Source organism: Lepidochelys kempii, chromosome 6 (genome assembly GCF_965140285.1).
Source record: "Lepidochelys kempii isolate rLepKem1 chromosome 6, rLepKem1.hap1, whole genome shotgun sequence".
In the NCBI taxonomy this organism is placed as follows: domain Eukaryota; kingdom Metazoa; phylum Chordata; order Testudines; family Cheloniidae; genus Lepidochelys; species Lepidochelys kempii.
Genome location: NC_136385.1, coordinates 103,903,933 through 104,169,025, shown reverse-complemented (window position 1 = coordinate 104,169,025; position 265,093 = coordinate 103,903,933). Strand labels below are relative to the sequence as shown.

Sequence of the window (265,093 nt, the reverse complement as noted above, 5' to 3'; positions counted from 1 at the left end):
AGAGACAACCAATTTATCTGAGCATAAGCTTTCGTGAGCTACAGCTCACTTCATTGGATGCATACTGTGGAATCCATGTCCAGGATCTTTTCTTTTTGCGAATACAGACTAACACGGCTGTTACTCTGAAACCTGTCATAGATACATATATACATACAGATAAGTTGGAAGTTGCCATACAAACTGAGAGGCTAATTAGTTAAGATGAGCTATTATCAGCAGGAGAAAAAAACTTTTGTAGTGGTAATCAAGATGGCCCATTTAGACAGTTGACAAGAAGGGGTGACAGCCCATTTAAAGCCAGTGATTTGCAGGCTCTATTCCTCACACCCAGGAATCCTCACACCTTCTTGTCAACTGTCTAAATGGGCCATCTTGATTATCACTACAAAAAAGGACCTTTGATGATATTTAGGCGCCTAACTCCCATTTATATCAATGGGAATTAGACACCTAAACACCTAAAACACTTTTGAAGCTCTGGGATCAGAGCTCTCCATTTCTCCCAGATAATAATATGGCATCTTCCTTCTGAGGGTCTCAACATGCTTTAAATAAGCCCCGTAACGAATAAGTATCATATGAAAAATGAGGCTAAGTGACCTGCCAGCGATTACAAAGCACGTGTGGCCTGGCTCAGATTTCTTGCTTCTCAACTCAATTTTCACAATTATCCTATACTCAGGTGGGACTTGTGCCTGAGCAGACATTACATGATTTGGCATTAATGCACTGGGGGCGGTGTGGAGCCTCACTGCCCTAGGGGAGCAGATCTGGAATGACAAAGCATAAATTTTAGTTTCTTACCTCACATCCATAAACTTTTCTGCGAGAATAATTTCCAGAGTGCTATTTTCCATAACGTGACTACTCATGGCTGTGTATCACCAATTCCTAAGTAACTAGTATGGCACGGAAGAGAAGGAAAAAAACTGGGAGATGCACCACACCCCAGTAACTCCTTGGATTCAGCTGAGTTCTCACCCTAAAAGCACTCAGACCTACTGATGTTGTTAGGCCTTTACATAGGACCCTTTTTTTTTTAGCAAAAAGAAAAGGAGTACTTGTGGCACCTTAGAGACTAACCAATTTATTTGAGCATGAGCTTTCGTGAGCTACAGCTCACTTCATGATGAGCTGTAGCTCACGAAAGCTCATGCTCAAATAAATTGGTTAGTCTCTAAGGTGCCACAAGTACTCCTTTTCTTTTTGCTAATACAGACTAACACGGCTGTTACTCTGAAACCTATTTTTTTAAGCAGCAATTCAATAAAAATCCCTACCAAGAAAACCTTCACAATGCAGGTTAGCAGGCTCACCATGCTACCTGACGGTTAATCACCGGGGAAGGATCCACTCAGCACCAGCATGCCAATGCTAACAGACAACAGTTCCCTGTTCACATGAGGGTGTTTTCAAAAACAAGTGTTAAAAAACTAGTTCAGGAGTGACCAAAGTTTGGCCGATGAACCATGGAGTTCTACAATGTGCTCCGCAGTCATCCGCAAATTTAATATGTGGCTACAGTTACTACATTTCCCAGTATGCAGTGCTTCATCTGAACTTGGAAATGGGGCCACATACATATTAAAGTTAATTGGCTGTTCCCTCTATGCACATTTTGTGCAGTTCTCAGCTTTCTGTCAAGGTTTCCTGCCCTAAATTGGGCAAAGTTCACATTGCATGGCTTTAATAAGCTACAAGAAATAAAGCTTAAACTCAAGCAACGTGTGCCCTCCATGCCTTAGCCCTAAGTTGGTTTCACCTCTTCCTCCTCTTATGTTAACAGATGTCTGTACAAAAGTCCAAAGCAGCTATTTTGCAATTGTAGGTTCCAGGCATCAGGCTGTACGGAATCAACTTCAAGACCTCCATTAAAAAGGGGCCCATAGGAAGCCATTTGCAGTGCACAACTTCTTTTACTGGGCCTAGAAAACCTCTCTAAACAATGCAGCAGGTTCCTGAGCACCGTCTACTGGCACATTATGTTCTTTGATTCCTGTCCATCAGCTCAACAACAGTAGGGGGGAGGGGGGCAAATGAAGCCTGTTCCATTCTTCATTTGGTTTCTGTGGTTTACTATTCACCAAATGTTTGACCATGACTCCTTAGACTGCCTTTCACTAGTGGTTGCTGCCACTTGCTACCCCATGAGGGTTAGCATAGCAACTGAGGCAAGGTCCAGGGGTGTGGTGCTGCAGTGCCCTTGAAGCCAGTTGTGAATGCTGAGTGAGTTGTTAGGCTCAGCCCATTACAGGTGTGGCTGGGTACTGTGCAGCTGTTGAACTCCCCAGTGTACCCCAGCCCATTCTCTAATAAATAACTCTTTCCAGATCCACAGATGCCTCTTTGGTAGAGCGCTCCTGTAACTGTGTTCACTTCCTTAATGCTAAGAAAGGCAAAAGAACCATTCATTTGGAGTCTGAATTTTTGCTCTGTAGATATTCACAGATGCCATGTCATTGTTATCTCAGTCCAGACCAAGACGAGCTGACTTGAGTGTGTTTGCTAACCTAGGGTGCCCAAACCCTACAAACAGCCCTGTGCACAGCCCATTTAAAGCCAGTGATTTGCAGGCCCTATTCCGCCTGTCTCTGAGAGCCAGATTCTGTCTGGCTCGTATGTGGATGTATCATGGGGCAACCCTAACCCTAACCCGATGAATCATAGAATCATAGAATGTCAGGGTTGGAAGGGACCTCAGGAGGTCATCTAGTCCAACCCCCCTGCTCAAAGCAGGACCGATCCCCAATTAAATCATCCCAGCCAGGGCTTTTTCAAGCCTGACCTTAAAAACTTCTAAGGAAGGAGATTCCACCACCTCCCTAGGTAACGCATTCCAGTGTTTCACCACCCTCCTAGTGAAAAAGTCCTAATATCCCACCTAAATCTCCCCCACTGCAACTTGAGACCATTACTCCTTGTTCTGTCATCTGCTACCACTGAGAACAGTCTAGAGCCATCCTCTTTGGAACCCCCTTTCAGGTAGTTGAAAGCAGCTATCAAATCCCCCCTCATTCTTCTCTTCCGTAGACTAAACATCCCCAGTTCCCTCAGCCTCTCCTCATAAGTCACGTGTTCCAGTCCCCTAATCATTTTTGTTGCCCTCCACTGGACTCTTTCCAATTTTTCCACATCCTTCTTGTAGTGTGGGGCCCAAAACTGGACACAGTACTCCAGATGAGGCCTCACCAATGTCGAATAGAGGGGAACAATCACGTCCCTCGATCTGCTGGCAATGCCCCTACTTACACATCCCAAAATGCCATTGGCCTTCTTGGCAACAAGGGCACACTGTTGACTCATATCCAGCTTCTCGTCCACTGTCACCCCTAGGTCCTTTTCCGCAGAACTGTTGCCGAGCCATTCGGTCCCTAGTCTGTAGCTGTGCATTGGGTTCTTCCGTCCTAAATGCAGGACTCTGCACTTGTCCTTGTTGAACCTCATCAGATTTCTTTTGGCCCAATCCTCCAATTTGTCTAGGTCCCTCTGTATCCTATCCCTACCCTCCAGCATATCTACCTCTCCTCCCAGTCTAGTGTCATCTGCAGACTTGCTGAGGGTGCAATCCACACCATCCTCCAGATCATTTATGAAGATATTGAACAAAACCAGCCCCAGGACCCCGACCCTTGGGCACTCCACTTGATACCGGCTGCCAACTAGACATGGAGCCATTGATCACTACCCGCTGAGCTCGACAATCTAGACAGCTTTCTATCCACCTTATAGTCCATTCATCCAGCCCATACTTCTTTAACTTGCTGGCAAGAATACTGTGGGAGACAGTGTCAAAAACTTTGCTAAAGTCAACGAACAACACGTCCACTGCTTTCCCTTCATCCACAGAGCCAGTTATCTTTTCATAGAAGGCAATTAGATTAGTCAGGTATGACTTGCCCTTGGTGAATCCATGCTGACTGTTCCTGATCACTTTCCTCTCCTCTAAGTGCTTCAGGATTGATTCCTTGAGGACCTGCTCCATGATTTTTCCAGGGACTGAGGTGAGGCTGACTGGCCTGTGGTTCCCAGGATCCTCCTACTTCCCTTTTTCCCTCACGAAAGCTTATGCTCAAATAAATTTGTTAGTCTCTAAGGTGCCGCAAGTCCTCCTTTTCTTTATGTGGCTTCAGTAAGGGCCAAGAAAATCTTCATCCCTTATGCTCAGGGGCCTTCCGGGGCTGAGTTGCCATGTCTCTGTCACCCCCGCAGGCCCTGGCCAGAGGAGCGGTCCAGCTGCACGTGGGGCGTAGGATGCACCTCACAAACTGGCATGCTAGCTGCTATGCAGAGGCTGCAGCGCTGGGAGGCATTCGGAGTCCCCAGGGCAGTGCCAAGCCACTACTGCCCCAATGCAGGGCAGTGCCTAAATGGCATGGCTGAGACGTGTGCTATCGTATCTGCTGCCATCAGTTAGCCGGTCTGGCCTAAATCCTGCAATGCTTCCTCAGGGAAAAGGCCCAATGAGGACCGCAGCATGTGTATGATTATGGGCAATAACAGCCACAGTGCTAAGTCTCACTGTGCTTATGGCGTCTGTATTATGCTCTCTCTTTCCTGTGCAGGCAATAAGAATGGACAAGCAATTATTCTATGTATTCAAAACACAGCCTGTGGATTAAGTTCTGATTCTGTCTGATGTCAGTGGAATGCCTTCCATTGCTTTCAGTGGGCTTTGGATCAGGCCCTAAATGACCAGCATGTGTAATTGGGTTAGTGAATTATTGCCAGATTGTATTAAGCATGGCTCTGAAGGCTTCTATGCACGGAAGGGTTACTTTAAAAAGCTGGGGTTTTTTTACGGACTTTGCTGTGCCCAGCAAGTTTCCCTTGTGCATTATTCCTGGCCTTGCAAGTAAATTATGTCCAAATAGTTTCACAATGTTTCTGTGGAAACTAAGCCCTGAAGAGCACTTGGCTGGCTTACACAACTTCACTTGTTCACAGGGTAAAGTCTATGACTCTCGCTCGATCTGCTGATCAGTCATGTGAGGGCTAGTGTTTGAGTCACTTAGTAATTGTTCCTTGACTAATCACATGATGGCACTGGGTCATCAGACCAGGAAGTTTCCTTCAGTTAAATTGTCAAGTAAGTTTCTTTTAGGTAAAAAGGAGCATTGTGGGAGATACTAAGCAATAAATAAATAAATCGCTTTTAATCCAAACAGTTTCTTCCATGTTTGCCATATTCAGTATCTGGAACTGTGGCCTCCAGTTGAGAAACAATGACTTAGGACTATCTTGCAGCATGGTGACAGGATGGCCCAAGACATGTGGGCACAGCTCCTCAAAGGTCTTTAGGTACCTAATTTCTATTGAACTCACAGGGAGTTAGGCTCCTAGATACCTCTGAGGATCTGGGCTGTGGAGCCTTTCCCCGCCTGTTCACTGGTTCATATCTGACCCAGGTCACTAATGACTAGATGTGCGGCTCATAGTTTATAGTGGACGATGTCTGTATCACAACGGACAGTCTCAGTAGAGAAGCCAATGGACATATGGCCATGTTCACTGAACTTCCTTCTAGCACTGGCGTTGCATCTCCAGCTAGGAAACTACCCTCTCATTGGACCTGGCAAGTCTTAATTGCCTCCCATCACTGCTGTTGCTGGCATCTGTTGAAGCTTTCAGCAACAACCCTGAGGTGGTGGTTATGCGAAGCTGTATTGGCAACACAATGCCCCTGAGAGCTCCAGCCTGTGCAGGGGAATCAAGACTCCCCCGTATGGCTGTCTTTGGGGTGGCTGCAGTGCTCAGAGTGGGGTGCTAGGGAGTAGCCCCTGCAGTCAGGAAAGTGCAGGGCTGACGAGCGTGCCCAGTGGATGCAAGTGGAGTGGGGTCATAGCTCTAGCCTCACTTGAGCACTCTCAGTCCTCTGCCACAATCTGGCTCCCAGTGGCTTGCCTTGAGAGAGGGAGACACTGTGCGTTTCTTGAAATATGTGGTTTAGTTTGTATGTTTTCATTTATTGGTGACTTAGGGCTTGTCTACCCTTGGAAATTTACTGAAATAGCCATTCCAGAAAAGTTATTTTGGCATATGTGGACACTCTCATTCTGGTATAACAGGCTTAATCCACAAAGTGGATCCACTTTCTCAATTAAACTAATTTGGAAAATCTATTCCAGACTAGCTATTTTGATAAATTTCCCAGTGTAGACAAGCCCTTAAGCTGATTTACTGCACTGGAATGGGATCTTACTGGCAGAGCTGTGGAATGTCCGGGGTTCACATTTCTCTCAGGATGAAAAATGCCAGAATTCAGGATAGATTGTTTTATATTTGAAAGACCTCAGGTAGAGACCAAGTAGCCTGTACTTTCCCCTCAAGAACTCCTCCCCATGTCTTATTAGTATTTGCTTTAGTGTTATCATTTATATAGTGCCCCCAAGTGGCCAAGTGCTCTACATACATATAGGAGAGAAGCCCCTTCCAAAGCCCTGAGAGTCTAGAGACTGAGCCTACAAGCACTTATTCACCAGGTGTAGTAAGCCCGTACTACTGTCAATAGTCTTGTTGATTTCAGTGGGAGATACGACACCTCTAATCAAGCCACTGATTTACCTGCCTGAATACGGATTTAAGGACAACATTCTTAAAGTGACTCATGACATTGGGTCCCTCAATTCTAGGGAGCCCACCTTGCAACAGGTTAATGGAGCCCAGTTTTCAAAGGATGGGATGCTCAGCACTTTGTGTGTCTCAATTTGAGTTCCCAAAATCATTACTTAGCTTTGAAAAATCATGGCCTGTGTGCTTAATTTTAGGTGCCCAAGTTGTGCCCTTTGGACTGAGGCAGCTAAATATTTACCCTCCTTAATCTCCTCAAGGTAGCTATGTTGAGTATGAGGTAGTTTAATGTAGGTGGGATGGGTGGTTGTCTTTTTTCCATAAGACCTATACAGATGAGGGTGTGTATGGCCATTAATAATCCCATGATGATAGGTGGCTCCCTCCCCATACTCCATTCACGTGGGCTATGTTGGGTGTCATTTGTCTGGCCACTGGTGATTATGTTTGAGCAGTGGAATAAATAACTCCCAGATCTACCACCACTAAACAGCTTATAAAGTACTTTGGGGTCCTTCAGGATCAGAGGAGCTAGGGTATGTAAATTACTGGATGAGATTACAGCTGTTGTGCTAAAAGGAAACCATACCTTGCTGCCATTATTTCACCCAGCTTGGCAAACTATAGTGACTAAGAATTTATATATATATGCAAAATCTAGGGGTTAGGAATTCCCATAGAGGAGAAGCTGAGGGGCAGTAGCTTGTATCTGAGCCTATAGGCTGGAATAATGGTTGTGGAAGGGGCAATATTACAGCCCCATGGCATGCCCACTGGTTGGAGGACGGATTTCCTTTCCCCAACCACTGCACAGGATGTGTACATAAAGCCAAATCACTCAGGCTTCATGGGGGTTTCCTGAATTTCCCCCTTAGAGCAGAGAAGAAGCTCCCTCCACCTGTCCCAGATGCAGAAATGCCCTTTTCACTCCCAATAAAGATCTGCCAAGAGTCCCCTCCCCCCACCCCGAACTCCAGATGCCACAACTCAGCCGTGCCCTTTCTCTGGGCTGTATTCCAAATAATACCACATATGCAGCACATTTGATCTGGAAGGATCCCAAGTTTCTTCACACAGTGGAGAGTGCCAGCCAATTGCACAATATGAGTGCATGCGTGCGGGAAGGGTGAGAAAATGAGTCAAAGACTTTGGCGCAAACCTCTCTGTCATAAATATAAAAGGAAGGGTAACAACCTTTATGTATGCAGTAACATAAAATCCCTCCTGGCCAGAGGTACAGACAGAGGTACAGAATCATTTTACCTGTAAGGGTTTAATCAGTTCAATTAACCTGGTTGGCACCTAACCAGAAGGGCCAATGGGAAAAGAAGATACTTTCAAATTGGGGGGGGCGGGGGGAGGTTTTGTTTGTGCTTTCTTTGTTGGTTCCCTCTTGGGACAGAGAGAGAGACCAAGCAGGTAAACCGGCTCCTAAAAAGATCCTGAAATGATACAGAAATTGTAAGTAATAGCAAGGAAATGAGTTAGATTATCTTTTGTTTTAGCTTGTGAATTTTCCCTATGCTAAGAGGGAGGTTTATTCCTGTTTTTGTAACTTTAAAGTTGAGCCTAGAGGGGAAATCCTCTGTGTTTTAAATCTTTTATTACCCTGTAAAGTTACCTTCCGTCCTGATTTTGCAGGTGTGATTCTTTTACTTTTTTCTTTATAATAAAGTTCTTCTTTTAAAGAACCTGATTGATTTTTAGTGTCCTAAAAACCAAAGGGTTTGGTCTGTGCTCACTTTGTTAACTTATTGGTTAGTATATTATTCTCAAGCCTCCCCAGGAAGGAGCTTGGGGGGAATATTTTGGGGAAATAGGGACTCCAAGTGGTCTTTTTCCTGAATCTTTGTCTAAATCACTTGGTGGTGGCAGCAATACCACCCAAAGACAAGGAAAGGATTTGTGCCTTGGGGAACTTTTTAACCTAAGCTGTAGAAATAAGCTTAGGGGGTCTTTCTTGGGGGTCCCACATCTGTACCCCAGAGTTCAGAGTGGGGCAGGAACCCTGACTCTCCTATAAGGAATCCCTCAGTGCTGCACATGATATATTTGAAGCCACAATATTTTATTTACTTTTCCCAAATGTAATATCACTTTCTCCTGGCCACATGGACCCAAGACTAAATGCATGACAAGGTAACAGACTCACACTAATAATTTGTAATTTTTATGCTCGTTTGGTTGGTGACCAGTACAAAGGATCCATATATATTTATTTCTCACACCAAAATAAATGCCAAACTACAGTAGTAGTGAATATAGGGACACGAATTTCAAACCCCCGAGAGAACAACTGAATACTCATTGTTCAGTAATGAGGCTGGGACCCTTTAAAAAGTAATGTAATAAAAATGTAATGGGACTTGTGGGCTCCAGGCTCCTCGTCCTCCCACCCCACCAAAAAAACCACTGACCATTTCCTCCTTAATGCTAGCTGGATGTAGAAGTTGTGCTGAATGAACACACTTACACAACCCCCTTTTCTAATCATAACAATGTGTGTTTCCTACTAAGGATAAATCAGTCAAACTTGGCCTGTTCCTGTGGTCCTTGGGTAGGATACTCCCAATACACTGACAGTTACTCCTGTCCTGCGTGGGAAGAACTGGGTCCCTTACATACGTTAACATGAGTGGGAACTTTGGCTGAGTAAGGGCTGTGGGATCAGTCCCATGATGGATTAATATCTGTGCTTAAACCAAGGACTCCTATGTCCATTCTTCACTCAAGAAGCAGAAAGCTGGCTTGAGGTTTTGTGTGCTTTTGCATCAGGACATTTTACGGAGAATTCAAGCCTGCAGTGAGATTTCATTAGCAGGTTCTGAGCCCTGGAGAATAGGAGTGGAGAAATCAAAAGGAACTTGAGCAAGTTCAGTCTGCAACAGCATGTATTTACTCATGTAACAACCTGAAGATACAAAAACATCTGAGAAAATAACAGAAGCATCCAGTACTGGCTGAAAAGGAAGTGGTATTTTTAAAAAAAAGTCTCTGACCTTGAGTCCTTTCATTGATCTATTTGAAATCAGAGTTTTTTATATTGAGTGTTGCCTTTTCCATCAGTGTTTTTACACTATCAAGTTATCCACAAATAGGAAGTGATTTTAAAATGATCACACATGGAAATAAATACATGTAACCAGTGTGACAGGGTCAGGCCAGATGGCTACGGGAGAATAATAGAAGGCAGATATATTAGCCCCAGGTTAAGTAGGTCCCTTTTCCCTGGGTAAGGTAACAGGGAAGGTTCCAGAACAATCAGGAACCTTCTGGAGATAATTAAGACAGGCTGATTAGAACACCTGCAGCCAATCAAGAAGCTGCTAGAATCAATTAAGGCAGGCTAATCAGGGCACCTGGGTTTTAAAAAGGAGCTCACTTCAGTTTGTGGTGTGCGTGTGAGGAGCTGGGAGCAAGAGGCACTAGGAGCTGAGAGTGAGAACGCGGACTGTTGGAGGACTGAGGTGTACAAGCATTATCAGACACCTGGAGGAAGGTCCCATGGTGAGGATAAAGAAGGTGTTGGGAGGAGGCCATGGGGAAGTAGCCCAGGGAGTTGTAGCTGTCGCACAGCTGTTCCAGGAGGCACTCTAGACAGCTGCATTCCACAGGGCCCTGGGCTGGAACCCGGAGTAGAGGGCAGGCCCGGGTTCTCCCGAAACCTCCCAACTCCTGGTCAGACACAGGAGGAGTCGACCTGGACTGTGAATTCAGAAAAATGGTCAAGCTGAGGGCTGCCGTGAAGCTCCAAGGCAAGCAAATCCACCAATAAGCGCAAGACCCACCAAGGTAGAGCAGGAACTTTGTCACACCAGACATTACTGTACAACAGATTTGATTAAGGCTGTTGTACATCTAAAATGATGGTGATGGAGTTTCGGTCTTTAAGATGAAAAAAATATATTGATGGAAGTGCGTAAATTACGTAATTCAGTGAAATGTATACCACACAGAAAGGCTTCTTAGCGCACATACAGTATTGGATTTCATGTTCTGTTATTACATGTATTTCAAAGGTCAGTACGTGTAATATAACATACCAGGATAGAGATGGAGTTCTGCTGCATGATACAATTCTATGCTGCTGAACAGATCAATCATGATTCATAATTTATTCAAACAGGGTGAAATTCAGCCCTGTGCACTCACCAGCTCTAGGCACTCAGACCATATAAGTCCTCAAAAATAGGGTTTAAGTTGTGCATTTGCCCTTTAGAGGCCTTCTGCATAGGTGACTTTCACCTATATAACATAATGGGATAGATACTCACTCCTCTGTAAAAACTCCAGAGCAATTGGATTAAGCTCCATTGTCCACATCCGTTATGAGTTTGTTTGTTGCCATAGAGAGGTTTTGAGGTTTAATAGTTCAAGTTTTCCAAATTAGGAACATTCCTATGAATACTCTGTTTGCTTCTGCAAATGAATTCTGCTGAGAAATGCGCAGTAGTGAGACAGCATCGACAACTACTACCCTGTCCACCACTGCTAAAAGGCTGAGCTCCAGCATGTTCCTGGTGTCAGAAGATCTCATAAGATAAAGTGTCTCAGTCTTTCAAAGACTGCAGCATACACAATACAAGAGCAGTTCTGCCATTATAAAAAGTCTGGCTCTTTGATGACTGAACTCTGTGTCTCTTCCTTGCACAGCAGTTTATAAATAAAATGGAAATCTTTTTTGGGTTCGCTCTTCAGCAGGTAGGATTTTATATGATGAGGGTGGGCATCGTCAGCAAGCTGCAGGCACTTGTCATCAACATGAACAAAGAGCCCATAGTTCTGGGGATCCGACACCTCAAACTTCTCAGCACATTGCTGGCCTAGCTGCTGAGCTGTCGTGTCTATCCGCGAGGCCATCGTCCGTGTCTGGGCATCAGTCTCCAAAAAAGAGATGGAGATGAAATCCTGCAAAGAAAAATATAGAACTAGATATAACACTCAACTTCAGGCAATAAGGATAGATTGGATACTAAAGATGGGCCTGAGATGCCATGTTCAGAAAAGTTTGTATTAGGATTTTGGTTCAGACCCAGTTCTGGAGCACTTAGGGATTTTCATTAAGAAAACACACAACCAAGGAAATTCACTGTTAGACCCTGATCCCACAAAGCACTTAGCTTTAAACAAGTAATCCATCCTATTGAAGTCAGTGGGCTTGCTCACATGCTTAAAGTTAAGCACATGTGTAAGTGTTCTGATGTTTTGGGGCCCTACTGAGAATCTCCTGCTATGCAGAAAATGCACTCTGAAATCATTCCCACCTTCATCTGTGAGACATCATCCAGCAAGACAGGAAGCAAAGGAAAGTGCCATCATCATGAGTAGGCCACAAGCTTCTCCTAAGGACATCGGGCCTCACAACCAGATGTCTCACAGGGGCAGGAGAAGAATTGGCCCATGGCAAACCTGGCAGGTAACAATGTGGTGTAGCATCTTCCCTCTCTTGCTTCAGTAGAGTGGAAATAAATGAATGATTGTTGTGGTGGTAAATTCCATTCATGTCCTAGCCTCAACAGTCAGGCCAAGAAAATGATGATTCTATACTTGTTTCTCCCAGGGAAGAATCTTGCATCACAGTTCTAGTCAGCTCATAGCCACAATGGGAAGCACAAGGTTCAACTTCATTCTCATGCACGAAGATTAAAAATTCCCTGCCCTTTGGTCAGAAAGCCCTCTGGTCTCCCAGCTCAAGTAGGAAATCTGAGAAACGTGGGTTATTTTTTTAAGATGACCTGGTGGAGTACTCTGACTCTTGAAAAATGAGACAGCTTTGAAAAGAGACTGAGTAAAAACTTCTATAGAATTGCAAAATATTCCTACTAACAGTTCATCTAGACCAGTGGTTCTCAACCCGTAGCCCAATCAGCACACAGCTGCGGCCCATGTGACATCCTCAGGGCCATACGGGTAGTATATATATTGTGTGGATGAGGCCAACATAACACAGAGAGAGCAGCACGTGCAGCCCACAATGATGAATAGGTTGAGAACCACTGATCTGGACCATTCCCCAGCCAGTAGCGGGCTCTTCTCTCCTGCATATTTTCCAGTGATTTGTCCAGCCTATCGTGAAATGGCTCAAGGGAAGGGTAATTTGGACAAATGTCTAAAAGGTAGTGAAGCGTTTCTTCATGGATGTTCCCTTTGTGACAAAGGGAGCACTGGATAACCCCAGCACTGCCAAAAGGCGAGGGCTGTCCACAGCAACTTCTGTTCACTCTCCTCTTCGACTTTTGTTGTTAAGGGCTTCCTTGTACTATACGGTTAGTACCTAATCAGGCCTCTCACTGAGAGAAATGATCTTTGCTGCCACCTTGTGGTTGAAAATAAGGATGAATGTAAACAGTTTTTAAAATTCATTTTGTGCTTGGGGAAGGTGCTGGTTTGGCAGCATATTTATCCACTGACCAGGTGCAACACAGGAAGCAGCTACAGAAGTGTTCACAGCCTGTCCTGCCTGAGTGCCACACCTCTGACTTGGAAGGACATCTAGGGAGGAGAGCATAACCCAGTCTCCCTGCTCCATTCTGTCCGTGGCTTCTCTACCGAGACTGACAGGAGTGGTTATTAGTGTCAACTCTGAGAATGTTTTTTATAATGGGGAGAGCTCTCCAAGTAGTCATTGGAGAGAGACAGCCATCTCATTAATAACAATTATCAGCCTCCATTGGCATAAACCCTATTCAAGCTGCTTCTACTATGGATGTAGAAGCCCTCTACACCAATATTCCACACAAAGATGGACTACAAGCTATCAGGAACAGTATCCCCAATAATGTCACGGCAAACCTGGTGGCTGAACTTTGTGACTTTGTCCTGACCCACAACTATTTCACATTTGGGGACCATATATACCTTCAAGTCAGCAGCACTGCTCTGGGCACCCGCATGGCCCCACAGTATGCTAACATTTTTATGGCTGACTTAGAACAACGCGTCCTCAACTCTCGTCCCCTAATGCCCCTACTCTACTTGTGCTACATTGAGGACATCATCATCTGGACCCATGGAAAAGGAGCCCTTGAGGAATTCCACCATGATTTCAAAAATTTCCATCCCACCATCAACCTCAGCATAGACCAATTCACACAAGCGGTTCATTTCCTGGATACTACTGTGCTAATAAGCGATGGTAACATAAACATCACCCTATACCGGAAACCTACTGACCGCTATTCCTACCTACATGCCTCCAGCTTCCATCCAGGACACACCACACGATCCATTGTCTACAGCCAAGCTCTACAATACAACCACATTTGCTCCAACCCCTCAGACAGAGACAAACACCTACAAGATCTCTATCAGGCATTCTTACAACTACAATACCCACCTGCTGAAGTGAAGAAACAGATTGACAGAGCCAGAAGTCACCTACTATAGGAGAGGCCCAACAAAGAAAATAACAGAATGCCACTAGCTGTCACCTTCAGCCCCCAACTAAAACCTCTCCAGCGCATCATCAAAGATTTACAACCCATCCTGAAAAATTATCCCTCACTCTCACAAATCTTGGGAGACAGGCCAGTCCTTGCCTACAGACAGACCCCCAACCTGAAGCAGATACTCTCCAGCAACCACACACCACACAACAAAAACACTAACCCAGGAACCTATCCTTGCAACAAAGCCCGAAGCCAACTCTGTCCACCTATTCAAGTGGCACCATCATAGGACCTAATCACATTAGCCACACCATCAGGGGCTCGTTCACCTGCACATCTACCAATGTGATATATGCCATCATGTGCCAGCAATGCCCCTCTGCCACGTACATTGGCCAAACTGGACAGTCTACACAAAAGAATAAATGGACACAAATCTGACATCAGGAATCATAACATGCAGAAACCGGTAGGAGAACACTTCAACCTCTCTGGCACTCAGTAAAAGATTTAAGGGTGGCAATTTTGCAAGAGAAAAGCTTCAAAAACAGACTCCAACAAGAAACTGCTGAGCTTGAATTAATATGCAAACTAGATACCATTAACTTGGGTTTGAATAGAGACTGGGAGTGGCTGGGTCATCACACATATTGAATCTATTTCCCTAAGTTAAGTATCCTCACACCTTCTTGTCAACTGTCTAAATGGGCCGTCTTGATTATCACTACAAAAGTTTTTTTCTCCTGCTGATAATAGCTCATCTTATCTAATTAGCTTCTTACAGTTTGTATGGCAACTTCCACCTTCTCTGTATGTGTGTGTGTATATATATATCTTCTTACTATATGTTCCATTCTGTGCATCTGATGAAGTGGGCGGTAGCCCACGAAAGCTTATGCTCTCATAAATTTGTTAGTCTCTAAGGTGCCACAAGTCCTCCTGTTCTTTTTGTGGATATAGACTAACACAGCTGCTACTCTGAAACCAGCCCTGGGTAGGTTAGTTACTTCCACCTTGTCCTTCTCCAGGACATCCCACAGTCTTTATTGTCTCCTGAGGGCATTCTGTGCGCGCGCACACACACACACAATTTGCAGAATTTTAAAATCTCGTGCGCAGAATTTTTTTTGTCACATAAATGTGGAGGTTCCAGCATGGCAGTAGGGAGCACAGGCCACTGGCTGCACAGAGGTGAGGGATCACTGTGCAGCTTCCCCCCAGGACACAGACTCAGCGGTGAGGCTGCACCCAATCCTGACACAGCGCAAGGCCCAGGCCTGCCCCAGAAACACTCCAGGCCCTGCCCCTCTGTGCCACATGGACCAAGTGTGGGCAGGCAGGCTCAGCAAAGCAGGATCCAAGTGTGGAGGGGCTTAGTGTGGGGGGATCCAGGTGAGGGTGGAGAGGGTTCTGTGTGGGGCAGTCTGGGTGCGAGCGGCTCAGTGGTAATCCAGTCGGGGGGGGCGGGGGGGATCTGGATGCACAGGGGCTTGTTACGGGGTTCTGGGTGCAATGAAAATGGGACTCTGCAGGAGGGTCCAGGTGAAGGTAGTTGGGGCTCAGCAGGAGAGGTGTCTGGGTGCGGGGGGCTCAGTGGTGGGTCCAGATGCTGGGGGAGTGGAGCTCAGTGGGGTGGGGATCCAGGTGCAGTTCGTTGGGGCTCAGTAGGGTGGGGATCCAGGTGCAGGTGGCTCGTCATGGTGGTCCAGGTGCAGGGGGAATGGGCTCATTGGGGGGGTTCTGTGTGCAGGGGCGTGAGGCTCAGCAGGAGGGCCTGGGTATGAGGGAGTCTGGCTGCATGGGAGTTGGGTGGATGTGGGAACAGCTCCCTGTACAGCGATCCCTCCCCCTGAGGAGTGATGGGTGCAGGAAGCATGGGGGGGGGGGGGGAGTTTGCAGAACTTCCTTCAGATGAGGGAGGAATCTGTGGGTGGGTCTAACTCTGCCCTCGATGCCGTGCAGGGGAAGAGGAAGTCCCATCCTCCCCAGCCCAGCCGGGACTAGCAGCTGAGCCCAGTGCTGGGTAGGAGCCACCAGCTGGGTTTTCCCCAGTCCTGCCTCCTGCCCCACAGTGATTTACCTCTCTATTGGCTGCCCTGGGCACCCAAATCATACTGCTGGTGAGGGTTGCATGACTGCTTTTGTGGCTTCTTTTTCCTTCCCATCAGAAAGTCTTTTTTCTGCAGGGAAGCAAAGAAATCTGCTGGGGACATAAATTCTGTGCATGCGCAGTGGCGCAGAATTCCCCCAAGAGTAAATTTATTACACCTCCCACACAAGCCAACTAGAGGAAGTGTTTCAAGGAGGTATTGTACTAATGACGGAAGAGAGGCCTATTAAATAGGGGGTGGACTGGGCCTTTATTTTCAGTTACATCCTCTTGTTCATCAGCTATTAAATAACTGGCATTTATGTTCTCTATCCCATCTATTTCAAATAGATTCTTTCCAAACTGTGTTTATGGACACATTCTCCCATCAGTGTGTATATGTGGTTGTTGATAATGCTAATGGGAATCACATAACAAAATATATCCATTAATCCAGAAGAATATGTCCATTCAGATTTTCACCTTGTCTTCAGAACTCAGATGATATTGCCCTGGGATTAACCCCATTGCCTCTGCCTGCCTACAGATTTATAAATTCTCCACTCTTTTTTCTTTTCCCTGCCTTTAGTGCAGTCTCCTTGTAATTTCTTTGAATTCCATCATTACAATAGTAAACCCTTTGGGTTGCCTAGGGGAATTCCTAGGAGGGACCTTTGAACCAGCTGAGCGGCGGCGAACCAGCTGAGCAGCGGGGGACAGCAGAGCAGCACACAGCAGGAATTTGCCTGGGATTGGTGAGTATCCGAGCGCGTGTTTGCTGAGTAAGTATCCGAGCGCGTGTTTGCTGGGAGGGCAGTGTGAAAGCCTGAGCAAGTGTCTGATTGGCTGGTAGCCTGCAGGGGGCGGGCAGTGGGACTGTCTGTTTGTTTGTTTCAGGGGAGCCTGGCTGTTTAAAAATAGCCAGAGCTTTGCGAACCAGCTGAGCAGCGGGGGACAGCAGAGCAGCACATAGCAGGAGTTTGCCTGGGAGTTCGCCTGGAGTGAGCCCAGTGAGGCTTACATCTTGCCAACTTCTCTGAGGAAGCTCATAGTAAGAAGGTGGTATGGAAGGGAGGGGTTCAGCTATTGTGACCTGCACTGGATGTGCCATGTTTGTCTTTCTTCCACAGGACAGAAGCGACTGTGTGTGTACAAAGTGCAAGCTGGTCTCCATACTGGAAGAGAAGATTGAAGGTCTGGAGCAACAGATAACGACCCTGCGTTGCATACGAGAAACTGAGGATTTTCTGGACAAAAGTCAGGATATGCTTCTACGGGCACAAAGCTCTAAAGATTTAGAGCAGGTTGCACAGCGGAGCCAAGAGGCCAGTGAAGAAGCTTGGCAACATGTGACCTCCAGAAGAAGGAGGGGGAATGTCCGGGTACCAGCAACGCAGACACAGGTAAGTAACCGCTTTCATGTTCTCTCCACAGGTACCATTGCGGAGAGTGGACCAGATGATATGTCTAGGGGGAGAAAGCAGAAGGAGACTCCACTGGTTGGAAGGCATGAGATGTGCTGTCCTGAGATGGGGGGTTCCACGACCACCACTCCCAAGAGAAGTGGTGACTCTCTACTCCGGGGGACTGGGTCATCTATCTGCCGCCCTGACCGGGAAAACTGAGAAGTCTGCTGCTTGCTGGGGGCTAAGATTCGCGATGTGACGGAGAGACTGCCGAGACTCATCAAGCCCTCGGATCGCTACCCCTTCCTGCTTCTCCACGTGGGCACCAATGATACTGCCAAGAATGACCTTAAGCGGATCACTGCGGACTACGTGGCTCTGGGAAGAAGGAGAAAGGAGTTTGAGGCGCAGGTGGTGTTCTCGTCTATCCTCCCAGTGGAAGGAAAAGGCCTGGGTAGGGACCATCGAATAGTGGAAGTCAATGAATGGCTATGCAGGTGGTGTCGGAGAGAAGGCTTTGGATTCTTTGACCATGGGATGGTGTTCCATGAAGGAGGAGTTCTGGGCAGAGACGGGCTCTACCTTACGAAGAGAGAGAAGAGCATCTTTGCGAGCAGGCTGGCTAACCTAGTGAGGAGGGCTTTAAACTAGGTTCACCGGGGGAAGGAGACCAAAGCCCTGAGGTAAGTGGGAAAGCGGGATACCGGGAGGAAGCACAGGCAGGAATGTCTGTGAGAGGAGGGCTCCTGCCTCATACTGAGAATGAGGGGCAATCAGCAGGTTATCTCAAGTGCTTATATACGAATGCACAAAGCCTTGGAAACAAGCAGGGAGAACTGGAGGTCCTGGTGATGTCAAGGAATTATGACGTGATTGGAATAACAGAGACTTGGTGGGATAACTCACATGACTGGAGTACTGTCATGGATAGTTATAAACTGTTCAGGAAGGACAGGCAGGGCAGAAAAGGTGGGGGAGTAGCACTGTATGTAAGGGAGCAGTATGACTGCTCAGAGCTCCGGTACGATACTGCAGAAAAACCTGAGTGTCTCTGGATTAAGTTTAGAAGTGTGAGCAACAGGAGTGATGTAGTGGTGGGAGTCTGCTATAGACCACCGGACCAGGGGGATGAGGTGGATGAGGTTTTCTTCCGGCAGCTCACAGAAGCTACTAGATCACATGCCCTGGTTCTCATGGGTGACTTTAATTTTCCTGATATCTGCTGGGAGAGCACTACAGCGGTGCATAGACAATCCAGGAAGTTTTTGGAAAGCGTAGGGGACAATTTCCTGGTGCAAGTGCTAGAGGAGCCAACTAGGGGGGGGAGCTTTTCTTGACCTGCTGCTCACAAACCGGGAAGAATTAGTAGGGGAAGCAAAAGTGGATGGGAATCTGGGAGGCAGTGACCATGAGTTGGTTGAGTTCAGGATCCTGACACAGGGAAGAAAGGTAAGCAGCAGAATACGGACCCTGGACTTCAGGAAAGCAGACTTCGACTCCCTCAGGGAACGGATGGGTAGGCTCCCCTGGGGGACTAACATGAAGGGGAAAGGAGTCCAGGAGAGCTGGCTGTATTTCAAGGAATCCCTGTTGAGGTTACAGGGACAAACCATCCCGATGTGTGGAAAGAATAGTAAATATGGCAGGCGACCAGCTTGGCTTAACGGTGAAATCCTAGCAGATCTTAAGCATAAAAAAGAAGCTTACAAGAAGTGGAAGGTTGGACATATGACCAGAGAAGAGTATAAAAATATTGCTCGGGCATGTAGGAATGAAATCAGGAGGGCCAAACCTGGAGCTGCAGCTAGCGAGAGATGTCAAGAGTAACAAGAAGGGTTTCTTCAGGTATGTTGGCAACAAGAAGAAAGCCAAGGAAAGTGTGGGCCCCTTAATGAATGAGGGAGGCAACCTAGTGACGGAGGATGTGGAAAAAGCTAATGTACTCAATGCTTTTTTTGCCTCTGTCTTCACGAACAAGGTCAGCTCCCAGACTGCTGTGCTGGGCATCACAACATGGGGAATAGATGGCCAGCCCTCTGTGGACAAAGAGGTGGTTAGGGACTATTTAGAAAAACTGGACGTGCACAAGTCCATGGGGCCGGATGAGTTGCATCCGAGAGTGCTAAAGGAACTGGCGGCTGTGATTGCAGAGCCATTGGCCATTATCTTTGAAAACTCGTGGCGAACGGGGGAAGTCCCAGATGACGGGAAAAAGGCTAATGTAGTGCCAATCTTTAAAAAAGGGAAGGAGGAGGATCCTGGGAACTACAGGCCAGTAAGCCTCACTTCAGTCCCCGGAAAAATCATGGAGCAGGTCCTCAAAGAATCAATCCTGAAGCACTTACATGAGAGGAAAGTGATCAGGAACAGTCAGCATGGATTCACCAAGAGAAGGTCATGCCTGACTAATCTAATCGCCTTCTATGATGAGATTACTGGTTCTGTGGATGAAGGGAAAGCCGTGGATGTATTGTTTCTTGACTTTAGCAAAGCTTTTGACACGGTCTCCCACAGTATTCTTGTCAGCAAGTTAAGGAAGTATGGGCTGGATGAATGCACTATACGGTGGGTAGAAAGTTGGCTAGAATGTCGGGCTCAATGGGTAGTGATCAATGGCTCCTTATCTAGTTGGCAGCCGGTGTCAAGTGGAGTGCCCCAGGGGTCGGTCCTGGGGCCGGTTTTGTTCAATATCTTCATAAATGATCTGGAGGATGGTGTGGATTGCACTCTCAGCAAATTTGCGGATGATACTAAACTGGGAGGAGTGGTAGATATGCTGGAGGGCAGGGATAGGATACAGAGGGACCTAGACAAATTGGAGGATTGGGCCAAAAGAAATCTGATGAGGTTCAATAAGGATAAGTGCAGGGTCCTGCACTTAGGACGGAAGAACCCAATGCACAGCTACAGACTAGGGACGGAATGGCTAGGCAGCAGTTCTGCGGAAAAGGACCTAGGGGTGACAGTGGACGAGAAGCTGGATATGAGTCAACAGTGTGCCCTTGTTGCCAAGAAGGCCAATGGCATTTTGGGATGTATAAGTAGGGGCATAGCGAGCAGATCGAGGGACGTGATCGTTCCCCTCTATTCGACATTGGTGAGGCCTCATCTGGAGTACTGTGTCCAGTTTTGGGCCCCACACTACAAGAAGGATGTGGAAAAATTGGAGAGAGTCCAGCGAAGGGCAACAAAAATGATTAGGGGTCTGAACACATGAGTTATGAGGAGAGACTGAGGGAACTGGGATTGTTTAGTCTGCAGAAGAGAAGAATGAGGGGGGATTTGATAGCTGCTTTCAACTACCTGAGAGGTGGTTCCAGAGAGGATGGTTCTAGACTATTCTCAGTGGTGGAAGAGGACAGGACAAGGAGTAATGGTCTCAAGTTGCAGTGGGGGAGGTTTAGGTTGGATATTAGGAAAAACGTTTTCACTAGGAGGGTGGTGAAACACTGGAATGCGTTGCCTAGGGAGGTGGTGGAATCTCCTTCCTTAGAAGTTTTTAAGGTCAGGCTTGACAAAGCCCTGGCTGGGATGATTTAATTGGGTATGGGTCCTGCTTTTGAGCAGGGGCTTGGACTAGATGACCTCCTGAGGTCCCTTCCAACCCTGATATTCTATGATTCTATGTGGGGTGCTAGGGATCAGCATCTGGTCCACAGCTCAGATCCTGAATTAGGTCATCAGTGAAAAGGAGTTTGCTGAGTTTAAAAGCCATCTTGGGTAACTTTATGATCAGTACTGATGTCCCTCAGGGGCAATGTCTGTTGTATTTCTGTGTATGTATAATATCTAATCAGGGCAACCTCTTGCTGTCCAGGCTCCCTACTTCTCCTCTCAACTCTGTTCAAAATTCTGCTGCAAAAATCATCTTCCTCCTCTGATATTAAAACTAGGCCATGCCCCTGTTGGTATCCCCTCAATGGATTCCACTAGCCTTCGCATCAGTCTCACTATTAAGAGATTGTTGGATGCTGCTGTGACAAATATGGCAATGTCCTGACTTACCCCGGGAGATGTCTATTGTATTCAATGAGTGGTTCATATATTATTGTGGGCCAGGACTGCATGCAACTTCTTGAGGGAGGAGCTGTGACAGATGTAAGACCTGGATGATCAAAGGACTATATTGAACAATCTGCCAGACAAAAATGGATTTTTGGGACCGTACGTATGAAATGGATTTTCTGGACCATATGTGAATGCAAATCCCTCACCTTTGGTTATGATTGTCAGCTGATTACCTGTTACATGAGGCCAAGATCAAAGGCCCCAGCTGTATAGTGGAAAGACGGAGCTATTCATGAGGGTGCTAGTTCTGAGCTGAAGCTGTTCTGAACTGTTCACCACAGAAAACAACCTTGGTGGGGTTTGAAGGACTGACTCCTACCAGAGTCCTTGTTTGCGTTGGGGAGCATGGTGATATCTGATAAGCTTATTGTACATGTGTAGGTTCTTTGATGGGTTTTAATATGTTTTCTCTGTAGTACTTTCACCTTCAGAGTAAAGGTGCTTGTTTAGAAAGAGCTGTGTGGTAACTTGTGACTGCTGGCAATTTCAGCTGTTTGCAGCCTTTGATGAGAAGGCAAAGTGCACTTGCTGGCCTGTCTAGGATGCCTGCCTTGCTGGGAATATCACAGTGTAGGCAGGAAACAGTGCAGCCTGGAAAAACGCTGGTCAGAAGGGACAGAACCGTGGGTCTACGCACAGGAGAGATGACAGCTGAGGGGCTGGGAGCCCAGACTGGCTGCCCTTGAAGGGCCATGGAGGGCAGGGCTGGATTTACACCTTACGCACCCCTAGGCACAGCATCTTCAGCGCTCCCCACCTGCCTACAGCTGACTTTCATGCTGCACACAGTTTTAGAGAGGTAAGGCGCCCCTAGAATGCCAGAGCCAATAGGTACATGCCTACTGTGCCTAACTGGAAATCCGGCCCTGATGGAGGGGAGATACAGATGCAGTTGACCTAAACTGTGACAACTGATATCGGTATCTCTTAGTTCTTTATTTTCATTTCTTTCTGCTCCTCCTCTTCTTCCCCCTGCTCACACCTCCCACTTCTCACAGATCCCTTTGTAGCTTTCTTTCATTCTGCACTTCCTTGCTTCTTCCATGGTGCCCAGCACAGAATGTAAACTCTTGGGGATAGGAACTTTGACTTCCTCTGTTCACAGTGCAGTGCCTAGCAAGCAGATGGCGTGCACTGAGTAATAGTGTTACTAATTGCGGGGAATAATTTGCTGCCCTGTTTGAAGCCTGGTTTCCAGTTGGAATTTCGATCTGCTTCTCACACTGTGAAAGCCGCACTCTCCACCACCCCTTTCTCCCAGAGCCGCTGACCTGCACAGACGAGCGGGACGCCCGGGCCTTGTTGAGTGTTCGCCGCCTCTCCCAGCGGTGAATGGAATCCTGCACTTCCATGCTCAGCTGCCGAGTTACTGTTATCTTATCATAGTTCTTGATGTGCTCCAGAGCCCCGTAGGTGGTAGTTAAGTAATAGGAACCTACAAAAAGACAAGAAGGTCCCAAAACATCATCACACCTGAATCTACCATTACTTTGTCCTTCCCGCCTCCCTGCTTCTATGTTCATTCACCCGCTGTGAATTGTTTAAATCTGAGATGGTGAGCTCTGTGGGGCATGGATTGTCTTTGCGTTGGTTGTACAGTGGGGCTCTGACCTTTGTTTGGCATGTGTAGGTGTGATGGCAATAGAAATAATAAATAACTATCACAGTGCTCTTCATTCCATTCTGCTTGATGTAGCTGGAGATGCAACACATGCTACCTAACCTGCTTGTGTCACTTCCTTCTCTCATAGCTGGGAAGTAGCAGTGACTGCAGGCTGGCGGGGCTGTGGGTTTTGATTGATATCTTAAGGTTCAACATAGAAGTCATGTAAATTAATACAGCATCCTCTTTCCTGGATAAACCCAAATCACCAATCTTCCCTTAGACTGTAAACTCTTTGGAGCTGGGACTGTCCTTTCATTCAGTGTTTGTAAAGCACCTAGCACTATGGGGGTCCTTGTCCGTGATTGGGCCTCCTAGGTGCCATGGTAATACAGCTAATAATAATGTACCTGCATACAACTGCGCAGGAATAAGTAACTAGAGTGTAATGAATCATTTATATTTCAGTTCCGTAGCCCAAATGAAAAATGAAAACATATTTCATTTTTGGTCAAACAGAACATTTTTCAACCTGAAGCAAAATCTTTTTTTTGTTTTCATTTAATCTAGGGGTGTTTTTTTTTTAACCTTTTAAAATAAAGCTAGCTAAATGTTGAAATGAAACTTTGTTTCAAAATGAACACATTCAATACTGTGTTTTAAACATGTTGGAATAAAACATTTTGACTTTTTTTGAAAAAAAAAAAAACACCTCTCTTTTCCAACTGCAACTATTCATCAAATTCAACCCAAATTTGTGAATAGTTTTAATTGACCCCCAAACTGTATTTTTCAGTGAACATACTATTGGTTCAAAAAAATTTCACCCGGTCTATTAGTAACTAACTAACTTAGAGAGGGAAAGGATCCTGTTTAGACTAAGGTAAAAGGTTGGGATTTGAGACCAGATCAAACTGGTGTTCACTTTCTGATTTTAACTGGATGGAGCTGAAGTCCCGAGAGCTGTTCTTGCAAGATCCATGCTAGAAACAAAATTGTAGGGGCAGGTTCAGGTCCAGGGATTTGAACCCAAATTCAAAGGGATTTGGATTTGAGGTCCTGAGTCTCTCTCTAACTGGTATCTTTCACAGTTCTTGCTGGCTTCCGGGTTTGTCTACTCATTCTTTATGAAATCAAACGAAAAAACTAAGAGCCTGCAGATGACCAAAATGGCCACTAGATGGCAATTCTGCCACATACATCCCCTCCCCCTGCTGGGTGCTCTGTGGGCTCTCTCTAGCTATTCCTCTGATTGTCAATGAAACTCACAGTAACTATCACGGCTGACCAGACAAATGATATTTAGAAAACACTTTACTTCAAAACAATATTTTCAGAAACACACCAGTCTCCAAGCACAGGAGGCAAAGTAATTCAATTTTCCCTCTTCAGAGAGATCCCACCCCTGCAGTGAATGTTACTCCAGTCCCTTTGGACCATCACCGGGTATTTATCACTCAGATAACATTGCCAAAGGGGTCAGCTGGTTTACACAAACATCCTGGAGGTTGACAATTAGGCATGATCAAAGACATACCAACCAATTAAAGCAAAGGGATCTTTTCTTATTAGATTAATTAAAAACATTCGCAGAATGTACTGTAGTACCAAAGTTTATTTTTAAATTGAGAGCTGTTAAGTTTCTAACACATGGACCAAGGTCTTCAAAATGTCTCTGCCTCTTACGTCTGCATTTAAGTAACTAAATTAGTGGTTTGATTTTCAGTATGGCTGAGCATGTGCCGTTCTAACTGAGGTCAGTGGGAGCTTCTGGGTGCTCAGCATTTTTGAAAATCTGCTGATATATTTGGAAACCGAACATTGGGTCACACCATTCTGAGGCATATGGGGGAAGCTTACACTACTGCTACCTGACCCTAGCTAGAGCTCTTTTCTATTTCACAAACCCTGCAGGCATCCCGCAGAGAAATACATAATCATTTCAGAAGGGAACATGCAACATGAGAGGAGGCTCTCTCTCACCCTCGCCCAGCTGCAGAGCAGGGTCCATGAGCTCCATCATATACTCCACATTCAGAAGCACCTCAGTCAGGTTGCTGCGGGCCAAGACGTACATGAGCACTGGGAGGAAATCATCTGCACCATAAGGCTTCCCTGCAACCAAGAGGAACACATCCAGGTATCAACAGGTTATCCAGAAAAGCGATGGTTTGGATACAGAAGTGCCAACTTCCCATTAAATGACTCCTACCTGGACAATTTCCTTTCAGATTACTTCAGCTAAAGGGTTCATAGCTAAAAAATGCCAATGAAAGGACACTGAAAATTCTAAAATTAAGTAACAGTCAAACAAACAAAAAAAAAACCACCGCCCAACACTAAACCTCAAGCAAAAAATATCAGGTTGAAGACTCCTAGTGGGCTCTATTTTAAGATTCTTTACCAACTAAAATCAAAATGTGTTAGTTATTATGAAACACAAATGAGAGAGAATTGTGGATTGACACAAAGGCTGAATTCTTCTCTCTTGAAATTCGGTCTGTTGCTGTTCAAAAGTGCAGTACCTGTGGTCTGAGTTGCTCCCATCAGTAGAGTGGATTACAGACTCGTGTACCCTTTGGGTTCATCCTCATTCTCTGTATCTGACTGTAGAACCAGGGGTTACAACAAAATATGAGACAGACCATGGGGAATAGTGAAAGCAGCATATCAAAGACGGTTCTTAGGGTTGGAATCCTGCTTTCCTGTTCCCTCAGGAGGTGACTATCATACCGTGAGTACTAAATTACAATGGATGCCACAAGGAAGCTGGGAGCCAAGGAGAAGTATTTCTGTATTCAGGGCATTAAGATGTGAAAACAAAGAGCTTTTCTATAGTACTGGTGATCAAACCAGTTCTCAGACTTGGTTTGGAGACCAGTGGCAGAGCCAATAGCAGAGTGAGGCTGAGCAGTGGCAGAGGCAAACATAGTGCCCATATTTTAAAAAAGGGAAGAAGAGAACCCAGGGAACTACAGACCGGTCAGCCTCACTTTCAGTCTCCAGCAAAATCATGGAGCAGGTCCTCAAGGAATCCATTTTGAAGCACTTGGAGGAGAGGAAGGTGATCAGGACCAGACAACATAGATTCACCAAGGGCAAGTCATGCCTGAACAACCTGATTGCCTTCTATGATGAGATAACTGGCTCTGTGGACACGGGGAAAGCAGTGGATGTGATATATCTTGACTTTAGCAAAGCTTTTGATATGGTCTCCCACAGTATTCTTGCCAGCAAGTTAAAGAAGTATGGATTGGATGAATGGACTATAAGATGGATAGAAAGCTGGCTAGATCGTCGGGCTCAATGGGTAGTGATCAACAGTTTGATGTCTAGTTGGCAGCCAGTATCAAGTGGCGTGCCCCAGGGGTCGGTCCTGGGACCGGTTTTGTTCAACATCTTTATTAATGATCTGGAGGATGGCATGGACTGCACCCTCAGCAAGTTTGCAGATGACACTAAACTTGGGGGAGAGGTAAATATGCTGGAGGGTAGGGATAGAGTCCAGAGTGACCTAGATAAATTGGAGGACTGGGCCAAAAGAAATCTGATGAGGTTCAACAAGGATAAGTGCAGAGTCCTGCACTTAGGAAGGAAGAATCCCATGCACTGCTACAAGCTGGCGACCGACTGGCTAAGCAGCAGTTTTGCAGAAAAGGACCTGGGGATTACAGTGGATGAGAAGCTGGATATGAGTCAGCAGCGTGCCCTTGTTGCCAAGAAGGCCAACGGCATATTGAGCTGCATTAGGAGGAGCATTGCCAGCAGATTGAGGAAAGTGATTATTCCCCTCTGTTCGGCACTGGTGAGGCCATACCTAGAGTACTCTGTCCAGTTTTGGTCCCCACTACAGAAGGGATGTGGACAAATTGGAGAGAGTCCAGCGGAGGGCAATGAAAATGATTAGGGGGCTGGGGCACATGACTTACAAGGAGAGGCTGAGGGAACTGGGGTTATTTAGTCTGCAGAAGAGAAGAGTGAGGGGGGATTTGATAGCAGCCTTCAACTATCTGAAGGGGGGTTCCAAAGAGGACAGAGCTAGGCTGTTCTTAGTGGTGGCAGATGACAGAACAAGAAGCAATGGTCTCATGTTGCAGTGGGGGAGGTCCAGGTTAGATATTAGGAAACACTATTTCACTAGGAGGGTGTGAAGCACTGGAATGGGTTACCTAGGGAAGTGGTGGAATCTCCATCCTTAGAGGTTTTTCAGGCCCGGCTTAACAAAGCCTTGGCTGTGATGATTTAGTTGGTGTTGGTCCTGCTTTGAGCATGGGATTGGACTAGATCACCTCCTGAGGTCTCTTCCAACCCATATATTCTATGATCCTATGAATAGGCACCTTCCCCTGGCATCTTTTAGGTATATGTACGACATCTTTTTAAGCACACTTTGCAATTGAAAAATGGCCACCAGTCACTCATTCCCCCCCCCCCCCAAATGCCCAGTTGCCCTTAGTTACAAAACCTGTCTCCACTGCTGTTGGAGATGTAGAATCTTGAACTACAGAACTACGATATTGTTATAGCCACTGCACCTTGGGATGAGCTCTCCTCAGAGCGGCTGAGCTAAGCAATGTCAGGCTGAGTAAATATTTGGATGGGATACCTCTAAGGTAAACGCACCTTCTACAGCAAGTGATACTGATCAGGTGAGGATGGTCTTGTGCTTAAAGCATCCATATAGAGAGAGTGAGTCTGTGAAGTGATCCATATTTATGGTATGTAAATCTCTTTGGGATCCTTTAAGATGAAAGGCACTATATGTAAATTCTTATCAGTATAAATCATTACAGCTCAAAATAGGATCCAAGGAGAAGTTCCATCAGATGAACTACGAAGAACCTGAGATCAGCATTTTTTTATCTAGAAGCTGTTCATCTTATTTTGAATTGGCATGCTTTTCGTTCATCGTGTACAGTACATGCATGATAAGGTTGCTTCACAAGTCCATCTTCCAGGACATCCAGATATGTACCGTCTTCATAAACCAAGATCACTTTCAAGCTCATTGTGATCATTTATGGTGCTTGCAATGTTCAGTCATTTTCTCTTTTATGCATCTATGTCATGTCTTGGCTTCATTGGTTTGGGATCGGCCACATATATCTCACTCCTTAATCATTTGTCAGGACTCCAAAAAAAAAAAAAAAATCAATCCCTGATGTAGCTTTGGTAAGTTACACCAAGGCTGATTTTGGCCCACATTCTAGACGTCCTTCCATGTGGGGAATAATTTCCTATTCCTCAACTGTTCCCACTGACTTGTTTCAAGTCTTTGCCATGAGTCAGCTTTCCTTATTTGTCATATATAGTTGACATAAGTTCTCCGTTGGCAGAGGAAGATCTTCTGCTGGAGTTTTAAATAAATACAAGCCTCGTTCTTGATAAAAAAAATGTGACTTTAAAATAAACCAGAAAACGTATCTAATGAGCAGACAGTCAGATGAGTTAAAACAGGCTGTGTGAGGCTGTGACTGTTATATTCACTTCTGAAGCCGTAAATTAGACCAGTTTGTACAGAGTTAGCACATATGGTAGAAGGAAACTGTGGCTCTATTCAGTGAAAGTAGAATTAACACTTTCTGTTGTTTAAATGTGCAGTCAGTTAAATGATGTTGCAGGTCCCTAGCCAAACCATAAAAGGGCTTCATTGTTTGATTAGTGTCTGGCTGGATGATTTATTCATACTGTTACTAAGGCTTATGTTTCTATGAAAGCTTGAGCTGGTTGGCGACACAGGGCCAAATTCATCACTGCCATAAATATTAATCTAATATGAATGTATTAATATTTTTGCTATTAAACGATTGTGCAGCTGGGAAAATCACCCAACAGAGACACTGAGTACTGGGAAAACCTCAAGGAGCAGGGCCCTGATTCTGATCTGACATACATCAGAATAAATTCAGAGTAATGTTACCAGTGAAGTCATGCTGGTGTAAAACCAGTGTGAGGGAGCATACAATCAGGCCTCAAGGAGCCTACTGAGCTTCATTTTTTCTGCTCCTTCAAATGCTTTATTTGAGTTCTGAAGTAGCTGGTGGACTGAGCTAGACCAGCAGGCCTGGAAACTCAAATTTTCTAGGGAGCCCTAGAAAGATACACTACTGCTGCAGCAGTGCAGCCTTCACCCTCTTGCCCCACGTCTCAGCTGGAAGGACCACCCTTAGGAGGGAGAGGGCAAGTCAGTCTTTATGACCCTTCTGTGCCCTCTTCGCTTAGATGCCCAACACGGATATCTGTTTGTGACGTGAACATTTCTCCACTAGGACCTGCACTCAGACTCCTTTCAAAAAGCTCACCAGTTGGCGCTAACCTGCCAGCCTGGGCTAGACCCAAATCAGGGGACATGGATGTGAAAGGTTCTATGTACACTCCCCTGAGCCAGCTAGAGCTGACAGGGGATGATACTCTTCCAAGACTCTTACAGAATCTCTCCATTTCTGTTTTGTTGACTAAGCTGTGGTTTATATTGACAACCAGGCTTTGAGTCAATTATTTTTCATTCTTATCCCATCTCATTTTCATAAGCTGATTTAGCAGCTTTGCTCACCAGTCCTTATTATAAACCTCTCTCAATTTTAAGACGTGATAGAAATATTATTTGAGAAAGACTTCTGCAGTCCCAGCTGTTTGCATGACTTAATTATTGGAATCCACTCTTTTTTTTTTATTATTATTAATGAGCTCAACTAGGGAGGTTTGTGGCATATGCTCACAATTTGCACATAATCGTTAACTTAATTTCAGTCTACCTCTAGGAACACAGGTCCCGATGTCTGAGCCTCCACAACTGCAGATGAAATCAGTGGGAGTTGTAAGCACTTGCTGTGAGGAAACATTGTCTAGGGGCTATGGCATTAGCATTGGACTTAACATGGGTTCAAGTATTTGTTTTGCCACAAAGTTCCTGTTGGATCCTGGGCAAGTTACTTAGCCTCTCTGAGCCTCAGTATCCCCACTAGGGATAATAGTACTCCCCTACCTCATAGAGGTGTTGTGAGGGGCTTAGCTACTACAGTAACAGGGGGCATATAAGTACTTAAGAAAACACCATTGAAAATTGGCCTCATGATTTTTTTCCATCATATTACTGACTTAGTACTTGATCCAGAAATTTCTCAGCACCTCGTGTGATGCGCTGAGCATCCTCATCTCCCAGCAAAGTCAATATTGCTTAGCACCCTGCAGGATCAGTCTCTTCTTGCACCAGGACAGACCAAAAAGATAAACACCAATTTGTCCCCAGTGAAACCCAGTGCATCTCCACTAATTTAAATGGAGTCATGGCAGCTGGTGTCAGTGCTGATTTGGCCCTCTCTCTATAATGGGCTGATCTCAAACCCTGACTTGTTTGAAGTAGGACAGATCCAGATGTGTCAGAGCTCAGGCCCATCTCTACTCAACATGGGTGGGGTTCAGATCAAAGGATCAGGTCAGTTTTTTTCTACTGCAACTGGCTCGTCCAGCCTTATTGAAAACATCCAAGTTTAGTTTGTGTCTTTCACAGAAAAACTCATTAACAGCTTGCAGAATTACATCCTGCTGTCTCCCTTTCCCCTGCCCCAACTGCTGTCTCGGTGACATTAGGCAATGGGGTTGCGAGTTCAAGGTGGAATCGTCCCACTCCAAATCGGACTTGCTTGCTTGTTTTCAATGACAGGAAACATTTGTTTCATAAATGTTCATAAGAAGCTTAAAATAAGCCTTCTCCTCTGCCACAAACTCATCCTATTACACTCAAGGCAAAGTGTTTGCAACATCAGCGCCTGGCTGTGCTGCGGCGCTTGAATGGAATTGGTATTAATGAAATGCATGGTTTAATGTGACTGGAATTCTGTCTGAGTTTCCATAAATAAATACACATTCATGAATATGCTTCTTCAGTGGATCTTCTGTCCAGCAGGGCTCATAATCATCATAAGTAGGCTTGGAAGGATTCAATGTCGGTTGTTGATTGCATCGTACACACACAAAGTGATGAAAAAAATATTTCCATCAATAATAACTGATCTACAGCTAGGAAAAGTAAGAAAAATGCTGCTTATGAACTTCTTAGAGTTTGATTTAGGGATATTTACTTTGTATATTTTGACATGTGCTGTTGACAGTTTGTGTTTTAATGGTTATAAACTTTAACATTTTGAATTTCAACATCTTCTCTCAAGAAACAATTATTGTTTGACCTCCACATAATTTCATGCGGCTGTGAAAAATTAATAGATAAAAATTAAAAAAAAAAACAATCTATATTATCCATCAAAAGGATAAAAATCAAATTCTGTCAAGCCTAATCATAATGTAGTAATAATACTTTGCACTTATATTGCATCATCCATCCACCCAGTGCTTTCAAGGCATTTTGAAAACACACAGGAATGAAGTCTCACAACATTCTCCTAGGAATGCAGGGCAGTGGGGAGTCCCCAGGGTGTGGGTGTGGGGGGAGAGCTTGGAGAGTGAGTTCATCTTACTCTGACCCTGCAGTGGTGGCTCCTGCCCCATAGGGCTGGACCCGGCTTCCTGCTCTGAGTGTTGCAACTACCCTACCGGACTGGGATTAGGGTTGCGGTGCCAGGGGGGGTTGATGCCCCCTGGGCGGGGCAAGGAGGAGAAGACGACAGACGAGGGAGAGGACACTGGCCATCACCTTCTACGAATGTGGACCCTGAGTGGGTTGCAAAAAAAAAGACAATGCATTTGGTGGGTCCCTTTACTAAAATGTTTGGGAACCACTGCCTTAATTTACAGGTCAGAGGCATCAATTCATATTGGCACTTTTAACCCAAAGTAGCAATTGTACCATATGAGATAAAGGATACTCTCCAATCTACCAGCTCTCATTAACAGTAGCCCTCACACAACATCTTCTGTCCAGACCTCTGTCCGCTACAAGGCAAAACTTACACATGGCATTATTCTCTCCTGGTAAGCAACATGTGATAGTGAGCAATGTACAGGAGCCTCTTGGATTCACTGTAAAGAGATTCTAGAATCGCTTCTATTGATGCTGATGCCTCCAATGCTTAAATCCTCTTTCAAATACATAGACAGTAGCTCAGCTATGCTACTCACGTTTCTGCCTTGCTCAGTGGCACATGCCACTATCAACTCAGAACCCTACGTAAAAAGCAAATGGACAGGGTGCAATTAAGGTTCATTGGGTTGGCTGGTTTTACAGGGGACAACAAAACTTATTCCAAAAACAGGGAGAGGAAAGATTTCTAATACAATATAACCTTACTACACTCTTGTTCCTTTCAACCTAAAAGCACAGTATGTGTGAGTCATACTAACTGTACAAAACACAGAATCCTACACATGAGGACTAATAAATTCACCTAGTCCATCCCCCAAAGCCAGTGCAGATTTGTTCCTGGAAGTATATGATCCAGTGCTTGTTCAGTCCAATTTTAGGTGACTCAAATGAGGAAGCGTCCACCACTTCCCCTCAGAGATTATTCCATATGCGAATAGACCTAACTGTTAGAAAATTGTTCCTTTATTCCTTGGACCACCCTAAATGATTGCTCTCCCCAGCATTGGCATTTCCAGCTTTCATATACTTGCAGACTTCGTTGTCATTGTCTGATTAATCTATACCACCTTAGCTCTTTCAATAATTCTCTCTATACCAGTCCCTGTAGCTCCTTATTCTTTGTTCTTCCTTCATTTCCCTCCTACGTACCAACATCTTTCAGGCACCAAGGTGCCTAGAACTGATCAGAGTGCTCTAGTTGTGGTCCCACCAGTTCCTTACAGCAAAGGACTGTCATCTCTTTGCTCCATAGCACATTGCATGTTTCAGTCTCACTATTACCCCAGATCTGTATTACATTTCATAGTCCTTATGAGAAGAGTTTGAAACATTTAAGGCCTGATTTTGATCTTACAGCAGATCAGGCCCTTCATGTTTTGTTAGTGGAAAGGATCTATGCTAGAAGAATGACACAGGGTAAAACAGAATGGGGAAGTTGCAAGCTTCTTCCAAGCACACAGGGCACGTGTGATAGGAGTATTATCCTGCTCTCATTAAGTGCCCAGTTGTCTTTGAAGGAGGCGGCCGGTGGCGTGTCTACAAATCCTAGAGCAGACGTAACCAATCTGTAGAGTCCCTCATCAGGGGCTGAAATTGCTGTTTACATCCTACATCCAACTATAGCCATAACTAGAACTGGTACCCACGTGGTGCACTGACAGCAGCTCTGCTAAGGAGATCTGAGCTCCAGGCTACTCTTTGCAGCTCTTACAGCTTGTTGTGCCTTCCGGGATGAAGCTGACTTCCCCATCTTAATTAAATTCCTTACACTGTGTAGTGACACAGTTAACATGAAGGGCTCTCTTCCCAGCCACTATGGACTCACCCAGTGTGAGTGATATTTTACATTATCCATTAGACTGTGGCACTGTTTGATTTGCTATTTTTAAGTTATAACCATGCGAAGTATGTGTCTGATACACACCCTCAGCATAACAAGAAGAGCAGGAAGAGATTGCATTAGAGGCCAAAATCTGCTTCTCAGAGCCTTTTCCTGCACATTACTGTTATTTACAGGATTGTTATTTTTGGATTGTAAGCTCTTTGAGGCAAGGTCCATCACCTACTAAACGTTTGTACAGCTGGTTGAGGCTCCCAGGTGCTGCCACATTGAAATGTAATATTTATATTGCAGTAAAACCCAAAGGCCTCAGATCTGTCACCCTGTTGCACTGAGCACTATATAAACATATATGAAGACATCGGGCTACCCATGGTTCCTACCCTGTAAAGCTTGCAATCTAATCTGACCAGTGAGATGTGAAGGCGGGGAGGCAGAGGAGTACAGTGATATATACACACATGCAGACGTGCAATTTGTAAAAAAATTGATATAAATAGACCTAGCCATAATTAATTGGCTGATTTCTCACCAGCATTGTAGCAGAGGTGCATCTTGGAGGAGGAATTTGGAGGAGGAGAGGGTAGTGGCCCGATGGATCAGTTCTGTGCATAAAGGTCAGAGTAAAAGGTGCAGAGATGCTTGCTCAGGAAGCTGAAAAATGGGTAGAGAAGGCATGTGGGTGGAGTGGAGGAGGTAGGGAGGACATGATGAGACACAAGAGCAGACAAGTAAGGAGGGGCAGAATTGTGGAGGGCCTGGGAAATGCGAACAAGAAGCTTGACCTTGATGCTATAAAACTGGGGGAGCCAACAGAGAGATTCAAGGAAGAGGGTGTGTGTACCCCACACAGGTTCGGAATGGGCCTAGGAGGCCAATTGACATACAGAGCTGTGCCTGGAGAATTGTACAGGCTTAACTGAGAATGAGGCCCAGCTGAGCAGGTGCTGGGAGAGGACTATAAACAGAAGAAGTTGAGAGCAAAAGGAGGCTGCAGTTATTCTTTGGGACTAGAGCAGGGCAGGATAGATAAAAATCATTTAGTATTTTTAAAAAAAAATAAAAAATCCAATTTTTTAATTTAAGGGGTTTTTAGTTTAATTCAGATTGCTTTATTTTATTATTTAAACGATAATAAGATTTTCTTTTTAAACATAAACCTGTTTAACATGAAATCTGAATTTAATACAAAATATGTTAAGGCCTAAACTTATTATAATCTCTTAACACATTTAAGAAATATACTGATGCTATGAGCCTATCTTGAAGCTAAAGGCTGCTTTTCTATATAAAGAATGAATCGGAGGGGGAAAAATTAACTTTCAAGGTCAAGCTTTATAAATATGGCAGAACAGGCCATGTACAGTATTAAGTGCTTGATCCTGTGAGGGGCCTAGGAACTGTGCTACTGGGGGCAAGAGACTGGCAAAGTCATCACAGGCATTGGGACCTGGCCTCTGACTCAAGGAGACTCCATCATGTGATCTCACTAGGTAGCAAAAAGATGTACCAAATCTAGTGTAAAGGGTCTATCTAGTTGTATGTCAACATGTTTTAGCAATTATATTGACCAATGAGAAAGTACCTTTCTTTAGAAAATAACTGAAATACAAATAGAAAAGTTGATTCAAATCAATTATTTAAATCATTATTTAAAATCACCCTCATTTAAATCAGTCCACCCTAGAGAGGGAAGAGACTGGGAGGATCATGGAAGAAGTCAAGGGGAACAGTTGGTCCTGGGATCCTCTCCTGAATAGAAAAGTGTGGCAGGAGGCTAGGGGAGAGACAGCAGAGTGGAGCAGGCTCTGGTGGGAAGGCCTGACAAAACAGCAGGAACTGAATTTACAGGGAGAGAGCCCTGGGAGGCGTCCAGTGGAGGCATGAAAGATCAAGCCCAAAAAGGGCAGAAGAGGTTTTAAGCCTGTGCTTTTCAGTTTGGTGTTTTGTTGAGGGATTCCAAGGAAGGTCCTGGAGTGCACCAGCCATGACAGAAGGGTGACCCTACAGAGGTGGCAGCAGGAGAGAAGGCCTGAGAAAGGCTGGGTAGGAAGAACCAAAGGAAGGCAACAGCAAGCAGTTGTCACGGCTGGATTGTGGTGTAGTGGGCAGGCCTGGGTTCCCCTACCAGCCACTGGTATGGTGGCATGAGGCTGCAGGAGGGGACAAGGATGACAGAGAGCCCTGAGAAAAGGGAGTGAAGACCACAGGCCCAGAATTGGGGCTGAAGTCACGATACAAGGTCTTGGACACTGGTTTGTTGGACTTTCTATTACCCCAGAAGGGATGGCCTTAAATCATGACCTGGTTGGTGAGATGAGGCATGAGAAGAGGTGGACCACCAGAGGACCAGCACGGCCATGGCAAGGGGTGCCAGAGGGAGGAAAACCAGTACACCATGCCAGGCCACAAGGAGTTGCTTCAGCGGTGAGCCCTGCCTCTTCACAGGGTGGTAAGGTTAAAGTAATGGGCAAGGAAGATGGATCTTGTCTTAGCTATTCCTTGTACTAGTCTGAAAATAGTGGATCAGCTCCATAGCTCCCTTGACTTAAAGTCAAGGGAGCTATTCCAGTTTTCACCAGATGAGGATCTATCCCATTGTGTTTAAATTCTAAACATAGCAAGTAGGGCTTTGGGGAATTTAACTACAGCAAACTTACTGTGCATTTTTATTGTGTATGTTCAAGTTAAACTTTTGACATCGGGTTAAAACTCTCTGACAAGTCTGCATATATGTGGGCTGAGCAACATTTTCTGCTAGGACACACCCCCCTACTTCCACCTCACACATTTGTTTTCCTTGCTTCAGCAGTGAGAAAGCTGGAGACACTACATTTCTGCTCTGCAGTTATAACTTGAGGAATAATTAGGAACTGCCCTAGGTTGTTGTTGATTTTTATGAACAAATAAGGAATGGGGATTCACAGTTTTTAGAATTACTGCCATGAATGTTGAAAGGGTCATGAAACTTCTAAGTCAGGCTGGGCTGACCTATGTATACACTGAAATCTCATCTTAAGAAACTGGGAATTCAGCGTGGTTAAAACTGAGCCGTCTATACTGGCCTCCTACCTTGGGCTTACACATTCCTCTCTTACCATGCATATAGGGGTTCTATCTTGGTTTTGATTACAGCTCTGTGAAATTATCACAATCCAGCTGAAAAAACACATAAAAGTGCCCTGGCCTGGGTTTTGGTAGAGGTAAACCTCAGCTACCGGATTTGCTTCCAAACTTCCCCAGACTTCACAGGTGTGAAGCTTTAGAGTTCTGGTTTGAATTCCCCACTGCAAAGTCTGGAGACATATAATGTGTTCCTCTCTGGGCTCATCTCTAGTTTTAATGCAACCTTGTAAGTGCATCAAAAACTTAAGAAATTGGCAGTTTTGCAGGGTTATGACAAAATCAGGTGGACCTTGGTGTAATTGTGTTTTATCTTGAAATATTAGGTAGATTCTCAGGCCTGACTTGTCCCTGAATTAGCACAAAGGAAATGCAGCCAGCTGGGGCAGTCACACCAGATAGTGTAATTAGTTACTGTTATTCTACAGTTACCATTCTTGTCACAGCTAGACCTTTGTCTTTTTGGCACAGGGAAAGGTTGGATTGGGACTCCATCTGCTCTGCAATTGGAAGAGATGGGAACTTACTGATTCAGTGATGAGCAAAAGGAGCTTAATGAAGTGCAGATAATTATACAGGAAGCTGAGGACAGAGTGTACTCTTCCTATGTGAAGAATACTGCCTGGACTTGAAGCTGGCTGAAAGAATGAGAGGGATGGGTTCCTATTCTCGGGGTGATTAGGAGGATAAAGAGAATTCCCAGCACAGTGAAATCTGGTTCTGAATAGCCTAAAGCACTTCGTTAAATTTATGACTAGAGCTGTTTGGGAATTTTCCACTGGAATGATTTTTTGACGGAAAATGCAGTTTCAGCAAAATTTTTGCCAAAAAATGTTGAATTGCTGTTAGGAAAATCAAAATGAAATATTTTGTTTCAGGTAGGTTTGACATGAATTGGAATATTTTGTTTTGTTGAGCTAGCCCAAAAATGCCTAGATCAGAATCAGTACTACAAAACATTAAACTGCCTTTCCCAATCAGCTCATTGCCTTATGGAAGTTGTAGTTTAGACCCCAAGTCTCTTCTATGGACTAGACTCCCTGGAGGATTATATCTGTTATAATGCAACATGGATTTCCCTCTGACCTGCTGTATGACATATTATGGGAGCCACATGAATCTGGGTGCATTATGGGAGATATATTCCAGCCAGGGACCTAGTCCCTGGGGATAATGGGACCATCAGTTTTTGAAACTACAGCTCCCATGAGGCAATGAGCTGAACTGGGAAATACAGTGTAAATGTTTTGTAGAACTGATTTGAAATTCCAGTTCAACAAACCAAAATGAAACACTTCAGTTTCAGGAATGTCAAAATGTTGTGTCTTGTTTTGATTAAAAATCTTAAAACAAAACGTTTCAACATTTTCAAATCAAATATTTTCAAAATTTCCATTCCATGACAAATTTTGAATTTTTGATCTTTGAGGCAAAAACAAATGTTGAAATATCAGAATGGCCTGTGAGACAGAAATTCTGAATTTCGCATAGCTCTAGTTATATCTGAGAAGCAATGCACAAGAATCACATGGAGATTATGCCAGATATGTGGCACTTAGGGTTAACACTTCGGTCAGTCAATTCAAAATGTGTTTTTAAGAGTAAAATGATGATGGATTTTCTTAATGTACAGTGCTGTGTATTCCACCACAATGTGTCCAAATATATTTTATTACATTTAAAGTCTGTCTTGATAGGACAGATACACTAGAGAAGTGCAATAATGGTTTTCTAAGCCTACTGAAGCAATCATGAAATAGTAACAAACAATATTAACACTTTGCACCTACACAATGTCCTGGGCGCACCCTCTGCACATTCCAGCCAAGGTTTTGGAAAGACAAAACCCAAGAGATGTTCCCCAGAGAACCCTTCTCAGGTTTTACACTTAGTCCAGTGCATTGTGGGACAGGACTTTGGGAGTTTAGGGAGAGCTATATGAATACTTCTGACAATTTAGGAAATCTGTCTGGACAACTTAAATATTCTGGTGGTTGTTATGAAATTATTATGCAGTTGTTACTATGAAAATTGCAGTATCATGAATGTCTCTCTGTATCCACCATTGCTGACAAACCTTTCAACATGTACCTCCCAAACGAGGGACAATGGTGAGCTGCTAGTATGCAACAACTAGCTCTTTGGGACAATGGGTTTGCTCTTGCTGGGAGAAAATACTTCGTCCTCTTGTCTGAAAGGCGTGAGGAAGTGAAGAGAGTGTAACTTTCCCACGCAGGACAAAGAGACAGAGATGACAAAACAGGAGGTTATAAAAGGAAGACTCACATGGAACCACACAGGAAGTTTGGAAAGGAGAGAAGAAGGGGACAGATCAATCAAGGTCAGAGTAGGCAAACTGGGGGAGAACCCATGTTTCAGAACCCAAGTCATGCACTGCAACAGAAGATCCCTGAATGGTGCTAGGGGACCCTAACCCCAGCCCAAGGAATGGTCTGGAATTATGAGGAAACTGAGGCAGAGAAATGCATGCAGGGTTTATTATTTTTGTACAGATCTCTGTGTATCCTGTTCTATTAAAGAAAGAGCAATGGGGGAAGTCTGAGGGGTCAGTGCTTCCAGAGACTGGACATTGCACCACATAGAAGATCTGTACTTCAAGAGTGTGCCAAGAGGCCCTAAGACAGTGCCAGTGCCCAGGCTCCATTCAGATTCCAGAGGCTTAAAATACATGGAATCCAACAGCTGGATCCCCTTACAGCAGACTCCTGAGGGCCAAGAGGAAGCACTTGAATGTTGTGCAGGACAGACATGATGATCAATGAAGCTTATAGTCATGGACCCCGTTATCAGTGATTTGATTCAAAGAACATTGACTCACTTGGTGTACATCTTATAACATGTTCTATTTGAGCATCTCAGAGTACTTCGCAAACATTAACTGATTAAGTCTAAACATACCTCATGAAAGAGTTATGGTAAACATACTAGCCACCAAGTTCACTATCAAACCAAATTCTTTCCATGTAACTGCAACAAACCCCTTAGTTCCTTGTGCACCATAGCCATGAAAAGAGCAAAGCAGAGATGAAGTGGACAGGGAGAGCAAATGTTTTAATAGATCTCTACTGTACCTGGGTTTCCCTGAGCCATGGAGTCATAGATGAGTTTGCAGGATTTCAGCAGGGTGCTAATCTTCTTCTCTGGGGAGTAGGACTTGTGCATGGTTGTAAACTTGTGAAGGATTTTTTCCAGCACAACAGTTTCAGGCACGCTGGTGGTGACACCCAGGTCAGTGGTGGTTGTGTTCTGTATGACCAACTGGTTCTCTTTCAGCAGCTGTAAGGATCCATCTTTGTTGTGGATTTCCCTTAAGTAGGAATCGATGGCATCTTTTAAAGGTTTCAGGACACATTTGTACAACGCTGACTCAACAATCACCTCTGCATAGGAAGGGGAGAGGAGAATAAGAACAGGGGATCCATGGAAAAAAAAATTAACTTAGTAGCACAGATGCATCCCTAGACCAACCTAGCGCAGCTCCCATGCAAGAACCTGGGCCATGTCAGTTATAAGTGGGGTGCAAATAAATGCAGTTGGTCAAGTAGTGTCATTTGCGTCAAGTTGGCATTCAGTAGGTGTGCCATAGGTAATCTACATATCAAAGGGGCAGAAGTTGGTGGAGGAGGTGTAACTATATCCACCACAGGTCATGGGCAGGGTTTGAACCAGAGCACAGTATCAAAACTAGACTTCTACCAGTTGAACTAAAGGAGTAACTCCATTAACCAGAAGCAGTAGTGTGACACACATTTTACAAGTGCATTACTATCCCGTAACAGGATGGCCAACTAAGGGGAAGTGTAAAGGAAAGCAGAACCCCACTTTCCCACACCGCTCTTGGTTGCTTTTCCTCTAACAACTCTGCTTTTCTAGACCCTTGTTGTGTAGGTTACACTAACTTACTGATATGTAGTAATTTACACCACATTTTATGTTATCTATGAATATGGCCCATGAAGTCTATTTCCTAACACTTGCTTAACATTCAACAGGAGAAAAAAAAACACCCAGACGACAGCAAGCTTGAGAAACTACAGGAAACTGCATTATGCCTGTTGCCTACTTCAATAATACGGTTCAATGGCACTGCAGAAGAGTGCAGCCGCTCAGACAGGGAGCAATGAAAATATGGCAGTTATGTTTATGGGCATGACGTGCAGCTCTTTTAAAGAATCTACTACAGGTTACATGGGAGACAATTAATCTGTGTGCATGAGCGGCTAGTCTGGAGAAGAATTGGAGTCTGAAAACTTTTCCCATGGAAATCCCCACTGCCCTCAATAGAGCTATCCCTGGCCAAGTTTAACCTGTGAGGAGTTTGCTGACTTTGGGTCAAATCCTCCTCTCGCTGGTCTGAAGGAATAGAGCCCATCATCCAACCACGAGTGGGGGGAGGCATGGAAGAAGGGAGTTCTGTTTCTGCAGCATTGCATTTCCAGCCATAACAAACAGATTCCTCCTCTAAGTGAGCATTAACTCAAGCAGGTAACTCTCCACGCTCTGAACCTCTCCCCATCTCCAAAGATGGGGGTTCCAGGGCAGTGACCAGTGGGGACCCTGCAGACAAAGGAACAGAGGAGCTCAGGTGGAGCTCTGAGGCAGGATAGAGGCCCACAGCCTCCATTTGATGGTCCTAGCCTCTGATGAAACTCAGGGGATGCGTGGGTTATTTAAGATGACGTCTGTGACTGTTCTGAAGGTGATGGTGCTACATGTAAACCACTCTCACAGTGGAAAGAAGAAATCTCAGGCAGTGAAAACTTACACCGTTTTCAGCTTCCTCTACAGGAATAACCCACAATGGAGCCAGCATTTGGAGAATGGTAGCCATACACCAGAACTCATGGAATTCAGGGTTTGTCTTTACTTCTAAAAAAGCTGTGGCTTTTACTGCAGGGTAACTAATGCTTGCAAGCTATCCTGAGGTAAAAACACAGTGAAGACCAGGCACTTTAGTTTTACCACAAGGTATACTCGCTGAGTTCAACCTATGTCTTTGCCTGGGGCTGACCTCACAAAATTTACCTCATGGTAAAACTAACATGCCTTGTCTTCAGTGTGTTTTTGAGATAGCTCACATGTGCTAATTACACTGAGGTAAAAACAAAACAAAAAAAAAAACAAAAAAAGGAAAAAACCCACATCTTTTTTAGCAGTGAAGACAAGCCCTCAGTCACCATCTACTATACGGTTGGGTTTTGGTCTGTTTATTCACTTCAAGGTCTGTCTTAACAATGAATATAATTTGCTGATGTTCATTAGTCTGCCTGCAACCCTGGATTTTAGCTTTTGCAGCATCAAAGCTTTGACATTTGGGGAAGTATAGGCTAGATGTCCAGAGAGAGAGAGAGAAAGAAAGACAGGACTGAAGGACATGTCAGTCACCATTAAACGGTATCAAGTCAAATGCCTTATGCAAGGAGGGATTGGTGTTTCCACTTTCCTTCTCATAGGTGAATTCCTATGCCTGGGGGTACTGAATAAACAGACTCATGACCTGTCCAGATATGCAGATCAGGAGTGATTAAAAACCAAGATAACATTACAACATAGGTGCTTCTTAAAGCAATGCTCCAGTTCTCAGGGTAGCCAGCAGGCCTTCCACTAAGTGTCACAGCAAAGAAATACGGTGTGTGATTTTGCATCTGCACATATTTGAATGAGATAAGGATTTTACAGCTCTTTGTACTGTTCCCACAAATAAGCTCTAAACTACTGCAGATCTTTGTACAAAGGCCACTGGCACAATATTCTCCAGAAATTTTAAATTAAAATCTCTGTATTGTTAACAAAGTTATTCCCCTTGAACAGAAGCTGTGATTGAGGTAAACATGAGGCGAGCGCTGTATTTTGGGGTTAGGGCTGCCAGTGCAGCTCCAGTGTTCTTACTAGTTGTGGCGCATGGAGCAAGAATTCATGGTTTCTGCCTTTGAAAACAAACCATGACCTTGCCTTTCCCAGCTAATGTTCAGCTGCTAATACCTGAAATGGATGTCAGAGGTGGGGCAAAATTTTGCTTCCAGAGCTTCACTCCATGTTTTACTTTGACTGGACCTTCTCAAGACATGGAGGTCCACAAAGAGCAGAACTTTGTAGCAGAGATCTGCTTTGTGGACCTTGTAGCTGCAGACAGAGCTTTTTGTAGAGCTTAAGAAAGATTATGCTTGGTCAGTTGAATCTCTCTCAAAGCAATTTTGTTTGAGTTTTTTTATTGGTCTCCAGAGTTTTAATACTGCTACCCTGAATGCAGCCAATCTGAGAGCAGCTTTAGCCCACAGCATTTACATTTCATCAGGCATCTAACAATTTTATAAGGAAAAACTTTTCTCCGTGTCACCATTACCCCCAAACTTCTAGAAATCCTCCCCCTGAAAAGAGTAAAACGTGGGCATTACCTAATTGTTCTTCTTTATAAACGGATGGATCTACGAGAGATTTCAGCTCTGTACTTTGTATTAAATAACTCTTCAGCTGAGTCATCATCATTCGAATTTCTTGTAGCATCTCTGTGCTGGAACTCTGTTTTGCCATCATCTCTAAGCTGTACACTTTATAGTCCTGCACCAAATTGCCAAAGTAAGAGTCCTTGTCCTGTGACAGCTCTACAATCTTCTTCTGCAGCTTTCTGTCAGCAGATAAGAAGACTGTGAAGACGTTCGTTAGGCTTACAAAGGAAAGCCTGTGCTTGGCCTTGCCCAAGATTACAGAATGTGTCTTTTTAATGGAAGGGCTGCTCAGTTGCTCTAGGTCATCCTCCGTACTGCTTGTGGAGTAAGAATCAGGCTCAGAAGCAGAGGTCTGAGCTACTGCATTACTTCCTGGACAGTCCAGCGAGGTATGAGAACCTTTAAGTTCAGATGAGCTAACAGATTTACAGCTAGCATCTGATTCATCCTGAGTGTGTTGGCAGGTGGCATCACCTCCTGGCTGTGGGCTATCCTTGGCTGAAGACTGTGCATTGTGTGTGTCTGGTTCTGCAATGTTTATTTGTTTCGAGTTGCAGGAGCTGGAAGCAGTCAGCAGCCGAGAAATCCTCTTCTTTCTTGGTGGTGGGACAGGGGGCATCTTTACGATTGCCATGGGCTTCCTCTGTAGCGCAGTCAAGTTCTCTTTTTCTGCAGCTTTGGGCTTTGCTTTCTGGCACTCTGATGTGGCTCTCTCAGTAACCACAACAGGCATTTTTACTGCCTTTTTGCACTGAGGATCATTGCTTTCTGTACGAACATCCCGTTCTTCTTGTGTCTGTTCCCCTTTCTGCATTTCACATTTTCCAGGCTTACCAAGGCAGCCCTCTTCTGAAGCTCTTTCAGATGGCCGCCTCCTCGGAGGTATGGAGGGAAGAGCACATTTCTGAGGGACGGCTGATGATGGGGCACTGGATGAGTAGGGTTCTTTTCCCTTTTCTTCCTTATCTTTACTGCCCTCAATTTTCATTTCCTTAGTGCTCTTCCTCAGTTGCTGAAGAAGCAGCTGGTCCTCTTCACAGGCAGTCATGGAATCCTTAGATAGCTTTTCAGGTGGCTTCAGAACTTGACTGTGAGGAAGAGAAGGAGGTGGAGGGGGACGGTGAGGAGACCTCTTAGGATTTGGTGTGGTTGCACTACAGTGATCAGCGCTTGCACTGGAGCTCTTGTAAGGAGGTACATCCGGAGGAAGAGGATTGCTGCACTCCTCTATAAAAATAGGATTCACAAACCACAGCTTGTCATTTCCTATTGACAGCTCAATTTCACATGAACAGTGGTTTGTGCTACTTGCAAACTGTTGGCTAGACCTTAGATTGTTCGCCTGGGCAGTTCTGAGGGCAGAGTCTTTCACAGGCTGGGAAATCCCCCCTCCTGTTCTTCTGTGGTTCAAAGAGGAGTCCCAGAAGCCTGTAAAAAAATAACAGAATGAGACAATGCCCTGAGAGAACATTATCATGTCTGACAGGATATGAGAAAACTACTTTGTATCAAAAGAAGTGATGCAAACTTCACAAACCCCAAATCCACACTGGACCCAACCCTCTTCGGGGTTCAAACTCAGATGCAGCTAGGAAAAAAACAGAAATTTCACTAGAAAACTGTTCACAGTCCAACTGTCAGAAGCTCATCCAACAAGAACCATTGACCTGATGCGGTTTGTCCATTGCTAAGTCTGAAGGCAATAGAAGCAATTAAAATAAAGTAGGTATGCCCCCTACTGTGGTCATTGTCCTCAAAATATACCCGTAACCTTAGATAACTAAGGAAGGAGGGGGCATGACAGGGATGGGCGGAGGCTGGGCATGGTGGAGCCGAGTTTCCCTACTCCAGGGCAGAAGTTAGAGCAGACCACCAGCTACTCTAATTCCATCATTGCCAAGGGGCCAAGACTCAGAGAGCTGGAGCATAGGATCAGACTGGATCAGACCCATGTCCAAACAGTCCGGTATCCTGACAGTGGCCAGCACCTGCTGTTTCAGGGGAAAGTATAAGAACCCTGCACATGTGGCATAATCTGCCCCATGCATTTGGTTTTATCCTAGTCTCCAACAGTTGAAGATTAGCTAAACCCTGAAGCATGTAGATTCCTATCCCTTTCGCAAGCTGTTGTTAGCATTAAGTATTATAACTCGGGTATTCCAGTTATGCATAGAATGCCTGATCCCTCTTTGAATCTTGCATTGAAACTGGCTCTCTGCTCAGCTGTGCCACTGCAGCTCATGGAAACAAAACAGAGCCTGGAGAATTATGTGTATTGCTTTAAGGCGTTAGACCAAAGTATCAGAGAACAGTTAAAATATTTCAATGTCACCTACACCTGACTGGCAGAGAAGCCATTGTTTCAGATGCAAGTGACTTTGGCACACTGAAAACCTGTCTTCAGTAAGTGTTTGTATACCACCCTATACCGGAAACCTACTGACCACTACTCCTACCTACATGCCTCCAGCTTCCACCTGGACACACCACACGATCCATTGTCTACAGCCAAGCTCTACGATACAACCGCATTTGCTCCAACCCCTCAGACAGAGATAAACACCTACAAGATCGCTATCAAGCATTCTTACAACTACAATACCCACCTGCGGAAGTGAAGAAACAGATTGACAGAGCCAGAAGAGTACCCAGAAGTCACCTACTACAGGACAGGCCCAACAAAGAAAATAACAGAACGCCACTAGCCATCACCTTCAGCCCCCAACTAAAACCTCTCCAACGCATTATCAAGGATCTACAACCTATCCTGAAGGACGACCCATCCCTCTCACAGATCTTGGGAGACAGGCCAGTCCTTTCCTACAGACAGCCCCCCAACCTGAAGCAAATACTCACCAGCAACTACACACCACACAACAGAACCACTAACCCAGGAACCTATCCTTGCAACAAAGCCCGTTGCCAATTGTGCCCACATATCTATTCAGGGGCCACCATCACAGGGCCTAATCACATCAGCCACACTATCAGAGGCTTGTTCACCTGCACATCTACCAATGTGATATATGCCATCATGTGCCAGCAATGCCCCTCTGCCATGTACATTGGCCAAATTGGACAGTCTCTACGTAAAAGAATAAATGGACACAAATCAGATGTCAAGAATTATAACATTCATAAACCAGTCGGAGAACTCTTCAATCTCTCTGGTCACTCGATTTCTGATCTAAAAGTGACTATTCTTCAACAAAAAAACTTCGAAAACAGACTCCAGCGAGAGACTGCTGAATTGGAATTAATTTGCTCCAGGCCAACGGGAGCTGCGGGAAGTGGCGCAGGCAGAGGGACATACTGGCTGCCACTTCCTGCAGCCCCCATTGGCCGGGCACAGCAAACTGCGGCCAGTGGGAGCCGCGATCAGCCAAATCTGAGGACACAGCAGGTAAACAAACCGGCCCGGCCCGCTGGGGCTTTCCCTGAACAAGTGGCGTCCCAAGTTTGGGAAAAACACTGCCCTATAGGAAGTATTATGAAGCACAGGGACTACTGCAAATCCCCTGTCTATTGATCTAAGGAAAAAATGACACTTTTTTGTGAGGGCACCCACTGTATGGCCTATGCACTCAAGAATCCAACACGCAACCCAAAGGCATGATAGGAAACACAGAGGTAGAGGATAGCTAGATACCAGAGCTTAAGTAGTCTAAGCAATTGCTTAGGTCCCCAAGCAGTTCAAGGGGGCCCCCCTATTCACTTTATATTATGTGTTGGGAGGGGGAGGGGAAATATTCCTGCTTAGGGCCCCCAATGGGTTAGCACCGCCTCTGCTGTACACAGTAGTTTAGAATGGAGATCCATACATCTTATATTACCCAGCCAGGACCCCTAACCATCGAACCGGTGCTCCTTGCACACTCCCAGTGCACAAGGCACATCTCTGCGTTTCAGCAAGGGAAGCCAACTGGCCATTCTAGGAATGGAAGCAATGGCCTGGGGCATGGATCCTGCAAACACTTGCTATCAGACACAATGCTCATTCTGCCAGGAGAAGTGGGGGGGAGGGATAGCTCAGTGGTTTGAGCTTTGGCCTGCTAAACCCAGGGTTGTGAGTTCAATCCTTGAGGGGGCCATTTAGGGATATGGGGCAAAAATTGGGGACTGGTCCTGCTTTGAGCAGGGGGTTGGACTAGATGACCTCCTGAGGTCCCTTCCAACCCTGATATTCTATGATTCTAAGTCCCATTGATGTGACTGCTCCCAGGAGCTATGCCTTCCACAAAGCTTTCAGTCCTGTACCCTCAGTGGTAAATTCTGAGGGCCAAAGCCTCCTCTCAGTTACACCAGCATAAACCCTTAAGCATCAGCTGAGGGTGGAACAGAAGAGCCTTTGGCCACGAATCAATGAAATAGCTCGAGTTCATTTTAGAGACTAACCAATTTATTTGAGCATAAGCTTTCGTGAGCTACAGCTCACTTCACGAAAGCTCATGCTCAAATAAATTGGTTAGTCTCTAAGGTGCCACAAGTACTCCTTTTCTTTTTGCGAATACAGACTAACACGGCTGTTACTCTGAAACCTGAGTTCATTTTGAGTTTCAGTATCTGAGGGCTGGTTCACCCCTGCCCAACCCCACTTTCACGCCACAGTAACTCCTTTGATTTCACCTGAGGCAACTTCAGCCACCATCAGGCTTGCACACATGATGTAGCCGCACCAGTGCTAAAATGTAATTGTTCTTTCTTCCCATTTGTCATGTGCTGCTCTTAACTCTCTGGTACCTCCCGTCTGCAGCACTGTTTCTTACAGTGATGCTTTTGGTCCTCTACGGGGACCCTCAAAACCTACTGCAAACAGGATCAAGTGCTGCTTTAGCCCATCAAGGACTGGGCTGTTGTCTAGGACAAATTTTGGTTTATAAGCATGTCACAGTATTTTCTTACTCAGGAAAGCTGAGACTACAGTCACTTCATAATGTGATTTCCTGCCATGGGAGAGATGATGATGAACTGGACATGTCTGCTTGAAATAAACAAACACACATTGTTGGGGGCAGTTGAACTGTTTGAGAACAAATTAAACTAACAACTGCAAGAACATGACCATTCATTTGGCATCACCTAGTCTAATACCCTGCTTCCCACAATAGCAAATGGGGCACAGTTCTCCTTAAATTGTTTAACTCCACCGCACGTCAGCAAATGCAGCGCAGTGGAATTTGCTTATCTAGGTAGCGGGATGGAGTTACAGCATCTTGTGGGTTGAGGAAGTGACAGGCACGTCATGCCTATGAAAGGGGAAGATGATGATTTTTCTCAGTAAAATAAAAAAGATGACTCACTATGCAGAAAACCCAGAGCTCAGACCCAAGCTGAATAGCCTGACAGGGCACTGGGCAGATGCCTGGAGTTAAAATGGGGGAGGAATTCTTTTCCCAAAGTAACTGAGGGCTACACACAGCTGCCTCCTAGAAGCTGTTCCGGGGCAATAAATATTCCCTCCCACTGAAGAAAGAATAGGATGATCTGCTCCCACTCCTCTCTCCTGGCACACCCATAAACCTACACCTTCCCACCCACAGCCTGCTGCCAAGTGGGTCTGCGCTGCACATCTGGAAACACATCTGGAAGGGCTGGATTTTCCTCTGTCTTTTCAGTGATGCGTCAGTTAAAGGGGGATTCTTTTTTTGATGAATCCACTCTTTTAAAACCACATTTCAGTGCTCTACACCTTATAATCTTTGACCCTTTGTGTAATAACCAGATCCTGAAAAGGGCAATCTAGCTTGCAGTGGGACATCTAATTTCTGTCCCAGGAGAATATATAACACTTTTGGAGGAAGTGGAAATTGACATAATAGACTTTCAAGCGATGCCAGCTTTCCTTCTGGAAGACAAAAAGGTGGCTGTTTCTAGCACAATCTGTCTGTACAGATTAGATTTTGTTTTAAAAAGAAAGAAACCCAATCCTAAATATTTCATTCTCTTTGACCTTGCTAAGATGTCATGGAGCTCTGGAGATTTAGCATCCCTTCTAGGACAACTGTATACTGCAGGATGTTCTTTGTCTTCAGAAACTTCACTGGGATCCAGTACACACGTTCAAATGCCATCTCACTATTGCCGTCATCACAGTGGAAAGAAGAGGAAGAAAAAGACCTCAGCTTGCTTTTTTGAAAAGCAGCTACTAATTTTGGCTGCTTCTGTTTCTGGGTGCCCAACTTGAGACAGTTTGAAAGAGGCCTCATTTTCAGAAGCTGCTGAGTACCTGCCCTCTGGAAAATCAAGGTCCTTACAGTGTCTCAGGATCGGCTCCCAAAAATTGTGGCTCCCAAAAATCACAAGCCACTTTTGAAAATGTAGGTGAAATTTTATTTTTTGTTATAACTTTGAGCTGCAAAATAGCATTTTCTGAGCATTCAGTATTGGTTGGATACCCAGAGCCAAGGGAGTTTGGACAAAAGCAAAACTTAAAGCAATAATAGGGGATCCTGAAACTTGAGTGAACCTGCTGGCTAAATTCATCAAAGCTGGTATGATTTGAAACTGGTGGGTTTTTCCCAGCCCTACTTGGAAATATAATGCAGAATATTAAAAAACAGATGGGAAAACTCCCAAGTGATTCTATAGCATTAATGACAAATTAGCTTAACACAGATTTCAGGATATCTTGACTGCAGTTCCTTCCACTGGATGTTGTAATGGGACACCATTACAAATATTGTTTGCAGAATAAAGCATTCATAGATATATTTATTTGACAGAAAGCACCAAGAAAACATAATTTTTCTGCTACATTAGTTCATGCAGAAAAAAACAACGGGAGAAACTATCTTGCTGAGTATAGTAGCTGAGCAAACAAGGTTTACATCACTCGGTTAAACATATCAGACACTGGCTTCACCATGGATATAAAAGAAGCTACAGGTGTAATCTCAAAGAAAAGTCAAAGCTCATCTGGTTAAAAGAGCAGAAGAAAAGTTGAACAGGAAACTAGTGTTAGAGCTGGTTGTTGGATGCAACATTTGACGTAACAGGAGTGGGTTTAGTGGTAAGGAATCAGAGTGGCTTAAGCCAGAGGCCTAGTTCAGTTAACAGAACACAGAACTTAGTGGGGAAACAAAATGAGCAAAGTGCACGTGTACAGTTATTATCTAGGGCACTAAGATTTTGAACAATCATTTACAGCAGCAAGTAGAGATGGGAGAGTCATAATAAAAATCTGTGTTACGCTAGACACCTAATTTTTTGGGTTGATCAGTTGAATACTGCATACAAATGTGGTCTCCTCATCTCAAAAAAGATATACTGACATTAGAAAAGGTTCCAAGAAGGGCAACTAAAATGATTAGGGGTTTGGAACGGGTCCCATATGAGGAGAGATTAAAGAGGCTCGGACTTTTCAGCTTGGAAAAGAGGAGACTAAGGGGGGATATGATAGAGGTATATAAAATCATGAGTGGTGTGGAGAAAGTGAATAAGGAAAAGTTATTTACTTGTTCCCATAATATAAGAACTAGGGGCCACCAAATAAAATTAATGGGCAGCAGGTTTAAAACAAATAAAAGGAAGTTCTTTTTCACACAGCGCACAGTCAACCTGTGGAACTCCTTGCCTGAGGAGGTTGTGAAGGCTAGGACTATAACAGGGTTTAAAAGAGAACTGGATAAATTCATGGAGGTTAAGTCCATTAATGGCTATTAGCCAGGACGGGTAAGGTCATATTAAAGAAGTTCAGTATTAAAATCACAAATGAGTTTGATTCCCCATAGTTTAAATTCCAGAGTATTACTAATTAAGAGGTCTCTTGGTTTTTGGTACTGTTTCTCTCCTTCTCTGTGTGAAACTTGCAAGCTGCTAATTGTGTTAGTACATTCTAAGATAGAGTCTGTTCTCAAAGCAATTCTTTGTAACAACAACTACTCACACAGAGAGAGACTCAAAGCAATACTCTGTAACAACAGAAACAGCACCCAGAGACTTCCCGCCCTTTTGTTGTATTCATCTCGCTTTGTTAACAATTGTGATTAAAATAGAGCTAGAGGATGTATGTGGATGGATGCTTGGTGTGGATAATAACTGAATGATCAGGGAGGTGCCAGCCTAAGAATCCAGTGTCCATTGGCTGAAGAAGGCGTCAAGTGGAAATAACCAGAGGACCCCCAGAGGGCAGACTGGAATCCACCCAACAGCCTCAAGGATGGGAGAACCAAACAACAAGATAACATCTGGCAGCACAGAGCCATTAGGAATGTGCCATCTGCTGATTGATTCAGCAACAGCATGATGAAGCAATTCCCATAGACTGGCGTAGGAAGAAATTCCTATAAAAATGGACTCTAGAAAGTGAGAACTTTGGGGTCTAATTCTGCAAACCAACTTCCAGGAGCATCAGATGAGCATCTGACAAGGCTTTGCTCCCTCCTCATGTCCAGGCCACCTGGCCAGTAGCTTGGCATGAGCAACTCTAAGGCTGGTAACTATGATAACAACCTTGCAGAACCTGTGTGTGTCTGTGTGTGTGTGTGTGAATAAATATGAAATTGAATGGAATGTTATAGCTATATAATGTTATAACTAACTGCTTACTATAATTCTTTCTGTATTCACAATAAATGTGGCATTTTGCCTTTTCCCCTTTAATAAGATTCTGCTAGTTTTTATTTTATTTGTATAACAAGGAATGATGTCCCTAGCCTGTTTGTCAGCGGGTGGAAATGGATGGCAGGAGAGAGATCACTTGATCATTACCTGTTAGGTTCACTCCCTCTGGGGCACCTGGCATTGGCCACTGTCGGTAGACAGGATACTGGGCTGGATGGAGCTTTGGTCTGACCCAGTATGGCCATTCTTACGTTACTTGGAGAGCACTGAATTCATGCACCTTGAAGCCACCAAGGCTCAACTCCAGGGCGAAGTAATGAAAGCAGGTCAGCTTTATACATCAACATAAATGAAGATGGTGCTTAATCAGCAAATTGGCACTGATCTGATATCCTCCAAATGACATTTTTCAGAATGGCACCATTTAAGGTGGCAGTGGATCACTAGTTTGAAGGTGGGTCATGTAGTCAAAAATACCCAATCTTCTGAAGATTCTGTCCCAGCTGAACTTGACCCAAGTAATCAAAAGCAGATCAGCTCTACCACTTGGTGAGTGACCCATCCACAGTAGTCATTGCATTTTCCATGAGTCCTGTGAGATTAATCCAAATATAGAGGTTTCACAGCTCATAGGTCTTTCCCCCCCAATCACTTGAGAACAGGGAAAAGATTGTGAGGTGATGAACTGCTGGAATGTGAGGGTGGTTTTAGCTTTTCATTTGCCTGGATTGCCAGTTATTTTGAATATTTGCCCGTTATGCTGAATGGCACTTATGCACATTTGTTATGTTGGAGTGTCCTTTAGTGTGGGTATTTCTACATTATACCCTGGGCACCTACAGGTCCTGGACAGGTGCCCCTTTTTAGTGTGTCTGTATAAAAGAAAAGAAAATTCATCTCCCCTGCATTTAGGCTTCTCTACCTGTTCTGAGAGCAGCACAAAGCAGTTGTACTGCCTCTCTTATCCACCAGCCATGACAACCCTCAACTGCTTAGAAGCTACTAGGTTCTCGTGAGCTTGCGTAAAGCTCAAGCTGTTTCATAAAAGACTTACCTATCCCCAGGCTAGCAATGGTTTCGAGGTCTGCAAAGCTATTGGCCTCCAGTATTGCTTGGGGAAGCCTGAGTGTGAAGGGCAGCAAATCCCTGTGAAAATAAATAAAGCAAAAAACCCAACCATTAGGAACTCAGAGTTTTGCCATTTGATTGTAGAGATCTGATTTGCTAGCAATTCTAGCTCTGTTCTGCCAGGTGTGGAGGGCCCTTAATGCCACTAAAGTCACCAGTGCAATCCCCAAGCTTAGACAAGGAAAGCTGCAAGATCCACTGGCTGAGTTTACTCTGGTCTCAAGCAGATTCTCAGCCCCAGTGAGGCTGCTTTGGGCCAAGCTGGTGGCTTCATCTTGGTTTCTTCCATGCTAAAGGAGGGATAAGGATACCCACCCCCACTGGGCCACTGTGAGGCTAAATGCTTGTAATGTTTGTAAAACACAAAGAGACCTTTGGATGGAAAGTGCTATGATAGAATCATAGTATTAGAAGGAACCGCAAGTGTCACCTAATCTAATCCCCTCTAGCACTTCAGTACTTAGACTGGGTTCTTTGGAGCAGGGACCATCTTTTTGTTCTGTATTTGTACAGTTCCTAGCACAGGGGGGGCCTGGCCCATTAGTAGGGGCTCCTAGGTGCTACTGCAGTACAAATAATAAAGAATAATAAGTATGTACAAAGTTATGAATTAATACTTATAATTCGAATTATCTTGGGGTAACAGACTTTCCTCTATCACTTTTCTCATCTCTTCCTACTCCGCCTCCCTCCTTTACATAAAATCAGAGCTTAACATATTTTAGATTCTAAATAGCAAAGTAGGATTATGGAGTAGGGTCTGGCTACACTGAGTGATGTGACAGACAGTGCCTGGTGAAGGATCATCTGGGCAGTGGGAAACTGGCTGCATTCATGAGTCATCTATTCCTAGACTTTCTAACATTTGGGGTTTTGGAAGGTGTAGAATTTTTATAAGGAAAATGTGACGGGTGTTAGCTGGATTCCACTGAAATAAACCTTCACTCTGAGTTCTATGGTAATTATGCTTTTGGGATCGCTACAAATTGTTTAGGTTTGCTCCTTGTCTAACAATAATTTGCTATACGGTCTCTCCCTACTCCCCATCCTAACAAGGCCCTTCAAAGTCAATAATAAAATTAACAAGACAGTGAAGAGCTGGGTCTGCATGGCTTTATGTGTGAAAAAGCTTAGCTAACCATTCTGCAAGCAGCAGGAAATCATATTTAGAAAAACTAACCACATGACTGGATGGTCTCTATTTAAAAAAAAAGTATGACTTTGCAGTTCTGAGAAGGTCTCGTGTGTTGGTAGATGAACCCACTGTGAACTGCCTTCCCCCTTACAAAAGCGTGTATATTTTGCTGACTGAAATGCACGCGCCATGGCTTGTTAGGAATGTTAGTGATGATAATGTAGTATTCAGGCCTGTATATTTGCCTGAGATAGAATTTTGGGTCTTGTTTGCCCATTTGACTTTTGATATTTTTATATTCTTACTAATATGTGTGAACAAAGAACAAGATGCTGTGTGTTACATCTGCCCACAAGCAGATGGGGCGAGAAGAGATAAGAAATAGAGCTAAAGTGTTGCTAGGTAAAGTGGGAGTTTAATATACGAGCGCACACTTGAAGGACAGTCCTGCCTCAACTCCTCTCCTGAGATAAGGTCAAGCAACCAGTCTGGGGGGGCGAGGAGGATGTGGGGAAGGTATAAGAAACGCTAAAAGCCAAAGAAATGCCTGTCCCTGACTGAAGCACAACCTCACTCCTTACCCCTCCCATCGGAGACAAAAGCGGTGGTACTGAAGCCCCTGGACCCAAGACCCTCCAAAATGGAACATGACCATAAATTGTAAGGGGTAGGACCAAGGGCATGCAGTACAGGTATAATTATGTCTGCTAAGTAAGGGAAAGGGGACCGTGAAGGCTCTGCAGCATACAGAGCTATGGACATGCTTGCTTGATTAACCCCAATAAATATTGCATTGCCTGCACTTTGGATTTCTGGTCTTCTGCTTTCTGTCTGTGTGACAAGAACCAGGGGAGGGTGAAGGGAAAACCCTTAACATGGCTATTATGTGCATCACTGAGCACGTAATTGTGTAACTATTTTTAATAAGCTGAGTTTATGTTTGGATCTCTTTTCATGGAAAATTTTTTGGTGTAAAAGAGGAACAGAGTGTGAGCCATTGGGTTCTTATTCTGTTATTGGTATGGGTCTGGGTGTGGGATATGTGGGGGTGGGAATTGGCTTCATTTTTTATTTAGGTAAATATTTGTAACTTAGAAAATACTAAGAAATGAAACCCCTAGAAAAAAATCTATTTTATTCATTACCTGGGCTGCCACCAAATCACCCATTCACCTACAGGTACTATTTTAGTGGTTCGAGGTAATTTAGCCACCATGCCAGAACAGACCTAGCTTTCTTCTGAGCAGAGGCTCTCAGCTACAATAAATTGTTTCAAATTATTTATAGATTACTATTTACTAGAGTCTGAGCAGAGGTCACACAACTCATCAGCACTTGGGAGCATATGCTGGACTCTTACGAACTCCCAGCAGTGGAAGGCCGGTGCTTAGTAGCCTTTGTTTTAATCTAGTGCTGTCCGAAAATTATTTCCCATTTACCTTCTCTTATCTGACAGCAATCTCTGAAATTAGTAGAAACATCAAGAGCATAGGTTACATTCAGTAATGTCATTTATAAAAGGAACTAAGAGAAACATTTTCCTCTCTGTTGAGAATGTACATTTTTAGCTGCAATAGGCATTACTAGAATTGCAACGCAGAAGTGAGTTGAGTTGTCTTTTTCTCAGTGGATCATATGATTAGAGACTCTGCACAAAGGCTGTTTACACCACTCTGGCAGTGTAAGTGTCCTTAAATGTACCTTGTGGCCCTTTTACACAGGTCAAGCTGTGTAAAGTAGCATTAGGATAAATGAAAATCAGACCTGTCTTATAATGTGAACAATCACTATAAAGATCATATTCTTTGCACTAGGAATGACAGCATAGTGGATCACAAGCTAAATATGAGTCAACAAAAAAAAAAGTTGCAAAAAAAGTGAATATCATTTTGGGATGTACTAGCAAGAGTGTTGAAAGCAAGACACGAGAAGTAATTCTTCTGCTCTACTCTGCACTGATTAGGCCTCAACTGTATTGTGTCCAGTTCTGGGAGCCACATTTCAGGAAAGATGTGGACAAATTGGAGAAAGTCCAGCGAAGAGCAACAAAAATGATTAAAGATCTAGAAAACATGACCTATGAGGGAAGGTTGAAAAAATTGGGTTTGTTTAGTCTGGAGAAGAGAAGACTGAGAGGGGACATGATAACAGTTTTCAAGTACATAAAAGGTTGTTACGGGAGGAGGGAGAAAAATTGTTCTTCTTAACCTCTGAGGATAGGACAAGGAGCAATGGGCTTAAATTACAGCAAGGATGGTTTAGGTTGGACATTAGGAAAATCTTCTTAACTGTCAGAGTGGTTAAGCACCGGAATAAATTGCTTAGGGAGGTGGTGGAATCTCCATCACTGGGGATTTTTAAGAGCAGGTTGGACAAACACCTGTCAGGGATGGTCTAGATAATACTTAGTCTTGCCTTGAGTGCAGGGGATTGGACTAGATGACCTCTCGAGGTCCCTTCCAGTCCTATGATTCAAGTTGAATTTAAAACTCGACTACATAAAGTAGGAGTAGGATGCTCAGATTGTCACAGCGATATGGTTGGCATAAAAGTGTAGATTAGATTAGACTGGATTACTGTAGATGCATAGGCTAGGTTATCCAGGTATTACATAAGAGAGGGCCTGGCCCTGCTGAAATGGACAAGATGTCATAACAAGTCTTTTCCACTCTAGCGTCTATACAGTATATTTTGAATTTCTGTCTCTAAATAAAAGCTTGCTGTTAACTCCTCTCTCCTGCAATATTTTTTTGTTTAATGCTGGTCAATTAGCAGAAGTAACCCAGGTAACACCAAGACTTCCATCTCCATCTGGATTAGATTCAGATTCCTCTAAAGTGGAAGGATTAGTTTATTAGTCCAAACTTCCAGCATGGAATAGCTAAACCAAGGTCTGTCCTCAGGCTTGCAGAATTTAAACTCAGGTCCTGTCTGCTCTATATGAACATTGATGATTCCATGGGACTTTTTGTAACAGTAGGTTAACCGTGACACCTTTCACCAAAAATTCCCTTGTCCAACTACTGTGCAGAATGCTGTGCACGAGCTGTGGGCCCAAGTCCTGCAGACTTTAGACAAAACTTCCAGGGAAGTCAATGGGAGTTACGTCTGTAACGACTAAAGCCAGCTCTGTAGTTATAACTAGAGTCTGAAAGCCAAGGGGCGTGAGCCTTTCTGTGAATCAGGGCTAAGTTTGGAGTGAACCCAAGTAGATTATGGTTGTGGTTTCATTACACGGGATACTTGTAGATTTTGCATGATTTCACCATGATACTTTTGTGTTTTGAGGTTGTTCGAACATGAAGACACAAAGCGAGGCTCTAGGGTTGTGAAAGGCTGAAAACAAGGTTTGCCAAACCTTTGTGATCTAAACCCATCGAGTTCCCCCAAGCTCCAGAAGTAACACTACTGGAAGGTGTACAACTTGGGACTTTACTGTACAAAAGTGTAGCAGAGCTTTTAGAGATGGGAACACAGTGTGTGAACATCCTATCCCTAAACACTGGGGAAGTTTGGATCTGGTCTCAGACCTGAACCTGAATCTTGTGACTGGGCCTCTTTGTATAATGGTCTGAATTCCAAACTCTGGGGAAGTTTGAATTTAAATCTGGGCCAGAACTTCACAATGTGGGCCAATCTCGAATTCATTCTCAATGACAGTATTCTCCCCTTTGCCATCCCATCTTCATCTTTTAAAAGGAAGAAGAAGAATGTTTGCATTTCTAAGGCCAGGTGTTGCTCTTTGTGCTACTGGTGTGAATCACTGATGTCAATGGAGTTACCCTGACAACAAAAACTTGCCCCTTGCTCTGCAATTGAAGCTGTGCGGAGAAGGAAAGGAGAAAGATCATTTAAGAATGGATTACTTTGCATGCTCTTAGATATAACATTAGTTCACACAGAAAGCTTGCATTTATAGACCAAGCTGTCCTTCCTTCTGTCTTATGCATGCCCTCAAGTCAAATATAGAAGCACCACCACAAGAGAGGGCAAAAACCAGTTCAGGCCACGTGTTACCCCCAGCCATGCATGAACGAATCCCTCTATGAACTCAGTGAGTCCAACTTACCTACTGACACAGTAGAATGCTACCAGTTTGAAGATGTCCTCAAACACTAGAACAGATCCTTCCAGGTACAGTACTGATGAGAAAAGAGAAAAGCATTCAGCAACTGCTCTCATTGAGCCCTATGGCGGAAAAGTCGGATGGGTTTGACTCTCACTCATCTGAGGGTAAGTGTTTTCCTAGCCAACATTTAGATTAGTACAAATGGCAGAGAACTGGCTTCAGATGGCATATTGTAAAAAGATTTTTCAGGGAAGCAGAGGAGGGATGATGACCCAGCATAACTTAATATTAGTTAATTTAGAGGAAGTCAATATATTATGATGATAATAGAAATAGTGGGATGAAAAAATAGATCACAGCCAAACACACTTTGTTCTAGTTAAATCTGTCACTGACAGATGGAAGTTTTGGAACATACATGTGGCTGTTCTCATTTGCATGTTTCTCTCCCTACATCTACATGTGTGTTTGTCTGGATGGGAAAAGCATTTTGAAGTTAAAAATGCAAATAATTATTTTTCTGCTGTATGTGTGTGTCATAGGGTTGCCAGGAGTCTGGTTTTTGACTGGAACGCCTGGTCAAAAAGGGACCCTGTCGACACTTACCTCAGGCAGCTTCCGATCTGCAGTGCAGAGGGGCTAAGGCAGGCTCTCTGCCTGTCCTGGGTCCGCGTGGCTCCTGGAAGCAGCTGTCAAGTCCAGCTCTTAAGCGCAGGGGCGGCCAGCTGGCTCTGCGCGGTACGTGCTGCCTGTGCCCACAGGTGCCAGCGGCCAATGGGAGCTGTGGAGCTGGCGCTCGGGGCTGCAGGGACATGCCGGCCACTTCCAGAAGCCATGTGGAGCCAGGGCAGGCTGAACCCCCTCCCACGTCCCAACCCCCTGCCCCAGGTCAGAACCTCCTCCTGGACCCCGTACCCTACGCCTCCTCCTGCACCCTAACTCCCTGCCCCAGCCCTGAGCCCCCTCCTGTACCCAAACTCCCTCCTGGAGCCCACACTCTGCACCCCGTCCTGCACCCCAACCCCCTGCCCCAGCCCAGTGAAAGTGAGTGAGGGTGGGGGAGAGAGAATGACAGAGGAAGGGGGGATGGAGCAAGTGGCGGGCAGGGCCTCAGGGAAGGGGAAGAGCAGGGGCAGACCAAGCGTGTTCAGTTTTGTGCGATTAGAAAGTTGGCAAACCTAGCGTGTCAGTATATTTCCCCCTCTTGTATGTACCTTTCTCTATGTATTTTACAGTGGGAGAGATTTGTTTTTAATGATAAAAGAAAGTATAAAATTTTGTTGCAAAGATTCTTTAAGGCTTCCTCCATCATAGAAATATATACTAGAGTGTTTTGCAGTAATAGTGCAAAATACTTACATTATTGTAGAGGTTTTGGCCATTACCATGTAACAATACAAACGATAATGGCCAAAACCTCTGTATCAACTATATATATTTATATCCATCTTGAGCTACCAGTAAATGCTCTGGCCACTGCATAGGTGCTAGAACTAGGGGTGCCAGGGTGCAGCTGCACCCCTGGCTTGAAGTGGTTTCTATCATACACAGGGTTTACAGGGGGTTTATGGTTCTCAGCACCCCCACTATACATAGATTAATGCTACAATCTTACAAATACTGTGTGTGAGTGAGAGAGAGAGATGGAATTTTAACATACTACACAGGACCCATAGCATATAGTGATAATTTAAAATAGATTATTATATTATAGGATGTCAATGCACCCCAGATTATTGAATTTTAGAGGTTTAATAGTGAGCTTTTGATTCAGATAATTCAGTACAATTTGGTACATAACACATTGAATACAGTTCAGACAGGACAGCATAATCAATTTTAGAACAGTCTTAGATGGCAATCTTTTGTTTGATTGTCTGCTTCAGAATTTCCTTCCATAATAGCAAAGCGGCACATTGAGCACCAATGTATTTATAACAGCCCAGCAGTAGAGAAATATTGCCACATTTACCATAGCATCACCTACTAAAAGTATTTAGAATGAATCTTCCTTTTCCTTTCTACTATGAATAGCAGTATATTACAGTGCATGCAGGATTATGCAGATTTGGAATGCCTTGGCTAATATTGAATAGAAGGTAAAATTTCCATTTGGGGATTCTCTAATTTCAAGTGACATTCTAACTAGTTGCTCCCTGCCTGTCCTTGCATGTTGTTATTCTGCAAGACAATGGAATACCTACACAGTATGTCATTTTTTAATTAAACTACTTGGGCTTCATTCTCCTTTTATGTGCACTAGTGTAAATCAAGAATAATTCCACTAAAAGTAATGGGTGGAATCCTGGGCCCTTTGAAATCAATGGGAGTTTTGCTATTGGTTTCAATAGGGGCCAGGATTTCACTCAATGGGGTTAGATTGGTGTTAAACCTGTGTAAGCGAGATCAGATTCAGGTGTCTTCACCCTACGTGGAGGTTCATGGTTACCAGGATTGCAATAGGTACCATGGGTGCAATGGTTCAATGTACTGAATGCATTTGTAACTATCATTTCTCTTAGAGATGTCCAAATTGAAACACAGACCTCAAAATCCATTTTCCACTCCCTGAATTTCTGGGGGGATATTCTTAAGTTTTAGGATACAGCGAAAATCATTCAAAAAACCCCAAGCTGTATGATTAACATATTTAATCTGAAATTCTGCCACGGCTCACCTATATAGATTCATCTTGAGGGAGCTATGGAAAAGAAACAGGTTAGGGGTGAAATCCCTACCCTATTGAAGTCAATGGGACTTTAGCCATTGACTTCAGTTGCGGCCTGGATTTCACCCTGGATCTTCAGCTGCGGACAAGATACAGTCAGGACTTGTCTCACAGGGAGTCCGTTTATGGTATTGGGTGTAACTCTACAGCGCACTAGCCTGCCATGCACTAACAAGCTACGTGGACCCTGCTGTCATCCACTAAAAGTTCCCTAGTGCTTTCTGACGTACTCCCATTTCAAACTGTAGTACATCAAAGTGCACTGCTTTGTGTGCATGCTAGCAGGGTCCACACAGCCAGTTACTGTGTAGTGAGGCGGCTGTTGTACTTTCACACCCTGATTTGCTGTGGAGAGAAGCCCTTAGTGCAGCAGATGTGGAGACACTTCTGATCTTGGAGCTGGCCACAGTCTGGTCTGGTCCCTGGCATAATCTAAAAGAGCATCAGGGTTACTCTAAATTATATCCTCTCCAAGGGCCATTCTGGCAGTCAGGGAATCGCTGGGTTTATGGACACCTTTCTCCCTGGGAGGGGGTGGCACAGAGCCATTACACTAATTACACCATGCAAGGATTACCAGAGAACCCTTAGGGAGCTGGTTAAATCCAGCCCAGCTGTTTGTTCAGTATTAGCTGAGTCTTCACTAGGAGGGTGAGTCAGTATTGCTATATTGCTATAGCTATACCAGCAAATCCCATCCAGTGTGGACAAGGCTGTAGACATTTAAAATGACCTAACCAGTGTCTGCTGGTACAAGAAGGGAGCCCACTGTTTAAACTTTGACCCTTAGTTCTTATGCTGTATAGTTAACACAGAATAAAAATGTATGGGATTTGCAGTTTCTGATTTTTTTTTAAATGTACTAAACACCAGTTTTTCGCTCTCATTTTGTGAACAATGTAGTTCTCTGGTTCTAACACACAGCATAATGAAACACTTTACAGAGAGAATCAATCATAAGCTAAATAGTAAAGGGAAATTTTCAGTGAGATTTTGAAGGAAGCAATTTGATATATTGAAGGGAGGGCTCAAGAACTGGAATGAAGCCACTCAAGTGAAAAGCCAAACTTTCCAACTGTATATAGGAGGTTAGAATCTGCTTTGAAAGGGTAGAGGAGTCAATCAAAAGAGTGATGTTTCTAGCTTAAAGGGCCACCCTCCCAGCTTACTGCCTCACAGCAGAAAGGAAATTCTTGACGTTAAGGTACTGGAATGGGAATCAGAAATTCTAAATTCTATTCCCAGCTCAGTCACCGACTTCTTGGGCAAATCACTTAAATTCTATGTGCCTCAGTTTCCTCATTTTACTCCATGCAATGTAAGTACCTAGTGTAGACTTGTGAGAGTCTTAATTCATTAATATTTGTTAAGCTCTTTGAAATCATCAAAGCAAGCACTGTACAAATGCAAAGTATTATATATAATATGTTCCAATTCAGTCACTAAGACAAGGGCACAGATGAGGGGTGCTGATTAAAAGTAGCAGTGTTAGAAACACTGAATCCTTTGGGTTATGTTTAAGGCAGTTTGCAGATCAGTGTAAGGCAGCATTACCCTAGAACTACATGTCTTGCCTCCATCTATAATGATTAAACAGAGATTTTGCATCACTTTTCCTGCAAATGAAAATCAAGCAAAAAAAGCCAGAGTGGGGATTAAAGAACAGAGCAGTGTGGCCATCTTTCCAGCAGGTGTTTCCCACAATCCTATTGGTTTAAAGCCTAGCGTAAAAATGAGGAAAATCTTTTTTTAAATTCTTCATGGAGAAATCCAGTTGACAGAAAAGAAAAATAGCCACTGATAAGCAATAGTATGTTTACATTTTGAAGCCACATAGAAAGCGAATTTGTCACCTCAGAAAAAAATGTATGCACAAGGGTTTCAGGTTTAAAATGGGAAGCACATTAAAGAGACGTTAAACACAGTTCAATGGTGAGATTGATGGTGAGATTTTATGCTCCCCATGCATTTTCATACTATACTGAACCTGAAGGAGAGCTTCTGAGAGACAACAACTTCCTGCTATCATTTTTAACAATATCCCACTCAGCTGTTTGTTGCCTAAGCTTCCATTCTATGCACACAGCTCAGCTGAATCTTCTGAATGGGAACCCCTTAAAATTACCAGAATTTCCAGCGTTGGGAATGTGGGAATAGCAGAGAACCTATGCCCACCACAACCAGTCTGACGAAAGGTGGAAATCAGTCTGTGGTACCGAACTACACATCCTGAAAAGTGACCTGCTTCCAGGATCGCTCAAACATGGCTTATGGGATAGAAAATAATACTTTCCACTTATAACACACCTTACATGTGAGGCCCTCAAAGTTTGACAACACTAACTTAGCCTGACAACAGCCCTGGAGCTAGTAAGCGTTATTATTACAGATGGAGAAAATGAGGCAAAGACGTTCAGTGGCTTGCCCACACCGATCCCATAGCAGAATTAGGGACAGTCTCTCAGGTTTTGTTGACACTGAGAGCAGCATATAGGGTATGTGTAGCTACACATCACAGTAAGAAGCAGGCTGGGTCCACACTATGGTGTGTTGTTATATGTGGCAGTAAAAGACTCCAGCAGGGGGAAGGTAGGGGGGAAAGGCTCCGGCAGTTCCCTGCAGAGGGGAAAGGCTGCTGCAGTGGGGAGCTGCTGGAGCCTTTCCCTGCTGTCCTCCCTGCCAGAGCCTTTTCTCTGCTGCTGGAGACCTTCCCTGCTAAAAAGAGCTGGGGGAAGCACTGGTTAGGCACGTACACACCCAAAGGTTCTGGCCTGTCTTTACTCTCCTAAGCAGTGCCCAGCATCTCCACAGCTACGGCTACAGCGTACGTGCTCTCTGCACCACTATAAGTGTTCACACAGCCTCAATCACCTACTCTGTCCACTGACCACACTCCCTCCCTTTAGACAATTGAGCTCTTCGTCCCAGGCAGCAGTGTACGGGTAGCTCACTTGTTCATGATAACGAGGAGCACTTTTAGCAACACAGGAATGGCCAAATCAGACTTGCGTTCCAATTAATCCAAACTCTTGTCTCTGACAATGGCAAGTACCAGTAATTCAGAGCACGGTGCAGGAAACTCCTTAATGGGATAAGCTTATCATTGGGGAATTTATACCTCCAGTTAAGCAGTTGGCATCTGCTTATAATCTGACATATGAGGATAAATATCCCTTGTAAATTTCTATCCTGACAGTGAAAATGTAGGTGTTATTATTCATATGAATGGCTATTCCTTTTTTTGAATCTTGCTGAGCTTTTGGCTTTTCCATGGTCCAGCTATCAGGCTTTCTGCTACTTCCACTCACTGCCCCCTGCCTCTCTCTGTGTGTCTGATCCCTTCCACCCAGATGCCACTTCCTTTTCCAGTTCACTAAGTATGTCTATAGTACGAAATTAGGTTGAATTTATAGAAGTCGGTTTTGTAGAAAGCGTTTTTATACAGTCGATTGTGTGTGTCCCCACACAAATGCTCTAAGTGCATGTAGTCGGCAGAGTGAAAAAAAAGGGAAGGAGGAGGATCCTGGGAACTACAGGCCAGTCAGCCTCACCTCAGTCCCCAGAAAAATCATGGAGCAGGTCCTCAAGGAATCAATCCTGAAGCACTTAGAGGAGAGGAAAGTGATCAGGAACAGTCAGCATGGATTCACCAAGGGAAGGTCATGCCTGACTAATCTAATCGCCTTCTATGATGAGATTACTGGTTCTGTGGATGAAGGGAAAGCAGTGGATGTATTGTTTCTTGACTTTAGCAAAGCTTTTGACACGGTCTCCCATAGTATTCTTGTCAGCAAGTAGAAGTATGGGCTGGATGAATGCACTATACAGTGGGTAGAAAGTTGGCTAGATTGTCGGGCTCAACGGGTAGTGATCAATGGCTCCATGTCTAGATGGTAGCCGGTATCAAGTGGAGTGCCCCAAGGGTCGGTCCTGGGGCCAGTTTCGTTCAATATCTTCATAAATGATCTGGAGGATGGTGTGGATTGCACTCTCAGCAAATTTGCGGATGATACTAAACTAGGAGGAGTGGTAGATACGGTGGCAGGTAGGGATAGGATACAGAGGGACCTAGACAAATTGGAGGATTGGGCCAAAAGAAATCTGATGAGGTTCAACAAGGATAAGTGCAGGGTCCTGCACTTACGATGGAAGAATCCAATGCACTGCTACAGACTGGGGACCGAATGGCTAGGCAGCAGTTCTGCGGAAAAGGACCTAGGGGTGACAGTGGACGAGAAGCTGGATATGAGTCAACAGTGTGCCATTGTTGCCAAGAAGGCCAATGGCATTTTGGGATGTATAAGTAGGGGCATAGCGAGCAGATCGAGGGACGTGATCGTCCCCCTCTATTCGACATTGGTGAGGCCTCATCTGGAGTACTGTGTCCAGTTTTGGGCCCCACACTACAAGAAGGATGTGGAAAAATTGGAGAGAGTCCAGCGAAGGGCAACTAAAATGATTAGGGGTCTGGAACACATGAGTTATGAGGAGAGACTGAGGGAACTGGGATTGTTTAGTCTGCAGAAGAGAAGAATGAGGGGGGATTTGATAGCTGCTTTCAACTACCTGAGAGGTGGTTCCAAAGAGGATGGTTCTAGACTATTCTCAGTGGTAGAAGAGGACAGGACAAGGAGTAATGGTCTCAAGTTGCAGTGGGGGAGGTTTAGGTTGGATATTAGGAAAAACTTTTTCACTAGGAGGGTGGTGAAACACTGGAATGTGTTACCTAGGGAGGTGGTAGAATCTCCTTTCTTAGAAGCTTTTAAGGTCAGGCTTGACAAAGCCCTGGCTGGGATGATTTAATTGGGGATTAGTCCTGCTTTGAGCAGGGGGTTGGACTAGATGACCTCCTGAGGTCCCTTCCAACCCTGATATTCTATGATTCTATGATTCCCCACCCTCACACATTTTCACTGGGTTGGGGCAAGGGTGCGGAAGGAGGTGAGGGCTCCGGCTGGGGATGCGAGTTCTTGCGTGGGGCCGGGGATGAGGGGTGCGGGGTGCAGAAGGTGGTTCTGGGCTGGGGCCGAGGGGTTTGGAGTATGGGATGGGGCTTTGGGCTGGGGCAGAGGGTTCAGGTGTGGGAGGGATGAGGGCTCTGGCTGGGGGTGCGGGCTCCGGGGTGTCGCCAGAAATGAGGGGTTTGGAGTATGGGAGGAGGCTCTGGGCTGGGGCAGGATGTTGGTGTGCGGGGGGGGGGGTGTGAGGGCTCCAGCTGGGGTTGTGGGCTCTGGGATGGGGCTGGGGATGAGGGGGTTGGGGTGTAGGAGCGAGTGCAGGGTTCAGGATCTGGGAGGGAGTTTGTGTGTGGGACGGGGCTCAGGGCTGGGACAGAGGGTTGGGGTGTGGGAGGGGGTGAGGACTCCAGCTAGGGGTACTTCCAGCTAGGTAGACTCTGGGGTGGGGCCAGGGATGAGAGGTTTGGGGTGCAGGAGGAGATGTGAGCTCTGGTCAGTGCTTACCTTAGGCGGCTCCCGGAAGTGGCCAGCATGTCCCTGGGGCCCCTAGGCAGAGGGGCCCAGCAGCTCTGCACAATGTCTGCACCTGCAGACCCCACCCCTATTGGCCCTGGTTCCTGGCCAATGGGAGCTGTGAGCCAGTACTCAGGGCATGCACACTTAGGGGCTGCAGGGACGTGCCAGCTGCTTCCGGGAACCGTATGGAGCCCGAGAGCCTGTCTTAGCCCCCCTGCACCACCGACCAGACTTTTAACAGTCCAGTCAGCAGTACTGTCCAGAGCCACCAGGGTCCCCTTTTGATTGGGCATTCTGCTGGTTGAAAACTGGACACATGGCAACCCTAACCTGAGGGTTTGGGACTTTTTTTTTTTTTTTTTTTTAAATGGAAGCTGAGATTTCATGTAATTTATTGATTCCATCAGCTGGTGCTTTAAGAAAAAGACACAACAAGACTCATGATAAAATTGCAAGAGCTGGCAATACTTCTAGACAAGTATTCACATTACAAAGATCATTAGCACAAGTTGCCACTCAGTGATTAAATTAGTACTGTGTGAAACAGGACTACAATAATGTACTCTAGGGAACTTTTAGTGCATGTTTGCAGGGCTCACACTGGCCAGTTATTGCGCAACTAGAATTGTGCACACTAGAATTTACGCCCCTCCGGTGCAGACTAATACACTATGTGGACAAGCCCTAGGGAGTGAATGGGCCCTGGAGACTGAAGTATCCCCTCACTCTTACCAGGGGCCTGTCTTTTTCAGAGTGTCAGGAGGTCAGTCTCCAGGGCTGTTATAGATGCCAGAACAACACTTAGGGTTGCCAACTTTCTAATCGCACAAATCTAAACATCCCTGCCACACCCGTGTCCCGCCCCTTCCCTGAGGTCCCACCCCATCCCATCTCTTCTCTGAGGCCCTGCCCCTGCTCGCTCCATCCCCCTTCCCTCCGTCGCTCGCTCTCCCCCACCCACCCTCACTCACTTTCACTGGGGCAGGGGGTTGGGGTGCAGGGGGTGTGAGGGTTCCAGCTGGGGGTGTGGGGTTTGGCATGCAGAAAGAGGCTCCAGGCTGCCCATGTGTCTAGGAGCTGCAGGGACCTGGTGGCTGCTTCCGAGAGCTGCACGGAGCCAGGGCAGGTAGGGAGCCTGCCTTAGCCCCAGGCCCCTGCTACTCTGCTGACCGGATTTTAATGGCTTGCTCAGCGGTGCCAACTGGAGCCACCAGGGTCCCTTTTCAAACAGGCATTCCAGTCACAAACCGGACGCCTGGCAACCCTAACACCACTATATGCACTAGACAAAAATGTAAACAAGTAAATGAGAGGGATCTGCCATTGATTACCATGGTGACATTTAGTTTTTCTACTGCTGCAAACAAAGCACAGCAGACAATTCCACTAGAAGTGGCTTGTGGAAATTTGAGCCACTGCAGAACATCTAACAACAATGTACATATTATTTATTTCAATTCATATTAGTCTGCTCTCTCTTCCCCTGCTCAGTGCCCACTCTGAACCCTGGCACACCCCGTGCAAGGTCAGGGGAAAGGGAGACTCAGCGTCTGAGGCAGTTAAGCCCCATTTCCATGTGGATGGGATGTGGCAGTATGCACAGGGCCTTCACCTCTTTCTGATTAGGGGATATGATCAGGGCTGTTGTTTTTATTTACATCTGAGCTTACGGGCAATATACAGAGCGCCCCCTCAGGAGTGTCTATCCCACCCGATTGCATGTCTTTGTGTAAAATGTGCAGTCTTTTTTAAAAATTGCTAGCTGTTGGCCAAAGTTACTTACACACTACAGAGCAGTGGTTCTCAACCATGGTATGTGTATCCTGGAGGTATGCAGAGGTCTTCCAGGGGGCACATCAACTCATCTAGATATTTGCTTAATTTTACAACAGGCTACATAAAAAGCACTAGCGAAGTCCGTACAAACTAAAATTTCATGCAGAGACTGACTCGTTTATACTGCTCTATATACTATACACGGGAAACGTAAGTGTAATATTTATATTCCGGTTGATTTATTTTATAAGCGTATGGTAAAAATGAGAAAGTAAGCAATTTTCAGTAATAGTGCGCTGTGACACTTTTGTATTGGTATGTCTGATTTTGTGAGCAAGTAGGTTTTAAGTGAGGCGTAACCTGGGGGTACACAAGACAAATCAGACTCCTGAAAGGGGTACAGTCTGAGAGCCACTGCTACAGAGAGCCTCACAGTACACTCACAGCCACCACTAATGCATCTTAAACTTTCCTCATATCACTCAGTTCAAATGACAGCAGTCCATAATCACAGTGTTTTCTTTTCACTGGTGCTTGGAAAGGAGGAGAGGGGTTGGGCAGGAGTCAGGAAATAGCTGAAACAACATGGTAGTCGGGTTTAAGTTAGCTGGCTGTGATGCATTAGAAAGCATATCCGCTTGAAATAGTGCAGCTAAGGAAATCAGTTGCAGAAGTTCAGCTATTGGAGCAACTTCCTTGCTCCACTGTTCTTTGTCTCTTCCCTTTGCCTAACTAATTCCCACCCTTCTGAACTTCCTCTTATTCCAGGAGCTCCTTCAGCTACGTGAATTGTTGTTTTGACTCATCGGTGCTGCTTGCTTTCACAGCTGCTTCTAGTAGTAATACCCATCTGCTTGTGGGAACAACTACATGAGCCTAAACTAGAGATGGGTCCAGAGTGGAGTGCTCCAAAGTGATCTCTGAAATTCCATCCTTCCTCCTCAACTTCTGGAGAAGTTGGAATCTGGATCTAGCTCTTAACTTCATGAATTGGGCCTCTCTCTATGATAGGCCAAATAAGGTGATCAGTGCAGGATATAAACTCTGATTGGTCCAACCAGGACCAGTGCTTTGATACTGGATTGCTTTGCCAACATCTTCTCTGCTATTATCTCTGCAAGTTTTGGGAGAATATTCAGAGATTGCTCCTAAATTTCTTCCGAGGGCAGTAATTTTCAGCACCTTTCCTATCAAGGTGCATTATGTACCCTTTTTGGCTTTGCCTCGGAACTGTTTTCTGTGCACTGAAGTACAATTGCTGTCTATAAGCCAACGTACTAGCATAACCTACTATATGGATACACACAGCATACTATAAGCCAAGGTATCATGCACCATAACCTACTTCATTGTGTCTCATTACAAATAATACCAAGTTTGGATAATCTGGAACTTCTTATTTCCATTTATAATATCAAAGTTGTTTGCTTTTGTTAAGTTTAAGGATTTCAATTATGCTCAAATTCAACCCAGGTGTAACCTCACTGAAGTCAGTGGAGTTACATCAGGCATTATTTCGGCTTAAACCTCAGAATTTTTCTGACCAGAGCAGTAATTAAAAAAAAAAAAAGAGCCCTGATTGCTGAAGTCCCAACTCAGTCTTACATTAAGTTAGTGGGCCAAATATACCTTTAGAGTAAACTCACTGATGTCGGTAGCTGTGCCATTAGGAAAAAGTTTGTAACTATAAGGATAGTTACAAACTTTTTCCTAATATTTGACCTAAATCTCCCTTGCTGTAGATTAAGCCCATTACTTCTTGTCCTACCCTCAGTGGACATAGAGAACAATTGATCCCCATCCTCTTTATAACAGCCCAACCACCACGTTACACGAACTTTGGAAGGAGGGTGGTTCGGTTTTATTCATTAGTGTGACTTCCAGGGGGTTGCTTAGGTGAGTAAGTATTACATAATGAGGACCACAGTTGTCGTTCAGACCACATTCAACAGGCTATCTGCATTATGTGTTTGGAGTTCTTCAGTGTGATTTTATGAGCTGAATACACATTTTAGGCTGGGTTATCTTTCCACTGGGCCCTACCTCTCTGTCTGGGGTTTCTCTTTTAAAGGGGCATCCTGGGTCAGTCATTAGCTGCTGGAGCTCTGCCCATGAGCAAAGTTGGGGGCAGGAGAGGAAATACTTGGGGAACAGAACCTGATCAGAGGTACAGGGACTCTGTGCAGAAGATCTTTACCTCCAGGTGATCACTTGCCAGGATTTGTGGGTTGGCCCTGTGGTCTGTTCCAGAAAGGGGCAAACCCTGCATCCCAACAGAATGACAGGGGACAAACCTCCATCAAGAAAATTAAAACAACCTAGTGGAGATTCCCTACCCTGTACCCCCTCTCCCAAGGGTTTTATTGCAGTAGGGAGTGAGAGGGCCCAGTATTGTTTGTAAAAGCACTGTCCTTCTAAAGGTACTCGGGACACTGTAGAGAACATCCTCATCAGAGCAACGTGAAATACACATTATAGCAATAGTACAGAAAATAAACAACCAGGGAGGATCCAAATAAAAATAATGGAAGATTTAGGTGCATCTGTCTGAGTGTAGGAGAAGGTGTTAAAGAAAACACCTTTGGAAGAGAAAGATTTCACATCTGAGGAGGAAGCTGCTGATCTAGATTTCAAGGGGAGAGTGATATTCACAGCCTAAGGGACACCGCCACAAAGGCTCCAGCACCTGTCACTCTAAGCACCCGAGGGCAAGGTCCCTAGAGTGGATGGTGCAAGAGTGCAGATACCTTTGAAGACAAGACTCAGCAAGGAGTTCTCATTATATCCAAGACCAACTCAGTTAAAGCCTTTAGAAAAAGATCAACAGCATTTATTTAAAGTCAGTCTCAAGAATTCATGGCCAAACCTGCAACCCTCACTCCCATGAGTAGTCCTGAAGTCAGTGGGACTAACTACATGAGTCAGGGTTGCAGAATGAGGCCTAGGAACCTAGACTAATAAACCAAAACCCATGCTGAAGCCCTGATGCTCATAGTACTTTAAAAAGAAAAGGAGTACTTGTGGCACCTTAGAGACTAACCAATTTATTTGAGCTCTAAGGTGCCACAAGTACCCCTTTTCTTTTTGCAAATACAGACTAACACAGCTGTTACTCTGAAACCTGTCATAGTACTTTAACTTACCATATTTAGCTGTCTCATACTCTAAAAACCCCCTCAACACTGGTTTATTTGCCAGGTTAATTCTCTAATGATTTTATCAAAAATTATCTGTTCTTCCTTATTTTGTACATGAGGTGAATTACTTCTCTTATTTACCCCTTGCTCTGCGCATTTGGAAAGGACTCACATCCTCTCTTTTGTCAAGAGGAAGGGAAAACACAATTGTTATATGGTACACATTAAAAATACACATGTATTTGCAGAACTACAGAAAGAAACTAAGTTTGAATCAGACATTTTATGAAATTGGATTTTAGGAATGAAAATATTGACTAATTCATATAATTTCTCAGTATAAAGCAGGAAATGTAACATATATGGTGCTCGAGGAATGCTCTATGAAAGACATCTCCCTCTCTCAGTTTTAGAATCATACAGATTTATAGATGCTAATAAAGGGCCATAGATGGCATTCAAGAATATGCTATGAAACTAATTCTACTCAAGACTGAGGAATGGGAAGATCCTGGGAGCGTTGTTGGTACCCAGTTATCCAAATATCTCTTCCACTATGATCGTAGATCCAGAGAGCAGCTAGGAGTAACCATGATTAACACAAGAATTTGTGGGGGGGCGGGGGGCTGCTGAAAGGGTAAAGGAGGCTAAACGAGTCCTCAATTTAGGATGCTCAGAAAAACTAGAAAGGGACTTTTCAAAGTCAAAGGATTAGTGATGTTCTTGGAAACCCCCTGTGACGCTGGCAGACCAGGTGCCAGTTCTTGCCAAGGCAGAAGGTGTCAGCTTAGCACTGACAAATTCATAGCTGGAAACTAGACCAGCTCACCTGTACATTCATATTGTTCAAGATAGGTGTTAGACTTAGAAGAATGCGTTTAGTGTTTATACTCTACGGAATGCTGGTAAGATCTGCATGCATTAATTTCACTTGTAATGTCTGTATCGCATGCTAAAAGGTGATTTGTAAGTATTGCTTTATAATTGTAAAAATACCTGCTCTGAACCTGTGAACCCAGACAGGAGGAATGGTCCACTGCCCATCAAGGAGGGCTATCAAAACTAAATGGGCCATTGTGGAACATCACAATACAAAGACTTGGTTAAGGGCCCTCTCACACCCGTGAAGGTGCTACTTGCAAGAAAATCCATCCATCAGCTTGAATGCTGGAACAAGGGACAAACAGGGGCACAAGAAAATTTTCCTCTCTTTTTGCTGTTTGGATGCTCACAGGGCTGGAGCTAAGAAACTGAAGAAGAGATCCCCTGGGTCAACCTGGGTTAGCCCTAAAAGACATTCAGAGCTGACAGATTACTACAATGCTATCATCTTTTAAAAGTATATATATATATTGTCCTCTTTAACCTGTAAAAAGAAAAGGAGTACTTATGGCACCATAGAGACTAACAAATTTATTTGAGCATAAGCTTTCTTGAGCTACAGCTCACTTCATCGGATGCATTCAGTGGAAAATACAGTGGGGAGATTTATATACACAGAGAAAATGAAACAATGGGTGTTACCACACACACTGTAGCGAAAGTGATCAGGTAAGGTGAGCTATTACCAGCAGGAGAGTGGGGGGCGGGGGAGGGGGGGAACCTTTTGTAGTGATAATCAAGATGGGCCATTTCCAGCAGTTGACAAGAACTTCTGAGGAAAAGCAGGGGGGGAGGGGGGCGAGGAATAAACATGGGGAAATAGTTTTACTTTGTGTAATGACCCATCCACTCCCAGTCTTTTGCGGATACAGTAAAGGATGTTGATCAGGTGGTTCCGCAGTTTCTTTGAGAATGTGTGGCACAAGCTATCAGCATAGTCTTTTTGCGGATACAGATTAACACAGCTGCTCCTCTGAAACCTGTCATTACGCAAGGCACTGAATTTAGCCGTATGGAGTGGAAATCTATCAACTGCATGAAAAAACTCATACAGATACAGACAGACATCATCTTCCTTTCCAAATGCAAACAGATGGACATTGTACCAAAAGGACTGAAGGTAAAAAATCCATTACAATCTACATACCACACAGACTATGCTGACAGCTTGTGCCACACGCTCTCAAAGAAACTGCGGAACCACCTGATCAACATCCTCTACAGCAAACAGGGAAAGATTAAGAATGAGCTCTCAAAACTGGATACTCTCATAAAAAAAACAACCTTCCACACAAACTTCCTCGTGGCTGGACTTTACAAAAACTAGACAAGTCATTTACAACACACACTTTGCTTCTCTACAAAAGAAACAGGACACTAAACTATCTAAACTACTACATGTCACAAGGGGCCACAACAGTGGTTCCCTTAACCCACCCAGCAATATTGTTAATCTATCCAACTATACTCTTAGCCCAGCAGAAGAGTCTGTCCTATCTCGGGGCCTCTCCTTCTGCCCCTCCAACCTCACGAACATGATACAGTTCTGTGGTGACCTAGAATCCTATTTTTGACGTCTCCGACTCAAGGAATATTTCCAACACACCTCTGAACAACATACTAACCCACAGAGACCTTCCTACCAAGACTACAAAAAGAAGGATTCTGGGTGGACTCCTGAAGGTCGAAACAACAGACTGGACTTCTACACAGAGTGCTTCTGCACTCTAAAGCAGACATGCATGGGCTGAAATTGTGGAAAAGCAGTATCACTTGCCCATAACCTCAGCCGTGCAGAACACAATGCCATCCACAGCCTCAGAAACAACTCTGACATCATGATCAAAAAGGCTGACAAAGGAGGTGCTGACGTCATCATGAATAGGTCGGAATATGAACAAGAGGCTGCTAGGTAGCTCTCCAACACCACTTTCTACAAGCCATTACCCTCTGATCCCACTGAGGGTTACCAAAAGAAACTACAGCATTTGCTCAAGAAACTCCCTGAAAAAGCACAAGAACAAATTCGCACAGACACACCCCAGAACCCCGACCAGGGGCATTCTATCTGCTACCCAAGATCCATAAAGCTGGAAATCCTGGACACCCCATCATCTCAGGCATTGGCACCCTGACAGCAGGATTGTTTGGCTATGTAGACTCCCTCTTCAGGCCCTATGCTACCAGCACTCCCAGCTATCTTTGAGACACCACTGACTTCCTGAGGAAACTACAGTCCATCGGTGATCTTCCTGAAAATACCACCTTAGCCACTATGGATGTAGATGCCCTCTACTCCAACATTCCACACAAAGATAGACTACAAGCCGTCAGGAACACTGTCCCCGATAATGTCACAGCAAAGCTGGTGGCTGAACTTTGTGACTTTGTCCTCACCCATAACTATTTCACATTTGGGGACAATCTATACCTTCAAGTCAGTGGCACTGCTATGGGTACCCGCATGGCCCCACAGTATGCCAACATTTTTATGGCTGACTTAGAACAACGCTTCCTCAGCTCTCGTCCCCTAATGCCCCTACTCTACTTGTGCTACATTGATGACATCTTCACCATCTGGACCCATGGAAAAGAAACCCTTGAGGAATTCCACCAGGATTTCAACAATTTCCATCCCACCATCAACCTCAGCCTGGACCAGTCCACATAGGAGATCCACTTCCTGGACACTACGATGATAATAAGCGATGGTCACATAAACACCACCCTATACCGGAAACCTACTGACCGCTATGCCTACCTACATGCCTCCAGCTTCCATCCAGGACACACCACACGATCCATTGTCTCCAGCCAAGCTCTATGATACAACCACATTTGCTCCAACCCCTCATACAGAGACAAACACCTACAAGATCTCTATCAAGTGTTCTTACAACTACAATACCCACCTGCTGAAGTGAAGAAACAGATTGACAGAGCCAGAAGAGTACCCAGAAGTCACCTACTACAGGACAGGCCCAACAAAGAAAATAACAGAACGTCACTAGCTGTCACCTTCAGCCCCCAACTAAAACCTCTCCAATGCATCATCAAGGATCTACAACCTATCCTGAAGGACAACCCATCACTCTCACAGATCTTGGGAGACAGGCCAGTCCTTGCTTACAGATGGCCCCCCAACCTGAAGCAAATACTCACCAGCAACCACACACCACACAACAGAACCACTAACCCAGGAACCTATCCTTGCAACAAAGCCCGTTGCCAACTGTGTCCACATATCTATTCAGGGGACACCATCATAGGGCCTAATCACATCAGCCACACTGTCAGAGGCTCATTCACCTGCACACCTGCTAAAGAGTTTGCTTTAGTCTGTTGCTGTCAAACTTGCTAAGTATGAAGAACTGACAAGGTATCTGGGACACATCACTGACAGAACTCAGGGCTAAAAATAATGTGAAGAACCATGAGAGGAATCTGAATTCTGCATGACTATGTGGTGCCATTTCTCATACTCCTGAAAGGGAACTAAGTTTTAATTCTACCGCTCCATGAATTGTGCCACTTCTATAAATATGATGTGTATTTATTAATTTTTTGCTGTAAATGACAGGAAGCTTATTTCTGTATGCACCCCAGACTATACGTGTGTAATACATGAATTATAAACTGGGAGGTAATAATTTGGAGAAATGCTACACTAAATCCTTCATTTTGTTGGTGTTCCTGGGGCCAAATCCTCAGCTGGAGTAAATCAATAGAACAATGGAGTGACAGAGAATTACGCCAGCTGAGAATAGGGCCCATAGTTCTATTGATAGTTCCCTAAGATAGCAAATTTTAAAAAATAGTTAAGGCATTATATTGTGATTTTAAATAAGAGTATTTCATTTTACCTTTATTCACAGAAGCCAGAGGTTTTATAGTGCAGAGTACAAGCTAAATAAGTGCAGCATCTGGATCTGATGTTGTGATAATGCCAGTGTTCAAGAATGCAACTTGCTAACAGCTCCAAAGAATAACTGCTAGTATAAAAAAACAATAGCTCCCCAAGCAAAATCTAAATGATACATGAACTTACAATAGAGAACAGATCTTTTTTCTTCAGATCCTGCAGTTATCCCTTAAAGTTCCCATATTATTTTCTTTATGAATAATGCATAGATGTTGCTATAGATAGTTTAACAATTCTTAACTTGTTCAAGGTGATTTAACACCCTCTGTGCTGTGATATACCATTATGCACACACATATTCAAGACTGGAAGACAGACATTATCAAAACCGAGTTACTGGGTTCAATACAGGACTAACAATGAAATTCTCTGGCCTGTGATATACAGGAAATCAGACTAGATGATCTAAAGGTCCCTTCTGGCCTTAAACTCTATGATTCCATTAATCTAGGAATATTCCTGTGCCCTCGCTGTTTGATAATCCAGACAGTCAAACAAATATATGATAATAAATGTGAGGGAAAAGAAACAGCTTGTAATGCTGGGTTATAAATTAATATTAAGCTTTTCAGGATGAATCGAAGAGTAAAATGCAATCCCCATTCCAGCTGGTTATGTAGTGGAGTTGGGTATACTGTTGTAACCCCCCTGCCAATAGCATCAGCAGCAGCAAAGGCCAGGTCTTTATTTTACAGACCTCCCCAAATCCACCCCTCCCGTAACCTGGGAACCTATAACCAATCTGGGCACCTTTGCAAAGCTGTACCCATGGCATGAGCACAGAGGTTTAAACAAACGAACTATATGGTAGGGGTGGGGAGGAAGGCCAGGTTGAATGGGGACAAATATTTACAATTTACCACCACCATTTACCTCAGGGGGCATAAGTCCCAGTCCCAAGCAATTGGACCCTGACTGGCTGATGCAGTTTGTTCCATCTCCCAGCCTCCCACTCACAGTTCATAGGTCCCCAACTTCCTCACTCACTGTTTGTGGTTCCAAGAGGCCGGGAAAATCAGGCTCCCTGTTTCATAGACTGCTCTGGGGCTCTGCCACCTGTCCTGCTATATTGATGTCTGCAGCTAGGACTGAGGGGCCACACCAGAGTCACTAGGTTGGCATTGCTCTGAATTCCTCTGCTCCCAGGGTAGTGCATGCTGCTGCTCTGTCCGCTGCTCCCCCATTAGAAGCTGTGGCCTGTGGCGAGCCCAACTACTGCTTTGCTCTGCCTGAGGCTCAGGTGATCTAACTGCTGCTGGGCTCTCACTTCTGCTTGCCATTGGCTAGAAAACGAACTTCTGGTGAGCTTGGCTTTAAAAAGGCAACTAAAGCTCTTAGCTCAGATTTTCAAATACAAGGGGATCAATGGTCTTAAAAACTCATCCAAGTCCCTACCACCCAGAGAGAAATTCCTAGCAACTAGCCAGCAATGCACCATTTCTCTCTCCTTGCCCTCTGGCTCTGTCCAGGGCCTCTTACCCAATCAGGGTGACCCCATGCCCAGCCATTGTCCAGGCTTTGCCTGGTGAGTTCCCAACAGGATAATCTCAAAAATATGCGCCCCAAGAACAAAACTTTGTCAAATTATACCCCAGTGTCCCCAAACTACCCACAGTTAATATGTAAATGAGGTACTGCCTCACTCAGTTGGCTCCCCTAGCTCTCCAGTAGATGCCATCAGAGAGCTTACTCAGTTAGCTCCATTCTCATGTAGGCTTGAGGCCACAGGGCTTACACTGTGGAACCGAATGTGTGAACGTTCATCATTTTAATAAAAAAATCTGAACTTTCTTTCATGGACCCTTCTTCTCTGAATAGCTTATCAAATAAATTATTTGCAAACATCTTTTGGAAAGCAAAAATGTCTTGTAATACAGGTGTGAATTTCAGTGCTTAATTTATAAAGAGGGAAGTGCCATGGCACACAAAATGGCATCCTTCACACAATGTAACCTCGCATTCACTGTACGTGTGAGGTCACACTGCAGGGAGGATGACATTTTGTTCTACAAATTGGCATCCTCTGCATAGTGTGACTTTGCACACACCGTACACGCAAGATCATGCCTTGCACCACTGACAGAAGAAGTGCCCAGGCTGTGGCCCAGCATGAAAAGAGGTACCAGGGCTGAGCCAAGGCACAAATTAAGCTCTGGTGGCTTTGTGCTCACCCAAAAGTCTGTACCAGACATGTGCCTTTTGGAGTTTCTTTGATTTCCCCTTTCTTGCTTATAAAAGGTTCAGTCATCCAATCAGGGAACAGAAACAACACTATGCTCTTTTGGGGACCAATCGTGTACTGTGAATATTGAAGAGCTATAGACACAGTCAAAACAAACAATTCAGGAACAACCAATAGGTAAAAATATTTGTACAAAGTGTTTGAATAAGAAATGAATAAAGAATAAATTAGCAAAAATCAAAGTCTGTTGGCAGCTAATTCAAGAGCAGAAATAAAGAATAAATTAATCAAATAGATTGAGATTGATTCTCCATTGCCTTCCACATTCTGTCACTACTCACACTTGTGTAAATGCTTCCATTCTCATTTGCCTGAATAAAATGCTACTCTTCTAACATGATAGCATTTTACACTACCCTGTGCGCAGGTACAAATGATGACAAAAGGTACAGATCAGTGGAGAATTGGGCCAATTGGTCACAATGAATCTGAACAAATTTTCCTGGAGGAGTCAAGATCTACCGTTCCTCCAACTGTGGCAGGATCTTTTTCATTGCAAGCACATTTGTGTACATACCTTGCAGTCAAGAGTCAAGCCCATCTGATGGTCAGAGCAAGAGATAGAAGTCTTGAGAAAACTTACGTGACTTTTCTTCTTTAATGTTGTACTCCTGCACATCAGAAGCCGCATTCTGGGCTGGGAAGTGGACCAAGAGTACCATGTTGTTCATGTTACCATCTCTCCTAACTAGGAATATCTAAAGCAGAGGAAAAGAAGTAGAAGCTTGTGAACTTAACGTTAAATATCTGAGAACGAGACTCTTTCCAGTAACCAGAGAAAGGTCATTTTCAATTCACGTCTAACACATTTCATTCTAGTTTCACTCCAGTATGTCAAATCTTCCATGACAAAGATAACTACTGCTAAGGGATATTTTCTCTGGGTGAAATTCAGTGCTGCAGTAGGGACTAGCAGAATCCCAATGCACCACTGATATCCTACTTAACCTGAAGATAAAGCTGCACAACTTCACACAATTTGCCAAATGACAACCCCTGATGCAACTGCCCTAAGCGATGGTGAATTTGCCCCAGTACATCCTCACTCGAGTTTCTAGCATGAGTATAGAATAGGGGCCCCCCTAGACATTTATAGAAAAAAGGATTAAAATAGCCATAAGTTGATTTTATAGCAAATGACTAACTTTTGGTCCTGAGTGGCTCAAAGCAGTGGGCATGTTGGACTAGCACAGGAGCAAGTTTAATCAAGAAGAGAAAGGGCTTTCTGGCTGAGTCAGTACCTTCTTTGTGCAGCGTAAGCACTGTGTGCATTCCTCAGTTTGTTTCTAATCCGACTTCAATGTCAAACATGTATTTAACTTGTACAGTAACTCCTCGCTTAATGTTGTAGTTATGTTCCTGAAAAATGCGACTTTAAGCGAAACGATGTTAAGCGAATCCAATTTCCCCATAAGAATTAATGTAAATGGAGGGGGTTAGGTTCTAGGGACATTTTTCTCACCAGACAAAACACACTCACACTCTCGAGAGAAAGAGAGAAAAAAAGTTTTAAACACACAATTTAATACTGGTACACAGTGATGATGATTGTGAAGCTTGGTTGAGGTGGTAGAGTCAGAGAGTGGAATATTTCCCAGGAAATGCCTTAGTGCTGAATGATGAACTAGCATTCAGCTGAGCCCTCAAGGGTTAACACATTGTTGTTAATGTAGCCTCACACTCTACAAGGCAACATAAACGGAGGGAGGGGAGGCAGCATGGCAGACAGAGACAAAGGCACACCCTGTGTGTGAGAGAGAGAGAGAGAGATGCACATTGCCCCTTTAAATACGCTGACGTCACTCTAAGTACATTGCCTTTTTAAGTAGATCAGCAAGTTGAGACAGCAGCTGCTGCTAGCAAGCTGTCTCTGTCCTGAGCCCTATCATGTCCCCTGTCCCCACCCCCGCTCTATAGGGATGGGGTAAGCGGAGGGCAGGAGCAGGGGGGAAGGGGGACACCGTGACATCAGCACCCCTCTCCCCCACCCCGAACAGCAAGCAGGAGGCTCCCAGGAGCAGCTCCAATGCAGAGAGCAGGAGCAGCACATGGCAGTGGCAGGAGGGACAGCTGAAGTGCCGGCAATGGATAGCCTGGGGCGGATGCCGCACAGGGAACTCAGGGGAGCTGATGGTGGGCTGCCGGTCCACCTAGTTCCAAGCCCCCATCAGCTAGCTGCAACAGGCTGCTCTTCCTGCAAGCAGTGGACAAAGCAGGTGGCTGCCAAACAACGTTATACGGGAGCATTGCACAACTGTAAACGAGCATGTTCCCTAATTGATCAGTAACGTAGCAACGAAATAACGTTAACCGGGATGACTAAGTGAGGAGTTACTGTAGCTTGAAATCCTATGAGCAAAGACTCTGTCATCACCTCTTCCTTAAAGCAGCTTTAGGTAAGACAGAGTCAAGGTATTTATAAAAGTGATTTCAAAGACTTAGCTAATTCTGGGACCACGGTATTAACATTCTAGAGGAGAAGTGTGATTCTAGAAAACGATTAAATAATTGCAGTGAACTGAAACTACACCAGGAAAGCTTTGATTTCTCGGGAAGAGGAACTGAGAGGAGTTTGTCTAGAAGCCAAGTCACAATGCACTACACTGCCATAGGGGGAACTGACGTAGGTTCTGAGCTCGGCAGGTTACGAGCATTGCTAATGCACAAACTCTCAGGGGTCCTAGGGTTGGGAGCATCTCATGTCACATTCAAGCAACCACTCTGGCCACAGCCTAAAGCAGTTTTGCTAAGACAGTGAGTGAGTGTCCTTGGGCGTATCTTGTGTGGCTCTCCATTCAGTTCAATACAACAAAGAGCCTGGTAAGGTCTTCTGCTCTCTGATGTGAAATTCAGTCCTTCAGCACTTCATATTTGAAGTGGATCAGACTCAAAGGGCAGCTTGACCCCATGCCATGGTGATGAGCAGGATATAAATGATTAGCTAGGTGGACAGGCAGGTGTTAGAGATGGTTGTGAGCACCTTGCACCTTCCCATGTACAGGGAGGGAGGTAAATCATTTAATCTCTTTGTGCCTCAGCTCCCCCAACTGATAACTCTAACCTACTTCACTGGGCTGTTGTGAGAATTAATGTATGTTTGACCCCCGAGATCACTGAGTTACCGATTAACACTTGATCCATTTTGGTTCAAATTCAGATTAACAAGGTGAGAAGTGAAACCTGGAAACTGGTCTGTTCTCTTTTCTAATCAGGAAGACTTGTTGCCATGGTTCCAAAGGTTATATTTGGGCCACGTTTGTAGAAATGGGGCCTTAGCTGCACAGGCTTCCTAAGCTTGCAGCTAACTAGTTCCCAATTTGCAGGATGGGAGCCTATTGTGTAAATAAGTCTTTCCAGATTGTGCCTCTGGGGTGTTGGAGAGCTGCTCCATCCTAAAATGAGCTTCAGGAGCAGGCAGAGCATGCGCCACCCCAGCTCTCTGACATTAAACTAGTGTATGTCCACTGCACCCTCTTCTGCAGGATACAGCATCAGCACATGCTCCCCTCTGCGGCTGGCCAGCTGTTCTCCCCTGGGAGGCACCCCTCTGGGCTGGCTCCTCTCCTGGCTACCTATTGCAGAGGGGAAGGGATCATGCCTGTGGAAGAGGTGGGGTGGGGGAGCAGAGACATGATTTGCCCCTGAATGTCCTTCAGAGACACTGCCCATCCCTGGATGTCTTGGAGAGCTTTAAAGATGTTAACGTTATGGCAGCTGGATGCCATTGTGAGAACCAGCAAATGGCAGAGGAGACATTGGTTTCTAACTTGCCACGAGCTAGATTTCATCCCTGAACGCTGACTCAGAGAATGAAAAGGCAACATCCACTGCCACCCTCACAATGAGAGCACGTGAATTGCCTGGGCACTCTGCAGTCCACACAATCTATTCCCACCTTTCCTTCAGCTAAAGGTGGTCTGTTCATTTCCACAGGAACTGGTGTAAACACCCACTACAGCTTCTATTGCTAGCAAGAAATTAAAGGAGGAAAAGGGGGAGGCAAGCTCTTAGCCAGACTGCCCTTTTCTAATGTTCTATCCAGGGAGGCCACATGAGCCTGAGGGAGAACTCCCCAGCTAGTGCGCCAACCCCCCTCCACCCAAAAGCATCAGGATTTCCAGACCTTTTCTTCAGGGTTCAGTGTTACCTCTCTAAATTAAAACCATGCAGCACAGGTTCATCATATAGACCAGGTCCTTTCCTCAGGGCCAGGGACTCCTGCAGGTCTTACTCTTCAGGCCCCCTGCCTGGGAGCTAAGGAGAGCCTATCTCGTCCCTTTGTTGAAGTTTTCCTCCAGCTGACTGGCTCCCAGACTTCTTAGCCTGCTACCTGCAACCTTGCACTCTCTGGCCATCGTCCCACAAGTTAAGGGGAACCTCTCTACTCCTTTCCTCATGCCCCTCAACTCAAGCTGCCCTTATATATATCTCAGCAGGCCTGGGTCTGAGTCATCTAGTTTCTACCATGTGTCCCTGGGACTTACTCCCTTCATCTGGGGAGATGGGCTTGTACAGGCTTTAGTCTAACCCAGATACAGCCTTTACTGTAAAAACCTTCCTTATCACAAACACCAGGCTCTCATTTTTTTTTTTTTTGACCAGGTCTCCTCATACATCAGGACTTAAATTAAAAAAAAACCAAAAAACAAAACCCGCAACACCCCAGCAACATTTCAAGGCTCATGACACGATAAGACCGAACAGACTCTCTCAGATAAACCCAATTCTGCTATGCTTACTCATACTGAGTAGTCACACTGAGCTTAGTGACACTACTCAGATGACAATATACAACTAAACGTAAGTACAGGCAGCAGGCCTGGGCTCACTCTGTGGCATCTGTGCTCACCTAACCCCTTCCTGGGATTTGGCTTTATTGGTAAGCTAAAGAACAATGAAACCATAAAACAGTCTAAAATTTCTCCTTCAGCTTGGCTGTGCTTCAGGTTTCCCTGCCGCAGCATCTCTACCCCTAATCCTAGCCTCATTCCAGATCAGTTTTCATTTAGTCATTTTAGTCTCTTTGGTTTGCACAGGGTTGTTACCTTCCCTTAGAACACCAGCCAGTGAATGAAGAGAAGTGGGAACAGGCCATTTTTTAGTAGAGGGAAAAACTGGGCTTATCCACCCTACTTCCTCCTAATCACCTCCCAATACTTTATGACATATAAAGAATTCCTGAGAGTTATTCCCCCACAGACTAAACAATGCAAAAAGCATTTTATATCTTGCTTTGTTTACATTAGAAATTCAGTTCTTGTCTACTTTGGGAGCTTCTCTGGATAACCGGAGAGGTACTGTAATGACATCACAGTACCAAGGACATGAAATCTGAGCAACTGTATCAAAACTTTTTAAAACACAACATGTTTTGTTTGTTGTTTTTGTCATCCCTTCTCTATCACAAACACCTGGCACGCGCTTGGGAAAAAAAATTTCTTTCCAAACCCCATCTCTTGTCAATAAAAGGCTGAAAGAACTGCCACTAGTTCTCATGTCCTCTTACAGGGAAGACAATTTTGATGTTGCTGGTTTTCCTAAGGTACAAAAATCAACAAGCAAAACTGACACCCCAAAGAAGCAAACTAGGGATATGAACACACTTTTGTTGTTGTTCACCTTTAAGATTTCACTTTTTAAGGAAGCTACAAGTCAGAGATATTGGAAAAATACTGCATCAGACTACAGAGAGTATATGGAGATATCTGAAAGCACAACAGAGCAGGGCTATGAAACAAATAGGAAAACTATTCCCAGACACCAACTGCTAAGTAAATCAAAGGTATAAGCCTTCTCTTTCACACACACCACCACTCTAGAGAGAATGGAAATGTCTATCCCATGAACATAAGACTAGCCAACAAAGACCAGAAACTGCTAAATACGTTTGCTTTCACTTTTGGGGGGGGCGGGGGAAGGGAACAACCACCAAAACCATACCACAGCTATCCATCTCCCCTGAGGACCAGGAAATGGGCTTGTCTGAGCTGAAATTGTTTTGGACTAATGTAGACTTACCCCTGCTGCTTCTTTGCTGAGTATCTCTCCAGCCCTGTCCTGATTCATGCTCAGCTGAAGCCAGACTGGGCATGTTTTGATGAGTTTATCAAGAACACAGATGCCAGGCACTGGAAGGCAGTTTTGCAGAGTGATGGACTGAGATGGCCGTGTCTCATCATCATCTTCTTTACCAGGATCTGTGGCAGGACTGAAACAACACAAGAAAACCCCTTTAAGGAGAAGTGAAGAGCGACCATTTGTCATGAAGAAGTGTAAATACACACACACCACACTACTTGACTGGCATCAAACTAGAGATATTATTATTTTTATTTAACAGTTCCATTGTGTGCCTACAAGTCAAAGCCCTATTGTGCTAGGCACTGGCACAAACATAGAGGAAATGACAGTTCCTGCCTGAAATAAGGTTAGCTTGAGCTATAAATTCACCTCTGGGGTTCCAGCCATGTCAGACATTGCTGGTCATTCTGCTCTGGGGGCTGGTGGTATTTGGACCTACCTCTCTCCTATCCTCCCAGGGCTGGCACCTACAGAACAGGGTGGAGGCACATTGTCAGTGGCTGGGGGGAAGCTAGCACTGTCCTATGCTGTACCTCTGTGGATCAAAAAGATTTCAGCCTCCAGGGGCCCAGTTCGCTACCTGAAGGATCTGAGTGACTGCCCTTGACTTTAAAACAAGGTATTTATCCTCTGCACTGGAAGAGTAGGAGCCCCGCGGCTATCAAATCACCTTTCAGGAATGCCAACTACACTTCACTATACCATATTTTTAAAGAGAGCAAGGGACCCTGACAGCTCATGCCACCAGACTGCCTCAGGGTCAGCCTGCATCTGTAACCTTCCCAGGATTTCTGGAATCATACAGTAGCTTTAATGATTAGCCTGAGTATGCCACAGGAAGCACCCAACCCAAGCCCAGCTAAAGGAGTACATCACATGTAAGACATAGTGAGTTAGAAAAGGTCTGATTTTAGCTGGGAAGCCTTGGTTCTGTACCTAAGGTCCTCTCAGATACTCAAACTAAGCAAAAATTGAGACTCTGTAACACTGAGATTTCCCCCGGTCATAAATATAAAGGGAAGGGTAACCACTTTTCTGTATACAGTGCTATGAAATCCCTCCTGGCCCGAGGAAAAACCCTTTCACGTGTAAAGAATTAAGAAGCTATGGTAACCTAGCTGGCACCTGACCCAAAATGACCAATAAGAGGACAAGATACTTTCAAATCTGGAGGGTGGGGACAAAGGGTTGGTCTGTCTGTGTGATGCTTTTGCTGGGAACAGATCAGGAATGCACCCTACAACTCCTGTAAAGTTAGTAAGTAATCTAGCTAGAAATGCATAGATTTCCTTTTGTTTAATGGCTGGTAAAATAAGCTGTGCTGGATGGAATGTATATTCTTGGTTTTGTGTCTTTTTGTAACTTAAGGTTTTGCCTAGAGGGATTCTCTATGTTTTGAATCAGATTACCCTGTAAGGTATTTACCATCCTGATTTTACAGAGGTGATTCTTTTACCTTTTCTTTAATCAAAATTCTTCTTTTAAGAACCTGATTGATTTTTCATTCTTTGTAAGATCCCAGGGTTTGGGTCTGTGTTCACCTGTACAAGTTGGTGAGGATTCTTATCAAGCCTTCCCCAGGAAAGGGGGTATAGGCCTTGGGAAGATGTCTCCAATGGGGTCTTTCCCTGTTTTGTTTAAAACGCTTGGTGGTGGCAGCATACGGTTCAAGGACAAGGCAAAGTTTGTACCTTGGGGAAGTTTTTAACCTAAGCTGGTAAGAATAAGTTTAGGGGGGGTCTTTCATGCAGGTCCCCACATCTGTACCCTACAGTTCAGAGCAGGGAAGGAAACTTGACACCCCCCTTCTAGGATTACATTTCTCTGCTGATGCTAGGAGCAAGTGGGACAGTATTTGCGAAGTTTGACATTTGAAATCCCACCCCTGCACACACTGGTGACAGGGTTCAGTGAGCACACACCACAGCCACAGGGTAGCCTGGGTAGGAGTGTGTGGGGTGGGGTGGTCCCCACCTTTGGTTAAAACCATGGCAACAAACATCCTGAGAGAAGGAGGTGGTGTGCTTAGGAGCTCAGGCCCTTTGAGGAGCTGGGCCTCGGTGCTTTTTGTGCAGAGTTTAATTTACATCAGCATAAAGGTGTGTGTTCACTTACAGAGCTTCCTCACCAAGAGTGAACTGAAGGGAAAAAAAAAAAAAAAAAGTCAATCCTCAAAAGCCTGCTCATTGAGCTAGGGTGGGCGAGCTCAGATTAGCAGAGAGTGCAGGACTGGACCCAAAGAGCATGAGCGGAACTCCTCTCTCACGTGCTACTAAACCAGAGCTGAAGTGAGCGGATGCAATGTGTATGTGTGAACACGAGAGGGAGCTCAGGGACTAGAAAGACAAGGGGCCTAATTCTTCCCTCCTTTGTGTGACAACTACAATCTTAACCAACATTGAGGATGTAACTAGGAAACTCCAGAGCTTTAAAAATAAATAAATACCCTCTCTTCCCCCCCACACCCATACCCCTATAAGTAGTTACAGCTTGAGCAGAAGAGACTCACACCCCCCAAATTTGGCACTGAGGGTGGTGGCGGTGTAATGCACACTGAGCAGTGAACTCCACTTGCACCTTGTTTGGTCATTTGCACCTGGGTAAAGGAAATGTAACGTATTACCCAATGGAAATTCTTCACTCCAGTACACCAATAGTGACATCTCACACCCAGTCTGCACTGGTGTAAAGACTACGGAAGGTGCACGGCAGGGAAGAGCCAGGCTCAAGATGTTTGCAGCTCTTGCATTGATATCAGAAGACACTGGAAAGGGAACTTTTGTAAAGTGAGAAAGTAAAGGCGGAAACTGTGTCAGTCCTCAGTTTTATAATAGTGACCTCCACAATGTTCACCCTTGTGGAGACTGCTGAGAAGTGGGGGAATGCAGTGTGAGAGGCAGTGCCGGGAAGAGGGTGCAATCGGCTACTTCACCTTAGCTTTCATTTTATTTCTGGCTGCTTATTTTTAGCCCGATAGAAACCTTTAGAATAGTGAAGTGGATGCATTGTTAAAGACGAGGGATAGGTGTTCTTTTAGGCCCTGATCCTAAATAGGGGGCTGGAAGGAGGAGGAAGAGAGAAAGGTTACTCCTATTTGCTATTATCTTACTGCAGTCAGATTACCACCCTGAAGCAAAGGTTGATCCCGGCCCCTGGCCCCAATCCAGCAAAGCATTTACACACATGCTCAACTTTGAAGTAAATGAGACTACTCATGTGCTTAAAGTTAAACACATGCTTAAGTGCTTTGCTGGATCAGAGCCTGTATTCATAGGCAGTGTTGTCTAAAGGATAGAGTCCTGGACTGGGACTCAGAAGACCTGGCTTCAAATCCTCGCTCTATCACTGGCCTTCTGATGATCTTGGGTAGGTCACCTCACCTCTGTGCCTCAGTTTCCCTATTTATAATGACACTAACCTCCTTTGTAAATCACTTTGAGACCTACTGGTGAAAAGCGCTATTTAAGCGCTAGGTTTGATCATCACTCTCACCATTGGCCCCTCTATATTTGTTTATTTTTAAAAGATCACTTTTTCTTTTGGTAAAAACAAGCACATGATTCTTGGAAATGTCTATTTCTTTTAGTGTCAATTTCATCCTTTTGATTTGAGAGCTGAAATTAATCTGGCTCTATTTTTCTCTTGGTTTGGTATTACTTAAGAAAAAAGCAAAATACAGCTCTTAGTATCTAGGGCACATTGTAAAGTAGATCAAATTTCAGACCTGAACTAGTTGAATGTCTCCTGTCAAAGGCACTAAGTCAATGCAGCACACTTGGCTGCCCACTTTAAGTTTTGTCAAAGCAACCTTTTACAAAGCCTAAACATTGCTCCATAGTGGTAGTGCAGGAGAACCCGATATTGATCAGTCCATTTTCATTATCCAAGCAGAGAGAAAAACACAAGACAAAGAGCACAGATAGAGACAAGTGAAAGACTTACAAATTTTCATATAAAATTATTTGTCACACAGGTGAGGAAATTTCTTTTTAAAACTACAGCAGATGATGCTTAATCAGACAGCATCCTTTAAACAGAAGTACAAAGGATCCATTAAAATAAAAATGAATTAAAGCCGTGGCAAAATACAATTAATCTTATATTTCCTCCCCTCCTTTTTTTTTCTTTGCAACAATTACTATCAAAATATCCCCATGTTAATTTAGTCTTGAAGATACCAGCCAAGGAAACACATGGGAGATGATGATAATTAGTGGAAGAAGGGAAGTCAGAAGAAGCAAAATATGTGGATTAAAAATCAGACAAACAAGCCTGGAATCCTGAACCCTGACAATAAAAAGTGAAAACTGACGTGAAAAGAGGGACAATGTTCATTGTTATGTGTTGTGGAAGGGATGGATTTTCAAAGATATTCAGGGGCATAAAGATTCAGATTGGCACCTACTGGGATTTTCAAGTGTCTGCCTCCTTAGGTGCTAAATCCCCTTGAAAATCTGGCCCATTGCTCTCCAAGGCCTCTTTCTGGCCTTGCAAAAAACAGATGGATAGCCACAATACCCCAGTCCTTTAATATGTAGCATGCAGGCAGTCTGCTTCTATGCCTTGCAGGTCCACGGACTTCAGTGGAGCTCCTTGCAGCTGTGTTAACCCACCCCATAAACTACACACTGCAGGATCAGGGCCTGATTTAATGATCAGTGGTGTATATATACAGGTGTGGGTAAGTATGAAGCAGCATATAGCAGGGACTGGTGTTTTTATATCTAGTGTTCATGAGTAGTGATCCAGTATAGCACACATGTTAATGACATCCAGAGAAGTTACCAAACTGGGAGAAAATGCAAATACCAGAAGGGCCAAGAGACAAATACAAAGCAGCCTGGAGTCAGAGATTAGAAACAGGCAGAATTCATTGTGGAAGAATGCAGCTTAACACATGGAAACTGAAAGCAGTTTAATGAGAGAGGAGAATGTGGAAAACAGCACTGCTGAGAGAAACCTGATGGCAAGAGTGAACTGCAAATTAGACATGAGCTTGCAATGCACTAGGACACCAGAAAAAGATAAATGCAATTTGTAGCTGCATATGCAGAGAGTCATCACGTTGTGGGATAGGAACTGGGCAGGTAACAGTCTCGCTCTGTACAGTTCCAATACAATTCAATTGGGAATATTGCACCTTATTACCAGAGAGGTGATGTCAAATTGGAGGGAGATCTGAGAAGAACAGAACAGATTAGGGACCTGAAGGGGTTGATTGATGAGTAAAAATAAAAGAGCTAAACATGCATAGCTTGGCTCAGTTACAGCCAATCTACAGGGCGGCAGTGAAAGGATATGGGCGCTGGAGTAAGAAGGATGATTTAGGGTGGTACAAGAAGGTGCAAAGAGGAGCAAGTAATAGGGGAAATTAAGAAAGGGACATAAGGGAAACTTCCTGCCTGTGAGATCTATTGGACTGTGGAATAACCTCCCCAGGGAAGGCACTAGGAGCCCCATTGCTTGAGCCCCTGAAATCTACACATTTTAAATTCTAGAAAGCACTGTAGAGTCAATTGACATAGGGCTGGAGTGGGTGACATAACAGTTCTTTTCCAGCTCTAATTGCTGGGACCCCCATGCCATGCTAGTCAATACGGTACACAATAGCAACACTTGACTTCTCTGTGTGCAGCAGTCACGAGACCTAGATGCCGGGCAGTGGAAGGGCTTAACCCAGCCATTTAACAGTAGACTCCACAGGTAACTGCACGGACCAGGGCGAGGAAAAAGCAGGGAACAGCTTCAGAATTCCCTTTGTTCTGCCAAGTGTAAGGAGCCATACAGCCTGGCACACTTGCTTGCTCAGTCCTCACACACAGCTGATGATTTTTATCCACAGCCTTTCTGAAGTGACCCCTGCATCTTGGCAGAGATTTGTTTGGGCCAACAGGGACCTTTTGTTCTTTGCAATGTAAATGAGAAAAGCCAGCCCCGGAGCTGCCTGAACCACATCTCTGTATTGAGTTCTTACTGCAAATCAGGATTAAATCCCCTCACACTCTCTGCTGAGTTGAATTCAAGCAGCTTGCTAGGAACATGTACAGTGCATGTTCATTGGCAACACGGATTATTTAATTGTATAATAATTATACTAAAACACCATGCCTTCTTTGGCAGGATTGCATGGTAGCTCTGTTGGAAATATCATGAGACAAAGCAAATTACCATGCTAACAGTGTAATAAATACGTCACCACCATAACTCATTTCTTTGCCATTAAGGAGCCAAATTTACAACCTATACAACCCCACTGAAGTCAAAGGCATTGACAAGGGCTGTGAGCCTGTCAGCCCAGTGCAGACTTGGGTTCTGGTCTTCAGCTGTGTAAAAATAATGCAAACTCATGGCTGTCTAGGACTTTATGGGTGTCACTTGTAATATACACCAAGACCAGCTGGAGCAGAGAAAGAGAGTGTATGTTGTCTGTGCTTCTGCAACCAGACCTTTACCACTTGATCTGAATGAGAACCTGTCAGTGGTTAGCTGTATATAGGTCCATGACACATAACTGAGCTATTCCAATTCCAGCCAGAAGAGGGCAGTAGTATACACTCACACTAACCAGTTAACTACAGCACTAAATGAACTTCAGTTTTGTTCATTAGCCAGCATCAGTTATATTGAGAAGACTCATCAGATCTTAAGAATGGACACAAGTAAAAAAAAAAATCCTATATTGTATTTTGTCAGTTTGTCTTGATTTTGGATTTTTGAAATAAGCTGTTTGTCAGAATTGGTTAACTGATTTGTTCCTTTTATTATAAATTATTGCATCTACATTTCTCTTGGATCTTACATTAAATTATATCTAGAGAGAAACAAGAGTTTTGCTATCCTTTCCTTGTCCTAGAGGAAAATTATGCTCAGACAGATTTAGAATTGGTGTAAGAGGAGGCAGTCTATAGCTCTCACAACATTGGCCAGCCAGCATGCTACTGAGAAAGACAGAGGCAACAGCTGTCAAACACCACTTGTAAGGATGAGAACAACAGATTAACCTTTGAACCAAAAGCATCAAATACCAGGAGACTGAAATTGAGGATAAGCCAGCTTGTGGCGGAAGCACATAAATCTGGGTGAGATCGTCAAACGCTGTAATATCTTCAAGGAGTATCAGATCCAACACAGAGAAAAAGCTAAGACCTTATGGAGCTGATGCTACAGCACTGTTGGAACTAGATGGAGAATGATGGTAATTACAAACCTAGAGAGAGCCCAGTTGTAAGCAGGGGGCTGAGTGGGGATGACACAAGGAGGGCGCTTTATCTGTAACCCATGCAAAGGCTGGCAGAGAATGAGAAAGTATACATTTGTGGCATGCCTCACAGCCGACCACGTTAAAACAAATTTGAGTTCAGACCTTTACCTTGACTATCATAGAAGCTAACTACTGCACCACGTTTCTTTATAGCCAGCTTCATGTCACATGAATGATAGTCAGTAAATGGAGTTGTGCAAATAACTGATTTTTTTGCTTTGTTTGTTCAGACAATTCTGAAAAGCTAAAAAAAATTCTGTGGGGTTGACCCAAAAAAAAAAAAAATTTAAGAACTTGTTTGACAAATTTAAAAGTAAAAGATTTGGGTCAAATGAAACTTTTCATCCGTGTAAAAATGAAGTGTCTCTTATTCAATTTTCACAAAATTGGAGGAAATTTCAAAATGAAAAGTAGTAGTTTTGAATCCAAAAATTGATTCATTTAATTTAGAAAGTGTCAAAACAAAATGTTTTGGACGTCTTTTTTTTGTGGCATTTTAACATGAACAATTCAGCAAAATCAACTCAATTGCAAGAAATGTTATGGTGACACCAAAACTGCATTTTTTTTGGCCAAAACATTTCTCCTAGCTTGAATTGTAAATTCCAATCCTAGTCCTCAAAATAATAATTGTTCAGGATTGTGGTAAAGTATAGTAGAAGAGGTGACAGGCTAGGGTTACATTAGATGGGCCCTGTCACAGGGCTCATTACTTATACTGGGGTGGCACCCCCTTTAGGCATTCTGAGCGGGGGGCCGCGCACAGGGTGATGTCCTCCAAATTCTTTCTGCTCAAGCGGCATCTGGCACTCCTCACACCCACTGCCCTAACCCTGTCACTCCTGCAGTGACTCAGGCAGTCTTTTAGTTCACTGTCCATGCAGTACCACTCCGCAGTGGTTGGTAGGGGAACCCAGACCCACCCTCTGCTCTGAGTTCCAGCCCAGGGTTTTTAACAAGCAGTCAAGGTCTGCAGCTTCCCTGGCCTTACTGCTTTCACCCCTGGATTAGTTCCTACCTTGCTTCCATTCATTCTAGTCACACCCAGCTGTCCTAGGCCTACTAGGTCTCAGGATTGCTAATCCTCCTTCCCTCAGGAGGGAGGAAAGGAATGACTGCCACTCTCCATGCTGCAGCTGTTGCCAGTCTCTTGGCTTTATGTAAGCCCCGCCTGTACCCTCACATGTGAATTTGCTTCCAATTAGTGGCCTCCTCCTAGCCTAAATCTCTCCCCTGGATTGGGCCCATCTGGCCCTAATTCAGCTTTCTCAGATCCAATGTGGGGAGTACACTCCATCACAGACCCATACTGCAAAGTGTGGATCTGGATCCAAACTTCCTCAAAAGGTTGAGGGTGTTTGGATCTGCAAGTTGGTTCAGCCTATTATAGAAATAAGGGCAAATTGCAAAGTTTAGATCTAGATCCAAACTTTCCCTAGTTTGCAGCTAATGGATCCAGCGTTCGGAGTAAAGCATGGCTGCCCTTATAGGATTAACAGCCCTAGGGTGCTCTGCACCACTTGAATCTCTCCACACAGGTCTATAAATACCTACACAGGGAACACAATTTTGATAACAGAACTTTTCAGTCTAGCAGACAAAGGTATAAGATGATCTACTGGCTGGAAGTTGAAACTAGACAAATTTACAGTAGAACAGTAAGGGTAAATAACCCTTGGGACAATTTACCAAGTGCCATGCTGGATTCCCTGGAGATTTTTAAAACAAGATTTAGGAAAAAATCCAAAAATATGGGCTAGTTGAAATAGGAATTAAGGGAAATCCTGTGGACTGTATAATACAAGGTATCAAACTACATGATTGTAGGGAAGGTCATGCCTGACTAATCTAATCGCCTTTTATGATGAGATTACTGGTTCTGTGGATGAAGGGAAAGCAGTGGATGTATTGTTTCTTGACTTTAGCAAAGCTTTTGACACGGTCTCCCATAGTATTCTTGTCAGCAAGTTAAGGAAGTATGGGCTGGATGAATGCACTATAAGGTGGGTAGAAAGCTGGCTAAATTGTCGGGCTCAACGGGTAGTGATCAATGGCTCCATGTCTAGTTGGCAGCCGGTATCAAGTGGAGTGCCCCAAGGGTCGGTCCTGGGGCCGGTTTTATTCAATATCTTCATAAATGATCTGGAGGATGGTGTGGATTGCACTCTCAGCAAATTTGCGGATGATACTAAACTGGGAGGAGTGGTAGATACGCTGGAGGGGAGGGATAGGATACAGAAGGACCTAGACCAATTGGAAGATTGGGCCAAAAGGAATCTGATGAGGTTCAATAAGGATAAGTGCAGGGTCCTGCACTTAGGACGGAAGAACCCAATGCACAGCTACAGACTAGGGACCGAATGGCTAGGCAGCAGTTCTGCGGAAAAGGACCTAGGGGTGACAGTGGACGAGAAGCTGGATATGAGTCAGCAGTGTGCCCTTGTTGCCAAGAAGGCCAATGGCATTTTGGGATGTATAAGTAGGGGCATAGCGAGCAGATCGAGGGACGTGATCGTTCCCCTCTATTTGACATTGGTGAGGCCTCATCTGGAGTACTGTGTCCAGTTTTGGGCCCCACACTTCAAGAAATATGTGGATAAATTGGAGAGAGTCCAGCGAAGGGCAACAAAAATGATTAGGGGACTGGAACACATGAGTTATGAGGAGAGGCTGAGGGAGCTGGGATTGTTTAGCCTGCAGAAGAGAAGAATGAGGGGGGATTTGATAGCTGCTTTCAACTACCTGAAAGGGGGTTCCAAAGAGGATGGCTCTAGACTGTTCTCAATGGTAGCAGATGACAGAACGAGGAGTAATGGTCTCAAGTTGCAGTGGGGGAGGTTTAGATTGGATATTAGGAAAAACTTTTTCACTAAGAGGGTGGTGAAACACTGGAATGCGTTACCTAGGGAGGTGGTAGAATCTCCTTCCTTAGAGGTTTTTAAGGTCAGGCTTGACAAAGCCCTGGCTGGGATGATTTAACTGGGAATTGGTCCTGCTTTGAGCAGGGGGTTGGACTAGATGACCTTCTGGGGTCCCTTCCAACCCTGATATTCTATGATTCTATGATTGCAATGGTCCCTTTTGGCCTAGTAATCTATGAATCTGTCCACAGATGATCTTGTGCAGAGTACAAATATCTCAGTGTAGTTGTTGGTGTGGAGGCATTAAACTGAAACTGACCAATCAGCACTCTGTCCTCTACATTTTTTTCAGGCACTTCATGGCAATATACATACATGATTAGAAGAACAAAGGTTGCAGAGCAAAGGACTCAGCAAAACAACAACAACAACCACACACCCCCCAGCAAAACAACAACAATAACCACCGCCCCCCCCCCACAGGAAATGCTATAGTTAAGGCTGCTCACCTAACATTAAATCAACTCCCTTGTACATATCAGTGCACAAAGGCTTTAATTTCATGATCACATATTGCTTTTTCATGGTAGACCCAAGAGAAGTGGTGAAAAGGGCACAGAAAGGATATACCATCAATGTTATCAGAGATCACAGCAACAACCATGTCAAGCACTAGTGAGGTAAACATCCATTCATTTAAAAATAAAGTGTCTTCTTGGGTCTCAATGCAAGGAAATGGGTGATCAAAGAAGCCGCAACAGCTGCTGGATAGATTAGGAGTAAGGGACAGAGGGTTCCTGCCCCATGGGCTCTCTGAGAATTACAGGAAAAAAACTGAAAATAAAATTGGATAAGAAGGATAGCGATGGGCTCCAATCTGATTTCACTGGATACTCCCAGAGAGGTTTCAGAGTACCAGCCATGTTAGTCTGTATTCACAAAAAGAAAAGGAGTACTTGTGGCACCTTAGAGACTAACAAATTTATTTGAGCATAAGCTTTCATAAGCTACAGCTCACTTCATCAGATGCAAGTGAGCTGTAGCTCACGAAAGCTTATGCTCAAATAAATTTGTTAGTCTCTAAGGTGCCACAAGTACTCCTTTTCCCAGAGAGGGAAGTCCCTCCTATGAACAATCAGTCTTGCCTTGTAAAAAGTGTGCATGATTTAGGAAGTAGCCTAGTGGTTCTCAAATTGTGGTCTATGGACAACTAATGGTCAGCACAGCACTTCCTTTCACTTATTGGTTTCGTCTGTCCCACCTCATGCTTTCACTTGGGTCACTAATTTGGTTTGTCATTAGTCTAACTGAGAAACGCCTTACAGTAGAGCGTAGTCTTACAGTAGAGTAGTCTATTTATTTTGTTCTGTAAAGCACCATGGCACTATCAAAATGATAGAATAGTAACATTTACGGTACATGTCCCAGCAGCCAAAGGGTGAATAATATGTAAGTGAATCTTCTCGTAAACGCTGAGTCTTTAAAGGTTCCCTCTCCTTTATTTCTGTATCACCTACAGGCTATTAATTCAGCGAATGTCTGTGTTTCCCATTTTTGTTGTTCTTTGAAGCCCTCTTTTGCAGCATATTGCCCTGAATACCAGCAATCAGTTCCCTGAGACATATTGCCCTGAATACCAGCAATCAGTTCCCTGAGACAGTTCTCTTTGGCAGTTATCAGGCTAGAAACTCTTCACTTCTGAGAGCTCGTCAGTGGCCCATATGGAATAGGCTGGTGGTCGTCCATTTCTCAGCAGATGAATGTTCATCTCATGAAATCCCACTGCCAGTGCCAACACTCACAGGAGGAGCTTTCAGCAGAGATGGCAAAGAACAAATAGGCTATGAATTCTGTATTACTTTCTCACCCTAACAGTGGTCCCTCTGGGGCCGTGAATTGAGGCACACTGGTGAGGGTGATAAGGAGGATTTCACTGTCATTGACTGTGACAGAGGACTGGTCAGAGGTCAAGTGGAAGGCTTCAGTCTCTGGAACGGTGACCCTGGCACCTAATAATAAAATACCATATCCTAATTTTAATGGAAACCTACGTAATAGTATTTTGCAGGTCCAAGCACCTTCCATCCAAGGATCTCAAACCTCCTTTTACACATGGGTAAAGAAAGACTCTGAAAGGTGAAATCCAACGTTTTCCAGTGAGGATACCCAAAGCTAGGCTCCTTGATCCATATACAGGCACCTAACTGATTCTCCTGATTTTTCCAATGTGCTGACCACCCACAATTCCCATTGAAATTAAGATTTTGCGTGCTCAGCACCTCTGAAAAATCAGGCCACATAATAAATATGGATGTAGGTACCGAACAGAGCCATTCTGGAAAAAACAAAGAAATCCATCCTGACACCCTGCCTCAGGTTGCATAGCAGTTTGTTCCACGGACTTCACTGGGACCACTCATGAAGTAAGTAAGGTGCTACTCCATGGGACTAAGGATGTTGATAAATTGTGGAAGGTTCACAGAAGAGCCATGAGAATGATTAAAGGATTCAAAAACATGCCTTATAATGATAGGATCAAAAAGCTCAGTCTATTTAGCTTAACAAAGAGAACGTTAAGGGTCACTTATTACAGCCTATAAGTATCTACATGGGGAACAAATGTTTAATACAGGTCTCTTCAATCTAGTAGAGAAAGGTATAACATGACCCAATGGCGGAAAATTTAAGCTGGACAAAATCAGACTGGAAATAAGGCATATGTTTTTGTGAGTGAGGGTAATTAACCATTGGAACAATTTACCTAGGGTTGTGGTGGATTGTCAATCATTGACAATTTTCAAATCAAGATTGGATGTTTGTCTAAAAGATATGATCCAGGAATTATTTTGGGAAAGGTCTCTGGCCTGTGTTATATAGGAGGTCAAACTAGATAATCACAATGGTCCCTTCTGGACTTGGAACCTAGGAATTACATTTTAACACAAGGGGATCTGGCCTTCCACTTCTATATTCCTGTCCTATTAGATCCCAAGTAGAAACAAGTTGGTTGGGTTTAGTTAGTTCCCTATTGAGATTCTCTGAATCAACAAAATGTCCATTTAAGTGGCAAGTCAAGATTAAGCTGTGCGTTGGCAGACTTTTGTACAAGAGGAAGCTGGCTCAGCTCTTGCCAATATTATGCCTGGCTACAGTCAGTACTGTTAGCACCTTACTTCTGTGCACACTAAATTCACTCAAACGTTTAGAAGTATTGTCTTTTAATGTTAATTCAATTACTTCTGTTCAGGTCAAATTTAGTCCAGAATTTAGGTTTTGTAAGCAAACTTTTTCCGAAACCTAAAACCTATGGCTAGGGTGACCAGATGTCCTGATTTTATAGGGACAGTCCCGATTTTGGGGTCTTTTTTTTATATAGGCTCCTATTACCCCCCCCACCCCCATCCCAATTTTTCACATTTGCTGTCTGGTCACCTTACCTATAGGGATTTGGAATTTCAAAGTTGTTTCTATTTTTTTAGAGGGTTCAAAACAGCACAGTTGTGTCTTATTTTTTCAAAACGGTTCACAATTTTTTTCTGAAAAAAATTCAAAGTGTCCTAAGTTTTGGAACGTCTTTTTTCTCCCTTTCGTGTTACTCTGTCCCATACAATGAAGGATGTCTGAGATTGTTTTCTTCTTTATTGTATTCCTCTTTCCTTCTGTTTCTTTTTTACTATTCTATAACTTTTCAAAAATTCCTCAACTTTGGAAAAGTTACAAAGTGACAAAAGGAAACTTTGCAGCTCTGCTGTTCTGTAACTTTTCTGAAGTTGAGGAATGTTTGAAAAGTTAGAGTGGAAAAGAAAGTGGAAAACCCCCCAAACCTAGACATCATTCATTTTCTTGCATTCAGTGGCAAAAAAGGAGTCTAATGTTTCAAACAATTTTCTGTTTTTGAACAAAAATTTCAATTGGAAACAAATATTTTCATTTTGTTTCATTTAGAAATTCCCAGTCAAAAAACTGAAAGAGTTAGTCCAACTTGATACAGGTCTTTTTTTTAAATGAAACCCTCTTTTACAAACAGCTGTTGACCAGCTCTAATTGCAGCACTAAGTTAGTGCATCCAAACCAGAGTGAAAATGACTAGTCTATGGTCATTGTTCAAACTAAGAGAAATGCAAAATATAAACAAAGCACAACTAATGAGAAGTAAAATGAGATTTTAAAAAAAGTGTTTTCCATTTTCATAATATAAAGTATTATTAATAACCGGAGGCAAAAGAAATTGAATGTTTTTTAACCAAAGGGTGTCCCTAGCAATTATTTATGTAGCCTACTCAAATAGCTCTGGCCCAATTGACTGGGGTTGAGTAGAAATCTTTGTCAACAACACTGGCCATTCAGTCACAGTTGGAGTGGTCTTTACCTAAAACTGCTTGACATGCTTTGAAATCCAAAAAGCCAACTTGTCCATCTTTTGCCCTGCTGGTGGCTTTCCAAATACTCCCTAATGTGCTGCTTCATGGCATGAGGAAGTTCAGAAAACCTGCTTTCGTTTCCCCTTCTTAAAAAAAACAGGTAACTACTTACAAAAATTCCCTTCCTACTTTTTTTTCTGGTTGCTACGGTACAAAAATACTGCATCCCTGTGTGCCTTGTTCATGAACAATTGGAAATGGAATTACCCTGCGAACAGACCTGCAGAGCCCTCATTTTAGGAAGATTTGCTTTTTTGGTTCCCTTGAACTGATGGGAAAAGAACCATCATCAGGGCCTGATTCTACCGCTATGCCTCTGGCGAGGTGTAGTAGACCAGTGGTTCTCAAACTAGGGCCGCCGCTTGTTCAGGGAAAGCCCCTGGCAGGCTAGACCAGTTTGTTTACCTGCCACATCCACGGGTTTGGCCGATTGCGGCTCCCACTGGCTGCGATTCGCCGCTCCAGGCCAATGGGGGCTGTGGGAAGGGCAGCCAGCACATCCCTCGGCCCATGCCACTTCCTGCAGCCCCCACTGGCCTGGAGCAGCGAACCATGGCCAGTGGGAGCCGCGATCGGCCAAACCTGCGGACGCGGCAGATAAACAAAGGTGTAGTAGAGTACATATACTGTGCACTACACCTAGCCCAGGTATAAATAGCAGTATAGAGGGTGTGGCACTACTTAGAAGAACAAAGACACACCTGAACCCGCTGGGTATGTCCTCTACATACCTAAGCAGTGCTATTTTTAGCAATGTAGTGTCCCACTGCCTCCCTCCTGCTGAAGCCTTTCTCCACCCCAGAGAAATGTTCAGGGAGCGGGGAAAGGCTCTGGCAGGAGGGAGCTGCCTGAGCCTTTCCCTGCAGCCTCCTTAGTGCCTGAGCCTTTCACTGCCACACGTAGCTACTCACTGCAGCATGGACACAGCCCGATTTTCACTGTGGTATGTAGCTACACATACCCTATACACTGCCAGCAGTGTAGACAAGGCCTCAGTTACACTTAAGTCCCTTTACACCATTCTGGCAGTGTAAAGGCATCTTCAAGTAGGCATAAAAGTTATGCTTACACACAGTTAAAGCCCCTTTACTCTGCCAGTGATGGAATGGGGCCTTAATGTAACAGAATCAGGCACTCAGTTTCCAGCTGATAAAGGACCCCATTCTGCTATCCTTACTCCTGCTGAGTAGTTCCACTGAAATCAGAGACTACTCAGAGTGAGGTACTGCTTAACTGAGGAGTGGCCAAACTGGGCCCTACATTTGCTCTCAAATGGGTGAGAACAGTTAAGTACAGCTCACAATATAGCAATTCCAGCAAGGGCTTGTCTACACAGGAAAGCTTTAGTAGTTATATCAGTATAATTATACCAGTATAGTTAAATCAACACATTTGTACCCATATACCTGCCTGGGTGCACACCCTTATCCCAGTTTAAAAGCGTTTTTCAGTTTAGCTTAAACCCTTTGCAAAACATCATAAGCTAAACCAAAAAAAACCCAACAGCCCCACCCCAAAAAACTACCCCAGCCACTTATACCCATATAAATAGGGTGTAAATTTACAGTGCAAGAGTTATACTAGTATAACGCCCTGTGTGGGTTCTCTTATGCTAGTGTAAGAATTGCGTTGTAAATTCACACTGTACCTTCTACTGGTATACCTGCCTTTGCAGACAAGCCCTTAGTTTATTTCAGTGGAAATACTCTGTACGGATGCCGTTGTACTGTAAGAGAGCCGGATGGAGTTGTATGCAAGCAGGAAATCACCTGCGGTTGCTTGAACACCTCTACCACTGTTTTTACCACTTAGAGCAAGTGGATGTCACACAGTTATACCCATGCATTGCTAAACAATAGCGCGCTTATGGCTGATACCCTTGTACGTGGCAGACTGAGGTATACTTGTCACACCTTAGGAACCTGTCACGCTGTAGGTTTTTGGCTAGACCAATATTAACAATAATGGGGGGACAGCACTGAAACAAGGTTGATTTGAACTTACCACATTTTTTGCAACAGTTCCTAATTATAAGAAAAATACTCAGCCCCTACCCAGCCCCATCTTCATTTTCAAAGCACTCTACAAAGTTACCTTAGCATTTCAAAGAGCTGCACAAAAGTGAATGTTCGTGACACTGGTGGTTTCACATGAAAAATGATCAGCAGTTAATTAAACACATAATAAATATGCTTCTGAATACATGGCTAGAGCATGAGGCAATTAGTAAAGCAACTAGCCCAAGAGAGGTCAGGACTCCACCGAGGATCCCTTCACTTTGCCTTTGTTAAACGTGAAGGAAGAGAAGTCCATATCCCTGTGTTGATGTTTTTTTAGCCTAACAAACTACATAATGCATCCTATCAGTTAACTATTAGGAGCAAACTGAAGCTCACTTCCAGACCCAGGGCAGTTCAAATGACAGCCACCCTACAATTTGTTTCTGGACAAGAAGAAAAGTGGCCCAAATCTAAGCTGAGTAAGCATGAGGAGCTCAGCATCTTGAGCTGTTTCTGTTTTTTTCTTGTGCATCTTGAGTAATATCCTTGCAGATATGACTTTTAAAAAAAAAAACACACACATTTTTGGCAGCTAGGATTAAATGCTGAGCCAGCTCACAGGCTGCAACTTAGCCAAATGTGCCTATGTCACTAGGGACACTGAGTCTGGTAAGGAGACTAATAGAGATTTGCAAAATAATATTGCAGGTAGCCAGCAAAGCTGGGAGGCTGCCAACATTTAGGTGTTTGCTCTTGCTTGGTTAAGTTTCCCAAGCAGCTCTTTGCTTAATCTGATTCACAGATAAGCAAATTCTCAGATAGCTGCATTGCAGCAACTGCCTCATGCTTTATGAAATACAAGTTTACTGTATTTTTTTTTAAATACATGCGTGCAGCATTTGGAGAGCCAGCTATTTGTTCTTCAGAGCAGGCATACCCCAGGGCACAGTGCCTTTCTGGCTGTAGGACTGATCTGAAGCACAGTCTCCCCGCTGTAAGTCTGAGGGAGGTGGCTCTCCCACCACTGGATGCAATCACAGTCCCAAAGAAAGGAAAAGGCAAACAAATTAATCCTGCAGTCCACAAAACAGTCTGGACTGTGCCAGACCAAAGGTAATTCATCTCTGTGAATGGGGCTGGGTTCCCAAGCACCTGAGAAGCAGTACCCTGGGCACTAATGAAAAGTAAAGTAAAGTAAAGATGGTCCCTCTACCTCTCTGGAGAGTCCAGCTGGCAGAGACTCACCACCAGCTTTCTGTACAAGCAGCCCCAGCTCTACAGGGCACAGACCTCTGGGTTCTAACTCCACTTCTATCTGAGTGCTACCCCCTAGTGGGCTTGTAGCCTCCCTTTTAAGCAGCCACCCCTCTCTAGGTGCCACAGGCCTCACAGTTGTGCTGGGGTGGGGCTGACTGTGTGCAGAGAAGCTTTTTAACTCCTCCCTGACCAGGGTGGGCACCTGCCCCAACACATACCCCACTATCTAAGATAGCACTTGGACAACCACCCCCCCCACACACACACAAAGCTGATCTGGATTCCCCCACTTCCCATGAAAAGAAGTCCAACATTGCTGTGTTTTGCTCCAGCATGATGTTCTACCCTAACATTATAGGATTGGAGAGCACTGTATAGCATGGGTGTTTGTCTCTTTCTTTTTTTGAGCTGCTGAAGGGAGATGTGGCCCCTAATGAGGGGGAAAGGGTTACCCAGCAAATAATGTCTAAGAGACTCACGGCCCATTTGATGGCTAGCGCCTCTTTTTCAGTCACAGAGTGGGCCTTCTCCCTGGGGAACAGCTTCATACTCAGGTACATGACTGGGTGCTCCTCACCATTCACCTCCTGTGAGAGTACAGCACCAAGGCCTACATCTGAGGCATCCATCTGTAAAATGAACTCTTTTGAGAAATCCAGATTGAACAGGACTGGCTCCTGGTACAACCAGTTTTTCACAGTGTTGAAGGCCTTTTCACAGTTGTTGTTCCAATGGATCTTCTTTGGACTCCCACCTTTTATTAGGTCTGTCAGAGGGGCTGTGATACTAGTGAAACCAGAGAGAAATTGCCTGCAATAGCCAGCTAGCCCAAGGAAGTGTCTTATCTGTTTCTTTGTCTGAGTAATGAGACATACTACCAATGCCAGCACGCTATCTAGCAGCCTAAATTAAATTGACCTCTTCCTGCATTATAACCCAGATAAGATAAATAACTTATTTATTTGCTAGTTTCCATTTGGCCAGATTGGCCGTGAGACCTGCTTCAGGCAAGGACTGGAGAACAGCTCCAGGTGGTCGCAGTATATAACGTCATCCAAATATGCAGCAGCATATTGCTGATGAGGCCTGAGTATCTTGTCCACTAAACGTTGAAATATTGCGGCTTCTCTGTGTAAGCCAAAGGGCATTGTCTGGAAGTGGAAGAGCCTGAAGGGTGTTGAGAAGGCTGCTTTTTCTTGCAATGTGGGTTACAAGGGGATGTGCCAATACCCTTTTGTAAGCTCTAAAGTTCTGGCAGGCCCTACCTGTTCCAAAAGTTTGTCTACTTGTGGCATTGGGTATCCATCAAAAGTCAAAATCACATTAACTTTTCAGAAGTCTATGCAGAAGTGTGTTGAACCTTCAAGTTTTGGGACAAGCGTGATGGGACTTGGCCAGTCACTTTGGAACTCCTCGACTACCCTTGATCCAGTGTAGCCTGCATCTGCTCCTGAACAGTCTCCCACATCTTCTGTGATAAGGGCCAAGGGGTCTCTCTATATCACTGACCCAGGACTGTCTCGATGTGGCAGTGTATCAGCTGGGCCTGACCTGGTGCAGAGGAAGCTACATTGGAGAAGGCCTCAATAAAGGGTAAAACCTGAGCTCTTTGCTCAGACAGGAGTTCGGCACTTATCTGCACCTGTGCTGGCCTTGGGGAAATGGGTACTTGGAGCCCCAGCTCTGGCTCTGGCAGGTAAGAGTTATTAACATCCCCTCTCTGATTTTCCAACGCTTAAGCAGGTTCCCATGTTAGAGCCTAGGTTCTTTCTGCCTCCCAGGAAAGTGGATCTTGTAGTCCATGAGGCCAACCTGACAAACCCCTTCAAAAGGTCCTTGTCATCTGGCTAGCAACTCGGGTTTTGCGCTGGGAAGCGATCACCGTACCCCTGAGTTGGAAAGGCTGTAGACATTCACCTGGGTGTATGTTTGTGCTTGTGCTTGCTGGGCTCTCAACAGATTTTCACGAGCAAAAGCTCCTGGCTCCTTGCGGCGCTCCTGAGTTAGATAACGTTCCTGGCTATGTTGGGTACCTTGAGCCCTGCTCTTGCAGCCCTTCCCTAGTGGGGCTAATATTCCTTGAGGCTGTCCCCCAAATAATAGTTCAAAGGGGGATAATCCAATGGAAGCTTGTGCTGTCTCCTTTATAGCAAACAAAAGAGGAGAAAGTAGCTGGTCCCAATGCTTGGGACAAGAGGAGCCTATTTGTTTTTTTAACATCTCCTTCATGGTTTTGTTGAATCTCTCAACTAACCGTCCAGCTGTGGATGACATATGGAGGTTTTTAGTAATTTGATTTTCAATAGGGAGCATAGCTCCTGCATCACCTGGGATGTAAAGTTGGTTCTGTACCCCACCAGTATTTTTCAGGGGATCCCTACCAGAGATAAGAGTTCCACAAGTTCTGGGGTGACTGCTGTCATTTTGTAGAGTGCAGTGGGGTGGCCTCTGGGTACTGTGTGGCATAGCCTACCATTACAAGACTGTATTGGTATCCCACCACACTTTTCTCCAGGGGATCCACCATATCCATCCCATTTGGTTCTAAGGGAGTTTCCATTCGGGGAAGTGGCACTGAGGGAGCCCTGGGGCGGTTAATTGGCACTCAGGACAAGAGGCACATTATTCTTCTGACCTCCCGGGGGAAGCTCAGCCAGTCAGAATGAGCCAACGCTTGGGACAAGCTATTCTCCCAGTCTAAGTACCCAGCACAAGGGATGTCATGTGCTAGCTGGTATATCCAGGGTACCAGTAATTGATGCAGTATAGGCATTCTCTCAGGAGTATAAAGTGGGGCACTGTCTCACGTGTTGGGGTTGTGTCACCTCATCATTCCCAGAAGCAATTTAATCGTAGGCCCAGCTCACCTTTTGTTCACGGACAAAATCTGTCATGAGTCAGAGCTTCTAAACCTGGCAATGGCAATTCCCCAGTGACCAATCCTATCTGTGACCTGGATGGTTGTCCCGGGGACCTCAAACTCCCCTCAAAGGGGTTCCCTAGTTCTCTTAACCTGGCTAGCCCCTCCAGTCTCAGATCTGCCCCAGGCACTGGGACTGGGTCAGCGGCCCTGGTCTCCAGTTTTCCTACTCACAGATAATCTCCCAAAATTAACACCCCTTCTGACCAATAATAACAAGATAGCCAATATGGAGGACAGAGCTACCAGAAGGGCAGTTAAATGTAGTCATCTGCTATGGTGGGCCTTCACATCCCCATGAGTGCCCTGGAGGAAGATTGTCTCACCTGGAGTTCTTTCTGCCTGACCAAGGGAGTCTGCACCAAGGTCTGACTACATCCAACAGACCTGGCTCTTTCACCCCATTGGTCTATATGGGGACTATTATTTTGGGGAGTCCGTTCTTCTGAGCTGTGCTTTCGCTTGTCCACACCTTGGCGTACTTACAGTTCATAAGGGAGCATTCTCTTCAGATGTGTCCTGGTTGCCCACACGAGAAACAGGTCACCATGTTATGGTCTGGGCCCATTCTCTCATCTGAGGATTGCATTGCCTGTGGGAGGGGTCTGGCATCTAAGTCCATATTACCCCCTCTTGGTACTACGGCTGGGGGCCAACCGCTCTGGCTAGAATCATAGAATCATAGAATATCAGGGTTGGAAGGGACCTCAGGAGATCATCTAGTTCAACCCCCTGCTCAAAGTAGGACCAATCCCTGACTAAATCATCCCAGCCAGGGCTTTGTCAAGCCTGACCTTAAAAACCTCTAAGGAAGGAGATTCCACCACCTCACTAGATAACCCATTCAATGCTTCACCACCCTCCTACTGAAATAGTGTTTCCTAATATCCAACCTAAACCTCCTCCACTGCAACTTGAGACCATTACTCCTTGTTCTGTCATCTCCTACCACTGAGAACAGCCTAGATCCATCCTCTTAGGAACACCCTTTCAGGAACTTGAAAGCAGCTATCAAATCCCCCCTCATTCTTCTCTTCTGCAGACAAAATAATCCCAGTTCCCTCAGCCTCTCCTCATAAATCATGTGCTCCAGCCCCCTAATAATTTTTGTTGCCCTCCGCTGGACTCTTTCCAATTTTTCCACATCCTTCTTGTAGTGTGGGGCCCAAAACTGGACACAGTACTCCAGATGAGGCCTCACCAATGCCAAAACGTTAGGTTTCATCTGGGCCCTTCCCAGGCTGTAGCTGTGACTTGCCCAGAGCCAGGGTGGTTATCCTAATTGCCAGGAGGCTGAAGACGAGGTACTTGTCCCTGACCAGCAGAGGGTGTTCTCCCCTGACTGGGCTTCAAATCAGGCCAGGTCAGTATCTGCACTCCAGGTTTTCCGCTTCCCACTGTGTTTTGCCCAGCACAAATACATTCTGTGTTTAGCAAAAATGCCAAAAGATCGGGAAAGGCACGCTGATATACATCTAAACAAGCTACATGCCCTAGTACTGCCTGGCTTGCATGAGGAAAATGTGACTAGCACAAATCAGCTATGCAGCGCTCACATCTGCTAATCTCTTCCCGCTCAAGTAATCATTTTCATTCACGGAAAGATTTGACTTATACTATTTTTGGTAATGATCAAAGCAGAGCAAATCACTTTAAGTGTTAACCTTCACCACATGGAATCTTTAAGGAAATGCCAGCACCCTCTATCCCCAACTCAGAGTTCATATTGATTTAAAGACCGAGCGTCTGGGGTGAGTTGGAATTGTTTAGGTAAGTCGGAAAGGTAGCAGATGGACAGAAAAAATGTGCTTATGGCTACAGCAGTAACCACATCTGGTGAAGCTTGAAGCTTCGCAACATTTCCAGAGCTTAAACTGTGCAGTTTGCTTGACCACAGCTGCTTGCACTGCTGTTTTGTGACAAAAATATAAAACCCACATTTTTACTTCACAGTGGAAAATACCAGATTAAAGAGCATTCTCGTTGTAAAGTGCGCACAGCACATACCGGGCCGGATTCTAACCTCACCTCTACCCATGGAACTCTCCTGACTTCAGCAGAGCTACCCTGGATTCAAACCAGTGTAAGGCTCCAATTCAATGAGGCAGTTATAAATAGGCAGGTGCGTAAGTGTTCCGCTGAATCATTGTCTAAGTGAGGCAAGGATCCGGCCCATTGGTTTCAAGTGTTCTCAGGTTTTTTTAGGTAGCATCCGTGCTGCCCGGCACGATTCTGTGAGGGGAGATAGGCAGGAAATTAGGCTCTATGCAAAAATTAGAGGATAGTAGTAAGTGCCTTCCTTAGCAACTCAGGTATGGCTACACTGCACTCAAACGCCTGTGGCTGGCCCATGTCAGCTGACTCGGGCTTGTGGGGCTCTGGCTTTGAGGCTATAAAATTGCAGTTTAGACATCTGGACTCAGGCTGGAGCCTGGAGACTGGGCTCTGGGACCCTCCCACCCCTGGGGTCCCAGCACCAGACTCCAGCCTGAGCCTGAATGTCTACACTGCAATTTTATAGCCCCACAGCCCCAGCCCTATGAGCCAGTCAGCTGATATCGGCCAGCCACTCAGCATGTGTTACAGCATTGTTGCCTGTCTCTCTCACTGGCCAGTAGATTTCCCAACCATCTTTGCATGGTCTATGTGTCCCCGAGTACTACGGGGTGGTTTAATAGTGCAAAAGTTGAGCTTAAACTACCTACCCTCCCTCCTGAGGTTTCAACCCTGAAAGTTGCAACTTGGCACAGCTGTCAGAGGAAGATGCAATCTACAGCGTATGCATGTAGGGTCTGGATAGGGTTTGATGGACAAAGTCTTGATTCTCCTGTCTAAAAAATAAATGCCACATGGTTTTTCCCCTGTGTCTTTAATCAAACTTTCTTCTCCTCAGACTTGTACAGCATGCTATGTAACACTTGGTTGTTGCTCTCCACCCCAGAGGTGGCTGCATGTAAACAGTGCTGTGTTCATATGTTCATGGAGTGCTTTGGGAGCCTGCAGGATGGAAAGTGCTCTATAAATGCACATTATTAATCTTACAGAATCAGGGCCTTAATCTATTTTTGTCTACAGACACCTCTGTTTTAAAAGGCTATTAACTCAAAGACCTCTTACTACTTTTGTCTTTATTTCAAAGTCTATAAAATTACTTCACTAGCTTATAAAAACCACAGTTTCCTATGACTTCATGAAAAGTTAGGTAGTAAAAGCAGCTTCCTGTTCAGAGTCACAGTGTATTACTGCTTTTGCTGAAATTTCAGCTCTGAGAGGGGCTAAATCTGTACTTTAGACTACTACTGCACATTCCCTCACTCTCTCTCTATCCCATTCATTCATACAGGTGCTCAAAGCTCTGGGAGACTGAAGACACTTTGATCCTCCTTGCTCTGGAGCTAGACTCCTGAACCAGGCCTGCAGAATTCACAAGAACATAAGAACGTCCATCCTGGGTCAGACCCATGGTCCACCTAGCCCAATATCCTGTCTTCCAATAATGGCCAGTGCCAGATGCTTCAGAGGGAATGAACAGAACAGGGCAATTATTGCGTGATCCATCCCCTGTCATCCAGTCCTAGCTTCTGGCAAAGTACACTGAAGTCAATGGGAGTCATTCCACTAACTTTCATGGGCTTTCTGCCACGCCCTATAGGTTCCAGTAGCACAGCTGCTAGTCTAGTTCTTCCTCACCAGCATTCTAAGGGAGTTAGTCGGCTTTGGTTTGGCAAATCCAACATATTAAGTCCCCCAGTTACCAGCTGTGCCTCAAATTTTAATAGCCATGTTCTCATATGTCCAGCTGCATTAAAAGGCAATTCAGATATCAGCGGCTGAACATCTTTTACATGTGAAAATACATGATAAAGGAGGCTCAAATCCCTTCCAAACCAAACATATTGGCCAAAAACTACCCAGGAAGGAAAAAACTGGTTGTTGTCCAACACACTCCTCACCCCTCCACCTTGCAGGAAAGAAATTGAGAAAACAAACAGAGGTGTCTTGATCTCATCAGCTTTACATTAAACCTCCTTGTGAAGGGGTGTCTACGTGCCACAAGGCCTGAATGGACGTCAGACGGGTCGAGGGCTATTCCCCAGCTGTGGCCACAAGGAGGCACCATAGCAGTGAGTAGGGAGCTCCCTGTCAAATTGCAGGCAGACGATCACCCCAATACAAGTGGAGTGGGAGAGGCTGTAGTAGAGAAGAAGTGCAGGGACAATGGAGCTGCTGTGTGCAGAGGCCTTCTTTGCTGAAGGCAAGTGCACCCTCCCCAAGTGGACCCCAGAGTTACTGCTCTCGCTGAAGGCGGCCAATAAACAGCAGAGCGGGATCCAGACTGTACTCAGACAGGTCGTGGAAAAGCAGCAGAGACAATGGGAGGCCCAGGTGTACTTACAGGGTTAGTCGGTGAAGTTGGCAGAGGAGCAGGAATATTTATTCAGGATCCTGCAGGAAATGAGTAGGGGCCTTAGGGGTCAGGAGTGGAAAGGAAGTTCTGGGGCCAGGAGGCCAGAAGTTCGGCCAAGGCAATGTTACGCCTTAGAAGAGAGTGCCCCTGCCAGTACAGAGATAAGAAGTCCTACCCTAAAGGAGGGAATGCAGGAAAATCCAGGGCGTCCAACCTGTTGAGATAGCAGGAGCCGGGGGGATGGCCAGCATCTGTTTTTCCTGTGGGGAGCGAGGACATGTGAAGGGGCATTGCCATTACAAACAATAGAACTGTAGCTCAGGGAAAGGCAGGGTCCCAACTAAGAGCCCGAAGAAAAGATTAGTGGACCACAGCATGGGCACAGCTGCAGTAGAGAAGGAGGTTGTGAAGACAGAGGGGGAGAAGAAACTGAAAGACAGAGTCTCTTACAGATAAAGTTAAAGGATACAGAGACAAAGATGGAGGGAAACCAAAATACAGTGGGAACTCAGACCCTTAGAGAAAGGGTGTGGGGAGAGTCTGTGGAGCAAGGGCAAAAGCTACCAGAGAAGTTAGTACCTGCAGAGCAGCCTTGGAAGTGGCATCACAAGACTTAGAAGTCTAGATAGAAAAGTTTCAGGATACCATGGAGGAGAAGAGTGGACTGCTTTTCTCATGGTAGGTGACCTGGAGCCGGAGCGAGATGACCTGGGGGCCAGCTTTGGCAACTCCAGGGGAGAAGGCATCCTTACACCGAAGGTATGTCATGGGGTGTCTACCCCACACAAGACCCAAGTGGGCATCAGGCTGGTCGAGAGCTATTCCCCAGACATGACCACAAGGAGGTGCCACCGGGGGAATGTACACCTGATACTCCCGCAGAAGTGAATTACTGGTGTGTTCTAAAATAGAGATTGAATTGCAGGTTAACAGAATCTCCACTATGGGTCTTGCTGATTAACTAGTGTATATAACACCTGAGAAGCTAATGGAAGGAACTGCTGCATGAAGGAGACTCTGCTTGTTCAAGGTATCATTTTAAATAACAATATTGCTTAGCACTTCTCATCTTCTAAGCTCTTTCTGAACTCGAATGAACCCTCACAATGCTCTTTGGATGTCAGTATCCCATTTTTATTTACATTTGGGACAAGGGAGGTACAAAGAGGCTAAGATCAAACAGCACCTAAATAAGGGGAACTGATTTTCAGAGGTATTTACTGTTGCTGAAAATCAGCCCACTTACGTAGGGGTCTATTATTTATTTGTATTTCAGTACCATGAAAAGCTCTCCAATGTGCAGCATACAGGAGGACAAGGCCCCTTCCCCTTAAACCTGGGTGCCACAAAATGGCTGGAATCTGGCCACACCTGCTGTAAAGAGAAATCCCTCTGCAGGTATAAAGCTGATAGAGACATCTCCTATATCAACCATCCCCCGGTCAGCTGCCAGTAAGCGGGTAGGGTGGGAGAAGGAGGAAGTGGATGGCATGCTGCAAATTCTCATCTGGAATGTGGTCCTGTAGGGCCTTTTGTCAGCTATGGTAAGTTAAATTAGTGCCTAGGGGCAGGGGCCAGAGGTGCTGTGATTGCACAATCAGGGAGGAGAAACTGGCTTGCTCTTGGATCTTGGAAGAAGATCTTGGTCCAGGAGAGAATCTGGCCCTAACCATGGAATTAACTGAGTACCTAACTTTAGTTACCCAAGTTTGAAAATGTTGGCTTAAATGACTTCTCCAATATCAGCTAGGGAGTTAGTGTCAGCATTAGGATTAGAATGGATGAGTTCCTGGTTCTCAGACCAATGCTCAGACCATACCCCTCTCCCTGAAACCTCTATTGTAGTACCTGTTCCATTTGTTTTAACATGTCTCTGGATTGATTGCTTCCAATAACCCTGAAGCTCACTCCTTTACATGCATATATTTTCTTTTTCCATTGTCTGTGTTCTTGGTTTTGGTCCATGAGCATTCAAAAGGCAAATCCATGTCTTTGCATTGGCTCCTTTAGCATCTTAAAAACTTCAGGCATATTGGATCTTAACTGTATTTTCTCAATGGATTGACCTCTGCGTGTCCTAATTATTCCTGACTCAGTCCTTCCTCTGAACCTGTGCTAGTTCTTCAGTGTCCTTTTTCCTGGAGCCCCACATTGGGTACAGCTTACTAACTCTGATCTAAACATCTCTGAAAATAGTAGAATCATTACTGCTGACTTGGGGCAATTTCTTTTTTGACTGCAACACTACCTTGCACTAGGGATTTCACGGAAGTGACTCCTAATTGCCCAAGGTGGCTTAGAGGATTCTTGCTAAATATATATTTTCTCCTAAATCTCATGACAACATTTTATATTTCCACAGTACCAGTCATCCATCAAGGCTCACAAAGTGCTACACAAACAGACGTACACACCTCCCTACATGAAGGTGATATCTACATGATAAATTGTGGAATTGTGATAAACTACATATATCATGCACCTTTGATGACCTCACTTACATTCTCCCCACTGATCCATCTGCACCAGGATTTAGTTTAACGTTCCAAATCCCAGAGCAGGTTCAAAGAGCTGCCTTTTCTTTTTAACTAGCCGGCCAGAGAAATAGTTCCTCCTGCCCCCCACATCCAGAATTCCTCCTCTCTCCACTTCCAAAATTACATTGGTCCAAAGTAGGGCTGTCAAATGATTAAATAAAAATCACAATTAATTGTGAGATTAAAAATATAGTCATGATTAATTGCAGTTTTAATTGCACTATTAAACAATAGCTGAATACCAATTATTATATGAATTATTTATTATAAATTTATTATAAATATTGTGGATTTTTTCTACAATTTTCAAATAGATTGATTTCAATTACAACCCGGAATACAATGTGTACAGTGCTCACTTATTTTTTATTACAAATATTTGCACTGTAAAAAAGATCAAAGAAATAGTGGTTTTCAATTCACCTCATACAGGTACTGTAGCGCAATCTCTTTATCATGAAAGTGCCATTTAAAAATATAGATTTTTTTAACATAACTGCACTCAAAAACAAAACAATGTAAAACTTTAGAGCCTACAAGTCCACTCAGTCCTACTTCTTGTTCAGCCAATCACAAAGACAAACAAGTTTGTTTACATTTACGGGAGATACTGCTGCCCGCTTCTTATTTACAAGGTTACCTGAAAGCAGGACCGGCTCTAGACACCAGCAAAGCAAGCACCTGATTGGGGCAGCACAATTCCAGGGGCGGCATTCCCGCCAGCCTTTTTTTGTTGTGTTGCTTGGGCAGTTGCGCTCTCGGAGCGGCAAATTTTTTGCTTGCGGTGGCAAAAAACCTAGAGCCGGCCCTGCCTGAAAGTGAGAACAGGCGGGTTCTGCTTGATAACGATCCAAAGCAGTGCGGAGTGACACACCTTCATTTGCATCATCTGAGTTAGATGTCACCAACAGAAGGCAGATTTTCTTTTTTTGGTGCTTCGGGTTCTGTAGTTTCTGCATTGGAGCGTTGCTCTTTTAATTCTGACAGCATATTCCACACCTTGTCCCTCTCAGATTTTGGAAGACACTTCAGATTTGTAAACCTTGGCTCAAGTGCTGTGGCTATCTTTAGAAATCTTATATTGGTACCTTCTTTGCGTTTTGTCAAATCTGCAGTGAAAGTGTTCTTAAATTGAACAACGTATGCTGGGTCATTATCCGAGACTGCCATAACATGAAATAGGTGGCAGAATGCAGGTAAAACCATGGAGCAGGAGACATACCATTCTCCCCCAAGGAGTTCAATCACAAACTTGCTTAATGCATTATTTTTTTAATGAGCATCATCAGCATGGAAGTATGTCCTCTGGAATGGTGGTCGAAACATGAAAGGGCATTCGAATGTTTTGCAAATCTGGCACATAAATATCTTGCAACACTGGCTATAACAGTGCCATGAAAACACCTGTTTGGGACTGCAATTAATCGCGACTATTTTTTTTAAATCTAGTTCATTTGTTTTGCGCTAATTGCATGAGTTAACTGCGATTAATTGACTGCCCTAGTCCAAAGCTGAGATTGGACAATATTTAGTTTTAGTTTCAGGTTCAGGTCCAATAACTCACCATTCTCTAGAAATCTAAATGGGAAATGCTGTGCCATTGGAAAGTGGACATTCCCCACTTTCCAATGGGTAGTCTTCAGATATTAAGACCTTAAAAGAGAGACATCTTGATGTATATATTTCAGGTAGTTTTTAAGAGATCTTTATGGCTCCCTCAACATCTTTATGATTGGATTCTGGGAAACTAAGCCACCTGGCTTTACTAGTCGAGGGACACAAACAAAGTTTCTATATAATAGGTAAAAACTATATAAAATAGATTTTCTGTAAAACACCTGGCATGTATCAACACAAAATGCACAATGGCATGATGAATAATGCACACTGATAAACAATGCCACCATCTGAAACTCATGCTGTTTAAAGCTTTACCTCACACTACACCATTAAAGATTCCACATACATGTAACATCAGTATACGTACAGGTTTCAGAGTAACAGCCGTGTTAGTCTGTATTCAAAAAAAGAAAAGGAGTACTTGTGGCACCTTAGAGACTAACCAATTTATTTGAGCATAAGCTTTCGTGAGCTACACCTCACTTCATCGGATGCATCCGATGAAATGAGCTGTAGCTCACGAAAGTTTATGCTCAAATAAATTGGTTAGTCTCTAAGGTGCCACAAGTACTCCTTTTCAGTATACGTACACACACACACACCTACATTATTTCACCCACCATTGCCTGACTTCTGGGTGGAGCGCAAAAACTGTTAAACAGCACCCAGCAATTTAGGCCAGGAAGTGAAGAATGCTATATTTAGTTAATTCGGCAGTGGCAATTTCGATAAGCAGAATGTAATTAGTTGAACTAGAATGTGCACAGGAAGCTTAGGTTAATGCCCCCCAATTTTGTGAACAGAAATACTGGGCCCTCAGGAGCCACGCAGTGGCCATCAGGAGCTCAGTTCTGTTCATCTTCTCAAAGACAGACCATCTAGTCTCACAGGGTCCCCTAGTTAGTACCATGCTGAGGCATCGCTTCAACACTGAGTCAGAGGCAGGACTCCCTCCAGCATCACTTCCCAAATACTGACCAGAGACACCCCTGCTTAGCTTGTGACACCTGATAAGATCACAAGCTGCAGTGACACAGATGCAGATATGCTTTGTGTTTATCTAAAATTAACTTCATGAGGCATTTCCTGTCCAAACTCTTAACCATCCATGGCAGATATATTTTGATATCATCTCTTCTTTCCATCTTTATAGCAATCTTCTAAGTTTGGTCTTACGTACTAACACATAAGTCTCGGTGGTGCTATTTTCTCTCCTATAAATCAGTGGTAGGCAACCTGCAGGAACGTGCTGGCCGCACGCGGCCCATCAGGGTAATCCACTGGCGGGCTGCAAGAGAGTTTATTTACATTGACTGTCTGCAGGCACAGCCGCCCGCAGCTCCCTGTGGCCGCAGTTCTCTGTTCCCAGCCAATGGGAGCTGCGGGAAGTGGCAGCCAGCATGTCCCTGCAGGTTGCCCACTACCGCTATGAGTCATTTACAATCAGAATGGAAAACATTAATCTAGGCACTGCTTGCTTGCCCCCTTTCTCCACCATGACTTATAACATTTTACCATAGCAATTTATCTGTAACCATCAGACCAGTTCCTTCCTTCTCCATTCCGAGAAGATGCATCGCATGTGGTAGTTGGATACTTGAGTACTAGCTTACTAAGTGGAACTTTGGGCCTGGTCCAAAGCTCACTGGAGTTAATAGGAATCTTTCCATGGACTTCAGTGAGCTTTGGATCAGGACCCTGGTGAATTGAGGACTGCTGAGGGTTTTTTAAAATACATATTACTTCTGTTTTTTAGTGCTGGTGAGATGTGCCATACTGATGGTCCTAGAGATTAGATCTTTGTTTAATTACACAACACACACAGCCCAGGCAGCACCATTGCTGGCTTTTTCAGTCCTCCTTTGCAACGTGTCTCAGCTTGACCTGATGAGACAATCCTTCTAAAAGTTATAGCTCAAACAGAAATTATGGCCTTGATGCAGAAATTACTGGGTGAGGTTCTTTGGCCTGTGTTATGCAGCAAGTCAGATTAGATGATCATAATGCTCCCTTCTGACCTTAAAATCTATGAAACTATGAAGGTAATTCAGTTTCCAGATCATTCAGTTCTTGGCCACATGGGTACAAAGTTAGTGCTGGTTGTGATGGTGTGTTTTGTGCCAGGGCCAATTGTCACGAAGAAGTGGACTGAGACCATCAATTCATCTCACACAGAAAACTGAGTCATTGGAGAACTAAACTGGATGCAGATTGGTGACCCATAAGTGAAAACCTCCATAACTCATTCCAAGTCCCCATCTATCTATTTTCCAAAATGACGATTTAATATGCAAGTACTGCACGTTATGTTTCTCACTTAGCTCTTGTCTGCTCTCTTCATTATCTCCTCCAGAAATTTGCCAGATGTTGGAGTCAAAGCATGTAACTTTTTATGAAACCATGCTCCCTAGTTTTGATCAGCTCACATTTCTCCAGATGTTTTGTGATCTCATCACTTGTTAATTTTCCTAGGAACTTGCCTGACTCTAGGTCAGATTTACTGGTGTATAATTTCCTGGTTCCTCCTGTATCCCTTTCTTAAAGACTTTGATTAGGTTGGCTGCTATGCAGCTCCTAGCTACCCTTCTCCCCAGACATCTCTCTAAGGACCTATTAATCCAGTCTCTGGACCAGTAATCCCTTCAGCATCTCTCTCACATTTCTGGAAAAATGTCTATATTTACTGATTTAGATTACACAGGGCTGATTCTGATGCCATTTCTAGGGACTGATACTTTGTAAATTGCAAGTGCTCTTGTGTGTGTTCCATATTCACACAGATACTGTAATTGTACACAGACGTTCTGCATATGACTGGCCTACTATGGATTTAGCCAGCCACCTGCAGACTCATGTACTGCATTGGTATATGCAATTAAGAAGATTGTTTGGTCAATTGCATATGCATTTCTTTATGCACAGAATTTTAAAAATCAGGTCCCTATCCTTCACCAGAAACTCGTCTTCCATCATATTAAAGTTGTTTTGAAAAATGTAAAATGCAGCTTTTTAATATTTTCCATAAACATTTTGTGATTTCTATGCTCTATTCCAGGGGTAGGCAACCTATGGCACGCATGCCAAAGGCGGCACACGAGCTGATTTTCAGTGGCACTCACACTGCCCGGGTCCTGGCCACCAGTCCGGGGGGCTCCGCTGCCGGCCTGGGTATTGTCTGCCGGCTCCCTGCCAGCCAGGGTTCCATCCACTGGCCCCGCTCAGCCTGCTGCCAGCCCCGGGTCACGGCCACCGGTCCCGGGGGCTCTGCTGCTGGCCTGGGGCTCTGCAGCCGCCCCCAGCTGTGGCCCTCTGGCCCCAGCCTGGGGCAGTGAGGGGTGCAGACAGGGCCAAAGGGGGCACAGCTCAGCATGGATCAGATGGATTATTATTACTGGCACGTGAAACCTTAAATTAGAGTGAATAAATGAAGACTCGGCACACCACTTCTGAAAGGTTGCCGACCCCTGCTCTATTCCATGTGGTTGTAATAGGAAATGAGTTGGGCACCACACGTACAAGTTCTTAATTCTGTAGTGTGTAAGGCAAGAGGCCGCAAATTATATATTATAAATATCACATTACAGGTCTTCAGGAATTGTGTGACAAATCGGAAGAGTTAGTGATACCAGGAATTTCCTAATATGGAAGTTACTGTCTACAAGTTGGGATTTATTGATAAGAAGGGGAGACTGTACGTTGAAAAAAAAGGAAAATCAAATGTGTTCCTAATAAATCTAACCAATGCTAGTATCTGAACAAGATAGGGGAACACATTTACTTTGCATTATCCCTGAAAGCAGCTTTATTACGCTCCAAATCACTGTTCTGTGATGTGTTTACTTCCCCATGAAACTCTAAACTGAAAGCAAATCTTTCTGCTATGCAAACGTGGATCCTTTCAGCTGAGCTGAGAAAGAGATAAAGAGCCTAATTCATCTCATTTCTCGATAGCTGGCACCTTAACTATCATGGATGCAGGAAATATCTACAAAATGCATATTTATTCCTTTACAACAGCATCTAATAAGTTGCCCTTTTGGGTCTCCACTGATCATCTGAATAACCAGTCTATTTGCTTTGTATCTTGTTACTGTGTAAACCTTGTCCTTTATTGTTTAGCATTAAGTTGAACAAAGTAATATGAAAAGTGAAATCTGGAACGGAAACAAACCTTGCTCATATCAATTGGGGAAACGTTTTAATATTGCAAAGGCAAGATACCACGGTTAAAGAAAAATCATTCAACCAGCTCTTAGGGCCAGAGTGTGGAGCCCTGGCTCACTTAGTGATCACTTCCCTACATGAATGAATCTACCAGTTTAAGTGGGAGTAAAAGTGTTCATCCATGTGAATAAAGGTTGCATAATCCAGCCTGAAGTATCTGGAGCCGGGATATACCCACAATGCTTAAAATCACAGCGATACTTCAAGAGCAGCGTTCCCCCAAACCTCCTGTCCACGTGTACACACATCTTTGTATCCCTTTGGCCGCAAGCCACTGTTGGTGACATTAAGGGCAATTCCCCTCGCTTCTCGGGTCACACAATGGAACAAGGGTCTGCTGTTTGATAATGCAAACGTATTTGTAGCCCTTCCTTGGCTGTCCCCATCCCGATTCTTCTACCACCCGCATCACCGGGATATCCGGGAGCCTTTGGCGATGGGAAACAGTAAAGGAGTGTCTCAGCCCGATAAGAGGCCCTCACAATACCTGGGACGTTATGGGTTTCCCTTTGGGTAACCGGAGGGGGCAGCAGTTATGTCATTTCCCCCTGATTGTTTTGCAAAGGAAACAGGAATGCCCAGCTTCAGCGGGGACTTTTCAACAGAGCGGATACTTGGGTGGCTGCCAATCGGCCCTTGAAATTGGACTTCTTCCATATCCGAAGACCAGCTTGCTTACCTCCTCTTCGGGCTTGATCCTGCCAGGCGTGGAGCAGGCTGCCGCCCGGCCAGGAAAGCACCCGAGGGTGGCCCTAACTTTCCCTTGCCCGGCGTCTCGCTGGAGTCGGGGGCCTGCGGAGGTGCTTACGGTTAAGCGTGCACGAAAATGCAAAGCCGGATCAGAGCCGGAGTGAGCGGCATGTGGCAGAATTGGGCCCTGATTCATTGTTTCAGCATTTCGGGGAACTCAGACCAAGTCTGCTGGAAGAGATGTGCCCTGTCTGCACAAGCACGGGACTCCCCGGTGCACGCTTTTTACAGCGGCAGCTCACCCTCTTGCTTCCCTCCCCAAATACCTGCCTTTGCTCCGCACATCACTTCCTCGCGTTTCGTTTCCATAGGCACCCGGGCGCTCAAGGAAGGGCAGTGCGCCCGGGTGAGCCCGGCTGACAGCTGCCCCGGCTGCCTCTGAAGGGAGCCGCGAGCCCTTTGTCCAAAAAAAAAAAAAAAAAAAAAAAAAGCAGCGAGCGACGCAAAATTCGTGTTCAAAACTTGCAGTCGCTAAAGGTTCGAGACTTACCCTGCGAGACGCCAGGCCCCCTCCGCTTCGGCCGGTGTTTTCATCATTACAGCGAACTGTGCGAGACTTTCTCTTTCAGAATGGCGTTAGATCTCCTTTGTGCAGACAGCAATCCCTTCCCATCCCTGGGCAAAGCCGCCGCATCCTGATGGTTTATTGCCGGGAAGATGATGGCGGGGGAGGCGATTTAATACCAGTTTCTGCCTCAGTAGTACCAGGGGGACAGTGGACTAAGTCCTGAAGTGAGAGAAAACTGCTTTTAGCCTCTCTTCTTTCTACTTCCTGTATTTATACGAACAGGGGATTTCAGGAAGAGGCAGTCCTTGGTGGTCAAGGGGGGGGGGGATGCGGTTAATAAAGCCATTTTTAGTAGTAAACTTTGGCTCAGACTATGAGGAAGAAGGGCCCGGAATTGTTAATCTCTGGCAAGGGGGAAATCAATTTTGTAGACCGACAGGTATATCAGGGGCAGCAGAGCACTTTGCAAAGGATTTTATAAGGCAATGCAAGGGCAGTAAGTCTCCTTCTGCAAATTCCTCAAGTGGGTGTATTTGTATTGAGTGAGTAACTGGAACCAGATGGAGTCTGGAAACCTTTATGTTTACATAGGACCTGAGGGAAAGAGGCGTCTAGCACTGGAGAAGTACCGGTTTCAGAGTAGCAGCCTGTTAGTCTGTATCCGCAAAAAGAAAAGGAGGACTTGTGGCACCTCAGAGACTAAAAAAATTATTTGAGCAGAAGCTTTGGTGAGCTACAGCTCACTTCATCGGATGCTTGCAGTGGAAAATACAGTGGGGAGATTTATATACAAGGACAGCTTTTCAACCAGGTCCCCACTGCGTGCAAAGGGTAATGAAGGGATGTTGATATTACAGTGAAGCTACTAAGAGAACTACTGTCCTTGACATAAAAGCTCTACTCGGAGAGGATATTTGACCTGGAATTACTCAAGTGGATTATTAACCCAGTTACAGTAGCCGTGCTTGCTTACAGTATCTGAAGCACTGGAACTGTACTGAACACACAAGGGCTGCGTGTGCACCTTAGGGACTGGCAGATATGCGGATATTCAGATCGGGCTGGTATTCCTGTTAGTCAGCAAATATTCCAGTTCGGGAAAATGTATAATGGAAATAATCGGGATCAAATGGGAGCTATGCTGGGCAGGGAGCTGAGGGGAGCAGCAACATAAGAGACAGAAAAGGAGTACTTGTGGCACCTTAGAGACTAACCAATTTATTTGAGCATGAGCTTTCGTGAGCTACAGCTCACTTCATCGGATGCATGCCGTGGAAACTGCAGCAGACTTTATATATACACAGAGAATATGAAACAATACCTCCTCCCACCCCACTGTCCTGCTGGTAATAGCTTATCTAAAGTGATCATCAGGTTGGGCCATTTCCAGCACAAATCCAGGTTTTCTCACCCTCCACCCCCCCACACAAATTCACTCTCCTGCTGGTGATAGCCCATCCAAAGTGACAACTCTCTACACAATGTGCATGATAATCAAGTTGGGCCATTACCTGCACAAATCCAGGTTTTCTCACATCCCCCCCACCCCCATACACACACAAACTCACTCTCCTGCTGGTAATAGCTCATCCAAACTGACCACTCTCCAAGATTAAATCCAAGTTAAACCAGAACATCGGGGGGTGGGGGGGTAGGAAAAAACAAGAGGAAATAGGCTACCTTGCATAATGACTTAGCCACTCCCAGTCTCTATTTAAGCCTAAATTAATAGTATCCAATTTGCAAATGAATTCCAATTCAGCAGTTTCTCGCTGGAGTCTGGATTTGAAGTTTTTTTGTTTTAAGATAGCGACCTTCATGTCTGTGATCGTGTGACCAGAGAGATTGAAGTGTTCTCCGACTGGTTTATGAATGTTATAATTCTTGACATCTGATTTGTGTCCATTTATTCTTTTACGTAGAGACTGTCCAGTTTGACCAATGTACATGGCAGAGGGGCATTGCTGGCACATGATGGCATGTATCACATTGGTGGATGTGCAGGTGAACGAGCCTCTGATAGTGTGGCTGATGTTATTAGGCCCTGTGATGGTGTCCCCTGAATAGATATGTGGGCACAATTGGCAACGGGCTTTGTTGCAAGGATAAGTTCCTGGGTTAGTGGTTCTGTTGTGTGGTATGTGGTTGTTGGTGAGTATTTGCTTCAGGTTGCGGGGCTGTCTGTAGGCAAGGACTGGCCTGTCTCCCAAGATTTGTGAGAGTGTTGGGTCATCCTTTAGGATAGGTTGTAGATCCTTAATAATGCGTTGGAGGGGTTTTAGTTGGGGGCTGAAGGTGATGGCTAGTGGCGTTCTGTTATTTTCTTTGTTAGGCCTGTCCTGTAGTAGGTAACTTCTGGGAACTCTTCTGGCTCTATCAATCTGTTTCTTTACTTCTGCAGGTGGGTATTGTAGTTGTAAGAATGCTTGATAGCGATCTTGTAGGTGTTTGTCTCTGTCTGAGGGGTTGGAGCAAATGCGGTTGTATCACAGAGCTTGGCTGTAGACAATGGATCGTGTGGTGTGGTCAGGGTGAAAGCTGGAGGCATGCAGGTAGGAATAGCGGTCAGTAGGTTTCCGGTATAGGGTGGTGTTTATGTGACCATTGTTTATTAGCACTGTAGTGTCCAGGAAGTGGATCTCTTGTGTGGACTGGACCAGGCTGAGGTTGGTGGTGGGATGGAAATTGTTGAAATCATGGTGGAATTCCTCAAGGGCTTCTTTTCCATGGGTCCAGATGATGAAGATGTCATCAATATAGCGCAAGTAGAGTAGGGGCTTTAGGGGACGAGAGCTGAGGAAGCGTTGTTCTAAATCAGCCATAAAAATGTTGGCATACTGTGGGGCCATGCGGGTACCCATAGCAGTGCCGCTGATCTGAAGGTATACATTGTCTCCAAATGTGAAATAGTTATGGGTAAGGACCAAGTCACAAAGTTCAGCCACCAGGTTAGCCGTGACATTATCGGGGATAGTGTTCTTGACGGCTTGTAGTCCATCTTTGTGTGGAATGTTGGTGTAGAGGGCTTCTACATCCATAGTGGCCAGGATGGTGTTATCAGGAAGATCACCGATGGATTGAAGTTTCCTCAGGAAGTCAGTGGTGTCTCGAAGGTAGCTGGGAGTGCTGGTAGCATAGGGCCTGAGGAGGGAGTCTACATAACCAGACAATCCTGCTGTCAGGGTGCCAATGCCTGAGATGATGGGGCGCCCAGGATTTCCAGGTTTATGGATCTTGGGTAGTAGATAGAATATCCCAGGTCGGGGTTCCAGGGGTGTGTCTGTGCGGATTTGATCTTGTGCTTTTTCAGGAAGTTTCTTGAGTAAATGCTGTAGTTGCTTTTGGTAACTCTCAGTGGGATCATAGGGTAATGGCTTGTAGAAACTCGTGCTGGAGAGCTGCCGAGCAGCCTCTTGTTCATATTCCGACCTATTCATGATGACAACAGCACCTCCTTTGTCAGCCTTTTTGATTATGATGTCAGAGTTGTTTCTGAGGCTGTGGATAGCATTGCGTTCCGCATGGCTGAGGTTATGGGGCAAGTGATGCTGCTTTTCCACAATTTCAGCCCGTGCACGTCGGCGGAAGCACTCTATGTAGAAGTCCAGTCTGCTGTTTCGACCCTCAGGAGGAGTCCACCTAGAATCCCTCTTTCTGTAGTGTTGGTAGGGAGACCTCTGTAGATTAGTATGTTGTTCAGAGGTATTTTGGAAATATTCCTTGAGTCAGAGACGTCGAAAATAGGATTCTAGGTCACCACAGAACTGTATCATGTTCATGGGGGTGGAGGGGCAGAAGGAGAGGCCCCGAGATAGAACAGCTGCTTCTGCTGGGCTGAGAGTATAGTTGGATAGGTTAACTATATTGCTAGGTGGGTTGAAGGAACCATTGCTGTGGCCCCTTGTAGCATGTAGTAGTTTAGAAAGTTTAGTGTCCTTTTTCTTTTGTAGAGAAGCAAAGTGTGCATTGTAAATGGCTTGTCTAGTTTTAGTAAAATCCAGCCACGAGGAAGTTTGTGTGGAAGGTTGGTTTTTTATGAGAGTATCCATTTTTGAGAGCTCATTCTTAATCTTTCCCTGTCTGCTGTAGAGGATGTTGATCAGGTGATTCCGCAGAACGCCACTAGCCGTCACCTTCAGCCCCCAACTAAAACCCCTCCAACGCATTATTAAGGATCTACAACCTATCCTAAAGGATGACCCAACACTCTCACAAATCTTGGGAGACAGGCCAGTCCTTGCCTACAGACAGCCCCGCAACCTGAAGCAAATACTCACCAACAACCACATACCACACAACAGAACCACTAACCCAGGAACTTATCCTTGCAACAAAGCCCGTTGCCAATTGTGCCCACATATCTATTCAGGGGACACCATCACAGGGCCTAATAACATCAGCCACACTATCAGAGGCTCGTTCACCTGCACATCCACCAATGTGATACATGCCATCATGTGCCAGCAATGCCCCTCTGCCATGTACATTGGTCAAACTGGACAGTCTCTACGTAAAAGACACAAATCAGATGTCAAGAATTATAACATTCATAAACCAGTCGGAGAACACTTCAATCTCTCTGGTCACGCAATCACAGACATGAAGGTCGCTATCTTAAAACAAAAAAACTTCAAATCCAGACTCCAGCGAGAAACTGCTGAATTGGAATTCATTTGCAAATTGGATACTATTAATTTAGGCTTAAATAGAGACTGGGAGTGGCTAAGTCATTATGCAAGGTAGCCTGTTTCCTCTTGTTTTTTCCTAACCCCCCCCCCCAGATGTTCTAGTTTAACTTGGATTTAAACTTGGAGAGTGGTCAGTTTGGATGAGCTATTACCAGCAGGAGAGTGAGTTTGTGTGTGTATGGGGGTGGGGGGGATGTGAGAAAACCTGGATTTGTGCAGGAAATAGCCCAACTTGATTGTCATGCACATTGTGTAGAGAGTTGTCACTTTGGATGGGCTATCACCAGCAGGAGAGTGAATTTGTGTGTGGGGGGGTGGAGGGTGAGAAAACCTGGATTTGTGCTGGAAATGGCCCAACTTGATGATCACTTTAGATAAGCTATTACCAGCAGGACAGTGGGGTGGGAGGAGGTATTGTTTCATGGTCTCTGTGTATATATAATGTCTTCTGCATTTTCCACAGTATGCATCTGATGAAGTGAGCTGTAGCTCACGAAAGCTCATGCTCAAATAAATTGGTTAGTCTCTAAGGTGCCACAAGTACTCCTTTTCTTTTTGCGAATACAGACTAACACGGCTGTTACTCTGAAACCTGTCATAAGAGACAGAGAGGAGCAAAGGTTATTTTTCCTCTCTTATCCTTGGGATGCATGTGCCAGGTCTTGAGGAGGTAGTCAGTGTAGGGACAGAGAAAAGCAACCAGGCTGTGCAGAGCAGGCCACAGCAGCAAATGGTAAGAACTAGCAGTCATTGGTGTCTTGGCATCAGGGCAACTGTTTAGGGTTCACTATAGAATATTGGCCCAGTTCTGCACCCTTTGAAGTCCCTAAGAGTTTTGACATTAACTGCAATGACAGCAGAATCAGGCCTGGTGTGATTGGTAGAGTAATAGATTTTTTAAGGTCAGAGGGGACCATTTGACCATCTCTTTTGACTTCTTTCGTAACACAAACCAAAGAACTTCACCCAGTAATTTCTGCATCAAGCCCAAAAATTCTGTTTGAGTTATAGCATTTCTTTTAGAAAGATATCCAGTCTTGCCTTAAGACTTCGAGTGATGGAGAATCCACCACGTTTGTAGCTAAATTGTTCTAATGCCCCATTAAAACTTTTTACCTTATTTGTAATCTGAATTTGTCTAGCTTCAGCTTCTGGCCACGGGGTAGTTTATGTCTTTTTCTGCTAGATTACAGCACTGTTTGCTATCAGAAAACTCCTCCCTGTGTAGGTAATTGTAGACCATGATCAAGTCACCTCTTATAATTCTCTTGGATAAAACTAAACAAATTGAGCTTCGATAGTCTGACATTGGAAAGCATGTTTTCCAGACCTTTAATCAGTCATGTAGCCCTTTTCTGGGCCCTTTCCTTGATTGTGAAGGTTGGAGCAAAGCAGTTCAAGTTATATTCACAGGGGTACGAGTGAAACTTTGCCTCAGTTTTGTTTCACCACGCTGGCACCATTCGAGTTTCACTTTGGGTTCTGGATTTGAACAAACTCATAAATGCATCACAAAAAACTCCACCCAAACAGCTGGATTCTACCTGCCCACTGGCCAAACCCTGGAATGACCTTGGGCTCTTTCAGAATTTAGCCTCACTTTTCAGCAGCTGGGAGCTGAGTTTCATGTTCCATTCAATGACCAGGCTCCCAGAAGCCCTTGTTAAACTCTTACACCAATGGGAAGGGGCTCAGATGTTTCCTGGCCTCTCACACAGTTCATAATCTTGCCTCACATGCCATACATAAAGGCTCGGAGAGACACTTTTGAAGAACAAATATATTTGCCCAAGGAAAGCAGTAGAACTCACCACGTGTCAGTAACATCCAGACATGTTTCTTAAGGGAGTGCAAACCCCAAGACTAGAACACCTTAAAAATGTTTTTAAAAACTGAAAAAAAATGTTTTGGCATTGTTTCTGTTTTACAGGATTTGAAATGGACCCATTGTTTGTTTTTCACAAACTTTCTGGTGACATTTTTAATCAAAAAAATATACATGGTTGTTAAGCAAGTGAAATTTTTGATACCCATTTTGAAAATGATTTCAATAAAACGATCACCAAAAAATAATAAAAAGGGGGAAAGGGTCTTTTATTTCAAAATATTTCATTTTTGGGGAAAAAAGGCTAATTTTTAATAACAATTTTTTTCAAAAATATCCAGATTAGAAGAATGGGACTTTCCTGCATTCAGATATTGATTTCTTTTAAACAATGGTGTGTTTAAAAACCAACCTGTTCATTTCCCCAGCTAAAGAGATGTCACAAAAAGAGACAAAAGCAAAGGAATTCAAAGCTCTCCTTCCTTTCCCTTTCACCTTGCCTCCTTTGACCTGCTCACCCGGGGATGCAGCATGTGGTGTATGCCTCAGAGCTGCTCCCCTGGCAGAGAACGGGCTTGTTTCAGTCTCCATGAGAGAAGATCATTGCTGAACTCCTGCATTCTGAGCACAGTCAGTCACAGTTTAAAGTTTTTCTTTTGTTCCTTCAACACTGTAATTTGTCAGACTAAGGCTGCCTCAATCAGATATGCTCTTGGTTAATGCAAAATGGCCACAGGTTTATTGAGCTCAGAACAAACTCTTAACACCTCATTTCTTTTTTTGGAATGTGACAGTTTCTCTTACATACAGGCTAGATTGCAACAGGGACTCTGCACCCACCGTAAACCCTGATATGGGCTACCCAGGTCTTGGGTTAGGGTGCATAGGAGTAAGTGGGGCTACTCACCTGCTACCTCCCTTGCTGGAGGAGGGAGAGGTGGGGAATGGGTTTGTGGGCCTTGAATCCCGATCCTTCATGGCGTGGCAAAAGAGTAGGTTAGTGTGACCCAGTGACCCCTTAGTGCCTACTGGCAGAGGGCACAGGTACATAGGGTTTTACAGGTATCTCCTGGGACAGATTGATGCATAATAGTTCACTGAAGGGTGGCACGTGAAGTCTTGATCTTAGGGTTCGCTCAACAACAAACCGGTGAATGAGGTAGGAATAAAACTTTTATTAAAACAAACTAGAGAGCTGTGGTGAACTGCTGTACACAGCTACACTGGGTTCTCAACCCCAGCTTCCAGGGCACATCTCTAAATTCCTATATTCATAATACTGTCCCTTATGAGGGAGCATCTCTAAATTATAATCTTCCACAAACATATCTCTACAGTCACAATCATTGCAAAATGTGTGTATGGATAATATTTAAGAGGTTATGTATCTACACTGATAATTATGTTCTCAAGGTCTTGGAGTTAAGGCAGGTCACCAGCAGGTGACATACTTTGGAGATGTTGCTTTCAAGCAGAAGGTAATGGATGCCTATTTCCCTGTCTGGCTATTTGCATATTATGTATTGAATCCCTCACAATGCACACCTTGACACCTACTTGCATATGGAGTCACACACAAAAGAGATTGCAAAATCTACAAGAAAGGAAATTACTGGAATAAACAAATGGGGGGAAGGAGGGGGCGTGGAAGGGAGGTGTGTCCTGTTTATGAATGCAGACAAGGAATTGTTCTGGTATATCTTGGATTGCAAAGTGACACACTGGGTCCTCCACTGAGGATGCAAACTGACAGCATGCTTGTCTAATGAAAGGGGAGTCAGAGCCATCCTGACTGTAAAGTGCTGCAATCTTATTAATTATGTCTAGGTTCTGGAATGAGTTTATGTGTAACCATTTGTTTCCAAAAAAAAAAAAAAAAAGGAGCACTTGTGGCACCTTAGAGACTAACAAATTTGTTTGAGCATAAGCTTTCATGAGCTACAGCTCACTTCATCGGTTCCAATACTTCTACTTGCTACTATTTGACTCTTTGTGGCTGCTAAAATTTAGGCTTCGTCTACGCTACCAACTTATATCCCATAACTACATCACTCAGGGGTTTGAAAAACCCACATCCCTGAGCAACATAGTTATACCCACCTAACCCCTGGCTTCTCCTGTCAACAAAGCAACCACCTCTTGGGGAGGTGGAGTACCTATGCCCATGGGAGAAGCTCTCCTGCTGGCATAGGTAGCATCTTCTTCAGTAAGCGCTACAGCAACTCAGCTGCAGCGGTGCTGTGCTGTAAGTGTAGACAAGCTCTTAGCTATGTTTGCAGTGAAATCAAGTATAAATGCTGTGTGTTATGGAGCGGTGATCTGAGGTGCAACTGGTAAGCTGGGGTGTGCTGTTTTTTGGAAGCAGAGGATTGGTGAATACCATCAGTGTCCAGTGGACCAGGGACTAGACACTCCAGGGAGCTGCTCGGAGGGCTTCAGGTTTGGGGTGTGCTAATAAATAACCTGTAAAGTAAGTAGGGTTGCCAGCTTTCCAATTGTTGAAAACTGAACACCTTTGCTCTGACCCCTGCCCCGCCTCTTCCCCCGAGGCCCTGTCCCTCGCTCACTCCCTCCTCTCCTGGTGCCTGGAGAGCCAGGCTGGGAGGAGCTGACACAGAACCTGCCCAATCGGGGCCCATTGGGGTAGAGGGATCAGTCCCCAAAGCAAGGGGCTGGGGCACAGTGGGACACGGCGGGGTTGATCTTGGCTCAAGTGGGTGGGGAGGGGTAAGTCCCCATAGCAAGGGGACAGGGCTGAGAGGGGTTGGTCCCTGTAGCAAGGGCCGGGGCAATTGGGGCATGGCAGGGGTCAGTCCCAGAGCAAGGGACAAGGGTGGGGAGGGATTGGTCCCCATAGCGAGGGGCCAGGCCTGGGGCAGTTGGGGCACAGCAGGGGCTAGTCCCCAGAGCAAGGGGCCAGGGCTGGGGGAATTGGGGCACAGTGCGGGTCGGTCCCTGTAGCGAGGGCCAGGGCAACCATGGCATGGCAGGGACTGGTCCCCGTAGTGAGGGCCAGGGCTGGGGGAATTTGGACATAGCAGGGGCTGGTCCCTGGACCAAGGGGCCAGGGGAATCGGAGCACAGTGGGGGCAGGTCCCCGGAGCAAGGGGCCAGCGTCAGGGCAATCAGGGCATGGCAGAGGCTGGTTCCCATAGTGAGGGGCCAGGGCCAGGGCAATCGGGGCACGGCGGGGGCTTGTCCCAGGAGCAATGCTCCAGGGCAGGGAGGGGTTGGTCCCCATAGCGAGGGGCCAGGGCTGGGCCAGAAGTGGGGCAGGCAAAATCCCGCCCCCCACGGCGGCGGCACCTCCCACCTTTTGCAGCCCGGTCCAGAAGCCAGCCACTGCTCTGTCAGGCATCAGCAGCTCTTCCTTGTGGCTCTATCCACAGTGGCTGCTCTTCCCAACCCCCAGTGGCGGAGGCTGGTTACTGAGGTGGACTGGACCTGCCAGGTTCTCTTTTTGACCGGATGCTCTGGTCGGAAAACGGACACCTGGCAATCCTAAAAATAACAGCAGGGGCTTGAGGGGCATTGCCCATAGCTGGTGGAGTTGGGGACTGAGCCATAGCAGGCACAGACATGGCCTCCTCATGCCAAGGGCAGCTGACAGCGAGGTGCCTCACAACTCTGGGTTCCCCCAGGGAAGCCTGACAGCCACCAGTACATTACTCCCCCCAGAGCCAGAGGAAGCAGGGGCGGTAATGCAAGTCAGGTGTTTCCCTGGCTATAATTCCTCCTGGGGTGGTGTATCTTATACACCTCTGGGCTGTGCTTAACATCATAGTAGAGTCCAGTGAAAGTAAAGGTTGTGTTTCAGAATTACTGTAGCCCAAACTGTGATACATTTACTCCACGTGAAGCCCCACTGAAGTCAACAGGTGAAAATCTTGACTCCACTGAAGTCTGTGATTTTGACAGGTCCAGGATTTCACCCAATGCAGAGAGTGAGGTGCTGCCAAATATGAGGAAGGGTATCATATTCCAGTCCTCTGTTTTTAGATTTTTGACAGTCATAATGACGGTGTTTCGCTTGTTTTCATACTGTGTGTTCCAGAGAACAGGAGAGCAACACTCAAGGTGTTCTTATACATTTTATTGACAGTGTACATGTTGATATATAGTACATTACAATACTGACTGCTAGGTTCTTTATAAATGTATAGTTCATTTTAACTATCTTTTATAATTTTCACAATAAAAATAATCAAATACCATGCCAACATTTTGTAACAAATTATCACATTAATTCCATTGATTTTCATGACATACATGTCTGTACAAAGGACCCCATATCACAGTGCATAAGGTCACAGTCATTGAAAAAATAAATAACGTGATAGATTTGTGTTATTTACAGTTTACAAAGTTGTCACTTTGTTTTCAAATTGAGCAGCTCAAGAAATGTATCATAGCATTTAAAGAGGTACCGCACTTCTGCAAGGTGCATTGTAAATGTCTGCAAGTGTAAAATAAAGGGAAATTTAAAAGGATAAGAAGTTATTTCATGGTATGTCTACACTGCAGTCACAGGGTGTGATTGCAGCTCATGGAGACACACCCAAGCTAGCTTTAATCTAGCTAGCTCAGGTACCAGTGCAGTGAAGCCGAGGGGCACCGCATGCTTCAGCATGGGCTATGCAAGTCCACCCAGAACCGTGGGTAAATGACACAGAGAGCTAGCCTCCACTGAAGTGTACACTGGTGCATTTTCATTGCTCCAGTACGTGAGCTAGCTAGATTAAAGCTAGCTCCTGTGTATCTACAGGAGCTGAAATCACACTCCATGATTGCACTGTAGACATACCTTCAGTGTTCATAAATGATGCCAAAGAGTTTCTGGCAACAGAGAAGACAGTGGGAGCCAAATCATGCCCTTGGTTACACTGGTGTAACCCTGAACTAACTCCATGGACATTACAGTAGTTTCACAGGTGTAAATCCAGAGTAAGTGAAGGCAGGAATTTGGTCATAGCTTTGTTGCACAATTTCAGTCATTTTGACCATAACTGCTGCCATGTTAGCAGATTTATTTCTTTGCATACAGAAATACTATATGAATAATGGCCATAATCTTGCTGCAACAACTCTCTGAAAAGAAGAAGCTCAGGGCGTAGATTTTTTGGACACTTCCTGTCTGACTGATACATTCTGATACCTTTACATACTCTTACGAAACATCAACCTCCACATTTGCCTTTCAAGTTTACCAAGAACATCTCAAAGATCAACAGACCTAAGATTGCACATATTCTTTGTGCAGAAATAAAAAGAAACAGGATTACTTACTTACCAGCAAGCGCCTTTAAGGTAATATGAAAATGACACTAGTTTCCCGTTCCCATTTGCTACTTTCAGACAGTGCTTTGCCTTTCAGAAGTATGGTGGCGTGCAGCACGCGTGATACATGGATTGCCACGTTCATCACGCATATAAGCAGGTGCTACACGTACTACCAGTTTCGGTGCACAGATGTGCAGGGCCCTTACTGTTTTCCCTGGGAAAAAGCTTCAGGACTCCACCCACTGGTGCGCTGTGTTCTGCCATGGGTACTATGATGAGGCCAGTACAGTAAAAGCTACTGGAAACAGATAAATGCAGGTTCAAGAAAGTTTTTTAGTATGTGCATATTCTGCTCTAGATAACGATTTTGGTGGTGGTAGGTTAGAAACTAGAATGGACACTTTGGCTTATTTGAATGGCAATTTTTCTTCTTTTTTCAAATGGAGCATTGATCACTTGAGTACACATATTTTCAAAAAAGCTGAAAACTGATTTTGGTGCTGAACTGTTGGAACTAAATTCCTTAGGAAGCCTGCAGTTAGCTATATTATCAATCCTGTCACCTGCACATTTAGAACAAGTGAGAGCTCCAGCTTAAGGAAATAAAAAGGACAATATATATTAAGTACTCATGTACAAATTTTTAAATTTCTTTTTAGTGTATGAACACATGTAAGTGAAGGATATGAAGCCTGCTACTACAGAATTCTATGTCTCAAGGTGCTGGATTATTTAATAGCAACATTCTTTGGTTTCACCTGGGTATACATTTCATTCAGCGTTTGCCTTAAACTACACAAGAAGCTCAGAGGTTTTCCTTGCCAGGCAGTGCTTATAAACGCCACTGAAAACACCTATTCGGGTTACAAATACATGACATACCATTTCAACCACCCCAGGAATGAGCCTTGCGATGGAAAATGACAAAACTAACAGGTAAGAAACTTGTGCAACTCGAACGAAACACATGAAGAAGAAATTGAAACAAGTGCATGAATTTTAAGCACATTCACAAAGGAATTCAACGATAGGAATGGAAAGTCTGTATAATTAGTGTAAAAATAACACTAGGAAAAATGTGGTGTTTTCTCTTAAATATTAACAGGATCCTTAATAAATAAAACCTAAACAATATAAAATAAAATTGGCACACTAATGATGACTGAGTTGAGAGGAAAATGGCCACTCTGCTGTACATGGGGGAACACTCGTGTCCTTCCGGGCTGGATTGCAATCAAAGAGCACCGCTCAGAGCATCAAATATTCACAATCAGCCTAAAGCTAGCTTTTAAGTTTAGGTTAAACAATTCAGGGCCCGATCCTGGAATCCTGATTCAGGTAATACTCCCAGTAAAATCAGTGGGAGCTTGGGATGCAGATTCCCACTGCAGAAACAGGCGTTAAGTTACAAAATTTTATAACGTAAACACTACAGTAGATTGAATCTATTTCCCCATGTTAAGTATCCTCACACCTTCTTGTCAACTGTCTAAATGGGCCATCTTGATTATCACTACAAAAGTTTTTTTCTCCTGCTGATAATAGCTCATCTTAATTAATTAGCCTCTTCACCTTTTCATGTTCTCTGGTAAGTATATATATCTCTTCTTACTATATGTTCCATTCTATGCATCCGATGAAGTGGGCTATAGCCCACAAAAGCTTATGCTCAAATAAATTTGTTAGTCTCTAAGGTGCCACAAGTACCCCTGTTCTTTTTACTACAGTAGATGTGTGAATTCCTAGCCCCACTGAAGTCAATGATAAAACGCCCATTGATTTCACTAGGGGTCGTTCACCTTATGACTTGCTGATGTGCTACTTTGAAGGAGTTGTAGCATAAAGGAACTGTTCTGCAGTCAACGGGTCCTCAGTCTGCTTTCCTTCTGTTTTCATTGATAGTTTACTGTATTTGTGGGGTAACTCCTTTCCCCACAGCCTGCTCCACTGAACACAAATGATTTTTCATGTCTTATAGATTGCGAAACATTTAGAACGGTGCACAATTTGTCATAAGGGGGAGGGAGGGAGCAAGTTCTGTCATTGACAGCAATGTAAATCCACAGTGACTTCTGCAGTGTAATAGTAGATTCTGGCCCAAGCTTTTTGTTTCAGGGAGTTTATAAAATATGAGATGGAAAGGAAAGGAAAGTGACACAAAACCCAGAGACCGTGATCTGTTGTTTATTTAGGCCCCAATCCAGCAAGGCACTTAAACACACGCTTAACTTTAAGCACGTGAACAGTCTTATCGAAGTCAAGCTTTGCTGGATTGAGAATATTTTTTTCTGAAGTAGTACCATTTTTCAATGCTATTTTCTCGGCAACTTTTATATCACATTAACAGTTTCCCCTCTCACATCCACCAGTTTTCTTTTCACTCATGCACTAAACATTAACTATATTATGCAAAAACCCAACATAAATTCCAGACTCAGGAAGCTAACTCTCTGCCATGGTTAATAGAACAAACAGATGCAGATTTTTACATATACAATGTGAACAGTTGTGATTTATAATTCTGCCAATTTCAGGGAGGCAAACATGAATCCCTGCTTTTGTTTTTGACTGGAAAGCTCCCAAATGTGTCATGTGTTTCAGACCATATGAGTGATTTTTTTACATTCAGAAGGCACAAGTATAATATTATTGGTATGATATAGATCATCTTGAAGATACTCAGACAGTAAAAAACAAGTGGCTCCTGACCATCAAAATGATTTTTCTCAGGCCTCTTAGTTTATCTGCATGGCTTGGATTATATTGATTTCTTTCTTTATTTTTGTATATGGATAAAGTGTATAGAGAGAAATCTTCAGAGTAAGCTACTGTACATGACAATTTTTCATCAAGGCCCTGATACAGCGCATAATACTTCTTTGGCAAAGTATATATCCCTGCTCACCTGGTCCCGTTAGAGGAGACTTATCAATAATTATTTCTGGTAAGCATGGTAGGTTATTTGTAATATTATAAATGCTAGACATGAGGCTGAGCCATAGGGTTCAGAGTCAGAACTGATTCAAAAAGAACGAGGAGTACTTGTGGCACAGTAGAGACTAGCAAATTTATTTGGGCATAAGCTTTTGTGGGCTAAAACCCACTTCATCAGATGCATGGAGTGGAAAATACAGTAGGAAGATATATATACGTACACAGAGAACATGAAAAGAGGGGGATTGCCATACCAACTGTAATGAGACAAATCAATTAAGGTGGCCACTATATATATATCTATCTTTGACTCTCTCTCTCTCTCTCCCTATATATATATATCTTTGTACTGTATTTTGCACTCCATGCATCTGATGAAGTGGGTTTTAGCCCACGAAAGCTTATGCCCAAATAAATTTGTTAGTCTCTAAGGTGCCACAAGTTCTCCTCATTCTTTTTGCAGATACAGACTAACACGGCTCCCACTCTGAGAATTGATTCAGAATCCAAATGTCCTCCAAATTGAAGGGTGGAAGAAATGGGTCAGTATTCTGGTTGGGCCCAGAGATGGGACCAACCTGTGAAATTTGGGTCGAACGTTCTGTTTTGGGACAATCTCTCGTTAGGACGAAATATACCAGATAGCTGTAGAATGGGTTCACTCAACCATGATAATGGCATCCTTTTAGGCAGCATAATTCTAATCCATCTTAACACACCCAATAATTCCATGCCTGGCTGGGCAGTGTGTTTAGGACTGGCTGCCAGGTAACTAGCACAAGATCTCTAGGCTTTTGAGGCTTGCTTGGCTCTGAAATATCCAGATCCAATCCGTTTTTCTGTCTTTGAGCCCATAAATGTGTAAAATTGTTTAACTTGTTGCTGTACAAATTGCTGACGCCTCATCTGATCACTAGGGGCTAGATTGTAACTTGGGCCATGCTCCTGTAGTTTAGGAATCCCCATTATGCCCCACCAGGGGCTATCTAGGTGTTAGGTCTGAATATGAGTGGGTGCTGTGAGCTTGCTACTCCCCACTACCAACCCAGGAGTAGGTAGGTGGGGAGTGGGTGGAGCCTTGACTCTGCTCTCCCATGCCAGCCAGCCTATATGAGCCAATATAAGGGGCATAATAAATTACTATCAGAACAGGACAATTATCCTCCTGGAATGGAAGGAAGAAAAAGGGGCAGGACCTGTGACCTGGAGGCACAATCTAGCCCTGGCTTACAGCCTTTCTACAATATAAAGATAACACAGGTGTGCATGGATTCCACCTCTTCCCATGTTAAACCACAGTGAAGGTATTTTAAATGCCATTACGTTTGTATCCCAGTGACACTTGCCTATTTGATAAAGCCTCTTAATCAAATGCCATTTGTTGCCATCTTTAGGATTGGTGAGTTCAACCACAGGAGTGAGGGGGAAAAAAACTTAGCTTGGTTACTAATACTGACGTTTGTAACAAAGAACAGTAAGACAAATAACGGATATGTTGCCCTTTTTCTTTAGGACTGTGTTGAAAGGATCCAATTCCTATTAAAATTCAACAGCAAAATACATTCATTAATTAGTATCCCCCAACACACATAAAAAAATAGCCTTAATTATAACACATTGCCTGGAGTAATTAAGGTTGTGCATGCAACTTTGCTTTGAAAGGAATTATTGGTCATATATTAGTCAGATAAATTTAATATATGTAAAGGAACCTCTCTAATCATTTTTATTTCCTAAGGGTTTAAAGTATTTTTGTTGACAAATAATGGGCATCTTGATATATAATCTTAAGTGCAAAATATTAATGCATTTAAAATGCATCAAATCTTTAGTAATCTGATAGATGTTTTGCTATATAAACATTAAAAAAATAAAAATAAATCTATGTATAAAGTTAATTGTGCTTCTTTAGAAACGTTATATGTTTTGTTCACATACAACTTTAAAATACATTTTAGAGTTAAGTAGCAGTTTCAAAATATATTAAATTCTTTTGATGAATCTTCTTTATAACACTACTTCAAACTGTGACATTACACAGTTTTTGTAATGTTACTCATTATTCTGGCCAAGATTCTGTTCTTAGTTATGCCCAGGAAAATTGAGAGTTACTGTATTAATCTAGACTTATACAGGTGCAAAGAAAATCAAACTCTGGTTCTATGGGTTAAAATAATTTGGCTCTAAAGAAAGACATGCTTTAAAACTTCCTACATACAATCTGATCAAGGAAATAGTTCCCATGACAGACTTGTTCTTGTCAGAGTTGTTTATTATATGCACTACTTAATGTTGGGTACCCATTTCTATTAAGTTTGTGAGGTATAAAAACAAAATGGAGAAGATGGAAAAGCTTCTCGATTAATATACTAATAATGAAATAAATCCCCCCACCCCCCAAAAAAATCCCTGATGCATCATATTGCAAGAAGGTCTGGAATGTGTTCATGTTCTAGTTTTCAGATAACAATTGCCACTAGAAACCGAGCACCCCGTTGGGTGTTAATCTTTTAGTTTCTTGTAAAATTACAAGTGGGCTTACCAGTGCCAATGCAAAATGTTACTTACAGGCTTTAATATTCCACAAATGTTAGTTTATATTTATACAGTATTCCTTGCTGATGGTAAAACACATTTTTCAAGTATGAATATTTTGCACGTATATTCTCTTGTGAAGATTTCAGATTCTTTTTCTCTTAGTGTGCATCATCAAAAGTGATACAATATTAACCATTTTCTCTTTTCTCTGTAAAATTGTTCATGTGTTCTTCACATTTTTAAATAAAAAAGAGTGATAAAATATTCAGAAATCACCAACAAAGGCTTATAAATGTCAATGCAGTTCCTCTATAAACAGAGCACTTGAAGGGGAAAAACATATGTCCACAACAGTGCATGCCATGTTATGTGCATTGGACTTTCTGGTCCTGTAGCTCTGATGCTTTTAATGGAGCCAAGAAAAGTTCTGAGCCAGCCTCTTCTTCTTCCATGGACAGTAAATGTCAAAGAAAGAGGGAGAGGAGAGTTTTTTCTAGTCTTGTTCCAGTTGACTTTGGTGCATTATTGTCTGCATAAGGAGAATGAAAACCACAGCAGAACACCACGAAAATCAGACTTTTGAGCACTCTGCATGAGATCCACAAGTTGGATGACTGAGCAGCAATACCCAAAGAGGAAAATGCTTTGGTTGCCTTGAGCTAGCATGTTAAAAGAAAGGTTTATTTTCCTTCCAGATAAGTAAAAGTGCTTCTTGGATGACAAAGCAGGAAAGAAAATCAGATTACTGGTGAGAAGGTAGAAATTTAAAATGTCTATCATTTATAGCACAAGAAATCAAGAGTATGTCAAGCCTCTCTCATGGTTGTGGTTTGTTTTAAAGATCTTCTCGGCACATTGGAAAGTTGACAAAGGTAAAGACATTAAACTCTATCAATACAGAGAAACACAGGAAAATGGCATAAAGAATCAGCACGTAGAAGCCTAGTTTCTTGTCAAGTTTCCATTTATTTACATGGATTCCACCCACCTGCAAGTATACAAAGTGTTAGTTACTGGTATCTCAAAGGACACAAATGCTACAAGCTTCATATGAGGTCTATTTGAATCTGCTGTCCTTAAACATGCTAAAAATGCAGTCTTGGTCATCTTACAGATCAGAAAGGACAGTGTTCATTTTTTCAGATGGCAATAAGGCACATAACTGATCAAGTTAAACATGAGGGCTTAATTCTCAGCTACATTAAGACCTCTTTACACTGCTCTAACATATAAAGCGGCCTTGAAGTGGGTGTAACTTAGGGTGTGTCTACACTGCAGCTGGAGGTGTCCTTGGACAGACATACAAGCACTAGCCTTGATCAAGCTAACTTGCTAAAAACAGCAAGGTTAGCGGTCTGAGATCCTAGGCCATTTGGAGCCCTAAGTAGGAACAGCGCCGTCTCTGTCCTAGGTAACATGCTGCCATCTGCACTGCTGTGGCTACACTGTTATTTTTAGCATGACAATTGATCACAGCTAGTGTAGGTATGTCTATACATGTGAGAAATTACACCTCCAGCTGCAGCATAAATGTACCGCAAGCGAGTGGCATATTTTCAGAACCCTTCACAGGGTCAGAGCTTGGCGAAGAGCTCTTAATGTAACCGAGAATCAAGCCCATAAGCGTATAGTTTCAACACACCCTTTAAGTCATGCAGCTCCCATTAATTGCTTCAGTACAGCCTAAATTATCAGGTAAAAGAACCTTCAGTGCTGCCCCCTAGATCTCCTATGTTCTCTGGAACACTGGCCCTTACAGAACGTTCCTTCCTTCAACAGCTGCAGAGAAGCAGAGAACATAGTATCAAAGGAGGTCAGAAGTAATGAGTTAGATGGCTTGTTCCTTCATACAGACAGTTTGCCAAAATATAGGCCACTCAAATTGTACTGTGCATAGACATTGGCCAAAATTTCCAAATCTGGGTGACTAGCCTAAAGTTAGGCTCCTAAATCCACATTTAGGCTCACGTTTAGCGAGAGAGTAATGGGAGTGTTCAGAAGCTTTTCCATTCAGAGGTCACTGTTTCAGCTGCGTCAGGAGCCTGGTCATTCTGTCCATCAATACCCCATGGACACCTTCGCCGATAAAATTTAGCTAACCCTCCCATACCTTGCCAAACTGCTGGACAGGTGGGTCGGGGAGGGGAAGATTTATGACACAATACAACACAACTGTTGTCTTTTAAGATATTATTTGGATATTTGCTTCACAGTGTGGCAAAGATAAGTACCAGTGATGGTGTCTACTGAGGGCTGGGCTGGCAAAAAGATTATCTCCATACAAGTCACTTGTGAGATGCATTGGCAAGTTAATTGTATAGCGACTAGGGTCTGATTTTTGCAATACTGGTCATCCTACCACCAAATTTAGTGTGTCATTGGTACAATGCATTGGTAAGCCACAGACATGATGCAGAAATGTGAGGTGAAGCTGCAGAACTGGAATTAATTTGCAAACTAGATACCATCAGATTAGGCCTGAATAAAGACTGGGAGTGGTTGGCTCATTACAAAACCTACACCTAATTTCCCCAATACTAATTTCTCCCTACTGTTACTCACACCTTCTTGTCAACTGTCTGTAATGGGCCACTCTCTTACCACTTCAAAAGTTATTTCTCCTCCCTTGGTACCCTGCTGTTAATTGATTTATCTCGTTAGACTGACCTAACACTTGGTAAAGCAACCCACATTCTTTCATATATTTATACCTGCGTCTGTACATTTTACTTCATACTTCTGATGAAGTGGGTTCTAGCCCACGAAAGCTTACACCCAAATAAATGTGTTGGTCTCTAAGGTGCCACAAGGACTCCTCAGTTTTTTGCTGATACAGACTAACACGGCTCCACTGAAACCTGTCACATTCTCTATGTAGTCTCCGCTGGAAGTCTACAGTTTGAGAAACACTGCAAAGTGTTAATGAGGATGGATATTTACACTTTCAGAGTCTGGTTCTGCCCACATCTGGCTCAATGGGAGTTTTGCCATTGACTTCAATGCATTCCACTTCAGGCCCTAGATGCGTTAGAACTGACTTCAGACCCAAATTAATGTTTCACTTACCAGGCCCTTTGTTACAAAATAATAGCCCAGTCCTAAGAGTTACTTAGTTAGCTCCTCCTGGGAGCTGAGGTCCTCAGTTCTCACTGAAATAAATGGGAATTGAAGGTCCTCGGTGCCCTACTGAGTGCTGAGAGCCTGATTTAAAGCCCACCGATGTCTTTGGTTGTTAGATCAAGCTCTATATGAACAAATGCTAGTCATAATGGCAAGTACTTCCAGTTTCTCCTACTGCTACATGCAAAGTAAATAGATGTATCAAATTATGACATGAAGTGAATACTTGAAGCGGTCACATTTTAAACCACAGAAATACTTACAGTAAGAGCTACAGACCCCAGCAGAAGAACAACCGAATAGACCAGTCCCTTGCTATTTATCTTAACCTGTGAAAGTTAGACATAAGAGAACTTTAAAATGTTTAGGACATAGTAAGTGCAATAGAAAGTTAACTGCCTCTTGATTTAGAACATTTTCTATTCTATTTTCAAGTACTGTCTAAAATTTGAAACGAAGGGCTTGTCTACATGGCAGCGTCCTGCACTCTACAGGGGTGTGATTTCTAAAGCGTACTAACATGCTGCGCACTAATTGGCCCCTGTTGACCCTGCTCAGGTGCACTAAACGTTTCCTAGTGTGCCTGCACCACATCAAAGTGCACTAGGGGTCTACACGGGCCAATTAATGTGTAACATGTTAGTGCACTTTAGAAATCACATCGCTTAGCGCTCACTGCTTCGCTATGTTGACAAGCCCCAATTTACAATTTTTAAATGACATATATCCTAGATGTTTAATTCATGGTAAAAGTTACAATAATGGGAGAGCAGCATGTTTAAAAGAATCAGAATAAATGTGTAAATAATCAGTCCTGCTTAAATAAATCCCCTCCGCACTTGTATATTGCCTTTGGCCAATAACTCTCAAAGAGAGTAAGCCTTATTATCCTCATTTTACAACCAGGTCAACTGAGACATGGAGAGGCAAAAAGATTTGCTCAAAGCTGCACAGACATACAGTAGCGGAGCCAGGAATAGACCCAATTGCTCCTGCCACCCAATACAATTAAGTCACATTGAAAGCAATGGGAATTCATTGCATCTTGTGACAGGAAAACTGTTCGCATGTATCCCTGTTCTTTGGCCAGGAAATAACCTCATGTCTTATTTAACTACTAATAAAAATGCTCAGCATTTTTTACAAATGTTTTCTTCTGAAAACAACACAAAAAACCGAAAATTAAACAATTATAATTATATATATATATATATACACACACACACACACACACATACCGTTGATCCATAATTAATCAACATAGTTTGCATGCCCCATGGTACTCCAAGGCCTACTAAAATGTCAAACACATTGCTTCCTATTGTATTGGATACGGCCATATCACCAAGACCTGGGAAACAGAAAAACCAAATAATGATTCTCAGGTCAAAACAACACACAGGACAAACATTTTGTAACAAGGCTGAGGAGGAGGAGGAGGGAGGGGGAGAGAGAATGACCATTGAGCAGCTTTGCAATGTAAGAGGACACTTTAAAATTAGCTAACTAAGAACTCCTGCAATCCCCACATGGGCAATTTGCCAAGTACCTAAGATCAGCAGATAATTTGGGCAATATTTACATAACCTTTTAAAATAAAAAAATGCTCACAACCAATATACTTTGTGCATGTATCATCCTTGATGGGTAAGTAGAAATTGTTTGGTGTTTGAGTTTGATGCCAATTAAAAAAACAGGTTGCTAAGATTTGTCCTGTTTTTTCTGTAGTCCCAGGGCAAAGCTGGCCATGGGCCTCATTATAGGAAGCTGTGTGTGGTCTGTCTTCATCTCTTGGGATGTGCTCGGGGGCCGTGGGCTCTAGCTAATCTGAAAGTTGATCGTGAAAGGTGCTGAGCAGTGTGGGAGCTGAGGACATTCAGCACTGAGCAGAATTGGGCCCTTATGTGTTTGAGCATCAAGTACACTTTAGAAATTTCATTTTTTAAAAACAACCCCAAACAATAATGAAATAGGAGAACAAAGTGTGAGTGGGTGGTAAAGTCATGAGAACCTTGTTCTTACAGAATCTCTGTTTCCTGTGCTCAGTATTAGCTGGTGTCTGATTTTGATACCATAATAATGGTGGCCAGAGTGCTCACCGCAATTTGTTTCTCTCTCAAGTACCTGCTTAGTTATCTGTGCTACTGCCAAATCCACAAAACGTGTGTCAGGAAGGAGGAAAAGATCTAATATTGTTGGAAAGTCCCCTGCAAATAAGATCAGCTTTGTGGAGGAACTTTCAAGCTCATGAGACTTCCAGCTGGATCACATGCACAATGTCTGCTCCCAAGGCATGGCCTGACACAGTCAGTACCGCAGACAATCCATCCCTGGGATATCCTCGGGATTTGTGTTTATGGCGACACTTCTTGCAGCTTCCCTTCACTGTCAGGGCACATCTGCATTTGCCCTTTGGGAAATCCTTTACTAAAGTGCCATGCATGGCCCTCACATGTTACATGAGAGATCAGGGATTCTCCATCTACCAGTTCACCAAGCTGTTCCTTACCTGTACTCTCATAGTAAGTAATCTTGACCAGGTTTTTGCCTGATATGTGGCGATATTCTATTGCAAAGATTTGGCCCACAGAAATAAATAGTAAACTACAAATAGAATATTAAGTGGACTGTGAAATAACTAAACTAAGCAGATCTCTCTTTCCCCCATTGATTTCTCATTTAACATTTTGAGTTAAACTTATGGTAGAGACTCTAGAGAACAGAGATAAAGAATGATAGCATTTATTTTCTGGTTTTAGAGTAGCAGCCGTGTTAGTCTGTATTCGCAAAAAGAAAAGGAGTACTTGTGGCACCTTAGAGACTAACCAATTTATTTGAGCATAAGCTTTTGTGAGCTACAGCTCACTTCATCGGATGCCGCTTATGCTCAAATAAATTGGTTAGTCTCTAAGGTGCCATAAGTCCTCCTTTTCTTTTTGCATTTATTTTCTGTACAGATTCAAGCATTATGAAGGCATTACACTGATCATTTTAGCACTTTTCCCCCTGTATTTCCTCTACAGATCTACTGACTCTAATATCATACAAGGAAGAAACCAATTTTAATGGGCAGTGTCCCAGAACAGTTCTTAACACAGCTGATCTATTTTTGTGAGATTTTCCTGCACGTAATTCCTCATATGAAGTGGAGAATGGATTATTTTTAATATACGATTCTTTGTTAGGCATATCCAAAACATATTTAAAAATATGTATAGCTCTTACAGTTATAAATGAAACATTTTAAATATGTTTATGCGGTTCACATCATACAGATGTGGGACTCTACTGGCTCCTGGTGGCTAGTTTAAGACTTCAGAATTCTTGGAGTCTGTATGCAGCCTGGAGAACAAAGAGCCATCCTTTGGCATTAAGGGCTGTAGGAGCTGCAATACTGCAAAATGCTATTATTACTATCTGCTCCTTTCTCAGCGTGATACAAATGGACACACTCATGCTTGTTTTAAGCAACAATGGTAAAGGATGTGTCCATAGATATTTCTCATGTAAAAAAGGAAAGCTTTTAAAAAAAAAATCAAAAGCTCAGCCATGTAAATATGAGCTGGAAAAATCTTTGGCCTTTTAAATAGGAAAGTTAAACTAGACATAGTTAAGGTTAATCTTTCCCTACTCAGTGTTAATATTCATCGAGCCAAAAGGAAGAATCTGGCTGTCTCTAGTTGGATGAGGAATATGTTTGAAGCAAGTTAACTTTTGTTGTGCCTTTCCTCCACAGTATCTTTCCCCATCAACTTAATTTGAAATCAATGCAAGTTTTACATGCAGGACTTAGGGCATGATCCAAAAAGAAAATCCTTTTTCTATGCACTTTTGGTGTATAATCCTATTTTTATGGCTAATCTTTTTTGGTGTAGCACATGTGTACGTTACATCTTTCTAATCTGACTGATCAAAACTGCATATGTGAGTTTTGGTTGCTGAATGAACTACCAGAACATTATGCAATTTCTCCTGATGCTTCAATCCTCTTGGATGTAATAAATGCCCCGTACTCATAACCAGAGATGTAACAGGGTGGAAACCATTTTCTTTTTTTTTGCAGCACCAAGCAGAGTGGGGCCCTGGTCCATGACTGGGGCTCCTAGGTACTACTGTAACTGAAACAGTTTGAAAGAGCTGCATATTACAGAAGCATAGCATGAAATTGTTGGAACACTTGAACAGAAATGATACCTTGTCTTGCTACTATTAAGCTGGCCATGCAGTCTGGTACACTCGTTCCTGCGGCTAGGAAAGTAATGCCCATGATAACATCAGGGATCCCCAGAGTGTATCCAATTATAGTAACCTGCACAGTCAGGGAAAACAGCCATTTAAAATAATTGGGAAGTCTCTCTTATTCTGATACTGTATTTCCAATACAATTGTGATTCACTCGTCACTTTAATTTCTGGATGTGGCCGTTATGACAGTTAGATACACACACACACACTTCTGTAAGGAAACAAAATTTTAGCAACAATCTGACTAAAAACCTCCTACTAGGAAACAATAAGTACTTGTAGGCACATTAAGGGTTTTATGAAAGCCATTTAAAGTGCTCCACTTTATACATTTGTAACAGGATGTACTGGCCCCTTAAGGGCGCTTACAGACCAGTACAGACTGTTCTTATGTTCTGTCTGGAACAGTGGAATGCTGGGTGGCTTCCAGGTCTGAAGGTAGCTCTTCATTTGGCAGCAATGCAAGCTGGGAAGAGGGCGGAGCTCCCTTTGCCATAGTAAGAGAATGGCTTGGGAAGAGGTGAGACCTGTTCTGAGGCTCTTGACAAAGACACTCCTGAAGGGAATAGAACATGAGTCTCTCTAGACAAATGGCCCCGATGCAGCTTTGGAAGAGCCTAGGGGGAGACAGCAGCTTGTAATGGGGATCCCAGTAAGGGTCTCAAGGGGTGTGTGTGTTAATATACCCTGAAAAAGGGACCAGAAAGAAGGCTTCATAGCCAGCCAGCTAAGCAAGCCTAGGAAGTAGCCTGTGGGAAGAGTAAGAGTGAAGCTGGAATATTTGAGATTGGAGCAGACAGCTACTTCATTGCTCAGGGGATTAGAGCTGGAGCCTGTGGTAGAAAGGGTGGCATAAACCTCAGTGCTGCCACCTTGAAGTATGGTGCTGGCACTCCTATAAGAAAAGCCTATTTGTAGATCTGTGCAATCAAGGGGCAAGGGGCTCTTTTGGGAACCCCTGCAGCCAAGGGGAAGAGTTTCCACAGACTCTTAAAGCAGGCAGTGGCCCAGAAGCAGAACTGGGCCAAAAGTTTTTGCTTGGACTCTTTTTTTCATTAGAGTTGTGGTTACCCCAGAAGGTAACCTTTTTTCTAACTTAGCCAGAGGATTAAATTAAGTTATCCAATCACTAAGACATTTTCCCACTGAGAGGGCAAGTAACTGTGAGGACACTGAGGCATGGCCCATCTTAAAAGAGATCAGAGACACTGTTACAGCATCTCTGAACACATTCTACCGTTGGTCTTTCCACAAAAACTCCCACTGTTTTCAACAGAAGTTCTGAAAGTGGAACCAGGATAGACAGCATGTTCTTACTGAAGTACAGATGCATTGAAGTTGTGGCAATGTGGTACATCAGCAAAAATGAATTGTTGGAATATGAATCTCTCAACCATGTAACTCTCAATGTAGTTTTTGCTACATATTGTAAAATCAGGGAGAAAGGGCTTTACTTTATAATATAATACTTCAAATACTAACTTACGGGAAAATACTGTATCCAAGTGGAAATGGAAAAATAAAATAATCCCCAAATGTATAATATACGGACAGAGCTATCAGTATGTATCCCAGACAAGTAAAGCTGTGTCACACAGCTCACAAGCCTCAAGCAGGTTATGAAGATCAGTTGTTCATAAATGAAGATGCTTCCAAAAGGTCATATGGAACTGTTACATATTTCATTTTCCAGGGTACATATTACAAGAGAGTTAGATTTTTTCATTTTACTGATCTTTAATTGGAGGAGGCATGTGAACGCTTTATCCACCCTGCCATTGACCTACCAGTCCTTCAGCAATACTAACATAACTTCTCTTTAGCTTCGCCTCTCTTTGAATAGAAAAAAGATGCCTTTTTAAACTTCCAAAAATATTTTTTTAATTACAAAGAGTCAAATTTGAGCTACTTTACTATTCATGTCTCTTCTGAGTGAAAATGTACATTTAAGCTATAAAAACTGAGAGAAAAGAGTGAATCACCTGGACTGGCGTTTCAAGTGAGAGTGTTTCTGAACAGATCATACCAGATATACATCTTCATCAGAGCCTACATTTTTGCACATGTTAAGAGCAACTGAAAAGAGGTAACCTCTATGGCACTCTTACTAAGAAGAATAATACTTGCGACTAATATAGTCCGTTCCACCCAGAGCATTTTACACTATATCTGATCCTCCAACCCTCACTACTCACCTGAGTTACTGTGTATGTTTCAGGATCAGGCCTTAAGGCCGTATTTTTAAAGGTATTAGGTGCCTAAAGATACAGATAGGCACCTAGTGGGATTTTCAAAAGCACCTAAGCCCTAACTCCCATTCAATATTAGGAACTAGGCACTGAGGAACTTTTGAAAAAAAAAATCACACTAGGCCCCATCTGCATCTTTAAGTGCCTACCTTTAAAATTATGGTCCAAAAGTACTGTCCAGAAGAGAGACTAGCACATAGGTCATTTATTAGAACTACTAGACTGCACACATCTCAATGTGGTTATGTTTTTTAGTTCATCTAAAACAAACTGGGATTGGAGTTGAAGACATTTGCCATCTGGCCTGTACATTTCATTTCTTAAAACAAGGTTTTGTTGCATCTACTTACCATCCACACCATAAAATAGGAGAACAAAGCAATCCACAGAGTGGATAAAATGAATGTCAGCATAAAAAAGTTCTCCCAACGCGGTTTGCTGCAGTTTGGAATGGTACAAAAGAGTAGGAATAGCAATGGCCACGTGAAAATCCATTTGACTTTGTTCATTTTTCCATCTGCGGAAAGAACGGAAAACAACCTACTTAACTTTCCTGTTCCTGCTGCACCAGGTCCAGTTACATATGTATGCACACTATGTGGAAGAGGAGAAAATAACAAATAGGCTTGGTTGCAGCTGTGCATTTTGGTTTGAGGGTCATTTGTCTCCCTTGCCCCCGTGTTCCCAGTTTCTGTCTCTCTTTATAATATGGCAAGTTCTGCCCTTGGATGCATGTGTAGGGTTCCCACTGATTCAAACCAGACAATGTACATACATCCGAAGATGAAATTGAGCCACAATGTATTGCTCTTTTGAATTTAAAACAGAAGGCTGGTAGTATTGCCCTTTCAGGGGCATGTTATCTTACCATTAAGCCCCTCACCTGAAATAAAAAGCAAAATACAACTTTTTTTTTAAAAGGAACAGTGTAAAAAATTGCCCACTTCTGTGCAATATCAGTAAACATTTTCAGCTGATATAAAAACAGACGTTGGCCTTCATTCTGAGCTGTGTCTGTGAAGGATCTACTGCTAGAGAATTTGCAAATCACAGTTTATTATCTGCATAACAATACACTCACTCTTGCTTCACAGACAAGACATATGAAATGCCGATGTTTCAAAACATTGCAAATGTGTTGCAAATGTGCATATAAATTCAATTAATGGGATCAGAGGCAAATTACAGGATTTTCACAGACTAGGGATTATATTCATATTCCTTGAGACATTTTTAGAGCATTCTACAAGTTTGCTTTCCAGGCTGACAAATGATGGACACAGTCAAGTGCCCTTTATGTAGCTTTATTTTGGATAATAATTAAGCTAGCAGGGGATTTCTTGATGTTTGAAACAGTATAAATGCCCTGATCATTGTGTGTGAAAGATCTATACAAATGTGCTGTTTTGAAACAGATGGATGGTCACACCAAAGGAAAAGAATAAAAAACAGATACATCTCCACTGTAGTCAGAGTTACACCACTGTAAAACTGGTGTAAGTGAGACCAGAATCTGCATTAATGTCCCTTGATTCTTTCTTTAATGAATCAAAAATTAGTTATAGAGAGCACAAACAAATATTATGCTGCCTTCAGCTTTAAAAGATAGTAGTAATGCTGAAACTACAGCTTTCCAATGCTTATATGAGCCTGCGCTGCAATGAAGACAGCTGGACCAATGCTTTGTAATGGGGATTTCTTTTTTTTGTCACAAAAGAGCTATCCATTTAGGCCTTGATTTAGCAAAATTAGTGGAAAGTCAATGTGAGCAGTCATGGTTTAACATGTCCTTAAGTGCTTTGTTGATTCAGGACCTTAAGTAGGATCCCTGTCAGGGTACATACCCCCAAAAAAGAAAATGAAAGACAGCAACTGCAAACACCATACTTGTTATCGAGCAAAACAGGGATCTCTTCTTACCCATGTGACAGGGAAAACATACCAGCCTGATTCTACTCTAGAGTAAATCAGGTCTAAGACCAATGAAGCGTTACACCAGTGAGAGATGAGAATCAGGTCCTTATTTTTTTTCCAGTAATTTAGTGAGACAGTTGCCCACTCATCCTGCAGTTGGAGGATTTTTGCTTCATTAACAAAAGCGTCCAGAAACATTGGTCTGGATTCTGCTCTAACTTACACAAATTTTATGCTGGTGCAACTGACTAACGTAGAGTTACTTGTGAATTATACTAGTTTAGCTGAGAGCAGAATAATTCCTGTCTTGTTTCAAGTATTTCAATCTTTTTCAAATCCATATGCTCTGCACTGTGTATAAGAGGCTTTGGGAGCCAAACATTCCAAAGAGACAGTGCTACAATGAAAAGTCTTATAGTAATTTTCAATATATTCCTCTAATGCTATATGCCTCTATTTCCTCACTAAGGAGATTTATACTTGCAGGAATCACTTTCCCATTAAAATGCAGCCATCTCTAGGTGAAAGATAACAGGTAAACAACACACAGAACAATAGTGATGAGAAGGGAATATTGGTCAAAGCCCTACTTTTAAAAAAAAGTGTCAATGGTTTGCAATATCCACATTCAGCAGACAGGAACTCCGTTTTAAAGTCTCACCCAAAAATCCCACACTTGGTAAACCACACAGTGTGATACTGGCAGATCAGCTGTCAGCTCATGCCAAAGTCCCCACATCTCAACTGAACACTGACAAATACATAGCTGGAATCAGTCTGGCTCACCTGTGTGTTAGTATTGTTAAGCCAGGTGTTAAAATGATAAGAATGTGTTTAGATTTTATTGAATGCGTCTGAGTTGTTGCATGCATTAATCTCACTTGTAACATCTGAATTTCATATTGTAAGCCAATATCTGAGTGGTTGTATTGTGCACCTCTGTGACTATGTAAAACACCGACAGGAAAGAGACATTAAATTAGTGTGAAGGGCTGCTCATCAACAGAAGGTCTTACATCCTTCCCTACAGGAAAGGTCCATCAACACCAGATGTTAAGAGGATAAAATACTTTGTTGTTCTGCTCTCCCCCCCATGAAAATGAGTCATGCAAGTGGATTTCCCCCTGTCCCTGCCCCCAGATCAGCTGAGTTTGCAGCTCAGAGGACATGTCAGAAGGGGGATAAAAACCCCAGACAAAAGGAACTAGGTATCTTTATGCTGCTTGGTCTCGGGGGAAGGGGGCAGGGGAAAGGATCCCCAGCTGTGTAGCCTGAGGTAGCCCTAAAGAATATAGAGACTTTGCTGAACATAGAGGCTTTTGAAATTTAAGATTATAACTCATTTGTGTGTATATGTTTACCTGCTTTCACCTTGTAAATAACTGTTTCCTTTTCCTGTTTCACAAATCTGTATATAGTTTATTAATGAATTGGCTACAATAGTCTTTGGTGTGAGATTTAAAGTGCCATTGACCTGGGGTAAGTGACTGGTCCTTTGGGACTGTGAGTAACCTGAATATTGCTGTGATTCTTGATGTAAGAGACAATTTATCACAAAGGTATGCTCACCTGGGTGGCGAGACAGATTGGAGTACTAAGGGGACTGTCTACAGCTCCATGTTTAGGATCTTATAGTACCTGAAGAGTTTACACTTGACAATTGGCTGGCAAACTCTAAGTATAGAATTCACAGCCAATCTGGGGTTTGTGCCCTGGCTCCTAACAATCTGCCCTGAGGCTGGTCCTCACACTCTTGAGTTGCTGCAGGCAGCGTTACACATGGAACTCAGTTTTATCTAGCTGAGATGGGCCAAAGGCTGTGGTAACACTGCCAGGAGTCAAACGCACTGCTGCAGTTCAGGTATTTCAAACTTGATATCTAGGCCATTGAATCATTTCTTCTGGGAATGAAGGAGGAACAAGTAAGTAGGAAGAGTGCATTATTCAGTGTATTATTGTGTAACTTCAATTAGGGCCTGCGAGACAGAGTCAAACCAATGGTCCATCTACTCTGGTATGCTCTCTGACAGTGACTTGTACCAAATGCTTTAGAGAAAGTGTCAAAACCCTCAAAAACGGACAGTTATGGAGGGAGCTTCTTTCTAACCCCAGGCAGTTAGTGGTTGAAGCTGGAGTCTCGAAGCATGAGTGTTGACACATCTAGGAGATGTTTATTCCAATTGGTGATAAACTGGTTGAGAAACAGGAAAGATTTTTCAGAGGAACAGCCGTGTTAGTCTGTATTCGCAAAAAGAAAAGGAGTACTTGTGGCACCTTAAAGATTTTGTAGACCTTTCTGTAGACGTTCCTCTGTTTTTGTTTGAAATTTTGAAACTTGACAAAAAAAAATGCTGACCATGCCTATTCTAGTCCTTTTTTTAATTCTACCAAGCATTTCGCTTCAGTGTAACTGGTGGCAATGAATTCCACTCATTAATTATAAATTGATCCAGATCCTCAGCTGGTGTAAATCAGAGTAGAATTAATCGAGTTGTGCCATTTACACCAATTGAGGAGCTGGCACTGTCGGTGTCTTTGTTTTTTAAAAAGTGTTTCATTTTATCAGTTTCAAAATTTGTTACTTTAACTTTTTAAACAAAACAGTCTTTTTCCACTAATGAAAATGGATTTTAAGTTCCCTATCTCCTGAGTCCTAATTATGCTTTATAATTTACAGCTGAGATTTAGGACTAATCATCATCAGCAATATTTAATTCAAATTTTGATCTTAAGTCATGTAGTAATGAGGAGTGTACAGCTCCACATAGGAGCTCTTGTACTAACCCAAGCAAGAAGTATAATTCCTGCAACAAAATGATGTTATTCTCAAGGGCTAAGGATTGATTGGACTAGTGTATGAAATTTAGTGTATGTAAATTAGCCAATCAGCCTAATTTGTTTTTAAGAGTCTTCTGCGTGCTAGGCACTTAACAAATGAATATGTTACAAATGTTACATCCCTACTGTGGTACTGATCATGGAAGCCAGAGACAAAACCCAAAAGGTTCAGACTACAGCAGGTCAGGAATTTTATGTTTGAATAGTTTTTGGTTTTTTTTTAAATGGAAAATGCCCTTTCAGAATTTCAGTTTTTCAGAGTTTGATCTGCAAAAATGTCAAGTTTTTATTTTTCACCCTAAATTGGAAAATTGTATCCAAAACCTCAAAAGTTTCTGTGGGATGGAAGTTCTGTTTTCCCTGCCAGTTCTACTTCCAACAAACAGATCTTTATTACAGCCTCTCAGAGATCACTCTGCCTGCACCATGACTGGATCCAGCATGTTACACTTCTCAGTGTATGCCATGACTGGGTATCTTACAAGCAGTGTCCACTACAATGAAAACAGGTCCCTGATGTGAAGAATTTATCTGAGTCTACAACGACAAATTCTGCTGTCCATTACACTGGAGTTACTCCAGATCTACAAAGGAGGGAATGCAACAAAAAGAAAGAAGTTATTGAGTGGAGATGCTCAGTATATCTGTTAGTTCCACTGTTAGTTTGGTTTTCCTTATTACTGTCTATTTTGTTACCACATCTTTGAGCAGAGAACAGGCTTCCTATAGCTTTGTCTTTTAAAGAGATGGATACAACATAAGTGCTACTTAAAAGAAAGTCATAACCTGTTACTTCTCCATTGTAAATCCAATCACAACAGGGACCACCATCTTTCTTACCAAGAAGGAGGACAATTGGCAAATGCACACATTTTCTTGTCTAATTTATGAAAAAATCAATCTATATTTTGTGTCATGTGAATCGGCACAGACATCTGTGCTGTGATAGAGAACAGCAATCCAACTCTGATTGCAAATAGAGGCACATATGCAGCCCAAGAGGGAAACAGAATTTTCGTCACAACATATTACTTGTAGGTACCTTTGTCTTGTGGTTATAGCTCTGTTCAGTTGGTGGATTACCAATGGAATGACCTAGAGCAACATCAAATCTGCAAGTTTTTGTTCCAAACTGTCTGTTTTTAATGTCCTTTCAAGATGCCAGGGCCATAGGATAATGGGTAGGATTTGCTAACCTCCTTGGCCAGTAGCTCTATCTTTTTAGTTCTGGAAAAAAATTCTTATCTTCACAAACATAATATTTCATTACAGTGAATTTAGGACCCACCCTGTGCAACAAGGAGTTCTCAATTTCCATTAAGTCAATGGGAGTTCAAAACAATCCACACTTTTACAAGAGGCTTGAAGATGTAGCAATAAATGGGATTTAATTATGTGCTTACAAAAAGAAAAGGAGTACTTGTGGCACCTTAGAGACTAACCAATTTATTTGAGCATAAGCTTTTGTGAGCTACAGCTCACTGCATCGGATGCATAAAGTGGAAAATGCAGTGAGGATGTTTTATACACACAGACCATGAAAAAGCGGGTGTTTATCACTTCAAAAGGTTTTCTCTCCCCCCACCCCACTCTCCTGCTGGCAATAGCTTCTCTAAAGTGATCACTCTCCTTACAATGTGTATGATAATCAAGGTGGGCCATTTCCAGCACAAATCCAGGGTTCAACAAGAACTCTGAGGAACAGGGGGGGGGGGGAGGGGAGGAAAAAAGAAGGGGAAATAGGTTACCTTGCATAATGACTTAACCACTCCCAGTCTCTATTCAAGCCTAAGTTAATTGTATCCAATTTGCAAATGAATTCCAATTCAGCAGTCTCTTGCTGGAGTCTGGTTTTGAAGTTCTTCTGTTGTAATATCGCAACTTTCATGTCTGCAATCGCGTGACCAGAGAGATTGAAGAGTTCTCCGACTGGATTATGAATGTTATAATTCTTGACATCTGATTTGTGTCCATTTATTCTTTTACGTAGAGACTGTCCAGTTTGACCAATGTACATGGCAGAGGGGCATTGCTGGCACATGATGGCATATATCACATTGGTAGATGTGCAGGTGAACAAGCCTCTGATGGTGTGGCTGATGTTATTAGGCCCTGTGATGGTGTCCCCTGAATAGATATGTGGGCACAGTTGGCAACGGGCTTTGTTGCAAGGATAGGTTCCTGGGATAGTGGTTCTGTTGTGTGGTATGTAGTTGCTGGTGAGTATTCGCTTCAGGTTGGGGGGCTGTCTGTAGGCAAGGACTGGCCTGTCTCCCAAGATTTGTGAGAGTGATGGGTCGTCCTTCAGGATACATTGTAGATCCTTGATAATGCGTTGGAGAGGTTTTAGTTGGGGGCTGAAGGTGACGGCTAGTGGCGTTCTGTTATTTTCTTTGTTAGGCCTGTCCTGTAGTAGGTGACTTATGGGTACTCTTCTGGCTCTGTCAATCTGTTTCTTCACTATGGATGTAGAAGCCCTCTACACCAACATTCCACACAAAGATGGACTACAAGCCATCAGGAACACTGTCCCCTATAATGTCACGGCAAACCTGGTGGCTGAACTTTGTGACTTTGTCCTCACCCATAACTATTTCATATTTGGGGACAATGTATACCTTCAAATCAGCGGCACTGCTATGGGTATCAGAGGCTCGTTCGCCTGCACATCTACCAATGTGATATATGCCATCATATGCCAGCAATGCCCCTCTGCCATGTAAATTGGCCAAACTGGACAGTCTCTATGTAAAAGAATAAATGGACACAAATCAGACATCAAGAACTATAACATTCAAAAACCAGTCGGAGAACACTTCAATCTCTTTGGTCACTTGATTACAGACATGAAAGTTGCGATATTACAACAGAAAAACTTCAAAACCAGACTCCAGCGAGAGACTGCTGAATTGGAATTCATTTGCAAACTGGATACAATTAACTTAGGCTTGAATAGAGACTGGGAGTGGTTAAGTCATTATGCAAGGTAACCTATTTCCCCTTGTTTTTTCCTACCCCTCCCCCCCCCACTGTTCCTCAGACGTTCTTGTTAAACCCTGGATTTGTGCTGGAAATGGCCCACCTAGATTATCGTACACATTGTAAGGAGAGTGATCACTTTAGAGAAGCTATTACCAGCAGGAGAGTGGAGTGGGGGGAGAGAAAACCTTTTGAAGTGATAAACACCCATTTTTTTATGGTCTGTGTGTATAAAACATCCTCACTGCATTTTCCACTTTATGCATCCGATGCAGTGAGCTGTAGCTCAAGAAAGCTTATGCTCAAATAAATTGGTTAGTCTCTAAGGTGCCACAAGTACTCCTTTTCTTTTTGCGAATACAGACTAACACAGCTGCTACTCTGAAATATGTGCTTACAGTTAAGCATGTGTTTAAGTGCTTTTTCTGAATCGGGGCTCTAACAGGCAACTAAGCTGTGCAAGGGCTCATACACATCAGCTCATTCTCAAGATATGCCAATTCAATCTCATTCTGATGTACTCCAGCATTTCTTAACAATGCTGCTCCAAAGGATTCACAAGGACACCTTCCCTACAAGGTCAAGTGAGCCATCTCCATAACTGTATACCTGGCCTCCACCTGCCCAGGAAATGAAATAATCCTATTGTCATTCCTCAGCTCAGTCTCTCCACACTTAATACTGAGCACTGCCTCGAAAGCTTATGCTCAAATAAATTTTTTAGTCTCTAAGGTGCCACAAGTCCTCCTTTTCTTTTTGCGGATACAGACTAACACGGCTGATACTCTGAAACCTGTCATTCCCCTTCTAGATCATTCTATCTTAAATGGGCACTGACAGACCAGAGGGGATTCTTTCTTTAAAACTATCCTGAGGAACAATAATTTATTAGTTTGTGCACAATCTACAGGGCTGAGCTGACTTTAAATTCTATTTTTAAAATTGTGTTATTTAACCACCCAGTTTGAATAAAAGGGATTTAAGTAGCTGTGATCTCGGGGGCGGGGGGGGGGAGATTCCTTTTTTCCTTTTTAAACTTTTATAAACTGAATTTTTTTAAAAAAATGTTTAATGGTAACAGGGCTTTAACTGGGTAAGGAATGGTGTCCCTAGCCTCTGTTTGTCAGAGGGTGGAGATGGATGTCAGGAGAGAGATCACTTGATCATTACCTGTTAGGTTCACTCCCTCTGGGGCACCTGGTATTGGCCACTGTTGGCAGAGAGAAAAGGAGGACTTGTGGCACCTTAGAGACTAACCAATTTATTAGAGCATAAGCTTTCGTGAGCTACAGCTCAGGCTTAAATAGAGACTTGGAGTGGCTAAGTCATTATGCAAGGTAGCCTGTTTCCTCTTGTTTTTTCCTACCCCCCCCCCCCAGATGTTCTGGTTTAACTTGGATTTTAACTTGAAGAGTGGTCAGTTTGGATGAGCTATTACCAGCAGGAGAGTGAGTTTGTGTGTGTATGGGGGTGGGGGGGATGTGAGAACCTGGATTTGTGCAGGAAATAGCCCAGCTTGATTGTCATGCACATTGTGTAAAGAGTTGTCACTTTGGATGGGCTATCACCAGCAGGAGAGTGAATTTGTGTGGGGGGGTGGAGGGTGAGAAAACCTGGATTTGTGCTGGAAATCACTTTAGATAAGCTATTACCAGCAGGACAGTGGGGTGGGAATAGGTATTGTTTCATATTCTCTGTGTATATATAAAGCCTGCTGCAGTTTCCACGATATGCATCTGAGGAAGTGAGCTGTAGCTCACGAAAGCTTATGCTCTAATAAATTGGTTAGTCTCTAAGGTGCCACAAGTCCTCCTTTTCTTTTTGCGAATACAGACTAACACGGCTGTTACTCTGAAACCTGTTGGCAGAGAGGATACTGGGCTGGATGGACCTTTGGTCTGACCCAGTATGGCTATTCTTATTATTCTTATATTCACATTTTTTAGCCCATGCGCTGTTTACTGTCTACTTTGTATTAACCAAACAGCAGAGTGTCAGATGAGCCTCAGCTCTTAAATGCTAATTGTCCAAATGTTAACCTGCAGATCAGGAGAGATCAAGGTACTCTTTTTAGGGAGAATTGTTACTTTTCCATACAAGCCAAAGTCAAGATCTGGTAGTATAATAATCCCTTCCACAGCAGCTGCTGCTGTCTTGCGTCTCGAGATGGGCCCGAAACAAATCTGGAACCCCTCTGAAATTTGGGGTGTTTGAAATTCAGTCTAGGATCCTGCCTGGATTTTGTAGCTTGAGACTATCTTTACTTCCTTCACATAACTCTCCTTTTACTTCCAATTCCAGTGCCCGAAAGCCTTAGTTCTATGACTGAACCCTACCACTGAGGGGGCACCACACATAACAGGGAGTAGATCTTTAAGACAATACATTCAAATGCAGCATTATCTGAGGTAGGTTAAACTGCACTAACATCTATTTCAGAAGAAAGATGTTCTGACAAAAGTAACCATGGTGCGTAACTTGAAGAAGCAAATCAAAACCAAAAAGAGACATGACTCTAGAGCAGCAGAAAAAAATGTTTGGACTAATCCTTGGCCATCTTAACTGAGACTCTAAAAAAACAAAAACAAAAAACAAAAAAAAACTTTAAAGTGAATTCCCTACTTTGCAAACTGGAAGCACCTAGCCTGGAAAATCCTTCCGGTGTCTATTCTTCCTAGAGTTCTTTATAGTACAGAAAGAATACATGAACTTCTGATCTTTAGAAAATGTATGTTCCTTATTCCTGGCCTGAAAATGCATCAAAAGATAGACAGAGGGGATGCGGGGAAACTGTCTGAAAATTACCTTTCTCCCTAAAGCCAATTTCAAATGTCAGATTTTTTTAGGCTGCTGATTGTACCCTGGCTCTTAAACAACAAAGCATGTTGTTTCTTTACATTTTCCCAATGTTATTGAAGTGGGCGCTTTTGAGAGCAAAAAATAGCAGAATTCTCCCTCAGAGTATGTGAGCTGAGCAATGAGCATCCAAGCAATAGATAATCTTCCCAGACAACAGGGGAGTAAGAAAAGCTGAAAATAATAAAGATTTTAAATATCTAGTCCCTCGGCTCTTATGTAAACTCTTCCAGTTCTAGCTGAACTTTTCCTCTATTGTAGTCTGAAGTGTCTCATCACCTATTCCACTCCGGCCTGTTGGGCCTTAATTATCTGAAAAACATTCTTAATAAAATCAGAAATACTGCCTTAAAACAATGCCAATTCAAAATAATGCCTCAGATCAAACCCTTATGCTACCATGAATACTGTAAGACATAGGAAGCCTTACTAGGATCTCCCCCCTCCCTCCCCCTCCATTTACAATCAAGTCTCCTGGGTACTGAACAAACCCAGAAATGATAAAAACTTCCAGCCACCAGAGGAGTGATTTATGTAGTAGTAGTAAAACTTTAGGCTCTGGGTAACAACTGCCCTGTGCTCAGGTTCTGCTCTGTTTAGAAATATGAAATGCAATATGGGACTGTGGTGCTCCAAACAGAACTGGTAGCAAAGAATGTACTGAAAATATCTAGATTAAAAATTATCTTTATAAACCTGACCATTCACCCTTGTGTTTACAATTATCTGTGTAAATTTACATTGATTTCAAATTGTCACATTAGCATGGTCATGTGCGTCCATATGTGTAAATAAGCTCAATTTATTCTGCTGTACAAACAGTAAAAAACCTCTGCACAAATGCACTCGTTTGTTGCCAGCAATCCATCTAACAGGTCTGTTTCTTTAACAGATCAATTGTCTACCATGTTTTATCATCACAGGAGACCAGGTATTTATTACATAATGGGTTCCAATAATAGTGCACACTGCAATAAATGTGAAAATATAGTTTCAACCAATCTTTCTTCACACATCATCTCTTTCAGTGGGCTCCAGTATTTCCTAAGATCAACGGCATTTCTGCTTTGATAATTAACCTTTTAGAAATGGAGCCTCACAGAAATCAAACAGCATTCTCTTCTCTTTAATGCTCAACATCTATAATTCGCCCTTCAGTTTCAACAGGAGTTAGCATTATTCTTCATTGTATAGATATGTTGTTTTCTGCTGTTAAACAGCTGTTGTGCACCACCCCAGATATGGCTACATTTCAGTGGCAAGTGAATTAATTCCTGCTATATGATCTGTAGAGCATTTTGAAATGAATCAACAGAATCAACATATAAAGTGCTATGTAAATCACCACAATAACACTTTCCCTGTATATAGCCCCTTTCATCAGAGGATTTCAAAGTGCTTTCAAAAAGTGGGTAGTATTAGTCACTTTTTATATATGAGAAACATATATAACATACAAACATGTATATGACCATGAGGACCTGTGTTTCCACTTGTTATTCTGAACCTCCTTTTTAATTCCTTTTCCTTCAAGAAGTCTTTCTGCCCTGTCATTAACATACATGTGTGCACCAGCTTACTGTTCATCAGGAGGCCAGTGTAAATAGTTCATTCCAAAGCTATTATTGGGGGTGTGCTGATTAGATTGATGTAGGTTATGTATTTAGTCCCCTCTTCCAGCTACCACCATTATACATCCAGCCCAACCGTGGAAAACTCCAGATCAGTCTTGAGGGCTTACCCTAGATCTCCACTCAAGCAGCACATCACAGTTGGAAATCAATGTCCTGAACCTAACAATGGCCCATTCACATTTCATGTGACCTCCAGCTGAGTTTTATTGTCATTTAACCCTAGCAAAACAACTTCAGATCAATTGCATAGTTCCATCTGACTGGCTCTTGACTGTCTCTACAACCCATTTTTTGGCATTTTAATTCTGTTCTGTTGTTCATTGTTTAGCACCCTCATTCTCTTGAAGATCAAACCTACCTGGTGGTGAAAAGGGAGATGCATTGTCATGCTCATTCTCCTCCTCTTGATTTTCCACAATGATGTTCCCATTTTCAATATTTTCACGTTTCCCATTTTGAATCGTTTTGCTCATGCCATTGGCAGAGTGGATTAGTCGCTGACGCTGCACAGGAACACAGACCAAAGAAACCAATGTAATCTTTGAAAAACTCTTAACTTTGCTAATCTTGTTCACCTGGTCAGCTCTGTTCTTTCAAACCCTACCACCTTGGAAGCCCTGATCAAATTCTCAAATGAATCCTATTTTAGCACCGAGTAATGAACATGGCTCACTTGGAAGCATTTCTCACCTATGGCTTCAGGCCTCAAGCCAGGAGTTGGGCTCATACCCAGCGGTGATGCTGCAGTGCTGTACTGTCAGAGGTGCTGCACTATCAGAGGTGCTGTCCTTCAGATGAGACATTAACTTAGGTCACTTCTGCCCTGCTCCAATTCCTTCCCTACCCCATCCCCCCCAGGTAGAGTATAAAGATCCTGGGACACTTTTCAAAAGGGTGTGGATTAGCCCTGCAGCATCCCTGGTCTGATTAAACATAAGGGTTTGCCCATTGCTTTTTTGGAGCACATGTTGCTATGCTCACTGGACTACAGTAGCTACAGTGGTTGCTATTCAAAATAAATATTCACCACATGATGAGAGCTGAGACACTGCACTAATTCCATACAGTTTGGAAAGGCGTGAGCTGTGCTATCGTAGGTGGAATGATGCAATAACAATCGGCAAGTGCTGTCTTTTTAATGGCAGCTGCGCCAACTCACTTGAAAGTGCTTTACCCTACCTTGAACATCAAAGGTGCTGCCAGCACGTGAAACAATTCTAAACCTAATGTAACTGAAAAGGGAACTGAAAGTAGAGAGAACTCAAATCCACAATACATTGCCAAAACTTTGGTGGTTTGCATACAGTGGGACCCACATCCAAACCACCTCTGGTTTGGGGTTTAGTTTTGCAAACTAAAAATACCAGCTTTCTGGCCATTTCACGATTCAAAAATACTTTCTTATGGATCAGCTAATTGGCTGGAAAGCAACCCAGTTGCTACTAAGTGGTTTAGCTGAACTTCTCCCACTCCTTGTATTGCACCAGAGAGCTGACTTTCTAAAAACATATTTGTGTATGGTTGTTAGTTGGATTTTCCCCCTCCCTCACCCAAACATGCCAAATTTCTGCTAAACTGCCATGGGCTGTTCAGTGTTCTATAGTCCTGGGAGCTGTGTTATCTCCCCTAAGTTACTGAAACTTGCAAGAATCTATTTTTCCTATACTCGTAAATCCCAAAATAAAAAAGGCCTTCACTTGGACTTCAAGTTACTCAGAAACAAAGGATGAAATCCTGGCTCCACTGAAGTCAATGGGATTTTGCCATGGACCTTGTCATTTGACTATTCTCAGGACTTTTGCTGCAAGGTTATGTGAAAGAGTCTCTCGTGGTGACAACATGTTCACCAAGGGCTAATCTGAGCCTGTCTGAAGAAAACGTCCCTTGTGAAAAGTCTGATCTGCTTTCCCATTTGTTATATATAACTCAGGACTGTAAAGATTAACGCATTAGGCAAATGTCTGATGTTATTTGAAGCTCTGTCCAACTATTAAAACAATTAATAAGGTCCTATGGTTGATTTATCTATTATGTTATCTTCCCTCAGTTCACTACTCTTATAAGTGCTCAAATGCAATTCCGGTGGCTAAAGGGAAAAAAAAAATTCTTCTAACAAGAGGAGCTTCCTAATCTTTCTTCCCCTTGTACCTTCAAGGGCCCCTCTTCCATAGTGACATACCCTTCAGTGAAAAGGGCTTAGTATGACTCCTATCATCCTGTCCTAGTTACCAATCAGTATAGTCACTAGAAAGTGACTTAAGTCTCCACTGCCCTAGGAGCTGAGTTGGAGAGTCAACTTGTGATTCCAACGCCAAAAGCATCACTATAAAAGAACACGGAGTGGAAAAGAGGTCCTTTGGCAAACCCCCTTCAAAGCACTCATTTGTTATTCTCTTAGTGAACTTACCTCGTTAATAATGAGCCTGCTTGCCATCCGCAGTCTGGTTCTGGGTCCAAATTTATTTGTAATCATTATTCGTAAGCCAGCTTCAGGGAAGCGGAATTTTGGGGGACTGGAGCAGATGATCTCATCCACCATTACCACAGGGTTTTTGCCATATTGCTGCTTTCCCTTCACTAGTGATCACAATGCCAAGAGTTAGTTGGGAAATTCATTTCATCAGGCTTCCCTTTGCCTAGAGTTGCCCCATTGTGACTCATGCAGGGGATCACATTTACCTGAATTCTTGAATTTGCTAGCAACAATCCCACAGTGTTTCTTGAGCTGCACAAATCTGATCATCATTGGCTCTCCCTTTCTACCTGATTCAGATCATGTGTTGAAGGGGGTTTTCACTATCTTGAGTGGATATACATTGGTATGGGTCTCATCTAGCCATTCATCCTGGGCCACCATTTTTCTTTGTTTACAGACCATCACCATTCATCATGGGTTAGCAAGCTTTGCACAAACCACCCACAACTGAGAGAGCATATACAGCTCTTTGAAAACGGTAATGCTATCCAGTTTAAGGTGCTTAGCAGCTGTGCAGCCTGTTGCCTCTTCTAGAGGCCTGTCAGGGTCCCTTAGTGTTGGGTTCCCAGTCCCTGCAGAACTTCAATTTAATTGAATAGAATATTATCAATATCTTTAACAATATGGGATTTCAAACTATTCAAATTTAACACTATTACTTCGGGATAATTGTTATAATTGATCCTTTAATACAAAGGAACTTTAAAATTATACAAAGAGTTGTGGTACGGTATTACAATAATAAAAGGCACTATATTATACTAGGAATCAATACAAGTGTAATCAAAGGCTTCTTAAACTTAACAAATCCATGCAAGTATTTCCATAAATGCTACAAACTACACATAGCAAACACAGCAAGGCTCAGCAGACAGGAGACATACCCATGTGCAGTTAGAAAACAGGGCAAGAAGTATACATGTGATTGAAATAAAAATTATCCCCTGAGTAAGGGGGCGGGGGGAGAGAAAACAGCATTCTTTACTGTTTGAGTATATTGCCTTTTTTTTTTTTTTCTTTTTGACAGCAGGTTACTTACATTAAGAGGAACAGAATTTAGGAGGCAAAAGTGAAAGACAATCATTAGTGCATAGTTTCAGCCAGGAAGCAAAGGAAATTTGGGAAAACATTCAACTCAAACAAAGGAATTAGAATTGCTCTGTCATATAAATGCATAGAAAGCTACGTAGTTATGGAGCCTACATCTGTTTTTCACTCCAGTGATTAAATATTTTTGTTTTTTCAGGATGAGGTCAGTTTCAACATACATGTGCAAACTACATCATCTATTGCAGCTCTGCAGCTTGTAGCATCTTCTAACACATACGTTTTGGGATCTGGGAACAGATCCTCCCATTAACATTCACCCCCCAAAAAACCCCTGGGTGAGATTGTAAATCACCAATACACCCCTTTACCCTCCTGTGCTTGAGCCTCTTGGTACTGGGGGAGGCAGAACTTTACAAGACACTGTTTTGTGTTTCATTAAAATGAGGCTTTTGGTGAGGGCATGGTGCTCACATGAGGCACATAAAGATATCTTAAAGTTTCAAAAGAAAACATGTTCTACTCAGAGGATCAGTTAAGTAGCTTTGGCCTTGCAGTTTAATGTACAATGAAGGATGAAACTAGGAATAATTTTATATTGGGTGAAGGTAAAGCAGCAATTATCCTCCCACTCCCAATATCTTCAGCCAGATTTAATGGAATATTGCAGTGGATGCAAAATAAGGAGCAGTGCTTTTCTGAAGCCTCCCTAGGAAGTGATTGCACTGAGGCTATTTTTCCTGTGAAGCAGTGTGTAGCCAAGATAGCCTGAACACTCACAGTTGTCGTCTGAGTCTCATTTAAAGGAGACTCAACCATAGCAGCCTAACATTTGCTTTAGTCGAGAAAAGAAATGTTTGACAACAATCCTGGTAAAGAAGAAAGCCCGGACACTTTGATTTAACGTAGTCCTGCTAGACTAGCAGCTCTCAAGTGAGTTTCTCCAGTGACGTCTCCAAAGCACTCCTTGATCACGCAAGTTGTCAGTGAAAACACCACGGAAGCACTGCAGTCACAATGGAACTAATTCTAGGAGCACTAATGAGATTGTGGCAAAACATGCTCAGGTCAGAATAGGGTGACCATACTTTCCCAAAGGGAAAATGGACATGGCTCTGGGCCAGCCCAAGGCTCCTCGTCCCCACACGGGGCTGGCCCGAAGCCCCCTACCACCTGCCTGCATGGGGCTGGCCTGGCCCAAGCTGCTCTCCCGAACCCTCCTTCCCTTCTGCTCAGGGCTGGCATTGCTGCTCTTCCACCTCCACCCGCACATTCCTCCATGCCCCACTAGGGATTGCGACCCACTTTTTTTGGGCAAAACTGGGCATTAGTCCAGTTTTCTCTTATCAGCTGATGATCAGTTGGCAAGAGAAAAATGGGACAGATGCCCAGTTTTGCCAAAAAGGTTGGGATGGCTGAGACAGGGCTTAAAAAAAGTGACTGTCCCAGCCAAAACAAGATGTATGGTCACCCAAAGCTGGAAGGACCTTTGATGAATTACAGGGTAAAAACCTCAGCATTGAGGTACAGTGCACAGATTATGGGTGTATGAATTACTGCAGCTCCAAGGCTGACAGCACATTTATTCTGCCTGTTTTTCTCTTCAATCTGATTCCATCTGCTTCTGGAAACTCATGGCCCAGCTCCATATGGTCCAGATGGGTTCCATTTCACAAAATGGCATAAAAGTGGTTTTTACAAAAAAAAGGAAAAGCATTTTCTGCAACTCCTTTGTACATCCTGCAAGGGGAATATCCTCCAGCCATGGTATTTTCTTTTCACAAATAGGCAAACTTTCTGCTCATCACTCAGGATCTGATGCAAAGCATACTAGAGTCAGCGGAAAAACACTCGTTGACTTCAACAGGCTTTGGATCAAGCCCTGTGGCATCTAACCTGTGTTCAGTACAGACTCACACAACACACTCTTAGCAAGAGTTTTCTGTTACCAGGGAGGAATCAAACCCATGCCATCTGAGGGGAATGTGGGTCAATATATATAAAAAAAGCCCAGAGCACTGAGCTACAGTGCCTGTACTTTTAAAATGGGAGCATTATTAACAGGAGTACAAATCTTTTGCCTTCACTTCTGTGTGTAGAACTCCTCCTTGAAATGGAATTTTTCTCAGGGTGAAAAGCTCTCTGTATGAAAATCCAGTAATGGAACCTTTTATGTTTCGCCAGTGGAAGCTCTTGAAAGTAATAAAATGTATGAGCATCAAAGGCAGCTGTACAGTATGTGAACCTCCCTTTTATCTGCACCTACAGTAACAGAATTCACATCACCAGTATGAAGAAAGTACCTCACTGAGAGCAGCTGTTCTTTGTGAGAAAATAATCAGACTTGGTATGTATGGTCAGGAGCGGATTAAGGTCAGATCCAGCCCATTGAACCCTGAGGTGGTGTAGCAGTGGATTCTGAAACTTGTTAGCCACAAGTAGGAGGCAAGGCAGCAGGCCAGCCAATGGCAGCCTCCCCACGCCCACTCCCCTCCCCCCCCCACACCTGAGGACTGTTGGCAGTACCTGAGGAAGATGGAGTTCAACTCAGGAGGAAGCGAGCCAAGAGCAGGCCAAGGTAGACGCAATGTCAGGGCAAGTTCTTGCCCAAGAGGAATGAGGTGCAGCAGGCAGCCATGTGACTGTCTGTAGGAGAAGGATCTTGTTGCCTGATGCCTGAAGTTGTGAGGCAACCTGGATGAAGCACCTCTCCCACTACCCAACACAGTTCCTTCTCTGTCCCCTCATCTTTATCCCACTCGTGTTTTCTCTTCCTTTCTCACCCGAGGCAGGTCCACTTCCTTCCCTTTGTCCACTGTCCCCATGGTAATGTCCATTCCCACACTATCCCACCTCTGATTTCTAGTGGTGGTTTGGTTTCCCATGTGGTCTCAGATTGTGCCTGAGGATGAGGAAGGGGAGAAGCGTCAGATATAGGGAGGGGGTTGGCCTCAGATTTCAAGACAGCAGAAAAGTTAACAGAGAAGAAATCTGTTGTGGGGAAAGTTTGAAGAGAAGGAAATTTGGGTGGATCTATGCTATTTTTAGCCTCCTTATGTAATGCCTCTGAGAAACTCAAAGCACTTTACAGACATTAATTAGTCCTCACAACATGCCCATGAGGCAGATAGGGGTAAGTAACTATTCAGTATTATTAGCCCCAGTTTACACAGTGGCTAGAGAAATTGAAGCTTAAAAAATGTGTATGACTTGGGTAAAGTCACACAGCAAGATAGCATCCGTACCAGAAACAGAACTCAGGCTTTTCAACTCCTAGGCCTGCATTCTAACCATCTCCCTGGTGGAGCAGACCAACCTCAACGTTCCTTGAAAGGACTCTGACCAATTAAGTGATATGCAGCGCTGCCCATCTTTTTGTCATATAGGAAGATTATTCTCTAACCCTGAGTAAATCTCCCATGCATCCAAGAGAGAATGGATAGTTCACTATGCAATAGTCCTTCTGTTACCTGAAGATCCAACATAAAGAAGAATCATAATACTTGCTACAAAGTGATTTTCTCTTAATCATGCCATGGCTTCATATAAAAGATGAATTTATTTGATTATTAATATTTATACTGCAATAGTGTTTATGACCCCAGCTGAGACCGGGGCTCCATTATGTTAGGCACAGTACAAAAACATTGTAAAAGACAGTGCCTACTCTGGACAGCTCCTAATCCAAATACACAAGGTAGAAAAGGGGAGGGGGCATATTCATATTGCAAGTCTGCAGTGAGGTGGATTGACCCAAAATGCATTGGGCAAACAGAGCCTTAGCCCACCTCTCTTATACCACTAGCTGCCCTTTCCAAATGCTGCCCACATTTCAAGGAGATGCAGCTTCCTGATACTTGAAGTTGCTTGCAAATAATGAAGCAGCAAGACCTGACTAGCCAGGAAGGGCTCAAGGAGTGAGAGGGGCTGAGCCTCACAGGCAGCAAGGACTTAGTTCTTCAGACAGGAGGGGATATAAACAGCAGACAGAAGGAAATGCAGCAGAGCTGAAAGATTCTAGAAGAACAAACATGCTGACTCCCTCATGCTGTAGTGGCAGCAGGAAACCATATTCCCCTTTCCCCCCAACTTTCCACATCTGTTTAGGAACAGACCTTGCTGTCCTAGTATTCAGACACAACCGCACATTAGGATGGTTCCTTTTGCCACCCTGGCCATCACACCCCAATGCAAGTTTCACCTACTGCCTGGAACTTAATTCTTACACATCTTGAAGTGAAAATTACCTTCTGCATTCACAGCAAAGAATATATTTCACTTATGGTTTTATAACTCATTCGCCTATTGCTGAACCAGAGAGTGGAAGACAGCAATGCTGCAGGTGTACCAAGTAGCATGTTTCCATCACCTCTAGAAGGAAGTATGATTCTCAAAGGCTTGGCTGCACTGAATTTGTCAACTTAACCGAATAAAAATGTCATTGTCCTTCTTGCTTAAGGTTGAATATTATCACTGTTTTGATCACCATTGGAAAAAAATAAAACCCACGCTGTATGTCAACTCTTTGTCCAACTCCTGTCTGCTCAGCCTTACCTTTCCATAGCAATGGCATGGATGGGTCATCATAGCTTATGTCATAACATTCATTACCATCTTCCAGCTCATTGCTGACGGTGTTGCCATTCCCAACGTTCATGCTTTTGATGGTGAACAACTTTTGCATCTTCACATTGTACCTGAAAGTGCAAAAAGATGGTCTCTGAGACTCCTGGATTGTTGGAATACTTCTCCAAACTCCCAGGCTGATGCAGTGTAACCCAGCCCACAAGGATTATTTTTCGACAACTAACATTACACTAGGAAAAGCCAGAGAGTATCAAACTCAGTACTGCAGGAATGACTAAGCTTTGCCCACCTGAAGGCCATTTTATCAACCTGACAGAAGAACAAGGACTGCACCTAGCTTGCAGGCTGCAGAAAGCAGGTTTAATTCAGAAATAAGTTTCATGGAGGACATTTAGCTCAAGGTGAAGCATTGCATGCTGGATGTGAAGCCTCAGAAGTCTTCATGTCTATATCGAAGAGCATGGCTGCAGCAGCTACAGAATAGCATTTGGCCCCCAGGACAAGTTTTGGACATGCTCAATCTACATCAAGGGATCTTGAAGCACATCCTCTTTATACTGAGAGGTTTCAGTATATACAAGGGGCTCTTCTGTCCCCTAAGAATTTAGTTTGTTCCACCTCATGGGACATTAACTTTATGGGGTTTCTAAAATGTACTGTAAATATACAAGCAATTAGATTTCAATGGCGTTCATTTAAATGTATGTCAGACACAGATGCCACATTGCATATACCCCTTCCTCTTAATAAGGGTTTCACCATAACCTCTTCACGTTCTGCAGGCTGTAACAGTACCATTACACAGCAACTATTTTTATGACATCAGTCCTGAGCTGCTCTTCTCCTTCCTTAAAGGATTACCTCCTTATCTCTGAACCCTTATGAGCAGCTTTCCGATTTAAATGCCACCGTTGAGGAAGTCATTTAAAATATTTATTTCACATCATAATGCATGTTATCACCCTTTTGACAGAACTGAGAGGGAAGGATTTCTGTTGCAGTGAAAACTGCCAAGCAATGAGGACTTTATTTCCTGGGGAAAGAGGAAAATAAAGCCATAATCAGGCTCTGCATTGCCAATGAGCTGCTCCAATGCAGATGCAATGTCTTTGGGGGTTGGCTTTGTGGGCTAGGGGTCTGTCTACACTGCAGTCAGGAAGTATGACTGTAGCATGTCTAGACATACCTGAGCTAGCTTTAATCTAGCTAGTGTAACACCAGTAATGATGATGAGGCAGCGGCTCGTCTATTCGGGGTCCCAGGTGGGCAGGACTAGCCTGTACTACCATGACTTCACGGCTATTGTTACTTGAGCTAGCTGTGATCTAGCTAGATCATAGCTAGTTTGGGTATGTCTACACGTGCTCCAATCACACCTCCTGATGGCAGTGTAAATATACCCAAAGACATACTCACTATGCAATGGACTTTTCAACAATGCTGTGCACCAGCATACAAGAGCTCAAGGTGTGATTCTCAGGAGGATTCTCTCACCCTGTTGACTGACCGGGACAGCACTGTGGGGACAGCTGGCTAAGCCCCACCATGAGAAAGAATCCATCCTATACTGACCTTTCTTTCTGACCTAGTAGTGGTGCTGATGGGCTCAGGAAGGCCCTAGTGTTGAAGGGGAAGTTGAGGTCAAACAGGAGATGGTTTTGGTGGGCACAAGGGAGGAGTAAATGGGAGGGCGAGAGACAAAAAGGGGGTACCGACTTCTCCATCTCTTCAGCTAAGAAGACTATACCTCGTCTCCTCCCAGGGGAAGGATGATTCATAGACTCTGAGGAGGAGTGAGGGTGAAAGATAAGGATAAGGGCATCAATACATGACAAGTCTGGCAGGGGATGTTCTTGTGGTGAATCCATGCTCAGCTGGCTGCTTGGAGGCGCCTTAACATGGTCACTCCACAGAGGTTACAAAAACCAGGACAAACTGCTGGTGTTTGTAAAACTAACAGGGATGCTTGGACAGGGCTCTAGAACAGGAAAGTTTCCAATTGCAAGGACCCACAGTTACTGATGGTGGTAAAACTGGGAGGGCAAGAGCAGCCCTCCAGAAAAAAGCCTCTAAAATACATTTGTGTCCTGTTTTACCCATAACCTCCATGCTACTTTACAGTCATGGAGCTAGAGAATCCATTTTTTTGACCTTTCCCCTCAGCCACCTCTTAGACCTGCTGTGCCCTATTATACAACAAAAAATAAACATCCAAAGATTTGCTGCTGTCTGCAGTACATACTCCAAGAGTGTGTTGATCTAGTACAAAAGTGGGGGATGTAAGACAGGGAAATCAGATTGTTGGAATTCTCCTCAGCTGGAGATCAGAGCATGATGCAATGCCAGAGAAACAATCACCAAATTACAATTAAAAAGCACAGAGAGAGGAGAAGCACTTACTTCATGATAAGTATGTAGAAAAAGTACATAACGATGAGTACAAGGCTCTCCCACCTCAAAGAGAGAAAAGGCAAGGAAAGAAATTAGTAGGGTCATGCATGCTGCTGTAATCTTATGGTATTTTCAGTAGGAATGTGCCACGGGTAAGCAGTATGGGAAGTATTCTCTGCCTGTGTGTGCTTTGAATTCCCAGTGGTAACATTAGAGGCAGTTTCCAGGGCCCAAAAGAAGCAAAACTCCTTTGGGATTTGAACACCATACATATTATGTATATTTAACTTCAACATTTTAGAACTGTGCTAGAGCTATGGAAGACAGAGCTGCACCATGCCAGAAGCAGTGACCAGAGCCATTCCGTCAGCAGAGCTCATCATGCACTCTGGAGTGGCTCTTACACCTTCTTTCAGGAGATGCAGCTTCTTCTTCCGCAGATCCAGGGTTGGCTTGTCAGCTGGGGTGGGGAGGGGAGTAAACGAGGGGAGGGCCTATGGTATGTGGCACCACGGAAGTGCTAACACTTCTCTACAGCTTCATCTCAAAGAGCACTGCAACAGGATTTTGGCTGCGCTTGGTACAGGTGTGTAAGGGGATGAACGTGCTTCCTGCACCCTATACCACACCCTGTGTACTCAGGCAGGAACACCTGGGGGTGGCTGTTAATGTTTTCTGGTTATTAATTTTTCCTTTAGTTTTCACTATTTATTATACAAAAATACTAATTAAAGACAGAAAGTGGTATCTCCCCTGGGACAAATCCAGTGATCACTCACGCCCCATTGGCCTCACTGCCATTGCACAGGGTGTAAGCACTGAATTTGGCTAAACTGTGATTGTAGGTACTGATTAGTGACATGGAGAACACACTAATTTGAGAAATTAACAACACAACTTACCATACTATTTGCTCATCATTTATGAACTGGAAGAAAAAGAAACAAATTGACCATTTCTCCAGTCCCCCTAAAAACTGGTCAGCTGCACTGTACAGCAGGCAAAGAATCTTCACAGAGGCATATTTATTTATTTGCTATACTGTCATTTCCAACCTGAAGCTACTGGAGCTTTCTCCTTCCTACTCTTCCCATCCCAAACCTTCTACAGTACTGCTGTCAACACTGCAACACCAACCCTACAGCCAAGACTTGGGCCTTTCTTAAAGGCTGCTGTTAAAGTCACTCAGCTAAATGATGCATGAGAGATACACACACATACACTGCATATGTTTGAGAGTGAGCAACCATGTGTCTGGAAGACAGGTAGGGGGCTCATAAAACAGTGGGGTCTCCTATTTTCCAAGACCAAAGGCATCAAGTCCTTTCAAAATTAGCTCCAGAATCACTTCTCCAGCCATGCAGCCACACAACTGGGCTGTCAGAACAGCAGGTGATCCCAATTTAACTCCATTTTATGCCATCCCTGTGGTTGAATGGGCCATTGCTGTTCTATTTTTATTATGAATAAAATAAATTAAGATGACTCTTCCCCATATCTGCTACCAAATAGTTAAATATAGAAATGTAAGAGTTACTCACTGCTTTGGAAAAATATAATGGTCATTTCAGCTATGCCCAAACTTTGCCGACTAAACTCTGCCTGTACTGGCAATTTACCTGTGTGACAAGCCTAATGTGTACTAGAAACTGCAGATAACAGCCACCCTGCCTCTTTAGTATGGTGTGCAGTTTCTAGATCCCAACATGCTCCAAGAGAAGCTACTTAGATCAGAATGGAGGGCTGCAAGCTGGGACCTGTAGTTTCTGCGAGGGAGTGCTTAATTTGTAATGAAAGCGGTGCTGGGTCTCAAGCAATTTTTTCACTTTAATAACTGACATGGCAAGCCCAGAGGTGCCAGGGCTATGAACTGCCAAGCCTAGAGGTGCCAGGGCTCAGCCATGGCATGAATTAAGCACCACTCTGAGGTATACCGTTGGTCGGGTTTGCAGTTTTATGGGCTGACTTTGGTTACGGGTGTATTTGAACATGCCAGCCTTATTCCAAAGGGCTGTATGAAGTTCTTCTATTTGAGCCCTTACTCACCCTAGTGTACCCTTATTCCTGTGAGTAATTGATTTCAGTGGGACTTCTTATTTGAGGAACCACTTAGCAGTGCAAACAAAGGCTTCTCAGTCTGTCTCTTTGTAATTAAACCTCGAAACATAAGAAATGTTAAGAGGGACACTTACAATGATAAGAAGGATCACGGAAAATGTGTAGTACACTGAGTCCCTAAACACAGACCACCAGGTGAGACGAACCACCTGGAAAGAAGCACAGTTTTAGCCGACAAACAACAGTGATTTCAAAAGTTTTCAAGTAAAACTAAGAACTTGATCTTAAAATATTTAACTGCGTGAGTAACTTTACTTATGAGTAGTCCCTCTAAAGTCAATTGAGATCTAATGGGGATACATTAAAAATTACATGCCTATGTGTTTGCAAGATTAGGCCCTAAAATGTATCTATAATTACCACCATTAATAAAAACCTTATAAATGTCTCCATTAATTAAATGTATTTCTTACTAATGGTATTTTCATTGGTCGTGGTTTTAGGTGAACAAGAAGCAAAGTAAAACTTGCTGCAGTTCTGCACGTGATCAATTCTCTCTTAATTTTATTTCGGAGGTATATCAGATTTAATAAAAAATTGTGATATTCAGAAATGCTTCCTACGAAGAAGGGTGATCAAATGCTTTAGAATATAAATAACTCTCCACAGGGGTCAGGAAGGATTTTTTTTCTCCCCGTTTATACTGACCAATTGACTGAGGACATAACGGCACATGGGAAGGAATCACCTTCGTCTGAATATCAGGTACTGTCCACTTTGGAAAGCTGAGACAACCACTATTTTGCAACATTACCTGTTTGTAAAATGTGTCTGAATTATTTCTAACATGATCACTTCCCTTGTCTTAACAACCCTTTCATGCTCATTTTCCATTAGCGTTCCAATACTTCTCAAACATTTTCCATGCAAAAGAAAAAACTAAGCAACAGAGCCAAAAGAAAGGTAACCTACTAACCTGTCCCGCAAATATCCCACAGACACCAATAATGCAAAGGATGTTGAAAACTGCTGACCCAACAATGGTCCCAACTCCTACATCACCATGAGTGATAAATACACCTGGAAAGAGAGTAATACAGTCACAATTAACCCCTATCACTTCATTACTGGCAATGCCTATTTGTTCAAAACGGGTATTAACTGTGAACAACAAAAATCTGTGATCATTTAAATGTTTAACCAAAATTAGGTCAATAATGAGTACACATATCAGCTGCACCTTCTGAAGTTTTGGGGATAGTTAGCAGCTATTTTGTATGCATATTTTTTCAAAGGGAGATATAAAACACCTCTAGTGACATCAGAACTCTACAATCTAACTGACTTCAAATGTTACAATAAAGCAGAGGAACTTTCCCCTGGACAATTAACATTTAGATTTCTGTCCCTTTAACATCTGCAGGGACAGCACGACCTTCAAAGAACTCCTAGCTGCCACCTTGTGTATAGTCTGGGTGCACTCTTGATAGGGCATATGATCTAGTGGGTGGAGACTTGCCTAAGACTCAGGAAACACAGGTTCAATTTCCTGCTCCACCACAGACTTCCTAAGTGATGTGGGCAAGTCACTTAATCTATCTCCACCTCAGTTACTCACCTATAAAATGGAGAAAATAGTATTTGCCTGCCTCACAAGGGTGTTATGAGGCACTCAGATACCAGGGTAACAGAGGCCATATAACTACCTAACATGACAGAGGCCAAAGAAGAATGCTCCCATGACCATTCTGAAGCTTTGTTTTTAGCTAAAACAATCCTGTTTGACACACAGACTTTGATACTATGGATCCTGTGATGCTATCACATCCCCTCTATGTAGGGGAGTGTATCTGTGGATTAGATGCCTTGGAGTAGATAGATGATATGGCCTTATGTGGGCTTTACTATATTTATGTATATTCTCCTTAAAAATTCGGCTCTCATTGATGTCAATAAGGTTGCACAAATTTAACTGAAGGAAAATTTGTTCCTGTGGATGGCATTAAAAAATCTCAGTTTTCACCACCCAGGTATGTTTAGTACAAGTTGTATCTTCTCAAACCTTGAGGAGAATGTGTGGTAGTACAGTATCATTGCTGCAGGTTTTGAGTAGTTAATGGTGTCAGCTGCAGAATGGAACCCAGCAGAACATCAGAATCTAAAACCTGTTAACTCAGTTATCTCCTGCTCTAAATATAGGGAAGAATGGTGGCACTTTCAGATACCACTGCATGGGAAACCACTCAGTAATACAGAGGGGCAGATCTTCAGCTGGTGTCAATTGTCATAGCTCCATTGAAATCTAAGATGAGGATCTGTTCCTGACTTTTAATTTGTTTGCAGTGTTGTTGTAGCCATATTGCTCCCAGGATATGAGAGAGACAAAGTAAGTGAGGTAATATCTTTTATACAAGATAGAAGCTTTTGAGCTACACAGAGCTGAAGAAGAGCAGAAGTTGGCCCAATAAAATATATAATCTCACCTCCTGACATTTTAATGGCAACTGTTGCACATGCTATTGAGCAGCTCCCTTACCTATAACAGATGCAAATAATTCTGGGGTCGAGCTTCCTGCGGCCATGAAAGTGGCTCCAGCAACATCTTCACTCAAGTGTAATTTCTGAAAGAAAAGTACCTATTACTTCAGCATTGCTGGTCTTTTTACATAGCACACTTTTATCGTTACAGATAGAATCCTTTTATTTTCTCTGTCACAATACCGTGAAAGAATGAACTCCCACTATGATACAGCTCAAAGGTTGAAAAAGCCTATAGATGAGATATAGACTACATGCTTTGGGCACAACAAATATTATAATGTACGTGGATAATATTATCTAACTGGTGTCCCACTAGGTTAGGGGATACATATTTTAACTAATCAAGCGGATTAGAGAAAGACCACTCAGATGGGGATTCTAGAAGGTTGAACGCTCAGGAATGAACAGTTTTTAGAGTGAAGTCATGAGTAATTCAAGAGTTAAAGGGGATACCAAGCTTGTAAAATTTGGTAACAGAAGTGAGAGTAAAATATAACCTATATGAATATGTCTTGCAAATAGTGGGCCTGATTCTGATCTCGCTTATTCTAATGTGAACTTCAATGAGGTATATGAAATTAGACCAGTGTAGAACTAGAGAGAGGACTGTGTCCCACAGAGAGATCTATTTTTGTTACACTGCTTCTTGAGCTCTAATCTGAATGCAGTTACCTTAGAGCTTTTGAGCCAGAGCCTCAGTTGGTGTAAATGCACCTAGCTCCACAATTGGGCTAGGCCTATTCACACCAGCTGAGGATCTTTCCTTTACACTATAAAGGCAATATTATGGGAAAGTTTTTCTTTTTTGAATCTCTAGACTCATCTTTAATATCCCATCCCACTTCCAAGGATAGAAGAGTGCCTAGTGATACATGAAGCAGGTCAAAGTATTTTTCAGGCACTCTGCAACATTCTGAGCTGGCAGGAAGTGCTTCATAAGGAACTCATGGCATAGAAGCACAACGCACAGCTCTCTAAGATGATCTATCACCAATAACATAGCTGATAGAGTTCAGCACAGATGTGCTAACTACTCTGGATTCTTGTTAGCTGTCTAGCATTCTGGAGATACCTAGACAAGCAGAATAGATTTTATGAAGGATCAACAGCAGAAACAGCAACATTATGATACATCTTATATATCATGTATCTAAAAGTATGCCGATAGCACATCTGAAAACAGCAAGTATTCGCTGCTACAATCTTCTTCCATCTGTTCTCCTGTTGATAAGTATATGTAACTAGTACTGTTGTTTGTTGGAGTTCTGCACATGTGTCCAGAGGATGGGAAAAAAGATGCCTTTACTAGCTAGAACAGGTGATCAAAAATTTCTGTTAATATGAAATTATGTCAAACCCCCCGCCCCCCATCTCCAAATAAGGTTTTCTATTTTACAATCAATTCTATAGTTGGTTGGAAAATTTTCACCAAAATAAATTTTGGATCAAAAGTTTAATTTTCCCTCTATCCTGGTCAATTCTAACTAGTATCTGATTAATAAGTTTGTAAAGTGCTGTAAATGAATGTTTTAATATAATAGCAGATTATTATTCTTAATTGTATATATTGTGACAAAGTTCCTCCTCTACCTTGGTGGGTCTTGCGCTTATTGGCAGATTTGCTTGCCTTGGAGATTCATGGCAGCGCTCAGTTTGGCCGTTCTCATGAACCCACAGTCCAGGTCAACTCCTCCTGTGTCTGATCAGGAGTTGGGAGGTTTGGGGGGAACCCAGGCCCGCCCTCTACTCTGGGTTAAGCCCAGGGCCCTATGGATTGCAGCTGTCTCGAGTGCCTTCTGGAATAGCTGTGTGACAGCTACAGTTCCCTGGGCTACTTCCCCATGGCCTCCTCCCAACACCTTCTTTATCCTCACCATAAGACCTTCCCTCCTGGTGTCTGATAATGCTTGTACTCCTCAATTCTCCAGCAGTACACTTTCTCACTCTCAGCTCCTAGTGCCTCTTGCTCCCAGCTCCTCACACGCACGCCACAAACTGAAGTGAGGTCCTTTTTAAACCCAGGTGCCCTGATTAGCCTGCCTTAATTGATTCCAGCAGCTTCTTGAGTGGCTGCAGGTGTTCTCATCAGCCTGTCTGCCTTAATTGTTTCCAGAAAGTTCCTGATTGTTCTGGAGCCTTCCCTGTTACCGTACCCAGGGGAAAGGGACCTGCTTAACCTGGGGCTAATACATCTGCCTTCTATCACTTTCCTGTAGCCATCTGGCCCAACCCTGGCACAATATATTATATATACTGCACTACATTTTCTAGTTAAATTTCACAGATCTGGTTCAAATGGGGCCTGTAGATAAAATAACTGACTTCATTAGTTATAATGACTATATTCTCCCTTTCCAATTATTCATCCTATTCAAAAGTGCTTAGCATTGACTTAACTATGCTCTTACTGAAACTAATAATAAAACTCTCACTGACTTCAGATGGACAGAGTTAAGCCAATGCTGGGTGCTTTTGAAAAGTCTACCTGATAGTTATTTCTATACATTAACTCTCTTCCACCTCATCACACCCAATCCCAACAGGCTAGGAAAACAGCACAAGCACATCTCTTCCTCTGACTGATTAGAGTCTTGCTGGCAGAAAGACACCCATGGCTAGCAAATTAATATAAATATCTCTAGCTCTTCTTTTTCCAAGTGGCTTTTAAAACAAGGATCATAGTAACAAACCCATCTAATCCTTACATCACCCCTATACTGCCCCACCAATGTGCTTCAGATCTGTGACAGAGGAAATCATGTGGTCGTGCTCATTCAGTCATTAGCCTCTTTGCCAAGACTGCTGTCAAGGGTGCCAATTAGCGCTAACTGTAGTGGATTTGTGATATGGAGCCCTGTCCACTGACAAATGGATTGAGGCCACCAAACCCATTTATTAAAGAACTTCAGGCAGCCATTGGATGGCACAAAACATCCAATCCTAAAACCTACAAGGAACAGATTTACAAAAGGTGGTTAAATTTCTCTTTCACTTACCTCACAAATTTTCTCTAATGAGGGAACAAAGAAGTCATCACATACTATAGCCAAGGCATAGAACATATAAAGAGCCTGTGGGAAAAAAGAAAAAATGTAACTCAGTACATCATGTATGTAAAAAAGGGAGAGGAAAATGACAGAATGTTTATTCAAATAATGTATAAACAAACTCACATGAATATGTGGCTCCATTTCTATCTGCTACAAAAAAACTGTATTGATGAAGTTATGGTATAAAAATATCAATATGTTCTTCTACTTAACAGTATGCTTAGGGAGGGACAGTTTGGAAAGTTGGGGAATGAAAATGCAGTAATTTGATGTAATTGGGTGCTATGGTAGAGTAAGGTACATGATAACAGACAGTACTTTGGAGGAAAAGCAGTCATCACTCATGTTTTCAATGAATTACCTGGGTAGATACTGAAGGCAAAAGCAACACCAAGATGTGCCATGTACAAAGAACAATCACATCCCCAAAAGAAACGGTCCCTGACCTTGGCTCCCATTTGCAAACATCTCAGGGGCTGTGATTGCCTCGTGAGCACATGTTGTCCTCCTGTTGCTCTATGTGAGTTATGGGATATATATTTTCAAAATGGGACCAATCCTGAAGTCCTCACTCAAGCAAATCTCCCATTTAGTATTACTTTCCCAGAGCTGGGACTGCAAGACTGGGCCACAAAGACCTTTAAATGTTTTTGGGTTTCTGCAATAAGACATCAAGCCCAGATTTCATCTGTATTCCCTTAGGCTTTAAGGGCCTTATCCTTGTTTCTTTTGCACAGATGCACAATGGACAGGAGAGGGAACAGGGAGACCCCATATCATCCATTCTTGCACAGAGGACAACTGGAATCCATACCTGCCCATACAGGGTGAAATTCTAGCTCCATTGAGATCAGTGCCAAAAAACTCCCATTGATTTCAGTGAGGCCAAGATTTCACCCCTAACTGAGATGAATGCACAAACACTGCTCATTTAGGCTTGCATGTACAGTTTTTAAAGTGCTCTAGTCGGTTTCTGCTATTTGAGAATTTGTTTGCAAATGCACTATTAAATATCTGCTGATTTACAGAGTTCCACTAAGAAAGGGCAATGGGACTGAGTAACTTCTTGCAACTAAATAAAAAAAGGAAAACAAAAAGAAACCATGGTAGGACAAAACTTACACCTATAATATGAAACAGCACTGCTCCCTCCTGCCGCTCCTTATTTGTAAATACATCTTCAGGAAATTCATTAATTGCTGAAAGAGAAAAACAAATACTTTTAAAACATTTATAAGTATACCTGAACATGTTATAAATGGAAGACAGCAAAATAAAGATGGATATTTAATATTGGTCCTAAATTAAAAGTGGAGGAGACATCTTCATCAAAGACTATATCATTCAGTTTGGTGCATCATAGCCTGCCGAAGTCTCTTCAGTTCACTAGGATAAAGCAGGGGGAAGATCCTCTGCGAGTGTCAGTTGTCATTTGCTCCAACAGATTAAACCAATATGCAATAGCTGCTAGGAGTTTCCTGCTCATAATGCCTCCCTTTTACTATTTTCTCTTCTAATTATACTTCTGAAATAACCAGCAGAGGGGCAAATTCCCTTCCCCCCAAAAAAACAATTATTTCTAGCTTCATGTATGCCTCACCCCCTAAAAAACATGCAATGGCTGTAGTCTGCTATCCACTTAGATTATGGTGCTATATAAATGTTTGCACGTTACTTTACAGAGATGAAATAAATATATGGTGCATACCCAAAGAGCTTGCAATCTAAAATTAGACAAAGAAAAGGATGATAGATAAAGGAAGGGGTGGGAAAAAAAGGAAGATGAGGGTTAAAACATAATAGGAGTCAGATAATAGATGAAGAGAACCATATAAGCTTTGACTTTATAAGAAGTGACTGAGGTAGGTCAAGAGGAGAGGGGTAGCTCAGACAGAAGTGGAAAGTCAGTGATGGAAAGAAAAAAGAGCAAAGAAATGTGTTTTCAAGCAGGTTCTGAATGAGAGAGAGGCAGCTTGCAATAGTTAGATGGAGCATTTTCCATGCATAGGTAGCAGTGTGAAAAACCTAAGAGCAAGAACACCAAAGAGTGGAGAGGAAGGAAGCAGCTTGGCATCCAAGAGGGCAGAGCGCTGTGGGTGAGGTGGGGAGCAACCAAAGATGTGAGGCAGGCAGGGCAGAGCTGTGCAGAGCCTTAGGCTCTGTCTACACGACACAGCTTTTAGTGACATAGCTGTGCCACTTCAGCCATGCCACTAAAAGGCACGCAGTGTAGCTGCTGTTTGGCGGCAGGAGAAAGCTCTCCTACCGACCAAAAAACTTCCACCCACCACATGCGGCAGCAGCTTTGTCGGCAGGAGAGCGCTCCTGCCGACAAAGCACTGTTCACACCAGCACTTTTCGTCAGTAAAGCTTTTGTCGTTCGGGGTGTGTGAGTTTTTTTAACGCTCCTGAACAACAAAAGTTTTGCCAACAAAGTTCCAGTGTAGACAAAGCCTTAGAAGTGAGGTTGAGGATTTTGAACTTTATGTGGAAAGAGAGGGAGTCCATGTAGAGGGCTGGAGATGAGATGGTCAGAGCAGAACATTATTTTAGCCACTGAAAGCTGGATTGGTTGGAGAGGTGACATTTTCATGCAGAACTCCCGATTGATTTCAGCAGCGAGTTACACTTGTGGATTGATGGCAGGATATGGTTCAAAAGTACTTCGAAATATTCATGAATGCACCAAAACATGGTGGACAAAAGCAAGGGTCTATTTTGATCACTTTACCCATAGCCAGAGCTTTTCTTAATGGTACTTGCTGAGGCCTGGTTCTTCAAAGTAACAAATACTTGATATGATGCCTGCTTTACAATGCCCTTGCAAACACAACATTTAATGCCAATGCACTCACTTTTCTGGTTTGTGTATATTCTTCCGTTTCCAATATAATTCTGCAAGCAATAAGTGTATACACGGAGACCAAGATTTTCAAAAGTGACTAGTGATTTTGGGTGCCCAATTTAAGACACCTTAAAGGGACATGACTTTCAGAATGTTTGAGCTTTTGTCCTTTGCAAATCAGCCCTTTTTAAGGTGGCTCAAAATGGGCACCCAAATCTGAGGCATCCAAAAATCAGTCATTTCTGAAATTTTTGACCAGGGAAAATAAAGTACCTTCATATCACTATTTGTCTGCTCAAGGATGTATATTCATGGCAAACTTTTCTTGCCCCCTGAAAGTAATTTATATAATATTATATATTATATAATTGCCTCAATGTAAAGATGAAACCCCCACTACTCTGTTTTCATGCCTACAACCACAATTATTTTTGCATGAGACCATTGGCAGCAGGAGTTATTTGAAATCAGAATTAATAAATCTTATCTGCCTTACAAAAGGCAAAACCACTGTTTTGTGAAATCCTCGAAATCCTCTGACCGAAAGCTACTGTAGTCAGTGGTCTATAAAAAATTAAGCATAAAATAAAACTTCAACCAGATGTCATGGAGCAATGACTGTACTGCGTTTCGTTAGCCTCTTTCATAAGGCCAGCACTTCAGAGCCAGTAAACAGCATTTTAATACATAGAATTTGCCCAGGATTAAGATGCAATTTTTTTCTCCGTCACACATTTAGCCAAGGAAAAAGACAGTAGTTTAAAAGATATTTTGTTTAGATATCTATGAATGCAATTCCTTATTGCCAATCCTTTGACAAACCTTCCAGCCTATGTCTCACTTCTGTAACCACTGGGACAAATTGAGGGAGCGATGGTAGTAAATTATCTGCTAATCCAGCACATCAGCAGGATACTACCCAATCCCTTGTTGAGTTATGAAATGTCATTCAAGGGACTGAAGAGTGCTTAAGTGCATAAATATCATTAGCACACCAGTTTAAGGCCACTAGCTTTAACACCACAGATCTGATTCTGCTATTAAGTACACTTTTGTAAAAATCAGTAATTTCACCAAAGCCAAACCTATACAAACCTGGTGCAAGTGAGAGGAGAATCGGGTCTTGTACCTGGATATCATAGTAAACACACAAGGCCAGCGTACCTATAAAAGCAGCATGAGGAAACAGCACTGCTGTATTCTGGGAATGAAAATTGTACAGTAAATAAAAATAACTCATGTGGCTATAATGAAGTGCTGCTTCACAAAGAGCTGTCAAAACAAAGACAATATACAATTAAATCACCCAGCAGCTGGGAAATCTCGGATCCTCATTTGGATGTATTTGCCTGTTGAATTTCAAATACCTTTAATGAATCAAAACAGATGGATAAATAGCCTCTTTTTTATATTTTTTATTACTGTTTCCAGCATGCAGGGAAGAGGAAAGGGAGAGAATATCACATATATACATGGGTGAAAGTAACTTAAAGGACTTACTGGTATGCAGAGCAGCCGAGGTCCTGGGCAAGGTGGCAGAGAGGTGGCTCTGGGCCCCCGGAAGGGGCAGGGCCCCAAGAAGAAGGGGTGGGGCTGGGGCCAGACTCCCCCAGCCAGCCCTTTAGCACCGCCAGGCCTGCACTACCTGGGGCTCTGGTGGCGATTTAAAGGCCTTGGGGCTCTGGCTGCTGCTGGGAGCCCGGGGCCCCTTTAAATCACCAGGCCCAGGACTTCTGCCCCTTTTGCTCCTCCCCCGTCCATCAGCAGCCCTGCCAGTATGGTCGGCTGTGTACAGGCCACTTTTTTACCAGTACACCATACCAGACCGTACTGGCTTACTTTCATCTCTGCATATATTGGAACAAAGTTTGTTGCATTGTAATATTTTGAGACACTGTATTAAATAGAGCTGGACGAAATTCTCTGCCATTCTTTTTTTCAGCAGATTCAGCAACACAGATTCAGCAACACCAAAACATTTCACAGATTCATGTTGGTTTCTATGAATTGTTTCAGTCCAAAAAATTAAAATAAATTCTGAAAAAAATCATTTTGTTTTGACATTTTCAAAACATTACACATTCAGTTCAAAATGACTTTTCATTTCAAAATTTCCCTATGCTTTTTTTAAAAAATGTTTTAAATGGTTAGAAACAAAACGAACATTTAACATGACCTGAAATTTTTTTTCCCCTTGAGTTTGGAGTCACTGAAAATTTTGAAAAAAAATCCGCTTTTGGTTTTATCCAAAACTAACTTTTCCCCACAATTTTTTGGAATGGTCTGCAACCCAAAATATCCATTATTTGCACAACTCTAGTATTAAACTGGAGTGAAAGTGACATTCTTAATCTCCTGCTGGGAGACAGCGTAGGATAATCTATAAACTACTATTAGTCAGTGTTACATAATCTGCAGTGGCTTTTGACAACTTTGTAAGAGGCCAAAACAGCCATTTTACATATGAAAGTGCTAGAGTTGAATAGGTTTCTCATATTACTTAGTACTTGCTTTAGCACTGTTGTAATATTTAAATATAAATTTACCCTAATTGTGAGCTCAACAGTGAGATGTGAATGAAAGATAATAAAATATCACATTAACCTATAACGTAAATGTTGATGGGGAAAGATGAAAAAGGGAGGCAGAAAGATTGGGTTAATCCAAACAAAAAGATCTACTGCTATAACTCATTGACTGCATAAAGATCATGTCTGGTAACAAGAGAAGTGTGCAACCAGAAATCAATGGACTAAAATTGGTGGATCAGAAATTAGGCCTACTGGGTGGACAAAATAATGAGCGGATGGGCTATTCCATCCATCACTTCCTTTTGGGATCCTTAAAAGAAAAGATTCCAGACCGAGAATTGTGTTGTTTGAAAAACTGCCAGACGGGAGACAGGTGGACTGAAAAGAGCAAACTTCATCACCATGGCTGCCAACCCCCACTGTCTTCTGGGTCTCAGGGATCACCATGACACTGTTGGGCCTTTGTTGTGCTGATCCTGAGAAATATCCTACCCGAACTAGGCCAGAGAGAAGAATGCGGATAACATCGCCTCTTCCAATGGCTCTGGCTAAATCCCAAACATCACCTGGAACGTGAGACTTCCCCCGCACCCCATACACACACTTCCCTCCAATCCTCTATGTGTCCTCTTCCCTCCCCACTGTATTTCTTCTCTTTTCTATCTGTTCCTACTTTCCTTTTGCCTTCTGTTTATTAAGAATCTGGCTTAGCTGACCAAGACTGTATTTTGCAATACTGCTATTAGCCTGTGACCAGAGAGGCAGCTAAAAACAATGCCCTATACCTAGTGTTGCCAACCCTCCAGGATTGGCCTGGAATCTCCAGGAATTAAAGATTAATCTTTAATTAAAGATTACATCAAGTGATGAAATCTCCAGGAATACATCCAACCAAAATTGGCAACCCTACCTATACAGCCTAATGCTGGTATAAATATGCCAGATCGCTGAGTGGCTGATAAAACCATGTGCTGTGATTGTGTATTTTCAGCAGTGAGATTGCATGTAAGAATCAATACCAGAGTCAGAAGCTGCATTTTCTATCTTTGTGTTCTTTTCTTTTCATGTGTACTTGTCTTGTTCTGTCATTTAGGAAACAGGATCAGACTTTAACAGCTCCAGCCTAACTCAACTAACTTCCCTCCCCACAAAGAACAGTTATTATCTTTGACACCATCTAAGAGCCTATCAGACAAGAGTTTTTCCTTCTAAAGACTCTGCGGCCAAAGGGAAAAGGAAGAAGGGATACTGTTACAATGAAATGCCTTACTTCATATTTTACATTTCAAATGCTTTAACTGTTTCCTTCTTCGTCTGTTTCTTTATTAAAGAGTTAAAAAATTAATGGTGTGTTTCCCGTGGAACTAAGCAGGCTGAGGTCTCTGTACTTGGAATTCCAAACCTTGTTTAAAAACTATTAATGTTGTACAGTAAGAGTCATGTTAACACCTTTGACTCTCGGGGCCCATGTATTCTATCGAAATTAATAGAATAGCACACATCACTCCAGCAATATATCAATATATCTTGCCAATTCAATGTGATTTAACATCATTCCCTCATGAGGCAGCTGTAGGCAGTACTTCTGGGATAATATTACAGCACCAGCAAATATGAGAGTTTAATTGCCAAAAGCAAAAATTTTCCAGGAGAGCTATTCCCTCACTGTGACATTCCCCTATGGTGTTGTCTGGACCAGTGATCTCCTAGGCCACTCCAATCCTTGACTCTGGGAGCCAGCCTTACCCTGCTCTGCTGTGAGAATCCCCACTCCTGGGCTGTTCACACACAGCCTCCGGCATGTAAGCTGCTCCCAGCTACTTGCAAGTGAATGACTCTAGCCAATATCTCCGGTCCCAGAAACAACCCTAGGAACTCTGTCTTGCACTGTCCAGTTACGCTCACTGGACTCTGCAAGCTTATAAGTTCGTCAATTTAACAAAGAAATTGATATGTACCAGGCTTGTTCTCCCAAGGGGAGTTTCTGACACACTACAAACCAAATGCACTGCTTCAGGTAGAACAAACAGATTTATTAACTTTAAAGGTAGATTTAAGTGATTATAAGTCAAAGCATAACAAGTCAGATTTGGTCAAATGAAATAAAAGCAAAATGCATTCTAAGCCGATTTTAACACTTTCAGTGTCCTTACAAACTTAGATGCTTCTCACCACAGGCTGGCTCTTCAGCCAGGCTCTCCCCTTTGATCAGTGGTTCAGCTGCTTGGTGGTGATGGTGTCTGTAGATGTAGGTGGAAGAGAGAGAGCATGGCAAAATGTCTCTCCCTTTTATCATGCCCTTTCTTCCCTCCTGGCTTTGCCCCCAGCCCCTTCAGAGTCAGGTGAGCATTACCTCATCGCAGTCCCAAACTGCCCAAAGGAAGGGGGTGACTTCCTCAAGGGCTCTAACAGATTCTTTTGTTGCTGCCTAAGCCACTGTCCATTGTTCCTGTGAGGCTGGGCTGGGTTTGTCCCATCCATGCCCTGATGGGATGTGAACTGCCTCTCTGTTCTTGGAGAGTTTTTGCATGGGCTTGCTTTAAGCCATGAGGATATATTTTCAGCGTCATCACTATGTACATGAAATTATAACCTATAACCTTACTATAACATTACTGTAACAATTGCCATAACATCACTATGACAACCATGTTCAGTGCATTATGAGCCTTCCAAAGACACCCAACATGACAGACTTTGCATTTGATACCACACAATCATTTTATAAAGATGAACATGGGGGTGTAGGGTGTTCCCTCAAGGTACAGAGTGTCACACTCAGGTACGGAATAAAAAAAATGTATAACAAAAAAAATGGCAGCTCCCAGTGAACAAGGATTTAGATGCATATCTGCGCATTAACAAGAAACATTAAAACCGACCATGTTCACAAAGAACAAATACTGAAGGAAGGATTCTTCTGTCTTCTGGGGATGGGAACTGTAGCTGTCTCTCCACTATTTTCAGCTGAGATGGGAGGGGAAGATTAAATGGAAAGCAAGGTGTACAGTGTGACTAATTTCGCCGAAAAGGAACACCGACCAATTGCTCTGAAGATAGCTAGAAGTACATAAATATTCTCCCTAACAGGACAGTTCCAGGCAAACTACTACAGATCAACCTGTTGTTACCTTGTCCTCCCAACCCACTCCACCGCACCCCACATGTCCATTATCTCCACCTTTTGAGTCCTGACAAACTAGGTTATAAACTCTCATGGACAAGAGCACGGTCTCTTATTTGCCTGTTCAGAGAGTAGCAAAATGGGCCTGGACTCTTATCTAGGGTTCCTTGGCACTACTGTCATGCCAATTAATGACTGATCAGAATAATAGTTACTACAGGGCTGCTATGTGAACAAAGGGCAGCAGAAGTGGCTGGCAATCTCATGAATGGCAGGGGAGGTGCCTCAGACACTACCTTTCTGTGCAATTTATGAAGTAGCTTGAAAAAAACCTCTATACTGAGCCATGAACATGGAACACAAAGAAAGAGAGTTAATCACCTTTACCAGAACAAACCTGGAGGGCTGATTCTACTGAACTACTTATAATTCAAGCACCAAAATGCATATGAAAGTGTGTAAATAACTAGTCTCAAAACAGAGTTTAAAAGGAGTTACAGAAGTTAATCCCTGTGCCTCACTTTGATTGTTTACCCTGTTTTTTAAGTGAGGATTTACAGAGCAGAAGCCAGGGGGAACCCGTGCACAATACTGACACCTGTCTATATTTAGGCTGGTTACCAGATTATTCCAGTGGGCACTGCTGAGTAGCATCAGAGCATTGCTCCCATATGCCTTGTCTATACTGTTGGAGGCAGCCTGCCAATGAACTACATTTCAAAATCTCATAAGCCTGATAGAAAATCTCAGCAGCCACGTGGATCAGCTGTTTTATAACCTGCCTTAGCATGTGATTTATTCACTTTATCACCAGTTAATTCACTCACAGAAGCAGGAGACACACCGACTCTTAATAGGCTGCTGAACATAAAAGATATTCTACTTTTTCCTGTCACAGTCATTTACAATGGTAGCAGCATTCTGCTGCAGGGAGAAAAGAACTGCAATTAAAAAAAAAAAAAAAAGATGCGTACGAAGGGCTCTTCGACTAAGAGCCATGCCGGAAGGGGCTTGTGCAGATGCATTCATGACCCCCTTTCCACCCCCAGCCACCTTGGCATGTGCGATATCTCTGGCTACACTAACCTGTTCTCTCCCCAGTCACTCAGGGAGGACATAGAACTGGCATTCTGGATGCACCTAGTGCAGGTGCACAAGGGAGTAAAGCAGAAGAGCTAGATTAGCTACCTGCACCTTCCCTCTCCTCCACCCACTCCCATGAATATGCTCAGAAGCAGTCAAAATCCAGCCCAAAGTATTACATTTAACACATTCCATTTGTTCAAGCAATGAGGGCAAATCCAGGTGATGCTCTCCAAATACTGACTGCATTTCTATGTGGGCACAGGCCTTTCTCTCATCACAGAGTGGTTGGGCCAAATTTTAAAGGCCTTGTGTTTATGCATGTGCCCCCTACCCAGTTACAGGGAGCAAAACACCCATTTGTGTGCAGAAACGAGCATTTGCATGTACAGAACCAAGTAGAGGAAACTGGCAAGGGGAGCACTGTCACCCCAAAATTGAAGCGCTGCTCTGCTGTGGCTCTCCAGGGATGTGTGGGATTGGGGCAAGGCTGCAGTTTGAGTTTGCTGGGGAAGCAGGTGGGGGAGTGGGTAGTAGCGGATTAGCCAGTGGGCCAACAGGGCCCGTGCCCAGGAACCCTGGCCAATTGGATGGCCCCAGAAAAATGGGTGCCTCTGTGCCCCAACCCGCTCTGCCTGCCTGGCGCTCCTGCCAGGGAGCAGGGTCAGGGCATGGGAGGGACTGCAGGCCCCGCTCCCCAGCAGGAGCGATGGGGGGGACTGCAGGCAGAAGGGGTGGGGAGGGGCCCTCCCATTTGCTGTGGACCAGGAACCCACAAACCCCTAATCCACCTCTGGGAGCGGGGGCTGGCTCCTCTGACAGAATGACAAGGAGTAAACACTGTGTGGGGAACTTTGCAAAATTGTTTCCTTCAGCTTTACATATAACACTGTCAAACCAACATGAAATCCTTGTTTGGGAATGGAATTTAAAAAATTAAATGTTATTGAAATAATTAGCATTATTATTTGTAGACCAGGAGCATGCAGGGGCGCGAACCAATTCAGGGTCTCATTCTATTAAGCACTGTATACACATATAGTAAAAGACACTAAGCGCCTCCAAAGAGCTGACAATCTAGAAGGCAAGATACAAGAGCTGGGAGAAAGAAACAAATAGAGGAAGGGAAGAACACTGAATGGGTCTCTTTATGGATGCTTGTATCTCAGCAAAAAACAACCAGCACCAAAACCCCACGCATCAGAGAATAGGTTCATTTTATAACTATAAAATAAAATAACTTGTTTTTCCTAATCACAAAGAAACTTTAAAAATGAATCCACAACTTTCTGAAGACACACAAAAAAAGGAAAATGGGATGAGTCAGAATGATATCCATCTCAGACAAGATAATGGAGCAGCTGATACAGGACTTGATTAATAAAGAATTAAAGGAGGGTAATATAATTAATACCAGTCAATACAGTTTTATGGAAAATATATCCTGTCAAACTAACTTAATATCTTTTTTTGATGAAATTACAAGGTTGGTTGATAAAGGTAATTGTGTTGATGTAACAGACTTCTGTAAGGGCTTTGACTTGGTAACTGCATGACATTTTGATTAAAAAACCAGAAGGATATAAAATTAACAGGACACACATTAAAGGGATTAAAAACTGAATAACTGACAGGTCTCAAAATCTAATGTTAAATGGGCAATCATCATCAAGCTGGTGTGTTTCTAGTGAGGTCCTATAGGGACCAGTTCTTGGCCCTGTGCTATTTAACATTTTTATTAATGACCTGGAAGAAAAACACAATCATCACTGATAAAGTTTGCAGATGACACAAAAGTTGGGGGAGTAGTAAATAATGGAGAGGACAGGTCGCTGAGACAGAGCTGTCTGGAATATTTGGTAAACTGGGTGCAAACAAACAATACAGCTAAATGTAAATGTACACATCTAGAAACAAAGAATGCAGGCCATGCTTACAGGAGAGGGAAGCTGTGATTCTGAAAAAGATTTTGGGGTTGTGGTGGGCAGTCAGCTGAACATAATCTCCCAGTGCAATGATGTGGCCAAAAGGGCTATTATTATCCTGGAATGAACAAACAGGGGAATCTCAGGCAGGAGCAGAGAGGATATTTTACCTCTGTATTTAGCACTGATATAACCACTGCTGGAATACTGTGTCCAGTTCTGGTGTCCACAGTTCAAGAAGGATGTTGATAAACTGGAGAGGGTTCAGAGAAGAGCCACAAGAATGACTAAAGAATTAGGAAACATGCCTCACAGCGATAAATAGATTGAGTTTCTTGAGTCTATCATAAACAAAGAGAAGGTTAAGGGGTGACTTGACCACAGTTTAAGTACATGTGGAACAAATAGTGGGCTCTTAGTCTAGCAGAGAAATGTATAACATGATCCAATGGCTGGAAATTGAAGCTAGACAAATCCAAACTGGGTATAAACCACAAGTTTTAATAGTGAGGGTAATTAACCATTGGCACAGTTTACCAGGGGTTGTGGTAGATTCTCCAACACTGGCAATTTCTCTATCAAGATTGGGTGTTTTTCTAAAATATCTACCCTAGGAACTATTTGGGGAAGTTCCATGGCCTGTGTTAGTCAGGAGGTCAGACTAGATGATCACAGAGGTCCCTTGTGGCCTTGGGATCTAGGAAAATGAATGTCCTGACCACTTGTGCTCATTGATGTTCCTAAGGCATTTTTTAGTCCCTCTGTTCTGATCAAATTACAATTTGAGTAATGACATTCTATGTACCTGAATTCCCTCTGAGGGTTTAGTTTGTTATGATGGGCTGGAGTTAGCCTGGTTTGTTTCTGTTTCTGCTGGCAGAAACCCCAGCACAAAGTCCCAGGTGTGAAATATCTATTAGGGGAAACGGCTACAGTGGCAAAAGGTGGTCATTGCTTCTGCTCTATTGAAAATGTCTCACTGTTTTAGTCTGTTACCTAATGTTGGGTACAGCAATCCCTAGATACAGTTTTTATATCAGCTCAGGTGTTTAAATGCTAAGCGTTTCAGAAATCAGGGCGAAAAGCTTGATATAGACAGACACTACAGCTGGTAGGAATAGAAGCAGTCAGAGCAGGGACTGCTGCACTAGGGAGCAGGGGGTAAAATGGGGCCCAGATGGGACCACACCTCCCCAACTCTCTCCTGAATCCAGAACTGTGCAGGGGAGATCACCTGAACTCAGGGGGCATTAGGATCATGGGGCATTAGGAGGTGTCTCTCCCCCTTCCGATCATGTGGTGATGGGGGAAACTGAGGAGAGGAGCCAGCCAAGAGACTGCAGCGGGTAGGAACAGGAGAAGCCAAATCAGGGAGGGACCTCTCTCACCTCCATTCCGGTCAACACCATTAAATGTTCTCTGACCTCCTCTGCACTGTGCTAACTGGGTGTTTGCTCCCCAGCCCTGCTCAGAGTCTCTTACCTCAGCTTCACTCCACTCCTGCTCCTCTCACTGTCTTCTCCCCTGCCCTGCCCTCCTCCCCTTTCCTATTTTACCAATCCCCGGCTAAGTAAATCCACCACTCCCAAAATATTGTGCAACTCACATGTTTGCCACCATCACATTGCTCATTCTGCATGTGTTCTACTCCTTTCCCCAGGCTGTGTCTGTCTTGTATATTTAGACTGGAAGCTCTTGAGGGCCGGGACCATTTTGTATGCTGTCTGTACGGCACCTACCCCATTCTTGGTTGGCCCTTAGGTATTACCACAATAAACATGATTAGGAATAACAGATAAAGTTTGTAAAGGTTTGTAAAGTTTGAGATGAAAGGCACAACATAAACATGAGCTATCATTATCTGACCCTCACATTTTCAGGTTTGTGATAGCAATAAAATTGCTTATGAAACAAAAGAAGTTATTTTGACTAAAAAATGCTGACTGGATTTATTTGAATTTCAATGCTAACTATGGAAATGGAACAAATTTGAACATTACACCAGCATACTGCACCATTCCCAACGTTCTATCCCAGTTTCTACTTCGTTCTTTATCATAGAAAATTCATATTGATTTTAATTGTTTTCCACTGAACCTCAGTGTTTGGCTCACTACAAACAGGAATAATAATTATTTAAATCAATGGATTATCCTCTAGGTAAATGGTCCACACAGGTCTTTGACTTTTTCATGGTCCATCCCTAAAGAGATTCAATACATTCTAATGTGCCTGTATAAAAACACAGAAGTGCTATACAGTACATTAATACTGCACTTTTCTTCCAAATGGTCAGAAAACCCTAAATTCATGAACATTGTTACATGCGTGGGCTTGGTAGAATTCAATTTTTATTTTTTTCTAAATTCAACTACATCGATTTTTATTTTTAAAGATTTTTTATAATTACAGTGGCTGGAAATTAAAGGAGGGGTAGGATTAGAGTTAGGATTAGGGCTGCACTGACCAAGGGGCTGCAGAGGGTTCCCTGAACATGGTGCTGGGAAGGCAGCAGTCCTGGCTCATTGCAGCAAAGATTCCCAGCCAGGATTTCAAGGAGGAGAATGAACTACCAGCCACAGGGTGCTGCTGAACAGTTCCTGCCCAGGGAGGATCCTGCACTCCTGGCTGGTGAGCGAGTCAGTGGGGCCATGACAGTGAAAACATGGGGCTGGTGACGCTGGATCCCTGCCAGTAGGGTTGCCAGGTGTCCTTGCTGAACGGGCTGTTAGAAGTCCAGTCAGTGGCACAGCGGGGCTAAGGCAGGCTCCCTTATGAAGCAGCAGCATGTTCCCCCTCCGGCTCCTAGGTTTAAGGGCAGCCAGCAGGATGGAGTGAGCAGGGGGTGGGGCCTTGGAGAAGGGGCGGGGCAGGGGGCTCATCCTCCTTCTTCTTGCAGTCCTGGCTGGAGGCTGGTGCTCTGCCCTGACAGGACGGCAGCCTTCCCCACACCTGCAGGGATCAGGTTTCACTGGCCCTGCAGCAGCATAGGGAACCCTCTGTAGCCTTGCTGTCATGGGACTGAGGGAGCGGGGCTGTGACAGTGGAGCTGCAGAGGGCTCCCTCCACTGCTGCAGGGCTGGCAACATCCAGACCATGCAGGTAGACGGGGGCATCGATTTCAACTGACATGCTGAAATGGACGTTTACCAACAGATAGTCATTGAAATCACATCCTGCCAAGCCTATACATGCACCACAAATTCAATAATGACAACTAAATGTTTCAAGGGGAGGGATGTCCCTACATGGGGGAAAACGTTCTTCATGGGCACTTGATATCCAGGAAAGCTGGTATCTTAAAATGAAGAAAAAAAAAACACCCAACAACTCTACTTTTAATCCCAGGTGCCAGCTGAAAAAATGACAATTTTCAAGCTTTGAACTCCTGTTCCCATTAGACAGCTGTTTTTCAGTTTTGTATCAAAATCACATGTGGACAGTCCCCAAAATGATCATTTCTGTCTGATGCATGTTAATATACACACATTGGTGAAGAGCAATTAGGGACCAGCAGTTCAAAGACACACATATCTGTTTGCATGAAACAACTTTGGAAGGAAACTCCGCTATATGTAATTCTGTAGTAAAAATAGTTAGCCTGACTGCCCAGCCTAGGCAATGACAACACATCACAATGAAGTCTAGCATGAAACACCACTGAACATATTTGAAGGTCTTTTGTACGTAATCAATTTAATGTTGTGCAAAGCCAAAGATGAAACTTTTTATCCAAAGCTGAGTACCATATGGCAGGAGGCACAGTAAGCTTCCCATTCCCTAGCACAATCTGTAGAAATTACTAGCAAATTTAATCTCTGCAGTATATTAATTCAATTTGCATTATCTGTGCCATGGCAAGTAGCAGCTTATGAAGCAAATGACTGCCTCAATTCTTAACTATTAAATACATTTAATACGTGTACTGTAAGATAAAAAAGGATAGTGTATTAATGAAATAGTCTTTAAAAGCTCTCTTTCCATCAGAATGAAATTACCGATATTTCTATAAAAGACAGGATTAGCTACAGGGAAAAGTTACACTAATGCCTTATTAAAATATAAATTTCTTTTTTAAGAAAACTATTTGCACTCATTAAAGCAGAGTCAGAAAATCAAATCAAAATATAGTAACAATTATCTGCTAAAATATGGAAATTTTAAGCATATGATACATTCACCTCCCGAAGCAGCATTGCACTGTATCAGCATATCAGAGAACAGCATTTTGTGTGCATTGATCCATCTGTTAATGTTTTTAAACTCCTCAAGGTTATAAAAGAACTTATACGTTTGGGGCCATTGACTTTTTCTCCCTGGTTCCCATTTGCTTTCTTCTTTAGAAAAATGTCTTTAAAGAGCTGGAGATTTTCTATCACCAGACTGGTTTTCCTTCCTTTGTGAGAACACCAGGATATCTCACAGATTAGTATTAATGATAGCTTGTGTCTGATTGTGCCACACAGCAGCATGTAAACGTTATTATTGCAAGATATCGACAGTTACGTAACAAAACTATGGGAACCCGACTGGAAGAGAGGAGGCGATCTGCAGTTTCAATCTCACCACGTAACTGCTAGATCAACTCAAGTCAACTGTTCTAAATCAGCAACAGACAGAGGCCAAACAGTCTGTGCTTAGTTTTGGTGAACTCTGTGCATGGTTCTATCTTCCGCTTTATTGTACAAGGTTAACCAAGAAAAAACAGTTTGATTCCAGCGCATGCTGGTAGTATCCAAAATTTACTGCCATTTGACAGCTATTCAGTTACCTATATGAACTGGTGGTTTCAGTTGTCTCTGGGAAATAAGATGTGTCTTTTAGTCCAATGATAACTGGATGAGTGGCTACTTGAGTGACTCCATCATCTTTGGGGGCACTAATCTCTCTTCTTTTGCATAGTATCAGCACTGAGACGAAGGACTGAATAAGCACAGAAACTGAACCATCTTCTCACCTTCTTCCTCTGCTACTCAGGGTTGAATCATATTGGTGGGAGAGCACAAGCAAATTTAAATGATTACTACTCCGTACACCTGGTTCTGTGGACAAAGTGAAGATTTCAGCTGTTAGTGCCGTAGGAGTTGTCTGCGGTTCTCTGCTGAGAGTCCTTCCCCATTTTTGTCCCATATAATCTCTTGATTTCTAAGTTGGTGGACCCTCATTTCACCTGAGGGACAGAGCCCAAAACTACAAAAGCCTGTCAACCCGACCAGAACTCAAATAGGCTGTATTCCGTTTCAATAAAGAGTAATAGATGGCCACATATCTGGCAATATGTTCATTTGATAGAAATCTATTGAGAAAGAGCAAGAAAGGAAAAAGGCTGAACTTGCCCTCAATGATATTATCAGGTGGACAAGGGTTGCAGAAACAGGACCCATGTCTGCAGAGAGACATATTCAGCAAAGTAGTGGATGATCATGCTGACACACATTGTGACACAGTCAGAGGATCCAGAATTCCATGTGGAATTTCTCATGCTTTTCATAGACAGACTTTCCAGCCGGAACCAGTTTGAAGAGATAAATGTTGACAAACAGCCACTTGCTTTCCCTTAATTTCTGTCTCATCATCTGAAGTTCAATGTTTTTTGTTCATAGGCAGTTTTAAAATTCCCTCTCAAAACCAAATTATAACAATTATTTGTGTTTGGGTTACAGCTTCTCCATTCACAAGTTCACCCTGCTCACCCATGTCAAACAAAGCCAACAATCCACTGCCAAGAATTAACATGATGTCAAAAACTCTGCATTATGACTTCACTGAAAATCTAAATAAGAGGGGCTGGGAGAGACACAGGGCTGGTTTTAACACCAATGAGACTTGATAAATTAACAAAGAGCCCTGTCAAACTTATTGAACATGTGAAGAAGCAAAGCAACACAATTTTAAGACATGCTGGGCTAGAGTCTCTCCTGTTTCCGAACTCTGGTGCGCGAGAGTGGGGGATGTCTAGAAGGTGGTTACAACTCTGTTTCTGTGAGCTCGTGTGCCCTGGGACTGCTCTAGCTTATGCCAGTGGCGTATTATCCCTATTGGACCATTTGCAACCCAACAATTAGCAGAGCAGAACAAGACCCCTTCCCTCCTTCAACACACTTCCTCTGCGGGTGGTGGGAGCAGTCATGGGAACTGGCATGGGTGGTTTTATGCCAGCTGAGAGCTCCCAGTACGGGAAATTCAGAGCTGGCTAGTTATGGCCAAAATCTGGCCCTTTTGTGCTGCTTGAGTGGCACAATGAAGTTGCATCAAATACAAGAATCTGGCCCACAGGTTGAAACTTGCCTTCCTTTTTAAACATTTGAGGACTTCCATTTGGAAGAGGACATTCATGTAAGTGGTATCACACGAGAGGATCAGAGTGTATTCTTCAAAGATAAAGAGCAAAAGATTTCTATCAGCGGTAGTCCTTTCAGATATATGGCCATCTTTATTACTGGATTATAGCTAAAATAATCCTTTTCTATGACAAATATCACTAATGCTGTTTAAAGTGCAATTCTACTTTGAAAAGTAACTATATAAAAGATCTCCTTCCGATGCGCCCAATTTGCTACTTTCCTGCTGTCTTTAGTGACTAAAATAAGGGATCACCAGTTTTTTTAAGTTAGCATTACAGAGCTTATACAGCAACAGGAACATGTGCTGGAGCCTATTCTGCTATATGCATCCTCAACAAAAATGCTACCCAAATTCTAGTTGCACAACCATTGTCACGGATGACTTTGAAAGAATCCAACTTGACTCTCAGATCACAGGATGAGTTTGCAGTGCTGGCAGCTAGACAATCCACTGTGTTACTTGTAAATTGAAGAGATTCGATCTGGAAAATGTCGAGAGGAAAGAAATATGCAACCCCATGAGGTAGTTTTCCAGAGTCACTTTTCACAGCAGAAGTACATTTTAAATGAAGCGGTCTGTGCTGGGGTGCCCGCAGCAGAGCTAATATGTAATAATGGGTATTTCAATCCATTCCATTTCAGCAAGTGTAGCACGGTGACTCATGTAAAGAGCGGTAATGGCACACATTTTTCCCAAATGCAGAATGCATGGGGAAAGAAATTAAATTCATTATTTTTAAAGAACTTCTTTGAGTTTATTCTTACAATTTCTCTGAAACCCTCTAGACAGAGAAAGTATAACTGTGTAGGCGAAATGCGTTAGCCTGTAGATGAAGAAGAAAAATGACACAAAGCTGTAAGTGATACGTTTTACAAGGCTAAGATCAAAAATTGAATAAACTGACTATTGAGACTCATCAGGGCATGGAAAAGCAAAGCAATTCGTAGGAAGTATCGTGGCAGGGTGTCAATTCACACTACAGCCCTAAAGTCAGGCCCACAGAGACCAAAAGGTGAAACAAAGTCAGGAACAGGTGTGGTTTGGAGTTTCTCTCCTTGATAGCTTTATTTGGATATGGTGGCTCAATGCTAGAAGGCAGTGTCAGAAAGACCTATTCAATCATCTAGTCCATCCACTATCTGGGCTGGATTATTTCCAACACTACATTTTCTTGGGCACTGTCCAAAAGGCTCCATCAATCAGCACAATGACAGAGAATGTCTAAAATCTAAAGGTACAATAATTATACGGTAAAGGAAACCTCTGGATCCTATTTTGTAGGTGATTTTTAGACTAGACTGACTAGAGGCCAGAATTTTCAAAAGTGTTCAGCACCCAATGTGAATGCAACATGCTACATTAATAGCTGCTAAATGCTGAGAACTTCTGCAAGTCTTGTCCTTATTTTCATGTCTAAATGGGACCAGAGTTCTGAAAATCTTGCCTTAATTGTGGCTGCTGAGCACCTGAACACTCGTGCCATTAGTGTATTGAGAAAGCACTGTGTGTCTATATAAAGGTGTATTTTCAGAGTCCAAAAATTAGGACCATTTAAAATTCAATACCTTATGTTCCTGAGAGGTTTTTAAATTCCCTTTCCTATATTGTCCAAAAATGGAAAAATAAAGATAAACAGCCTCCCTCTGTGAGGAATGCTCGCAGTTTGCCAATCCTCACGATTTGACTGCAAGTCCTATGTTACTGGGTGTTTTTCCTCAAAGCCCCAAGCTGCTGGAATCATGTAATTAGGTGAGAATCACAGCTTTCATTTAAAACAAAAATAAGTTTCTAGGTCTTGTGCTTACAGAAAATAACCTCAAAGAACCCTAAATGCTCAAAAGAAAAAGAAAAAAAGAAAGTAGCCACACTTTAAAAAAACAACAACCCCTCATGATTTTGGTAGGCCTGACTCATACTTTTTAAATATTTGGGGCTAGCAATACTGCTTATCTACTAGCATGTTTTTGCTCAGCAAAACTGGAAACATTCATCTTGGTTTGCAGTTTCTGCCTGGTGATGTAACATAATGCCAACATAACTCTTAGACTGTAGGCCAAATCTTACTTATGCTTTTCACACAAGTAACCCCATCACAGTTAAATAGATGAGCAAGATTTGGCCCTCTACCTTGTATACCATATTTTTCTGGAAGTATTAGAAAATGCCTTCTGAGTTTAGACTACATTTTCCCCTTTCATTACAGTGTATTTAATGTGCTTGTTACCTACCTTTTGCAAAGGTTCCTGATTTGCATGGTTCAGTGCTGTTTTTCCCCCTGTTGGTATTCCATTGGGCATTTGCTGCTTGCTCTAGAAATTCACCAGGGAACTACAATCATCACTAAAAGAATACAGAGATTCTCTCTTTTCACTACCAATACGTAATGTTTATTTTGACAATCCGCACTTCAACCACCTCCTATTTTCAGACAGAATCTAGCCAGAACAGAACAGCTTCTCCACAGTTTTGGTTTAGTGGAAACCTCAACCCTAACATCTAATGAGGAAATATATATTTTTCATACATTATAAAAGCCAGTGACATGTAAGTCACTGTTAATCACACTTTAGCAGGCAGTGGGATATGGATGTAAGACGTCCTGAGTCAAATTCAGAGGCAATGTGTAAAGGCAGTGGGGATATAAATTGTATGTTGGTACATAAGTGCAAGGCTGTATAAGTAAATACATTCAGTGGAGTAAGGACTTGTCAACATCAGAAAATTGACCACAATAGCTATTCCAGAACAGATCTCTATGGATACTCTATTCTGGAATAAAAGTGATTTTATTCAAGAATAAATTACTCTGTTTTGAAAGTGCACTAAATATTCCAGAATAAAACTGATTTTTATTGCAGAATGAGAAGTGTAGCAGGGAAACTAATTAAAGGAGGGGGTACAAAGTTGTAAATTAAAATAGCCCCATCTGCCCTCTACTTTAACTTACAAACCTGCACACGCACATATCTTCACATACCAATAGGTAACACCCCTTTGTTATTATTAAATATTTGCATGCAATGCCACCGGAATGCTCAATGCTTCAGAGAGAGAACATTGGACACAGCCTTTGCCCTGAACAGTTTATAATCTGAGTACAACAAGACAGGCCACAGGAGCAAATGGACTTTAAACAAGGGGAAAAAGATTGAGAAACACAAAATTAATGGATGATGTTACAGTTCTCACACCATATAAGTCTCTATTTCAAATAGTTAGTTATGCAAGGTAAGCACAGGGGAATGGGTCATCTGAGGGGCTCCTCACCTCTGCAGCTTGCCCTCAGTGTTACAGTAATGATGGGTCAGTGAATTTGGAATGATGCTTTCTAATAACGAGTGGCACAGTACAATACACCCTATGGCTAAAACTATGTCAAAGCTCACCACTCTTACCACAAAGCGTGGTCATAAGGAGCCTGAGGATCTTTTGAGCTGATTTTATTTTAATTTATTTCCAAGCTTCATGGACTGACCAAGAAGTTAAATATTATGCATAGAGTTCTCCCCAGCAATTTATTTATGAATCTGCTGTGCCACCCTGTAGGAGAGGCTTGCCTTCCATTGTTTTATTACAGTGCACACAACTCAAAATGAGGGGATGATGCTCACAAGAAAATCCCAAACCAATACACCAGAAAAATGTTTTTCCCAATACTTGTTTGCACTGGTTCCATGGGATTAAGCTGCATAGTTTATTCCTGAAGCTTTGAGGGAGATTAATTTGTACAGTCTAGGAAAGAAGAGACCAGGGGACATGATCACCATCTCTAAGTATCTTTGAGGTAACAATATAAACGAAGACAGGGAATTACATGGAGTCTCAGGAGCTAAGCAAGGAAAACTTTAGATTAAATATTGGGATAAAGTTCTTAACAGTAGGAGAAACAAGTAAGTGGAATACACAGCTAACACAATGGATGAATCACAACCACTGCAGATATTCAAGAACAGTTACATTATGTATACAGCTCTGTAAATGTACTTTATACTGTGAATAAAAAAACCTTAGGTGTTTACTATCTAAAATAGTCTAGATAAGAAATACTACATATTGGAGCTCTGCAAAACACAAGGGGTGATTGGCAAGTTCCTTTTCTGGCCTTGCCCTGCTAGGTGCTAGATAGCAATATCCGTATTCACATTCATGATTCCAATGAGACTGTACCCTCGGACTAAGGTGCTACTCAAATTGAGTAAGGGGATCACAATCTGGCCCTAAGGTAATCTTAAACCAGTCCCTACATTCCAGTGAAATGTGTACCCAAGCTTACAGGATTCTCTCTTAAAATAAGCTATTTTAAGAACAGTGTTTGCCGAACTGTCTCATGTTTTAACTTTCATGAGTCCAGGCACAAATTCTGCTCACCCACCCCTCACAACAATGGAGAAGGAAAAAGAATTCACCCATTTCCCCTCCCTCCCCCACAAAAACTACTTGCCCTAAACTAGTAGGCAAATAGAATTTGACAAAGAGGAGATAATCAGGCGCCTGCCAATATGAACCAGAATGCAGGGTCATTTTACTGGAAAGCCCGCTAGAAGGAGGTTGCAGTGGCACAAAAGCTGCAACCTTCCATCTGCCGGAGGACCAGTGCTGATTTTGGCAGGAGAGGGGAGTGTGTCCATGGATTCCCTTGGCCTGCACCTCTTCCTGCAGCTCCCATTGGCCTGCGGTGGTGAACCGCGGCCAGTGGGAGCCGCGATTGGCCGAACCTGCAGACGCAGCAGGTAAACAAACCGGCCCGGCCCGCCAGGGGCTTTCCCTGAACAAGTGGCATCCCAAGTTTGGGAAACACTGTTCTAAGGGATCACCAGATGAAAATCTGACGAGGCTAAGCTTTAACATGATAGACTGTTTCACGGGACTAGCGTTTTCTGCCACCTTAGGTCACAACCCGAAGAGTGGGCTGCTCGTCACTTAACAAATCAGCAGTTGGGGTCACCAGTGTTGTTAAGTGCTGCGGAATACTGCTGCTGCTTCAGTTCTTGAAGTTCAGTTCTATGGTTCTTGGAGCTCCAATGTCAGCTGCACCAGCAGTCAGTGCAGCATGTTAATTCAACAGACCTCAATGGTGTTCATAAGAAAGACCACAGGTTCAGTTCAGTGGTGAAGATGCTCGGCCACATTTACTGTCCACAAAGCACAGTACTAGCGCCCCACAGGAGCGACAGATACACTAACACATGTGTGCCTGCAACAACGGTACCAGCTCAGTCAGTGCACCAGGACACTGTTCCCTTGGCTGGCCAAAGATGCCACTCCTATGACTTCTCCTTTTATACATTGATACAAACTAGTTACATAATACACTCCAGACATTGCTAGCCACCCCCCCTCCCTATATCAGCTAGCTCAAACAAAAAACATTGTTATCCATTATCCTGTCACCCCATCCTTATCTTACAAGGAGTCAGTGTGTTCCTGTACCACATTCTTAAGAATGTGGTACATGTAGTTACTTGAGAACTCTTGGTTTTGTTGTACCATCCTGTCCAGTCAGGAATATGCCTACTTGGCTAGCCAATACCTAATGTGTTGTTATTTTTCCAAGGCCAGGCCTACTCTGGTTCACATCCTTTCAGCAAGCCGTTGACAAGGTCCCACACCAAGCCTCTTAAGCAAAGTAAGCAGTCATGGGAGAAGATAAGCAGCCATGGAGTAATAACTGGTTAAAAAATAGGAAACAAAGAGTGGGAATAAACGGTCAGATTTCACAATGGAAAGAGGTAAATAGTGGGGTCTCCAAGGATTTGTACTGGGATCTGTGCTGTTCAACATATTCATAAATGAACTGGAAAAGGGGGTGTAATAGAGTGGCACCAGGTGCACATCTGCACTTCTCTCAGCTTGCGGTGACTTCTGTCAGTGATTTCTCAGGTGGATTTCAGTGACTCAGCCCTCCAGCCAAGCTGCACACAGTTTGTGTGACAAAACAGACACCTCTCACTGTATACAGTCCAACAGGGTCCTATTCCAGTACCCCTCTATTAGTATCTCTGTAGCCATACTTTAGCTCAGTCTTTAAGGAGTCCTGCAGCCCATTCTGGGCTTGCCTTCAAATAGTCCCTCGACTCTGGTATGAGGCTGTGCTCCCAGAACTTCCTCCCTGGAGATTCTTCACTCTTTCTGGGCCTTTCTGGCCCCAGCTCTCCAGCTGGGCCACTTAACAGTTCAGTTCCCCTTCCAGGGGTGTATCCCAGTTCAATATTCAAGTCACTTCCCCAGTCGCTAATGAGGGAGAGCGGATCCAGGCTCACCCACTACTCTGGACCCCAACACAGAGACCCTCTAAGTACCAGCCACATGCCACGTCCCTCTAACTATGTTTCCCTGGGCCACTGCCCTGCAGCTCTTATCTTTCTCACATCCCAGCAGCCTCCCAAGAGCACTTTTCTTTCTCTCCTGGTCCCTGCCAGCAACTGTCTTGGGCTCAGTCCCAGCAGCCAGCCAGAAGAAGAGAATTGCTCTTCTGGCTCCCCCAGTCCTGTCAGCAACTCATTTGTCTGTGGTCCTGCGACTCCTTCAGCCAGCCAGAAACACTGTCCTCAGTCCTCCAGCTCCAGGCAGCAACTGACTGTCTCTAGTATTCCTGCTCCTTTTATATGGGCCTCGTGGGCCCCAATTGGCTGCTCGCTGCAGCCACTGATTGGCTGCTTCCCCCACAGCCACTCTAGGCATCCTGGAGGACTTCTCTACTACTCCTTTCTGGGATGAGGTGTGGTAGGGACCTGAGGCCTCCAACAGGGGGGCTCTGGGACTAGTCCAGCCTGTCCCAGGGGAAACAGTGAAGTGGCAAAGTTTGAAGATGATACTAAATTACTTAAGATAATTAAGTCCAAAACTGACTGAAAAGAGTGACAAATAGAACTCACTAAACTGGGTGATTGGCAGATTAAATTCAATGCTGATAAATGCAAAGTAATGCATGCTGGAAATCATAATCCCACCTATACATACAAAATGATGGGGTCTAAATTAGCTGTTAACACTCAAGAAAGAGCTCTTGGAGTCATTGTGGATAGTTTTCTGAAAACATCTGCTCATTTACAGTGGCAGTCAAAATAAGCTCACAGAATGTTAGGAACCATTAGGAAAGAAAAAGATAAGAAGACAAAAAATATCATAATGCCGCTATATAAATCCATGGTATAACCATACCTTAAATACTGCATGGCGTTCTGGTGGCCCTGTCTCAAAAAGATATTTAGAATTGGAAAAGGTACAGAGAGAGGCAACAAAAATGATCAGGGTATGGAACAGCATCCATACGAGGAGGGATTAAAAGGACTAAGGCTGAGAAAAGAGACTAGACTAGAAAAGAGACACCCAAAGGATAATATGATAGATGTCTATAAAATTATGAAAGGTGTAGAGAAAGGGGATAGGGAAGTGTTATTTACCCTTTCAAATAACACAAGACATTGCTCAGGGATCACCCAATAAAATTAATAGGCAGCAGGTTTAAAACAAACATAAGGAAGTACTTTTTCACACAACACACAGTTAATCTGTGGAACTCATGGCCAGGAGATGTCGTGAAGGCCAAAAGTATAACTGAGTTGAAAAAATAATTAGATAAGTTCTTCGAAGACAGGTCCATGAACAACTATTAGCCAAGATCATCAGGGATGCAACCTCATGCCCTGGGTGTCCCTAAATCTCTGACTGTAGAAGCTGGGATTGGATGACAGATGATGGATCATTTGATAATTACCCTATTTTCGTCATTCTCTCTGAAACATCTGACACTGGCCACTGTTGAAAGAGGATACTGTGCTGCAAATATAATTTGTCTTACTCAGTATAGCTGTTCTTATGTAAATATTGGGTCTTTTGGGGTATTTTGTATGGTATCATTATGACCCATAACCTCTTAATGCTAACTGGCAAGGGGGTTACAGGAATATCCTGATTCTGGCATGTACATTCTGCTTCACCAAATAATTTCTTATGAGGTCTCAAATGAAAGCTGGGGTCATTAATATCGTTGTGAAATGTATGTACAGACATTATGTAAGGAGTTAAATATATATACTGAAAAAATGTTCTGTATCAAAGTATTAGTCACCAGCAGAAGTAAAAAACAGGTTTTCTGTCAGAGAAGAGATGTTAATTCACTTCTGTCTGTGTCAGGATGTAAATTAAGCATTGTAAGCTAACACAATGGATGCCCATTTATATGAGAAGTCATATATTACCAAAAAGAGATGTGAAATCAACACAAAAGGAGCACATAGGAATAAACAAGGCATGGAAGGTTATCTCTGTCTATGAGTAAAGATAATAAACTTTGGGGTATTTCTAGAAGGCAAAGAAGACACCCTGGCGTAAACGTTTGTATTCATGAAAGCGGGGTCTCAGCCAACCTTGTCTGAAAACACTGTAGAGAATTTTGCATGAGATACACTTCTTTAGACATGTGTTTGATAAGTTTAGTTTTTAGAAAGCATGTTATGATTTTATTTTATGTTACCATTTGTTTCCAATATCCTTACTCACTATCACCTGAATGTCTAGTCTTTGTTAATAAACGTATTCCTCTTTACACTATAGATATATCTCAGTGCTGTGGTGTTATCCGAAGCGCTGTCCTGAGCTGAAATTTACAAGCTTCTTGTACTGTTCCTTTGGGAATAGCAGACCTGGTAATTCTGTGAGTGTTCAGCTGCTAAGGAGCTGGACACTACAGGGAACACTACAGGGACTCAGGTTGGTGTATGCCTATTGCTACCCATAGAAAGGGAGCAAGGCCTGTGGGGACCTGGAGGGTAGTGCTTTCGCTGCCAGAGGCTAGTGGTCAAGGAGCTGATCCACAGCTAGCAAGGGCAGGTAGTGGTGCCTGACAATTCTGGGTACCCCGGGGAAGTGTCACAATTGTATCCACATAAAGTACCCTATAAATAAGAAAAATGAGAGAGAGGACAATGGTCAAGGTTCGCTTTTGTTTACTGCATTAGAGTAAACTACTGTGACCTTGCACATGCCCCCCCTCTCCACTGATGGATGACTCCACTGCAAAACAAAGAAGAGAATTTAAAAACTTGAAACTTGTCATAAAACAAAGCACTGCTGGAAGAAAACTGATAGAGGATTTTAAAAAAGAAGAAGAAGTGTCCCACATAGCAAGGGCATATAGGACATTTCCTATACAAAGTTTCCCTCAGCCATTTATGCATTATACATCTTTCCTCTTTAATACACTATAGCTTTAAATAGCAAATAATTCCATTCTCTCCTTTAATCCACATATTTAAAAAATTTCTCAAAACTAGTTATTTCCAGGCAACCCTTTGCACTGAGGGTTACAGATGGATTGAGATGAACAGTATTTATCCCAGGTTGCGATACACTGAAGTGAAACCACTAGGAAGCCCAAAGATTATTATTAGTAGTAGTATTATTCATGGTTTTACAGAACAATAGCACTAAAAGAGCAATACTCTGAAGCTAAGGAATGAAGGTTGAGATTTTCAAATATAACTGGGGGATTTAGATCCATTTTGATTTTAATGGATATTGTGTCTGTAAATCCCTTAATCGGCTATGAAAATCTCAACTGGAAAGTTTAGACTGCATATTTGAGGAAAGAGTTTTCAAGTTTTCATTTGTAATGTAATATAAGAGATATTTCAGTTGGTAGATCTAATCAAAAATATTCCATTAAGACACTGTTTTTAAATGCCATATAGTAGGCTATCTTAGATCTTTCTATCATGCCCACTACTTGGTATCCAATCCCCAAATGTCATCTAAAATAAAACAATTAGCTCTCACGTAGGAAGAATGAGTTCATCTCTGATTTCAATGCATGAAAAAGCAGAGGAATCTCAAGGCTGTTGCAAGGTTGCTCCATTTCTGCTTCTAAAAAAGGAGAAAAGAGGAAGGAATAAAGGATATAGGAAGAAGAAAGATGAGTCAAAGAAAAAGTACTCACAAAGAAAGGAGACAGAGAGGCCATAAATACTAGTTCTGGAATAGAACTGCAAGAGTTTAGGCGCAGAGGGCATTATTAATGATGAAACCTGCAGGTACATGATGACCCTTTTTCTAAGACCAGTGCCGGTTTCTGACCACAAGTGTCAGCCCTCTGCCAAGCAAAAGCAGAAATCCAGCACTTGCTGGGTAGTTTCCCTTGGAAGAGAAATCAGTCACACCCATTCTGGATATATTCTAATTGTAACTTTCTTTATATACACACCAGTCATGAAACAAGATAGTCAAACAGCATGCAAAGCAATCCCTTCTTTCAGGAATCTCAGCCAAACACCAATACCCTAGTTCCCAGGAAGCAACTCTGCTCCAAGAGCTGGCTCTAATAAAAGAAAAAGGCTGAGGGTAAGCTCTCCTGCTGCTTGTACCACTCCCTCTCCAGAAATTGCCTCTACACAGAACCTTGAACCAAAAAAACTAACAATAGCACAGTGTGTCTTCCCAAGACCAAACACTTGCTCACATGCTAAGAAAAAGAAACACAAAAATTATGTATAACAGCACCATCTGGTGACACTTGCCATAACATATACACAAGATGGAGGTGGAAAAGACCTACTATGTCATCCAGTTTACAACCTGTCACTGCAGGATTTCCCTTTACAACATTTTCTACTGCTTCTAAATGGCTTAGTAATTTAAAATAAATTGGTAGAACACCCATCTAAATAGATTTCTGAACTGAGTTTTCCCCGGGATTTAATCTTAAATGATCAAAATTGAATGTAGAGATGATTCATGGAGCCTAAGCTACAACCGTGCTGGCAGTTCAACTTTAACTAACAAATATGCTACCAGTAAACCTCAAGATTTTTCAGATGGTGGTGTGATGGACAAGCAAGCAAGAAAGTAGGATGAAGCACTCTGACATCTTCTTAGAGGTGCAACTTTAATTATTAAGCATTTGCACTGGAAAACTTGAAAATCTCAACACGAAAACACAAGTTGGATTGGGAAACGTACAGATCTAAATCAGTCTGACCCCTCAGTCATACCAAGCAAGGCCTTTCTATCAGATGAGGAAGTGGCATTATTATCTATTTTATAACAACCAGTTGCTGGGATTCCCAAATCATAGAATCATAGAATCATAGAATATCAGGGTTGGAAGGGACCCCAGAAGGTCATCTAGTCCAACCCCCTGCTCAAAGCAGGACCAATTCCCAGTTAAATCATCCCAGCCAGGGCTTTGTCAAGCCTGACCTTAAAAACCTCTAAGGAAGGAGATTCTACCACCTCCCTAGGTAACGCATTCCAGTGTTACACCACCCTCTTAGTGAAAAAGTTTTTCCTAATATCCAATCTAAACCTCCCCCACTGCAACTTGAGACCATTACTCCTCGTTCTGTCATCTGCTACCATTGAGAACAGTCTAGAGCCATCCTCTTTGGAACCCCCTTTCAGGTAGTTGAAAGCAGCTATCAAATCCCCCCTCATTCTTCTCTTCTGCAGGCTAAACAATCCCAGCTCCCTCAGCCTCTCCTCATAACTCATGTGTTCCAGTCCCCTAATCATTTTTGTTGCCCTTCGCTGGACTCTCTCCAATTTATCCACATCCTTCTTGAAGTGTGGGGCCCAAAACTGGACACAGTACTCCAGATGAGGCCTCACCAATGTCGAATAGAGGGGAACGATCACGTCCCTCGATCTGCTCGCTATGCCCCTACTTATACATCCCAAAATGCCATTGGCCTTTTTGGCAACAAGGGCACACTGTTGACTCATATCCAGCTTCTCGTCCACTGTCACCCCTAGGTCCTTTTCCGCAGAACTGCTGCCTAGCCATTCAGTCCCTAGTCTGTAGCTGTGCATTGGGTTCTTCCGTCCTAAGTGCAGGACCCTGCACTTATCCTTATTGAACCTCATCAGATTTCTTTTGGCCCAATCCTCCAATTTGTCTAGGTCCTTCTGTATCCTATCCCTCCCCTCCAGCATATCTACCACTCCTCCCAGTTTAGTATCATCCACAAATTTGCTGAGAGTGCAATCCACACCATCCTCCAGATCATTTATGAAGATATTGAACAAAACCGGCCCCAGGACCGACCCTTGGGGCACTCCACTTGATACTGGCTGCCAACTAGACATGGAGTCATTGATCACTACCCGTTGAGCCCGACAATCTAGCCAGCTTTCTACCCACCTTATAGTGCATTCATCCAGCCCATACTTCCTTAACTTGCTGACAAGAATACTGTGGGAGACCGTGTCAAAAGCTTTGCTAAAGTCAAGAAACAATACATCCACTGCTTTCCCTTCATCCACAGAACCAGTAATCTCATCATAAAAGGCGATTAGATTAGTCAGGCATGACCTTCCCTTGGTGAATCCATGCTGACTGTTCCTGATCACTTTCCTCTCATGTAAGTGCTTCAGGATTGATTCTTTGAGGACCTGCTCCATGATTTTTCCAGGGACTGAAGTGAGGCTGACTGGCCTGTAGTTCCCAGGATCCTCCTTCTTCCCTTTTTTAAAGATTGGCACTACATCAGCCTTTTTCCAGTCATCCAGGACTTCCCCGGTTCGCCACGAGTTTTCAAAGATAATGGCCAATGGCTCTGCAATCACAGCCGCCAATTCCTTCAGCACTCTCGGATGCAACTCGTCCGGCCCCATGGACTTGTGCACATCCAGCTTTTCTAAATAGTCCCTAACCACCTCTATCTCCACAGAGGGCTGGCCATCTCTTCCCCATTTTGTGATGCCCAGCGCAGCAGTCTGGGAGCTGACCTTGTTAGTGAAAACAGAGGCAAAAAAAGCATTGAGTACATTAGCTTTTTCCACATCCTCTGTCACTAGGTTGCCTCCCTCATTCAGTAAGGGGCCCACACATTCCTTGGCTTTCTTCTTGTTGCCAACATACCTGAAGAAACCCTTCTTGTTACTCTTGACATCTCTCGCTAGCTGCAGCTCCAGGTGCGATTTGGCCCTCCTGATATCATTCCTACATGCCCGAGCAATATTTTTATATTCTTCCCTGGTCATATGTCCTACCTTCCACTTCTTGTAAGCTTCTTTTTTATGTTTAAGATCCGCTAGGATTTCACCATTAAGCCAAGCTGGTCGCCTGCCATATTTACTATTCTTTTGACTCATTGGGATGGTTTGTCCCTGTAACCTCAACAGGGATTCCTTGAAATACAGCCAGCTCTCCTGGACTCCTTTCCCCTTCAAGTTAGTCCCCTAGGGGATCCTGGCCATCCGTTCCCTGAGGGAGTCGAAGTCTGCTTTCCTGAAGTCCAGGGTCCGTATCCTGCTGCTTACCTTTCTTCCCTGCGTCAGGATCCTGAACTCAACCAACTCATGGTCACTGCCTCCCAGATTCCCATCCACTTTTGCTTCCCCCACTAATTCTACCCGGTTTGTGAGCAGCAGGTCAAGAAAAGCGCCCCCCCTAGTTGGCTCCTCTAGCACTTGCGCCAGGAAATTGTCCCCTACGCTTTCCAAAAACTTCCTGGATTGTCTATGCACCGCTGTATTGCTCTCCCAGCAGATATCAGGAAAATTAAAGTCACCCATGAGAATCAGGGCATGCGATCTAGTAGCTTCCGTGAGCTGCCGGAAGAAAGCCTCATCTACCTCATCCCCCTGGTCCGGTGGTCTATAGCAGACTCCCACCACTACATCACTCTTGTTGCACACACTTCTAAACTTAATCCAGAGACACTCAGGTTTTTCTGCAGTTTCGTACCGGAGCTCTGAGCAGTCATACTGCTCCCTTACATACAGTGCTACTCCCCCACCTTTTCTGCCCTGCCTGTCCTTCCTGAACAGTTTATAACCATCCATGACAGTACTCCAGTCATGTGAGTTATCCCACCAAGTCTCTCCAAGTCTTATCCAAGTCTTATCCAAAGGCAGCTCATATCTTTACCAATAAGAAGGAAACATCACTTTTGTTGGTGTTTACTGAAAGTTTTGTCCAGGAACGTTGTGCTTGTGTTTCCTGTGAATGTATCACAACATGCTAACCTACTAATAACTCTTTCACCTACCTACAAAAATTAAGAAAGCAATCTCTTTAAGTTTGATGGATCTCCTAAGCTGCAAACAAGAACTCCCACCAGTCCCCTTTCCACTGAACATTCCCTTTCTTCTGGCCATACAAGAGGTCCTGAACCAGGAAGTGGTCAGGCTCTGTTTGGAAGCGGTGACCACATGGCAAGCCAGGAACTGCAGAGAAGGGAAATGGAGATGGAGACAGAATTCCCCAGGAACCATATGCAGGGCCATGTGTAGAACAGGCTGTGAGTGCTGGACATTACAGCTGGATGCAGGTCTATGTGGGACTTATGAGGAAGCAGCAACAGTAGTTGAGCAGGGAGCCATTGCAGAGGGGCCCCAAAGCGCTAACTGAGCCTGGCCTGAAAACCCAAAAGCTCCTATTTGCTTGAATAGAAACTGGACTGGAGAGGGCACCCCAAGCACTAGATCTGATGAGCCCTGACTCTCACTTGGACTGCCCCAGGAACCCAAACATTTACCACTATTGGTCACTTTGAACTGTAACTGTTTAAACCTCAGTACTTAGGGTACTTTTCTCTTTCCTGCCATCCCCAGTGGAATACCCTTTCCCTTAGCCATTTGTCTGAGTGGCTGCTGGGACTGATTAGGGCTGGCACCTTCTAGGGTTTCGTGCACTCAATACTGAGCAGCCCAATATTTACATAAATTTCCAAGCCAGATAATGGTATTTTCCCTTTCCTTGCTTTTTTTAAATCAAGAGTTTATTCAATAAATTGTAGAAATATAAACAAATATGGGCCAGATTTTCATAGATTTCAAAGCCAGAAGGGACCATTATGATAATTTGTTTTGACTTCCTGCAAACCATGGGCCAAAGAACCTCTGAATAATTTCTGCATCAAGCCCTTATTTTCTGTTTGAGCTACAGTGAATCTTTTAGAAAGCTGTTTGGTATAGATTTAAAGACTTCAAGAATCCATTACATCGTTGTTCCAATGGTTAATTAACTTCACTGTTAAAAACTGATGCTTTATTTCAAATCTGAATTAGTCTTGCTTCAGCTTCTAGTTTTCCATGTCCATTTCCTGCTAGTGTAAATTGGCATAGCTCCAAAGACTTCAATAGAGCGACACCAATTAACATCAGCTGAGGATCTGGCCCATAAAGTTTACAAACGTATCCAGGAGTGCAATCCTACCCCATGATAAGAAAATATTGCAATAGAAAAATTAACAAATTTTGCAGTAATCCAATTAATAACTGAACCACATGAACTTGCTGATAACCATGCTGGCAATGAAACACTCCATTCTGATAACTTACTATGACAAATAAGATTGTAAACTGTTCATGGCAGGGACTGTGTCTAGCTCTATATTTGTAGACAACAGGACCTCAACCCTGATGGGGGGTCTGTGGACACTACAATAATATATATGTCAAATAACAATAAAATAAATAAGTAAATATCACCAGTACATTATTAACTAATTAGGTTCACTACTAGGGAAGATGGAAAACATCTAGGCATAAAGGTAGGGGAGTTACAGTACATTTCACTGAAGAATTACTTCTCCAGCCCATTTTCACAGGCTGCTTGTTTGTACCAAAGCTCTGTCCTCCAGCACATATCAAATTCAGTGTATTGTAGGGGCATTCAGTCATTGGAACCCAAGTTAAAGTCTCAAATGTCTGAAAAGTTTTATCGGATGCCTGATTTTTTTCCACAGAAAGATCACTAATTAATTAGCATTTGATATAACCCAAGACAGATTACTCAGGACTCCATCCATGTAGTAAACTAAATTCTTGCAAAATGTATTGCTTCCTATTAAAAACAAGAAATAAAAAAGCAAGTCACATCATACCATCACTGAATTCTGTAGTTCATACACTGCATTACAAAACCAGCTAAAATTCAAATTATGGAGAAATTCATATTTCATTCAGTTGGAGCATTCATTTGTCATTTATATAATCAAAGGATCAACCTCGGCAAAAGATTCTTATTGCTAGGCTTGGCAGCATTTATTATTTTTTATAATTTTGATATGTAATATCAATGTTCATTTTTAAGCATTTAATAGATTTAAATTTTCACAGTGCTGCAAAATTATGGGCTTTAAGCATTTTTTTTTCAATTTTTATCAATTTACATTCTCACAGCTCCAGGGAATTATGGAGGGGATCAGACAATGAGGGGGGAGGGCAGGGGAAAAGGGTGGCAGAGATCAGATAATTATTTAATATCACCAGATGTTGAGATTCAAATAGTTAATTAAAACACAAATTGTCCACGTTGTATGTCAAAATATACAAAGTAAATAGTCTTAATTAAACTCTAATAAGTTCTCAAGCAGCATTTTTCTTATTTTGCCTATCTGTAAATTTTGATTATCATCAATGTTTTTGTCAGTTTGTATGTGTACAGTGAAATCAACATTTATCTACAGTTATTCTATGTTTTCCCTTGCAGAGACTTTCATATGACAACTTTGTGTACCTTAAAGGATTTTTAGCTGACTATTAAGATGGAAAGTTTTACATGTTTCTCCAATTTAGGCTTTTAATGCTTAAGGAGTGTAGGGAGATACTAAGGGCTTAGAATAATAGAATATCAGGGTTGGAAGGGACCTCAGGAGGTCATCTAGTCCTACCCCCTGCTCAAAGCAGGACCAATCCCCAACTAATCCAGTCCTCATCCCAGCAAGGACTTTGTCAAGCCTGACCTTAAAAACCTCTAAGGATGGAGATTCCACCACCTCCCTAGGTAACCCATTCCAGTGTTTCACCACCCTCCTAGTGAAAAAGTTTTTCCAAATATCCAACCTAAACCTCCCGCACTGCAATTTGAGTCCATTACTCCTTGTTCTGTCATCTGCCACCACTGAGAACAGCCTAGATCCATCCTCTTTGGAACCCCCTTTCAGGTAGTTGAAAGCAGCTATCAAATCCCCCCTCATTCTTCTCTTCTGCAGACTAAATAATCCTAGTTCCCCCAGCTTCTTCTCATAAGTCATGTGCTCCAGCCCCCTAATCATTTTTATTGCCCTCCGCTGGACTCTTTACAATTTTTCCACATCCTTCTTGTAGTGTGGGGCGCAAAACTGAATACAGTACTCCAGATGAGGCCTTGTCAATGCCGAATAGAGGGGAATGATCACATCCCTCAATCTGCTGGCAATGCTCCTACTCATACAGCCCAAAATGCCATTAGCCTTCTTGGCAACAATGGCACACTGTTGACTCATATCCAGCTTCTCGTCCATTGTAACCCCTAGGTCCTTTTCTGCAGAACTGCTGCCTAGCCACTTGGTCCCTAGTCTGTAGCAGTGCATGGGATTCTTCCATCCTAAACCTCATCAGATTTCTTTTGGCCCAATCCTCTAATTTGTCTAGGTCCCTCTGTATCCTATCCCTACCCTCCAGCGTATCTACCACTCCTCCCAGTTTAGTGTCATCCGCAAACTTGTTGAGGGTGCAGTCCACGCCATCCTCCAGATCATTAATGAAGATATTGAACAAAACCGGCCCCAGGACCGACCTTGAGGCACTTCGCTTGATACCGGCTGCCAACTAGATGTGGAGCCATTGATCACTACCCATTGAGCCCAACAATCTAGCCAGCTTTCTATCCACCTTATAGTCCATTCTTCAAGCCCATAATTCTTTAATTTGCTGGCAAGAATACTGTGGGAGACCATATCAAAAGCTTTGCTAAAGTCAAGAAATAACAAGTCCACCGCTTTCTCCTCATCCACAGAGCCAGTTATCTCATCATAGAAGGCAATTAGGTTAGTCAGGCATGACTTGCCCTTGGTGAATCCATGCTGACTGTTCCTGATCACTTGTCAACACGGCTCCGCAGTGCAGACCATGACAGGGGTATGAACAGCAGTGCTTTTGTTCCAAACAAGACTATGTTAATTCAAACTACATACCTTCTGGTTTGCACCAGCAGAGTCTACATGAGGCAGTTACAGTGCAACACATTCATGTGCTTTGCAACTCACACCCCTGTAGTCCACGTGGCTGGGCCCTGTAGTGCAGAGTACTAGTGATAAAATCATTTGTGCCAAATTCAATTAGGGTTTGAAATTTTGTCCAGAAATGTAGCAGGGTGGGGAGACAAGCAGGGAGGGAGGCATGGGTGGCAGGTGGAGCCCCCATTAGGGAAGGCTAGCCCGTGCCTCCGCCCCTTCCACCTACACCTCTCCCCACCCCACAGCAGGAGCCCCAAGACCCCTTGCCCCCACCTGTGGCCAGGGCCACGAGTCCTGTCCCGTCCCCCGCCCGGAGGAGTCCAGAGCAACCCCGCTTGGCTGGAGGAGCCCCACGCTGGCTGGAGGCCCGAGCGCCCTCCCCCCTCGGCTGGAAGAGTCCCAGGCCAGCCGAAGCTCCGAGTTTCCCCCACACCCGCCTGGAGGTGCACCAAGCCGTCCTCCCCCCTCCCCCCAGAAGAGCCCCGGGCCAGCCACAGCCATGTCGCACCTCCCCTCCCCAGACACCAAGCCGCCCCAGGGAAAAGCCTCTCACTCTTGTCCAAAGAAGCTTTTCAAATGTTCCATGCAGGTTCCTGGGTGGCTGAGGAGGCAGTATTTGCTACTCATCTTCCTGGTTTCATCAGTATTCTCTCTGGAGTCCAGCGTCCTGATGAACCCAGGAAGCTGAATAGCACATACTGCCTCCTCAGGTGCCCAGGAACCTGTATGGGGCATAATAAAACAAAAACTTTCCCTCAAAACCCTGCAACCAGGTGTCCAGCGGCCACATCAGCAACAGGGGAGGCAGAGCCTCCCCTGGCCTATTATACCCTTCGTCCATGGAGGGAGGGTCAGGAGAATGGCTGTGGAGTTCTGTGTGTTTGCATGAAGCAATAACAGGCGAAGTCTTGTGGAAGCTAACACATCATCTTGTTTATTCTCTCATCAATTCTGACCCAATCCCAGGTGCTGATAGCCGCAAACATTTCCTGAAGCAGGAACTCCAGGTAGGTAGTCACGCTGCCGGGAAGGGAGTATTTTCCAGGGCCGCCTCGGTAGCTGACCACCCACTCCACTCATAGATGTGCTGTTCAGTCACTATACATTTGAATACTTCAGCTGCATATACTGCAGCTTTCTCACCAGCAGCTTGGAATAACATCTCCCTTTGGCAGTTGGGCACCACAAAAACTGTTATGTCCTCCAACATGTGGAAGGCCTGAAATGGTAGAAAAAGTTTTTGTACACAGCCACTGATGGCATCAGCCTGCCATCCACCCATGTAATTCTGCAATTTTTAGAAAACAAAAAACAGCTTTGAATTTTTAACGTACCATATAGTCTCTGCACTTCTCTCACTGTGATTGACAAGGCTGAGTCCAGGAGCTTCTGTGGTCTGAAGCATCCCTCTCACAATGTACTGAAGTTCAGTTTGGAAATACTAATTTTATATCTTTGAAATTCTAGAAGGATTGTTTCTGTGCTCCTGCACTGAGCTGTCTGAGACAATAACTCTGTGTCTTGTCCTGCTGCAGGCCCCTTGACCTCTACTGGCTGCAGTACCTCCACAGAATAGCACGTTAAAAAAAAAAAGATGTTTCTTTTTAATCAAAAGTCAAATTCTGCTCTCGTACACACAATTTAATAGCCTTCATAAGGGGAAATTAAGCCACAAACACTAGATTAGATGCCATTAATAAATTACTTAAATCCACAAGGACATTTTTAAGGTAAGTGCTTCACAGGCAAAAAAAAGTGTAAATGGATTTGTATTTACTCATGTCATTACTACAAATATGTGCATAAATCAGGAAAATGCATGTGCAACTGGTGACTTAGGTGTCTGTCTAACATTTTTGTCCAGGTGTTTTTCAGATTTGCACAAGCACTCATGGTAGTTGCATGCACAAATATGGGTGGATATGGGTACAACTATTTTTTGCGCAACCAAGAGGGCATCTGACTTTGGAAAATACAATCCTCAATCCAAGACTAATAAAACTCTGCCTTTATCTCACCCTACTGTACCTATAGGTTATATAAAACTGGACAAGCAAATTGCTTGCTTCTGTCTGTAGCAGTAAAATATTCTAGAGTATTGGTTTTGGATTTGGGGAATTCAAATTGATCTTTCTGGTTCTGGTAAGAAAAGACAAACATTAAACGTGCTGTTTTCGTATAGGCTTGAATATTCTGGCAACACAAAAATATGAATGGGGAATATTTTTCCGTACTGAGAATGAGAACTAACATGTTTTAATCACTGTGGGCTGGGTATTGACACTTTCACTCATGCTGGGCAGTACCAGAGACCAAGGCAGCACAGAGACAGAAGTAGGAGCACACAAATGGGTTGGTAGGTTCTGCAGCAAGGGTGAAGTGAAGAGAGGGAGAAAAGAGACAAAACCAGAAGTTGTCAGGGGATACACAATGCGAAGCCTTGTACGTGAGGGCAAGGAGCCTGAATCTATTTAATTGTGCAAGAGTGAAGTCAATGAACGGATTTGGAAATGAGCTAGACATGGTTAGAGCAACAGACAAGGTTGAGAATGGTGGTGGCAGCATCCTGGGTAGACTGAGTGGAGATGCAGTGAGAGTCAGGAAACCCAGAAAGGAGGAGGGTACAGCTGTCAAGACAAGAGATTATCAGAACCTGCAAGTGGTCTTCATAGTCGGAACAGACAGAAAAGGATGGATTTTGGAGGTAGTGGAGGAAAGACGGGCAAGATTTTGTGACAATGTTGGGGGGGAGAAGGAGGCCAGAGATTACACTGAAGTTGAGAGTTTAAGGGGCTAGAAGAAGGGCAGAGTTTCCAATGGCTCTGGAGAAGATGAAAGGATTTGGGAGGAAAAGTACGGAGCTCAGTTTTGGTCATAGAGAATTTATGTTGGAGGCAGCAAGACCCAGGGGCAGTCGGAGCATAGCGGAGAAGAGCAGAACTGAAAGTCATCCCTTTAGAGATGGCAGCTAAAACCATTCAACCAGCTGTGGTCACACAGAGACAGAGAAGATGGCCAACAACAGAGCCCTGAGGAAGCCCAAGAGAAGGCAGAGGAGGATCTCCCAAAGAAGATGCTGAAGAAATATTATTTTACAATATAAATATAAATTTATTTATTTTTTCACATATCCCAAGAAGGCCTTTGGAATGCGAACCGTGAAGAGGGATTAAAGGAGTTTACATGCACCAGGGCCTGTCCTCCATTCGTTCTGTATGCAAAACCCTCACAGTGACTTCCACTGGAGATTGAGGTACACAAGGAATGTTTGTTTAGATCCAGTAAGTTGGCCTTTAATTAAGTCCAGTACATAAATACAAGGCAGCAAGCCACTCCTCCTGCAGAACCACAGCAAACGGCAGTGATGGATTACACGGAGAAGTACATGAGGTTGAACAGCTCCTAGAAAGCTTAACTTGGACACCTGCAACTTAAAATTCTTGTCATATTTGTGCTTTAATAAGGGTTGATCATTGCATACCTACACATACTGTAAGCCCATTTTACTTGTATATTAACTCAGGGAAAGTCTTTATTTGCAGTAAGAAACCCAGCCATTGCAGGCAAGGTTCTTCCAGAGACTACAAGCTTTTCTGTGACTGCAAATACAGCTAGTATCAAATATACTATCATCATTTTTTATTATCTGAACAGCACTGGGCACAGTACAAACAACTACACACACCACCAACTGTATCTGTCTCCCAAATGCTTAACTGCCTACAATTATTAGAAAAGAACAAACAAGCGAGAGTGTCACAGGGTGATACTGGCCCTTTAAGAGGAAACAGGGCCAGTGCATCTGTGCTTGGTCAACTGACTCAACTCCAATTGGGCTATAAGAGTAGGCACCTCGGCTGTAGAAGGGGAGGAAGTTTGGTGAATCAGGCCTACAAGTCAGTCAGGAAAGGAGCAAAGAGCAGCCATGGGACTCACACTGCCAGCTCAATGGGAATAGAGAGACAGGCCAGAAGCAGGAAGTTCCCAAGGGAGTGACTGCCCGAGTGCCTAGGGAGGAGAGGTGGAGGAACCTGCTGGGGAAGAGGAGCCCTCCAGGAAGAAAGCTCAGGGTGGTGATGCTCAGGGAACATAGCACAGAAGATTCCCACAGAAAGTCCAAAAGTAGGAAGGACTGAAAGCTAAAGGGGGGGAAAACCCTGGAAGCTGGAATGAGGAACTGTTTGTGTTGTGTTTGCCCAATGTTTGGGAAAATACAACTGCCCAGAAAGGGATGCTAGGCGTAGTAGTGGGTCCTCTGTGAGCAGCGGAGAAGGTCCATCTAGCTCCGTATCCTGTCTTCTGAAAGTGGTCAATGCCAGGTGCCCCAGAGGGAATGAACAGAACAAGTAATCATCAAGTGATCTGTCCCCTGTCATCCATTCCCAGCTTCTGTCAATGGAAGCTTTGCTATTGACTTCAGTAGAACCAGGATTTCACCCCATGAACACAAAGAGATTAGACTTTGCTGAAATGTCAAAACAAGTCTTTTGGCCTAGCAACCTCCTTAGTATAGTACTCAGAATTCAACTCATCTCAAGAAAGAGACCAGAATAGCAACTGCACACAGGCTCTTTTTAATAATGAAAGTACTGTGACATTCCATAGGGTGCAATCTGGGCAGCTGTGTCCCCTCAATTTTCCAATCTGGGATGTATTTTACACTGCTTTTCTCTGAGAACAACCACTTCTGGCCAGTTCACACACAGCCGTTAGCATGCAAAATCACTCCCAGCTGAATTATATGAATGCTCTGCCCAGAATTACATACAGGGTAACACGAGCGAACTTCCAGCCCCAGACGTTCCTCCAGAAATGTGTATCTTGTACTGCCCAGCACCCTCCTGGACAACACAAGCTCACAGAAAGTCCATCATTTCATCAATGGAAAATGATAGCACAAATCCTGTTATGTCAAGTGGAGGTTTCCAAACACTTCAATCCAAACACAGTGGTTTCCATAAAACAATAAAATGAGTTTATTAACTACAGAAAGATAGATTTTAAGTGATTACAAATAATGAGGCATAAAAGTCAGAATTGGTTGAAAAGAAAATGAAAATATAAAATGCAAATTAATAACTAATTTAACAAGATAAATGGATTCAAAGCAATGGTTTTTCTCATCACCTGATCTGCCAAGCCAGGACCTTTCCCCCAGTTGAGTCTTTCTTCAGGCATCATTGCTGCTCTGAGCAGAGAGGTAATTTGCCTTGTCTCTGTCCTCTATTCTTATACCATTCTGCCCTCTCTGAGGATTATCTCCAGCTGGGGTTCAGGTAGCAGCCCATCTGTTTACATGGGAACCCCAGTTATTCCATTGTCAATATGTAAAGTTTTCACTTATGCACTTTTTTCTGCTGAAGAACGGCCACTTAATTAGGTGAAAATCCACTTGACTTAATTGACACTTTGGTTTGGGTGTTGGTTTCTCTTTTGTTTCTGAGGAACTGTTTTGTGCCTGCTTTTCTAAAATTGGAGCATGTTACACAGTAGAATCTTATAACTTTATATACAGTGTTGATACACAGATTTTACCAGAACAAAAATGTTCAGCAAATTATGAGTAAGGCTACGTTTTAGTCATGGGTATTTCTAGTAAAAGTCATGGGCAGTAAACAAAAAGTCACAGCCCATGACCTATCCAGGACTTCTACTACATACCCCTGACTAAATCTTGAGTGCTCAAGGATGGGGGGGGTGGCCCTGGGCCTCAGTGGGTGCTCATGGGGACCTCCGCTGGTGTTGAGGGGGACAGGCAGCAGCACGTGGCCCAATACCCTGATGCTGTTGGGGAGAGGGGTTGGTGTGGCTGGCAGGCTCCCTACCCAGCTCTGCGCAGCTCCCCAGAAGCGGTGTCATGTCCCTCGGCTCCTACACACAAGGATGGCCCAGGGGCTCTGCATGCTGCCTTCACCCCGAGCACCAGCTCCGGAGCTCCCATTGGTTGGGAACTGTGGCCAGTGGGAGCTGTGGGGGCGATGTCTGCAAATGAAGACAGTGCGAAGAGCTGTCTGGGTGCGCCTCTGCCTCGGAGCTAAGGGAGGGACATGTTGCTGCCTGGAGCCTGCACCCCTACTCCCTCGCCCCAGCCCTGAGTCCTTTCCCACATCCAAACTCCTGCTACTGCTGGGGAAGGGTGCAGTGGCCCGAGAGGTCCCGAGAGGCTGCAGAAGTCCCGGAGGTCCCAGAAAGTCATGGAATCCGTGACGTCCATGACCTCTGTGACATACTTGCAGCCTTAATTATGAATTTTCAAATGATACCTCACAAGGCATACAGTAACTCCTCACTTAAAGTCGTCCCGGTTAACATTGTTTTGTTGTTACATTGCCGATCAATTAGGAAACATGCTTGTTTAAAGTTGCACAATGCTCCCTTTTAACGTTGTTTGGCAGCTGCCTGCTGTGTCCCCTGCTTGCAGGAAGAGCAGCCCGTTGGAGCGAACTGGTGGGGGTTTAGAACCAGGGTGGACCAACAGCCCCCTTATCAGCTCCCCGTTTCCCTAAGTTCCCTGTGCGGCAGCTGCCCAGCAAGCTACCAATTGCCGGCAGTTCAGCTGTCCCTCCCCCCGCTGCCATGTGCTGCTCCTGCCCTGAGCCTTGGAGCTGCTGTGCAGAGGGTGGGGCGGGGCGGGAGGGGGAAGCTTCACAGTCATCATTGCTGTGTACCGTATTAAGTTGTTTGTTTAAAACTTATATTTTGTGTGTGTGTGTATATATATATATATATATATATAATTTTTTGTCTGGTGAAAAAAATTTCCCTGGAACCTAATCCCCCCTATTTACATTAATTCTTATGGGGAAACTGGATTCGCTTAACATTGTTTCGCTTAAAGTCACATTTTTCAGGAACATAACTACATTAAGCGAGGAGTTACTGTACTTTGTACAAAATTTATCATGGTCTTTTATAAAGGATGAATATAGAGGTACAGTCTGTCACAAGTACCATATGCAATTCTAGCACCTAGGAAACATGGAGAGTAGATATAGCATCTCAGCTTTAATTCTCAGGTGCCGATGACTTTGGCATGTGGGCTGCCAAAAGTGGGCATCAGGCCATGAAAGTCTGATCTGTGCAGAAGAGTTTTAAAAAAAAAATCTGCTTAGTGGAAAATCTCTGTTGCCTACTTTATGTCGCCACAGGAAAGTGAGCAGTTTGTGTGTGATACAGAGAATGAAAATGAATTAGGTAGAATGGTCTATTTTCATAGCCACAATAAAAAATAATTTAAATGAAACAAATAACAGTTAATGCTCACACACAGTGTATCAGTTGCCACATCATTCAAAAGGTCTTCCTAATTAGATTTTTTTTCAAGAAGGTGTCCCAATCTCTAGCAAATGAAGAGCTGCACATGGCATATTTTGTCCCCTTTGATCAGTAGAGTATTTTGAACTGGTTCAATTGAGTGAAATACTAATAAGTAATATACTTGATGGCACTTTTCATTTTTAGAGTGCTGTACAACATTAATATGCATGTAACATCTGTCGATAGCTCTTAGCCTTACACTTCCTATTTAAGGCTCCAATTTAAAAAAGCAATTAAATTTTAAGCACATGAGTAACTTAAGTACATGATTAAATGCTTTGCTGAAGTGGGCCCTAATGTAGTTCTATAGTGCATGCAAGAACAATGTCTAGAATCAAAACGAAAAGTACATGGAAAAATATCTCCCATGGAAAAAAAGTCTAAAATCAGTTTTTAAAAAAACAACAAAAGCCTCACATTTCTCACTTATATCTAGGATGCCTATAACTGGGGACTTTAGTGCTCAATATTCTGTGCTACCTCCTCATACTGTCATGGATTTAACACCACACTTTCATGAAAAATTATAACACGTGATATATGTCAGTTATGAACTGCCATCTCAAAAGTCCATGAAATATGTGTTTACCAAAGGTAGACTGTGCCAAACTAACATTTTTTTAGACAAGGGAAATTCAGTAGATCTAATCTACCTGGACTTCAGTAAAGCATCTGATATGGCTGCACATGGGGAAATTACTAATTAAGTTGGAGAAGATGAGGAGTAGTACAGGAATTGTAAGGTGGTAATGAACTACCTAAGGGGAAGGTCACAGTGGGTTGTGCTGAAAGGAGAACTATCTGTCTAGAGGGAATTTAGAGTGGAGTTCCTCAACGATCAGTTTTGGGACCAATCATTTCATATTTCTATCAATGTCTTTGTGACAAGAAGTAGGAATGTACTAATGACATTTGCTACAGATACAAAGTTGGTAGGTATCATCAATACAGAGTAGAATAGGAATAGTATACAGAAAAACTGGATGACCTAGAATAGTGTTTCTAATGACCAGTCAGTGGACCAGCACCCGTCCCTGAGATCTCTCTGAAGTTTAGGAAGGCAGCAAGCTGGTCCCTGCTATCAAAAAGGTTGAGAAACATTGACCTAAAGGACTGGAATAATAGGTATGTGATGAAATTTAACAGTACAAAGTGCAAGGTCATGCACTTAGAGACAAAAATTTCCGCTACAATCTGGGGGCTGATCAGTTGGAAATGAGAGAGGAGGAGAGAGACCTGGACCTATGGGTCTAACACAAGATGACTATGAGCCACCAACATAATGTGGCTGTAAAAAAAAAAAAAAAAAAGCAAATGCGATCCTTGGCTGTATCAGGTGAGGTATTTCCAGTGGAGACAAAGGAAGCATTAGTGCCTGTAGGGAGCCAGGGTGGCTCCCCTCCGAACCAGAGGGTAAAGAGCCACCCTCTCAGCCTGAGTGGGCGGGGCCAGACCAAGTTTACGCCAATCCCCGGAATGGGAGTGGTAGGACAGGAAGTACAAAGGGCGGGGCCCTTTGCCCAGTGAGGAGAGAACCAGGGAGGGAGACAGATACAGGCTGCTCCTGGGCCAGGAGGAACCTGACCGGGAGGAAGGCCTGTGGCGAGCAGGACTGCCAGCCACTGAATACCCGGAGGACCTGGATGGGCCCGGCTGTAGCCCAGGCGAGCATGAGTCCGACACAGAGGGGGAGCTGGAGCTGCCAGCAGCGGAATACCCGGACGAGCTGGAGGGACCGTGGAGACCTGCTTGAGAGACCGTAGGAGTAGGAAGTAGCCCAGGGGCAGAACTGCACTGTGGGGGGGGGTGTATTTGGTCAGCGGGGCGCGGATGGCCCCCCGCTGACCGAGCGGCGGGACCTTCGGCTCCTGCCACTGTCGGGGCCCTGGGCTGAAACGCAGTGGAGTTGGGTGGGCCTGCGTTCCCCTACCCCGGCCAACCTGCCTTGGGTGACAAAACTGTGTGCTACCAACCCGTGCCGGCGCGCCCCTGCCTGAGGGGCGCGCTGCTGGCTCGGGCCGGCATACCTTTCCCGCTAATTCCCGAAAGGTGTGACTAAGGCCCACCAGTGGGACCATAGCTCTCCATCGCCCCCTAGGGGCTCGGAGGACCGACTGAAACCTGTCACAGTGCCATTGTACAAGGCATTGATAAGATTCCATTTGGAATACTGTGTACAACTCTGACCATCCTTTTTCAGACAAATGAATTCAAACTGCAACAGGTGCAGAAGAAAGCTACTCGGACAATCGGACAATAGAGAGCCTATTTTTATGAGGAAAGTAAAAGGGCTTGGCTTGTTTAGCTTAGCAACATGAAGGCTGAAAGGGGACATGATTGCTCTCTAGCAGTACATTAGCTGCGCAAAAGCCAGGAATGGGGAAGAGTTATTTAAGTTAAAGGACAATGTTGATACAACAGCAAAGGGTATGAACTTGCCGTGAATAAACTTAGGCAGGAAAATAGGAGTGAATGCAGTGAGATCCTGGAACAGCCTCCCAATAGGAGTAGTGAGGGCAAACCTAATTAGCTTTAAGATAGAGCTTGATAAACTTGAGTGGAATTGTATGACAGAGTGGCCCGCAATGGCAGGAGCCTGGGATCCCTTCTGGCCCTATGTCTTAAGATTATAAATATCATGCTTCAGGGCTTCAGCCAGGGTCCTGCAGGAGTCAAGAAGGAATTCCTTCCATCCCCAAATATATTCTATATTTTCTTCTCCTTCCTCTGAAGCATCGGAGATTTCCACAGCTTGAGATGGGACGTATGACAGGGTGGCCGGTGCTCTGAGGCTGCACAGAGAATTCTCTCACTCACCCACTTGGCTGGTGGGTCTTGCTCATGTGCTTAGGCTCCAACTGATTGCCATACACAGGGTTCGGAAGCAATTTTATGCAGGTCAGATTGGCAAGGACCTTGACAGGGACCTTTCTCTGCAGCATGGGGCATGGTATTTCTCACCAAATCAGTTTGATACTATTCTAGGGGTCACAGACATTGGTGAACCCAGGCTGCTCCTGTTATCTGCCTGTGGCTTGCTCTATTTTCATTCCATGAGGATTGAAATAGTCTACTACAGGTTATTGGGCTCAATACACAGGTGGTGGGGTTTAGTGGCGCTGTGATATGTGCACGAGGTCAGACTAGAGATTATCTGGTGGTCCCTTCTGGCCTTAAACTCTGGGATTCTATGAAATCAGAAGGATAAACAGTTGCTAGATGTGTTCATGCTTTAAAAAAAACCCAAACCCTCCACTATGTTGATCAGAAAATAATACGACTTAATTATTTAAAACTTTAAGTTGGTAATGTCTAAGACATTTTAAAATAATTTTAAATAATCTGTTTGAGATCTGTATTTTTAAGATGGGCTCCCCACTACTTGCCAATTTGGTTCAATTTAAAACAGAAAGTGTTAGCATAATTACAGGTTTCAGAGTAACAGCCGTGTTAGTCTGTATTCGCAAAAAGAAAAGGAGTACTTGTGGCACCTTAGAGACTAACCAATTTATTTGAGCATGAGCTTTCGTGAGCTACACCTCACTTCATGGGATGCATACCGTGGAAACTGCAGCAGATGTCTGCTGCAGTTTCCACGGTATGCATCCCATGAAGTAAGCTGTAGCTCACGAAAGCTCATGCTCAAATAAATTGGTTAGTCTCTAAGGTGCCACAAGTACTCCTTTTCTTTTAGCATAATTAGAAGCTTTTGTTTGGCACCTTAGAGTCCACTGCATTTTGTACTCCTGAGGGCATTCTGTGCCAAAAAATTAAAAATTCTGCATACAATATTTTAAAATTCTGCAAATTTTATTTGTCAAATAAATGTGGATGCTCCAGCACAGCATTGGGAGGCACAGGCCACTGGCTGCACAGAGGTGGGAGATCACTGTGCAGCTCCCACCTGGGAAACGGACTCAGCGGTGAGGCTGCACCCAACCCCGACCCAGCGCAAGGACCAGGCCTGCCTCAGAAACACCCCAGGGCCTGCCCCTCTGTGTGGGTGGGCGGGCTCAGCAAGGCAAGATCCAAGTATGGAGGGGCTTAGTGTGGGGCGATCCAGGTGTAGGTCTGAGTATGAATGGGTCTGGATGTATGAGGGTCAGGCGGATTGGGGGAGCAGCTCCCTGTACAGGGATACAGAGCAGCTGAGGAGTGATGGGTGCAGGAAGCAGTGGGGGAGTTTGCAGAGCTTCCTGCACCCGATAGAAAAATCTGGGGATGGATCTGACCCCCATCCCTGGATGCCATACAGGGGAAGAGGAAGTCCCATCCTCCGCAGCCCAGCCGGGACTAGCAGCTGAGCCTGGTGCATGGTAGGAGCCACCAGCCAGGTCTTCCCCTATCCCACCTCCTGCCCCACAGTGACTTACCTCTCTGCTAGCTGCCCTGAGCTCCCAAAACACACTGCTGAGGAGGGTTGTACGACTGCTCTTGTGGTTTCCCTTTGCTTCCCCATCAGAAAGGCATTTTTCTTCGAGAAAGCAAAGAAATATGCAGGGGATATACATTCTGTACATGCGCAGTAGCGCAGAATTCCCCCAGGAGTAATTTTGGTGCAGCGCATCTGGTTATTTGTACTGTGCTATTGTCTTCAGTGGGGCTTCTCATGAAATCTCTAACCCTGCACTCCATCTTGAGTAAGACCTGCACTACCCCAGAAGCAGAGCGGGACTCAGCGTTACTATGCAGCCCACATGTGTGTGTTCAGGCTTGAAAATATCTTACCCTTCAGGACCAAACTCTGCACTATGTGCCCCCTTTAAAATTTTGGACCCACTCAGTTATTTTCAGTGTTTCTGACTCTACAATGACATGTATAAGAGCAGAATTTGGCCCTCAGCCTCTACGTCCTCTGTATTTTACAACTTCATAATGTTTTGCAGCTACTGTACAGGAAGAGTCACACAAGATGGTTCCTGCCTTTGCGGCAGCTCCAGAGCTCAGGCCAGTGAGCCAAGACTCCACTTTATCCCCCTTACTCATCTGTGCAGGCATGAAGCAGGGCCCACAGAGAATAACCTCCTAGAAATCTCTGTGACTTTGTTTTGTAGTGGATTAGTTGGACTTTTTTCCTTCCATTTAACTGTATCATTGAACAGGTAACTACATAATACTTGTGTGTGGCCACTTTTGGTAAAAACAGTTTATTAAACATTTTGCTCTGTTTTTCTTTGTTGCCAGGACGTCTCATGCACCTGTGACCAGAAAGTGCAAACTGAATATTATCAAAACGCTCCCTTTATTCTGCTTTTCAGATCAAAACACACTCTGCAGTCTCCTCTTTGTTGATGTGTTCACAGATTACTCCATTTTCTGACAAATAGTTATTTAATAGTTTTGCCTAATAGAAAAATCAGTGTGACACTGACAGAAAATAAACATCGAGGATTCCTCTGACTAGAGGTGTGTGTACTCTTTCACTTGACTCTTTTCAGCAAGTACCAAAGGGGATGGCTCAGTAGGTGACCATTTTGTATCATAGACAGGCTATTTAGTGAATAATTCATTAATATTAAAGTCCCAATAAAATCAGAATTTTTAAGAAGGGGGGTAAAAAAGTGAGATTTATAAAATAAAGGAATGGCTTAGCAAAAACTGGCTGCAGTGTCTCACCAACAGATATTACCTCACCTACCTTGTCTCTCTTAGCAAAAACTTTCAGTTTATGTAGAGCTGGTCAAAGTTTCCACATCCCGATTTTTCAGTTTTCATAACTAAAACCTGATATTTCTTTGGAACAACCAAAAAAAGGTAGGAGATAAAAAACCCACTACCCTTGTCCCTTCCCTTGTTCCAACAGGCTATAGGGTGGATTGAAATTTTTGAATTTTACTGAAAAACAACATTTTTTTTTAAACGGACTAGCTTAATAGACAGTATTTTTAACCAAACAATTGGTACAGTGGTTAGGGTGGTAGCTTGGGACTTTGGAGAAGAGGATACAATTCCTTACTCCACCACAGACTTGAGTGTCCTTTGGCTATACTAAATGGGCCAGGTAATATTAAAGTTAGGTCCCGGTTATAAAAATGATTTTCTTTTCAAAAGGATGACTTCCCAGTTTCAGAGCAATTTCCTCATCCTCAAAATATCAATTGAAAAACAGAAAAAAGTTATTTTCTTTCCTCATCTCTTTGAGGCCCTGATTTAGGAAAGGACTTTAAATCCCTTTGACTTCAATGGAATTTGATAAGCACGTTTATTAAGTGTTTTCCTGAATCAGGGCCTTAGTTTTGTTATAAGCTCAAGTTGGCAATGGATTTTTCACCTTATTCCTTAAAAACAGCCACAGATGTAGAATTATATAATTAAGCTATTTTAGATCATTTAAAGAGATTGCAAAACAATGTACTAATACTAGTCTGTCACTTGGAAGCTTGTGCAGTTGGACTCCTGGTAACTAGGGAAACCTGATTGTACAGGCAGAGGGACAGGAAAAATAGTACCCACAAAAGCAACATTTTACTTAGAGCAAAGTTGCTTTTAATACCTGGAATAAAGAAAAAACACATTACACTGCAATGTAGCATAAAGGCTTTATTAGCATTTGTTTGGGATGACCTACATTGCTCACACATGTATTCCCCAAACTGCAAACTCTTGCTAATAAAGCCTAGTTAACATTGCACACCATCATAGATCATAATGTTAACTAGGCTTTATTAGCAAGAGTTTGCAGTTTGGGGAATACATGTGTGAGCAATGTAGGTCATCCCAAACAAATGCTAATAAAGCCCTAACATTGTACATCCTCACAGATCATATAATTACATTTATACACATGCATGCGCATTATTGACACTGAGAAAGTAAAACACTTCGTAGGGACAGATTTTGATATAAAAAGCATTTACAGTCACAATTCCCCCATCCTTAAAAGATTCAAATTTAACCAGTGCCCATTTACCATACAAGCTAAAGCATGAAACAGTCCCAGCCTGTGTGCGCTTAGATAGGAGAACAATAGGGCCTAATCCAAAGCCTACTGAAGTTAGTGGAAAGTTTCCTTTTGGACTTCATCTGATTTATGGATCAGACCCACAATAAAGTTCACTGAACCCAAACCTCTCACATGATTCTGCACAGAAATGATGCATCACTAATCCATCCAGTTTTATTTTCAGTACAAACACTTACTATCCGTGTCTGTTCTACTTTCCTAGTATAGCTGATCTTTTCATCTCTTCCACCAACAATGTGGTTCATATGCCATTTGAAACACGAAGACCACGTGAGCTTATCTTGTAGAAGGCACCGATTCTAGAATATGCAGAGTCCTGTTATGTACCAAGAGTAATGGGGTAAAACTTAAATATTTTATTTAAAATTAAAGTTAGTATTGACAAAGCCAGACTTTCTGCATACTAGCTAAACAATCCAAAAATACACTAAAGAAACTACTGAAATAATCCAATAGAAAGCATCACTGCGTGTGTGTTCATTCTGATATCCACTTGGACTGTAATGAAACTGAATGCCTCTTCTCCACTGAATTTTGTGTGTGCCCATCACAAGAAAGTCTGGGTGTTCCAGTCCCTACTCTTACATCATTCTAAGGTTTGGAGCATCCCAGACTATGGTAGGTCTGGTCAAAACTTTTCTGTTGAAACTGTTTTTCAATGGAAAAAAATTGTTTTTTTGAAAATGAAAAATTTTTAAACAATTTTTAAAAGGTGTTTGCTTTCCACCGAATATTTCAGGGCTTTTTTTTTAAATTGAAAAAAAAAAAAGAATGGAAACCTAAAATATCTGGATTTTGAAATGCTGTCACAGTGCCTCCTGGGAGATATAGCTGGGATGTCTCATGCTCCCATTCCCCTTGATGGGCCAAGCTCCCCTGCTGGACTTCCATCTCCCATGATGCACTGCAGCCATGTGATTGATGTGACACATGGCCTTCCTTCATCAAGAGGGGAGACTATGGTGCATCATGGGAGACGCAGTCAGACCAAGGATCTGGGCCTACAGAGAAGAATGGAAGTTTTATCCAAAATATTTCAGTTTTTGATTTTTCACTGAAATCTCAAAATATTTTGCAGGAGGAAATTTAAAAACAAAAACAAACAAACAAAAAAACAATTTCGACCAGCTCTACTCTAGTAGATAACAGATACTGCACCAAGGCCCAGCTCATGGGACAACAGGGCCGTGAGCATCTAAGGTTGGGATGAGACTTACAGAGAACAATGAAGTATTGCAGGAAATTAAGGGTTCGGAGAAAAAGGTACCATAATAGCGCTAAAACCCAGTCCCTTATCATGGTGGTCAAACCCTTCCATACATAGTCCAGAACAAGCACTGTCTCAATTTGACTCCTCAAGTATTCAAAACACACACAACTTAAGGACAGGTTTCAGAGTAGCAGCCATGTTAATCTGTATTCGCAAAAAGAAAAGGAGTACTTGTGGCACCTTAGAGACTAACCAATTTATTTGGGCATAAGCTTTCATGAGCTACAGCTCACTTCATCGGATGCATAGTGTGGAAAATACAGAAGATGTTTTTATACACACAAATCATGAAAAAATGGGTGTTTATCACTACAAAAGGTTTTCTCTCCCCACACCCCACTCTCCTGCTGGTAATAGCTTATCTAAAGTGATCACTCTCCTTACAATGTGTATGATAACAAGGTGGGCCATTTCCAGCACAAATCCAGGGTTTAACAAGAATGTCTGGGGTGGGGGGTAGGAAAACAAGGGAAAATTAGGTTACCTTGCATAATGATTTAGCCACTCCTAGTCATTATGCAAGGTAACCTATTTCCCCTTGTTACGTTCTTGTTAAACCCTGGATTTATCAGTCAGTGTATTTCTACTTGAGACATCATAAGATTGCTTGGAAGCAATTGCTTGCTTCATTTTCTCCCTCCTCTTACCTTTTTAGAGATAAATGCGTCAAACAATGGCTACTCGGCTTTCTTCTAGTGATCTCTTTCAAAGGGATAACCCATGAAAGTGGTTGTAAAGTTCTCTAGAAATACAGCTTACCATCCTCCACATGAACTAGGTTAAACACAAATTCCTGTGCTTCAACTACTACAACAGTTTTGAAATATTCTTCTCCTCCAAATATACCCCCCTTAAATATCCCTCCCTTTCTAAGCTCTTTGACTGTGGGACATTTAAACACTTTAACTATAAAATTGGACACATTGGTACTTAAGCTATAAAATTGGTTGAGTGACTCTACACCTGATTGCAGGCCTAAATGATTTAGGAGCAGAATGGAAATTCACTATCCATTAAAATGAAAAATGAACTTCCCTGGTTGCTTCTTCAAGATATGTCCATTTTCCTTCTATGACAAAAAAAATGGTTATAGATAATTTAGGAATAATTTAAGAGGAAACTCTACATTTCTCTTTTATAGGGCACTTTGGTAACATGAATTAAGAATTGTGTCTCTGAATGCCAAAATCTAGGGCTCGCTCTCCCCGTGGAATTAAGATTTTAATATTTTGCCTTTCATCTGAATTACACAATATTCTTTAAACCCAATAGCACAAAATTCCAGCCTTCCCTAAATAACCTGGGGCTTGTTAACACAAATCCGCCATAGCACAAATCCTTCCTCATATCCCCAAATGCTGCATTTTTAAAGGTCATTAGGTGGTCAGTGAACTCACCAGAAGTATGGATCATGCAAATGCAGAGTGGGCATTATATGTGATTGGGAGTTTATTTTTGCTCTCCATTTCTTGTCTTCTAAAGATGTACTGCTTCTTGTGCACAATTGGGCCAGATCCTTAACTGGTGTAAGCCAGTCTAGTGCCACTGGATTTAGACTTGCTGAGGAACTGGCTCATTGTGAAGACACCAGGTAGAGTGATAGCAGCCAACAACAACATTCTGTTGTGTGAGGCTGACAGACAGATAGCTAGATAAGCATCAGATGGGCAGCCGTGTTAGTCTGGATCTGTAAAAGCGGCAAAAAGTCCTGTGGCATCTTGTAGACTAACAGACGTATTGAAGCATAAGCTTTCGTGAAGTAACTCTTCAGGAATTTGAGAAAATTAAAAAAAATTGAACCTCCTCAGTTTTAAGCCACAAGAATGCTGCATGAATAGTGAAAATGTTTATTTACATAATTTATTCCATTAAGTGTTGTCCCTTGATCATAGTTTCAGAGCTTCCCCAGAGAAGCCACAGGGATGAAGGTATTTGACTCTGCTGGGGAAAATCTTACAGCTCTTGCCATGTTCCTAGTGATTGTTAGACTCACCGTTTATCTGCAAGACATTGGCATTCAAACTGTCATGCTCCATTAAGTTTGACAAGTGTAACACCTGGTGAGAACTTAAAAAGAAAAAAATCTATGAAACAGGGATCTACTGTAAAGCATCCTCCTCTTACTGGTTAGTCATTGACTACATGATAGATTGTTTCATCTAGTAGGAGAAGTCCACTACTACATTCCCTACCCATGCACAACTCCCAGCCAACAGTAGCTGAGAAAGGGCTGCTCAGTCAAAATTTTTTTATTTTTATTTTTTTAAGGAAAAACCTCAGACATTGATACTTGTCTCATTCCATAGGTCCCAGTTCTGCAAGGTACTTAAGTATGTTCCTAACCATAAAGTCAAATGGAACCACACTGTTGCTTAAAGTTAGGTACATGCTTGAAGCCACAATTCAAGGAAACACTTAAGTGCATGCTAACTTTTAAGCACATGCTTAAGTCCTATTGCTTTAAGTCCAATTGGCCTCCGTGGAACTTAAACACTTGCTTAATTTCAAGCACGTGCTTAAATACTGACCTGTATGGAAACGCTTTCCCAGGTCAGGGACATTAAGAGTGCATGTAAGGCCTGACCTAGGAGGCACTGAGGACCCTCCGCCCCAAAAAGTCAGTGGGACTGGAGGGAGGTCCTCACAGGATCAGGCCCTTAATGGTGGTTTAGTCCATTAAACAAACACTTATAATTAATGTTGTAGATAATGACTATTTACTGCTTACTTCAGTATTGCTAGTTTTGTTCCTTTTAATAAAAAAAATACTGTCTTACTACAGGGACCCTATCAAAATCCTATAAGACTCAGGTTTTTAATCCCTTTAGAAATAATTCTCGGAGCTATTTGACAGCAGAATTAATTCTTTTCTCCCCCCCCCATTACTATTCACAATCTATCCATTGTTTGAAACATTCAACATAATGCCCTACCAGGTCCTCATATTGATATAGTAACTGCCTTTACAAAAAAAAAAAAAAATCAAAATCAAAGCTCAGAGCAGGTTCCATTTTTCAGCATGCAGGTAACTATGTGTTTACACCAATGCCTCGCCTGTGTCCTCAGTCTGGGAACTGCAAGTGTTGAGAAGCCACTCTTGGTGCAAGAGGCAGCAACACAGGAATGGGAAGAGATAATTGAATTTTTACTCATGATAAGCAGGAATAATACGTTGCATTTCTATCGCACCTTTCACCTGAAGATCTCAAAAGACTTTCCAAATGTAGAATCCACAAACACCCATGTGACATAGGTTTTATTTACTATAGGCCTCAGATAGGTAAAAGGCGAAATGACTTGCCACAGACACACACAGAGACATAATAAAAATTAAAATTAACAAACAACAGTCTATCAACCTTTTAGAAAAGTTTCAGGAGCCATTTGCAACTAGGGCTTTCATTAAAGAAGGAAATTAAAATACAGCAGTTTTTAATCTTAGAACTTAGGGTCCTGGTCCATGACTAGGGCTCCTAGCATGATAGGTGCTGGAAAAAACACCAAATAAAGACACGGTCTCTGCCCCAATCTATGTATTGGACAAGAAGCACCAGATGGAGACAGAAAGATTGGGGAGTACAAGGAAACAATGAGACAGTATTGGTCTGCATGACAGGCAGAGGTCTCAGCACACCAGCAGCCTAACTGTTAAAGATTTTTGTAGTCATCACAGCAAAGGAGAGTTTTAAGGATAGCTCTGAAGGTGGATTATGAGGTAGCTGTGCAGATATTTATACCAAACTACTCACAAGCACGAGGGACAGCCTGGAAAAAACATGAAGGTGGTGGTTTGAAAATTTAACAAGCAGGAGATGGAAACTGGCATCATGGGCCAATCAGAGTCAGGAGCTGACATCGATAGTAAATGAGAGATTATCGGTTCCCACTCTGTTAAGGGCCTTGAAAGTGAGCAGCTTATGTTTGATACAATAAAGAATGCATCCATACAGTGGCTCCCCAAAGAGAGACTGGCATGGTCAAAGTGATGGGCTAGAAAAATTATCTCTGCAGCAGCACTGTGAATGGGTGAGAGTGGGATAAAATGGATTTGTCAAGGCCAGAGAGAAGGATGTTGCAGTAATCAAGATCCAAGATGAGAACCTGAACAAGAGCTTTAGCTGTGTGGACAAATAGGAAAGGCCTTATCTTAGAGCTGTCATGCAGAACGAATTAGCAAGATTTAGACATAATCTGGATGTGAGGACATAGAGAGGTCCAAGTTGAAAATGACACCCAGGTTACAGGCCTGAGTAACACGCTAGGGTAATGGTGTTGTCCACAAGACAGTGATCAAGAAAGGGAGATAAAGGGAAGGGTGGTGGTGAGGGGGATATTAGGAGCTCTGTTTTTGTCATGTTGACCTTGAACTGTGAGAGAAAGGCCAAGATTTTAAGTTTGGACAGAAGGAGGCAGGTCAGGAGTAAAAGCAATAGATCTGTGAGTCATCAGCATAGAGATGGTAACTGAATGAGTGTTCATGGATGAGATTTCCCAGAGACAAGGCATAGAGGGAGAAGAGAAGGGGATGAAGGACAGAGCCTTGTAGAATCCTCTCCAAAAGTTGAAGGGTGGATGCGGAGGATCCTCTGAAGGACACTCAGAAGGAGCAATTGGAGAGGCAGGAGGGGACAGAGTTACAGAAGCCAAAAGGAGCAGCAGTCTTCAGGAAGATGCCAGAAAGTGAAAAAGTAATCCCACCACTTAACAAACCCAACACCACTCATTCAAGGAGACTATTCTCCTAAAAATCAATATGATTATATCTACAGTATGGAAGTGAAGACAAATATGTTTTGTATGAATCGTTTCACCTCAAGAGATGCTGCTTGTCCTATCCTCAGGTCTGCATGTGAGGTTTACGCTAATCAGCTTTTTCTGAAGTGTAACTCCAGTGTCACATCAGTAGCTATTACATAACACTGAGAAATACTGATCTGCAAAAGGCTACCCAATTCTGCTTTCAACACACAACTGTTTAATAGATTTTCCCCCCACAAGAGATGACTGAATTTTTAAATCATAAATAATTTGTTAAAACAAAAGTTCCAGCAAAACTAGAGTGAGGTACTGAACAACATGTCCTGGGACAAGATATTTAACAGATGGCATTAGTCTTTGGCAATCCTTACAAAATAGATTTTAAAGATTTTTATCAGTTAATGCCTTGGAGCAATAGGATTTCTCATTATTTTATTGAGGTCTCTCCCTTTTTGAATACTAGTGTGTGAAAATTATTGGTGTGGGGGAGGGGGAGCCATGTTTTCTTTTATTCTGGAGCTTTGCTCAAAACAACTCAAAAAGGCCTGGATTATTTTCTAATATAACATGGTCCATGTAGTTCTACAACCAATAATGCCAAAATTCTATTACTGTTTTTTTCAGTAGTGAAGCTGGCTGGCATTGTAAACAGTGTCTGAAACAACAAGCCTAGAATTTAAGCCTTTTCAAATCGTATGAAAATCTTTTGGCTAACAGCAGTTTCCTAACCAAAAGGTGAAGGCATGCTTTCAGTCAAAGAGCACATGTATTCACATACCCATGGTCTTAAGGCAGAATCAAAACACAGTGTAACTCTGGTTAATCTCATAATTGCAAGAAGCTTTTATCCAAGGCTGTTAAATAATAAGATCCAAGTTGCCTCTTCAGTTTAAACATAGAAAATCTCCATGCAACCAAAATAGCAGGTCAGTGAAGGATCTGTTATACCACTTACATAAACAATGTGAATTTGATGGAAATTACTTTTAAAACAATTACTATTGTTTTCACAGCATGTAGTCATTGTAATGATGACTGTAAAGGTTTAATGGGACTAGCATCCATTTAATAAACGTACTATTTAAATAAAAATAGTACCCATTTGGGTGTATAGGGATGGAAAGATAGGGACTCAAAAATTTAAAAAAAAATGAAAAAGGCGCAGAGCGCTAAGTTGAATGACAGAGAAAAAAAAACACATAACCACAGTTGATTTCTACAAATTAGTCCATGTTTATATTCTGTCTAGATCAGAATCTGAAACATGGTCCATGTGGGTTTTCATCTTGCATTTTTTGTGCATCCAAAACTTTCAATTACATGATGGTATGCAGGATCAGGCCCCACAAGGTCTTTATTTAGCTTAACTGCGGCACCTGACTGCAGTACAGTAGTAGTAACAGCTTTTCATATTTTAAAATGCCCCAGTCTAGTCTGATAATGTTTGTAATAGAGCCTAAAGGAGTTAATGAATTAGATGGAATTTGGGCACATAAGACTGGCATTTCCAAGGAACCTAAGTGTTCATAACAGCCCCATTTAAACAGATGGAATAACTGATGCACTGAGGTGAAGTACCTCCTAAGCCATAGAGGGCAGTCGGTGCTGGAGTCAAGATGTTTGCCAGAAGCTAGGAATGGGAGACAGGGAATGGATCACTTGATTCCTCTTCTGTTCATTCCCTCTGGGGCACCTGGCATTACTCACTGTCAGAAGACAGGATACTGGGCTAGATGGACCTTTGGTCTGACCCAGTATGCCCATTCTTAGAAGAGTTCAGAAGTTCCTGGCTCCAGAACCTGTGCTTAAAGCACTGAACCACACCCCAGACAGAGCTGTCTATGAGACTACTTGTTATGTGCCATACAACCCACGTTAAGGCACAAACACCTAACAAACATTCTAAGGCTCCACCTAATGGACTTAGCAAAAATAACCATGTTTAAATAGGTTTCAGAGTAACAGCCGTGTTAGTCTGTACTCGCAAAAAGAAAAGGAGTACTTGTGGCACCTTAGAGACTAACCAATTTATTAGAGCATAAGCTTTCGTGAGCTACAGCTCACTGTAGCTCACGAAAGCTTATGCTCTAATAAATTGGTTAGTCTCTAAGGTGCCACAAGTACTCCTTTTCTTTTCATGTTTAAATAAAAGCCAGGACACATTTGTAGCCCATGATCATAATGCAAGCTGGTTCCCTCCAGCAAATAAAACAGAATATGCAGACTAGCCTAAAAAACTGTTCCCGAACATAGCTGTAGAAAACTCTTTTTGATGTCCAAAAAGAAACCATGTTATAAAACAGCAGGCCCTCAACCATGCTATTCTAAGGGGAAAATTCTTCTCTCAAAGCTATATGGCAGTCTTCCTCAACTTTAATTTTCTGACCTCCCTACTAGTTTTGTGATATAGAAAGACAACAGATCCACTGAGTGACTCCAGGGGATAAATTTTAACCACACAGGTAGCAACTTTTTCATTAACAAATAAGTAATGCTCCCAGCCCCATTACCCTCCCATTTGCTCTCCCGTAACAGAAGAATGGAAATTCTGGTGGAACACACATAGAGTTCAATCCAGCTAAGCATTGAGTGGAGCTGAGAAAAAAAAATTAAAAATTCAGAATTTGAAGATTTTTCCAACCTAAAAAGCATCACAGTTTGCAGGTGACTTCATGAAAGTTGCCCCTCATTCTCCAACCAGCAGAGAGCACAGTCTCACTGATTTCAGTGGGATCCACAACAGCTTCTAGAAGCACTATATCTTGTAGACCACGCCCATCATGAGATGAATCCGAGTGTAACCCACACACCTTCTGGTCCTGGGTGTGGTGCTCTATCCCCTTTAGTGGCTGTCCCCACTAGTGCCTCTAGTGGCACCGAGACCACTTAGGGATTATTGAGTCTGCTACAGCCTTAGCTAAGGGCCATGTGGCTGTTTGCTCATGCAGCAAGGGCTCACGCATTTAGCTCCAGGTTCGATCCCGCCCTCAGACGACCGGGGTCTGTCGGTGTTCCATAAGCACATCACTTGTCTTTTCCACTTACTTCACATCTCTTTTCCTAGCCCTGTGGGCATGAATGGGAGAGACAGTTACTAAACAGAGTGAGCTTTTCCAAGTAGGAATACAGCAGACTTTAATTATTCTCTAGCCAGGTTATGCCTCCTGAAAGCAAACTAAAGAGGAAACCCACAGAAACTCAGCTGTATTGTTTTGTAAACAAAGTTCTAAATAATCGTTACAACCCAAATCATCTGTCTTGTGTCACTTCAGACATCCTTTACTTTTTACTCCATAGGAGAAGCAATTTTCCTCCTACCAGTGAATCCCAGTAACACATCAGAAAGCCATTTTTTGTCTGCCTTGGATCCATCCAGTAGAATTATACTGTATACAGCAAGTAAAATTCAATCAGGTTACTTCATTTCTGTTTCATGACCTATAGTGTCTTGCTGAGAAAGCAGTCGAGTCTTGTCCTTTATCTGAGTAGCACTTACTAAGGCCTTGTCTACACTACACAGTTTTGTCAACAAAAAAAAAGTCAGCTTTCATCGACAAAACAGTGGAGGTGTACACACTGCAATGCTCCTTCTGCCGACAAAACTCTCCCCCTTTGCCGACAAAATAAAACCACTTCTACAAGAGGAATAGAGCTTTTTGTGGCAAAGTTACATCGACAAAGTGTCAGTGACCCCCACCTGGCAGAATTTACAATATTGTTCCTAGTTGCCTGCAGTGATCCCCTTAAAAAAAAAAACACGTAGACCCTTTCCCCCTATCTTGAACGCCCAACTCCCTGACCCAGGCCGAACTCACCATGTTTAGGGTCTTCGCCAAGGTGTGTGCTTTCCAAGGGACAAAGAGAGAGTGATTTGTATGTTAAAAAGGGAACAAGGTGTATTTTACTATAATGATTCAATGCTGTGTGTAAACTAACAATTATGGTTCTGTGTATTGTTTCTTGTGCTTCTGTAGATGCGGCCTTCAGAGGAACCCCCTACACACCGGCAGAGCGCCTCTGCCAGATAAGTAAAGCCAAGGGGGAGCAAGGAGGACATGTTATGAAAGGTGCTCCAATCCTCAGAGGCTTTAAAAAAAAGAAAAAAAGAAAACTAAAAAAAGAATGCAGGGAGTAGAGAGAGACCCTGAAGGAAAAATTTAAAATAGAAAGGCAGAATAGAAAGTAGAGTGAGGAATGCATTGTAAAGAGCCAGGAACAGATGATGAAAGTGATAGAGGAGCAAACAGAGATGTTGAAGTCCCTAATCAGACTCCAGGCAGAACACACGCATGCTCATACCTCCCTCCACCCCACCCCCGCACAGCTCATACAAAACTGCTTTCCATGCCCTCCCCAAACTGCTCCCACAAACTCCTTGCAAAATTCGCAGAACGTCTCTGTACCCCATTCACTTCACCCCTTTGGACAGTTTCCAAAATTATAGCTGGACTTACACACAGCTATGAGAGCCCTGAACTCTTATCTCCCTTCCCACCAAGACTTGTGTGTTGTTAATTGGTATTTAATAAAAACAAACTCTCTGAAAGATAATCAAAGCAATCTTTATTTGTCTCCTACACATGGTTGCTGCTGCTGGTAGTAACACATAATGTCAGTTTGATCATTTCCTGACTGCAAATCCCGGTCAGGAATCATCGTAATTTTCATGCAAGGCAGCAAGTAAACAAAGCATGGCAGAGTGCTGTATAGAAAAACACATTACTGATGCTCATTGTCAAAATGTTGCCTCAAAGCCTCCCTAATTTGAATACCGCCCCCCCCCATTGTGCCCCCTAACAGCCTTGGTACTGGCTGCTCAAATTCAGCAGCCAGGCAATCTGCCTCCACACTCCACCCTGGGGAAAACTTTTCACCCTTAGCTTCACAAATATTATAGAGCATGCAGCAGGTTTCTACGTCCACAGGAATATTTTCCTCATTTTTGGTCTAAACTGCCATAAAGGCAGCACCAGCGTGCTTTTAATCTGCCAAAGGCACATTCTATGGTCATTTTGCACCTACTCAACCTATTGTTGAAGTACTCCTTGCCGCTGTCCAGTTTTCCTGTAAGGCTTCATGAGCCGCGGGAGCAAGAGGTACGTTGGTCTCCCAGGATCATTATGGGCATTTCAACATCCCCCACTGGAGCTTTCTGTACAGGCCAGTGTTCCTGAATAGGTGTGCATCATGCACCTTCCCGGACCGCCCTGTGTTGATGTCAGTGAAACACCCATGGTGATCCACAATCACCTGCAATACCACAGAGAAGTACCCCTATTGATGTACTCCATCACAAGATGATCCAGGGCCAAAATTTGGATATGCGTGCCATCTATTGCCCCGCCGCAGTTCAGGAATCCCATTGCCACAAAGCCATCCAATATTTCATGCACATTGCCAAGAGTAACAGTCCTTTGCAGGATGCAATTAATAGCCCTGCACACTTGCATTACCACAGCCCCAACGGTCCAATTCCCAACTCCAAACTGATTCACGACCAACTGGTAGTAGCCAGGAGTCACCAGCTTCCACACTGTGATCGCCACGCACTTCTCCATCAAGATGGCAGCTCTCATTTTGGTGTCCTTGCACGTACTGGGGCAAGCTTGGCACACAGCTCCAGGAACGTGGCTTTCCACATCCAAAAGTTCTATAGTCACTGCTCATCTTCCCAGACCTGCATAACAGTGTGATCCGACCACTCACTGCTTGTTTCCTGAGCCTAAAAGCAGTGGTCCACTGCTTACAAAACAAAAGGCCAAAAGTAATCTGGTGGTGTTTCTTTACTTGGCGCACAGCAGGTCAGGCAACTCTGATTACTGTTCAGATTGGATGCCCGTGATATACTGCATGAGCATCCGCAAAGTGTTCCTAACAGCAGAGAGCAGTGCAGGATCCATCCTTTCAGACAGATGGTGAACGCACTGTAAACAGGGGTCATTGAAAAATGCCATGAAACACAGTCAGAAGCTCATGGAATGCTGGAACGGAAAGTACTGCATCATGGGACGTTGAGCCTGCACCCATGATGCACTGCGATCCATTCTGCCTTCCCACCACTCCTAGCTGCAAAAAGGAGGCAAGTACCACAATGGGCTAGCTACCCACAATTCACTGCTCTCTCTGTCAATGCTAGAGCACAAACTGTGGATGCACTCTGCCGATAGAAGTTGTGTGAACATGTACAAGCAATATAGTTATACCAGTTTTTGACTGTCGGCTCAACTTACATGGACAAAATTCTGTAGTGTAGACAATGCCTAAATCTTAGTTGCCCTGGGTCAGTGGTTCTCAACCTATTTACCACATATGCGACCCATAGTGGGTTATGTGGGCCACATCCAATACTACCTATATGGCCCTGAGGATGTGTGCGCTGTCTAGCCTGCGTGCTGACTAGGCTGCAGGTTGAGAACTGCTGCCTCAGTATACAGAGATTAAAGCAGTTCTGGAGATGATCCCAGATGGTCTTTCAAATAAGAATTCCTTCATCACAAGCTGTTATATCAGCCAACCCCAGCTGATCAAATAATATACTAAACCCTCAGAAAATTAATAAGACTAATCAATTCACTGTAATAAATATGGACTTGAGAGATGCACTAATACAGTGGAACCCTCTCAGGGTAGGTTTTTATTGCGCAGTTAACCCAGGTGATTGGCACCCAGGTCTCAGCATCCCCACCAAAAAGTCCTATGCACATACTGAGTCCTCACTCTTTCTGCACTCCCGTCTGTGTGGGTGGGTGGATCCCATGGTTTTTTGTGCTGAGATGCTTTAAGATTTACAGTCCGTTGTGTCAATTGCAGGCAGACCTGTCTATCCTTCAGGGGCAAGAGTGGGAAGGGCACCGGAGAACAATCAACACTTGAGTAATTTTGCCTGTGTCCTCACTGCAAAGTGGGCAGGTTCCAGCCAGAGTTAAACCAGAACCTGGCTGCTAACCCACCCTCCCACTGGAAGAAGCTCCAAACCCAGGTCACAGGTGTGATAGGTTCTCCCCCACCCCCTGCAGTGCCATCTGGAACTGGGATACCATTGAGCCCCCCTGACCCACCAGCCTGGGGTCCCTTCTACACTGTACTGCTGTGACAAGCTGACAAGCCCTACAGGCTTCAGCCTGCACTTTCACCAGCGTATGTACAGGTAGGAACACACCCAGCTGCAGTACATCCAGGCAGGCTCTTTAACCGGACCCTGCATGGGAAGTCTTCAGCTAGGGCACCTCCCAGTTCCTAAGGCACACACCCCATCCGAAGTATAAACCCAAAATTATACCATCTTGCACTGCACAGGGAACTGTACAGCATAAGCTCCTAAAATTTACCCCTCCCTCAATGTGGAGAGGAATATGCAACAGCTTTCTGCCCCTGAGTTATGATTTCCAAGCACTGGTTTTAGATGAAGCAAAAACAAATGTATTAACTACAAAAGACAGATTAAGTGATTATAATGGATAGCAAACAGATCAAAGCAGATTACCTAGCAAATAAACAAAAAACATAAACTAAGCTTAATACACTAAACAGACTGCATATGAGTAGCAGATTCTCACCCTAGGTGATGATACAAGCAGGCTGCAGAGTCTTAAGGTGCAAGCTGCACTTGTTTACAGCTTGGAATCCCGAGGTGTTCCATTCACAGGCTAAAACTCTCTTTAGCTTGGGTCTAGCACGTCGCCCAGTTCAGTGTGTTTTCCTCAGGTGTTTCCAGGAGTCTTCTTGGGTGGAGAGTTGGTGAAGAACCAAGATGATGTCACTCCCCTACCTTATATAGCTTTTCTATATGGTGGGAACCCTTTGTTTCAAAGCTTGTTCCCACGCCAGTCAGTGGAAACATACTGACTTCCCAAGATGGAATCCAGCACCAGGTGACCTGGTCACATGTCCCTGTTGTGCCACAGCAGCCATTACTTGGAGGCTGTCTGTAGCATCCTCAGGAAGGCTCCCCAGGCGGGAGATAAGCTTCTCCTAAGGCCTACTGTTTCTTCCTAACGGCTCATTAAGCTGAATGGACCCTTCCCTGCCAGCCATCTAGGCTGAGAGCATTTTGCCTACTGGGTGTTGCCCAGGTGTAACTACATTTTGAAATACAGCTACATAGTCAATATTCATAAATTCAGATACAAAAACAATACATGCATACAAATAGGATAATCATATTCAGCAAACCATAACATTAGGATCCTGACGCAGGGAACAAAGGTAAGCAGCAGGATACGGACCCTGGACTTCAGGAAAGCAGACTTCGACTCCCTCAGGGAACGGATGGCCAGGATCCCCTGGGGGACTAACTTGAAGGGGAAAGGAGTCCAGGAGAGCTGGCTGTATTTCAAGGAATCCCTGTTGAGGTTACAGGGACAAACCATCCCGATGAGTCGAAAGAATAGTAAATATGGCAGACGACCAACTTGGCTTAATGGTGAAATCCTAGCGGATCTTAAACATAAAAAAGAAGCTTACAAGAAGTGGAAGGTTGGACATATGACCAGGGAAGAGTATAAAAATATTGCTCGGGCATGTAGGAATGTTATCAGGAGGGCCAAATCGCACCTGGAGCTGCAGCTAGCCAGAGATGTCAAGAGTAACAAGAAGGGTTTCTTCAGGTATGTTGGCAACAAGAAGAAAGCCAAGGAATGTGTGGGCCCCTTACTGAATGAGGGAGGCAACCTAGTGACAGAGGATGTGGAAAAAGCTAATGTACTCAATGCTTTTTTTGCCTCTGTTTTCACTAACAAGGTCAGCTCCCAGACTGCTGCGCTGGGCATCACAAAATGCGGAAGAGATGGCCAGCCCTCTGTGGAGATAGAGGCGGTTAGGGACTATTTAGAAAAGCTGGACGTGCACAAGTCCATGGGGCCGGACGAGTTGCATCCGAGAGTGCTGAAGGAATTGGCGGCTGTGATTGCAGAGCCACTGGCCATTATCTTTGAAAACTCGTGGCGAACCGGGGAAGTCCCGGATGACTGGAAAAAGGCTAATGTAGTGCCAATCTTTAAAAAAGGGAAGAAGGAAGATCCTGGGAACTACAGGCCAGTCAGCCTCACCTCAGTCCCTGGAAAAATCATGGAGCAGGTCCTCAAAGAATCAATCCTGAAGCACTTGCATGAGAGGAAAGTGATCAGGAACAGCCAGCATGGATTCACCAAGGGAAGGTCATGCCTGACTAATCTAATCGCCTTTTATGATGAGATTACTGGTTCTGTGGATGAAGGGAAAGCAGTGGATGTATTGTTTCTTGACTTTAGCAAAGCTTTTGACACGGTCTCCCATAGTATTCTTGTCAGCAAGTTAAGGAAGTATGGGCTGGATGAATGCACCATAAGGTGGGTAGAAAGCTGGCTAAATTGTCGGGCTCAACGGGTAGTGATCAATGGCTCCATGTCTAGTTGGCAGCCGGTATCAAGTGGAGTGCCCCAGGGGTCGGTCCTGGGGCCGGTTTTATTCAATATCTTCATAAATGATCTGGAGGATGGTGTGGATTGCACTCTCAGCAAATTTGCGGATGATACTAAACTGGGAGGAGTGGTAGATACGCTGGAGGGGAGGGATAGGCTACAGAAGGACCTAGACCAATTGGAAGATTGGGCCAAAAGGAATCTGATGAGGTTCAATAAGGATAAGTGCAGGGTCCTGCACTTAGGACGGAAGAACCCAATGCACAGCTACAGACTAGGGACCGAATGGCTAGGCAGCAGTTCTGCAGAAAAGGACCTAGGGGTGACAGTGGACGAGAAGCTGGATATGAGTCAGCAGTGTGCCCTTGTTGCCAAGAAGGCCAATGGCATTTTGGGATGTATAAGTAGGGGCATAGCGAGCAGATCGAGGGACGTGATCGTTCCCCTCTATTCGACATTGGTGAGGCCTCATCTGGAGTACTGTGTCCAGTTTTGGGCCCCACACTTCAAGAAGGATGTGGATAAATTGGAGAGAGTCCAGCGAAGGGCAACAAAAATGATTAGGGGACTGGAACACATGAGTTATGAGGAGAGGCTGAGGGAGCTGGGATTGTTTAGCCTGCAGAAGAGAAGAATGAGGGGGGATTTGATAGCTGCTTTCAACTACCTGAAAGGGGGTTCCAAAGAGGATGACTCTAGACTGTTCTCAATGGTAGCAGATGACAGAACGAGGAGTAATGGTCTCAAGTTGCAGTGGGGGAGGTTTAGATTGGATATTAGGAAAAACTTTTTCACTAAGAGGGTGGTGAAACACTGGAATGCGTTACCTAGGGAGGTGGTAGAATCTCCTTCCTTAGAGGTTTTTAAGGTCAGGCTTGACAAAGCCCTGGCTGGGATGATTTAACTGGGAATTGGTCCTGCTTTGAGCAGGGGGTTGGACTAGATGACCTTCTGGGGTCCCTTCCAACCCTGATATTCTATGATTCTATGATTCTATGATTTCCAATGACACCTCACATGACTTATCTTGCATAAAATATGTTATGATTATGACATAATAATCATAATGATAATATCAGTGAAGAATATAGGGTGCAGTGTCACAACAGGTTTTTCTGTGTGGGTGGTAGAGGGGTTCGGGCTAAAACTAATGTAGGAGCCTGGGTTAACTGTGTGGCGACGACCTACCGTAGAAGGCCATGTCTTACTCCTTTGGGAAGCAGCTATATGTAAGCCAGCCAGATACCTCTTCATACCCCACCGGGAACAACTGTGGAAATGTAGTCATTCAGGGATTCTGCTTCATTCCTCCCTACATGTTATAGATCTCTTCTTCCTCTCAGCCAGAAGAGAGTAGGAGCAGGAGGTGATAATCACTTTGAATATAGCACTGAATATCTATATGGTAAAAGATAATTGCTGCACTCCTCAGGGAGCAGCTTGAAAATTCACTTTATAAACTATGAGCTTCAGAAGAGTGAAAGTTTTAAGTGCAGTGAAGCAGTTCTGGACTCTCACTCCACTTTACTGTGACTTCCTAAACACACTGAAAATACACTTATGTATTATAAATTATTTCATATTCATAGTGCCAGCAGGATCAGTGCCCTATTCTGCTAGGTGTCGTAAAAACCATGTAGAAAGACATTGCTTACATTCCAGTTAGAAATCATGTGCATTAGGGGAGTGAGAAAAGAGGATGTGACAGGTGGGGGGGAGGAGAGGATGTGGGTAACAGTAGATCTCACAGCTGATATGGACTTGCTATGAATACAGCTTGATAAAAAAATTTCTAGCTTTGCCACTGACCTGGGCAAGTCATTTTACCTTTGTTTACCATTGTTACCTTCCCACCCTTCGACTTGTCTGTTTACATTGCACACTCTTTGGAACAGGGACTGTCTATGTATTTGGACAGCACCTGGGGCAATGGAGCCCGCAATCTCAGTTGGGCCTCTACATGCTACTGTTTTAATAATAAAATATTAATCATGTGCCTCCCTCTCAAACCATCCAACATTAGCTGGCTGATTTCTTGAAAGAATCATGACAGGAGTGGTTTGTGAGAACAGATTTGGAGGAGCAGAGAATAGCTGCTTTCCAGATTAGTTCAGGGAGGGCATTCTGTCCATGAGGGAAACAGAGTGGGAGAAGAGGATCCATGGACATTCAAATCTGGTATTACTGGCAGAGTGGAGGAATTAGCAAGGAACATATACAAGAGCCCAGAGCAGATAAGTATGGAGGGAAAGACTTGGAATTGAAGTGTAATAGCATAGCTTGAATTTGATGCAGTGGCAAACGGAGTCAGTGGAGGGATTCAAAAAGGGGGCATGACATAATCAGAGTGACAGACAAGGAAGATCTTAGTCAATTCCACCAAAGCATTATCTAGGATGACACAATGCTCATCCCAGAATAATTACATTCAGAAAAACTAAACTATAAGCAAATTCTCAACATCCAACTCCATGGAGTCTAAGGGGCAGATCCTCACCTGGTATAAATCATCATAGCTTTAGTGATTTCAAGGGAGCTATAACAGTTTACAGCAGCTGAGGTCTGCCCCTAAAGAAACTTATGGTACCATAAAATCGTCTTAGAGATTCAGTATTTCAGGTTAGAACAACATCATTAAGTTCAAAGCTCATACTGAATCACAAAAACTGAAAAATCCATTCCTCCTCCCGTACTGGTTTTGTACTGCTAAGCTTCCAAAGTTAAAAAAAGTTCCACTTTTTATATTTTTCATAACTTGTCCCTTAGAACTATGCGTATCTGGAAACTCAGGTCTCTCTTCAAAAATAACTGGTTTCCCTGCAACCACACATACTTAATTTCACCATTCAATGGTTTTAAAGTACTTATGTCAATCCCTCGTCCAACTGAACAAGGGTCTACACCACAGTTGGCAGTCTCATAAGAGAGGGTGTGGAGACTCACATTCCCAGAGGTGATGAGGCACATTGGCAGGACACTGTTGGAAGGACAGCACTGGTTGTTTGTGCTGCACCTGGTCTCTGGTGAAACGGAGGACTTCACTCTCCAGGGGTATTAATGTAATACCTGCCACCAGCACTAAGGTCATGCAAAAAGTTATTAAAAGGGAAGCTTCAAATAAATGTGCTCATATGTACACACCCCATTGCTTCTACCTAGAGACTCCACCCCACTGTATTCACATGTCAACGGACCTACAGCAGGGATGAATTCAATCCTGTTTAAGGCCATAATGCACAGGTGCTGACTTGCATTTTTCCCGGAGGGTGCTCCACCCCCTACTGTGTCCCTACTCTGTCCCTTCCCTCAAGGTCCCATCCTCAGTCCACCTTTTCCCGCCCCCACTCCACCCTTTCCCCCAAGGCCCCACCCTCACTTGGGCTCTTCCCACCCCAGTCTGCCTCCTCCCCCCTGAGGCCCCACTCCCCCACCGCTCCTTCCTCTTTGCCCCTCCTCTCCCGAGCGCCTCCCACCTGCCGAACAGCTGATCAGGGGCCAGTCCCAGGGCCAGAACCCCTGTGGCTGGTGGGTGCTGAGTGCTCCCTATTTCCCCCCCCCCATGGGTGCTTGAGCCCCGGAGAACCCACAGAGTCAGTGCCTCTGCCATAATGTTTCTCACTCTAATGTCTGCAGTGTTTGCTGACTTTAAAGAAAAAGGAATCCATCAGTCTTTAATGCCTTAAAGTTTGCTTCCCTGTTTTAATAGCAGTGATGCCACTTTTACTGCCGACACCTTCATGGAATACTTTTGGCCTGGAGAGTGGACAGTATTTCTGAGACAATTCATTGACACATTCACAAATACAGTAAAAACAATAGAAATAGGATTTTTAGTCCATTATCTTCAATGACAGAGAATCAAGTCCAGGCTTTCACATGATGGCATTTTACTTTATTGCCTTTTAAAATGCCTCTTACATGAGCCAAACTTTACCTATATTTCAAATGTGTTGGTGTATTTCTGTTGGACAAATAGAGGAAAACAGACACCTTGCATCAATTTTTAAAAATTGAGCCATTTAAATGTCTTTTCTTCAGTGAAATCTAGTTGTCAGTGGAACTTATCCCTACACGTTTGAAAGCATGATGATTTTTCTACGTTTGTTTTCCAAAGTCCAAACCAGTTTTAAAGTAAGGCAGTAGTTGCAAGTTCCCTGGTTCATCATTCTGCCCTCTCCAGCTCTTTGTATGCTTCCACTGGCTTCTCCCTTCTCCACAGTGCACTTCTAGGAATCACCTTTAAAGCCCTTCATGATTTAACCTCTCCCCACCTATCATATCTATTACCTTATTGCACTGCTGACCCCCACCTCCACTCTGCCAATGATGCTAGTGTCAGCTGTCTGCCATCCCTTATGTGGGGGAAGGGTGAGTGCGGGGACACTCAAAATGCAGTCAAATTCTGTAAAGCCATCATTTGGATTTCCTCCTAAAGACTTACTTTTGCCATAAACCAAGACAACTGCCCTTTTCTCTCATTCCCTCCCCACCCCGAAACACCTATTTAAAACATTACACTATCACATAAAGTTAGTGGTTCAAAATCTACCAGGCAATCCAACATCTCAAAATCTCTGTCCTAAACTGGCTTCCAAAGTATGGATTAACATGCACACAGCATGGTTTACAATGCTTTTTCCACTCCAGACAATATTGTCAATTTCATCTACCTGTTGCATCTTCTCATAAACTTAAGTTGGGAGTACTCTGGGGCAGGGACTGTCTTCTAATTACATATTTGTACATCACCTAGCACAGTGGGGCCCTGATCCTTGATTAGAGCTCATCAATAATTTATTTATTATGTGTATTACAATTATCTTAATTCTCCATTGAGCATTACTTCTGCATAGAATCATGAACACCTGAAGAAAGATGGGAAAATCATACTCTCAATTAAATCAGTGGCCAAAACACACGCACCCCTAACCTTTTATTGATGTCAGTGGGAGCAGAGTTGAGCTAGCAATACATGTTTCTTTAAATATAGCCAGACTACACATTTTGAAGCAAAGGTCACTTTAGGAAGCTTGAAGGGGCTAAGCTCGAGGGAGACAACACAATGTTAGATAAAAATCAAAATTTCAAACCACAATAACTTTAAGTGACCTCAACTAACGGAATAATTTGAAAGCAAAGAATGAGATTTCTGTACAATCCAAAGAAGAGCCATCAGTGAAGATCTGCCAATTTTCAATGCAAACAAAACTTTTCAAGCCAAAAATGTAATTGTGCTAAAATAGAGCTTCATAAAAGAAACTGATTCCCTCCTGATCTATGGAGAGGCCACACAATAAGTGCATAAAGCATGTGTCTTATCCAGCCCAAGTGAGCCTTCATGGTTACTGGCCTTTAGAAGCTCTATGAGCTATATGGTCTACCAAGCCACAAAGGTTTCTTTCAATTTCCCTGGGGAAATTAACCACTCAGTAACAGGAACATTAGGCATTTCAAAGCTATAAGACCTGAATCTGGGATACCATCTAGCTCGTTTCCATTGGGCACTTCAGAATGATATTGAAAAAAATTTCAGGGATCTCACTCAGTACAAGGAAACACAGAATCTTCCCTGGCTGACTCAAAAATCAGTTGATCAAGAGAGATCTTTAAAGGGACCATACTGTCATCCACAGCATTTTCCGGGCATTTTAAGAATTGAGACCATCTATTTTAAGGGAGCATTTCCTTTCCCATTACCCCCCCTATCTAGATAGCCTAATCTTATTCAAGGAAAGATAAGAAAAGAGGGATTTAATGACAGGCACTAGGAGAATCAGGACAAGCAAGCAAGAAAGTCAAACAAGACTGGAAAGTACAGCACTTAAATATAATACACAGGGTAGGTCCAGGGCCGTCACAAACCAGAGCCACCTATTTAAAATCAAATAATGGTTACAATGTTTTAAAAATCTATCAAGCAATCCAGCATCTCATAAATACGTTGTCCTATGCTGACCTCTGAAGCATGAATTAACATTTATGGTGCCTTTTCAACCCCAATTTTCAAGAACAGTGGAGCGAAGTATGAATGTAACTATGCATGATACAGAAAGATGGGAGCATTTTCCATCATGACTGCAACACCTGGCTATGTATCAGGGACAATAATAATGGCAAAGGTGGGGAAAAAGTACAAAAGTAAGTAAGTATGTATAAGGCTGGTAGATGTAAATACAGCCTTTCTACCAAATTCTGTCAAGAATTTCCCTGTGGATTTAGAGTAGCAGCCGTGTTAGTCATGAACTGTAGCTCACGAAAGCTTATGCTCAAATAAATTTGTTAGTCTCTAAGGTGCCACAAGTACTCCTTTTCTTCATGTGGATTTAGTGTAGGAGGAATCAGTAAGAGCCTAGCTAAACAGCAACACTAGAGGAGAAAAGTATATCCAAAATACACACATGCACAGTTTCTAATGAAGGTTGAGATTTTCAAAGCTGCTTAAGGAGATTTGGATGCCCAAGTTTTATTAACATTAATTTTGAGAAATCTCAGCCCAGGAGTCCAGTCCTGTCCCATTGATGCAAGTGAGTATTTTTCTGGGGCCCTAAAACAGAGCTATTTTTTATTTTTTAAAGGAGATAGTCCTATAAGTAAGGTGTTAGGTTGGGACTCAGAAGACCTAGGTTCAAATCCATGCTCTGCCCAAGATTTTATATGGGACCTTGGGCAAGTCACTTATATAGCCTCTGTTTCTCATCAGCAAAATAGGGATAATAGTACAATCCTACCTTACAGGAGTATTGTGAGGTCCTCACATACATGGTGATGCAGCCATATGAACCTAAGATCTAAATATTAGAGCTGGGCTCAAACTGCACAGTTTAGATCTAAAGCCATAGTTAGAGTTCTAAGGTATTCAAAGCTGGTGCTTTGGTTCAGACCATTGGAGAGAGTGAGAGCATCCACCCACAAAGTTCAGATTCAGTTCTGAACTTTCCCAGATTTGGGTTTCTGTGATTTTGGTTCAGGATCATTTCCAATTTAAACAGAGACTTACCTTTTAAGAATGACGTTATCCATATAATATGTTCAATACCATGGAAAAATTAACAGTATGTGAACATGAGTCACATGAAATAGTCACATGAAATAGTGATTGTATCATGTTATACTTGTAAAGTTCAACAATAGAGGTATATATAGTAAAAACAGAGGAAACAAATAAATGCCATTTGTTTACCGTATTGCTGAATGCCAGGTTTAGTTAGATATATAGTTACTGTGCATTTAACTACCTCCTGCAGTCTAGGCATCTAGACCTGGGAAATGGATAAGTTACCCTGGAGTTCATCTTGTGATCTCGCTCTCAAGGGAACCCTGCTAGCAGGTTGTGCCAAAATGCAGAGAGATCTGTTTCACTGCTTTTTAATGTTTCAGGCATGAGTTTTAATTGAACATTGGGAAGAAAACAGTTTAGGCAGGTGATTGGTTGTTCCTGGAATTCTAGCTCAGATTCAGATTAAGCTCTTTGCAGAAATTATTTCACAAGAATAATAATAATAACAACAACAAAAACACATGAACAAGACCATTTCTGCCCTTACAACTTCAATGGCATCTTCCTCCTGCCTGCTCTTCTAACACACCCATCAATAAGCCTGACATGAAATGTCAGAACCTAATTCTAGGAGTAAATTCTGATTGGCTTCCAAGTTCCCTAAACAAGAACAATCTGCCATTAAGTGTTTGTGAGTTGCCCGCAACAAGTCCACTATAAATGCATTTAAATCACAAATCTAACTTCCCCAGGAAAAAGAAAACATCCAAGTGAGATTCCAATTGATAGAGCTCAGCACTCAGCATCTACAGGGTCAAGAGAGAGTCCAGAGACTACTTTTTACAAGACAAGATGACAACTAGCAACTGGAGTAAGTTTTGTGCTTGCTGGTTAGTAAATATTTTTGTAGCATGTGTATAGAGAGAGTTGCTCTCTCCATCTAAGAATTTGTATCTGAAACCAAGAACTCTTGTGCATTACCTTGTTTTCAGTCTCTTTTAGCCTAAGACTAAGATTAAAATTTGCCAAGTTACTGGCTGGGACTTTGGGAGTTTAAAAGATGTGACTATAGTAACATGTGAAGTCAAAACTTGCATATTGTTGATAAATCAATGGTATTAGTGTGGTTGTTCATTTTCTATGCCTCAGAACAGAAATGGTGGAGTAGTTATGAAAGAAAAGGAGCATTTGCAGAGCATAATACCGATTTTTGTATGACATAGTGAGGTAAGAGCCCTATTCTGTAGGCACTGTACAGGGACAATGAGAGGCACGTTGGCCCTTGATGAGCTCACTAGATTGTCTTATAATGAAAGCACAGGAGAAAAAAATTATCATCCCCATTTTACAGATGAGGAACTGAGGATAAATATTAAGTGACCTAATTAAGGCCACACAGGGAGTGGCTGATCTGAGAAGTGAACCCAGATCGCCTGAATCAGAGTCTTAAACATAAGAATGTCCCTTGTCTATTCAAAAATACTGTTCACACTGATTTTAAAGAAATACTATGTTTAAGCATGGTAATAACAGTGGATCATGTTACAGCTTTTACATTAAAATGCTAAAAAAAAACTTTCCAAATTCAGTCATCATTTGGGAAAAAGATCATTTGTTGCAAACTGGGAATATGATCTAGGCTAGACTGTTACAGCTTTTTAAAAACAAAAAAACAAACACCTTAAAAAGGTGCTGGGTGAAAAGGGGAGGTATATTCTACAGGCAGAGGAATAATGTTTATTATCAGCATATGTGTCACTTAAGTCTGAATTACTGTGAATTTACACTGGTATAATGGAGATCAGAGTTTGCCACTTTTGTTTTCTCTCTATGCTTTGACGGCGGACTCAGCCTTTAAGGCCAGAGGGGCCATCATGATCATCTACTCTGACCTACAGCACATCATAGGCCACAGAAACTTACCCACCAACTACTGCAACAGGTCCATAATCTCTGGCTGAGTTGCTGAAGTCCTCAAATCTTGATTTGAAGACTTCAAGTCACAGAAGTAAATCCATCATTTACTCTAGTTCAACCAGCAAGTGCTCCATGCTGCAGAGGAAGGCGAAAGGTGCACCTGCTGCTAGCAAGCACATTGTATGAGGGATTTTGTGTATTGTGATTTTTTTTCCTCCACCAAGCATAGAGAATTGATTGCTACAATGTACCTTATTATTTTTTTAAAAAAGGAAAGGTGAAAATCTGAAATAAATGTTGAGCCATACCCTGCCCCTGAGCCATCCTTCATCTGTACCCATTTATATCCATAGGAGTGGCACACTAAGCCACATCCTCAGCTGTTGTAAATCAACATAGCTCATGAACTGTCCAGGGCGGGGTCTCTAGACAAAGAGTCATAACTTCCATTTCAAAGCAGCCCACAAATTAGTTGGAGACGAGTACGAACAGCAATTTATGCTAATATATTTATTATTCCTAATCCATGGCAAATTATTGAAGTGTTGTCCTATTCAGTGCAGTTATTAGTAGAGAATGTTTTCTGTGTTGGAAGCAATCCAAATCAATTGCTCCAATATTCTATTGATTCAGCTGAGTCACATGATTGGATGGTGCTGTGTGTCTTCCACTTAGAAACATTCTAATCACTCCTCACTTGTAAGTACTCTCAAAATGTTACTCAGAGTTCTGGAGAAAACGGAGATTGTGGGAGCATTTTGAAACAGGAGGCATTGTGGTATCAGGAGTAGAGAATCTGTAAGTCAGCCATGGTGGGCAGATGGCACTGTGAGCTACTGTGACCACTGGCAGATGGCAATAAGAATTTGGATAAGGCAAAAAAGGTGGTTGTAAATGGATTAGAACCACGAAGATACTAATGACCATTCCTTTCTGATGGTTCTCTTACTAACTTGAGGTTCAATCACCCCATCCTATGGAAAGCTACAGAGTAGCAGCAATAATGCACCTTTTCAAAGCAGGTTATTTGCTTATTCCAAGTGGAGTAACTCCCATCCGTCAGAGGGTTCAGTCTCCAGCATCCTTGCAAGATTTTCTTGAAGTCTGAGCCTCCCACAGAGGAGCCCTAGGCCTGGCTCTGTAGCTTCCCAATACCCAATTTCTTGGCTTTTTGGAGATTTGTTGGCCAAACATGCCATTCTTTTAGCTGCCCCAGGATGAAACTCCCCCTTTTATGGGATGTTCCTGGGGCAGCTGATAGAATGGCATGTCTGGCCAACAAAAACTCCACAAAAAAAGCCAAGAAATTGGGTATTGGGAAGCTACAGAGCTGGGCCTTGGGCTCTTTCTTGAAGTCTGAGCCATCCATATAAATCTTGCAAGAATGCTGGAGACCAAACCCCCTACTTATTCCAAGTGGTGTAACTCCTCCTCCTCCCCCACCCCCGCATCTAGCCAACAGCCTGGAGACACCTTCATGAGGGAAGCCTCACTGACTTTTCTTGCTAGCTTAGGAATAGCAATAATGCACTTTTTCAGTGTGGCTTTCCATAGGATGGGGTGATTGGTATGGTGATGATGTGCATCCCATCTGCTCTCAACTCATCCACCCTCACTGTCTGTGTGGGGAATGACTCCTCTTCCCACGACTACAGAACATACTATTCTTAAAAAGGAGTTTGCAGCAACTGCTCAGACGCTGGTGAATTTCAGCACTGATAAACAAGATTTGAAGGCCAGATGGACTAAGGGCAAACCCATGCCCTTCTAGCTCTCCAATATAAAAAAAACACAAAAAACCCACACATATGGATCCCCATTCTTTATATTTCCCCATCCTCCTTCACAGCCTTGGGGTTCTTTCTGTAACTAGCATTGCCAGGACTTCAGTGTTCTGTTCGATACAACAACCATAACGTCTGCAAAAGTACACAATACAAAGTGATCTACTTCAATAAAAGAGGCACGTTGAGACAGTAAAGGCTCCACTCGGATTTCCAGAATCTTAATGAGTCTCCATCTCCCTATTACCCAGGCTGAAACTATCACAACTGTCATCAATTGCAGGATCCTCATGGTATTTAAAAACCTATATCCATAACTTTTGATAATTAGGAGACTATTTTATTTTGGCATGCAAGTGAGTTGGATAGATGTTGGTGAGAAAGTAAATAAAAGAACAAACTTTGCCGAGGACCTTAAGAGATGCAGAGTGAAGCGCTGGGCTGCCTGGGAAGCGAATAAAGCAGGAGCTCAGAAACAACACAGCGCTGACACAGAGAACTAGTGGACTCAAGAACTTGCATTCCCCGGGAATTGTGAAGTTTGCCTCCCCAAGCATCCATGTAAATAAACTTTTATATTTGATATGTACACACAGACAAACATACAAGGTGGCCAGAGTAGGTAGGATACACAGTAGATAGATGACGAATAAGCAGTTCCCAAACCTAGAACCTATCACCATATACATACACTTTTGTCTTTAGAACAAATAAAAAGAAGTTATTTGGGGTAAAAAACAGTCCCTGGGCACTTGGATGTTTTAAAACCTATTTTCAGGATTTTCCTTAAAATGGGAAGGATAATTTTGTGGTTTAGGCGCAACACTAGGAGTCAGGAACTGCAATTACTAAGGCCCTACCAAATTCATGGTCAATTTTGGTCAATTTCATGGTCATTGGGTTTTAAAAATCATAAGTTACAAGCTTACAAGAAGTGGAAGGTTGGACATATGACCAGGGAAGAGTATAAAAATATTGCTCGGGCATGTAGGAATGAAATCAGGAGGGCCAAATCACAACTGGAGCTGCAGCTAGCGAGAGATGTCAAGAGTAACAAGAAGGGTTTCTTCAGGTATGTTGGCAACAAGAAGAAAGCCAAGGAAAGTGTGGGCCCCTTAATGAATGAGGGAGGCAACCTAGTGACAGAGGATGTGGAAAAAGCTAATGTACTCAATACTTTTTTTGCCTCTGTCTTCACGAACAAGGTCAGCTCCCAGACTGCTGCGCTGGGCATCACAACATGGGGAATAGATGGCCAGCCCTCTGTGGAGAAAGAGGTGGTTAGGCACTATTTAGAAAAGCTGGACGTGCACAAGTCCATGGGGCCGGACGAGTTGCATCCGAGAGTGCTGAAGGAATTGGCGGCTGTGATTGCGGAGCCACTGGCCATTATCTTTGAAAACTCGTGGCGAACGGGGAAGGTCCCGGATGACTGGAAAAAGGCTAATGTAGTGCCAATCTTTAAAAAAGGGAAGAAGGAGGATCCTGGGAACTACAGGCCAGTCAGCCTCACCTCAGTCCCCGGAAAAATCATGGAGCAGGTCCTCAAAGAATCAATCCTGAAGCACTTACATGAGAGGAAAGTGATCAGGAACAGTCAGCATGGATTCACCAAGGGAAGGTCATGCCTGACTAATCTAATCGCCTTCTATGATGAGATTACTGGTTCTGTGGATGAAGGGAAAGCAGTGGATGTATTGTTTCTTGACTTTAGCAAAGCTTTTGACACGGTCTCCCACAGTATTCTTGTCAGCAAGTTAAAGAAGTATGGGCTGGATGAATGCACTATAAGGTGGGTAGAAAGTTGGCTAGATTGTCGGGCTCAACGGGTAGTGATCAATGGCTCCATGTCTAGTTGGCAGCCGGTGTCAAGTGGAGTGCCTCAAGGGTCGGTCCTGGGGCCGGTTTTGTTCAATATCTTCATAAATGATCTGGAGGATGGTGTGGTTTGCACTCTCAGCAAATTTGTGGATGATACTAAACTGGGAGGAGTGGTAGATACACTGGAGGGCAGGGATAGGATACAGAGGGACCTAGACAAATTGGAGGATTGGGCCAAAAGAAATCTGATGAGGTTCAATAAGGATAAGTGCAGGGTCCTGCACTTAGGACGGAAGAACCCAATGCACAGCTACAGACTAGGGACGGAATGGCTAGGCAGCAGTTCTGCGGAAAAGGACCTAGGGGTGACAGTGGACGAGAAGCTGGATATGAGTCAGCAGTGTGCCCTTGTTGCCAAGAAGGCCAATGGCATTTTGGGATGTATAAGTAGGGGCATAGCGAGCAGATTGAGGGACGTGATCGTCCCCCTCTATTCGACATTGGTAAGGCCTCATCTGGAGTACTGTGTCCAGTTTTGGGCCCCACACTACAAGAAGGATGTGGATAAATTGGAGAGAGTCCAGCGAAGGGCAACAAAAATGATTAGGGGTCTGGAACACATGACATATGAGGAGAGGCTGAGGGAACTGGGACTGTTTAGTCTGCAGAAGAGAAGAATGATGGGGGGATTTGATAGCTGCTTTCAACTACCTGAGAGGTGGTTCCAAAGAGGATGGTTCTAGACTATTCTCAGTGGTAGAAGATGACGGGACAAGGAGTAATGGTCTCAAGTTGCAGTGGGGGAGGTTTAGGTTGGATATTAGGAAACACTTTTTCACTAGGAGGGTGGTGAAACACTGGAATGCGTTACCTAGGGAGGTGGTAATATCTTCATCCTTAGAAGTTGTTAAGGTCCTGGCTGGGATGATTTAATTGGGGATTGGTCCTGCTTTGAGCAGGGGGTCGGACTAGATGACCTCCTGAGGTCCCTTCCAACCCTGATATTCTATGATTCTAAGTTTCAGTGTTTCAGACACTTAAAACTGAAATTTTACGGTGTTGTAACCGTGGGGGTCCCAACTCAAAAGGGGGTCATTGGGAGGGTCACAAGGTTACTGTAGGGGGATTGGGGTATTGCTGCCCTCACTTCTGCACTGTTGCTGGTGATGGTGCTGCCTTCGGGGGGGCGGCCAAAGAGCAGTGGCTCCACAGGCAGCACCGCTGCCAGCAGCAGTGCAGAAGTGAGGGTGGCATGGTGGGGGAGGGGGTCTCACTTTGCAGGGAGAGGGCAGGGTCAGCCTTACGGATGGGTGACGTGGGCAACCTCCCAGGGCGCCATGGTTGGGGGGTGGGGGACGCATGGTCCACACACACACACACACACACACACACAGAGCCAGCCCGAAACGTCGTCCGCCCCCCACCCCGAGCGCCAGGGTGCTGGGCCCAGAGCCGGGGCGGGGGGTGCCCTGGCTCAAGGCTCCTAGTGTACGCCAGGCTCCAGCTGCTGGTCCTGGCTGGGCTGGTAAGGAACGAGACTTCCTCTCCTCCTGCAGGGGCCACTCCCAGGTCCAGGTCAGACCCACTTCCAGGAACCTCCCCCAGCTGCAGGAAGGTCTGCCACTGCTGGCTGGGAGCTCAGCTCTGAAGGTAGCGTCGCCACCAGCAGCAGGGCAGAAATAAGGGTGGCAGGGTGTGGTACCACCACCTTTACTTCTGTGTTGCTGCTGGCTGTGCCCCTGCCTTCAGAGCTTGGCTCCCAGCCGGCATCCACCACTCTCCAGCCACCCAGCTCTGAAGGCAGCACAGAAGTAAAGGTGGCAATACTGCAACCCCCCTACAATAGCCTGATGGCTCCTCCCTTCTTGGGACCCCCCAGTTGGAGAAACGCTGCTCTCCCCCGTGAGGTCTGTATAGTATAGGATAAAAATATACAAAAGACTAGATTTCATGGGGGAGACCAGATTTCATGTATGTGAATTTGGTAGGGCACTAGCAATTACTATTTACTGGTTTTGTCCCAAACTTTGTGGGACTATGGACAAGATCCTTAACCTCTCTGTGACCCAGTGCTCATATCTGCAATAGGGATTGTACTTATTGGGTATCTCACAGAGATGATGTGAGAGTTACAAAAGAGTGAGCATGTATGAGTTTGTGGTCCATATTGCTTTGCCTTATAAAGTTTCAGGCCTCACATTCTAGCCTTTAAAACAGACAGGAGGAGCACAGCAACAATAGAAAGTCTCACAGGCTCTAGAAGTTCAGTCAACAATAATCACTTCAAAGCTCCTAGGTTCTAAAGACATCTTTCCTCTCTAGCTACAAACATCACACTTTCAGAGAGGGAGGGATGTTTTCTCTATTTGCAGCCTTATATCTAGACACTCTCTCAGGCTCTTTTCCCTTCACCCTACAATACACCTAGAGATAAGCAATACACAAGCTGTAGAAGGGGAAGTGACTAAAAAACACCACTGCTATCTTCCTGTGATATGACTTGCTAAGTTGATTTAAATATTAACTTCAAGTAACACCTTTAAAAAAAAATCTGACTTAAGCAGCGTTGCCAGATCTTGTTATTTTATCGTGAATCTCACAATATTTGGTGTTTTTCTTAAAGCTCCAGCTCCTGGAGGCATGCGACTGAGAATTTCAGCTTTTACACTTTTTTTTTTAAAAGTGTAAGTTTCCAGCCTTCATAGTTGTGGAGAAAAGCTTGAAAATGTGACCCAAGTGCACCTTAAAGGCTAAAAAAAAAAGTCAAGAGAAATACCTAGGGGGGTGGGAAACTAGTTTAAAAGTCTTTCATGATTTTCGGGGGTTGCTTCATGATTTTTGAATTCCTGAGCTTGTCAGCACTGCTCAAGTCATTCCTTCCCCCCCGCCGCCCCACCCTTTGCTGTACACAGCATATGGAACATGATTTCCCCCATCCGTGTATATATAATCTCCAGAGTAAGGAAATGAACTCCCATGTCATCCCAAAAGTAATTACTCCCATTAATACTGAAGCCTTTTAGAGGGAATCCCTTTCATCCATTTCCTGGGATCTTGTACTTCTCAGTTGTCTCAGTACTGACTCCATGTGTGCACATGCATGCATACACGTGCGCATGGGCAGACCCTCATACTAATGCATTCCGCTCATAACATGCACACGAGTAAGAAATATTTGACTATTCATCAGGAATAGCCAGATCTTACCAAAAGATATTTGTTTTGCTCTTCTATATGAAGAACTTTTAAAGTGAAGTCAATTGTCACTGTTTTACATGTGCAAATACACCACAGACTTCTTTGCGCATATCCAATACCCAATTAGAAACTCTGCATCATCAACACAGATAAAGGTTTCTGTCCTACTGAAGCTGGTTAAACCTCTTTCACTTCACCCTTAGAAATGCCCATGTGCAGTAGTGATGTTAGCCCTATGGAAAGGTACATTAGTGCTTCAACAGACTTCCAACCCCTCTAGTAAACAGAGGCTGGTAGTATTATGGAATTGATGCCGTCAGTTTTTGAGAGAGGGTGCATCTAATGGCTGATCAAGGAGCAGTTGATGAAACTTTCTTCCTCCACCCCACCATGAACCACAAAGGGAGGGACGATAATGGCAAGACAGACAGGAGGGTGAAAGCACTAGAGATCCAAACTCACACCAGGCAGTATCTTCTGTCACGCCACACAATCACTGTCATGGCCAGGGCTGATAGGGTGAGGTAGAGTGAATGCTTAAATGCCCTCGTTCTTCCTCCCTCTTCAGAGACAGCAATTCTGACATTAGTGGAAGCTAAGAACCTGAACAGATAGCTCAGTGCAACATTAAACTTACAGAAATTGATTCAGTGGTACTGTAAACCCAAATAAGCATTTCAGTCGTGTAACCTTTACTATCCATGGTTTAACAAAAAGAAGTGCACCATTACTACCAACATAACATACATAGCAGCAACAACGATGTATAGAAATAATGACCAAAAAGGAAAGAAAACGTGTGATCCAGCCTCCAAGACAAGCCGCATGAGGACTCATACACAGTTTTATGTCTGAACATTACCTTTCAGCTTCAGTAGATAAAACCTTTGAGTTGCTTAGCAGTATCACCAATTACTTTGCTCATAAACCTTTTTTCTACACGGCACAGTCTCTCCACCCCGTTCCCCCATGTTTGACACTTTTATATTCACAGTGACACATTACTGCAGCTTGGGCTATGACTGCACAATATGGTATTACAAAATACCAGAAAGCTTTTGGGTTTTACCTGGCTCTGTACAGTTCTTTTCTTCATGTGTCACATTAGGTGAGGCCATCAATCTTCTGTTCCTCCATATTTCTGACAAAACATTTTTGTCTGTAATAGTGGATTCTTGTCCTATATTAAATGCAAAAGTGTTTGTCAGCATTGCTACCCATATCTTCTTAACTGGAACGTATGCATCCACTCAACAAGAACACTGAGAAGCTAAGTTAGATGTTGAAATCTTCAGATATACAACATTTTATGTGTGTGTGTGTGTGTGTGTATTGTTTCCTCAAAAAAAAAAAATCACATGCACACTTTTTCCAGCTACGTTTTATTTAACGGATTAAGTCGATGTGTAGATATTGCAAGGCACTGACCCAGTCAGCACTAGAACATTTTGGCAACTAAATCAGTCCAGATTTTGTAGGTGATCTGTTGAGACAGAAAGACAGACATAAATAAATCTCAGATCCTTCGTACCTTAATGGGGCAAAATTCCCATTAAAATTTTTGCCTAAGCAAGTATGGCAAGATCAGAATTCGTTAAATTTCTCTCTCAACACAGCATGCAAGAAGCAGTGTGTGTAGCTCAAAAAACAGAAGTTGGTCTAAAAAGATATTGCCTCAAGTACCTTGTCTCTCTCATCTTGTGGGACCAACACAGCTATTACAACAAAGTCAACATTTTTGCTAATGGAAGGGACATAATTATAACCAAGGGCAGAAAAGACCTTTTTAAGCTCATCATTTTCATCATGACCCTACCTGCTTATCGTGTACAATTTATACGAAAAGTTGCTCGGGGTCTGATCCTGTAATTCTTACTCAGGCAGTTTATCTTCAGTGGTGTGACAGGGACACACCTCTCGAGTGCCTCCTAGCAGCTGGGCGTGGTACCGCACTTTCCCTGCTCCCTATGCACCCTGTAGGTTGCTGACCTTGCTAGGCAGGTCTTCAGAAAGGATTGGCCTTCCTCAGGCTCTTCCCAAAGAGGAACTCCCTTTGTTCCTCCCTCCAGGGTCTCCTCCCCTCTACTGAGCTCTCTATTCTATTTAAGCCCTAGCTCTACCTCTTCTAAAATTTTGTTCTGAACAGCTTCCCCCTGGAAGGACAACAGTCTGGGCCTTCACCAGGGCACAAGCTTCACTGCTTTAACTCTTTTTTTTTTTTGGTAGCTGGCACACTTCCAGGTGCAATTGATCCTTCCCCCAGAGTGCCCCCTGTACTTCCTTTCAGGATCTCTCCACTACAGAGTGCAGTCTTCACACAGTCTCCTTTGTTTCTTGGATCTTGGCTACACCTGTTCCCAAGATTACAGAGAGTCAGCCTTCTCTGTGGCCTCTCTATTCACCTCAACTTCAGCCTACTTCCTCTCTGTGGTAACAACCTTGTTCCCCAATTTCTACCCATTTCCCACTGTGCAGGCCTTTTGAGGAGGTGTATTCTCTACTGCCATCAGCACTACATCCCCTTTGCCTGTAACTACTGCTTTTGCACTGTGGGTTACCCTTATTCTTTCTTGCTCACCCATTCCACTGTCACTCCTTTGACTATCCCTGGTTTGCCTGATCTTGGGGTCTCCTTTTCCTCTTGTTTCAGAGTAGTAGCCGCGTTAGTCTGTATCCATAAAAAGAAAAGGAGTACTTGTAGCACCTTAGAGACTAACAAATTTATTTGAGCATAAGCTTTCGTGAGCTACAGCTCACTTCATCAGATGCATTCAGTGGAAAATACAGTGGGGAGATTTATATACACAGAGAACATGAAACAATGGGTGTTACCATACGCACTGTAAGGAGAGCGATCAGGTAAAGTGAGCTATTACCAGCAGGAGACAGGGTGGGGGGGCGGGGGCAAGAAAACCTTTGGTAGTGATAATCAAGGTGGGCATTTCCAGCAGTTGACAAGAACATCTGAGGAACGGGGGGGAAATAAACACGGGGAAATAGTCTTACTTTGTGTAATGACCCATCCACTCCCAGCCTTTATTCAAGCCTAAGTAAAGGTTCCCCCACTCTCCTGCTGGTAATAGCTCACCTTACCTGATCACTCTCCTTACAATGCGTATGGTAACACCCATTGTTTCATGTTCTCTGTGTATATAAATCTCCCCACTGTATTTTCCACTGAATGCATCCGATGAAGTGAGCTGTAGCTCACGAAAGCTTAAGCTCAAATAAATTTGTTCGTCTCTAAGGTGCCACAAGTACTCCTTTTCTTTTTTCCTCTTGTTGCCACTCATTTCTCTATGAGGGCAAAGTCATTTTCAATGCCCTGCCACCCTGGAGGCAAAACATACCACCACTGTCCCAGCTTTGACAACTGGCAGAGTATCCCTTGAGGCCCTTTCAGTACCCTGTTGCCCAGAGTCACTCTTGCTATCATGGTTCATATAGGGGTAGATCCTCCTAATACATCCAAATTGACCACAGCAGAGCATGTCCACAACTGGGCCTCATGCCTCTTCATCAGCCCTGGAGGAGTTTCTGTAGCTCTTCCCTTAGTTCACACCAGCAACTCAATCTTTTCCCCCAGTTCACCCAAGGGCAAGCCTTTCTGAAATGTCCCATCTGTCCACAACCATAACATCTCCTTGGCTAGGCCTCAGGCCTCCAGCCCACTATATCCTTCTTGTCTTCCCAGGATCAGCAGCCATTGCTGCTTTTTCCCTGCAGGATCCATAACAGGCACTGCTGCTGCTGCTCTACCCGGGCTAGCTGCTGTTATAGATCCCACTGCACCTCCTGCCATTCTCTGTGAGCCTTACTAAGCTGCTGAAGCAACACCCAGATTTGCTTCACAGACCCGGTCCTCCCCAGAAACAGGTGTATGAATTTTGGGGTCCCCGTCTGTCATGGCTGCTGGGATCCTTGTTACCCTTCAGCTAGCACCTGCTGAGTTTCAGCAGAGCTGTGCTGCTTTTGGGCTCGAACTCTTTTCAATTCTCCATTGTCCCCTCATTTCAGGGGGTGATCCCAAAGTTCCCACCTCCAGTACCAAGTGGTGATGGGGACACTCACCTCTCGAGTGCCTCCTAGTAGCTGGGTGTAGCACTGCACTCTTTTTCCTGCTCCTGGCACGCCCTGTCACAGTCAAAAAAGGACTGAATCCCTTCTGGGATAGCAAAGAGTTCAACATGCCATCTGCCCTCACCAGGGTCTTCAGACCCATCTCTGGGCCCTTTAAATCCCACCCGTTGATGAGGCTTCTGAAGAAGCCTTCTCCCCATCTCAGGGCTTAAGCCACTTAGCTACTGGCCAGTGGGGGAACCCCTATTCCAGTTCCCAACCCAGGGACCCTATAAACAGCAGCCACATACTGCTGCCTCCACTTCACTACTGCTATTCCCTGGGTCTTTTCCCACATTTCCCTTTCTCCTCACCCTTAGCTCATGGCTGAAATTCTCAGATTCCCTTCACTGAATGCCAATGCCACCAAAACCTCTCTTGAGGTTCCATCAATTTCCAGTGACCAGCAAGGAGCACCCTTCCTTGATCCTATGGTCCCAGTCAGGAACTGGCCTGTTCAGGCCCTGCAGCTCCTTTTATCTAAGTCTCCTGGGCTCTGATTGGCTGTTCTATGCAGCCTGTCTAGGGAGGCCTGGAGGACGCACCTTGGCTGTTCCTTTCCTGGGGTGGGGTGTGGTAGGACCACATAGCTTCCATCAGGGAGCCACAAAAGGCCTTGTGTACCCCATCACAAGTGGGCATTTTGCCTGAGTAAGGACGGAAAAAATCTGCCCCTAAAGTTAGTTTGGCCAGTGCCATTGCCAAAATGTTCTAGTGCTGCAACAATTACAGCGAACTGAGAACTGATGATCAGTGTTTATATGATGATTCATTACAAATTAATCAGCTAAAAACAGTACCTGACCCAGCTTTCCCCTGGTTAGTCAGGATCTCCCCTCTGTGTCTGGAGAGCTTATAGAGTAATTTCTTCTCTGGTTTCTCAGCGTCTTCTCTCTCAGACCTTTCTGCCTGGAGAGGGTAGGCTGAACTTGTTGGTAACAGTTGAAATTTAAAGTGTAACTTTCGTGATACACTTGATCATGCAGACCAAGATTTTGTGACAAAAAAAATCAGTTCTGAGAAAGCTTATTTGCATCCAAAAACTCATGACCAAATCACACTGCAGTTAGTTATTTTCACAAACCAGTGCAACAAAAATCAGAACTAGGTATGATAAATTGTTCAAAATGAAGAAAATTGTAGTATATTTTTAAGACTACAATACAAAATAATTTCCAAAAACCTGAAGCCAATAACACGCTTGTAAGAGTGTAGAGTACTAACTTCTTTCACTAATGACTTGTTGTCATCACAGATAAGTATCAACTGTAACAGGCAATAGTTTGAACAGGAGAGTGTTATAAAGCATGAAAACTTCCACTGGAACTGTTTTTAAATACAGATTTTAGCTCCAGCTTTAAGAGAATAAAAGCTCTGCTCTGCTCTTGCAGGACCCATATTGTCTTAAATTAAAGCTAGAGCTAAAATCTGTAAAATCTGTAAAAAATAATTCCAGTGGAAGTTTGATGGGTGCATCCGTGCATCTGTGCAGTACCCCACTGACTTCATTGGGTCTCCACAGGTGCAGAGCAACCTGCAGAATTGAGACCCAAAGTTACATTTTTAAAGCACAAACTGTGTGATCAGGAAAAAAACTGAGCAAACAAAGGAGAATGAAATGCAGTCCAGGATCATAACGTAGAAATGCAGCAGTTCCTAATTTAAATATACTTGTACAAAAGATATAACAGACTAATTTAAAACATATAAAATATTTAAACAATATCAGACTCTCAATATTATTTGTCCTAAAATCGGTTCAATCAGTATGGTACTCTGGGAAAAATGAAGTAGTTTTAGATTATATCCAGATATGCAATACTGTATCTTGATCTTTTTAAAATTCGGTAAGTGGTCAAGTGGCTAGAGAAACAAATGGAAGTCACGATTCCTGGGTTCTACTTCAGGCTCAGGAACTAAACTACCATATGACTTTGTGCAATGCATGTAATTCCTGTGGCTGGGTTTCCTCACCTGTAAAATGAGTTTAATATTTATGCCCCTCGGAGGGATGCGTTTAAATTTGTATAGTGCCTGGGGATCCTTGGATGAAAGGTGCTAGAGAAATGCAAGGTATTGTTACATACCATGATTTGTGAGGAGAAACCAGTCCTCTCACCCTCTCCCTAACTGCAAGTGAAGTTGTTCAGTAAAAGGGAGCCAAGTCATGAACTGTGAAATGCTCCTACCCAGAACGCAGCTAGCTAAAAGGTGTGATTATCTGAGCACTGCTCTGCTTTAATCACACTGGGCATTAAGTATCATTATCTAGGCAAACTCACTCACTTGCGGGGCAGAGCTGTCACTTTTTACTGTCGGACAAGTCTGGGGGCAATCAAGCCAGCTGCCTCCATGCTATGGCCAATGCCAAACAGCTTAGTGCCTCCTCCTCACCAGAAGCCCAGGACCCAGCCAGCCCATCCTTCCTGACCTGCCTGCAGCCTCCCCACTTTACAAACATGTTTCTGGCCGGAGTTAATAAAGATACACAAGCCAGAAGCTACTTTGCCCCCTGACAATGAGCTAGCCTGGCAGAGGTAGCGTGCAAACAGCGAGCCTCCCCTCCCCCTCCCGGTCCGGTGCACAGCCAGGCACTGCCCCAAGCCAGCCCGAGATCCCTGGCTGTCCAGTGGCTTGTACTCTGCTCACCCCCCGCGGCCACCTACCTAGCTTGGAGAGCAGGCTGGACATGCACCACACAAAGAAGAGGATGGCGCAGATGAAGCCCAGTTGCAGCAGCAGCATCTCTCGCCTCCTGCGAACTTTCCTCAGCTTGAAGAGCATGGTGTGGGGGGCGGCGAGGGGCTGCACTTCCAGCCCCATCGGAGCCAGCGGAGGGAGGACGCGGGCGGGCAGAGGGCGAGGAAGCCCCAGGAGACAAGTGGGGTTCACTTAGCAGCCCCCCCGGCGGAGGGCTTCATCCCCAGCGGGCTGAACGCACAGGGAAGCCAGCTCCGGGCGCTGCGGAGCGGGCAGCGGGAGAGCTCCGGGCAGCCGTGCCAGGGCCGGGGGAGAGACGCAGGTGGGAGGCGTGCAAGGAGCGGGGCCGAGACGCAGGCGGGTGCAGCCCGCAGCCGGGGTCTCTCGAGCTGTCAAGGCGAGGGCTGAGCCCGGAGCCCCGCGCCCCCCATGGCTGGGCAGCGGCGGGGGGAAGCGGTAGCGCCCGGACTCCCGGCCCCGCAGATGCTCCTCTCACCGGCAGGTGCGAGTGGCGCCGGGTGGCGAGCTCAGTGCAGCCGCTCGGCTCCCGCGGGCAGCCCGCGCAGCATCCTCCAGCTCCGGGTAAAGTTCATCCTCCGGCCGGCGCTGCGGGAGGGTCGCGGGGTCCTGGCCGGCGTGAGGCGGGGCGCAGGCTCGGCGCTCCGGCTCCAGCTCGGGGCTGAGCCAGCAGAGCCGCTTCCCGCGGGGAGCTCCGGGGTGACAACCGCGCCCGTCCCTCCCCGGCTGCTCTCCCCGGCAACTTTCTCGCCGCTCCTCGAGCCCCTCGGGCAAAGCGCATGTGCCGGAGCC

The 265,093-nt window shown here is 43.6% G+C and overlaps 2 protein-coding genes across 4 annotated transcripts; both read right to left on the bottom strand.

The window, feature by feature from the left end:
* Window positions 1–7,745: 7,745 nt before the first annotated feature.
* RIN3 (Ras and Rab interactor 3) lies at window positions 7,746–119,226 on the bottom strand. 3 transcript variants are annotated; one of them, XM_073349502.1, is made up of 10 exons: window positions 118,979–119,226; window positions 84,167–84,356; window positions 78,732–78,846; window positions 57,988–58,060; window positions 52,710–52,801; window positions 43,043–44,521; window positions 39,719–40,027; window positions 25,108–25,239; window positions 22,793–22,956; window positions 7,746–11,478 (listed from the first exon to the last, which is right to left on the bottom strand). In XM_073349502.1, the coding sequence occupies exons 1-10, from the start codon at window positions 119,023–119,025 to the stop codon at window positions 11,170–11,172; spliced, it is 2,910 nt and encodes a 969-aa protein (XP_073205603.1). In that variant the 5' UTR covers window positions 119,026–119,226; the 3' UTR covers window positions 7,746–11,169. The 3 variants fall into 3 exon arrangements, with proteins under 3 accessions (XP_073205603.1, XP_073205604.1, XP_073205605.1); XM_073349503.1 differs by lacking the exon at window positions 25,108–25,239; XM_073349504.2 differs by lacking the exons at window positions 84,167–84,356; window positions 118,979–119,226 and adding an exon at window positions 82,296–82,638.
* Window positions 119,227–136,263: 17,037 nt separating this feature from the next.
* Window positions 136,264–264,406, bottom strand: SLC24A4 (solute carrier family 24 member 4). The gene is made up of 17 exons (XM_078853505.1): window positions 264,250–264,406; window positions 258,534–258,644; window positions 177,368–177,444; window positions 176,192–176,266; window positions 173,191–173,275; window positions 171,631–171,734; window positions 170,789–170,863; window positions 169,499–169,524; window positions 168,606–168,659; window positions 166,173–166,315; window positions 160,503–160,672; window positions 158,454–158,598; window positions 146,225–146,391; window positions 143,576–143,690; window positions 140,620–140,732; window positions 139,645–139,710; window positions 136,264–137,249 (listed from the first exon to the last, which is right to left on the bottom strand). The coding sequence occupies exons 1-17, from the start codon at window positions 264,404–264,406 to the stop codon at window positions 137,097–137,099; spliced, it is 1,836 nt and encodes a 611-aa protein (XP_078709631.1). The 3' UTR covers window positions 136,264–137,096.
* Between the last annotated feature and the right edge of the window lie 687 nt (window positions 264,407–265,093).

Bases quoted from the DNA above. Each gene is read 5' to 3' on its own strand.
- RIN3 (XM_073349502.1), bottom strand. From the start codon at position 119,025: ATGATGAAAACACCGGCCGAAGCGGAGGGGGCCTGGCGTCTCGCAGG. The intron at 58,061-78,731 runs GTAAGTTTTCTC...TTTTCTCATCAG, and splicing joins CATTAAAGAAGAAAAGTCAC to TACTGTACCTGGAAGGATCT. The intron at 25,240-39,718 runs GTACAGTAGAGA...TCTTGGTTGCAG, and splicing joins CATGGCTCAGGGAAACCCAG to GGAAGCCTTATGGTGCAGAT.
- SLC24A4 (XM_078853505.1), bottom strand. From the start codon at position 264,406: ATGGGGCTGGAAGTGCAGCCCCTCGCCGCCCCCCACACCATGCTCTTC. The intron at 169,525-170,788 runs GTAAGTGTCCCT...TTTTTCTTCCAG, and splicing joins CCGTGATCCTTCTTATCATT to TTCATAAATGATGAGCAAAT. The intron at 166,316-168,605 runs GTAAGTGCTTCT...TTGCACTTTCAG, and splicing joins TTCTACATACTTATCATGAA to GTACAATGTGAAGATGCAAA.